The 230,589-nt window shown below is 42.8% G+C and overlaps 2 protein-coding genes across 3 annotated transcripts; one reads left to right on the top strand and one right to left on the bottom strand.

Annotated features, from left to right (window-relative positions):
- Positions 1 to 14,987: 14,987 nt before the first annotated feature.
- On the bottom strand, positions 14,988 to 154,355 carry FNBP1 (formin binding protein 1). 2 transcript variants are annotated; one of them, XM_065419012.1, is made up of 16 exons: positions 154,261 to 154,355; positions 111,411 to 111,526; positions 101,250 to 101,306; positions 98,249 to 98,396; positions 77,755 to 77,817; positions 76,707 to 76,811; positions 51,688 to 51,816; positions 50,067 to 50,213; positions 40,270 to 40,467; positions 38,576 to 38,758; positions 27,904 to 27,918; positions 22,820 to 22,929; positions 19,174 to 19,306; positions 17,735 to 17,856; positions 16,050 to 16,186; positions 14,988 to 15,166 (listed from the first exon to the last, which is right to left on the bottom strand). In XM_065419012.1, exons 1-16 carry the CDS (start codon positions 154,282 to 154,284, stop codon positions 14,988 to 14,990), a joined length of 1,866 nt encoding a protein of 621 aa, XP_065275084.1. In that variant the 5' UTR covers positions 154,285 to 154,355. The 2 variants fall into 2 exon arrangements, with proteins under 2 accessions (XP_065275084.1, XP_065275083.1); XM_065419011.1 differs by lacking the exons at positions 27,904 to 27,918; positions 38,576 to 38,758; positions 111,411 to 111,526; positions 154,261 to 154,355 and adding an exon at positions 108,535 to 109,221 and having other exon boundaries at positions 16,050 to 16,189.
- A 17,300-nt stretch (positions 154,356 to 171,655) lies between these two features.
- On the top strand, positions 171,656 to 200,489 carry GPR107 (G protein-coupled receptor 107). The gene is given in 16 exon segments (XM_065418684.1): positions 171,656 to 171,775; positions 175,891 to 175,925; positions 177,072 to 177,127; positions 178,221 to 178,268; positions 178,270 to 178,330; positions 179,709 to 179,842; positions 180,702 to 180,823; positions 181,350 to 181,364; positions 182,889 to 182,991; positions 182,993 to 183,041; positions 184,205 to 184,335; positions 195,038 to 195,061; positions 195,667 to 195,686; positions 197,797 to 197,843; positions 199,500 to 199,577; positions 200,355 to 200,489. Coding segments are annotated over 14 exon segments (1,017 nt in total). The 5' UTR covers positions 171,656 to 171,775; positions 175,891 to 175,925; positions 177,072 to 177,077.
- The last annotated feature ends 30,100 nt before the right edge of the window (positions 200,490 to 230,589 follow it).

Here is a 230,589-nt window from a genome sequence, read left to right as displayed (position 1 = left end):
CCCCAGCTGTGGGGGTGGCCTCTCTGAAACAAGCCGCCTGCAAACGAGCATCCATACTCCCACGTGCAATGCAGTGCTGAGCTTGCTCTAGCTTTTTAGGGCAGATCTTGTTTGGTGTGTACAGCGGCTCATTGAGTGAATGGGAATACCTTGCACCCCAACCTCAGCCGCCAAGCAAGGGGGCGGGATGGAGGGGCGGGATGAATGGAGAATGGCCAACACCATTTTTCATGTCTAAGCTGCTTTTCAAAATGACCGATTGGATTTAGCTGTTGGCCCCACTGTAAATCAGTGAGGTGGCTGCAAAATCCAGCATGGCTCTGGGAAGGGCTCTGCAAGCCCTCGGGTGAGACGCAGTGAGTGCAGGGCAGAGCGAGGCTGGCGTGGCTTAGCTGGCCAGCTCCAGTGCGTGCCCGGACCAGCCTCGCAGGCAGTCTCCAAGGAGAGCCACGCTGCATGCTCACAGTGGCACTGGGGGTGGGAATGGAATGAATTCACTGCATCCGCCTGACTCCAGCGTGTGACCGTGGCCTCAGGGGAAGCCCACACGCTCCTAGCGTAAAAGCTGAACAAGGGTGGAAGGGGGCTGCTGTTTGTCTCACCGCAGGGAAGTGAAAGTAGGTTGTGGGGAGAGAGTTTCTGAAATGAGGCCTTCACAGTTTTTAGACCAAAAGTTTGCTGCAAACAGCAAGTTCTTGTTTAAAACAAAAGAATTCTTGTAAATGGTTCAACGTGTTTCTTTTACTGTCTTGGTTACCTGGATCCTTGTCTGTACCCAGCCGGGGGGAGGGGGAAGTGGGGTGTCAGAATGAGCCACTGTTGGATTTCTCAGTGTTTTAAGCTGTTTTTTGTTAGCTGCTGCAGCCAGCATTGAATCTCTTGTGGAGCGTCTAGGGCTGCATGTTGTAGCTTGTGTCTGTGTTGTCTAGCGGATGCTGTACAGATTGTAACTACACTCCCGTGCTCAAGTGTTACACTTTGTGCTGAGACTGGGTTACAATAAATACACGTACATTCAACAAGGTGCAGGAGTGCTGCCTGTACTGGCGTGAGGCCTAAGTTGTACGCAGGAGAGTCCAAGTTTCCTGCTGCCAACGGCAAATGGCAGCTGGCTTCAGCAGGGATCCACTGAATCGTGAGAGCACTTGGATTCTGTCACCTACAATAATGCTCTTTAGTGGGACTTATTCAAGCACGGGCACTTGTGTCTTTCAGCCTAACTTGGAACTGCTTCGAAAGGCTGTGTATTAATGATGGCGCTTTCATGCCCCAGTGCACTACAATCGCTCAGGAACACATTCTCAGCTCCTGGCTTCTTTCTTGGCCAGTCGCAGTAGCTGGATCTCTGCTGTCCCAGTGGCAGGACAGCGCGGTCACGGTTCGTGGCCATGATTGCTAAGGGAGCACTTGCAGAAACTAGCAGCACCCGGTGAGTCGATTCCCATTTTGTAGCTAGGGACACAGCTTGTGCTGCTAAGCTACCATTGGGAAGTGCTTAGAGAGCTATGGCTGAGAAGCGCAATAGAAGTGCACCGAGTTCTGTTCCCAGCAGGGTGGGTATAAAGCTAGAGAGAGTGATCCCAGGACCGCACAGCAGGCCAAGTACAGTATTGCGCCACTGAGCACAGAGGGTTCTGTAGAAATGGATCATCTTTTGGAGAAATGCTGCTAACTCTCATCCTGCCCATGTGCTACATCCAATATGGAGTGGAGCTGTGTCTCCTTGAGCGTTACAAAATTCATGTTTAACTTGTAATCCTACAGACCTGTGGAGGGTCGTTTCTGGCTGGATAAAGAGGTGGCGATTGACCCCTCGGCGCGGGTGGTATAGAGGCTGAGACTGAAAAGCTGCCGGGCCAATGTGAAAAGTTTGTTTTCAGTTGTGCTCTGCTTGGTATGGCCGCAGCGTATGAGAGAGAGTTCCACACAAAATCCAGACAGCTCCTTAGAGGAAGGCATTGAACTAAGCTAGTCCTAGTGCTGGAAAGATCATTACATGAGGCTGTGCAGAGTAAACTGTAAGTGCCCCACAGCAGCATTCTGGAAGCTGGCAGACACTACTTTACTGGTGAGAGAAGGGAGCATGTCACAGCCTGAAATATTTAGGAGGAAAATGCTTCTGCAGTTGAAGTAGACACAAAACTGTAGCTACTTGAAAAACTGTGGAGTACTGGCCACTCTGGGCTGTAAATGTGACACACAGATAAATGCACTGGGAGTTAATCTTGGCAGATTGGAATGTGAAGTGCACCCCCCGTAATGCCAAATAGTCTCATCCTATAGAAAACAGGGTCGTATCTTCAGCGTTGGATTCTTGGCTGGGGCTCACACGGTGCTAGAGCGGAGAGGGACTGCAAGGGTGGCTTTATCATCTTTGTGCTCTTTCAATCAGGGGCTCGTTTCCTGGCATCAATTAGAGGAGCCTAAAACTGCTCTAAATTTCACCAGCTGCCAGTGGCTCCAAGGAATTGATAATGGCAGCTGGGGATCCAGCACCCTGAAGAGAAGGCTGGGCCCCGTCCCTCCTGCTGATGGTAGATATATGGGGGTTGCATAATTACTGCTCTGGGTGACTGGAGAGCTCGACCCTGGGATAATCGTCCTTCCCATGCGTTTGAGCAGCTCTGTGCTGGCGGCATGGGGCAGAGCAGCTGCCTGGATCAGGTCTACAATAAGCATTGTGCTACCGCCAGCCCCCTGCTCTTCATAGTAGTAAACTTGAATGGCTCAAGCGTGTTATTTTCACTTACAGTAGCACTAATCAAAAGTAAAACTGCTGAACTTGCTTGAGCCAGAAGTGTCCTAATAACTGGATCTAGCGTGTAGTTGGTAAGGGGAAAAAAACCACAGCTTTTAGTCCTCCAACTCTCAGCCACGCTCCCAAAACTCATAACCAGAAAATGAACTTTGTTCTGTAGTTGCTAACATTACTAGACAGTTTGACACTCTAAAACGTGTAATCAGCACGTATTTCCGTTTCTCGTGATTAGATTGTGTCTAGACAAACATCTCTCGTGTTGCACGAGCAAACCCGTAGGGTACTAAACACTTTCTACTCCTAATAAAACTCAAAGCCACATTGTGCATCCACGCTTGACTTCAGAAGTGAGATGTGATAAAAGTTCTGATATTCTCTTAGCCGGTATCTGAAAAATGATTGGGCCAAAGCTGGCTTGGGAGCCGTTCTTCAGTGTGACACTGTTTGTCAATTTGATCCAAACCACCTCGGACTTTCCTCCTGGCCAGTTCCCCCTCTGGCTATCTGATTCAGTGCTGCCTGCGCACGGTGAGGTTAAGGAGATGGCTCTGGTCAACTATTGTATGGATTAACAGCCCTTCTTTTAAAAGCTCTCCAGTCAGTTGATGTGATTCTTCTTTCCTGGCTCCTACCTGCGTGAGGGTAACAAACCCATCCTCTCTGCTGCTAAGTGGCAAGGCTTTCCAGAGGCAGTTTTTAGCCCATCATTAGCAGCTGCACCCCCCACTCCCTTTCAAATGGCAATAGTCATGTCTAATTAGCACCAGGGAGGCATTGTACAGAATGTTATTCAGCCTATGAAAATAAAAGAGGAGCTTTAAATATGTGTGACTATTGTTTATTGCTCTGCTTGTAGCTTGGCTTCAGCTCTGTGCCTTTTTAGGTGGTCATTATGACACTTGCTCCATTTCTCTTTGAAGCTAGCACTAATAATAAGGGAGCACAAAGGTGGAGCTCTAACCATTCCTTCCTGCTGCCTTCCACATTTCTGGCTGTAGTTTTATGGTCTCTTGTTGACAGCACCTGACCCTGGCTATTGGATGATGATGATAAATATCACTGACCTCTGGTTGGCCAGGGCTCCTTGTTACTGCTGACAAACAGAAACAGCCGAACTTCTAAAAGTAACAGGAGTCCAGCTGTAAATAAGTCAACAGCTGGCTGCTTTGGGCAGATGCTATTATCCCTCCTCTGTTTGCAACTCAGCCTTGCTCTGCACGTGAGCTATGGAATAGCAAAGCTCCTTGGCTCCTGGAGGAGGTTGATTTCAGTGCACAGGGGAGAGTGGTGGCGGTGAAGGAAAGCCTGCAAGGAGCTACTCTGTTTTGTGGTGAATGATGCAGTGAGCAGTAGCAGATTCAAGTTATGAAGAGAGGAAACAGGAGCAAAGGATGGTTCAGGCTGGCATCCTCAAGCCAAGGAAAATCTTAATGTAGACAACTTGATTAGGGCTTTAGCTGAAAGTCCACGACCATGTTTCAGAGTCAGCTGGGGTGGCCTGTATAGCCCAACCTTTAATTCACCAGCAGATGGCAGTATTCACAATTGCCAGAAATACTGCTGCTTTACATCAGGCATAAATATGTGCCAGCACGTGGTTGGGGGAGATTTCTTCTCTCTATTCAGGGGCTAGTCGTCCCTGCTCTTACATTCCCCCTACAGCGACATAGCATGCACGGCCCTGTGTTTTGTACAGTAACCGGGGTTAACATCTTAAAGTCAAGGCTGTTTCTCTGAAGCAGTGATAGAGAAACTACTTGCAGAAGGGGGAAGCAGCAGTCCAGATGCTAGAAGATCATGTTCTAGTTACCAGCAGCTGAGCTCATCTTCAAAAAGAAGTTAGAGGGAGGTGTGGTCCTACCTTGAACACACTATTGCCATTTTCACTAGCTCATTCTATACAAAAGACATTAAAATGTGAAGCTTGTAAATCTAGAGCTGGTTGGTGCTTATGTACCATTAACTCTGCCCCTTATGTGTATGCATTACAATACCATCTTCATGTGATCACAATCCCCCCCTTCCCTATTCAGTATGACTGATGAATGTGCTGTTAGAGCAGCAGCTTGGTGGTGGTGGTATATTTTTTATCCTCATGTATTGACCTCCCTTGTCTTATCTGAATTCAGTGAGGCAGGGGCCCTGTGGACTCCTGCCACTTAACGCCTCACCTCCATCTCATCCATTATACCCCATTCAAATTCTAAAGTGAATAAGGCAGCACCTTTCTGGACCCAGCTTTATTTACCAACCAACCTGTGCGTGGAATGAGGTAGGGCTGTTATGGGAAAAAATATGCTCTGCTTGTGTAGATAAAGCATGCACAGCAATGTATCTGCACAAGTGGGCAGAGTTAAAGATGCACAGGCAGTGTAGAACTATCCAGATTTTTGAGTCCCTTCATAGTTTTTTGACAGAATTTCCTTGTTTGTTTTTAAAGGAAGGGAAAATGATCAAAATTTCCCCCCCTGTGACGGATTGTAGCAGAATGCCAGCATTAGCCCAAAGGGCGTACCATACACAAAGAGGCAGGGCAGCTGGGGCCTGAGATGGGATTTCCTTGGATCCCTGCTTGCTTCCACTTCCACCCGCCCAGTTTCTATCCCACGAATACTTGCATAATAAAACTTGTTCCACTCACCCTTCTTTCCCACATGTGCAAATGCAGCACTGAGAGATCCTCCACTCAGTGGCACTGTCCATACAATTACACATGCACGGGTTATGGCAGCACTGCAGTGACAGGTTTAGTTCTGTTGTATATAAACTAGTGTTCATGGGCAAAGTACCTTTTTCAAACCTTCAAAGCAGCTAAATCAACCCGCCTTTTCAGTGGGCCACTAAAAGGCACAGCTATGCCTCAGTGACTATGGGCCAGATTTTTAAAGGTGTTTGGGCATTGCCGCGCCTAACTGCTTTAGGAGTTGAAATTTTGAAAATGAGATTTAGGCTCCCAAATCAGGTAGGTATTGCAACGCTCAGTGCAGCAACACCTCATACCTTTAAACATCTGTCCCTGTCAAATTTCAAGTTCTCAGCACCTGCCACTTAAAAAAAAAAATATATATATATATATATACACACACACACACATTTTTTTCAACCACCATAACTGCAGTTTTCCTCGGACTGAACGGTTTCTGCGCAAGCTTCCCCAAAACCCCATTCTAAGACTGACAGCTATACAAATTCCAGCCCAAAAGGTAAAAGTTTGACAAAGTATCAGCTTCTCAAACTGACCCATTGGAGAGAAAACACTTAAGCCATTTTCATCCTAGGCAATGTTCTTCCTGGTATCAGCACAATTAATGCCAAAAGGTGCCTAAAACCCCCAGTGTGATGTAAAAATTCAAGTACCGTGAGTAAAAGTGTTCCTTCACCATCCCACGGATTACAGCAACTAGACACAAACATCACACTCAAACAGATTTGTTTCTACTCATTTGCCAAGACATGTTGCAGTTGAATATAAAAATTAGAAAGCATCCAGCAATTCACTGAGAATGCGGAGGAAGAAGAAATAGGCAGAGTTCCAAGCCTGTGCTTTATATTTGGCTACATCTAGAAGTAACGCAAAGTGGAGTTCCCATCTGCAGGTATAGGTGATAACGGCAGATGTGTCACTGCAGAGATAATAGACCTGCCAATGATAGCAGCAGTGAGGGGCCAGGTGGGTATGGACCCTTTTTTGTGAAACAATTAGGACAGTTTTGCTTGCATCCCCTATATGATTAAGAGGGTTAAATGAAATAGCATGTCTGGAATTAAAGGTTTATTTAAATATGTAGATGACTTTTCATTCATGGTTACAAGGTCAATATTCGCTTTCCAATGGAAGCACTTTATTTGGTTGAATTCTGTCTCCAGAAATGAATGGGCAACACCAAAACCTTTTACATTGGCAATGAAATCACAACACTGAGATGCCACCAAAATCTAGAATTCAGTGCGCAAACACATACACACACAAATACAAATTAAAAAAGTGCTCAGCATCATGTTAAAATATAATTTGGCTTCTTTTAAGTCTTTCGACACTTCAAGCAGGAAAAAAAAAGTCAATACGCATCAAACCAAAAAGAACTTTTGAAAAATATTCAGCATTAAACACAACTTTCAGTATCAGTAAATATGTTTCTTTTCTTCTATATTTACAGATGTTAAGAAAGGGCATTAGAAACACTGTTTTGCTGGGGACAATGGTGAGATTCCATTTCATAGAGTGTACAATCACACTTTTTCAGTGTGAGTTTAGTAAATTCAAGCAAAGTTTTTATAAACCAGTCATATGTTTAGAGAGACAAGGTGGGTGAGGGAATAGCTTTTATTGGACAGACAAGCTTTCACGCTTACATGAAGCTTTTGTTCAGGGCTGGCCTCACCCACCTGTGTCTAATATCGTGGGACTGACACAGCTACAACAACACTGTATAAGTCATATGTTTAGTCTGTCTCAGTTGTTTGTTTTTAAAGTTAAACTCTAACACTTACCTACTTCTTATGCTGAATACACACAGCAGAAGACAAATCTAAACTATAGTAATTGTTTCCTTCTCATCAGTTTTAAGGTCCAGGCTTTCTGAAATGGGGCAGCAGGTTTATAAAAACTCCACGGATGGTCTTCTAATACATCCCTTTCAAAGAAAATCTGTTGGCTTGGCCAAAGCTAATGCTCCTTCTAAAGCACTATGTAGCAACACTGACATTGGAATAGTTCAAATGTTCCACAGAGGCTGACAATAATATACTGTCCACCTAGATTAAATATATAAAAGAAAATTATCTCATTTTTACATAGATGGCACAAAAAAGGGTGAAAGTCAGCTGATTCTAGCTGCTGATTCAACAGTGCATCAGACACAAAGGAATAAATACTGCAGCTAAAAATATTTGTAGATATTTGCACGCCTGTTGGCTGCTTAACCATTTAGATCCCGCTGGAGATATGCTGATCTTGAAATGCAACAGAATCCTCGCATACTTGCATCACAGTTCTGCATATGAAGTTATAAGAGCAAACTGTGTACGTGGTGGATTTTATTCTGGTATCGAAGGCTTGCGTATCTAAAGAGCTAAGCGAAGGCAGTAACAGCAGTGGTATGGATGGCAGTTTAGCTGATTTTGGCCCTTCGGACTGTGATAACATTGCAGCTGAAGGGCTTCAGAGGTTTCTGAGTTTGTACCATCTGCTTAGACAACGCAGCCTCCTGACCTATGTTAGCTTGATTCCAAAAAAAATTGTCGTCTTGCTTGCGGAGTCTTATAGTTATTAAGCATGATGAAGCATTAGCTACAGTATTAACTACTGTAGAAGTGAAGGACTCTCTGCTATTAAAAATATAAGTTTTTTTATTATTATTTTAAGAGGGACAAAATTGTGAACAAAACATTTAACCTACCTTAAAGACAACCACCTCATCCTAAGATGGGAAGAGCTAGGTGATACCCTACATAAGAATGCACGATTCTTGGATACTATATTTTAATCTTGTCCCTGCTCACAAGAACAGGGGACAGCATTGCAACACGCACAGGCCTGCCTGTAAACCAAAGCTGACAGGTCTCTAGCCATGGTGGCATCCATTTTAATTCTCTCTTATTCTAGGCCTTTTACAAAAAATCCAGGATATTTCTTAAGAGCTGGGGATTTCCCCCAGCTACTAAGACAGGCCTTGGAAAGCTGTTCTTATTACCCACTGGCTGCTGTTAGACAAGGTTTGAGGAGGTATAGGATTACTGCAATAGCCTAGAAATGTGAAGATTTTGGGAGAAGGAGAGCAAGAAACTCATAGTTTTAGGAGCTTAGAAAGCAACCTAACCCCTCTCTCGGGAGTTTGGCTCCAGATCACTTGATATTTGGAAGCAGCATAACTTCCTCAGCACTGCCATCAAAATGTTTCTCCTTTAAATAAGATCACATGACAACAGGATGGTTGATACTTGATGCTGGATAAGTCCGGATTCCTGTCTGAAACGCCTGGGCAAAGGTCCAGTCCGTGGCGAGATGGAGGAGGGGAGGGGAATGCCGTTTGTTTTATTTTTTTTTAACGTAGTTTCTGCTATTCAAACACACCGATGAGAGTGCACAGGAGCTCATGCAAAAGGAGAAGGCAGGTCTGAAATGCTAAAAAACTGGAAAGAGATTCAGAACAATGAGCCGTTAGGAAGGTATGCGCAGGCAAGGCGACAGGGCGAGCATGCAGGCTGAAACAAGATTCAAATGGAGGTCTTGGTGAGGGGGGAAATGTGGCTTCAAACCAAAATGTCTTTGTGTGTGTTTGTGTGTGAGAGTGAGCAGGAAAGCAAGCAGACACTCATGAGTTGCTAGGCTGGCAGGACACAGCAAAAGCCAATGGGGATTGAACGCTTCGAGGGAGCACCAGCCATTTGTAAAAAGTAAAAAGGCTGATTGACATTTGGGACCTTTTGGAGAAGGTGTAATTGAATAATGGGTGTGTAAAATTTAACAATCAGATTCAGGGGTCAGTCCAGCTGCTGTCATATTGTTCCTGTAACTGACTTCCCACTTGTATGTACCTCCTTCCCTAGCTGGCTGATGAGCCAACCTGCAGGATTAGCACTAAAGGCACCATGTGAAATGCTGATGGACCAGTGCATACATTCAGATGGACTGAGGGCCACGGGAGGATAGAATCCCAACTAGCACATGCATGGGATTCTCTGGTTACTCTTTGCATCCAAGTGCAGCCAGCCGTTTCTGTCTGGTTGTGGGGAAGGTGGTGGTTTGTTGGTTATGCTTTACGGAAGGGCAATGCCAGGTTGGCGGAACAATGGGGAACGTCAATAAGTTAGTCTGAGCCACAAGTAACATGCCATAAAAAAGAGCAAGCGGCTGAGTAATGTTGGGATGGAATTTAGATTTAAGTTTTTTCAAGTGCTAACTCCAGACCAGACCAGGAGTCTGTTTGTATGGGCGAATTTTAACTGCCTGCGGGGTACACAGACCATTTGTTTCTCCTTCTGTGACAAGCTCGCCCCAGGTTCTTGCACCAGCACAAACACCTTTAGGAATCTAAAACATAAGAGACAAAAAGAAAGAGACTTGGGTTAGAAAGAGGCAGGGGGAAGGGCTCGCCTGAGAGTGGCACTGCTTCGGGGAGGTTAAAGGGGAAGGACAGCACCAAGAGCATTTATCAGGCTGCATCATGAAAGGGTTAAGAGCAGCTCTAAGTCAGGGATTCCCTTTGGCCAGAAGCAACCCTCGTTGTTGAGGGTCAGCCACCATGAAGTGTATTTTCTCCTTGAAAATGAAAGTAACTCTGCCCCCGCACCGGTGATCCCCAACCTCAGGCAAGAGCTTTACCTTGAGCACAGCTCTCCTCTGGTGACCATGCAGGATGCAAAATTCAAGAATGGTTCCCCACCAATGGGAATCTGAATTGTTTACACCAGATGAAACAATTAGCTTCTTGTATCTGCAGGGGAGCAGTTGGTGGATTTGGTCAGACTACAGCTCCCAGTGACAATGAACTACTGGGGAAGGCTAGCAGGGTAAATATTTTTATACCTGGGTAAGGCATTTTGCAGTGATTAGAATACATGCATCCAAAGAAAGCTGATTGTTCATCAAGCAATAAACAATGAAGACCCTTCATCTTGATGGGAAGTCGAGAAAGAAACAGGAGGGATGCAAACATTTCTAGTTCATAAACATATGGGAAGGTACATTCTTGTAAGCACATAGTTCTAGCCCAGATCCAACTTGTCCCCCAAGTTCAAGGGTGCTCTGATCCAGGGTTTGGCCCATTAGGACAAAGGGTGAATTCCCCCATATATGGGAGCACATTTGAATCCAAAAGTATGGTTCAGGCCTGTCTCTAATTTTCATAAAGAAAAGAAGGAACAAGAAGAGAAAGGTAACATATTAACAACACTGCAGTGTGAGCTCTTTCTTAAAACGTAATCACATCCTTACTGTTAATAAGTCAGTAGCAGACAAAGGGAGGGTTTGGACTATTTGTTTTGCATCGAACAGGTAATCCGCTTATGTGAATAATCATCAGAAAACCCCACAAGAATGAGAAAATATGTTTATTAGAGGAAGAGATGATGGTACAGCTAGCTACGGGGAGAGACCCTCACCCAGTAGATGAGTTTAAAGAATAAGAATAGAAAAGGAACAATCACATTGACCAGATGTAACAAACTTTAACACAGAACAGTAGTTTCTATAAAAGTCCAATCAGAGGCAGGCAGCAGGAAACACAAAAAAAAGTTATTGACTTAACAAGATTTTGTCTTACTCAATGGTTATCAAAACAACGATTGGGTTAAGCAATAGAACAGCAAATAAAACCATTTTTAATATATATATGTATATATATAAAAATCAAAATTCAAGTACCTTTAGTTATTAAGTTACATTATATACAAATTATTCTTTTTATGGGGAGCACTATGGACATATATTTAACAAAAGGAATTAAACTAAAAAAGATGTCATAATCCAGTTCATAATTACTGTCTCCTAAATATTTTGGCAAGCGTAAGTAATCATATTGTATATCCTAGATAAAAAGTGCCTCAGCGTGGTTAAAAAAATCATCATCAAGAACCTGGGTTACAGTTGTGGTGACCAAACAGCAGAGCTGCAACAAAGCCAGAATCCTAGAGCTGTCGATAGATTTATATACACACAGTGGGGAGAATGGAACCAACAGGAGCAAGGCGACTGAAATACTAATCAGACTGTGGGCCCAACATTTGTTTCAAGAAATAAAACCTCTGAAACCGGCTCTGTTCATTGTTTGTCACTCAAACAGGCAATATTTCTAGGGGAAGTGAACTGGGCATGTTTGTTGAGAGCAGCGGGAAGTTACATAAAATTACCCTCTTAATATTAAAGTAACTTCTTTTGATTATCAGTCTTTATGTCACTCAGAGACAGACAGTTTTGCTCCTAAGTGGGCTAGGAGGTACAATTTCTAATAATGCAGGAATTGCCAGACTGGATCAGACCAGAGGTCCTACTAGTCTAGTATCCAACAGCTCCACATACTTCAGAAGAAGGTGCAAGAAACCCTGCAGGAGGCAGTTATAGGATAACCTTCCAAAAGAGGAATTTTATTCCTGACCCCCCAATAAGAATCCCTGAAACATGAGGGTTTATAGCCAATATATTCAGTTCCTAGTTTGCACATGTAAGTATCTAGCATTAATGGAAGCTGCATGTGTGCACCACAAGGAGAATGGATTACAAAGGGATGGGAATATTGTCTACAACTATTCCACAGAACTGGGCCAAAACCCTCATTGGAAACGATGCACCTTTAGTTTCAGGGGCTGAATGAACTGCACCTAACAAATGATCATTCATTGACAGGGCATGTGCATTCATCTCTTCTAAAGAAAACCTTCTGAAATACACCTCTTAAAGTAATTGAAGAAGCAAATCAGAACAAAAGGAGAACAGGCCTATGCAAACCTACTCAGGGATTTTCTGAAGTGATGTGTACACATCTGGAAAAAAGCAAACAAGATAAACATTACTGTTCTTTTTGACATAGGGTTTGCTCAACTTTCGTTTGCTGGCTACCATTTTAAACTTAGTAAATAGCCCTTACTCACATGAGAAGTCCCATTGCGTTCAATGGGGCTATTTGTGTAAGGGTCACAGAATCGGGCCTTTTTCAAGTTCCCATTCTGTTAGCTGTAGGTGTAACAAAATTTATTCATTTGGTGTGAAATCAGCCTAATTTCACTTTGTTTAACTAACATTTAGAGGTATTTGCTACCCATTCTCCTTAAGCAAAAGAAGAAAAATGCTGCAAAAACTTGTAAGGACTTTAGTTTACGGGTCAGTTGCATTTTTTATTTTAATTCTTCTTCAATGGACAAATGCAAATGCTTCCACTGATACAGTATCAGATCCAAATGAGATATTACCCCCAAGTCTAGGCCTGCTTCGTTTTTTAAACCTACTGAAAGTTCCCTGAAACACTTAAGATTGATATCTTAACAACCATTTTTAAGGGAGGTTCTTTTTATAGATTTTAAATCAAATCAAGGAAATGAATTAGGCCCAGATCCTCAAAGGTGTTTAGGCTCCTGACTTCCATTGAAACCACTGGAAGTTAGGAGCTTAAACGTCTGAGGGTATGGGCCTTAAATTGTACTTTTACTGCATATTACAGCTTGTTTATCTGCACATGACTTTGTACTGTTTGCTGTTTATTTACTGAAACTGCATGTCTATTTTCTTTACAGACAATTAGAAAAAAAAATCAAGGAAACTTAAACAATTAGAGTGAAACAAATGGCCAAGGGCTGGGACAGAAATGCTTTCAAGTCTGTCACTAACTCTTATGTAGCACACTGCACACATGATATGCAAGATGACACAGGGTTATTATTACTATTTGCACAATGCCACCAGTGTACTAGATTCTTTGCTAGGTGCCACCTGTGTCCTAGGACTGGGGGATCCCTTCGATAGCCTCATACATTGGGGTGAGCTAAGGACAAAGTGGCAGCCTTTATTAACGAGGTTCTTGCTTTTGCTGGTTTCAGTCAATGTAAGTGTTTCACCCTGCCCTTAGACACATGGGCATGCTCAGAGGCATAGTCCACCAAACTTGTTGCTCTGCTCCTGAGCAGCTGACTTCACAAGCTGCTCTGCTGATGTCTACGCATGCCAGTGTATTCAAGGGGAGGGGTGAACAATTGTTATTTTGAGGTGGGTTTTCTGTTGGCCAACAGAGACTTTTGCAGGACAAAAATTAAGCCTGGACTTGCAACTACCACTGTGCATGGAGCAGGCACCGCGTGCAGGCAGTCTCCATACCAAAGAGCACAAGGGTAATGACGGGATATTTGATGCTGAGCTTTCTGCCTTTCCATGTATACGGAGTAGGCAGTACTTGCATTTAACTGTATACCACTTTACAAGGGTAATGAGAAGATCCAGGATGCTGAGTTTTCCGCACAGACTATCTTGGTGAAGGAAGGGATCCAACTGATCCTATCTTTGCCAGTGCAAACAGAAGACCTCTGAATTATGGCAAGATCAAACAATAATCCAAGCTGTCATTTCAAAAGGACATGGTACTGCATTGCTTAATACTGAGCCAAAGAAAAGTGAATGAATAAAGTTGTGTGGTTTTGTACAGGAAGCTCCTCTATTTCTATTGCCTACAGCCCAGCATGAAAGTTACATCTTCCTTTTAAAAGGGACAAAAAGACTTCGTGCAGAGAGAATACTTAGACTCAATGAAAGAAGATGACAACTTGCAGGATTAAATGATTGAAAAATCCATGCACTATTTAACATTGAACTTCAAAATCTTCCTGATTTGAAACAGGATGTCAGTCCCTCAGCGCTGGAACCTCTGATTGCTCACTGGACTCTATCAGCAGGGAGATACTTGCAGGGAGCAGCATGCACATACCCTGATTCCATGCACACGCTTTTCACTTACACAACACAGACTCTCAGTCATGAGGTGTAAATAGCGACAAGGGAAACAAAAGGCATGAATCCAGGCTCTAAAATATTCCACTGATTGTACGTGAGCAGAGAATGAAACAACTAACTGTGCTGTGCATCTGTAGTAACAACATATGCCCCAAAGAGAATTTTCTTAACTGCAACTATGGAGAGGGGAATTCTAGTCGAATACCACCATTCTCTTGATCTACCAAGGATGGTGGAGTATTTTGTGGTTACATTTTCGATAGACCCCCTTCTCCTTCCCATAAATACTAACAAACTGAATGATGAATTTACATGGCCCACAGAGAGTATATTAGGCTCTGAAAAGCTGCCACATTGAAAGACAAACAAGCACCCTAATGATTTCATGTATAACATTTCACGGAGTCAGTTTGCAACAAATAGCATACTTCTGACTGTGGCTGAAATGTCGCTATCGAGTATCATCTCGATAGCTAGAGAAGACACATAGTTATTAAGAATGGCCTTATATTCCCCACCTTGAACTGGGTGGTATATTGGCAGTAACTGAGCTCTATCCAGGGGAGGCTGTCTCAGCCAGAGAAGGCTGGGTAGCCCCCTATTGTAACAGTTTTATTCCACTCAGTATCTTATCGGACCAATCTAAATCACAGTGCATAAAGTCATATGAGTCCGTTATTTAAGAGTATGAAATAATGCACTTTGTGGCATTATGTAGTCCTTAAAAAGGCTCATCATAGAGCAGTTTCAGGGTGGGATGTCCCTGTGAAAGCAAGCAAAGTCATAAAAAGGATATTAAATGTAAGTCATAGCACCTTTGGCATTTTTGTCCAAATAGACTTCGACATAGGATGTTGGGACATAACCCTCCTCCTCTTCATTCCTCCGGATTCGCGTCCACCCATCACCTTTGTCTTCCTCTATTACATAGAGCATTTCGCCTTCCGTTACTGAAATTGTGCCTTCATTCTGACCTGAGACACAGAGTATACAGTAGTTTAGGATTTCCTGTCCATGGGAGAACATACAGACCAGATTGTGGCAAACTCAGCAATGGTACTGAAATATACCCTCCTTTAAGCATGAGCAGCATGAATAAGACAGCAATAATTGGGAGAAAACAGCATGTATTCAAAGAACCAGAAGAATGCAACCCTGACATCAGACCTGTAATAGAAAATTTCTGTACAATCAACAAGTAGCCGCAAGTGTGTCATGAAATTGGGCCTCCACTGAATATCTTTTAACTAGTATTGAATATTTAGCCTTTACTGTTACTGTGCTGAGATGCAGCTACCAAAGGCAAGTGTGTTTATTTACCATACACAGGGTAAATTTACTAGCCCTTGTGTCTGGCAGTGATAGGAGGGTCTGTTCATCTGGTCTACAGCTGAATACGGTACTTGTACACTAAATAATCCTTGCATAAAATCTATTCCTTATACTCTGAACAGCTCATTTAATATCACTCTCCCCAACAAACTATCCAGGAGTCTGCAAAGAGCTTGGGAAATATTTTGGATCAACTTTTGCAACCATCAAAATTGCTCGAGTCTTAGCTCCAAATCCCAGGACTCTGCTGGAGCCTGCTCCTAGCATTCTCTGCTCCCCCTGAGCATCCCCCCTTGCTGCAGCTTCCAGAGGCTGTTTATAGGGGAATCACCTGGTCCCTCTCCAGGCCCTCCAGCTCTGGCAGGACAAGCCACCATGTTACATCCATTTCTGCTCTTCACGACAGGAACTGTCTCTTACTCTATATGTGAACAGTGCATAGCACAACGGGGGCCTCTGGAGGCTACTTGTAATATAAATAAGTAATAAATAAGAAGTGAAATGGAGGCTGAGGGTTAGTGGTACCTTCAAACGTATAGAGAGCTTTACAGGTTCCTATGGTAGGGAGTGGTTCTTCGTCATCAAACTCGTCATCAAACTCTGTCACTGGCACCTTCATCTCACTCTCCTGACTTGGCTCCTCTGTGTAACTGCCATCTGGGCTGCTCAAGAAAGGAAAATATACGGCAACTATAGCAACCAACCTCAGGAGCAGTGTGACAAGGAACATGCACCTGCCAGAAACACTCAGCTGCGGAAAGTTGAGGGCCAAGGGAGTGGTTGCAGTTAGGGCCAACTTGATCATTTAGATACACCGTCAGAATGTGCCATTGTCAGTCGCTGCATTTCCAGCACACTGGGGGAAATCAGTTCAGTCAACTCCTCCTGTCACAGCCTCTCAAATGCATCTCCTCTTGCCTACCTTTCACAATGGCCAACGTAGTAGTTCTTTATGCTACTGCAGGGGTAGGCAACCTATGGCACGCGTGCCAAAGGCGGCACGCGAGCTGATTTTCAGTGGTACTCATACTGCCCGGGTCCTGGCCACCGGTCCAGGGGGCTCTGCATTTTAATTTAATTTTAAATGAAGCTTCTTTTAAACATTTTAAAAACCTTATTTACTTTACATACAACAATAGTTTAGTTATATATTATAGACTTATAGAAAGAGACCTTATAAAATCGCTGAAATGTATGACTGGCACGCGAACCTTAAATTAGAGTGAATAAATGAAGACTCGGCACACCACTTCCGAAAGGTTGCCGACTCCTGTGCTACTGCATAAGGGCTTGCTGCATGTTCAGAAGGGCTCAGTGTCCTCTGCACATTGGAAGATGGGCCTAGGATTTTGGGCACTCCCAGAGTTTTTGTGCACCTGGATATTTCCCTTTCTAGTTTTCAGGTTATTTCCATTAGGAGATACCTCTATAGTGGTGTGTAACGTCTGAGAACATTATATGCACTGAACAAATGACATGCAATAGTTCTAGAGCAGGCAGGATTAGAAGTTTCCTGAGACAGCCAGCTCACGTGAGATTTCCTGTCCAATTTTCCATTCCCAAGAGGTTTGGAGGGGTCTTTACTGGGAAAAGATGGGATTCCAGCCAGAGTGCTGCAGCTGGTAAGCATCCCACACAACTTCTTTATCTTCCTGCATATAAATCCGGAGGAACCCCACAGAAGTCAGTGGAGTTGCTCTGGCTTTGCACTGGCATAACGGTACAGAAAGTGGCCCCAGTCTTCAATCTGCTCTGCAGAGGTGAAATTCACATCTATTCAGCGGGCCAGCATGACACCTATGCAACACTTACATCCCACTTTATGTCCTAACTGAGACATGACTGGTCAACAGGCCTTGTGCTAACTCTCTGCACAGGAATGAATTTTACCCTGTGTGCATGTTTGGAAGTGACAGAACCAGACCGGGCTTTAGACCTGTTAATGTTGTTCCTGGAAAACATTCACTCTTTGCATTTCCCCAATTTTTGCTGTGGCAAATTAGAATTTTGTGCATCAAAGTAAGGAATTATTTTCTCAGAGTGGCAGCTTGCAGTCTCATCATGGATTAGGCTTGTTGCATGCTAGATTTACACATCTATTGTTGAAGCACAGCAGTATCTTGTACAGAAGAATTTGCCTCTAACGAAACGAAGGGAGGTGTAACAGTAACTAGCATGCTAGACTGGACAGCTCTGTACAGATACTGTACCTCTCCCGGTCCTGTGCACAGTTATTGACGGCTGACGTGTTCTGGGTGTCATACATTCCACTCTGTCGTCTGGTCTGTTCAGTCCGCACAGGTAGTCTGCCTTCAACCTCGGCCAGCCAACCCTGCAAACAGAAAGCAACGGGTTTCTTATGCACCAGGTAGTCAAGGGACAGAGTTTGCTCTTCCTTTGCCCATTTGGAGATATACCTAACACTTGAACCACCAAACTACAGGCAAACAGTCCACTAGTATAAACACACTTAAATGAAGCTTCAAACTGCTGTCATCTGAGGTGAAGGGGAGTAGATTCTGCATTCTAAATCTATATTTAAAAATAATAAGGTTGCCAAAAATGTACAGGCTGATACGAAACACTGCGTGAGTCACACCCCTGCTGGCTTAGCAGCAGGAGTTTACTGGAGCTGGGCTGAAGTGCTGTTGGTCTAGGAACAAAGAGGTAAACAGAAGGAAGCTGTGATAATTTCAGAAACATAGAAGCACCAAAAACAAAAAAAATCCCTTATTGGCCAAATGGAAAAGGACAATAGTTGGGAGGAAAGGAAAAGCTGTTGGCTTTCAAAGGGGCCTCACAAGCAATGGAGAGTAAGGCAAACAAATGTGACAAGCATCCAGAATTAATTGGCTGTGTGCGTTTTAGTCCACAACATAATCTATAGCGCATGGAATGTAGTCCTTCCCTGTCCTTACTTCTTCTTATGTAATTACAATAGTTTCTGTTTATAATGGGTTCAGTTATTCCAACTATTAGTCATACTCCAGAGTCTTTGTATCTTTAAAATGCTTTCTGTTGACAGCAGAGATTGTTCCTTAAAATGTGCTTCGTCTCATGGCTTCTGTCCATGGATCCTCATCACATTTACCATAGCAGCTTCTTTAGACAATAATGTGTTTCACAATTGATTTTTTTTTTATCCTGTTTTGGATTCCCACGAGATCTGGGTGGGGGTTGGGTGGAGATGAAGCTTTTGATGCCCATCAGTTTTTTACCATCAGCAGATATCAGATTGGCAAAACGCACCTTCAGGTGTGAAAAGATTAAAGTGGAGTTTTTCCAAGTTCTCACCTGGTATCTATGTCTTCGAAGAGGCATTTAAAACCTGATATTGTTGCAAATGCAAGAGTACCAGAGCATTTCAGGGCATTCTCCTGCATTCCCCTGCTCTACATAAGGCAGTTTCTGTGACAAATTACAGAAAAATCAAGTTGCTGACAAATGCAAATGAAGGATCCAGGACATATTTATGCTAAAAGGTGGCTGTAAGGCTCCACTTGAGCAACATATTTAAATACTGCCTGACTCTAAGCACTTACTTAAATCCATCCCTGTTAAGCATGCACTTAAATGTTTCCTGAATCAGGGCCTATTTGTTTAAAGCTACCATCATGAAAGTGCATTAGTACTTAAACCCCTTCCAGACCTCAAATTTCTGGGCCTCTAGTCGCAACTTTTCCATATTTTGTCCCAGTTCAGCTAATTTGTGATCCACGCTGGCTGCATCTCCCATCTGCGGGTTCTTGATGTAGACATCTTTCATTTTTGTTAAGGCATCTCTGTGAGAAATAAGGAAAATGCAACACCAGTAAGTCAGGCAGCAGCTGGGTGTGTAAATCCTTCTGGAGAAACCAAAAAGTTCCAAACCAATCATTCTGTGTCTATGGTTCAAGCACAACAGGTTACAGGTGTAACAAAGTGTAGGGAGAAACCATGCCAGGACTTTTGTTTTGTTTAGTGCCACCCATTTACTAATTAAAGATCTCTCCTTAATGTATCAAAGTTGTCTGCATGGAAGAGAGTTTATAAACTATCAGGCATTGCAAGAACTGGGGATAGCCTTTAGCAACAATTTGTAAGACTTGAGACAGTGCACCCTTAGTCATGTTGAGCCTTACTCCACAAACAGCCCATGGGGTTTTTTCAGTGTAACTAAAGATGGTAGAATTAGCTCTACAAGCAAATCATTTCCAAGAGTGGCATAAGAAAGGAACTGAGCCAGTGTAAACATGCAGGATTAGATTTAGATTACAATGAATGGGAATTGGACATCCAACTAATCCAAGGAAAAAAGTGACTCTATTCTGGGATTAGGATATTTTTGGGGGAGGAGATGGGGAGAGTCAAGGTGTGGAATTATCTTTCATTCACACCCACAGCTCTCCCCCCCCCATTTCCCCCCTGCAAAGAACGGCCTCTGAACTCGCTAGAACAGGGGTGGGCAAACTTTTTGGTCTGAGGGCCACATCTGGGTACGGAAATTGTATGGCAGGCCATGAATGCTCACAAAATTGAGGGTTGGGGTGCGGGAGGGAGTGAGGTGTGCAGGCTCCGGGCAGCACTTACCTCAAGCAGCTCCCGGAAGCAGCAGCATGTCCCCCCTCTGGCTCCTACGCGGAGGGGCAGCCAGGGGGCTCCGCACAGTGCCCCTGCCCCAAGCGCTGCCCCCGCAGCTCCCATTGGCCGCAGAGGGGGGACATGCTGCTGCTTCCAGGAGCCATGCGGAGCGGGGCAAGCCCCGACCCTGCTCCTCAGCTGGAGCAGGGAAAGCCCCGGACCCCACTCCACAGCAGGAGCTCGAGGGCCGGATTAGTTTGCCCACCCCGCGCTAGATAAATATCTTCCCAGCCTTATGGACATATTGAAGTGCTTATATCATCTCTCCACATCCTGGGCTGAATGCCATCCTAGAGAATAGGCTAAAGGCTGGGATGTGGGCATTCCAGTAACAGAATGGAGTGCTAATCAGAAATTCTCGCTCTGCCTATTGCATTGTGTTCACCTTAAGAATATGCAACATAATTTGCTCCTGATAGCAGGAATCCTTGTTTTCCATGATAAAAACCTCAAAATTCTCTGATAAAAAAAACCACCATAAAAATCTGCATTTTTCCACGATTAAAATGAAATCTGTAGCCTGCGCCCTGCCGCCCGGGGCTGGCAGCCCGAGTCCCACTGCCCGGAGCTAAAGCGTCAATTTCCCATATTCCTGTGTGCGTGCTGGTGGCAGGGGGTTCTACTGTATATGTTTTTATTTTTTCCCCAAAATGTAAAAACTAAAGATGCTTTGTAAAAAGGCAACTTCTGCGCTTTTTCGCGTTTTTCAGTGGCAAACATTTCTAGGATCCCTGCTGATCAGTTTATTTCACATTGCTCCACTGTTCAGACTAAAACTAAATCCAGATGGTTTGGCTTGGTAACAGTGTGCAACAGATGGACCTTGGGTCATGATGTGACACTAAGTCTAGTTAAGTTATGCAGCATTTTGAGACTGTGTTAAAGGCTACACATTTCATATCAACTCAGGTGCCAAATGCCTAGGAACTCAGTGATGGTGCTTTTGAAGCACAATATCAGGAATCTGATATCACAAAGCCAACGTTAACATGCTACACGCTGTCCTGTGCTCAACTAGAAGGCATGTCCTGCGGAGTCATCTTTCATGGCAACGTGTTGCACCTGACTTGAGGCAGGTTGAGGATGAATTTTAAGAGATTTTCTCTGCAGAACAAGAAACATTTTAGGATTCAAAAATGAGTTGATTTATGAGCTGAGTTCTCATTACTGGTGTGCCTCTTCAGCATTGCTCCAGGCATCACTTGAATCAAAGTCCCACAATCCAAGTTACAACTCTTTATTTGCGAGGTTCCCACAAAATCTTTGACAATGGCAGCCCTGTGTCTGCTTTTGCTTTGGGCCTGGAGAAACTGGGAAAAGGAGTGGATGGCAAGGAAGTGGGATTGTTCTGTGGTTGGAGCCTTAAGGGGCATTATTTCAAATTTTAACTCATTTTTTGTATTCATTTTGTGTGTCTCTGACTGTTGCTGTTAGTACCTTGCTCACCAATCTTATCTCTCTGTCTATTGTAGTCCTCACTCTGCACTGATTTCATGTATGATTTTAATATTAGGTTACACTGAAATCAATTAAAGAAAATTAAGGGGAAAGGGAAATCTATTCAAGGAGAAAAACTATAGCTACTGTATTATATAAAGGGAACATGTGAAACAAAAGTAAACAGCTTACCTATAGGCCTCCTTTCTTATTTCTGATATGAAATAGGGATTAACATCCCCACATCACTTATACAAATAAGCTGTGAACTGACTTTTAACAGGGTTATCAGATCATAGTTAAACACTTTTTTTGTGAAAACAAAAAAGACACTGGTTAAAATGCACAATTAAAGGGCCAATCCTAGCCCAAGATGTGAATGAACATAGGAAGCTGCAAATACAAGCGGCCAGAACCGATCAATATAAATGGAGTCACTTGATGTGCTTGCTTCTCAAGTAGGATGACAAATGAAGTCTCCTAATAACAAATCTGCAAAAGCGCAAGAATCATTAGCTCTTCTGCTTCCAGGAAATGGGCACTGGAGAGAAATGGAAAGCTTCCAAGGTTGCCGTACACAGGCTTGATATATTTACAATAAGCCACCTGCTCAGTGCTGAGGGGTCTGTGATTTCAGTAGTCCTGAAAGACATGGTGGTTTGGCTAACTGAATAGAGATGGATCTTGTATTAAAATACTGTAAATATTGGGGCTGATTCATATTCAGAGGCAAATACAAAGTATCTGCGACTCCTGCCTGGCTCAGAAGTACACAATTGCTCAACTTAAAAAGGCTGTGCCAGAAAGAAGGAAAAACTGTCTGTGGTGGCACCACCTACACAAGTCACTGAAATTCTTGTGCTATTGCCTTAGTATCCTGACTCAGCAGTGGCGGAATGCACTGCAAAAGTGGGTGGGTGGAATAGATAGATAACTAGCAACCCTTCCCTCCACTCCTTTTGACCTTCCCTGTAGGTCAAAATTAAACAATTAACTTCAGAACTTAGACCATGGGGGAATTTTAGCTCAGCTCATTGGCTGTTTTTAGTCATCGAGTGCCCTTTGCATCTTCTATTCCAAGAGCACCATATCAAATAGTGATTCACAGGGCATGATCTACTATCTTGTTCTTATTTGTTGCTTGTGAAAGAATCAGCTTGCTAGTGGTGTTTCAGACACTACTGTTCTGCTAATGAAAACCTTTCTCTAATTCTTTATTGTATCGCGGTTAGGCCTACCTTTGATCCATCTCCTTCTGAATGTCTTTGTTTAGCTCATCAACCTTTTGCTGGAGTTTCTTTCTTCTTTGCTCAGGTGGGAGATTGCTGAAGTCCTCTGGTCCTCCCCCCTACACACAGAGTGGGAGGAAAGAAAAAGGCAAATGAGAGACTAAAATATTCTGGTCCATCCTTCAAAATTCTACTTTGAAAACACCCCACAGGAAAATCTGTGAAAAATCACCATGGTCTGAAGCATTTGCATGCTTTATCTTTAGATCCCTAAAGCCTTGAATAGGTTGGGACCTGGATACTTGAAAAACATCCCATTACAACAGTTGAAATCAGCTGGGGAACTCTTGTGCCATTGACTAGGGTCAACCTTTCTAGAGCCAGCAGCAGGGCACAAAGCGCAGACTTTTTCTATTATGAAACTTGCTCCCTTCCTCCTGCTGTTTGCCATGGTCAGAGTTTCACACCCTTTAGGACATCACTTATTCAGCCCAGCCCACTCCTGACTACAGACGGTCACCGTTGAGCTATTTTTAGCCTGGCAGTTGAGTATTGCTATTGATCTTGTGCAGGGTGGTTTATTTGGCTGCCCCAAGAGGGTAGCTTTTACAGACCTGTTTAATTTATAGCTCTCTAGTGCCCAGATGCAGTGGGCACTCAAGACCTTTTTAATTGGACAAATAAAAATGAGCCTGGAATTCTCCCTAATTAAGGGGCAACATAAACACATGTAATTTGCATGAACTTCCTCCATTAGTTGTATGTCATTTACATACTAATAGTTCATTGCTTTTATTAAAAAAAAGTTGACTGCACCAATTCTACTAGCTATGTGGAAGTTCACACGGGGCGAAATTCACCCTGCCCAGACCAACAGTACAAAGCCTTGTCATCACTTAGATCCCTCATATGCAGCATGGCCCTAGTGCCAGATACTTGCACGGGGGTGAATTTCACCATGAGCAAAAAGTCCTTCTCACCACATGGAATTAGGGGAAATTATTTGAAAAACATCTAATGCTAGTGTCATTCCTGAGCCACAGATGGCACAGCCATAGAAAACAGACAGCAGAAGACTGCCAGCCAAGAAACATGGAAGCCCAATGCTAGAAGTTGTGAATCTGTTTCCATCCTGATTTAACACCACACCGGATTTTATCTGAGAGAGGTCCATTCTCTCTGGAGGCCCAATCTTTCCTGCCTTCCACTGCTGTGCTGCAGATGTCATCCTCACTTGCAAGCTTTTACTCTCATGCTACAGAGGGTCCTGTGGCACCTTTAAGACTAACAGAAGTATTGGGAGCATAAGCTTTCGTGGGTAAGAACCTCACTTCTTCAGATGCAAGACATCTTACCCACGAAAGCTTATGCTCCCAATACTTCTGTTAGTCTTAAAGGTGCCACAGGACCCTCTGTTGCTTTTTACAGATTCAGACTAACACGGCTACCCCTCTGATACTCTCATGCTGTGATTCCGTTTCACCTGTGCAACTATAAACTGCAAACCCACAGCTAGGATATGGCTTCCTCTGGCAACATGGAGATTGTGGGTGCTAGCGCCATAGAAGTAACCTTGATAAAACGGGTAAATCATTTTCCACTCCCTTAGAAGTGCTCTCTGATGTTAAGACTCTCTTGCACTCACTCACTCTATAGAAATTTTACCTTTGGGGCTATGCATGCAATTTATAACCATACTGTATTCTTTCCAGTGAGTCACGACCGATGCACCATATGTTGAATCCCTGAACCATTCAGCAGGTCTGGTTCTCCTCTCACTTACACTGATTTAAATTGGGAGTAATTCCATTAGAGTCACAGAGTTATACTATCAAAAAAACCAGAACAAGAGGGGGGAGAATCAGGCCTCCCATCTTTCATCTGTTTCTGATTTTGTTTGAAACAAAATACCCCGTCTGCCTTCAGACTACTGCTCCCCCCCTTCCTGGCAGCACGGGGTTTATAGAGTAGATAGAACATATGCACAGTGAGTTTCCGAGCCCTTTATGATTTTTTTTTAATGGCAGCCCCTGCTTTCTCTGGCAGGGAGATGAGTGGAAGGGTTATTGTGAGTGAGGCTGAAGACATCTCAGTATTAATAAACTAGCTTTACCCTAATCTAAATTACTAACCTGAATTTATACAGCGGATTTTACAAATTTAATGCCAACAATTCCTTCATACAAAGGGATATTGGGGTGGGGGGGAGGGAGAGCCGACCCTGCAAATGCAAATCCAGACAAAGTTCAGCTGGCCAAGCAGCTTAGTGATGGCTTGTGATCGAAGTTGCTAGGTGGATTGTGTTAAAATGCCAAATGCTTTCCTCAGAAGAGTGTGATTCAGCAAATACTTTGCCTCAAAAGCTGCACACAGACCTTTTCAGATGCGCACTGGCTGGGTTCTCCAGGACAGCCTGCTTTTTCCGAGTTGTAGAGGGTGCTATGTTCTAGACAGCCTGTGTGTGTAGGAAGGGAGCGGAGGGCAATTATAATGGGTCACCTTGTGCTCCCCCGGCCCTAGTAGGAGTGGGAGTGTAACATACACTGGACAGGCCATTAAGGGAAAACTGGCACTCTCACTTAAAGGGACAATGATCTCCCATATCCCTGGGCTTGGTCTCTTTAGTGGAATTTAAGTCCACTTCAAAAAAGATTCCCATTTTATGAAAGGATTAGAAGGCAAAATGAATGTGAATGTAGGAAATAACAGAGTCTGGAGTTGTTTGGAGGACGGGAGGGATGTGTAGCTACATGAAAGGCTACAAAAACACACTACTTAGAGGATACGCACATGCAACAGACTCCCCCCAATGATACCTTAACTGGAAGTCACAAAAGCACCTAACTAAAAATGGAAAAGCCCTTTTAACATGGGGGTTTAATTCTGAAACTCTCCTCATCCAGAAACTTCGGCCCACACTTGCAGCATCCAAGCACATCAGGATTAGCAATACGGTGGGCGCTAGTAGACAATATTTCAGACCAATGCATTAACGCTGTATAGAATTACATCCCTGACACTCAAAAAGAACCCTCACTGAATTCACTGAGTAACTTCTCATCAAAAAGGAGGCTCCAACTTCTGACCCAAAAGGGTCATGTCAAGAACCTTTTGCACACGTTGGCTATACTTTACACTACACGCTGCTGCACAGAAAAGTCTGGCTTACACACATAATGCATCAGCTGCTTACTAGTAATATGACTAGCAAATAGAATGAGTGGAAGGACTCTGTATAAACATCAATGACTGCTAGCTCTGTGGCTTGGTGGAGAGACAAGGTGGGTGAGGTAATAACTTTTCTTGGACCAACTTCTGCTGGTGAGAGAGACAAGCTTTTGAGCTACACAGAGCTAAGGGCAACTGGGTTTGTAAGTAACCGAGGGATCTCTGCCATTTTAACTTGGGACTGTCATGGGGCTGAAGTATTTAGGTTTGGACTGTGTCTGGAAAGGTAATGGCTACATGAGTTGTACTTCTAAGGCTACTTAAGTGATGCTTTGCACTGCATCAGTGGAGCAGAAGGGCTTGAAATGCCCATGAAGATGCATAAACCCTGCTGCAGGCACTGCAGTGGAGGTGAGTAGCCTTAATGGCACAGGGATTCTTAGAGGAAGCCACCAATAAGTCTCTCGCCTTGTGACAGAAGTCACCTGCTTTGGGGAGACTTGGTGCAGAATGGTGACCTCAAGAATAATGGGGTGAAAGAAACTTAAAGACCCTGACTGACCAGAAGAAGGAAACCTCCCAAACTAACATCACTAATGAGCTACTGCAGATCCTTTGAGGCTTCCTAAAACTTACATCAGTCCTTTCTACCCTCCTACATGTTGGCCTGAAATGATTCAGCAAACTATTTAAATTGAATTCTTCTGGCTAGGATCAGGTGTGGCAAGAAAGCCAAGACAAGTTATCCAAAACATACCAAGGTTCGGATAACTCTGCCTTAACAGTATGCTGTCTTGGATGTAAAATACAACATCACGTCATTTCTGTTCACACGGGCTCTTACCCCTTCCCTTTTCAGTTTTGCGATGCATTCTCTCTTACCGTATTTCAAGATATCATCCTGGTTGTATCCAAGACTAGATTTAGGATTCATATATACACGATCATTTGCAAATTTAAATCAAACTGAGTTAACCTTCTTGGTTAAGGTTTATTTAACTTTAATTAATTTAATTGTTAGTTTTTCTGGAGGACTATATAGGGCTGTAAAATGCAGGTAACAATGATTCAGACTTCCAGTGATTATTAGTACCTGAACATGGAAAACATACAATTTATGACTGTGTTGCAGTCAGATAAAAGGCTTTTATTTGCTCTGTATAAAAGGGCCACAGCACAGCCACAGCAGAGACACTTACAACATTAATTCTCCCATGTATATTTCAGGTACAGCAATAGAACTGATTGGTGTAATTTTTGCTACATTTTTATAGCCCTAGATCAGCGGTTCTCAAACTGTGGGTCAGGACCCCATTTTAATGGCGTTGCCAGGGCTAGCTTAGACTTGCTGGAGCCTGGGGCTGAACCCCGAGTTCCACCGCCCGGGGCTGAAGCCGATGCCCAAGGGCTTCAGCCGTGGCCATCGGGGCTCAGGTTACAGACCCCTGTCATGGGCTGAAGCCCTGGGATTTGGCTTTGCCCCCCCTTACCCCCGCCCAGGGTGGTGGGGCTCTAGCTTTGGGGCCCCCCCACACCTGGGGAGGTGGGACTCAGGTGGGCTGAGGCTTTGTTTCCCCCTCCTGATCAGGTCATGTAGTAATTTTTGTTGTCAGAAGGAGGTCACGGTGCAATGAAGTTTGAGAACCCCTGCCCTAGATTACAAAAAATAAAGATAAAACTACACTATAAATTAGAGTTAATTTTTTAGCAGCTTATTAGAAAGATTGAATTCTGATCACCTCTATTAGATTCCAGACCTGCGTATTCAAAGTTATCTGATAAATGTCAAACAAAGCAAACACAAAGAAGAAACAAATTTAAAATTAATGTCAGTCATGTTGTAGGTGTCATAGTGCACACAAAGAAAAACACACACAGAAAACTGTGGTTAAAACACAGGACAAACATGCTGTAATTGTGCTTACCAGCTTGAGAGAAAGCTTCATGTAAAAATTGTAGGGGTAGAGGAAAAAAGAGAAAAAACAAGCGCATCAGTAGAAGAGGAACTTCTTCAGTCCTACTGTTATAATAAAATGACACACATATTCTCCTCACTGTTGGTATGTGAAAATGGGTAACACTAGTAATAGATCTGTGCAAAAGTTCACAAGATGGGCCAAACCCTACCATTCGGCTGCCATTTCATCAGTAGAAGTGGAAAAGGAAAACATGTTACACCTTTGCATATTTGCTTTGGCAGTGCAGGGGAAAACGTGACCCAGGCTGACTTACTTCAATGGCTAAGATAGCAACAGCGTATCCCCTTTAAGTAGCACCTTCACTCAGAAAAACTGGTGCTTTGCAATACTTACATAATTAGGTGAGTCACCGCACTCAACACTGAGGCGGTGCTGAAATTCAGCCTCTGCTGGGGTGGCGCCCAACACACGTCACAGGTGCCAGCCAAGCTATACAACTCATTAGGACAGGAAGTGGGAAATAATGAATTGAAATTCTGCCAGGACATGGAGACTAACCCTTGGGCCCCTCCTGTAAAACATGCCATGGGATCTATAATGATTCCAAGTGGTCGGGGCCTAGTTTGCACATCTCCACCCAAAAGACAGTATTCCCTTACTACCATACTAGAGCATTAATTAAGAGGGAAGAGTGTCCTCTGTGTAATAACCAACACCACTTCTTGCAGCACCTAGGACATCCTTGTAGGTCTCCCATCCAACTACTAATCTAGCTTGTTTAGATTATAAGGTCTGAGAAGATCACAGCAAAGAAAAGAAGATCTCTATCCTCCTTTTTACCCAATTATTTCCATTTAGGATTTTCACTTTTATCTCCATGCCCATGCTATTGACCGATATACAAGTCCCTTATGTGATACATACAATCCCTTTCCTCAAAGGCTACTATATTTCTTTATGTACAGCCAATACCTTATCATTCAATTAGCCTGGATACTAAGAGCCTGAGCGTTGTGCATTAAAGGCCATATGGGTGATTTGTCCCTGTCCTAAAAAATTTACAAATACAGCTATCTTAAATGGTGTTGCAGTACCTCATTACCTAAACTACAGTGTCTTCTTACTAGTGTTGCAAAGCCACTGTCACAGCTGCAACACAGGGTGCTTTCCAGGAGCTGCACAGAATACAAAGAAGTATTTCAGCACCATTCCATACTGGACTTAGGGACATGATTTAACTGCTGTATAATATAAGAAACTGGGTTTTAAAGGTTATTGCTTGGAAGGGAGGGAAGAATCCAACTTTGTTTCCTAAGAGCTCATCCCACCTCATTCTCCGATAATCTGCATTCTGACTATTGCAAGCCTCTCAGGCGTAATGGCTGAGATGCACAAACTATGTAGCAAACCCCTAGAACATATAAATGTATTTGAATATACTCTGTGCTGAAGCAAAGAAAGACAGATGGAACATGGAGGGCAGGCACTCCGCTCACACCATGAGCTAAGCCATAATTTAAAACTTTGGTGAACTTCTGCATTCAAAAGTTTCATGCAATTAAAAACTGGGAAGTCCACTGTTATTGTGTTCTGATCTTTAATAAGCTAACAGAAGTGCCAGTTTTAGGAAAGCACAGTTCTCTAAGACTGGACCTAAAATAATGGTAGGGCAGTGGAAGCACAAGTTAAGCACATCTTTTTTTGACATTGCATTTTAATCTTTATGAAGCTTTCAAGGTTATTTACAGTCACTTGGCAGAGTCTAATTTTATATTAAAATAAAAAGCCAAGCATTCAAACAAAAATGTGGTCTTAAAACAAATAATGATAGATTCCCCATGAATTGATCCATCCTGAATTGCATTTTTGTGATAATTAAACTGGTCAACTAGGTTCCCCTGCAGTTAATTCAGCCAGTAAATAAAAATATGGCCCTAACCCCAAAGCCCAGAGAAGTCTAACTCAAGAAATGAAGAGGCCCTTGAAATAACCAAACCAAAGTAATCTATTTTTGACAGACGAGGAATAATTATATAAATGAAAAGAGTAACCTACTAAATATCTTGCTGAAGAAATTCAAATCTAGGCAGCCCTTATTTTCATACTTGCTTTAGCATTCCTGTGAACTTTAGCATAGACATGATCAGCACAAGTTGAGATCCTTGTACATAAATACACACAACAGTTATGGTGCAGAAAAAATATTTACCTACAAAGCACTCTATAATGCACAAATGTTTGCTACATGCGCTACATTCTAAACACTAATCATTCTAAAGACTAAACTATGGCCAAAGAGTCATCAGCATTAAAACTATTCTTTTACTGTAAATTCAGCAAATGTTAAGGAATAATAGACATTGCATGTCTAATACGTATGTTGTTGTTTGTTAAGTATTATGAAAATCAGAAATTTGATTAATAACACCCCCAAAAATGTACAACAGGCATTGTTATACACAGCATGAATAACAAAGCAGTAGAGATTCTAATAGGTTGTAAATCAAATGAAAACAATGAAATGCTGAATTTAAAAGCAGATTCAAAGTTTTCTGTTTTTGGAAAACGTTGACATTATATGGCAGCAATTCAATTGCTGTACATCTGAGAAGACTGAAAACAAACGTGTATTAAATGTAGCTACTAAATGACTGCCCCTTTTTTTTTTTTGGCCAATTCTGTTGGGTTTTCACAGTTAGAGATTTGCTCAGTTCATGGGAGAATGGGGACTTTTCTTCAAACGATTAGAGAGTGACGTTTCTAGAAAACGTAATGAGCAAATCCCACCCAACTGTCCCTTTAAGACAGGTCTAACTTAGCATTGCAGGGAACAATGAAGAGCCTAAGAGCCACAAGCTTCAATAACACATGACAGAGCACGAAAGCCAACGAGTCCATGTGTTATTGGACAATCACGGACAATAACCTCACTTACAAAAGACAGGGGATTGGACGTTGGGTTTATCAAAGGCTAAAATGTTTCATCTTTGATCCTGTAACAATCTCCTCTACAGTCTGGCTTTGTGCATCTTGTTTAGAAGTCGCAGCTCTTGATCCCATGAACCACAAATGTTACGTGAAGTTCAGGGAAGCTTTAGTGGTGGTAGCAGTGCAAGTTAAAGCTCTGTTGTAGACAGCACAGTATCACTGCACTGATATGAATGCACGGCCATTCTGCATGGACAGGCTTATATTTACGAAAAGCCACAAAAATATTCTTAACAGAGTGGAACCCTCTTAGAATACCTTTATACAGAAAAACCTCACTGTATAGCAGAGGTCAGCCTACAAGTCTAACCAGCCTTGCAATTAGCACACTGCAGTGGGTTGAAATAGTTTGGGGTTATGCTTTCCTATAGAGGTTTGCGACAGCTAAACTCACTTTAAGCAGGTTCCACTGTGGTCTGAATTTCCCATGTTTAACCATTTTAGTGGTGCCAATTCCAGCTTTTCCAGTACTAACAGCTGCCCCTCTTTCACAGGATCAGTTGTTTCTATCAATAAATCATGGCTCACCTCACAATGAATTTGCAGTTTCCTTATGCCTTCTGTGAACCTCATTTCCACTGAAGCACCCTTTTGCAGTGTTGTAAGTGGGGTTAGTGACTGTGCAGCAACTGTATGGGCTGATCACACCATACACAAACTTACAACATAGTCCCTAGCCTCAACGGCACACGTGGGTTTCCCTAAAGTCCTCTTCATGAGTTCTTTGTGAAAATACAAAGAGTGAGTCTGCCGGTGAGTCAGCAAGAGAAAACACACACTTGTTAAAGAGGAGACTAACAAGGACACCTCAACATTTACTGTTTCTACAGCAAAAAGACAGCTCTGGGCTTAATTAACCTTTAGGTGTGATGGTGGGAACCTGCAAGATCCCAGATAACTTCTGAGGGATTTTTTCTCTTTTGGTAAATTAACTAAGCATCATATTTGTAAACACTAGATTAAACATGCCAAATTAGAAACTATTCTTTGTTCAGGCCAGAATAAATTAAGGCTTTTTAAAAAACTGGTCTTGGCACAGGGTATGTATTAAAATAATGAACATTCCCAAGGGCAAGGGATGCAATTACTCCAGGGGGGAGGGATAGCTCAGTGGTTTGAGCACTGGCTTGCTAAACCCAGGATTGTGAGTTCAATCCTTGAGGGGGCCAGTTAAGGATTTGGGGCAAAAATCTGTCTGGGGATTGGTCCTGCTTTGAGCAAGGGGTTGGACTAGATGACCTCCTGAGGTCCCTTCCAACCCTGATATTCTATGATTCTTGTATGCTGACGCTACATATCACCCATAATGAAGAAACACTTACTACAGGCGGACTGATAGTTAAGGTGGCACATCAATGAACAGGGTGAACAGTATGTCACAGAGGTGAGACAAAATGATCAAGGAAACGTATTGACTGGTGCAATGGAAAGAAAAGTTACATTGTAATAAAGTCAACAACTTCCACTAGAAAAGAAACCACAAAATCCCTCTCATTTTTACTGGGATGGCCTGGAGAACAGAATCTGGTTGAGCCTAGTAATATAGGTAAAATCTGGATTTTTCTGTTTGTTTAAAAGAGTTGCTCTTTAAATGAAAAAGCTTGTGTTACTGCCACTCAGCAATTGTAAAATAAAACATAAAATTAATATCAAGTAACAAAGAACTGGATTTTGTATGCCCTTAAAAATGGCATTTGAAAATACAGAGCAAGCATAAATGAAACTAAGAGTTATGTAAGTGGTTCCTTATTTTCTGCATATGCTTTTTTTGCCCCTCTACCTTCCTTGAAGGGACACAGTCAACTTAAAGATTATACTTCTGCCGGATTTAAAAAAAACATTATTTTTACACATAACATCTAAAATGACTATAATTAAAAGAACATAGAGAAACATAATCTTTCTCCATTTCTAGTTGATTACAGCACCTAGTATAGATCAGTTTCCACTGTTTCCCCTGTACTGTCTGTCAATTGCTTCTATTTGTGTGGGTCTTTCAGAGCAAAAAAGGAGAGAGAAAAATGTTATGGGAAATATTATTTGAAAACCACAGAAATTTGCAGGATGCAGGCACCTGCAACTACTTTTAACTACATTTTTAAAGACTGACTAGGATTTCAAGTTGCCAGTGACCCTTCATACTGATGCTGACTGAAACCCTTTGAAGTAAGCTGATGTCTGCTCTTGCTTATTGGATGGACTTTTGCCTCTTCCCAAGGAGAAGGATTCAAGAAATCATCAGTTTGGAGGCCTAACTCAAAACAGGTTGAATGTAGGACCGGTATCTCACATCGTTTCTTTGAATATTTAACAGTTTTGTGCTATTTCTTTTTTAAATTCAAGAATTATTTCTCCACATCCCCGAGCTGTGTAACACCCTGTGCTAAATAAAAATTACACGTGGAACTCACTAGAATTTGCTAAACAGCCAAATCCATTCTGAATGCCTGGGATTTATGTAGTGATTGTATGGTTTTCATTTATTTTTGGATAGCAAAGTGCCAATTACCATGGGAATTTCACACCAGGTGCAATTTTGCATCTGTTGACTTAAGTTGTTTAGATCCAGTTTCTCCCAAACTTGCTCAAATTGAGTAGACTCTTACTATGCAATTACTTCCACTGAAATTAAGGGGAGTATTTATATAGTATGGTTCAGATCCAATTCCAAGTGAAGTCAATGGTGACCTTTCCACTGATTTTAATGGGAGTTGGATTGGGCCCTAAGGGACCAATGAGTCAATGTGAGTAAAGCTGGCAGAGTACTTGAATACTGTGTGCAGATGTGGTCGCCCCATCTCAAAAAAGATATATTGGAATTGGAAAAGGTTCAGAAAAGGGCAACAAAAATGATTAGGGGTATGGAATGGCTTCCGCATGAGGAGAGATTAATAAGACTGGGACTTTTCAGCTTGGAAAAGAGATGACTAAGGGGGGATATGATAGAGGTCTATAAAATCATGACTGGTATGCAGAAAGTAAATAAGGAAGTGTTATTTACTTCTTCTCATAACACAAGAATTAGGGATCACCAAATGAAATGAATAGGCATCAGGTTTAAAACAAACAAAAGGAAGTATTTCTTCACACAACGCAAAGTCAACCCATGGAACTCCTTGCCAGAGGATGTTGCGAAGGCCAAGACTATGACAGGGTTCAAAAAAGAACTAAATAAGTTCATGGAGGATAGGTCCATCAATGGCTATTAGCCGGGATGGGCAGGGATGGTGTCCCTAGCCTCGGCTTGCCAGAAGCAAAGGAATGGGCGACAGGGAATGGATCGCTTGATGATTACCTATCTGTTCATTCCCTCTTGGGCACCTGGCATTGGCCATTGTCAGAAGACAGGATACCGGGCTAGATGGACCTTTGGTCTGACCCAGTAGGGCCGTTCTTATGTTCTTAGAGTCAGTCCCTTATTGATTAGATTAACTGAAGAATCTACATAATATGGTGGCAATCTCTATTGCAAGATATTTGGCTAGGATGCGCATACTCTCTGAGCAAACAGAGGTAGTATATAGACAACAGCAAGCTCTAATGAAACATTTTGGTCAGCCAAATATCCCCTAAATCGCACTGTCCTATAGGGTTCCTGTATTTCTTTTCGACCTGTAGCTTCTCATCTGTGCATCAATAAAAGCTTTCTTCAGTATAGGCACCTTCTCCCAACCTTCTCCTGCCAAATTCCTTCAGTAACACCACTGTCCAATATGTGTAACATCAGAGGTCATCCTCATGTGCCAAATTCAGGTCCTGTTGATTCGGGGGATGTGGGGGGAGGACAGGACAGGCATACCTTATAATATCAATACTGTAAAAGCAGCATTAATCCAGATGTCTACTCTGACACAGCTGTGGCCCCATGCAGATATTCTTGCCGGGGCTACAATCAACCTGCACTAAACACGAGGGGTTGGGTTAGACCATATCTTCACTAACACATGCCAGCCATACTCCTTTTATATAGATATGATAGGTTCATAGGTTTTTCAGGCCAGAAGAGACCATTATGATTGTATAGTCTTGACCTCCTGCATAACGATGAGCCATAGAATTTCACCTAGTAACTCTGGCCACCAAAGATCAATGGAACGTGAACTTTATGAGTTTTGTAGACAACCATAGCAGACTGACACAACTTAGTTGCCTGTTTTGCTCTGTACTTGTACATGGAGGAAGTGGCCTGAATTTGCCCCACGGAAGAACGTGTAATGTTCTGAACGTTGGCTTGTGGTATCGCTGAATCAGACAGGGAAAAGTATCTGTTTACACACAAACATCTTGGTAGCTAACGACAAAAGGAAGTGAAATACAGAAAAGCACATCCAAAGGTTTAACGAGGCTTTAGCAAGATATTTTTGTTTTGTTTTTTAAATGAAGGTGTCAGTGGGTAATTAGAGTGATTCTAAAGAAAGCTAGGTGAGCTTTTTACCTTTATAATTTCAGCTTTCACTCTACTCAGTTAAAAACTATACAGTATACAACATACGCGTGTGAATTTGGCTGAGGGGGCATTAAAGCTTGAATAGAGGCTCTCTTAGTACTGTCATATGTTTAGTGTATAATGACATTTCATGAACAAAATGTTTAAAGCAATTAGTCATTATTGCTTAGATAGCCAAATATTTACTAACTAAGTATATGAACATTGGCAATAAACATTTCTGAAGCACCCACAGGGCTTTTGTGTGGTGCAAAATAAAAAAAGACATTTATACAAGCTAGAAATACCCAACACTGTTTTGGCAACACTGTTCAGTGAACCGCACTGATGCCTTTCACAAGGCCCGACTGTTATACCTTTGCTCACTCTCTGAGTAGCCCCATTTAAATAGGGTGACCAGACAGCAAATGTGAAAAATTGGGACAGGGGGTGGAGGGATAATAGGAGCCTATATAAGAAAAAGACCCAAAAATCAGGACTGTCCCTATAAAATCAGGACATCTGGTCACCCTACATTTAAATCACTTGAGCTAATCTCGGAGGAAGGTGCTACTCAACCTGAGCAAGCCTATCAGAATCCAGCTGTCTCAGAGATACCCCTACAAGTAGAGCCTCCAATGTAGAACTGAAAGAATGAGCTTCCCCCTCAGAAGTCAATAGGAAATATTCTTGTGAGGGAAGTTCTGTAATTTGGCACTTATTTTATGACAAACTTTGAAACTTTCAAATTTCCAGTGGTTTTTTGATGGGGAAACTAATTTTTTAGTACTACTTTGAACTGTAAACTTTTAGTTACATAACTGCACTCAAAAACAAAACAGTGTAAATCTTTTGAGCCTACAAGTCCACTCAGTCCTCCTTTTTGTTCTGCCAATTGATAAGACAAACAAGTTTGTTTACATTGTTGAGAGATACTGCTGCCTGCTTCTTATTTACAATGTCACCTGAAAGTGAGAACAGGCGTTTGCATGGCACTTTTGTAGCCGGCGTTGCAAGGTATTTACATGCCAGATATGCTAAACATTCGTATGCCCCTTCATGCTTTGGCCACCATTCAGGACGACATGCTTACTTGCTGATGATGCTCGTTAAAAAAATAATGCGTCAATTAAATTTGTGACTGTACTCCTTGGCGGGGTGGAGGAGAACTGCATGTCTCCTGCTTTGTTTTACCAGCATTCTGCATATATTTCATGTTATAGCAGTCTCGGATAATGACCCAGCACATGTTCATTTTAAAAACACTTTCACAACAGATTTGACAAAACGCAAAGAAGGTACCGATGTGAGATTTTGAAAAATAGCTACAGCACTCGACCTAGGTTTAAGAATCTGAAGTGCCTTCCAAAATCTGAGAGGGACAAGGTGTGGAGCATGCTTTTAGAAGTCTTAAAAGAGCAACACTCTGATGCGGAAACTACAGAACCCAAACCACCAGAAAAGAAAATCAACCTTCTGCTGGTGGCATTTGACTCAGATGATGAAAATGAACATGCGTCCGTCCGCACTGCTTGGATTGTTATTGAGCAGAACTCGTCATCAGCATGGACGCATGTCCCCTGGAATGGTGGTTGAAGCATGAAGGGACATATGAATCTTTAACGCATCTGGCATGTAAATACCTTGCGATGCCAACTACAACAGTGCCATGAGAACTGTCCTCACTTTCAGGTGACATAGTAAACAAGAGGCAGGCAGCATTATCTCTCATAAATGTAAACAAACTTGTTTGTCTGAGCGATTGGCTGAACAAGAAGTAGGACTGAGTGGACTTGCAGGCTCTAAAATTTTATATTGATTTATTTTTGAATGCAGGGTTTTTTTTTTTACATAATTCTACATTTGTACGTTCAACTTTCATGATAAAGAGATTGCACTACAGTACTTGTATTAGGTGAATTGAAAAATACTATTTCTTTTGGTTTTTTTTTTTTTTTTTTTTACAGTGCAAATACTTGTAATCAAAAATAAATATAAAGTGAGCACTGTGCATTTTGTATTCTGTGTTGTAATTGAAATCAATATATTAGAAAATGTAGAAAACATCCCAAAATATTTAACTAAATGGTATTCTATTATTGTTTAACAGTGCGATTAATCACAATTAATTTTTTTAATCATTTGACAGCCCTAATCTGTCTCTCTCTCTCCAGGTATCTAATTAGGTGCTTGTGTGTATATAGCTCTATAAACATCAGCATCTCTGTGCACATATATATGTTAGCCCAGATTCTTGGCTTCGGGTGAGGAGAGCACAGCGCAACTCAGGAGAGGGCAGTGCAACAGTGGCTTTACGCAATCTGGGCTGGCTGCCTGGAATAAGTGAGAGAGCCAGAGGGCCTCTAATTTATGCCTGCTGCCAATGACATCAAAAGGCCAATATGTCAGGCAGGAATCACTTGGGTGGAGGAAGACCTGGCCATGTCCACTTTGCTAGAAGCAAGGAGGACAGGAGCACAGGACCTGCAACAACAGCGCCGTGTCACTGAAGGATTGATCTACCACTGGGGTGAAACTCCCATGGCGATGGCAGCTGCTTTTGGGCCCCTTTGCACTAGTAGCGCACTGCAAAGCGGCCGCACCACAATGCAACATCTGACACATTCTGTCAGAGCTATTTAAAAGAGATCTTATCTGTGTCCTGTAGCCCCGAGTGTAGAGGTAAAGTTCTTTCATATGGCATGGAATTCTAAATAGTGCACGTCCTTTCTCAGTCATGGGGAGCGAAAGTCAGTCCAGAATCCAATAGATCCTGCAGGCTCAATGGGAAACATCTGGAAGGCATATCTAGAAATGCTGCGATACAATTCTTCGTGCTCCTGAATCTGGGGGAGGCAGCATGGGCCAACGGAGTGGGAGCGTGTTCTTTCCCAGCTCTTCCACAGGCTGTGTGATCTTGGACAAACTCTCACTTAACTTCTCTGTGCCCTAGTGCTACTTGGTGAGGTACTTATTTTGTCTCTGGGTGAAGAGTTATTTAATATTACATCTCCTACCTTTTGGAAAAGGAAAGTGACCCTCTGCCCAAAAGGAACTGGTCATTTCAAACAGGAATCTGTTTTTGTGGTTTCGTTGTGGGGGTTTTGACTTCAAATGACTTTATAGCATTTGATTCCTTCGGTCTGTCTGTATGTTATGGTAAAACACAATGGCTTCATTCACAAAACAAGATTTTACATAACAGAACGTGCAATAAAAGCGCAAGAAAGACAGACAGCAAGCGGTATCCAGAGGAGAACTTACCCCGCGCTTTAGGCTCCTGAAGCAGTGGATTTTGGGTTTGGAGGTCATGAACTCGTTGAAGCGATGGGAGAGGGGTTCCTTTTGCTGCTTGGGAGACTGGGGGCCGTTGGGAACAGCAGAGGGTGAGGCAGAGGCAGGGGGAGGAGGAGGGGGCTGATGGGGGGATGTTAAAAGGGACATAAGCTACGTATAAGAGATGGAGAAGTGATAGAATAAAAAACCAAAATAAAAAGATAAAACACAAAACGAAAATAAGCATCAAAAACAATATTCAAAATCCAGGAAAAGCAATTAAAAACAAATAATTAAATATTTAAAGCCATGGTTCAAAAAAGAGGGAGGGAAAACAGTGTTCAAGATTTGTGTTAAAAGAAGAATGTGATAAAAATGGGAGCTTTAGTAAGTAATGCAACGAAAAAACAACACGGAATAATTCCACAGAAAGCTCATGCAGGCTCTTACATGCAAACTCTATTCCCATAGGTTACTCTGCGCTAGTTCTGTGGGCCGGTCAGAATGACGCACATGTATAGATCTTTCAAATACCTGAATTTGCACCAATCAAATTAGGAAGGTACCTTAGTGCCCAGTAGCGTTTCTATTATCTGGAAAACAACAAGCCTCATTCTTCCTGCTTTCAAGTCACCTTGCTCTATGCACACCACACTTATCTTTTTAAAATTACACTACCAATTTACGAGAGAGCGGTATTAGGCCACATTCTGCTGTTGGTTACATGAGTGTAAGCACCAGAGGGCTTGGTTCTCTCTTGCCCTGCATTTCGGGCGATCATTTACATCAGCGAATGTACCATTCTGATTTGTTAATGTTCTGCTCTCACTTTGCAATTGCTGTCAATGGCTAGGGAAGGAGAAGCGCAACAGGGAATGAGGCTAAATCAATGGAGTTTTCTGGTTTTGCACTGGTGTAACAGAGAGCAGAATTTGTCTAGTCATCCTGATACAGACCGATAATCCCAGATAAATGTTGCCATGCATCACGGTGTAAAATATGACAATGGAGAGAAGAGTTTAATGGATATAAATGATAATAGTGCGTTAAAGGCTCAGTTAGATGTGCTGTGAAAAGATGAGTTACAGCCATTCCCCACTTCCAGGTTCCCCAACTCCTGTACCCATAGGGTGACCAGATGTCCCGATTTTATAGGGACAGTCCCGATTTTTGGGTCTTTTTCTTATATAGGCTCCTATTACCCCCCACCCCCTGTCCCGATTTTTCACACTTGCTGTCTGGTCACCCTATGTACCCATGGTACAGATTGAAATGATAACGCAAATAAAAAGCTGTGGAGAGTTTTAGAAGTATCAGAATACTGGAGTGAAGCTGCCCAAAAGTAACAGAGTTAGTTAGTTGGCATGCACAGCACTGTGTAAAACGCATACAATTCCAGATCTAAATTAGAAACAAATGGACCATGGCAAAGACAACTAAAAAGATAAATAAACAAAGAGCAACACAATTTAAGAAATTATATAGAAATAAAAATATCTTAAAAGTAAACAACAAAATAAGACTATAGCAAAACACCATAATAGGACATCAGCTATTAGTTTTCTGAAACTAAAGTTCAGGTTTTTTTTAAATCTTAAATTAAATTGCCAGGATTACTAAACAAGAAAGCCGTTAAAGGCTACAAACATACTGACACTGAAAGGAAGTCTGCAAGTCAGTACCTTATTTTTCTTGATGAATGGCCACAATTTGCCCTTGGATTTGCTGCCAGGCCTGGGCTCAGATTTTCCATCCCATCTGGAATTTGAAAGGCTGGATTCCGAGACAGTGCGTTTCATTGGCTGAGTGAAGTCCTCAAAGTCTATATCTCCTGGTGGTTCGAACCCTGATTTAAAGGCTTCTATTACCAGTTGTGAATCCTGAAATGCCACAAATACAATCTATCTGTACATATGTTGGAAACCAATAAAAAGAATGGCTGTAAACGGAACAACAGTGTAAGAGTAGTGGAGGAAAAAGTCTCCTAGTCACAGTGAAGCATGTGATAGCTTAACAAAACCACCCTAATTGCTAAGGGGTTTGTTAGCACCCAGTTCATCATTCCTATGTGAAATCGGAGTCCAGTGTGCAAAGGTCTCATTGAGACCAACTGCTTCTTTAACCACCAATATTTTTAAATGGTCAAAGGACTAAGTACCACCTAAAGCAGAGGTGGGCAAACTACGGCCCGTGGGACCCTCCTGCCCGGCCCCTGAGCTCCTGGCCCGGGAGGCTCGCCCCCGGCCCCTCCCCCGCAGCCTCAGCTCACTGCGCCGCTGGCGCAATGCTCCGGGCGGCGGGGCTGCGAGCTCCTGTGGCAGCGCAGCTGCAGAGCCCGGCCTGACCTGGTGCTCTGTGCTGCGCAGTGCGTGGCTGGCTCCAGCCGGGTGAGGCGGCTGCAGCGCCGCCAGCCACCGGTGCTCCAAGCAGCGCAGTAAGGGGGCAGGGAGCGGGGGGCACGGAGGGTTGGATAGAGGGTGGGGGAGTTCGGGGTGGTGGTCAGGGGGCAGGAGTGTGGATAGGGATTGGGGCGGTCAGAGGGCAGGGAACAGGGGTTGAATGGGGGCAGGTGTCCTGGGTGGGGGAGCAGTCAAGAAGGAGGGGGGGGTGGATGGGGCGGCAGGGGGCAGTCAGGGAGAAGGGGTGGTTGGATGGGCCAGGAGTCCTGGGGGGCAGTCAGGAAGGAGAGGAGGGGTTGGATGGGGTGGCGCAGGGCAGTCAGGGGCAGGGGTTCCGGGGGTGTGTGTCAGGGAGCAGGGGTCACAGGGGGGCCGTCAGGGAATGGGGGGGTTGGATGGGCCAGGAGTCCGGGGGGGCCGTCAGGCGGCCAGAAGCTGGGGGGGTGGATAGGGGGTGGGGGCCGGGCCACACACCCCTCCCCTAACCGGCCTTCCATACAATTTCCAAAACTCGATGTGGCCCTCAGGCCAAAAAGTTTGCCCACCCCTGATCTAAAGAAACAAGAAGTATGTAGCACTAACACCAAATGCAATCAGAAATCAAACAGGCAACATGGTTCACTGAAGAAGACATTGAAATGGGAGTCAAGAGATCTGAGTTCTTTTCTCAGATCTCTCACTGAGCTGCTATATGACCTTGGGCAAGTCACTTCACTTTCCTGTGCCTCAGTTTCCCAGTTGTAAAATGATGCTTAATCACCTTTATAAAGTGTTTTGAAGTCCACAGATCATAAGTACTATGTAAATGCTCATTAGTATTCCTGTTTATTTCCCTTGAAAAAATTAAAACACCAGTGCTTGAATGGGCAGCTTGCATAAGGTGACTCATAACACCTTTTGCATGCACTCAAGTTCACTAATGGGCATCCACAAAAAATCTTGTGCAATACAAACCTTCCATTATAGAATTGCTATGCTTGCAATTGCAAGCCAGATATCAAAAGCTCTGATAAATGCTGCTGTCTTAAGGAGAACCAACTTAAATGCTAATTAGTCTTCTGCTGTTGTGAAAAGCAGTGTGCCCTTCTGTCCATACTGAATTTCTGTAGACCAGAGGTTCTCAAACTGTGGGTCAGGATCCAAAAGTGGGTCGCAACCCCATTGTAATAGGGCTGCCAGGGCTGGCTTAGACTTGCTAGGGCCTGGGGCTGAAGCTGAAGCCAGAGCCGAAGCTGACACCCAAGGGCTTCAGCAGTGGGTGTTAGGGCTCAGGTTAAAGGCCCCCTGCCTTGGGCTGAAGCCCTGGGGCTTTGGCTTTGCCCCCCCCCCCAGGGCGGTGGGGCTCGGGCTTTGCCCCTCCTCTCCCACCTGGGGTGGTGGGACTTGGGCGGGCTCAGGCTTTTGTTCCCCCTTCTGGGGTTGTTTAGTAATTTTTGTTGTCAGAAGGGGGTCATGGTGCAATGAAGTTTGAGAACCCCTGATATAGACAATTACCTCATTCACAAAATGGCCACATATTGCATGCAATTATTTTACCTATTATCAGATAACTAACCAACCAAAACAGTAATGATACATAACGTTCTTGGGCATTAGATCTACAAACGTAGCAAATTTTCAGATGCAAATCTTCTAATTGCTAATGTGCGATTCACAGCAATTACATAAATGCATTTTAATCCAGTGGGCTTTTCAAACACACAGGCTGTGATTTTTAAAGGAGCCTACTTTTCATAAAGCACATGGGGCCAGATTTTCAAAATTCTCTCAGCACTTACAAATCTGGCCAGATGTGCAAGAGTGCGCCGCATCCTGTGCTGGACATCTGCTGGCCACTTATTCTGGTGCCTAAATGGAAGCCGAGATGTTCTGTAAATCTACCTCTACCTCACTTAAACAAAATCTAGCATGTACCAAATATTAATCCCTGGTGCAATGCAAACAAACTTTGGCCGAGTCCATTCACCATAGTTTATAAAAGTGTCCCATCATGAGCCTCACCCCACTGAATATATGTTTCAAATCTGTAAGCACAGAAAGAATTTAAAGAATAATAATTTTCTCCTATCATCCTTCCTTAATATACATATAATCTATAGTCTTTTCTAGGGAGGAAGCTCTTCATTTCATACCATATGGATATTTTCTCTCTCTCAGGTCATCAGAGATATTGCGCCATAGTCCCTAGAGGGCTCATTAGCTAATGGATATTAGGAATACTGCCATGTCACTGCACTTCAAAGAGAAGGGTGGTGCTTGGACCACATTTTGTGGCTTTTGTTTGTATTCGTTTGAGCATATGGAAGAAGCCTAGGATGATATGCACATATCCGACCTGAATTAAGCAAAGACAAGATACAAGATTTTCAACATCACCTAAGGGGTTCAGGAGGAAGGATCCCATTGAAAGCTAGTGAGATCTGTGCTCGTAAATCTATTAGGTGCTGTGTAAATCACCCCCATAAACCTTAAAGGAGGTACTGAAGCACTTTAGTTTCACCTTAGCTTGACATTAAAACTTGCCTAATTCTAAAGATGTTTAATTATAAGCATGAAAGCAAGAGCTGGGGGGTGGCAAGAGAGAAAAAAAAATCAGGTTACATTATATACTTGTGCTTTATTCCGTCCTTCTGAACCTTTCAATTCTTCTCCTTTAATTATATAATATTCCTTCCACATTGTCCAAACATCCTACCACTACAATGGAGCTAAAAATAACCATCTCATTCTGTGTATCAGACAGCGAGAATGTCATAACAGGAACTCAGAAGTCCATAACAAATTAATCCTATCTACTGACAGAGCCTGCAGAGGCAAATTCCACACAGGTTCACTTAATTCCACACAGGTTCACTGTGGTTTAGCCTTGAAATGATGACATCTGCCTTACTAGAGTTACTATGAAAAGGAATGGAAAAGTCGCATGCTCCTAGTAAGTATATTAGAAATACAGAGAGAAATTCTAGTCCCAGATAAATCCATGCAACTCCCCAGTGATTTTAGTTGGAGTTCTGCATGCTGAGGAGAAGGGAGAATTTGATTCTTAGCAAGTATACTACTTTTCAACAAGTGCAATAACTAAATAAATTAAGCCTGAAAAACTGGCAGCTTTGGAGGTGGACAGGAGAGTCTTTCAGTTTTCTTTCCAGCTAATGTGTAATGAATATTAAATATATCCAATATATCCTGTCAGTTCTTAACACAGAATAATGAAGTGGAACAAAAATGGTTTTCCAGAAGTCTCACAAGGAGAAGTCCCCACATGTATTTCAGAGTTAATTAGAGGTACTTTAGTACAAAAGGCAGTGTTGCCCACTCCTGTGATTTTTTTCCATGTGTCTTACAATATCTGGTATTTTACTTAAAGCCCCAATTCCTGGAGTCATGTTATTACATGAGAATCCCAGCTTTCATTTAAAAAAAACAACCGCCAAATTTCTAGCCATCAGGGTTATGTAGAAAGCTAGAAAACATGGCTCAGGTGCACCCAAGAGGCTCAAACCCCAAAAGCTAAATGAAAAGAACCCCACATTTATTATATATAACAAGCTCATGATTTTTGAGTACTGTACTTGGGGTTGGGAATACTCTACTCGTGCTTGCAATGAACAAAATGCCAAAATTTCTTGCATCTAAGAACTCCTGTCTAATCTCTGCACTGGTTACATATGAAAGCTCACAGTCTGACTTACCCAAAGCAGGGTTGCTCTTTTCCTGCCAGGGCAGATTTTGAGTCTTGGCTTGTGTTCCTTTAACCACATACTATCAACAGTTCTCAGTGCATTCAGCCTTGCCTGAAAGCTGGCTCATTTTCAAAGCTGAATCCAGCCCAGATCCAGGTAGGCTGTCCAGCTCCACACTCAGAATTTAGCATTTCCATAATTATGAGAATAATTAAAATAAACGAATTTCTGCAACATTCAGTTTGATTTGTGGTTCTGTTGAAAAGCTAGAGCAAACATTTCTGCCACATAAGAACTGACCACTAATTATCTGTGATAATACTCTTCATCTTCTAATTGATGCTGAAACCTATTTACTAAGGCCTTGTCTACACTACAGAGTTAAGTTGACGATCATATGCTGCTTTAATTACATCAGCTGTCCACATCCACAGAACACTCCTTGTGTCAGCAAAGCGCATCCATAGTTGGTGCTCTGGCATCGACAGAAAGATCATTGCAACATGGGTAGCTATCCCACTGTGTAACCAGCCACCCTCTGCCGCTGGGAGATCTGGGAACGGATTGCAGTGCATCATGGGGGAATGCTCACCGTCTCATGATGCAGTTATTTCCGTCCCATCATTCCATGGGCTTCGGACTTCATTTCGCGCCATTTTTGAATAGCCCCTGCAAACTGTGCACCTGCCATCTCTGCCTGAAAGCATGGATCCTGAACTGCTGACTAGTCTGGTGATGAGCATTATGAACACAATGCAGCTGGTCCTGCAGTATTTCATGAACAGGGAAGAAAAGTGAATCTGTGGTGCCTGCCCTGCTGTGTGCAATGGAAAGAAACAATTCAAGATTACAGCTGGCATTCACGAAGCAGCTGCACAAGGTGGACCATTGGTACTGGGCTTGGAAAACAAGCACTGAGTGATGGTATAGCATCATGATGTATGTATGGGATGACGAGCAGTGGCTGCAGAACTTTCAGATGCGCAAAGCCACCTTCCTGGAACTGTGTGCGGAGCTCGCCCCTGCCCTGCGGTGCAAGGATACCAGAATAAGAGCTGCCCTCACAGTGGAAAAGCGAGTGGCAATTGCTGTGTGGACGCTGGCAAATCCAGACTGCTACCGATCAGTCATGAATCAGGTTGGAGTTGGAAAGTTCACCGTAGGGGTTGCGGTGAGGCAAGTGTGCAGAGCCATTAATTGCCCCCTGCCACAACGGACTATGACTCTGGGTAATGTGCAGGAAATAATTGATGGCTTTGCAGCAATGGGATTCCCTAACGGCAGTGGGGTGCTAGATGGCACGCATATCCCAATTTGGGTCCCAGATCAAACTGACACCAATGTGGGTTGGTCAGGGAAAGTTCCTGATGCACGCATCTTTAGGAACACTGGACTATATAGAAAGCTGCATACTGGGACTTTCTTTCCAGACCGGAAGATTCCAATGGGGGACGTGCAATGCCCACTCTGCCAACCCCTTGCTCCCATGGCTCATGAAGCCTTACACTTGGAACCTAGACAGTAGCAAGGAGTGCTTCAACAACAGGCTCAGCAGGTGGCAAATGAACACTGAACGTGCCTTTGGCAGATTAAAAGGTTGCTGGCGCTGCCTTTTTGACAAGTTAGACCTCAATGAGGAAAATATTCCAATGATCATAGCAGCCTGCTGTGCGCTGCATAACATTTGCTTTGTTATAAACGAAAGGGGAAAAGTTTACCCAGGGGTGGAGTGCTGGGGTGGATTGGCTGGCTGCTGGTTTTGAGCAGTCAGATACCAGGGCAATTAGAGGGGCTCAATGGGGGGCTATTTCGAATCAGGGAGGCTTTGAAGGAGCATTTTGACAATGAGGCCCAGTAATGTGTCTTTATGTGATGCATTCAGACAGACAATGTTTACTTGCCACCTTGAATGACCCTTGTAATGCTTGCTTCCTGACCTTTAATTCTAGTGAGCAAATGTTCCTGCCTATAGCCACTGTATCTGAATTTTAGCAGCAACTACCATGTGCATGACACAAATAAAGACTCATTTTGTTTCAAAGACTACACTTTAATTAAAGGATAAAACTTTTGTTTTTGTTTGTTTGTTTTTGGCAAACTGGGGACACGGCAATGAGAAAGTGTCTCTCGGTTAAGACTCTCCAGTTGTGTGTAACTCCAGCTTTCTTCATGAAACCAGGCTCTCAGGGTGGAGTGCAAGGGGTACTGCGACGGAACAGGAACATGGAAGAAATGTGTTGGGGGAGTTTGGGAAGGGCATGGAATGGCGTTCTGTATTAGCTGCAGAGGGAGTCATGCACGGATATGCTCAGACTGCAGCACTATGAGGGACTTGAGCCTCTCTGTCTGGCCCTCCAGTAGCTTTATCGTCCACTCTTGTTCATCTATTATCATCTCCTTTCCAGGCTATCCAGCCTGAGTTTTTCATTAACTGGATGGTTTGCGAAGAGGGTCACTACATGCGCCTAGGGAGAGTATTCTGAATATTGGCACCTTTTTCCACAGGCGTGGGTAATCGAACCTGATATCTCACTTCTGAGGGTAACCCAGGATGCAAGGGTGCATCTCCTGCATGCGTGCAGTTTCAGACTGGGTCCGTATGCTGCTCACCTGTATGCCACTTTGGTCCCTGCAGAAATAATCGCCGGCTGGCATGGAGCGGGGGGAGAGACAAGACAGCTTTGCCAAGGAACCTTTGGCAGAGGATTGCAGAGTATGTACACAAAAGTTTCCTATGGAGGATTCCCAAGACATCCCAGTGTACATTAACAAACTTTTCCGCAGGGCCCCCAATGCATAGCTACATAGAAATTAACAACAAAGCCTCTCTCTTATTCCTTCTCTACCATATAACAAAGTAAATAAGACCTCAATCTCCTATCACTGTGCAGTATCAAAGCAAAACGCATGCTTACCAAAGCTTGCCTCTCCTGCTTCATGTGAGTCAGAGTGCTGGGTCTGGCTAGACCCCTCCAGAGTCAAAAATAGATCCTGGCTTGACACGCCACTGGATGACTCTGTTGCATGTCCCACATGCTTCTCCAACTCCACTTCCTCATCCACCACTTCGTCCTCAGGGTTGACTCCACTGGCCGCTGCCTCCAGCCCAATGTATCCATAGGGCTCTTGGTGGTGGGGTTGCCACCAAGGATGGCATGCAGCTCCTTGTAGAAGCAGCATGTCTTTGGTGCTGCACCAGAGCAACAGTTGGCCTCCCTTGCCTTCTGGTATGCCTGCCGCAGCTCCTTGATCTTAGCATGGCACTGCTGCATGTCCCTTGTGTGTCTCTCGTCCTGCATGCCACGAGCAATCTGCCCATAGATATCAAAGTTCCTACGACTTGAGCGAAGCTGCAACTGCACAGCCTCCTCTCCCCACAGACCCAGCAGATCCAACAGCTCCAGCACACTCCATGTGGGAGCCTGTCTGTTGCAGAAAGCCAGCATGGTCACCTGGGAAGATGCTGTGTGAATAGTCTATGCCATCCAAATAGGAAATTCAAAAATTCCCAGGCATTTAAACGGGAGAGCGGCACATGCCTGTGTACCTTCAGGGCAGTGGAGTTCAAACTGCTGACCAGTGCGGTCATGATGGGCACTGTGGGACACTTCCTGGAGGCCAATTAGGGTGACATACACAAGTGCTGTCTACACTGATGCTGCGTCACTCTAATTATGTTGCAAAAAGCTCTATGCCTCTTGTCGAGGTGGTTTTATTTTTTCAGTGAAATAGGGGAGTTACATCCGTGAGAAGAGCATTTCAATGTGTACACCTCCACTATTTTGCTGACGAAAGCCGACTTTTGTCAACAATACTGTGTAGTGTATACAAGCCCTAACAGCCACATCTTTAGAACACATTATTTTATCTCAATACAGCCGAACAAAACATTTATGTATAGAATGCATGTTAATGGAGTAAATTTGGTAAAGAAACTTTTCCTTCTTAAAAGACAAACGACCCTATGGATTAACTTGCTAAACAAATACATCTGTGAGAAGAACAGATTTTTTTCTGTAAGACGACGACAAAGCAACTATCTTTCATAAAATAAAACATGCACTAGAGCTATCCTTAGTCAATATGCGATAAGAGAACACCTTTTCTGTGCACTAACTGGGTTTGGGTTCAAGTTCTGTGTTTCAATTTTTTTCTGAACAGTGTACAGTAACTCCCCTCACTTAACGTTGTAGTTCTGTTCCTGAAAAATGCGACTTTAAGTGAAACGATGTTAAGCGAATCCAATCTCCCCATAAGAATGAATGTAAAGGGGGGGGTTAGATTCCAGGGAAATTTTTGTTTGCCATACAGTACAGTACCATAGTTGAGAGGTGCCCCCCCCCGTCTTACCCCACGCAGGCGCAGCCCACTGGCACTGGAGACAATGAGGCAGGCAAGGAGGCTGAAGGTACTGTAGGCTAGGAGAAGCACGTTGCACAGCAGCAGCTTCCCCTACTCTGCAAGCACCAGGGGCCGGGGGCTCAACCCTTGGCCCGCCCATGCCACCTCTTCACCCAAGCCCCCACCCTTAACCCGCCTCTTCTTCCCCCCCTCTTTACTCCGCACGCCGCGTCCTCGCTCCTTCCCCTGCCTCCTGCCAGCGGCAATCAGCTGGCTTGCGGCATTCGGGGGGGGGGGGGGAGGAGTGAGGACACGGCGCGCAGGCTCCCCCTCCCTCCCCCCCACCTCCTGCGTGGCAATCAGCTGGCTTGCGGCGTTCGGGAGGCAGGGGGAACCTGCGCACCGAGTCCTCCCCCCTCCCTCCTGAACGCAGCAAGCCAGCTGATTGCTGTGGGCAGGAGGAGGAAGGGGAAGGTGCTGATCCGCAGGGTCTGCCGGCGGGCGGGAGGCGCTGGGGGAGAGGGGGCGCGTAGGGGAGCTGATAGGGGGCTGCCAGCTGTGGACAAAGCAGGCAGCCAAATTACATTATAGTGAAGCATTGCACAACTTTAAATGGAACATGTTCTGTAATTGAGCAGGGACGTAAGATCGAAACAACGTTAAGCAAGAGGACTTTAGGCGGGGAGTTACTGTAGCCAGGGCGTTTTTGCCGCCCCACGCACACACACAAAAAAGCGCCGCGATCGGCAGCAATTCGGCGGCAGGTCCTTCGATCCGAGAGGGAGTGACGGCCCCGCCGCCGAACGGCCGGATGTGCCGCCCCCCTCATTATTGGCCGCCCCAGGCACCTGCTTGCTACGCTGGTGCCTGGAGCCGGCCCTGACTGTAGCTGGTTGTAAGCAATTTGGGGCAGGGACCATCTTTATGTTCTGTATCTGTACAGTGCCTAGTACAACAGAGTTCTAGCTCCCGACTTGCGCTCCTAGGTTTTACTATACAACTAATAAATAATAAAGAACACAGGAGAAAGAAGAAGATACAACATTCAACACTTACATTTTTCTGATCAATTGATTCTGCTGCCTTTGTTATTCCATCCAGACACTTCCCTATTATGGGGATCACCTGGCGGTCCACTTCTGCATAGGTTTTCATGCATTCGCCTAACCTCACTATCCTCCTTTCCTCCATCTCTTGTATTTTCTGAAACATTACATTTCACTTTGATCAAACATCAAAAGTTATTTCACAGTTTCAATTAATTTTAATTTCTGCAACAAAACAGCTCCTGTTATAATAATTGTTTAAATAAGACTTTAAACCCAGGCAAATTAAGATGGTTATTCTCATGTAATATACGGTTTAGTGATATCGGAGATCAAAGGATGGCCTCAGAGTAATCTCCACATTACTTTATACCGTTTACATCAGGGCATCTCAACACAGGCGCCCTATTGATCACTTCAGAGAGTGCCAAGTATCTCCAGTATCTGTTCCACTGACCTCTGGTTTAGGACACAGGAAAACCAAATGTTGCATATTCCTGTTATGATGGATCATAATAGGAGGCACAGTGTGTGTCCAGGTGTCAAAGGTGCATGTTTCATGTTGAAACATAAGACCTGATAGGACACTGACTGCTGAGAACCACCCCCTCATATGCATTTTTTTCCTGTTAAACTGTGACCCGACCATGATCAACAGAAAAATGAAACAATTACAGGAAAGAACACTCTGATATTATTCTTTTAAAAGTAAAACAAGCTCTCTGAACGCTATTTTAACACTTAAAGCAAAGCAAGGGAATTTTCTGGAGCACTGGTAATGCACAGGCACCCAAACTATGCTTAGCCAAGGATGTAAGTTCAATTCAGTGTGCTTACCAGATCCAAAGTTTTATGGTCTCTAAAGGCCTTGTAAGAAGTGTATACATGGCCTGGGGATGCTGCTTTTTTTTTTTAACAACACAAAATACCTTGGAATAATTTATCCTAGACATTGGCTTGAATGACCATGAATAAAAAGCACAGCAGTTTTAACTTTCTCTCTGCAATGTCTTTTTTGATCATCATCTGACATTTTTAGTAAATGTAATCAAACTGTAAGCATCTGCCCCCTTGACATCCATTAAGCTATTGCCCAACATTAACGTGGTATAAATCTAAACATCTTTGAAATCTAGGTTTGAAAACAGGTCACAAAGGAGCATACGGTTTTATAGATGACAATTCTCTCAGTTGATTCCTGCCACAACAATGCAAGCAATGCTCTCATTCCCCAGATGCATGGACGTAGAGTATAATAAAACGAGACTATGAGTAATGTCATCAGGCATGCCCCCTCCTGCCATACCAACTAACAGACTCCCACCTCCCACATTATCAATCAGTCTGGTAGCTAGCCCAGAGGTCAGAGGGAGTTTAGTAGACTGAACTCCATAACATCTCTTTGGATTCATAGGAATTGTTGCTCCCACCAAAGAGAGCAACTTCTTCTTTTAGAGATCCTGGGTTGTTGCATCATGTCCAGTGTCTGCTAATGTGGTGCTGTGGTTTCTGCAGAGCGAAGAACTGGTATCACAGAATTAAGCTGGCTTACCAATACATTGCAATGTATCTAGTCGATGTAGCCACACCGAGAACACAGGCTGCTGTAAGTCAGTACTATGAGATCTCACCTGGAAGATGTTTGGTATGTGTGTGTGATAATGTTCGCGTTGCTCGTGGTTAAATTTCAGAAGAATGGATGAGTATTCTGCTTTGCTGTCTTCTGCCATTTGATGTCGTATTTGTGCTTGCTGTCTTGCCTGAGGAAAAGCCAAAAGAACATTATATTTTACACTATTTAAAGGTAAGTTGTACCAGACTAGGACTGTATGTTTTAGTCACTCCGATGTTATTCCTACTGCATTTACCACTATTCAGCACACACTAAACTTTGGGGGAAACATTAGCAGATGGATCTTTGCACACTTTCCATTTTTACTGTCTCTCTTTGTTCATTCTCCTCCTCCATTAAATCTTACCTGCTCCAAGTATTTGTTCCAAATTTACACTGCCAAAATTCATAGTCCTTATTTTTCCTTTTCATGTTCTCACTTTTGACATCCAGGAATCTACTCTGCACTTTGCAGGACCTGGCCTTTTCTAAATACTGTGAATAGTTGGGCCCAATCCCGTGAACCTTCTGTGCTTCGAGATCTCTTTGAAATCACGGGAGTTAGGCACTTGGAGAGCTTGCAAGACCGGACTCTTTAGAACTGTGTTCTTAGTTTGACTAAGGAGATAATGGTTATTATGGCCTAAACATGCCTTCGGTTCTGACATCTCCACTCATTTTCATTATTATCTGAGGAAGAAATCTTGCACCATAGCTGTAATGTTACTGCTCAATTTATTTCCTCCAATTCCTATGCTCCAGTTTATGTTTGGGCAGCTGATCTCTCCTATTCTCACCAATTTGTTCTTTCCATGCACACGTTTGAATTCTGTGATCATCCCCTTATTCCCATAACAAGACTGTCATAGCTGTAGCTCATCCAGCTCTCTCCTCTCTTCCTTACTTCTGAACTTCTCTTGACACACATGGCTAGTCTTCCCACTCCACCCCAGGCCTGCTCCGATGTTTTCTGCTCTCCTCTGAACGATCTACTTCCCCGTTAGCCAGCAGAGATTGTTTTGCTTCCCCACACTAGAACCAATACCACAATGTTGTGCTCCCACCATGCTCTTCCCAATGCCTCTGCATTTACACAGATGCACTTCCTTGAGTGACCCCTTCCTTTATATTTGCTGATCTCTCTCTCTTTTTAGATTCTCCTTCCTGAGGCCTTCTGTCATCCGTTACACTGTCCAAAATTATTTTCCTCTCTGTCTACCCCATCTGTTTATTTTAGCTGCCTTTTCCTTCCTCGCTGTTGGCCTTTGCACAGCATCCCTCCCTCCCTCACCCCCCACTCCATATGCCTTTGCCTCCTATCCTCTGTTCACTTGTTCACTCTCTCCTGGTTTCTATTCTCTCAGCCAGTGCATTGTTGCCCGTTCTGTTCTGACATAGCGCACCTCACCTGTATATACTCCCATCTGTTCCAGAAAGAGTCTCGTGTCCCTGGACCAAATGCTGGTCTCAGAGAAGTTAATTGGAATTTTGTCATTGATTTCAATGGGATCAAGATTTGGCCACATACACCTAAACCCTCCTGCCTGCACTAGCTCTTCAGGCATCCAGGCATGCTACTAATCTAACACTTTTTACCTAACCCTTGGAGCATAGCTGAGAATATTTCTGGAGGTTTTGAATTTTAAGATTCATTCCTAAAATACTGCCAGGTTCAATCACTCATTCCCTCCCAAAACAATTCTATTAGAACCGTTCAGAATTGGGTTATTCTGTGAACTGTTCCAGGCAGACAATAGTTTCCTGACAATAAATCCACATAAAATATCAAATCATGAAACATTTTACGCATGATAAATGGAAAGTAAAAAATTGTGCCAGAAGGTTTCAGATCTCCTGTTCCTCATCTATCCATCCAGCTCATAGATATCACCTAATTATTTATTTCACTCAGTTCTGCAATTTCTTTTGCAAGCACATTTGATTGTAAAACTTTCCTGGATTCATTTTATCTTAGTTTCATAAAATGATTTAAGAAACCCAGTGAGAACTCATTGGGCATGATGTGCATGTCAAGAGCCAAAACAGTAGCATTAAATGCAAAATACTATAATTAGAAACAGATAAGTGAACTAAATCAAAGAAAACATCTATATGAAATGTTCCCAAGATTCTTCAACTCTCTGCTAATTATGGTAAGCAAGCATGTATGTCTTCAGGAATTTTATTTATACACAATGAAATCCCTAGAGGACAGTTCAGTTGTTTTTCTACATGAGAGCTATATCACTTATTATACACACATATTTGCATTAAATTTGATTAAGGAACAATTATTGCTACATTTTTACACTGAAAAACACAATATAAAAATGAAGTCACCCATACATTACTATTATTGCCTGGCAGATTTTTGTAAGATTGTCCCTTCCCCTACCTCTTACTCATGGTCTAGCTGCTATAGAGCAATATATACTTATGAATCCAATTCTGTACAGCCATCTAAGACCAATCCATTGTTTGAGCTAAGTTCTATGGACAGCCCAGTTCTGTTTACATAAAACAAGTAATTCGAGAATACAGAGATTTAGGGCCTGATCCTGCAAATCACTCCCACAAGGAGGCCCATTAGTTTCACATGAGTAAAGTATCTCATACCTAAATGTTTGCAGGACAGGGCCCATAGTTTTCAATGTGAGTGTAACTGCCCCAGAATAAAAACACAGCAGATGAGTAACTAGAATTGGTTACATTCCAAAACAAGAATTCCTATCTGAGAGCTACAGTAATGTTATTGTTCCTCCTCACCTTTTTTTTTTTTTTTTTTTGCATTGGACAAGCTCAAGACATTTTAAATGTTTTTCCAGTGAGGTATTTTGATCTTAAAATAAAATATAAAAAAGCCTGGATTTTTTTTTACACTTACTACTACTAACATCACCACTTTAATATTAACAGAGTTATATTTTATAGCTCTTTTCTTGTACTCCGGTGGGAGTTACAGAATAATGAAAATATAAGTTGGGAACATTACATTTCAGATTCCGAATCCTAATAGATGCAGTAGTCTAGAGCTGCAGGCACTGAGTCACACAGTCACATTGGAGAGGGAATCATAGGAGTAATTTAAAGACAAACTGCACAGGACATAAAATACAAAACTAATTTTTTTTTTTGGATCCTTTACTGCTCATTTATACATAAAGAAAGCTCCAAAGAGATGGAGTTATTCCTACTTCTTTTTACATTAGAAATTTCTGGTCTTGGCTTGGCTTTTCCTAGAGGACAGGCTTTGGAAGACCAGATCCACGACCTCAGAAGTGAGTGTTTGAAACCTGAGCTGCAGCTTTTTCAGCTTTTTCTCCCTTCTCCTTTCAAGTAGGCCTGGTCCATAGAACCAGAGCTCAGGTTTAAACCTCCAGATGTGAAGTCACATTCCAAGTGAAGTCTTCCAAAGACTGACAGAATTCTCCAGAAGAGAAAATATACGTCAAGACTAGATAGTTACAATATAACCAAAGAAGAACAACAAATGAGGTCTGGGAGGAGTGGTAGATACGCTAGAGGGTAGAGATAGGATACAGTGGGACCTAGACAAATTAGAGGATTGGGCCAAAAGAAACCTAATCAGGTTCAACAAGGACAAGTGCAGAGTCCTGCACTTAGGACGGAAAAATCCCATGCACTGCTACAGACTAGGGACCGAGTGGCTAGGCAGCAGTTCTGCAGAAAAGGACCTCGGGGTTACAGTGGACGAGAAGCTGTATATGAGTCAACAGTGTGCCCTTGTTGCCAAGAAGGCTAACAGAATTTTGGGCTGTATAAGTAGGGGCATTGCCAGCAGATCGAGGGACGTGATCATTCCCCTCTATTCGACACTGGTGAGACCTCATCTGGAGTACTGTGTCCAGTTTTGGGCCCCACACTAGAAGAAGGATGTGGAAAAATTGGAAAGAGTCCAGCGGAGGGCAACAAAAATGATTAAGGTGCTGGAGCACATGACGTATAAGGAGAGGCTGAGGGAACTGGGATTGTTTAGTCAGCAGAAGAGAAGAATGAGGGGGGATTTGATAGCTGCTTTCAACTACCTGAAAGGGGGTTCCAAAGAGGATGGATCTAGACTGTTCTCAGTGGTACCAGATGACAGAACAAGGAGTAATGGTCTCAAGTTGCAGTGGGGGAGGTTTAGGTTGGATATTAGGAAAAACTTTTTCACTAAGAGGGTGGTGAAGCACTGGAATGGGTTACCTAGGAAGGTGGTGGAATCTCCTTCCTTAGAGGTTTTTAAGGTCAGGCTTGACAAAGCCCTGGCTGGGATGATTTAGTTGGGAATTGGTCCTACTTTGAGCAGGAGGTTGGACTAGATGACCTCCTGAGGTCCCTTCCAACCCTGATATTCTATGATTCTATGATCATAAAGAAGCAATAAAGAGCACACAGAGGTTTGTTTTGGTTTTTTTGCTTTGCATCTCACCTGTCATGCTGAAAACTAAGGAGGGCCCCCTCTTCATGGAATCCCTTTTTCAACATTAGTTTATGGGCCTCCAAATAAACATGCATATGAAGCATACTGCCTCCTTCTTAGCTGTCCTTAGTCTGCTTTTGCTAAAGTAATTCTTTCTTAAAGCTCATATGCAACAAGAAAACCTAAAGGTCACAGATGAAGCACTTCTAATTAAGAGAAAATTTCTTAAAAATTGAACTGCAGCCTGATATCTGCTGCATTGTTAGTCTTTTCAGCCCATATCAGCCAGGACATGGTAAAATCCAGATTTCCATCAAAACCACAACTCAGATTTTAGTGTTCAGTTATTTCAAAGTCATGCTTTCTATAAATACCTGAGTTATAAATGAAGGATGAGGCAGATCTGTAGGTCCAGATCCTTAGCTAGTATAAACTGCCATAGCTTTATCTGACTTTGACAGAGCTATTCCAATTTACACCAGCCAGGGATTTGACCCATTAGAACCCTCTCTAGCATAGGAGGTGCACAAAACTGCCATTATTTCTGTCTGAATGATGATGCTTCCTTTCTCAGCTTGCCACGCTAGATCTTGATGGTAAGTGGGAAGAACTTAAAGCTGTAGCTATTAATTGAATGGCATTTCCAGTACTCAGTAAAAAATACAGCATAAAATGTCCATGTAAGAGGCTGGGTTTATTATGCCATGATGATGCTAAACATTTGTAAAGTTAAAATAAAACAAAGGATTATGTGACGTGTTTTAATGGCCTGATTTTTAGAGGCGCCAGTAGCTGCAACCCATGTTGACAGCAATGGGATTTGTGGGTATTCAGCACTTCTAAAAACCAGGCCTTATGTACACAGATTTGTCTCCCATGCTGGAAAACAAACTGAATAGCTGCACAGTTTGGCAACAGTGCTTTTGCCTCTCTCTACCAGTTAGCAGGAAAAAACAAACACTGTGGTATCAAACTTATGTTTGCCACATTTCCTGCACCAATTTTCTATCTAACCACTGAATTGCATTAACCAGACTTGCACACAGCAGCTACTGGTTGTTCCAGATGCCTGTAATGATCCCAGCAAGCCTTTGGAGATGGGGAAAAAAGGTGAGCTAAAAGGGTGGCATTGGAGCAGAGATCAGTTATGGTCTACAGTCTTTTATGGATCAAGTACTTCATTCAGAAAATTCCCCCCCCCCCCTTAAATTTAGGAATTAAAAGAATTTCAAACCTGGCAAACATTTTTTTCTGATGTAACATGGATTATAGGGCATGTTTGAGTCTCACATGAGGCTACTTAGAACAGCTACTTTTAAAAGTTATACTCCAAGAATTCTGCAGTTTAGCAACAGGGTGCATTTTTGTATAGGATGGACACTGTATATTAGGGCTGGAAAATTTCTCATATTTATCAATAATTTTTGCATGCATGCAGTGTAATTTAAGTATCTGCTTACTGAGCTCTAACCAAAACATAGTACTTTATAATGGAAAACTCTTTGAATTCCTTTTATTATACAAAGATTTTTTTTAAAATGCTCATGTTGCGAAGGTGAATTGGAAAAGTAAAGAATACTGGTGTAAAGACGTAAATTCCAGGTACTGAGCCTCTTGGTATGAATGCTGAGATGCAACATATTATGAAATCGGCTAAACTGGAGTTTTAAACAGGCAGTAGGGGTGTTGTCATACTGTACCTTGTCCAACTCCCATTGAAGACAATGTAACTGACTTCAATGGATTATGGACATGACCCTTTTACGATTAGCATTCAGAAATTCTGTGAGGAACAAGAGGCTATTATTATGTTATCATGCCATTACAATGATGTGTCAGAGAGGTTTTAAAAAAATTAATACATTATTCAGACTATGTCACATCCCCCAGTATGGTTCTGTGTTAGGGAAAAACTGTCAATTAGTTTTTTTGAGGGATGTTAAAATTTCTCCTATCCTATTTACCATTTCAGTCTGTAGTAAGGATGAAGAATGGAGCATGTTTTGCTGAGAACAATTCAAGGGAACTTTTCAAAAGAGACATTCCAGAAACAGCAAAAGGGTCAATAGATATATTGTCTTTTAGCTTTACACAGGCAAAACTCCCCCCACAGGCTGTTGTGGTAGAAGACAGATGAATAACTGAAAAGGGGGAAAAAAATCTTCCCACAAAAAAACTGTTTCCAGGGTACAATCAATCCACAATGAGTGGAGCAGTCCAACTTCTCAGCAGTTGGCCTTGTCCAGAAGTGCAGAGTTTCCAGTTAAAAGTTTGATGGAGTTTTTTTTTTTAAATTTTGGACAGACAAGTGTGTCAGATGAAGCACCGCTAAGTTGCCGCCTGCCAAACAATAGATCTGTCTTTGGTAAAGACAAGACCAGACTGAAATGCAAATATGAACAAGAAACTTCAAAATAGGTTAATGATAAAAGCATGCTAAGAAATACTTCACCAATTTCAGGAATGTTTTCAATTGTTCCTATAACATTTCAGTCACAGTGCCTGATGCTGCAACACAAACCATGAGTCACTGCTTATAACTGCAAGTATTCATTACCAGAGAGTGCAATGGGACTTCTCCTGGTAGCAGTATCATCAGTAGCGTTTACAAGACTATAATCAATTTTTAACGTTATAGTTTATGGACAAATAGTCCTATTGACTTCAGTCTCAACTCAACAAGGTGCTCAAGCACATCTCTAAGTCAATAGGACCACTCACAACCCTAAAATTAAGCATGCATTTAAGTCCCTTGCTAAAACTATCCATTAAGTGGGACTGAGTGAGTATGGGTTTCATAATCAGGTCCTATGTCACAATACATTACAAATGATTTTCAAGTAGTGTATTATTATCCCATTGTTATTTATTCCTTTTTTTAATTTATGGGACCAATCCTGCAAACACACGAGTATTATTATTATTATTAATTATTTGTATTACTGTTACACCTAGAAGCCCTAGTCATGGCCAAAGACCCCATCGTTCTTAAGCGCTATACAAACAAAGAACAAGTAACTTTACTCACATGATTAGACTCAGCTGGTGAAATCCTGACCTCATTAAGGATAGTGGGCATTTTGCCATTGACTTCAATGGGGCCAGGGTTTCACCCTTTGACTTTCGTGCTGGAAGGATCAGGTCCTATGATTAACTATTATGCCATAAGCATTTTGACCATCTCATTGAGTAAGCAGGAAATAGGTTTTCAACATTTGATTTCCTTGGGAAAAGTAGAAGGAAAACAGATTGTTAATTTCAATCATTAGAAGGCAGAAACCTAACAAGCTGTGAATCTCTGAAAACCCTTGGCTGAATGTAGCCAAATACAGACAAGCAAACAGCTGATAGGGAGCTTCATTATCAAACCCTAGCAAATGTTATCTAGTGCGTTAGCACTGCATGTAGTTCTGCCAGCTTATCTGAACACACACTAATGAGAGAAATATTAGAACAATAAAATACCAAATAAGGCTCTAATGAGTAAGACATATCTGATTTATAGAGTTCAGAAAGAACCACCAGCATTACAAAGCTGTAACACAAATCCCAACCCCAGTTCTTTAACGGTTCTGGTCCCATCTACACTGCAAACAAAAATTCATGTTCATACACATGCCAGACATGTACAAGCCCAGTTAGTCCTGGGACTACCTACCTCCTACCAGTTGGGCGGGTAAGCCTGACAACCAGAGAAAGAATGGACTTGTGGTTAAGGCACTGTTCTGGGACTTGGGAGATCTGGTTTCAGTTCCTAGCTCTGCCACAGATTCCCTTGTGCAACCTTTGGCAAATCTCTCAATGCTTCTATTCCCCACCTGTAAAATGGGGATAACAATACTTCCTTTTCCCCCATGTTTTGTCTGTCTTGTCCAGTTAGACTGTAAACCCTGTAGGGCAGGGACTGTCTCTCACTAAGGGTCTGTACAGCACTTAGCCCAACAGGACCCTGATATTGTTTGGAGCCTATCAGTGCTACAGTAAAACAATAAAAAATAACAGCAAACCACCACCACCCAATGGTAGTAAATATGCACTAAGAAGAGTACCAAGATTCATCCATACCGCTCGGCAGCCTTATTGACTCAATCACACCTTGAAACCAGAAGTCCATCTCCCTACAACAGTGGTTCTCAAGCCTCTGCTAATGGAGCATAATAGTCTGCAGAAACATTTCCGGTGGTCTGCAGAGTGAAACACAGGGACAGCTGGGATGTCGGAAGAGAAGTCAATCCAGGCGCTTGTGAAGTGGCACGCAGCATAAATAATTTGGAGAACCACCGCACAATTATAACACCTATTTGTAGGTCCAATTTATTGCAATAGAAACAAGTGTTCAAATGCTTGCAAACAACGAGGAAAAGGAAGGTTTGGAACTGTGGCTGATAAAACTCAGATATGTGGTGCTCTGTTTAGCTGCAGTAAAATAAGCAAACTAAATTCTGGGCTACATAAATAGAAGTATATAAATGGAGATATCCTATCTCCTAGAACTGGAGATATAAACAATGGAAATTATTCCAGCACCAAGGGATGAATTAGATCATATTTGGAGTACTATGCATACTTCTGGTCATCTTACTCTAAGAAGAATTTTACAGACAACATACAACCACAAGGCAGGACCAATGGAAGTAAGTAAGGAAATTGCTATTTTGAATCGTTAACCTTGCATTATTTTATATTTATGGCTAAAAATTATTGACTGCAACATGTTGATTCATAGGCTAGCTTACAATGTGCAAATTCCTGAGCTCTTGACCCCACTTTTACTTAGTCCTTATTCAGGCAAAATACCCAGTGAATTCACTTGAAGTGCAACTGAGTAAGAATTATTATTATTATTATTTGTATTAACATAGCACCTAGGAGCCCAATAAAAATGGAGTAAGACGGTCCCAAGCATCTGACACAAAGTTAATTAGTCTCGCATTGTATAATAGTCCATGCCTTATTATTACATCCCTAATGAAAGTTTTTTGCCCCACATTTGATCTTTACTAATTCAGAAGTTTGTAGTTTACATATTTCCCCCCAGTACTGTGCTTTGTAATATAAAGTGAGGAAACTTCTAAGAAGGATGCATTTTTATAAGATGCTCAGTCAAATGGTCATTTAGTGAAGAACTGTCGTGGGGTACAGCTGCTAACAGAAAGGAGATGAGGCTAAATGGATTTGCTGACCTAACATCCAAAAGTATCTGATGTTTCCATTACTTGCTCTCCTCTTAGAAGAGCCAACACAAAATCTGTACACAGTACATGAGGGTATTTATGAAATGCAGCTGCCTCTTCCTGCTAGGGTGACCAGATGTCCCGATTTTATAGGGACAGTCCCAATATTTGGGGCTTTTTCTTATATAGGTGCCTATTGCCCCCCGACCCCCTGTCCTGATTTTTCACACTTGCTATCTGGTCACCCTACTTCCTGTACATACCCAGAGACACTGTAGCCATTAACCCTTAGTTGACCAGAAAGCAAAATTCATAAATTAATTATGAGTCAAAGTGGAAAAGCAGCTGTTAGAAATCACAAGAATGTCACTAAGGTAAATAAACTGTAAATAGGACTCACCGTTCGAGAACATGCAAATGACTATCTGGAAAGAAGCAATGCTTTCATGTACAGCTCGACCCGCTGGGAAGGAAGCACTTAGAAAGAAGGTGTGTTGGTATAAACTGAGCAATTCACATTAGGCTTAATCCCACAGACCTCATGCAGACATTACCAGGGCAAAATCCCAATGAAGTCAATGGGAATTTTGCCTGAGGGTATGTCTACACTACGAAATTAGATCGAATTAATAGAAGCCGGTTTTATAGAAATCGGTTGTATACAGCCGATTTTGTGTGTCCCCACATAAAATGCTCTAAGTGCTCTAGTCGGCGGACCGCGTCCACAGTACCGAGGCTAGCGTCGACTTCCGGAGCATTGCACTATGGGTAGCTATCCCACAGTTCCCGCAGTCTCCGCCGCCCATTGGAATTCTGGGTTGAGATCCCAATGCCCGAATGATGCAAAACAGTGTCGCGGGGGGTTCTGGGTACATGTCGTCAGGCCCCTCCCCCTCCGTCAGAGCAACGGCAGACTATAGATTCGCGCCTTTTTACCTGGGTTACCTGTGCAGACAACATACCACGGCAAGCATGGAGCCCGCTCAGCTCAGCTCACCGTCACCATATGTCATCTGGGTGCCGGCAGACGTGGGACTGCATTGCTACACAGCAGCAGCAGCTAACTGCCTTTTGGCAGTAGACGGTGCAGCATGACTGGTAGCCTTCATTGGCGATCTGGGTGCCGGCAGCCGTGGGGCTGCCAGCCGTGGGGCTGCATTGCACCAGCCCCTTGCCTTTTGCCTTTTGGCAGTAGATGGTTTATTATGACTGGTAACCGTCCTCGTCGTACAGCAGTGGCTGTCGATCATGGGCACCTGGGCAGACATGCTCAGTCCTATGGAACTGTCTTGATGATGATGGTTATCAGTCGTAGTATGCCATTTTCTGCCAAGCGCCCTGTTGGCTCATCGCACGTTAGCAGAGTCTTCCCTGAGCAGCAGATCGTGCAATAGGCCTGAAGGCTAACTGCCAAGCGCCCAGTATTTGCTGCCAAGCACCCAGAAAATGCCGAGGGCTATCAGTCATGCTGCACCGTCGTCTTAAGACGTAAAAAATAGATTTGTTCTGTATTCATTTCCTTCCCCCCTCCCTCCGTCAAATCAACGGCCTGCTAAACCCAGGCTTTTGAGTTAAATCTCTGGGGGGGGCCATTCTGTGTGACAGTTGTTTGTGTTTCTCCCTGATGCACAGCCACCTTTCTTGATTTTAATTCCCTGTACCTGTACGCCATGTCGTCACTCGCCCCTCCCTCCCTCCCTCCTTCCCCTGGTCCGTCAGATACTAGTTTCACGCCTTTTTTCAGACCAGACGCCATAGCTAGCACTGGGATCATGGAGCCCGCTCAGATCACCGCGGCAATTATGAGCACTATGAACACCACGCGCATTGTCCTGGAGTATATGCAGAGCCAGGACATGCCAAAGCAAAACCAGGACCAGCCGAGGAGGCGATTCCAGCGCGGCGACGAGAGTGATGAGGAAATGGACATGGACCTAGACCTCTCACAAGGCACAGGCCCCAGCAATGTGGAAATCATGGTGTTCCTGGGGCAGGTTGATGCCGTGGAACGCCGATTCTGGGCCCGGGAAACAAGCACAGACTGGTGGGACTGCATCGTGCTGCAGGTGTGGGACGATTCCCAGTGGCTGCGAAACTTTCGCATGCGTAAGGGCACTTTCATGGAACTTTGTGACTTGCTTTCCCCTGCCCTGAAGCGCCAGAATACCAGGATGACAGCAGCCCTCACAGTTGAGAAGCGAGTGGCGATAGCCCTGTGGAAGCTTGCAACGCCAGACAGCTACCGGTCAGTCGGGAATCAATTTGGAGTGGGCAAATCTACTGTGGGGGCTGCTGTGATCCAAGTTGCCAGGGCAATGAGAGACCTGGTGATATCAAGGGTAGTGACTCTGGGAAACGTGCAGGCCATAGTGGATGGCTTTGCTGCAATGGGATTCCCAAACTGTGGTGGGGCGATAGACGGAACCCATATCCCTATCTTGGCACCGGAGCACCAAGCCACCGAGTACATAAACCGCAAGGGGTACTTTTCAATGCTGCTGCAAGCCCTGGTGGATCACAAGGGACGTTTCACCAACATCAACGTGGGCTGGCCGGGAAGGGTACATGATGCTCGCGTCTTCAGGCACTCTGTTCTGTTTCGAAAGCTGGAGGAAGGGACTTTCTTCCCGGACCAGAAAATAACCGTTGGGGATGTTGAAATGCCTATCGTGATCCTTGGGGACCCAGCCTACCCCTTAATGCCATGGCTCATGAAGCCGTACACAGGCAGCCTGGACAGGAGTCAGGACCTGTTCAACTACAGGCTGAGCAAGTGCCGAATGGTGGTAGAATGTGCATTTGGACGTTTAAAAGCGCGCTGGCGCAGCTTACTGACTCGCTCAGACCTTAGCGAAAAGAATATCCCCATTGTTATTGCTGCTTGCTGTGCGCTCCACAATATCTGTGAGAGTAAGGGGGAGACATTTATGGCGGGGTGGGAGGTTGAGGCAAATCGCCTGGCCGCTGATTACGCGCAGCCAGACACCAGGGCGGTTAGAGGAGCACAGCATGGCGCGGTGCGCATCAGAGAAGCTTTGAAAACGAGTTTTGTGACTGGCCAGGCTACGGTGTGAAACTTCTGTTTGTTTCTCCTTGATGAAATCTCCGCCCCCCCACCCACCCGGTTAACTCTACTTCCCTGTAAACCAACCACCCCACCCTCCCCCCTTCAAGCACCACTTGCAGAGGCAATAAAGTCATTGTTACTTCACATTCATGCATTCTTTATTAATTCATCACACAACTAGGGGGATAATTGCAAAGGTAGCCCGGGATGGGTGGGGGACGAGGGAAGGAAAAGGACACACTGCAGTTTAAAACTTTAACACTTATTGCTCGGGAAATCATCTGGGGTGGAGTGACTGGGTGGCCGGAGGCCCCCCCACCATGTTCTTGGGCGTCTGGGTGAGGAGGCAATGGGACTTGGGGAGGAGGGCTGTTGGTTACACAGGGGCTGTAGCGGCGGTCTCTGCTCCTGCTGCCTTTCCTGCAGCTCAACCATACGCTGGAGCATATCAGTTTGATGCTCCAGCAGCCGGAGCATCGACTCTTGCCTTCTGTGTGCAAGCTGACACCACCTCTCATCTTCAGCCCGCGATTCAGCATGCCACCTCTCCTCTCGCTCATATTGGGCTTTTCTATAATCAGTCATTGACTGCCTCCACGCATTCTGCTGTGCTCTGTCAGCGTGGGAGGCAGTCTGTAGTTCTGTAAACATTTCATCACGCATCCTTCGCTTTCGCTTTCGAATATTCACTAGCCTCTGAGAAGGAGAAAGATTTGCAGCTGGTGGAGGAGAAGGGAGAGGTGGTTAAAAAAGACACATTTTAGAGAACAATGGGTACACTCTTTCACGTTAAATTTTGCTGTTCACATTACACAGCACATGTGCTTTCATTACAAGGTCGCATTTTTCCTCTTATATTGAGGGCCTGCCGGTTTGGTGTGAGAGATAACTCACGCACTGCCAGGCCACAGATTTCAGCTTGCAGGCAGCCATGGTAAGACACAGTCTTTTGGCTTTTTTAACCTTCTTAACATGTGGGGATGGTTTCAAACAGTACTGCTCTCATTAACCATACCAAGCACCCGTTGGGTTGGCCATTTAAAATGGGTTTGCAATGTAAAAGGAGGGGCTGCGGTTTCAGGGTTAACGTGCAGCACAAACCCAACTAATTCCCCTCCCCCACACACCCAATTCTCTGGGATGATCACTTCACCCCTCCCCCCCACCGCCTGGCTAACAGCGGGGAATATTTCTGTTCAGCAGAGCAGGAAGGGGCACCTCTGAATGTCCCCTTAATAAAATTGCCCCATTTCAACCAGGTGACCGTGAATGATATCACTCTCCTGAGGATAACAAAGAGCGATAAGGAATGGATGTTGTCTGCATGCCAGCAAACACCGGGACCATACGCTGCCATGCTTTGTTATGCAATGATTCCAGACTACGTGCTACTGGCCTGGCGTGGTAAAGTGTCCTACCATGGCGGACGGGATAAGGCAGCCCTCCACAGAAACCTTTTGCAAAGGCTTTGGGAGTACATGAAGGAGAGCTTTCTGGAGATGTCCCTGGAGGATTTCCGCTCCATCCCCATACACGTTAACAGACTTTTCCAGTAGCTGTACTGGCCGCGATTGCCAGGGCAAATTAATCATTAATCATTAAACACGCTTGCTTTTAAACCATGTGTAATATTTACAAAGGTACACTCACCAGAGGTCCCCTGTGTGCCCCCAGGGTCTTGGGTGAGTTCGGGGGTTACTGGTTCCAGGTCCAGGGTGATAAACATATCCTGGCTGTTGGGGAAACCGGTTTCTCCGCTTCCTTGCTGTTGTGAGCTATTTACATTATCTTCATCCTCATCTTCCTCGTACCCCGAACCCGCTTCCCTGTGTGTTTCTCCAGTGAGGGACTCATAGCACACGGTTGGGGTAGTGGTGGCTGCACCCCCTAGAATGGCATGCAGCTCCGCGTAGAAGCGGCATGTTTGCGGCTCAGCCCCGGACCTTCCGTTTGCTTCTCTGGCTTTGTGGTAGGCTTGCCTTAGCTCCTTAATTTTCACGCGGCACTGCTGTGCGTCCCTGTTATGGCCTCTGTCCTTCATGGCCTTGGAGACCTTTTCTAATATTTTGCCATTTCATTTACTGCTTCGGAGTTCAGCCAGCACTGATTCATCTCCCCATATGGCGAGCAGATCCCGTACCTTCCGTTCTGTCCATGCTGGAGCTCTTTTGCGATCCTGGGACTCCATCACGGTTACCTGTGCTGATGAGCTCTGCGTGGTCACCTGTGCTCTCCACGCTCAGCAAACAGGAAATGAAATTCAAACATTCGCGGGGCTTTTCCTGTCTACCTGGCCAGTGCATCTGAGTTGAGAGTGCTGTCCAGAGCGGTCACAATGAAGCACTGTGGGATAGCTCCCGGAGGCCAATAACGTCGAATTCCGTCCACACTAACCCAATTCCGACCCACTAAGGCCGATTTTATCGCTAATCCCCTCGTCGGAGGTGGAGTAAAGAAACCGGTTTAAAGGGCCCTTTAAGTCGAAAGAAAGGGCTTCGTCGTGTGAACGTGTCCAGGCTTAATTCGATTTAACGCGGCTAAAGTCGACCTAAACTCGTAGTGTAGACCAGGCCTGAGTAACAAGTGAGTAAGAATTGCAGAGTTTAGCCCAGCATTATGTTTAAAGCAAGACAAAACCAGCTGCTTATTCACCGAAGGTGAAATTCAGCTTGTGCAGAGGGCAAGCACAAGTCCTATGCACCACTTACCTCCCGCATAAGCACTTCAGTGGTACATAGGCTGTGTGTCTGAGCTGTGTAGGGGTGAATTTCAACCAGACCTGCATATTTTGTTTGCATTATTGATTTACTGTTATAAATTCACAGCAAACAAAGTGGTGGTGGTGGGGGGAGCTAGGGGTTTGGGATTATTTAATACAAAGGGTGAAATAATTTCCCAAAGTGACTAGTGATTTTGGTGCTCCATTTCTTACTGCTCAACTGGAGTTACCTTAAAACAGGCCTGATTTTCAGAGGGCAGACGGCTCAGCATTTTCTGAAAAATAAGGCTCTTTAAAGGTTTGTCTACACTGCTTCTCAAAACCCACCGCAGTGACTCTCAGAGGCTCAGTCTACAGACTTGGGCTCATGCTATGGTACTCAAAATAGCTGTGTAGACAGTCTGGCTCAGGCTAGAGCTGAGGCTCTGGAACCCATCCCCCTCCCCAGCTTCAGAGCCCAAGCTCCAACCTGAGCCCAAATGCCTACACAGCTGTTTTTAGTGCCATAGCACAAGCCGGAGTCTGTAGACCCAAGCTCGGAGACTCACTGCCACGGGTTTTAAAATGCAATGTAGACATACCCTGAGGGGCCTAAGAACTGGGACACTCAGAATCCCTAGTCTTTGGAAAATTTAGTACTGAAGCTCTTGATGGGGAAAAAACCTCTGAGATGCGCATTACTGCTATTCACCTGCGGCTCTGCGTAAGTTTCCTCTGAGGCTTGTTTGCGAGAGTTTTTTTTAGTCGGTATACATCTTATCTCACTTTGTTATGACTTGACTACTGTTCAGACAATGTGCACTGTAAAATGACAAATGAAGGGAAGCTTTAAACACAGATCAGAGGTCTCTCCAGGTCCCTCAGGTCTTCTGTAAAAGCAGCTCAGCATGTACAGGATAATAACAATTTATAAATTCTTAATGCAAAGGGCACCAGCCCACAGGCTGAGAGAGCAGCTAACACTGCTGGTCCGCCTCCATTTGCAAAGGCAAGAAGAGCTGCTTCTCCCAGGAATCCCTCTAACTGGCAGCCTTTCCAGATCTACTTGTAATGAGACTCTGCCAGTGATACACCAATCCAGCTCATGACTATTTGATGCAACAATAACGGACACTCCTCCTACAAGGAGAAATAACGTTGTCAGTTTTAACACACTCAAAAGAGCCTAAGAGCATCTGGAAGGAGCAGGGGGGATGCAAATTTCAGACCCTACTGACAGCATTTTATTGCAATTACTTTTATTGACCAGAAAACAAAATAATATAATGATTTAAATTGTTGTGTGTGTTTTTTATCCTTGTAGGCTGACATTAAATCACTCTGAAATATCTTATTTCCCTTGGTTATTTGCAATCAACCCCATTTATTACTGAATAAAAATGTCAGGGTAAGGGCATATAATGACACCTACATATTTGTGTGCATTGGGGCACTGGGCCTGAGGAGGTGGTGGTGGTGGGTAGGATTTATGCCCCTATCCACCAAAGGATGGTTGTGTGGATAAGGCATTGGACTGGGACTCAGGAGATCTGAATTCTATTTCCAGTTCTACCATGAAGGTGGTAGAACTGGAAGGTGGTAAGGTGATAGGGAATAGCCAGCATGGATTTGTAAAGAACAAATCGTGTCAAACCAATCTGATAGCTTTCTTTGATAGGATAACGAGCCTTGTGGATAAGGGAGAAGCTGTGGATGTGGTATACCTAGACTTTAGTAAGGCATTTGATACGGTCTCGCATGATATTCTTATCGATAAACTAGGCAAATACAGTTTAGATGGGGCTACTATAAGGTGGGTGCATAACTGGCTGGATAACCGTACTCAGAGAGTTGTTATTAATGGTTCCCAATCCTGCAGGAAAGGCATAACAAGTGGGGTTCTGCAGGGGTCTGTTTTGGGACCGGCTCTGTTCAATATCTTCATTAACGACTTAGATATTGGCATAGAAAGTACGCTTATTAAGTTTGCAGATGATACCAAACTGGGAGGGATTGCAACTGCTTTGGAGGACAGGGTCATAATTCAAAATGATCTGGACAAATTGGAGAAATGGTCTGAGGTAAACAGGATGAAGTTTAACAAAGACAAATGCAAAGTGCTCCACTTAGGAAGGAACAATCAGTTTCACACATACAGAATGGGAAGAGACTGTCTAGGAAGGAGTACGGCAGAAAGGGATCTAGGGGTTATAGTTGACCACAAGCTAAATATGAATCAACAGTGTGATGCTGTTGCAAAAAAAGCAAACATGATTCTGGGATGTATTAACAGGTGTGTTGTGAGCAAGACACGAGAAGTCATTCTTCCGCTCTACTCTGCGCTGGTTAGGCCTCAACTGGAGTATTGTGTCCAGTTCTGGGCACCGCATTTCAAGAAAGATGTGGAGAAATTGGAGAGGGTCCAGAGAAGAGCAACAAGAATGATTAAAGGTCTTGAGAACATGACCTATGAAGGAAGGCTGAAAGAATTGGGTTTGTTTAGTTTGGAAAAGAGAAGACTGAGAGGGGACATGATAGCAGTTTTCAGGTATCTAAAAGGGTGTCATAAGGAGGAGGGAGAAAACTTGTTCACCTTAGCCTCTAAGGATAGAAGCAATGGGCTTAAACTGCAGCAAGGGACATTTAGGTTGGACATTAGGAAAAAGTTCCTAACTGTCAGGGTGGTTAAACACTGGAATAAACTGCCTAGGGAGGTTGTGGAATCTCCATCTCTGGAGATATTTAAGAGTAGGTTAGATAAATGTCTATCAGGGATGGTCTAGACAGTATTTGGTCCTGCCATGAGGGCAGGGGACTGGACTCGATGACCTCTCGAGGTCCCTTCCAGTCCTAGAATCTATGAATCTATGAGTGACTTGGGAAGTCACATCGGGCCTGATCTGAAATCCACTGAAGTCAATGGAAGTGCTCCCATTGACTTCAGTGAGCTTTGGATCAGGTCCTTACTCTTTCTGTGCCTCAGTGAAATAAAGATAGTACTTCTCTACTTCATATGGTGTTTTGAGGATCAACTCCTCAATGTCTGAGAGGCACTGAGGCTTTGTCTTCACTACCCGCCGATCCGGCGGGTAGCAATCGGTTTATCGGGGATCGGCTTACCGCGTCTAGTGAAGACGCGGTAAAATCGATCCCTGATCGCTCTGCCGTCGACTCCGGAAATCCACCTCGGCAGGAGGCGGCAGCGGAGTCGGCGGCAGCGCGGCAGCGGTCGACTTTCCCGCGTCCTCACCGCTAGGTAAGCCGACCTAAAATACGCAACTTCAGCTACGGTATTCACGTAGCTGAAGTTGCGTATCTTAGGTCGGACCCCCGCTGTAGTGTAGACCTAGCCTTAGTCACTACAGGGTTAAGGCTATAAAATTAGATCAGTTGTAGGTTTTTATTTAACACTGGGACTGGTGGGAGGCAGTCACGTCTCGAGGGCAGGAGATGGTAGAAGCATTTTGCACTTTCAATGGGATTCAGTGCAACCCAGGAGCAGACATATAACAAGCTCGAGCACCTGCAGGAAGCATCTCTAGAATTAAATGCAAAGGAGAACCCCACAGCACAGAAAGAAAGGCACATCAGCAGAGCACAGGATGTGAATAAAGCCCTAATGCAAACAAAACCTTTCCGGGTGTGGGCTGAAGATTTACGGAAGATGCACTATTTAAAAAAACCCAGAGCTAATTGTGGGGAGTCAGGAACCACTCTTGAAGGTTAAAGTTGAGTTTCCATTATAAGACTCTGACCCTTCCCCTCAAATCCTCATAAAAAAAAGTCAACATTCCAATAGCATTTCTGTCATCTCTGGATTGAGGACCACGGTGCTGACAGCTCACAAACAAGCTCCAGTTTCTCCTGTTAGAAGCTGACAGCGAACATTATCTTATGACAAACTGATCATTATCTAGGATGTGACTATGTGGTTTTCCTGCCTCCCTACTGTGGACCTGATTCTGCAAAGTGCTGAGTGTTCTCCGCGGCCATGCAAGTCAGTGAGAGGCAAGGGTGCTCAGCACCTCATACAACTGGGCCCTAAGCACTTCCTCTTTAAAAAATGATGCTATAAAATGTTACATATAAAAATAGACCCTTAAGAAAAGCAGACAGACATTTTTTATTGTACAAAATCGGCAAAGGCACCGCTGGGTACCACACCATCCCATAAAGATGTCAGCTTGTTAGTGATTACAGCACTAAAGTAAAGGAACAAACAACAGAGCGATTCCTTATATGTACGCTGGCTGGACTGCTCATGTGACGACTCATTTCCCCAAATGGTCAAAAAATTAAATGACTACATGGTGGTTTTTGAAAGAGAACTACAGCAAACTCCCACATCCCATTGGCATCAAAACTCAGCTGCAACCCACAGTGTCACCTACAAGTCTCTCAGTGTTAACAGCATCATGTCAGTCCATTTTGAGGATTTTCAAACCAGGTCCCTATAATAGGACTTACTGCAGAGTTTAAGTTTCGTAACCTGAGCTCACTAAACCAAAGAGCTGAACTGGCAAAACCTTTCACAGGAGAGAGACACTTTATACCAAACTGCAAGTGTGAGTTTACACCTGAATACTGTGTCTTCATACAGCTAATGTTTGTAATTTAAAGCCTGACTGTGAATGCAGAAGGGGAGGTAAATGCAAGGAGCCTAACCCACACTTTGTTTCCATGTGCAGAAGCTGGCCACAACTGCAGATCTCCTGACCACAGGGAGTGGTCCCTGCTACTGCCAACAAAACAGGGGCAGGAAATGAATAAAGCTCTCACCCTGCCACCTGACCCCTGCACCAGCTGGCAGAGCTGCCCTGATGCAGAGGCCAGCAGATGCTTCCCCCCCTTAAGTGGCACAGTGAGGATGCTTCCCTTGTGCATTGGCAATCACTTGAGCCTCTCTGAGGCACAATGCTTCCCGGAGCTCCTCTTGGGTGCACTGAGTAGCTATCATTGTTGCATAAGGATGTGGTTTCAGAGACCAAAGATCATCCTTCTTTTAGAAAGGTGGGTTCTGGACTGCAGGGGACAGAACAGACTGCGGTTCTTACAGATTCTCTCGTAACTGTATGATGTAGTGTTTAAATACAAATAATTTAGTTGTAAAGTACAAACTCTCCACGCCTTAATAAAAAGGCTAACACATTGGAATGGTGCATCTCAGCACTACCTCCAAGGGGATCAAGGCATACTGGGCACAGTTTGGTCTGTAACGTTTACACTTTGCAGTCAATTGATCCTGCTTCTTGTCCTTCCATTAGTTCCCGAGAAGTCTGACTTTAAACACAACTGAAGCAAAGCAGCCACTTGAGACACTGTTCATTAGAGGGCCTAACATCAGCTGCAAGCTCTGATTGCAGCTCTAGGAAGAGCCTATCTAAAAGGCATGCTCCAGTTCCACCATCACCCTACCCCACCCCCAAATAAGGTTTGCAGAGTCCTTCTAGGTGTTGATCACTAGTCACCCTACTGCAGGATTTCCTGCTGCATTTGTCAAAGCTGGTTATTATCGAAGGATTAAGAGGTGGGGGCTGATCAGAGATGCAGAGCTTTCCATAGCCTCCTCTTCTTCTCAAATCACAGGGTGCATCAGTGAATCACAGCTTAAAAAACAACAACAACAACTTGCAAATGTAATTGTGATGCACTGCAGAATTTTAATTCCATTTCTCTGCAAAGGCTGATGCAAAAATAGCCCGTACTGTCTCCTCATGTTAGCAGGTACAGGCTAACGCAGCAGAGGTGTTTATCTCGAGCCCCAGAAATGAGGGCAACTAATCACGTTGCTTGGGAGCACCTTTTTCAGCCAGCAGACTGAACAGCACTGGCACCAAATGAAGCCAGATTGTCTGCTTTCCTGGCCAGAAAGTTTTGGGGAGTGAAACTGTGGCAGCCAAGTTATGAGAGGCAAGCGAAATTAGAGACACCATAATAAAAGAAGGGCAGAAAATTATCATATTGCATCACTTGAGACTGAACAGTTTTTGTATCTCTCTGCCACAAGTTAGCTAAAGCTACCCCCAACTGCAGTTCTTGGTTAAACAATATCCTATTTTGCACTAAGGAGTTACGTAAGGGCAGACCCAGTCACATGGGCAGGGTGAAGCAAAGAAAGGCCATTATTCACAGCCTGACATGGATGAATCCAGTTTAACACATGCTCTTAGAAAACACTGTCCTCTCTGTTTAGCAATATTATTGCACATTCAATTCGTTTGGATAACCCCTTCCTTCTACATCTACCATGCTGCTGACAGCATAACTGGGGACTTCATGGATGCTTTCTGCAGGGAGCACTGGACACGCATTGTCACCCCAAGCAATAGATCCTGCCTTTCTATTTATTTATTTATAGCCTTCAAATACATCTATTGATTGCACTCTGCCTCCTTTTGCAATACGTTTAATTTACAAAACGTGATAATATGGTGGCCAAATTCTAGAGGGCAAACCTCTCCCTCCTTTCTCCCCCATTTCCCTCTTCATTTTACAGAGGAGGAAAATAAAGTTTGCCTTCCAGAAATTGCCTAACATTAGCTTATGCATCATTGATATGTGACTTAGTTATGGTCCCAGAGAGGAAATAAGTGTTAGAGCTGGGACTAGAACTCAGGAGTAACTGTTTCCTAACCCCATGCTTAGATAACAAGGTCATGTCTGGGCTCAGTCTCAGCCTTGCATAAAATCTTGGGGGGGGGGGGGGGAAGAGGTCCTAATTTTATAACTAGAAAATGAATTCTAGGATTTATTTTTAATAGGTAAAGCAGAGAGAATCTCTTTCTAGCACAGAATGTGCATGAAGCATTACATTTTTGACATGCTAGGACAGGGGTCGGCAACCTATGGCACGTGTGCCAAAGACGGCACGCGAGCCGATTTTTAATGGCACACTGCTGCCTGCTGGAGCAGCGTGCCATTAAAAATCCTGCCTGGCCCGGCCCACTCTTCTCCCCACCCAGCCTCCTGCGGGGGCAGAAGCATAGGCATGCGCACAGGGTGTGCCCAGGCACACCCTGCCAAATGGCCCCACTCTTCCAGCGCGGCAAGCCGCGGGATCCGCGCTCCCGGGCCGCAGCACCAAGCGCAGCAAGCCACCGGCCCCTCCCCCGACTTCCCCCCTCCCCTGGAGCCATGCCATCACGCGCACAGCACTCTGGGGGCCGGGGTATAAATCAATACTCACCTGAAATTTAACAGCTTTAAGAAATCCCTAGTAAACACACAGATTTAATTGCTTGAGGGCTAAGCAGAAACATGCCCCTAACACTACAGTTTTAACTTCATGCAGGAGGGGACAAAAACCTTTTCTCTGCTAAGAGTACAGTGACAATACACCATTTGTGGCCTGATTTTCCAGAGGTGCTGACTTCTATGGGTGCCCTCCACCTCTGGAAGCCAGGACATTAGGTTTTAAATCAACTACATATTGGCTTGCTTCAAAATGCTGGTTATTTTTGGCCCACATGGACCAAATTCTGCCATGCAAGACAAAATTGCCCTTACTAATTTTAGCAATCTAAAAAAAACCTCTCATACTTCTGCATCTTCCAAACAGATGTATAGCTCCATCAAGAATAGAAGTGATTTAGATAAGTCAGCTTCCTCCATATAGCTTTCTTAAATTACAGCAGCATCACTGAACTAGATGTATAAACATACTACATCCTCCTGCATGTACAATTCTGAACTTGGCTAAGGGACGACTTCATGTTTCAGGCCCTGATTGCAAAACACTGATATACATTTAAAGTTAAGCATCTATTTAAGTGCTTTGCTGAACAGGGGCCAACATGCAAAAGCCACAAATAATGTTACAACTTGATGGCAACTGTGATCCAGCAGCATGTTGCTAATCATTGGCATACCACACTGGATTCCAAATTTTACGTGGGCTTTAGACTAAATGCATTATAATGCATTTACTCTATGGGATAATAACCCTGATGTTACAGACAGGGTTGGCCCTAAATATTGGCCCAATTCTACTACCCCTATTCACCTAAGACATCCCATTGTCTCTAATATGGGTGAGGGTTGAAGGATCAGGCCCTATCTTAGTACACTGACAACAACAACAACAAAAGATATCATTTTAGAGCATTCATGTGGCTGATATCACAATGCTTCTCATTAAGCAAGCAAGGTAGGAAATATGGATAACTGCATTAGAACATCATGTATTAAACATCTTTAGTGCATTAAGATCATTGATACATCTAAAAAGAAAAGAAGAATTCCCTACATTGGATGGCACTAATAAACCAGAAAAAGCCCCCCCAAAATAATACATACTATGAGGCATCTATCTGGATGAAGTGGTGCTAACCAGCGTCAAGTCTAAAAGGTACTGTACATGCCGTCGGTGCCAAGCAAGACCTATAAGGGTACTTTACAATATGAAAACCTTTTCTGCTATACAGCAAGTCTGTGTGTATCATGACTAACCACCCTGTCTTTCCTGGGATGCAGGCATGCACTAACACTGCACTATAACCAGTGGGATGTTAGGACATCTCTGCTACAATCAGTAGCATGGAAAGCAGAGAGTTGTGTTCTACCTGGATCACACAGCAACAGTCAACATGTGATTGTCGTAGGCACCAGTTGTCCTTGGAAACTCACTATAACTCTGATTCTGCCACCCTTGCTCATAGTGAGTAGAAAGGATAGCAGAATTGGGCCTTTAATTGTGGATTTCAATGGGCCCATGTGCAGAGTAAGGCATGGAATTTGGCTCTTAATTAATAGTGTGCTTTAACAGCCATTCTGCTGATTATTTCTATTTTAAAAAGGGGGAAAGTCCACAGTTATATTGGTTTGCATTTGAACAAATCATTTAGGGGACCTGAAAAATATTCTGGACCCTGATCCTTTGATGCTTACAGTACCGTGCTTTCAGTCCCAAGCATTAGCAGAGTTTGCACATGCACTTGCCATTGGGAAATCCTCAACACTCAGCCTCTATGGGTCAGATTACTTTTGATGGGCAGCTAAGATTAGCACACCAAGTATCGCCTCCACCATTAGTCCATGTCAATTTTCAGGGTCGGGCTTGTGCCTTTGCAGGTGTTCATAGCATACCTATCACAATGGGATAGCCATCCTTGGCTTTGCTGCTGCAATAGCAATATTTAATAATAGTGAAGTCCAAATCTTTCTCTATCTAGTTGTCCTAGAGGTGGAAGCCCAGGTGAGCTACACTGCTGCCTGGGAGTTATGAGTTTCTGAGTGGAACCCAGATCCTGGGCTGTTAGCCAGTGAGGACTGATTTTGAGTTGGGGCAAGATCCTCATCTGATATAAACTGAGTTAACCCCATTGACTTTAATGGAGCTGTGCCCATTACATCAGCTGAGAATGGAGCCCTCACTTTTCTGGGCAAATGGAGGTGTCCCACTACAGAGAATCCCTTGTTTAGGCCAAGCTATGGACTGACACAGTTAAGATGACAAGGTGTCAAGACAAGTAATATCTTTATTGAACCAACGTCTGCTGGTGAGCAAGACAAGCTTTCGAACCTTGTTTCTCTAACATCCTGGGACCGACACGGCTACAACAACATTGCATACAGTTAAGATGGTCAATTCTGGAGGACATGTGTTATCAGTGGGACTGAAGGAGCAACCATTCTAACATATGTATTTCCAAATGGAGTGCCTTGCCACCTGGCTTACCTTTTCAACATCTGCTTTCGTAACGTTGATGTCAGCATCCATTTTCTCAAAATACTGCTGTGCTCTATCGGCTTCCTTGCAATCACGTTCAAACCGCCTTTTACTCTGAAAGCGAAAAATGAGCCCATCAGATACTGGAGAGAAACATGATTTGAAATTCAACCTAGTAAGCAACACTCGCTAACTTCATGTTCTGTAATTGATGTCAAGAGTTTTTGAGACCAGCTCATTTACATCTGCATAAATTTCCACGCTAAACTGCAAAAGCGTCAAAGTTATTGGAAAGAAAAATCTTTGCTCTGATCTCCAGACAGATTGGCTCTTATGGTAAAGCCAGTCTTGATGTACCATTAGTCTCTGAGCCTCTTTCCATATTCCCCCTACACATGGAACACCTTTTTGCTCTGATCTGCCAAATCACTATCCTCTCTGCATTTAAATCCCTCGCTTCTGTGAAGGCCACAATAAATGAGCCAATACTATCTTTGTTATTTTGTGTGTGTGCACATAAGACTGAACCACTAAGGTGTGCACATGCATAGGGGGAGGGATAGCTCAGTGGTTTGAGCATTGGCCTGCTAAACCCAGGGTTGTGAGTTCAATCCCTGAGGGGGCCACTTAGGGATATGGGGCAAAATCAGTACTTGGTCCTGCTAGTGAAGGCAGGGGGCTGGACTCAATGACCTTTCAGGGTCCCTTCCAGCTCTATGAGATAGGTATATCTCCATATATAAGCATAAGCTGAGTATCCATGGGTAACACTCACCTTTTCTTACACAGTCCTCTCCTGACAGTTTCTCACCTTCCCTCATTGTGTCACATCTATTACTGAGGTCCAGATTCTGATATATGGATGGCACTTAAAGGGCACTATTTTATAGCTTTCAGTATCCTTTAGAGACAAGTTTTCAAATCATGTTCTTTTGGATTTCAGATGCTCTCCTCAAACCATATCATAATCTCTTTTTAAACTCAATGTTTAGAAATATCCCTATGAAGACAGTGTCAATATAGCTATAACATCACTTCTGAAGATGTTTCTACTTACTGCTTCAAGCTGTTTCCAGGAAGTTTCAATGTATTGTTGTGCCTTTCTGCCATCATGAAAGTGCTGTTGAAAAAAAGCCAAAACATTATAAACAAAAGAATCAACAAACAATTAAATTAAAGGAGATATAGAAAAACAAAAAAAATCTTGCATCTATTCTGGGACTCTACCAAGCCATACAGGTGTACGATAGCTATTTTATCTCTCAGCAGGCCACAGATTTACATCGGCAACAATTAAAGAGGTTTTGTAGACAAGGTATAATTAATCCCTTTAGCAATTCCACCTCGCATTGTTCACTGTAACCCTTAATTATTGGTTTCCCATGCAACCATCCCCACACTACTCCCATCTGAACAAGATCTCTTTAAATACCAATTGAACACTGTCTCTGAATTAAAATTTTTCTCCATGTGACACTTGCCCAGCCATCTTCATGATACAGAATCATCCTCCTTGATTGGCACATTCTAGCATTGATACTGGTCCTTCATTAACTGATTTTCATTCACACACAATATGAGCATGTTCTTCTCTCCCCCTGTTACAGGCTTACGTGTGTGGGACCAGCTGTCCTCTTCTATTCTGTTTTGAGACGTGTCAATTACTTTGGATTCCTGCAGAAACCTTATTTTTCATATATTTTCTTGTCTACATTAAGTTGCTATAGAAATTTTGACAAGTGAAATGTCTATTAAACAACCTATTAAGCAACATACCTTGTTAAAAACAGATTAATCTCCTTACAGGAATAGTAGAGTGTAAAGTTGTATTCTTCATATCATACTATAGTCTTATTAAGAGATGCTTGCTTGAAATTCTCCTTAATTAGAGTCAATTTTAAACAACAGCTCTTCGTACTTATAGACTGATCTTTATTGGAGGCTCTAATGTGCTTGACAAAGATGGGCATATCCTCTTTTTACACATGAGGAAAGTGAAGCACATAGAAGTTAAGTGGCTTGCTCAGAGACACACACAGATTCAGTGGCACAGCTGTAAATAGAATACAAGAATCCTGATTTGCAGTCCCCTGCTCAACCACTATCACACACTGCCTCCTGGAATAGCCCCTTGACAAAAATATAATCCAACAATAATCCACTAACAGGCACCGACATGCCTTTACGTTGCATCATTATTTCCATATGGGAATTAAGATTTTATATTAATGAAAAGTCAGACACAATTTTACAAGGAAATCTCAGCGAGAATAGGCCTGATGCTGGCAGGTGCTTAGCATTTCCCAACATGAGCTTCAGTGAAAGTTGTGGGCGCTCAGCACCGTGGAGGGTCAGGCCTTATACCTATTTTATGCAAAATGACAACACGCACAGTTACGTTAGAAAGGATAAAACCTCATGCTTCACTCTCAGAGCCAGCCACTAATTGATGGGGTTAGGAAGAAACTTCCCCTCTAAACAGATTAATCCACAAGTGGCCACTACAGGGTTTCCTGCACCTTCTTCTGAAGCAGTTGGTCCTGGCCACTGTCTGAGAGTCAGGATACTGGATTCTACTGATCACTGGCTTGATTCAATATGGCACTTCCTTTGTGCCTTTCTGATGCCACCAAACAATCCGGCCATTTCCCATATGGGGTTTAAAATAAGACCCCAAAGACCTTTATCATCATTCTCACCGAACACCTAATAGTATCTAATTGCCACAAACTCATGTTAACTTTCAGGTGAGGGAAAGAATAAAGACCAGTCTGAGGATTCTAAATACCACCATTTATAATCCCAAATCTCTCCTTTGGCCTGGGTGCTCATCTGCAGCTAAGCAAAGCAGTGCTGGACATCATTTATCTTTAACCTCGAATTTTATTAGTAGAGAGGGAAAAAAGGGAGACCCAATGTCAGTAATACTTTTAATTATGTAACAATGTCCAAGTCAGACTGTCACAGTCCCACCTATAGAGTACACTTGAATGTGGAGCAGCCAAGCCATAAAAGGCAATGCAGCTGAAAACCTGGCAATGCTACAGCTCTGAAGAACACATCCTTTCCCATTAGCTCTAATACTTGCGCTATTCTGACCTTTACCCACCACATTTCAGTTCTGTGAAAAATACACTCACCGCAGTATGACATTACAAAAACAGGTCACTGTAAATTCCCTGCTCGAGAAAAAAAACAACTCCTCCAAACTGATTTAAAGTTCCTTACCTAGAATCAGATTCATTCTAACTCATCCTCTGATGCTCCCTTTAACTTCTCAGGCTGCTAATGAGGCAAGATACAGTTTTCTCCCCAATATGGACTTTGAAATGCTCCTACTTTTAACTTAATTTCATAGGTCTGTTCTCCTGAACTCTACTTAAGAAACAACTGCAATTTAACTCTAGTTCCTTTTAATTTTCTTTCTGAGCAATATATCTCTGACAAAAAGACATGGGGAATATTATCTCACTTACACTGAGGCTGCAAACAACATTGATTTCCTTTCTTCACACTGCATTTCCTGCCTGTAACTATCCTTCGTAAATGCTTATTGGTTTCCTTGTCTTCTCTACTTGCAGATTTGCTGCCATGTATGAAGGGAGCTGATTCCTGAGCACTAGACCTGCTCAAAGTCCTTAGTGTTACTGTTTAGTGTTTCATAAATACAAATAGGGAATGGATAGACAGATTAGACAGCCAGACAGACGAATTAGGATTTAACAGAACATAATTTAGTGGCTAGAGATAATTCTTCAGTCAAAGCAAAACAAGAAGATAAGAATGAACATGAGAGCTCCTATTTTCCACATCTGGCATCACTGGAATCAACAAAAATGTTTTAAATTTGTACGATCTGTAAATGTTATTTTCAGGTTGATGTTCTCTACAAAACAGAACTCTACAAATTGCTGTAACTGTACAAGACGGAAGCAGCTAATTATGATCTGAACAAACAGCGGTCTCTTCTGATGCTGCTACATTTTAAAAGAAGCTCATTTTATAGGAATGGAGCAATGAGACCATGAAAAGGGTCTTATCCTCCTACAGAGTTAAAGTTTGAATATTTTCTGTATTTCACTGTACAATTGTGTCATCTCAATTTCAAATTCTGCATCTTGGTATTTTTCTTACAGCTATTCTCTAAATGAGTTTGTAAACAAAACCAGTTTGTCTTGTAGCATTTATGTCTTACTCATCAGAGGTATGCCTGAATGGAGTGATAACTGAAAGACAAGATGGATGTGGTACTATCTTTTATTGGGCCAATTTCTGTTGGAGAGAGAGACAAGCTTTCGAGCTTACACAGAGCTCTTCTTCAGATCTAGGAAATGAACTCAGCCCTGGTCTAGATTACAAACTTATGTCACTATAACTATGTCACTCAGAGGTGTGGAAAATCCACTCCCCTGAGCAACATAGTTAAGTTGATCTAACTTCCGGTGGTTAGTGACAGTGCTAAGTGGACAGGGAGGCTTCTCATATTTCAAGGGACATTCAAGGTGACATGGCCCGCTAACACTCCTCCAGTCATAGGGAGGAAAGGGGAGGTGGACGCAGATGGGAGGGGCGGCTGCTAGTGGGTTACAGGTTGTTGTAATACACCATAAATCCAGTGTCTCTGTTCACTCCATGATTTTTAGTGTCTAGCAAAGTTACGAATTTAAGCTCCCAGGCTCGTCTTTTGAAAGTGTTCTGCAGGTTCAATTTGAGGGTGAGGTTTGATAGGTCAGATATCGCATGATCGCTTTGTGAAGTGTTCACCCACAAGTGATATGGTATTTCTGTCTATCATTTTCCTGTGTGAGTTCATTTGAGAGCATAGTGATTGTTTGGCTTCACCTACATAGTTGCTATGGGGGCAACAATCTAAACAATCTGTTCAAACCTTGTGTTTAGCAGTGACACTGAGTTAGGCCGTGTCTACACTACCACTTATGTTGGCAAAACGTATGTCGGCCAGGAGTGTGAAAAAGCACCTCCTGGAGCGACACAAGTTTCACCGGCATAAGTGGTAGTGTGAACAACACTATGTCAGTAGGAGAGCTTCTCCTGCCGACATAGCTACCACTGCTCATTGAGGGTGGTTTAATTATGTCGACGGGAGGAGCGGCTACACGAGAGATCTTATAGCCGCGCAGCTGCATCAGTACAGCTATGACACTGTAAGGTCTCTAGTGTAGACATAGCCTTAGTTTCCCAGATCTGAAGAAGAGCTCTGTGTAAGCTTGAAAGTTTGTGTCTCTCACCAACAGAAGTTGGTCCAATAAAAGATAGTACCTCACCCACCTTGTCTTGCTAATATTCTGGGAGCAACACAGCTATAACAACACTGCATGTAGTGAGAAGTGTAAGATATACTAATAGAGTGAATGATAATACATAGCACTTTTCATCCACAAATCTCAACGCACTTTACAGAGGTGGTGAAGTATTAAAATCATTCCCATTTTACAGATGGGGAAACTGAGGCACTGAGCAATTAAGTGATTTGCCCAATGTCACACAGGAAGTCTGTGGCAGAGCCCAGAACAGAACACAGGTCTCCTGATCCGCATTCATGTTTTCCATGCACTGCGTTATCCTGGCTTCTGCAAATTCTTTTCTTTAACATTATTTTGTAGTCTTTCTATAAAAGAACGTGCATTTCTTGTTCAATCTTCTGGATTTCGAGTTTAAGAAAAAAAAAATAGATTTTAAGACCAGTTTTCCATTCATGAAGTTTCAGGGAACATGCTCTAATATATACATAGTGAGAATATTTTTAACCAAATCTGATGTTCCCATTAATTAGCTATTCTATCTTTTGCACATACAGCACATGTGAAAATGACAAATAATTCAGGAAACCATGTGGAACATCAGCACTTCTAATTATTCACACAAATTTATGCAGCTGAGTCAGAGCAATGTGCTTATTTAAGCAGCTGATAAATAAGGACTATGGCATTCCCTTCTGAGTGGGAATGCTCCAATCCTGACTTGACCAAGCTATTTCTTTTAAAAATGGAGAGTCAGATTACAGGCAGGATGCAGTTACTGGCATGCCTGGCATGCAATGCAGTCAGACATGTGCAGCGGAGTGGGCTGCTGTCTCTGTGCTTCTATTTCCTCTGGACTGCTTCTCTGTCTATACCAACATAACCACACACCCCTAGCTGACACAGTTTCCTCTTTTTATACCAACTCGACCACACAACCTACTTGTCATCTCCCACTCCACACTGGAGCCCCTCTGGGGTATCATCAAACTACAACCCATGCTCCCATCCTGAAAGAAAGCTTTCCTGAACCACCTCTTCCAGCCTTCAAACAACCCCCCAACCTCATCATCAGATGCAAGTTCCCCACAGATCAGGACACAGCAACTCAAAGCAGCATCAGACCCTGCCAGAACAACAGATGCAAACCTGCAGACATATCTTCAATGCTGCAATGAACAACACCTCCCCCCCCCACCCTCCCAACACACCTTTCAAGATACACATGCCGGTGCACCAAATGCCCAATAACTACATGGCTGAAACCAGACAATCACTACACTCTTGAATGAACTCACACAGGAAAACAATAAAAGACAAAAACACCCCATCATCTGTAGGTGAACACTTTTCACAAAGCGATCACTCTACAGCTGACCTATCAGTCCTCCTCTTGAAAGGAAACCTGCACAACACTTTCAAAAAGACGAGCCTGGCCGCTTAAATTCATAACTTTGCTAGACACTAAAAATCATGGACTGAATAGAGATACTGGATTTATGGATTCATACAATGATCTTAACCCACTAACAATGCCCCCGCCCCAGCTACTTCCCTCTCCTTTCCTACCTATGACTGGAAGGGTATTAACAGACCACTTCACCTGGAACGGTCCCTTGAAATATGTTTTAACTACTTATGCTAAACAATCTGCTCCACCTTGTGTTCCGCTAACACACTCTGAGGCCAGGTCTACACAGGAGCGGCGCCAGGGTTTTTGGCGCCCTAGGCGGGGGTCCTTCCGCGCTCCCGGTCTTAGGGGCACTTTGGCGGCAGGTCCCGGAGCAAAATGCCGCCCTCCCAAATCCTGGTGCCCTAGGCGACCTAGGCGGTCGCCTAAATGGAAGCACCGGCCCTGGGTCTACACTACAAACTTACAGTATAACTATGGTGCCATAGGGTGTGAAAAATCCACATCCCTGAGCTACTCAGTTATAAGCACCTAACACGCCCCACCCCCATTCCAGTGTAGACAGTGCTATGTCAACGTGAGGGATTCTCCCGTCAACCTAATTAATCCACCTCCGGGAAAGGGGGTAGCTTGCTGATGGGAGAAGCTCTCCCGTCGGCGTAGTAGCATCTTCACTGAAGCTCTGCAGCTGCGCCCCTGCAGCATTTTAAGCATAGGCCTGCCCCGAGTGAGTTTCCCAGACCTAAGAAGAGCCCCGAGGAAGCTCGAAAGCTCGTCTCTCTCACCAACAGAAGTTGGTACTATAAAAAAATATTACCTTTCCCACCTCGTCGCTGTAATACCCTGGGACCGACAGGGCTACTACAACACTGCATGTATACTAACACAAAGCATACATGAAAGAGTAGCACTCAAAACGAGACCATTTAGAGACACTGCAGAACTAAGCAAATCAATGCAATGAACTATTGAGAAAAATCCTAAAGGGAAAACTTAATACAGAGAAAACTTAAAAAGAAACGTTGCCCTTCTGATGATATTGACTATACTATGATATGCTGCAGAATTTTCAGATGCTTTGGGTTCTGTCTTGCAACTTTTACTCACATGACAAATCAACATGCAGTAACATAGCAGTTAGGCGTTTATATCACAGTAACGTGAATGTTTCCTTCTTAAGTCTCCCCAAACCACTTTTTAATCTCCACTAAAAGGTCTAGATATTCTGGTAACAACTTTGCCAGCCTTGAGATTTTTCTGAAAAAATATTTTTTTCAAGGCATCTGACCTACAGATAAGTTGAACAGCTTAACAACTCAGGGTAAAACATATCCACAGCCTTCATGACCACCATCATTTACACCAAGCGAAGTGGGTATAAAAGGCTCCCAGATCAGAACAGGAGCATTTTATTCCCGTTTTGTACTAGTGTAAATGAGTGTGCAAGGTGCAGGCCAATGGGGAATCAGACCTATCATCACCTGATGGCCTGTGTGAATGGAGTTGGGGCCTGATTCAACTACTTTTTAAGCCATTGGGAAAATGTCCTTTGACTTCAATGGGAGGTGTGTAATGGAGTGCGCTCACCTCTCACGAGTGCCCCCGGTCAAGTGTGCGCATACCTGCAGTTTTTCCTCAATTTCCTCTGCTCATGGTGCCACCTGTTGCCCGCTGCACATATCAAGCAGGTCTCCGGTGACTCAGCCCTCCAGCCACGTCACACAATGTTCATGTGCAAAACGGAACAAAACAAACCCCTTCCGGGGTATACTGTCCAATCGGGCCTATCTCAAAGTCCTCAGTAATGTCCTGCAGCCCTCCCTGGGCTCAGTACTTTCACTGTCCAATAGGGCCCATCACGGTACCCCTCCATTGGCAAAGTCTCTATAGCTCAATCTCAGGCTGACCAACAGGGTGTCTCTCAGTACCCTACTAAGCCAGGTTGCATGCAAAGGTTCCTGCTCTGGGATGGAGTAGCACCGCTAGGGCTTCCTACCTGGAGGCTCTTCGCCTGCCCTTTAGTCCTCTGACCCCGGCTCTCCAGCTGGGTCAGTCTCAGTTCGGCCCCCTTCCAAGGGGTGGGGGATAACAGTTCCAAGTACAATCCCTTCCCTGGGCCTGTCTAAACTCCCTTCTCCCCTGTGACTTGCAATACACTGGAGTACAGACTTCAAGAAAAAAAAATTACCATGATCAACAAATACATATCCCTGTAGCTGCAACATTTATTCCCCCTAAGAAAAAATGTTTAGATATTAAACTGATCGTGTATTTGATCATGGCGGAAAAGTAAAGAAGTGGCTATTCCTGAAAAGCAAAGTAAGATTGGCCTTTATATAGTATTATAAACACAAAACTACATTAAGAGAACATTAAGGTTGCAAAGTCAAGAACTTGAAAGTGAGGGAATGCCAAATTTAATGTTGCCAGCGCAACCTTAATTTGCCCCTTTGTCTATAGGCCTTATCAAACAGTCTTTAATTACATCACATTCTATATTTTCAACAGGATCCCTGCCTTCATGAGTGCACAGAATGAACAGCACTCACTTAATGAGCAGCTATTTACTATTTTGTTTTCTCTTCATTGTTCAATGTCTGGCCTCGTGCCTTATTTACTGCACACTACTTAAACACTGCTCTGAAGACAGAATTATTAATGGTCTCATGGGCTTTTCTATGCCATTCATCACTATAGTTTCTGAGTACTTCACAAACAATATTATTTGCACAACACCCTTGTGAGTTGAGAGGGATATTATTATCCCCATATTGCAGATGGGGAAGTGAGGCACAGAGAAATTAAAATAAAAAGTTTCCACTAATATTGGGTGACCAATCTGAGACACCTAGAACCTGATTTCTCAGAGCACTTAACATTATATAACATCTCCTATGTTCAAAGCTCAGCCCTTGACTTTGACTTCAGTTACAGCTGTGAGTGTGCAGCACTTCTGTAAATCAGACCCCAGGTATGATAGAGAAATATGAGGACCACTGAAATGATCTTACCGCAGATCAGTGAGTAAACGATAGTGCATCGCATTTCTTACCTACAGGTCTTCACTTACAAGGTGAGGAGCATTACCCTCATTTTACAGATGAGGGAACTGAGACGCAGAGCGGTAAAGTGACTTGCACGAGGTCACCCAGCAGGTCGTCTACTGCCTGCTTTGTTCTCTAAGCAGGCAGAACACCATCCTTTAATTATTGTCCTGTTCTCTGAGGGCAAAATGCATTCATGTGCAGAGGGACTACAGAACCCTATGCAGTATGTAAGCCCCCAAAGTAGGGTGTGGGTTGGCTCTCTGCACAGGGGAAATTTTACCTATAATGCAGAAGATGGGAACAGGAGAAGTGTGTAATATTCTCATACATCTGTATCCAAAAAAAGAGATAGATCTAGTTGGTCTGGTATTAGACTTACTGGCAGGGCTGGCTCTAGGATTTTTGCCGCCCAAAGCAAAAACAATTTTGGCCTCCCCCCCCCCCCCCGTTTTTTAATTACCCCCACCCCCGGCCCCGCCTCAACTCCGCCCCTTCCCCAAATCCCCAGCCCTGCCTCCTCCCCCCAGGCTCTCAAGCCTGGGAGGGAGGGAGGGAGGGAGGGGGAGCAGCGGCGCGCGAAACAGCGGCCGCTCGGGATCTCCCCCTCCCTCCCAGGTTTGAGAGCCTGGGAGGGAGGGGGAGACTCCGAGTGACCGCGGCGCGGGCGCCGCTACTCCCCCTCCCTCCCAGGCTCTCAGGCCTGGGAGGGAGGGGGAGCAGCGGCGCACAAAACGGCTGTTTCGCGCGCCGCGGCCGCTCGGGATCTCCCCCTCCCTCCCAGGTTTGAGACTCCGAGTGGCCACAGCGCGGGTGCCGCTTCTCCCCCTCTCTCCCAGGCTCTCAGGCCTGGGAGGGAGGGAGGGGGAGCAGCAGCACGCGAGCGGCAGCGGAGGTGAGCTAGGGCGGCCGGGACACATTTTTAGGAGCGGCATTCTGGCGCCGGCCATGCCGCCCCTAAAAATGTGCCGCCCCAAGCACCAGCTTGTTTTGCTGGTGCCTAGAGCCGGCCCTGCTTACTGGCCTTGACAGTGCCCCTTTAAGTAATTTGTTCTTAATAATCTGAAACCTGAGTCCTTAAGACTCTATTCCAGCTTTCTTAAACTTAGACATACATAACTGGGGACTGAAAAATAAGGGAAAAAAACCTTGGATTTAAGCTTGCTGAAAGATCACCCCAATAAACATCAAATTGTTTGCACCTTCAGACTTCGGGTATTGTTGCTCTCTGTTCACGCGAGAAGGACCAGGGAAGTGGAAGGGTGAAGAAATAAGCCCTCTGACAGTTGCCCATACCCAGAAGGGCATGGGCTGCACTGAATTCTTCTCAAAGAACATCCAAATCATGGGCTTGAGCCTGCTCCGGTTGTTAGAGTATTTCCATTTGGAATCAGGCCCTTTCCTATTGCACAAGAGCTACTGGGCTATGGCATACAGTACTGTATTTTGATTCCTGTGTAAAATATAATGGCTATATATTTTTTTTTTTTGGCACATCACTTTATATGGGATTCTACCATAAAGGACAAAGACTTTCCATCAGTACACAGGAACTTTCACATCACCCTGAATGGATAAGGATTCCAAATACGTATTGCCAAAGCTCCCTCCATCTCTTTCTTTAAAACAACTTCACCTTTCACAGGAGTTTTCCATAATTAATGGCCACACTCAGATCGATTGTTCTGTATTATTATTAATTTTTTGTATTGTGCTTACCGCTACCTTTAGGACTCTAAGTACTTCGGCGATGAGACCTGTTATTTGTTTGGCGCAGTTCACCCAAAGTATAGCACTGTGCACACACTTAAAGCACAATACAAATAATAAGCACCATGACAAGCTTTTTTCTGATGGACCAGGGCTATTGACTCTAACAAATTCAGTTGCTTAGACTTTTAAATATATGGGAAAAGTGCACAAAATCCTAAATGGATACCCTTAGGGTTTTGTATAAATATAAATAATTTTTTTTAAAATAACTATGTTTTAACTAGAAGAGGAAATCAATTTAATTTTTGAAAGGTACACTATCAACTTGTATTCTTTTTTTCTTTTTTTTACATTTAAATTGAATCCTAGGGTAAATGAGCTATTTTAAGCACCATGCTCACTGGAGATGTATTTGACATGGGGTGAAATCCTGGTCCTATGAAAGTCAATGACAAAACTTCCATTGACTTCTGTGGGGTCAGAAAGTGTAGAACAATCGTTCTCAAACCTTTTTCATTTGTGGACCCCTTTGGAAATTTCAAATGGAGGTGCAGGCCCCTTTGGAAATCTACTGTCTGTAACCAGTACACCCTCGCTAGAACGCCCTTCAGAATAATGAACCTTTGGATATAATGAACCCGGTCCCGGCATCCCACCTCCAGGCCCAGAGCTGGAGGAGCTGTCAGTACCCACCACAGCCCCGGGCCTGGAGGAGCTGTCAGCACCCGCTGCAGCGGATCTCTTCTGCTATGACGACCCCAAATGGCTTGGATCCCAAGGGGTTCGTTACAGCGAGGGTGTACGGTATACAGTTGAATTCTGTTCAGTCAGTTTTCAGTTTAAGGCTATGTCTACGCTACCATTTATGTCAGCAAAACGTATGTCGCTCAGGGGTGTGACTACTCCACCCCCAAGTGACATAAATTATGCCGGCATAAGCACTATTGTGCACAGCGCTATGTCAGAGGAAGAGCTTCTCCCACCGACACAGCTACCACTACTCATTGGGGGTGGATTAATTATGTCAATGGGAGTGCTCTCTCCCATTGGCATACAGCAGCTATACTAGAGATCTTACACTGCTGCACGTTCTCTAGTGTAGACATAGTCTAAGTCTTTCGCGAACCCCTTAGACAGAACACCAGTAGCAGCCTATCTGCACTACAGCTCTCAGCATTGTTAACATAAATGCAGCTGAATTGGGGTCAATGATGGTGGGAAATTTTTGAAAAACTTCCCTAGTGTAGACAAGACATTATTCTTTCCAGCTGGGCTGCGATTGCTGGCAGCAGAGCTTGGCGTATGCCATCTCAGTGTCTCTCACTTAGCCTCTCTCTGCCCCTTTGAGGGTGGAAACAAAATGTATTCCAAATTCTCCTTTGGAGAATAACGACATTGTGTGACTGCACTGAGGGAGCCATGGAGGTTTGTGTGTGATTTTAATTTAAAGGATTCCCTGAGAGATACACAGGACATAATCGAGAACAGAACAGAGCTATCTGTGCAGTATTAAAAATGGATCATATGAAACATTTTACTTATGAAAGGTTGTGACGAAACAGCCTTATTTGTCTTGCAGAAACAAACAATGATTGTCCCCATGGGTTGAGTTTCAGCTTTGTGTCACTCTGTTCTATTTACATTGCAAGTACATGGAGAAGTAATATTGCAAAGCAGCACGATTATCTTCGATTAATTTACATGCAGATGTTTCAGCAAAAAGTGTTGTATGCATGGACATTTCAAAATAGATTGAGTACAAGGGCTTTTCCATTTTCCATCTGACCCCTTTACAGAGTCTAAATAAATTATGATATAGTAGAATACATTTTAACCAGCTGCTTTTTTCTTCTCTGCTTTTCATTGTTTAATCATTCCAAAGGGCATAATATAAGACTGGCACCATAGTGGTTAATATCAAAGAAGCTCTGTCAATTTAACAATTAACCTTTCTATCTAAAAGTTCTCCCTAATATCGTTACAAGTTACTCTTAAAATAATTATAGCTGGAAGAGATTAGAGAAAGTAATAATTTTTCTCTGTTTACCCACTTTATTTAATTTGTGCATATGGCAGCACTTTGTATATAGGCAGTTGCAGTTTCTCCCATATAGGATATAGGAAATATACTGGATCAGATGTGTGATCTATTTAGTCCAGTACTCTGTTTTTGACACTGGCCAGCAAGAGGATTCTCAGAGTGAGAGAGGGGGAAGATGGGAGTTGCCTTACCAAGTGGGGGAGTTGCCTTACCAAGTGGGGGGTCAGTGCTAACAAGACAATTCAATTAAAGTGGAAGTGGGCTATTCTCAACAGTAAGGCAACTCCCATCTTTTTGTGTACTGTGCATATATACCTGCCTACTGTATTTTCCACTCCATGCATCTGATGAAGTGGGTTTTAGCCCACAAAAGCTTATGCCCAAATAAATTTGTTAGTCTCTAAGGTGCCACAAGTACTCCTCGTTGTTTTAGAAGGTGTCAGAAGTTGCCTTCCCTCTCGATCAGTTAACCTCAGAGGCAGGAAATGCTGTCTCTTGAAAAGAAATCTTTGCTTCTAAGAACTGGTCTTGAGGCTTTCTCTCTCTTGTTTGTAACAACAGTCATGTAAGCAAAGTTTAGCACTGTGAACAGTGTCATGAAATACATGACTATCTTTACATGTGTGTGTTTATTTATTTGGTGTTTTTCAGATGTGTGATTTAACCTTGGTCTTTTAGATAATCTTTAAATTGACTGTTGCTGTTTCTGATATCTAACCAATAACTAGGTCTATTTTAAAGGCACACTCTAAGAACAGCGAACCACAGGCAAGGTTAACTAAAATAAGCATAATTTAGAAGTAATCCTGTCTTTCTCTGAAGCAGAACAGACTGAGGGAGTCATGATTACAGACCACAGAGTCTGAGAATCCATGGCCTTAAGGACAAAAGCAAGAAAGGTGACTGTACAAAAGGGGCAGAGAACTAGCTGCCCAGGGCTACTGATCTGTACCACTAGGGCCATTGCTAATGGACAGAGAGAAGACCTAAGAAAGAGTTTGTGACGGTCACATTTATAGGACTATGGCATTTTATGCTACCTGCTAAATTTCTATAACCAAAATCCTACTTATTGCAAATTTCCTGTAATGCAAAGCAGAGCAATTTTCCCTAGGACATTCATGTAACAGAAGGTGCATTGTGGTCCTGGTAGCATGAGAGCTGCTGCAGGAGGAGGAGGTGCAACAGTGAGTGGCTGTAGGGATCCCCGGAGCTTCACTAAGCCCCACAGGTTGGGAACTGTAGAGAAGCTTCATGCGAGTGGATGTGGCCAGAGGGCACTAGTGTCGATGGGGGCTTAGAAGTGACAGGAGGATGGGCAGGAGGTAGAAGAGATGGGAAGCTGCAGCACTTCAGTCTTGCAGTTTCAACAGAAGAACTCCGCAGGAGCAAAGCGTCAGGGACCCTGGCGATGCGCTACTCCAGCGGCCCACACTTCGATGGCTCTGCTGAACCATCTGGCCTTGGGGAAATAGGCCAGGTATCAAATCAGGGGAGTTGGGCATGGAATCTGCATGCTCAGAAATGGGTATTGCAGAGTATGTGGAGAATGTGCATCCTCACGCTCAAGTCCTTGATATGGAACTATTCATATACTTAAAAGTTAAGCACGAAGTGTTCTGCTGGATCAGAGCCAGAGTGCTCAGCCCCTTGAATGATCAAGCACACGATCAGGGTTACACTGTATTGTACTGTTGCTCATAAAGCCATGATACTGCATTAACACTACCAAAAAAAAAAAAAAAAAATATATATATATATATATTTTGGGCTTTACAAACATTCCAACAACCCTGGAATAAATAATAGGTTAGCTACCCCTAGCTTTTCTGGCTCCCCATAAAACACCCTGCCATCTGGATCTTCTCATTGAACAAGTTCCATTTCTACTAATATTAAACAGAAAGATGCAATAATGGCAGGACTCTCCCCATAAAGCTGTCACATGACATCTGCCTGTGACAAATATGGCAATTCTTCACAAATCCTCCAGTCATTAAAAAACAACAACACACAACTTAATTAAATTAAATTAATGCAAATTAAAACCTCAGCTCAAACAATCTGCATTATTTTAAAAGAATTAATACTTTTAATCTGATCTTAGTGCACTTATGCATATAAAAGTATATGTATGCACGTGCATGTGTGTATTACTACGTATCATTTTCCATTTTAAAAAATACTCTAGCCCTAATTAAAAACACCTGCTTCTTCATGGTTACAGAAACCTAAACATGTTCATATATAGTCTGGCTGCGGCCCCAGCTAACCAACATATCCACCTGCAGTTCTGGTTCTACTACTATATCATCTTTGTTCCTTCATTCACTTACATTAGAATAGATTTCACAAAGGTCCATTTCAGTGCTACTTTGGATAGATCACAAAGGGAATGCAATTGGATGAGACATGCATGGTGTGTATGCTCAACCTCTCCTCCCCTTAGGCCTCTCAGACTCAATCTTCCTACACAATATTAAAAAGAAGTGCCACTGGCTAGAGAAGACATCCTGCTTCATTGCCATGGTGAGTTGCTGCTTTGAGAAACACTTCATTATTCATGCTGTATCTCAGAATATGTTAACCACATTTATACTTATTATAACATATACTATTTCCTGATCAGAAACCCTAATGCAATAAACTAATGGAGATAATTTTAAGGATTTCATAGCTCAACCTGCACAAAATTCAGAATAAAACTTCTTACATTGAAACTCACTCATAGTAAATGGATTTGCTGGGCATACAGCCAGAAAATGACCTTCACTAGGTTTTCCTCATGTGCAGAAATAGCCAAGGGGTATATAAAAAGAAACTCTCAATTCTGTCTAAATAGGTCTTCCTCTTTCAAACCATTAACCACAATAAGCATTTATCACCTCCTAGCTTCAGCATTAAACAAGCTGCAGTTGCTAGTCAGTTGGAGGTTTTGCAATGTATTCATAGTTATTTGCAGTGTGGATCTGGAAGTGTGACTTTCACAGTGGAAGATACTAGTTATCAACTATGGGCAGAGAGTAAAGAGAGGTTTGTTATCTGAATTATTACATTTTTACTAACTTTTCTACAGCCATCTGCCTCACTGATACTCCATCGCTTTCCAAATCTCAGCTTTCAGATGAGACATAAAACGATAGTTCTGAGCACCTGTGGTCATTAAAAATTCCCATGACACTTTTAGTAAGAGAAGGGATATTAACACCAATGTCCTAACCAAATTCTAAACCAGTTAACTACATTCTGCCTACCTAAATTAACCCTGTATTTTCCAATAGGATATGGTGTTCTTCCTCACTTCCTATCCTAAAACGTTGAGTATCCTTGCGTATCAAACTGCTGTCATGTTTTGCCCCAGAGCTGCCTGCATTTCACAATTGGTCGCATGATCCCTATATATAATTGTGTATGTCACTTTGTTAAGTTTGCAATAAGGTTTGGGAATCTTCAGGAGGAAAAGAGGTAGATAAATAAATAGAATTTATTATCATGATCCTTAAAAATATCTTTTCTTTACTGCCCCTATCTCTTCATTTCTTTCTCTGCTGTTACTTAACTTTCTAATAGTACTATTTAGTTTTGTAAAGCATTTGGAGCTGTATTTTGTATGAAAGACATGATGACTATGAAATTGTATTATTGTATAATGTCTTCGTTAAGCTTGTTAGAATCTTCCATAGTTAATTGGATATTTTCATTACATTAATGAATGACTCCTATGCAGCTTTTACCTGGCAACATAAACTTTATTTTTAACTTTGATAATTAAAAATTTGGATTGAAAACATGTGTCCATAGATCCTATAGAGGCATAATGTAGTGTACAGGTCACAGAACTGGGACTCTAGAGATTGGGTATTCCCAGCTCTGCCATTGACCTGCTGGTGACCTTGGGCAAGTCACTTCATCCCTCTGTGCCTCTGTTTCCCCATCCACTCGTTGTCTGTCTTGGCTATTTAGACTGCAAGCTCTTTGGGACAGAGTGTCTCTATCTATGCATCTGTACAGCCCCCAGCACAATGGTTGAGGCTTCTAGGCCCTTCCGTAACATAAATAACGCATGTGAATGTGTGAAAGCCAATAAGCACTCTATTAGTGACAGATTCTGCCACCCCTTTTCATACTGAGTACTGCCTTACTCCATGAAAACTCCCATTGAAATCAGTACGACCGCTTGAAGAGTAAGGTACTATTCAGTGTGAATAAAGGGGACAGAATCCCTCAGAATGATTTACTCTTCTCCAGCACCAGTACCATGGAGTCCATCAGATGCAAACAAGTGAGTTTACTACCAAAAATAGACTCGAAGTGGAACGCATGATGTGACAAAATTAAAAGCACTACTTGACCTTTGCCGCCAAACATATTTATATTTCACAAAAATAATCTTTGCCTGATTTCTCTGACAGAAGGTCATGCGCCAAAGCATGTGATCTGTTCTATAAAAACATAAGGCAGCCAGGATTCTCACTGAGCTCCAAACCAGGCCAAGACAGAAGCAGCACAAAGTACCTGCCTTTTCATCAATCAACTGCATGGCCACTGTCAGCCTCCAGACATATCTGCCATACTGGATCAAAAGCCTCTCCCCATACTTTCACTAGTAGCAACTGTCCAATCTGCAATGTATTATCTATGCAGACATTAACTGTATCTTTCACAGCCAGAAGAGATCAGTGAAGCTCAGAAGCTTGTCCCTTCCACCAACAGAAGTTGGTCCAATAAAAGATATTACCTCACCTACCTCATCCTTCACAGCAGTCAAACAAACCCAGTAATACTTTTAAACACCACACAGGGTGAAATTCACCCAGCACAGAGCCCACACACTATGTAAGCCCTATGTTGTGTAGTTGGAGGTATAGGCCTCATGCTGGCCTTCTGGAGATGGGTGAAATTCACCGCTAGAAAGGGAGAACATAGTGAACATGATTCACTACTGCTTTACTCCCATTTCATACTGGTGCAACCCATTTCAATCGATGGAGTTATCTCAACATGAAGCTGGAGTGAAACACTGGTGAATCAAGCCACGGGTGTTTAAAATGTTGAGTATCAATATTTTCTGAATAGGTCATAAAATTAACAATAAATATATCCAAAATTTAGTACTAATAATCCCTTTTTATCTTCAAAGTACTTTACAAACATTAATTTCTATCCATCTAAGGTACTTATCTGTACCCCAATGCTCTATTATCTGAACACTTCACAATTTTTTTAAAATGTATTTATACTCAACACACACCTGTCAGGTAAGACAGTGATATTTTCTTTAGTTTGCAAATAGGAAAGTGAGGCACAGAGAGACCAAGGTCACCTAAGAGTCTGGGGCAGAGCAGGGACTTGAACCTATGTCTCCCGAGCCCTAAGCTAGTGACTGAACCATTGGACCATCCTTCGTGTCTCATAGCTTATAATTATAATAATTTATAGCACATGGTCTAATTATATATTTAGACCAAACAGAGGGCAGAGCCCTCCCCAGAATATTTCCAGAAATCCTGAACCATTCATGAGTGTGTATCATAAATGTTTTTGCAAGAATATCAAACCTCTGTGATATTTATCACACCAACAGTTTTCCCCTCCTACAAAGCCCAGTGTGAGTGATGCATTATTTATGTTTTACAGCAAGAAACAACAGAGAGATGTACAACATGTCTGAAAATAGCCTGAAGGGAAATAGCAGCTTGCTTTTCAATATTACTCATCAATATGAAAGCTATGCAAATCAGACAAGGACTCAACAGTTCAGGCATTCTACATTCATGAGACAAACACAAACCAACAACGGTGGATCACAGTCTTCCATTGCTACCAGCAACAGCAAGTAAATGTTATGGTCACATACTGTCTGCTATGCCATCATTGCTATTAGCTACTGTCAATAGACCCAATAGGCTGTCTGAACTGGGCTTCTGCATTGGATCTCATTAGAATGACACGAATGACTTACTTTTCACTCACGCATCACACATTTACAGTGTATCTATTTCACTTTTACTACACATTAATACCAGTCACTTTATTCACAAGCAAAAGATACCAAATCCTACTTCCTTTTGCTATAAAACACCCACAGAAATGTGTTTTAATTGACACATGTTCCAGCTGTCCTGCCTTAATTAACTAACAGGATCTTTCTGTTAAAAAAAAAAAAAAAAAAAAAAAAAAATTTCCCCCTCACTTATGGGCTGAAACATTTGAAGTGACAGAAGAATACTAGATTAGCATGCTTCCTTCTTTGGCCTGGTATGTTCTTTTCTTCCCTTGACTCTCTGTCCATTCCCTCTGTTTGCTTTTTGCACCATCAATGATACACTCTATCATTCTGGCAGCAGGAAGTCCACCGCGAGCAAGTGTGAAATAATGCCACATGGATATGCTGGACGAAAGGTGATGGAGGTGGTTGAGGGATCTTCCACATGGGGTCTATATAGAAAGTACCCTCCATGGGTATGTGTACACTGCAATTAAAAACCGTCGGCTGGCCAGTGCCAGCTGACTCGGGCTAACGGGCTTTTTATTTGAGGTGTAGGTGTTCAGACTCAGACTGGAGCCTGGGCTCTAGGATGGGAGGGAGGGTCCCAGAGCTCAGGCTGCAGCATGAGCTCAAACATCTACACCACAGTTAAACAGCCCCGCTAGGGTGACCAGATGTCCCGATGTTATAGGGACAGTCCCGATTTTTGGGTCTTTTTCTTATATAGGCTCCTATTACCCCCCACCCCCGTCCCGATTTTTCACACTTGCTGTCTGGTCACCCTAAGCCCCGCAAGCCTGAGCCAGCTACGGGTGTCTAACTGCAGTGTAGATATACCCCACGCTATTAATACTGGTCAAGCATAATGGCCTTAGAAGACTGTGACATTCTGCAAATTAAAGGCGTGCCAAGATATACGATCACAATAGGCGGACTTCTCATCCTCCTAGTACTGTACTAAGCAGATGATGCTTTTCAGGGCCACAACCAAGCAACGCACTTTCAGTGGGACTATCTGCAAGTGCTTAAGTGCTTTGATGGATTGGGGGCCCCATTACTCAATAGGGTTGCCAGTTTTCGTTAGACGTATTCCTTGAGGTTTCATCACATGATAATCTTTAATTAAAGATCAATCTTAAATTCTTGGAGACTCCAGGACAATCCTGGAAGGTTGGCAACCCTCACTCAGCACTTTTCAGGACGGACCCCTAGTTTGCTAGCTATCTAGAGTTCTTTAAAAATGAAATCTTGGGGCCTGATTCTCCCCTGCTTTGCCCCTTGTGTAGATATTTACCTGTGCAAAGTGGGTGCAAACACTGCCATCTGGAGAACTATGATCTTGTAGCATTTTTTGCCCACTTTGCACAGTGGTGAACATCTACACAAGGGGTAAAAGAGGAGAGAACCAGGCCCTAGCTATCTGACTTTCTAAATTCCAGGCATTGCAGAAGAAAAGCAGCTATGGACACATACTGTAGAAGGACCATGGATGCATAAGCTACTACCTGGAAACGGATACAAGCATACACCTTTGCTAATTTTAGCAGAGTGGGAGTAAATCTGAGTCAAAAAACGGATTCCCCCCATCACAAAAATTTGCATAAAAAACTCCAAACACCTATTTTTTATTAACCACAATTTTAGACAAAGTTTTGTTAACCAGCTCTAGCAAGCGTTAAGGGACGGTGGTCCAGTCCACCGATCAAAATTCTTTCAGCTAGTCTCGGAGATGAAGCATTTCTGTTTATTGCATGCTAAACACTATACTATTGTACAAACCATGTTTTTTTGGCTGAAGATGCCTCAAGCACATATGAGTTTTATGACCTTATTTGGAGAACGTTCTCCTGCAGGCATTGCTGTCTGATGCTATAACGTTTGATTCAAACAGTTCAGTGATTTGGCTTGTGCATGTAACCCATTTTTTTTTTTTTTTTTGCCTATGCTCAGTTCATTAGCAAACCTTGATTGTGTTTAGTAACTTTGTGGTAACCTCCCGTCAAAAGATTTATTTACCACTGAACTCTACTACCATTAATCATCTGCTTTAAATAGATAATTAATTGTGAACAAGTAAAAAAAAATCCATTACCGATTTCCTTTCCTGTTTCAGCTCTTGCACAAAGCGTGTTAACTCCGCAGTGATCTGAAAAGTCATGTTCTCTGAAATGACTTCATGCTGGCCGGCATAGTCATTCATTTCATTCAAGGTGGCTAGGAAGGCTTTGCATGATGTGTACCTGCAAAGGACAAAAAATACACAATGCTTTTAGTCCATTTGTTTTCAGGAATATACACTCCAAAGGGAACTTGCATTCTTCCCAGCATTCAGTATTACTGCACAAGATGGGATCTTAGCACAAGTTCATTGACAGGAGTTTACTGAAAGGGAGCCTCATGCCATGCATTGGCAGTTCTGAGAAAATAACCATGACATAATAATAGTTTTACAATGGCCTCTTATAAATACCAAAAGCATTTGGGCTTTACCAATCTAAAAACCATTCAGAAAAGATCTTCTGGCTTCACTAACCATTAGGGCCCTGATCCTGCTGTTTGCTGCACTCAGGCGTAGCAGCACACCTATCTCAGTGAATTGCAGGACTGGGGCCTAAATTATTAACATTTGCCTAATGCACTACATATCTACTAGTAAATGAAAGGAAAAAATACTTTCTAAGCATTATTTAGATGTGGATCAATCAGAGTTTATCTAAAACCCCTTCAAGATGATGATCACTTTTTGCAAGGTGTTTGTCCTCAATACTTTGTGAGGTATTTCCCCCATCCCTGTATCTCTTTAGCAGCTTCTAGTGATTGCCACAACATTTATTTTCCATGGGTGACAGAATCTATAACACTGCATTCCATGTATTATTAAAAAAGGAAAAAAATAAGCTTCCATGCATATGGTTAATTTCAGGAAGGCAGATTATACCATTGGCATGCACAGAACTGAGCCAGCAGAGCAGCATTTACTGCCCCCAGGACAGGCTGGAGTGCTGACCAATTGGAGGAGAGAGCAGCTAAGGAGAGTTGCACTTCTAGATACTAGAATTATCCTATTAGTGTTAGATGCTTGTTGCAGCTTCCCGGGCTAGGAGCCCATAAATGATAGCAGTACTTAAAGGGACAAAGGTAACGGAAAGGGGTAGGAATAAAGGTGAGAGTAAAAGAGGGGGATGTGGGAAGTAAGTGAAGAGAGGCAAGAGAGAGAGAGAGAGAGTGTGTGTGTGTGTGTGTGTGTGTGTGAGAGTGAGAGAGTGAGTGAGTGAGAGAGAGAGATCAAACATAACGGGGAGCAAAAAAAAAAAAAAAAAAAGACAAAGAGGTAGTTATGCAAGGGGGAAAAAACCAGCAAGGGAGAGAGACCAAAAAAGTATCCTTATTGAAATCAGCTACACTTATCAGTCCTAGTCAAGCAGCATTGCATCCAGAAAAGCGGATTGCAGAAGCAGTAGGGGAGGGTCATAGCCCTGACTTATAGTTAGAAAACAACCATCAAACCACTTGTTAAACCAAATCATGACACATTCTCAGCTAGTGTAAATTGCTCTAGCAGCTGTTTTACGGCAGCTGAGGATCTGACCCAAAATCTAGATAAATCTAATTATATAAACTATTGAGTCCACAACTGTACTCACTGAAGTCAATTGAAACATTCCCCTTGGCTTCAATGGATGCAGAGGCCAGTCTATTTTCAGCTTCCAGTGGAGAAGATCTAGTCCCTCATTTATACACTCCTGTACACTTTGAATCTTTAAAAACTTGTGTGTAACTATAAGAATCTGCAGTTAACTAACTTTGAAAATGCTGGGTGCACTGATATAAGTCAAGAAGTATGAAGTTTAGGTCTGACAACCTGTCCTTTGGGAGATTCCCATTCTAGGATGCTCAGCTTGAAGAATTACTCTTGATCCAATCAATGTCAGAGAGATCCTTTAAAATATGTATGTGTTCTATCATCATTTGCATACATTTCCTCAATGTCAGCCATTGGAGGAGCCGTTTGGAAGCAGCACTCCCTATCTGGCCAGCACCATTCTAGCTGTCCCTGCCACTAGAGATGGTGTCTGAGTCAAGTGGGGACAGTTGAGGCAACACAGCAATCTCCAGCAGCACCGAGTCAGGCACCCAGCTCTGCCCCAGGAGATGGGGAATCCAGCTGAGGAAATCCTCCTCCTTTCACCCTATTCCCCATGAACTGCCCATTCTCCATTGATGTCATAACTTTACTCTTCATCCATTTAATAAAATGGACTGGACAACATAACTGGAGTCTGCATTTTTAAAGCTCTGCACTAACATTCCGGGACTGATTCTTCCACTGAAATCAATGGGAGTTTAGCCATTGCCTTCAAAGGAACCCAGATTAAGCCTCAGTTAATAAGGCTGGGATTTTCCAAGGGTCCTAAAAGAAATTAGGCACCCAATTTCCACTGATGTTCAATGGGAGTTGGGTGCTTAAGGACCAAATTTAAACCCCTTTGAGCTTTACTATTAAGCCATAATTAGCAGGTAGGCCTTTTGTACAGCTATGTCTACATTTACAGAGGCGTGTAGAGTACACACACTGCATGCCCAGCTAGCGTGGGTATAAATAGCAGTGTAGACAGTGAGGCACTGCTTAGGCAAGTAGAGTACAGATGTGCCAAAACGTTAAGTTATATACCCTACTCAGCTCGCTATATGTCCAAGCAGTGCCTCCCCCATCTACAATGCTATTTTTAGCAGTGTAGTGTCCGGCTGCCTCCCCACCTCAGTGAAAGACCCCTGCAGCAGAGAAAGGCTCTGGCAGAGGGGAGGCAGTGGGGAAAGGCTCTGGCAGCTCCACCCTGCTGGTGACTTTCCCCAAGCCTCCTCACTGCCTGGGAGCCTTTCACTGCCAGGTGTAGCTACACATCACAGTGGGGACGCAGCCTGCTTTTCACTGTGACATGTAGCTACACAGATCCTACCAGTGGCTGCAAGTGTAGACAAGGCCTATTTCTAGGACTTCTATATTCTTCTACCACACTTGCTGCTCGATAATTTACTCCCCTCTCTCCACCCACCAAGACACATCCCCACCCATAGGTTGATAATGAACATACTTGTATTCTTCCTCTTCTTTGGAGTTCTTTTTGGGTTGATATTTCTTTGAAAGGTTCCTGAAATTAAAAACAAATAAATAAGTTGTATCTTAAAATTACCAGATAGTCTCCACATCCTCCCACACTCTCATCATCCCAGCATTTAGTTGTAATGATTTGATACATTATTATTATTAATGTATTTATTATTTGTATTGCAGTAGTGCCCAAAGGCCAGCCCCCCCATTGTGCTAGGCACCTCACAAACATGTAACAAAGAGACAGTTCCTGCCCTGAAGATTTTACAATCTAAGTGTAAGATTATATACAACAAGTAGATACATCTTTCTCTCTACTCAATGCTTTTTGTTAGCCTAATGTGCAATCACACTAGCAAATCCATGGCCACCACGGCTGTAACTACGCTGCACATCCTGGTGGCAATGGTGACTGAACTCAGATTGTCCTGCTCCATAAGCACATGCCTTGTCTACTTGAGCAAAAGAACCTCCTGCAGCTATTCGCGGTATTAGACCTATGACACGCAGTTGAGCTGTTCTGATTCTATCCAGGAGAGAGCAGCAGTACATATACACACCAACCAGCCCATTACAGTATGATTTGCTATACCAGACATCACCAGAGGTCCATTAAGTCTAGTAATCCCCCTCAGGCTGTGGCCTCTGCTTAATGCATAGAAGGAAGGTGAAAAAACACTGGCCAGCTGTTGGATGCTGCACAGATGGAGTAAGGGGGAATTCCTTCTTAACCATTGTGGTGATCATCTGATGCAGTGAGAAACAGGAAATCAGATTACCCCATTTTATCACATATAATTCTACACATTATTATTGGTCATCAAATTATCCACTCTCTTGTAAAATCCTACTATGTTATTTGACTGCTTGTGTCTGGGACAGAGAAGCCAAAGATAACGGGCTTCAGCAGCTCTCTCCTAGAAACCAGGCACTACAAATCCCTAGCCAATGGCAAATCTAGAGTTTAACATACTGTATGCCACCCATTCACTCAGTGGAGCTCATCAGTGCTGATAGCTTCGGAGTTATAACGTTCTCCTTTTCACAGGGATATTTGTCCCCGACTCTCAGTCTGGCACAGCTCACAGAGTTTCTTTTGAAAATGCAGACTAGATAAGATGATAAATAAACCTGCCATGGTGATTTTCTCAGGGCTTCAATGCAGAACGGTAGGCAACGTATTGAAATCAAACAAAGTTCGGTTTATACAGGAACCTGCCATTTCATATTGTCACACGTCAGTTTCATAACGCTAAGCAATCATGGTTCCCATAATAAACACCTCTCTATTCCTCACTTTCAGTGGTACTTATTTCCTTATTTGCTAACTGTCTGCATTTCCCATTTCCTCTTTTGCAAAGACAACTTTATTATTTACCCTAAGCAAACATCTTCCATCAAACTGTTTTTACTTCCCCATTTTCTTTTTTCCCTTTACACTTTAACTTAAGGGTACAGTGGAGATGCAGCCAAGGAAACCAGTCAAAACCTATTCAACATCTGTAAATTTAAACTTTTCAAAATAAGAGGGGGGGAAAAAAAACACCAAAAAGCTCCCCCAGGAAGAAAAGTGCAGAGTGAGATTTTATCATCCATACCCAAAAGGTCACTTGATGAAGGATACTAAGGGCTTGTCTACACTTACTGGGGGATTGACGCGTGGCGATTGATGCATCGGCAGTCAATTTAGCGGGTCTCCCGCTAAATCGACTGCAGATTGCTCTCCCGTCGACTCCTGTACTCCACCTAAACGAGAAGCGCAAGGGGAGTCGACAGGAGAGCGTCTCCCATCAACATAGCGTACTGTGAACCCCGCGGTAAGTAGATCTAAGTACGTCGACTTCAGCTACATTATTCACACAGCTGAAGTTGTGTGACTTAGATTGATCTCCCCCTGTAGTGTAGAAAAGGCCTAGGAGTGCCCAGAGTACAGTACCGAAACTGGATGAGACATCTTTATTATTATTATTATTATTATTAACAACAAAAAATAGACTAACTCCTATACAATGGGCCAAACTCTGGGCCATGACATCATCATTTTAGGCAGAAATCCCTACTGACTTCAATGGTAAGTTCTTGAAACCTGATGGTGTGATAAGGCCCCTTGACTTCAGTAGGTTTGCACTGGTAAAACTGAAAGCAGAATTTGGTCCATGTTATCTAAGTTTTCTTATCTGTCCTGTAACTCTTACATGAACACAGCTTCTATCAAAGTCAGCAGGGCAAATTCTGCTCTCACGTACATCCTGTCAACCCACTAAAGACACTGGGGTTATTGAGTAAACGAGAGAAGAGTTTGGCCCAGAGTGCTCTGTGTCTGCAAGAACAGCAGGTCTGGGCTAAATGTTCATTTTTGCCCATATCCCCATTCTTTATTTCCTTGCAGCCCCCTTCAGACAGAGATCATATCAGCAGTTGCCTCTCTACAGCTGATTTCAAAGGGCTGCTCCTTGTATGGATGGATGAATGGCTAGTCCAGGTCCTCTTTTCCCTTGGGGACTTAATGCATCACATGTGTGACACTGCCTGAATCCCAGTGAAGGTAACAGGAGTTGTGCCAGAGTAAAAACTGCATCAGGACCTCAGGAGGTGTTCACGCTCTATACTGTGGCCTGCTCTTCTTTAAACCATACTTCCCCACATAACTTCCCTGCCAAATTTTCCTCTCCAAGGTTCCACATCTGAGTGACACATAGCTTTCACCTTGTCACTGACAGCAAGATAATGTAGATATATTTATGGCATTGTGTCATTAACGGACACAAATTCAGGAAACATTAAGGTCCGTTTACTAACAGCAACTTCCAAGGGCGGCTCCAGGCACCAGCGCAGCAAGTGCGTGCCTGGGGCGGCAAGCTGCGGGGTGCGGCCTGACGGTCACTGTGAGGGCAGCAGGCAGGCGGCTTTCGGCGGTGTGCCTGCAGGATGTCCACCAGTCCCGCGGCTTTGGCGGCAATTCGGTGGCGGGGACGCCGATGGTGCAGCACCGGCGGACCTCCCACAGGCATGCCACCGAATCCGCGTGACCAGCGGACCGCCCGAAGGCGCGCCACCGAAAGCCACCTGGCCTGCCGTGCTTGGAGCGGAAAAAAACAGAGCCGCCCCTGGCAACTTCTATACCTTAATGATAAAACACATCCACAGCAAATATAGGTGAAAAGATTATTGATTTGTCTATGGCAGATTTTCTAAAGAAGGCCTGTCCTGAATTCAGGAATAATTGCAGAGGAGGATTCATAGGGTGAATATCCTTCACAGTGCTAGTTAGTATTAGGACATTTAATAAGATCACATGCAATGTTCAAGTGTCCCCATGGGAAAAGGGGTGAGAGCAAGAGAGGCATCATGACCTAGTAAGTGAGCATAGACAATTCCTATGCTGGAGTACCCAGACTTTCCATATTCTAATCCCAGCTCCACCACTGGAGCTCATCGCTATGGGGCCAGGGACAATTCTGTTAACTTCCCTCTGCCTGCCCCAACTGTAAAATGGCCATAATAATATTTTCAGCTTCATATGGTTGTTCTGTGTTAATGGCTGTAAAATGGCATACAAGTGGTATTGGCCAAGTCTTTGCCTTTGGGGCTAAAGGTGCTGCATTCATTGTGCCAGCCAGAATTCCTCCTAAGGACTCCCAGAGTGCATGCACTGGGACAGTAGCTCCCCCACACTTTCAAAAAGTGCAGCCTGCTCCCTGCCAGCCAGCTCCACCTGCCAGGGGAGTGGTGAACCTGCCATTCCACCTCTCCCCATCCCTTTTGACCACTTAACATACATGGAGCACTAGGAGGGAGTATGGACTGTGCACCCACATGCGGTTCTGGCCACACCCTGCAAAAGGATGCAAAATGAGAGATGGAGAATCTTCTTACGTTCCCCACCACTTGCACAAACACACTGAGGCCAACCAGAATCCACCTCATTATTGGCATCTCTATTCCCTCCTATGCCTCTTCCAAATAAAGGACGCTGTAAACCAGCAAACTCCGCCCTTGTTAGCCTACACATTAAACATGGGAGTTTAAACCAAAGCATATTACTGCTGCAGGAATTCGGGAAGCAGTTATGCATGTCCAAGGTACATCCTGTGGGGAATGCCTGCTCTCTTGTTTCTCAGTATGGCTTAATTTCTTCATTCATGGGGCAAGAAAAATGCACACAAAAGACTAAATACTCTAAGAAGACATTTTCACCAAAGAAAAAGTGCACCATCTCCTAGCATTTCAAACACCACGTTGCCTAATTAATCCTGATGTGTCCAGTTGTCATCCCTGTGTGAGCCTCTAACTGTGCAGAGTCACCTTAAAGCTGTATGAAAAGCACCAAGCCGAGCACATTTTCACATGCAAAGGATTAGGTGGTGTATGACAAGGATTAGCAGTTGGATTAAACAAACATGTTTAATTATTTATCACATATTGTGTCAGCTGGTTTTTTGTTTGTTTTGTTTTGTTTTACTAAGAAAAAACTAAAAGTTGGGAACTGTAACCACAGCTCTAATACAGTCAGTGGGAAATGTTTTCTCGTGTAAGGCTTGATCCTTCAAAGTACTGAAGCATACTAGCCTAATGATGTAGACAACATGCTTAAAGTTAAGTATGTGACCAGCCCTGCTGAAATCAATGGGATTATTCACGTTTAAAGTTAGGCATCTGCTTCAACGTAGTGCTGGATCAGGGCCAAGAGCGTTCAGTACTTTGCATGACAACCCCCTATAGTATTTGCACTATAGAAATTCATTTTGCAGTAGGGTGCGAAGCTTTCCTCGACTTGGTAGTACCAATTACATCTCTACCCCGATATAACGCAACCCGATATAACACAAATTCGGATATAATGCGGTAGAGCAGTGCTCTGGGGCGGCGGGGCTGTGCACTCCGGCGGATCAAAGCAAGTTCGATATAACGCAGTTTCACCTATAATGCGGTAAGATTTTTTGGCTCCCAAGGACAGCGTTATATCAGGGTAGAGGTGTAATTCTCAAATTTTCATGGTGTTTGAAATGCTCTTTCATACCTATTTTTCTTAGGGCTATCTATACATCTTTGCAGGAAACTAAGCTAGTATCCATGGTATCTGAGAACCTTGGCCCTTTGATACTCTGAGCTTGTCCTCTATTAAATACAATCAGATTGGGGTGTGTTTGTGTGTGATACCCTTTGAACTTCCAGATCAAACCTCTAAACATGTCAAGACCCAAATAAGGGTAAAAACACAGTTCAAGAACTACTGATGTTGGATTGATTTATTTTAGCATTTTTTTCTAAAGTCTTGGTTTAATGAGTCAATATTTAGGGTATAAATAGCTTGTAATCATATGAGTAAGAGAACCATCAGTTTGAGCAAGACGTGAATTTAGGTCTAAAATCAGGAACAGTAAGGCCTGGTCCACACTACCCCCCCACTTCGGACTAAGGTACGCAAATTCAGCTACGTTAATAACGTAGCTGAATTCGAAGTACCTTAGTCCGAACTTACCGCGGGTCCAGACGCTGCAGGCAGGCTCCCCCGTCGATGCCGCGTACTCCTCTCGCTGAGCTGGAGTACCGGCGTCGACGGCGAGCACTTCCGGGATCGATCCCAGAAGATCGATCGCTTACATCCGGACCAGGAAGTAAGTATAGACGTACCCTTAGAAGTAAATCACAGAGAGTGAAATTCTCCCCGGTGCAGAGCACTTATGCATCACTTAAGTGGGACTTAAACAACACATAGAGCTTGTACTGTTCATTTGTATTCCTGGGTGACCACCCCAGATAAAATCTGCATCAAGGCTAGACAGCTATGTGTGGATGGCCCATCAAGGACACTCAGCTCTCACAATGGGGCATTGAAGAAACGCATCCAGTCCAGATGGCTCTTCCTGAAGATGCTTCAGACAATGAGGGGCCAATGGCCACCCCCTGTGAGTCAGCAAACCATGTAAGGACATATGATATGCTCATGTCACCCTGGACTCCATCCTGGGCCAGTAACTTTCCACAAACAGCGGCTGTGGACTTTGTTTGGGACAGTGAACTTCCATGCATATAGGGTTGCCAGGTGTATGGTTTTTGACGGGAACGCCCGGTCAAAAATGGACCCCGTTGACTGAGCCGTTAAAAGTCCGGTCAGCAGCGCTGTGGGGCTAAGGCAGGCTAGTCCCTACCTGTCCTGGCACCACGCTGCGCCCTGGAAGGGGGAATCACGGGACTCCGCGCGCTACCCCTACCCCGAGCACCGGTGCCGCACTCCCATTGACTGGGAACCACGGCCAATGGAACCTGGGGGGGCGATGCCTGCAGGTGAGAGCAGCGCGTGGAGCCTCCTGGCCCCTCCACCTAGGAGCTGGACCTGCTGGCCGCTTCCAGGGTGCGGCGTGGTGCAAGGACAGGCAGGGAGACTGCCTTAGTCCCGCTGCGCCGCTGACTGGGAGCCACCCGAGGTAAGCCCATGCCCCAACCCCCTGCCCCAGCCCTGAGCCCCCGCCAAACCCAGAGCCCCTTCCTGCATGCCAAACCCCTCATCCCCAGCCCCGAGCACGTACCCCCTCCTGAATCCCAATCCCCTGCCTCAATCCCTCGGCTCCACCCCCAGCCTGGAGCCCCCTCCTGCACTCCAAACCCCTCATCCCCGGCCCCACCCCAGAGCCCTCTCCCCTTCCTGCACCCCAACTCCCTTCCCCAGCCCAGAGTCCCCTCCAACACCCTGAACCCCTCATTTCTGGCCCCACCCTGGAGCCTGCATCCCCAGTTAGAGCCCTCACCCCCTCCTGCACTCCAACCCCCTGCCCCAGCCCAGTGAAAGTGAGTGAGGGTGGGGGAGCGTGAGCCACCAAGGGAGGGGGAATGCAGTGAGTGGGGGGCTGGGCCTCGGGAAAGGGGCAGGGCTAGGGTGTTCGGTTTTGTGTGATTAGAAAGCTGGCATCCCTACGTGCACACGGCAGAGGATATAAAAAGGCACCTGAGACATCTCCATTTTGTCTTCATTTCCTGCTTCATTTCTCTGGACTGAATTTCTAACAAGGAAGCTTTGAACAAGGACTGATAACCCCCAATCTGTTTGTGTGATTCCACAAACTTTTGCAAGTTAGCAGTTTATTCCATTACTGCTGTGATGCTGATCTAAGAACAATGAAAATCATGTGTATGTTATATATGATCCTTTAACCATTCAAGAACTCTCCTCTTCTTTCTTTTTTTAATTATTATTAAACCATTAGTTTTAGTTAGTAAAGGATTGGCATCAGCATGATTATTGGGTAAGAGCTGAGTTATATATTCACCTGGCTAAGAGGCTGATCCCTTGGGATTGGAAGGACCCTGTATCTGATTAAATTGGTTTTCAGTAACCATTCATCATCAAGTCCAGCGGCTCTGTGGTGGGCCAAGGGATGGAATGCCTAAGAATACGGCATTTTTGTCTTCTTGTTAACCAGTGTGGTGATACAGAAGTTGACTTTTGTTACTGGCTTGGTATACTCTAATGATAGAATAACCACCAGTTGGGGGTGAGTCTGCCCTATTTCTCGGCAGTCTTTCCTGAATTTGGCATTCTCAGCAGTGTCATTTAAAATTAAAAAATTTTTTAAATATAAATACAGGTTTATTTTAAAAAATAAACCTATTTAAAACTAAATTTCAAGTTATGACAACCCATGTTAAGGCCTAAACTACTTATATCAAAATTGTTTAAATTAAATTTAAAAAACAAAAACATTAAGCAGTACATATTTACTGCAAAGTTTTAAAGAAAATCAAACCACTGAACTTGTGGAAGTCACTGGCTAAGTATCTGGGACCAGAGTTTGCTGAAGTGTTAAACCAGCCTTTGACAGCAGTAACCTCTTCTGCAGGTGCAGAGTGAATATTTTCTTCATTTCAATTTATTCAACTAGTTCAGTTCAATTACTAGTTCATTCAAAGTTATGAAACCTTCTGAGAGTTGAAAAAGCAGGGAAGCTTGTTTTCCTCTTTCAATCTATGAAGAAAAGCTAAGTGTGAGAGGATGAGATCCATCAGTTCTAAAATGTTGAAGGACATTGTGACTAGAAACAATCAGTTCAATTCACTAACTACAGATAATACTTCCTTTGTTTAATGTCAGTTTTCAATGCAAAACATTTTTGATAAACTTTTTTTCTCATGTATCCAGCACATTTAAAGTAGTTTTAATATAATTAAAAAAAAAATTAAAAATGCGTTTGTGCATTTTTAATTCATTTGAATTTCCATTCAAAAGCAGCTTGACACAAAATCACAGGTACAACAGTAATCAAAAAAATAAGCAATGCTTCATTCACCATTTTCTAACATAATAAAAAATGTAAGAATGTAAATCAAATGTAAATTAATGTAAATATAAGTTAAGCTATATAACTGCTTAAATAAATGTGTATAGACATAGTGTATCCTCCTGGCTGACAAAAAGAAATACCAAATTTAGTGTAAAGACTACATTTATTTGCAAATCAACCTGTTTTAATGGTTACCAATCAATGAGAATCAGTCTTTCTTTAGGAAAATAATTGAAAAATATAAATGCAATACAATTAAAAACTGGTTATTTAAATTGCTTTGATTTAAATCAGTTTATCCTAGGGGAAACAGTACATTCTTCTTCAGCAGTCAGTAAGTACATGACGGGCTTTATCCAGACACCAGCTCATTATACAATTACAGGCCCTTGTATATGGCAAGTCACATAGATATGAAAAGTCATTTTCTCTCAAGCACAGCTATTTAGCAAAACCACCACAAACCTCCCAAGCTTTGTATGGGTATTATGCCTTGGTATTAGAGATAGGCCAGAACCTCATACTTGAATCCCTTTGAATTTTGGGGAGTAGGGAAGAGTTTGGATCTAAATCTCTAGGTTCACTGCAGATTGTAAACAGGTAGGATTTTATTTTCTGGTTCCAGTTCATATACATCCACTTATTCACTTAGGAGGGCTGATCTCATGAGATTTTGACCAATAAACTGGAAGTTCTCATGAGATTTTTCTGAATTCCACCATTCAAACAGCATTCACAATTTTGCTGCCCTTTTAGGCTTAAACTTCACCTGGACTGCTAATGAGATTTTCAAGCAATTGATATCAAATCAATGCCTTGATTCAGCCTCAAGGCTGAACTCTCACCACCCCGTACACCCTTTCCTCAGCCTCTCTCTACTACAGGGGTCGGCAACCTTTCAGAAGCGATGTGCCGAGTCTTCATTTATTCACTCTAATTTAAGGTTTCGGGTGCCAGCAATACATTTTAACGTTTTTAGAAGGTCTCTTTCTATAATATATTAACTAAACTATTGTTGTATGTAAAGTAAATAAGGTTTTTAAAATGTTTTAAGAAGCTTCATTTAAAATTAAATTAAAATGCAGAGCCCCCCAGACCAGTGGCCAGGACCTGGGTAGTGTGAGTGCCACTGAAAATCAGCTCGCGTGCCGCCTTTGGCACGCGTGCCATAGGTTGCCTACCCCTGCTCTACTATCATGTACAAAGTTCCATGAACAGCCTTGCACTCAGACCACAAACCATGAGTAAACTAGGGATACTACTTTGCCACATACACAACACATTTACTTTGATGAGGAATTTGCTCTAACCGTTTCCAAGTGTGTGAAATTAAATTGAAATTTTATTTTCTACTGTTTAAGCAACCCATTCTGCCTGCTAAACAGGATTTTTGTAAGCTAAGCAAATGGAGATCTAAGGAAAGAGGAAAGTAAACTAGATACAGTAGAACCTCAGAGTTACGAACACCAGAGTTACGAACTGACTGGTCAACCACATACCTCATTTGGAACTGGAAATATGCAATCAGGCAGCAGCAGAGGCACCCCCCCCCCCCTCAAAAAAACCGGGGGAAAATACAGTACAGTGTTAAATGTAAACTAGTAAAAAAATAAAGTTTAAAAAAAGATTTGACAAAATTAGGAAACTGTTTCTGTGCTTGTTTCATTTAAATTAAGATGGTTAAAAGCAGCATTTTTCTTCTACATAGTAAAGTTTCAAAACTGTATTAAGTCAATATTCAGTTATAAACTTTTGAAAGAACCACCATAAGGTTTTGTTCAGAGTTACAAACATTTCAGAGTTACGAACAACCTCTATTCCCACCACATTACTCATGTCCTTCTGAAATGAAGATATCAACTTACCTAAGTTGTTTTGCATAGCTGATTTCAATCTCCGTTCTTTCTTTTACAAACTTGATGTATTTTTCTAGAACATCAATTCCCCATTGCGTATGTTTTTCTAAGTTGTCAAACTGATCCTGCAGTGAAACAAATAGATAGTTTAGTCTCATTGAGTTTGAAGATAACTTAAAAAAACAACAATCCCCAAAAGGACACACCACTGAAGAGAAAGTATTGCTAATATTTTCCATGATTACAGACAGGCATTTTTTTTAGCACAGGTTTTTATCAGCCTAAGCTAGTTCAGTTCGAGAGAGGCCAAGACAGTAACTCTCAAGCGCTGCTTTATGAAACATCTTCATTTCCGAAAGTCGGGCTTGTCATGTGACAGTTTCTGAGCACCAAGAAATGCTTCAACAGAAGTGTACGGAGTTGTACCTTTAGGACTGCATTAATCTTATCACTACAGATAACTGCTAAAAGAGCCACAAATTCAGAGATCCACTCTTAATTAACACCTCAACTGTTTTTCTCAGGTTGATAACACATCATAGGTATCATCTGAAACTTTGTGGAGCCATTCCTCAAGATTTTCCTTTCAATAGTTGGCACTTATGGAACATCTTTCTACGGAACAGAGCTGACTTCCCATAGACCCTTATGTTTACTTACAAAATAGAAAACACACAAACAACTGATATGCCAAAAAATGACTTTAGCTCCGTTTACAGTAATCCTTCTTGTAAATCCACATTTACATACAGATGCTACTTTCGTCTTTAAATATTGCTGCCCCCAAAATGACTCATGTTTTCAATAAGTCTTCTGCATCAAAAAGCATCCCAGATGTCAGTTTGAAGTTTCCCAGATGCCAAGAGATTAAAGACAACAGTACATTCAGATTAATTACCAAATCATAATACGAGTTCTTTCAGGGTCTAAAGAGCTAATGCAAAAATGTCTTAGCTTTTCAAATTCTAGCTCTCAGATGTTATGTTGTCACTATTTAATTTCATTATACAAACACAATACACAAGCCTAAGCTTCCCAGATCTAGCCTTCTGAAAATTATGATTCACAACACAAAATCTAACACAGGCCTCATTTCTTCCAGTATTTCAGAATGCAGGTGATGATCGGATGAGCATCTCAATTAGGTTCCTGGCTGAAAGGTAGGGTGCGATAGAGCCAGCTTGCCAAAAATGGAATAGGTAGGGAAAGAGCACATAAATGGGAAAAAATGCAAATTAAATCCTTAGTACATTCCTGGTAAAGTCCATACTAATCTGCAACAGGTAACATTTTAGCAATTCATGTCTATATAACAACTTGGTTGCATATTTACCTTGACAGAAGTGCAATATTAACCCATTATTTATCTACCTTGTCTAGCTTACAAACGCTGCAATTCTCTACATCTTAGTTTCATGTCTTATGAAAGCTATATGCTTAAACAGGTTTGATGTCAGATCCTCAGCTAGCATAAACTGATGTAGTTCCACTGAAGTCAATGAAGCTATGCTCATTTACACCAGCTGAAGATCTGGCACTGTGCCACTTTCGGTTTGTAAAATCATCAGCTAACATCAGTAAAACAGACTGGGGGAGGGAACCCACTTCCTTTGATTAGTAGAATATGAAAACAGACAGCACTCCCACAAAGTCTACTGCAGAGCACGAATATGTTGCTTCAAGCAGACTACATTTGGTGCAGTGTAACATATGTCAATCAAAATATAAATTCTCTTGACATAAGTACAGCTCTCTCTAGTGTATAGTAAGTCAGTCTTGCATAACAGAAGCTGCTACACTGCTTTCTAATCTTATTGCTCCATTCTTGGCTGGGCCCTTGACAGAGAGAGATTTGAATCAGGTCAAAAAAGAGCAATACACAGAATTTTATAAAGTAGCTTGTTAATATACAATACAGGAGCTATCTATTCTCATGCTTTGGTCTTGTCTAATTGCGAAGTTGCACTGGCTTAACTTAAGGTGCAATTTTAAACTGATTTAGTTAAATTGGAGCAATAGGTTTTTCATGGAGGCTTATTTCAGTTTAGTTAAGTTAATTAGGAACAGATTTTAACTAAGCTGAAATAAGGTATACTCAAACCAAAATAAGCCGCCCTTAAACCAAAATACCAGTAGTTACACTGCGGTGGGAGAGGCGGGAGTTACCTGAACTGGTGCAAATTTGTCTGTAAACAACCCAGGGGTTTCCCTAGACCCCCCCCCCCCCAGGCCGGGTGTACACCCCCCCACCCCAGTTACATGCAGTGTTGCCAATTTAGTCGTTGGTTGGAAATTTGAATTGAAACATTAATACACACTTTAAAAGCATATATAGTATATGAGAAAATACTTGTACCTGAGAAAGCATAATGGGGTTGAAAAGTGTGAACAAAGACTAGCTTCCTCATACAGCTGTTATTTATGACAATGTCGGCACATTTGTTTCAGCTATATTGGCCTACCTAATAATTTCAAATTATTATTTATAAGCAAGGTCTGAAAGAGCTCTCCCCTGACACCTAGTGATGAGCCAGGGGTGGGTGGAAAGGCTTCAGGACCAGACTGTATTTGCATGAACTCACCTACTCTGCCTAGGTGTCCAGCAGACAGAGCTGTGTTGCCCAAGTGATCAATTTTGGCTAGTGTTGGGTTACAAATCACTGACATGTGTTATCCTTATTGTATGAGTAAAGGGCAGCAGAACTGTACTTAGCCTGCCTGAATGAGGGGGTCTCCCTCAGTGCTAATTTGTGCTAGGGCTTGCCAGGGCTGAGCCCCGGCACCTCTAGGCTCGGCAGTTCATAGCCCTGGGACCTCTGGGCTTGTCACATCTGTTATGAAAGTAACAAACTTGCTTGAGCCCCAGCACTTTTCATTACAATTTAAGCACTGGTCACCCTCAACGGAACTGCACTCCATAAGCAGGAGGTTTGGATGCCATATCCTAGTGGAGAGAGAGAGAGGGCGGGTGGGGCACAGGTGTTTTGCTTGGTGGTGTGGGTTCTGCCTAAGTCACAGGCACTATTTGACCTGCCCCTCTCTCCTGTTGAGAGAGAGAGAGAGAGAGAGAGATGGATGATTAGGCTTCATAAGTAACCACTAGAGCTGAAATCACTGATAATCAGGTCTAAGTGCTTAGACCTGCTGTGGGACAGTGTTTCTGTGGAAGAGACAGCCCAGCCTGCACTAGCAGCAAGGTTCCCCCACTGAGAGCTGGGTGGAACCTCAAGAGACCAACTCGCAGAGGTCACAGTGGCAGGTGGCAGCAGAAAGTGACAGTGCAGGGCCATTGGGGACAGAGCGGTAGAGTGAACAGTGGCACAACAGACAACAGCGGCCAGAGCATTGAACCATATTTTAGTGACTCCTCTCCAGAATGCTGGATTTGTGACTGGGAAACTTATATAAATATGTGTTTCCTAATAGGCCAAGATTTTTAAAATGCATTATTTGCCAAGATCATTGTCTCACATCATCGCTATCTCAAGAGCCCGTTATCTCAGGGAGTTTCTGTACTAAACTTTTTTATTATTATAATTATTTTTTATGTAAGAACGGCCATATTGGGTCAGACCAATGGTCCATCTATCCCAGTATCCGGTCTTCCTACACTCACTATTCCAGATGCTTCAGAGGGAATGAACAGAACAAGGAATCATCGAGTGATCCATCCCCTGTCATCCACTCCCAGCTTCTGGCTAACAGAGGCCAGGGACACTCAGAGCATGGTGTCGCATCCCTGCCCATCCTGGCTAATAGCCATTGATGGACCTAACCTCCATGAACTTATCTAGTTCTTTTTTGAAGCCTGTTATAATTTTGGCCTTCACAACATCCCTGGCAAAAAGTTCCACGGGTGACTGTGCGTTGTGTGAAGAAATACTTCCTTTTGTTTGTTTTAAACTTGCTGCCTATTAATTTCATTCAGTGACCACTGGTTTTTGTGTTAAGTGAAGGGGTAATAACATTTCCTTATTCATTTTCTCCACACCAGTCAAGATTTTATAAGCCTCTATCATATCCCCTCTTAGTCATCTCTTTTCCAAGCTGAAAAGTCCCAGTCTTTTTAATCTCTCCTCTTATGGAATCTGTTCCATACCCCTAATCATTTTTGTTGCCCTTCTCTGTACCTTTTCCAATTCCAATATCTCTTTTTTGAGATGGGGTGACCAGACCTGCATGCAGTATTCAAGATGTGGGCATATCATGGATTTATTTAGTAAAAGTGGAGGAGCTTGGTTTGCCAGACTGATCAGCTAAGCCAATACTGACAACCTATATGAAAAGGCTGCAAAACACCATGCCTCTGGACTGCATCAACAAGCAGAAAGCCTTATAAGCCAGTCACTGTCAAAGCCAATTTTAGAAGAACTTAATGAGACTGTTAAGAATGCTGGAGACACAACTCAGTTTATGTGAACCAACATGGCTGTTGCACCATACTTTCTATTTAAGCAAGAGATACCACACACTACAAACTGGAGGCCAATGTTAAGTGCATTGTTGTTTGTTAATCCTGAAGTTGGACACTGGTTTCAAACAAGACTGGCAAATGCTCGCTATCTTTCTGAAAAAACTCAGCTGACTCTCTAGAAGCATGCGGTGCAATTAGGGTGACCAGATGTCCTGATTTTATAGGGACAGTCCCGATTTTGGGGGCTTTTTCTTATATAGGCACCTATTACCCCCCACCCCCTGTCCCGATTATTCACACTTGCCCTCTGGTCACCCTAGGTGCAACAGTGAAAGACTCAGCAGTTGAAAAAGTGAAGAACTCTCTCACCATATTCAAAATATGTGCATACATGGCTGATGAATGCACCAATGCAAATAGGCATCAAGTATTAAGTCATTGCGTATGTTATCTTGATGTCCGTGGTAGGCCAGTAGATGCATTCTAGATGTTCAGGTTATAGAAGACACATCAGCTGCATCTGTGACATCTCAGAAGAGTTAAATGCTTGTAAATTGAACCCCAAACAGATGGTACTTGTGCATTTGATCGAGCTACAAACTTCTCTTGAAGACATAGTGGAGTACAAGCTTTGCTCAGAGAAAAGTGTAACTCTAATCTCTCCTATACACACTGCAGAGGCCATCTATTCCGGAATCTTCAAAAGCCATACATTTAATGGCTTTTTTATACTCTTTTTTTCAGCAAGAGTCCAAAAGGACTGAACGTCTTGGAAACAAATAGAAGATACACCGGGATTGAAGTTCAAATTAGTCCAACCTGAGAAAACCTGCTGGCTTTCTCATGAGCGATTCTTGGCTGTTGTCTTAACATTACTGCAACCATTATTACTGGCTTTGAAAAGTATCCACCAAGATCGGACAGATCTAAGTAGTGAGGCTGGCGGACTACTTTTGTTACTAAGTTCAGAGAACACTACTGCCATTCTCTCTCTTGTAAGTCTACTGTTGAAACTACTTGGGTCATTAAACAATGTCATCCAGGCATCTGCTACAACAGTAGTAGATCTTTGTCCAGCAGTAGAAGCTACCCTTGGATCAATCAGAGATATCCATTGAAAATGTACTGGAAGAAGCAAAGACTTCATTCCAGAAGTTGACTAATGAAGGTACTTATATTGACTCCTTAAGTGAAGAGGACAAGAAGTGTTTGTAAAGCCAGCTGAAAAAGTACACATACTTGATTCTTACAAATCTACAATAGTGATTTCTGGATTCTACTCAACCTCTACATAGCTTTTACAGATACCTCTCTTATAAAACACCTACAGTTGAGTGGAGTGAGGCACTACCAGCAGTGGGGCTGCTACGTGATCAGGACAGAACAGAAAATTTTGAACACAGAGCGGAATATCATACGACAAACAAATGAAGATTTAACTTCAACTTCTTTATCATCACTAGTGGCTCAACCTGATCTTTGTGCTATGTTTCCTGGGATGAAAGAAGTAGGAATTCATCTCTTGCTACTCCCAGTCACAACAGCTGCGGTTGAGCGTTCTTTTTCCTCATTGAATAGAATTTTGTGTTCTGAAAGAAGTCACCTTCTGCCTGATCATGAGCATATCATGAAGGACCGGAAGTAATGGACACACAAGAAGACACCAAAGAGTGCAAAATTACAGCAAGAAACCAAGAAGGATGTAGATGTAGTGCTTCATAGTAGGCTTGACTAGCCAACTTTAATTTTTGTGACAATTTTAAAACACGAGTTAAATATAATAAAATGGTCATGAAATATTTTTCAGTTTTTACTCTGGTGCCATACAGCCCATCTTCGCCCTCACAGTCTCAACCCTCGTCAGCCCTCACCTCCCCGAATATTCCAATACCCCCCCCCCAATTTCAATTCCTGGGGAAAACACTGAGACAACCCCTTATTTCAGGAGGCTTCAAATCTAGAGATAATACAAAGAGATAGCATGGACAGAATAACAGACCTCTCCTATCCCCAGAGGCAATTCAGGTCAGAAAGAGAAGGGGTGTAATTTCAACACAAAGAGACACCTTTTGCTCATACTTGCAACCACACAACCTCTACCGAAGTCAATGGGATTGCACAGGTGTACCAGAGAGCAGAACTTGGCCTACTGTCTGTCTTTTAAGGTTTTTGGCAAAGAGCACTGCGAGCTACCACGCTCCATACTGTTCTATGAGATAGAGCGGCACTAAATAAATCTAAACAGTATGTCCCAGAGGCAACCAGTCACCCATATATTTACATTCAGTCCCCTCAAACTTTTTGGAGAATTTCAAGGAAGGAAAGCCTCTTTCCAATCCCTTTTTATGCAAGTCACAGCACTCTCGTTGGGTACACTATATTAACAGCAAAGCTCAACAGCCAACCGTACTCCTAGTGCCCTTTTCAAAGAGGAGGAATCACTCCTCCCCTTCCCTCCCCGCCCCAGGCACATTTCAAGGAGATATTACCCTTTGAAAAATGCAAAATGTGCTGAACACTCACAAAGATACAGCGAGTTCACCTTTGGAAGGTGATCTCCTTGCCGTCTTTGTCGCCTGATCAATTTGTTTAACACCCTATTTTTAGAATACCAAAGAGATCAGAATATGAAAAACCTGATGACAACTCCTTGTGGCTGAATGAGTCAGGTCTGCCGTCCCGTACGTTAGTCTGCTCTGCTGTTTGAGTGGTCTGCCCAGGTCTAGTTTAGGGAAAGAGAACTCCATGGCGTACAGCACAAAGGAAGGGTTGAAATGCTGCAGTGCAGGTAGCTGTCTGAATGTAAAAGGTGCTAGAGTTGTTAAGAAAATACCAACCGTATACATGGAAAGGAAGCAGAGATACTGGTCAGTGGCTGAAGTTGTGACCAATCGGAACAAACAGCTGCAAGAACTGAGCTCCACGAACAAGAATGAAGACAAGATGAACTCTGGCTGCTTACTGTAGTCTTTGGGCTAGTCTACACTGGTAACGCTAAAGTGTTAATGTGGCTTGTGTGGTCGCAGCGCAGGGGAGTAGCTACCAGTGCTGCACACTCACAGCTGTAACTGAAGTCAATGGGGGCTGAGCTTTGAACATAGGAGATGTTATATAATGTTAAGTGCTCTGAGAAATCAGGTTCTAGGTGTCTCAGATTTGCCTTTTTCCAATTGTCCGGGACCTCCCCCCGATCGCCACGAGTTTTCAGAGATAATGGCCAATGGCTCTGCAATCACATCAGCCAATTTCCTCAGCAACCTCAGATGCATTAGCTCTGGACCCATGGACTTGTGCATGTCCAGCTTTTCTAAATAGTCCTTAACCTGTTCTTCCACCACTGTGTTGCCCAGGACAGCAGTGTGGAAGCTGACCTTGTCTGTGAAGACTAAGGCAAAAAAAGCATTGAGTACTTCAGCTTTTTCCACATAATCTGTCACTAGGTTGCCTCCCCCATTCATTAAGGGTCCCACACTTTCCCTGACCTTTTTCTTGTTGCTAACATACCTGTAGAAACCTTTCTTGTTACCCTTCACATCCCTTGCTAGCTGCAACTCCAACTGTGTTTTGGCCTTCCTGATTACACCCCTGCACGCTTCAGCAATATTTTTATGTATTTTTATATTTTTACACTTGTTTCCTTGCAATGAAAAGAACACAAACTTGTTTTCCAATAGTATGATCCACTTTCTCTCCCCTGAATCAGAAATTGCTGTACACAGAGAAGCATTTTTTAGCTGGACAATGCATTGATGAGGATACCTATATTACAGCATCTCCAACCACCATCTGTATGTGTTTTTGTACACCTCATTCAAATTTCTCCTTCAGACCCACTTCTTCCAAGCTGTCCACAAGAAGAGAGTCAAAAATAGCTTAAAGAAAAAGATAGCACTTTTCATTGAATGAACAGGATGTGCACATAACTAAATCCAGTAACCACCTATTCATACTACTATAACCTTTGTCCTTTCTCATCCCATTCCAATCCATCCTCTCACTGTCCCTACATGTCACACCATGCATAATATTAGGCCCTGGTTCCTGTAAATGGACTCCTACATCCATGCGAAGCCCCTGGGACTTCCCCAGTTCCACTGATTCCGTTTAACAAAGAGCTTATGACGAAAGGGCCTGCACCTACAAGCTGACCTATGTGGCTCCATGTGGGTGGAAACTTGCACAACTGGTGCCTTAGGTTGTACAAGGACTGTGTCTTTGTATTTGTTCTGTGAAGTGCCTAGGATGCAGATCATTACCACCATAAGAGAAGACCTTTAGTCATTAACTTTAATGGGAACTGGGCATCTAAATCCCTTCGGAACCTTTGAAAATCTCAGCCCTCTGGTAATGTGTATTTCTAACCATTTCTGTTTCCATTCATTCTTCTGGAGTATTTTTAATCACAGCCCCAAATAATGTCAAACCCATGCATTCTTTTCACAGCTCTGCTGCAAGCTTTTTACTCTGGCAACGCTCAGCCTGGAAACAGTCACGTGTGCTTGTTTTTCCGCATTTTATTCTAACTGACGGTTGCAAAAGATCAGAAGATAGCAATCTAGAGAATGCCTGTACTGCAATCCAAGATGTGACTGCAGCCCAGATAGACATAGGCAAATATTACTAAAACTAGGTGTGGTGTGGTGGCATGGGCTTCAGGATCAGGCTGTTCAAGCACACCTGTTGCCACATCTATAGTGCTATTTTAGAAATACTATGTCTACCTGAGTTGCAGTCACACCTTGGATTGCAGGGGGGACAGACATTCAGATTCATTAGCACAGCAAAGCACCGTAGGAATAAGGAAAGAAGTCATAAAAGATGGAGCTGAGCAAAGCAATGAGGCAAAGAAAACAAAAAACACACTGTAGAGTTTCTTGCACAATAAAGGAAAATGAAGATTGTCAACATCAGTCAAGGTTTTGGGACTAAAGCAACAGTTTATGGGTATTTTAATCCATATCACCATGCTCTCAAATGAACTCACACAGATAACTGATCAAAGAAAAAACACTTTTTGCAAAATGATCACTCCATATCTGACCTCTCAATCCTCAAAGGAAACCTGCACGACACCTTCAAAAGATGAGCTGGGAGCTTAAATTCATGACTTTGCTAGACACTAAAAATCATAAATAAAGACACTGTTTTATGGCTTATTCCAATAATCTGTAATCCATTAACGCCCCTTTTTTGTGCTATGACCAGAAATGTTAACTGGCCCACTTCATCTTGAATGGTCTCTTTTAATATGCACGATTCCTGAAGAAGAGCTCTGTGTAGCTCAAAAGCTTGTCTCTTTCACCAAGAAAAGATATTACCTCACCCACCTTGTGTCTCCAATATCTTGGGACCAACATGGCTACTACAACACTACAAAGATAGCAACTGTCAATCTACCTAATATTAGGCTGATTCAGAAAAAAATAAACGGTGGTATGCTCCCAAATTCTGGCTATACTCCAAGATCCACTCCTGATGCCAAGTGGAGATGATGCTCACAGCAGTCTGTGGAGATCAGCATATCATCATCACCCTTCTTTCAAGAGTGTTTTGATCAGCATTGAAATAGTTAATGTTTGTGCCCATGCAGGGCCAATGCAGGATTGGGGCCTTAATTTGTCATCATTAGGTTTCAGTCCCCTACCCACTCAGATGAACGGAGCAGATCACATTTCCCTGGCAGTTATTGTTTCCAGGCATCTGAAGACTCAAGTAGACAGCACTACATGATTCACACTCAGTTCACGCTTGGTAGATTTCTTCACAGATGGAAGGGCTAGAGACTTGGGAGTCAAATTCCGTTCTAACTCCACTAAAGTTATTGAATTTATGCCAGGAGAGAATATGGTCCTTTATTTTTTTAATTAAAATATTAAGTTCTGGAGGAAGGATACCAGTATCTGCTGGATTTTGAACCATTATGTCATCTATCCAGAACGGCTTGAAGCAGGTTTAGATAGCAGTGTTTAAAACACGAGTGGTTGGTCTACAGCAGGGGTAGGCAACCTATGGCACGCAAACTGATTTTCAGTGGCACTCACACTGCCCAGGTCCTGGCCACTGGTCCGGGGGGCTCTGCATTTTAATTTAATTTTAAATGAAGCTTCTTAAACATTTTAAAAACCTTATTTACTTTACATACAACACTAGTTTAGTTATATATTATAGACTTATAGAAAGAGACCTTCTAAAAATTTATTACTGGCATGCGAAACCTTAAATCAGAGTGAATAAATGAAGACTCAGCACACCACTTCTGAAAGGTTGCCGACCCCTGGTCTACAGTATTGGTCCCACTGTTACTTCCTCTGGTGAAGCTGCCTGGTGGCAGTGCAGTCATGGGACACTTAAGAAAATGCTAGTGTAGACACAGTCAATGCGGAGAGAGCCTTAGAATTGTGTTGCAAATTAATAAGAGGAAATTAACCAACCAATATTTAGTATTTCTGTTTCACTTTTAGTAACCCAGCAACAGAATAAGAGAACTGTGAATAGTGAAGGTTAAAAACACTTGTGGGAATTTCTAATTCTCTAATTTTGATACCTTGAGGTTCCACTTCAGATCCCCAAAAAGTCTTGTTTTCCAACCCCATCCAAAAAATAAAAGGATTGTTACTGTAAGGGTATTAAGCATTAATTTTCATCCTTGACTCTGACACCTTTTTATCCCATCGCCATCCTTCCTCATTCCTCGGGGGGGGGGGGGGCAAAAAAATTAAAGAGAAGATCACAAAATTAAAAAAAAAAAATCACAAAAGATCACAAAATTTAAATTGTGTGTTTTAATAATAGCATATTAAAAAAAGAATTAACAAGACAATGAAAGCCTAAGTCCCTCATGGCAACATAGTGCAAACAAAATACAACAAAACACAAATGCCCAAGGACCTATATTAAAGCTATGTCCAAATGTAACAGTTTTCAAGCAAATAAATAAAGTAATACACCAAACATACAATAATATTGCAAGAACCATTCAGAAAGTAGAGGTGAGCAGAAAGTACAGAAGCATGTTAGCTTCTGTCTGACTCAGTTGTCACTAAATGAAATAAGACTTTCCACATAAAATCTGTTAGTTAATGAAGTCAGTGCAGCTCAGTCAATGAACCCAGCAAAACATCCATCTTTATATATTGTTAAGAATGAAATGGGATTAAAGGAGATTCTGTACCTTTTGCTTCATGAAGCACAGATAAGGGTCAAGTAATAGCACCATGGAAGAAATGCCTATCTTTTCCTTTCAAACACTGTTCTTGCTTTAAAGGACATTTCAAGGGGGCAGGAGGAGTGGGGGAAAGATGAGTATATCTACTGCTCACTGAGAGAGTTGTTTGTGATCATACATATTTTACTTGTAGCTTTTCCATTCATTCAGACCCGTCAGTCTATTTTACCATTCGGGTACCTATATATCCTCCCTGATATTTCACTTTGAACATGCAAAATATTGCACCTAGAGTTAGCCCATAAATAAAAAACCCACCCAGGAACAAATCTACTATACTACTCCCCCTCCCCCCCTCTTTATCCTCATCCCCTGAGGTTGTGTTCTGTGAGGGTTAACTGATGTTTAACTATTTCTGGGTCCTTCCAGATATGCTTAAGGAATTAATCTTGGGCAGGAAAAAATAAGATTCTTTGCTGCATTACTAGGCAAATCTCAACATAAAGAACAAAATCTCCCTAACGTCCCAGAAATTAAGGGTAGAAAAAGATTAAGTTCTAAGCCCATCGTATATTCTTGAATGAACTCAACTCCTTATTTCAGCAGGTGAGTGAATGGAGAAGCAACTACAGTGCCCCCTGCTGAGTCTTTGCTCTTTGGGCTTCCCTTACCTTAGGCCCATGGAGAATGAAGCTCCATCTCTCCTGGGGCCAGTCAATAGCATTCTCTTCCTCACCCCAGCTCAAATGAGGCCAGGCCCAGAGCACGCCTGCTGTGCCACCCTGCTGCCAACCCCAGTCTCCTCCTATTCAGCTTCATTTTATTTGTCCTTTCGCTTATGCTGAAGAGGTGATAGACCAGAGGGAAATAGCAATGCAAACGGAGCAGCCAGGAAGCGAGGTGTGGCACCTGCCCCCACGGGAATGCTTAAGCTGCAACTGGGCGGCTAGGGTATGAAACTGCTGTTGAGGCAGCAGAGAGAACTGACAAGCTGAGGGTGAACAGGGAGTGAAAGGAATGGTGACTGTGTCTGGGGGTACTGAGTAGATAATAAATAGCAAGGCTGTGTGGTTGTCTGCGGTGTGTGAGAGGGTGACTGGTGTGAAGCCTGTGGTTCAGAGAGAGAAGGGGAGAGTTTGGTGTGAAGCATGGATGGGAGAGCACATCCAGGGTGCACAAATGGGATTGTGCATCTGCCTGCAGTATGTCTATTGCTGAATGGGTGAGGGAGTTCTGCGCCTTGGTGGTTTTGTTATAGGAGGGCAAACCATTTTTTGCTGGACCTGGTAAAGTTTCTCAAAAAGCCTGTCTTAAAGGCTTAAGGACTTGACCTCACTCCCATTGAAGTCAAGGGCTGACTTGAGTTCAAAGGGAGTCTGAGCTTGAGCTAGATCCCTTACATTAAGTGCCACCATTAAAAGAGAAAGTGGTACTAATGGGAGTTACTCAGGAGAACATCCACAAATGAAGATGGGAACATAACCCATAACATAAGTAAATAGACTTCCTTTGTAATCCCTAAGGGCATTTTTCATAGAACACGGCACTGAAAAAGCAGTTAATTTCCCTCAAATACGTTTATATGCACTGAGGTTTTGGGCAGTGCATGACTTTACCACAACGAGAACCAGGTGTCATAAGTAGCCTATTCGGAAATAAATATTCCTTTCGAAGCACAAAATTTTACTTGTAAAATTCACACAAGAAATCCCAGAATAGGTCTGGTTTTTGTTTTTAAATGTGCTATAATACATAAATTAAAATTCAAAGTGCAGTATATGATATTTTCCTCTTTAAGGGTCTTTAACAAAAAAGAAAGAGAAAAGAAATCTCTATTAATGCCAGAAGTCAAACAAAAACACCATCTATCCTATTAAATTCAACCTACCTTACAATCTTTTTCTGTATACATTAAGTTATTTATGTTGAGTTAAGAGTCATATGCCAGGAATGCTATTACATATGCAGCACCTCATTCTCTAACTGATACCAGTGCGACTCCAGTGGATTTACTCCTGATGCACACCGGGGAAAGCAGAATCTGGACTACAGTATCCAGAGAGCCGCACTCAGTTTCAGAAACTAAACAAAGGCTGCTACTGCTGAATCCCACTGGGGCACAGAGGTATAATTTTTGCATGTCTCTCATTAGTGTTGATAAGAATTAATATGGAGGGGAGGGATAGCTCAGTGGTTTGAGCATTGGCCTGCTAAACCCAGGGTTGTGAGTTCAATCCTTGAGGGGGCCACTTAGGGATATGGGGCAAAATCAGTACTTGGTCCTGCTAGTGAAGGCAGGGGGCTGGACTCAATGACCTGCAAAGTCCCTTCCAGTTCTAGGAGATAGGATATCTCCATTAATTTATTTATTTTATTTATTTATTCCTCCCCTTTGTTTCCTATATTTTAACCAGATACTGATCCATGAGAGGACCTTCCCTCTTATCCCATGACTGCCTACTTTGCTTTAAACCCTCTGGTGAGGGGCTTTGTCAAAAGCTTTTGAAAGTCCAAATACACTGCTGACAGTATCCAGACAAAAGAATGAAAATTACAAGGGCCTATTGGGATTCACTCCTGCTGTTCTAAACAGTATAGACAAGAGCAGTGAAACTAACCAGATTCTGGTATATTTCATTCTGCTGATGATGTTGGAGGAGATTCTGAACTGCACCTCTCAAGAGTTGCAGCCTGGTGTTTAGTAACATTGGATAAATATATGTTGTTGTTCTAATAAGATTTTTAACCTGACAGTGTTCTTGTAACTTCTCAGTACTTCACCCCCACCCCCACAATTTAATTTACAGGCACTCTTATCCTTTAATGCTTTGACCTCAAGCTAGGTTAGCACTAATTCCCAATAAATCATATGGTGCACGGCTAGATCTTTGGAATTGCTATCAAATAATTTTTTTCTTCACTCTATGAAGCTTTCCCTTCATATGCCAGCTGTTAAAATATAACGATCCACAAAACATCTTTGCTATACACTTTCCCTTTGGGCAAATGTGTACTAATTACTAAAAACAAACCAACACTTCTGCTCATATGGAGGATATCACCGGAGCAGAAAATTAGCATGTTGACATGTTTCACACTTTTTGAAGGATCTACAGAAAATATAAAACCTGCAATTTAAACCAATACCGTAAATCAACATGAATTGGTACCCAGTGTTCTACGAGAGCAGTGATTCAAATTGTAATTGTTGATGGTAACATTTTGGGGAAATTGGGCTACTACACAAACGTTTTCCTTGGTAACCTGCTATTTCAGGTTTGGTTAATCTTGTAGAATAGCTAAATGGTTCTATACATTCTCAGTAGGTAATTTGTGCATAAAGTTAGAGTTTGCAAATATTAAACGATGCTCTGAGAACAGAACTTGGCGTTTAGGAACTCCAGAATTGTAATCTCAGCTCTACCATTGACTCCCTTTGTGTTAAGTCACCTGGGGCTTGATTTTCAGAAATTCTGAGAATCCACAACCCCATTTACAGTTAATGCCAATGGGGGAACTTCTAAAAATAAGGCCATTGTCCTCTGTTCTTCAATTTTCCTATCTTTTAAAATAGAGATAGTAGTTACTTCACAGGAATACCATGAGGGTATGTTAGTTTGTGTTTTTAAAGTATACTGAAAATGAAAACTACTGTTTATGTTATTCTTAGTAGGAAGAGAATCTCCAGGATTCTTAATACAAGAAAGGATAACAAAACCAAGATGTAACCTAATTATCAAATTTAAATAAGAGAGTACAAACAATTAAAGCCCCATTTACACCAAGACAAAGTGCATGTCTACAGAGATGCACAAGTTTAATTTAGTGTGATTTTAAACCAATTTAGTAAAACTGGTGCAAATACTCTTATTTTGGTTTAAATAGGTTTATTTTGATTAGGAACAGATTTAAACTAAACTGAAATAAGCCTCTCTTAGGGGTTTGCACCAATTTAACTAAACAGGGACAAAATTTATATATAGAAAGAGATAAACCATAACTTTGCCAGTTACCTAAACCATATGATTCCCTACCACAATTTTATAATGGTGGTGGCCCATTTACACTGCAATAGGGCTAGAAAACAGACTCCCCCAAAACTGAGTCAGACAACAATGTGCTGGCATAGGCTGTTCAATTTTAGATGGGCATGAAGAGCATGATTCAAAACCAAGGAGATTTCAAGAAACAGGGAGGCTTTTGTTGTATATATTTGAAAACTTATCTAAAAATCAGTTAAAACTGCTTTCTAAAGAAAGATTTCTTTAAGAATGTTAAGGATACAATAGGTGAATAAAATGTTAAAATTTAAGTACGAGTTGAAGAGTGCCATTTAAAAGGAAAAGGATAGATTGGTGTTCTAAGACTCGGGTTTCTAATAAGCAGAACACTTGGCCCCGGTATTTCAGATCTTGAGAGAGGTGACTCAGCCTTCTAACTTAAAGAAATTATGTATACAAGGTAGTTCACTATAGGATAGTGAGTGGGGTATGCAAGGTCTTTCAAATGAGACCTTAAAAATCAAAGATCCTGTTTACTCTATGTAGACATAAAAGAACCCATGAAACTGTTTTATTTTTATAAAAAGAATAGGGGATTACCCTGGCTTCCTGGACTCGAATTGTCCTCCTCCTATTGTTGTGCAGTGCGCTGGGAATTGGCTGCTGCTCTCTATCCCAGGTATGGTGTGCTGGGGTGATGCTTATGCAGTAGTTTGGGATGAAGGACGCTAAATAAATGTAAGATATTATAATAAAATAAAGCCAGCATGATTTTGCTGAGCACAGCAGTCAGAGAGTTTCCCCTGGAACCATGAAATGCATTTAGGGGAAAGTGTCTCATATCACTAATCATATATGAACAGTCAAAGAGATAAGTTTATCTTTATGCATGCCAATGGCCATTTTCTGACATCCAACTCCAAAGTAAACTTCTCTGAAGCTGATTTTTTAAATCTTTTTTCACCAGGAGCAGGTGGATTCAAGTCTGTTCCTAGCTGATATGAAGTGGAGCCAGTCTCCTTATACAGAAGGAGCTGCAAAAAACTCTTAAGGTTAGGTGGTGGTGTCTTGAATCCTTTTCCGCAGTACTCCTTCCTAGGCAGTCATTTCCCATTTTGTATGGTTGCAACTTATTGTTCCTTCCTAAGTGGAGTACTTTGCATTTGTCCTTATTGAATTTCATCCTGTTTACTTCAGACCATTTCTCCAGCTTGTCCAGATCATTTTGAATTTTAATCCTATCCTCCAAAGTATTTGCAACCCCTCCCAGCTTGGTATCGTCCGCAAACTTTATAAGTGTGCTCTCTATGCCATTATCTAAATAATTGATGAAGATATTGAACAGAACCAGAACTGATCCCTGCAGGACCCTAATCGTTATGCCCTTCCAGCGTGACTGTTAACCACTGATAACTACTCTCTGGGAACAAAAAGAACAGGAGTACTTGTGGCACCTTAGAGACTAAAATTTATTTGAGCATAAGCTTTCGTGGCCTACAGCCCACTTCATCGGATGCATAGAATGGAGCATATAGTAAGAAGATATATATACACATACAGAGAATATGAAAAGGTGGGAGTTGTCCTATCAATAAGAGGCTAATTAATTAAGAGAAAAAAATTTTGTAGTGATAATCAAGATACCCCATTACAGACAGTTTGACAAGAAGTGCGAGAATACTTAACATGGGGAAATAGATTCAGCCATTCCCAGTCTCTATTCAAGCCTAATTTGATGGTGTCTAATTTGCATATTAATTTAAGTTCAGCAGTTTCTCGTTGGAGTCTGTTTTTGAAGCTTTTCTGTTGCAAAATTGCCACCTTTAAGTCTGTTACTGAGTGGCCAGAGAGGTTGAAGTGTTCTCCTACTGGTTTTTGAATGTTATGATTCCTGATGTCAGATTTGTGTCCATTTATTCTTTTGTGTAGAGACTGTCCAGTTTGGCCAATGCCCCTGGGAACAGTTTTCCAAACAGTTATGCACCCAACGTATAGTAACTCCATCTAGGTTGCATTTCCCTAGTTTATGAGAAGGGTATGTGAGACAGTATCAAAAGCCTTACTAAAGTCAAGAGATACTACATCTACCACTTCCCCCCATCCACAAGACTTGTTATCCTGTCAAAGAAAGTTATCAGGTTGGTTTGACACGATTTGTTCTTGACAAATCCATGCTGACTGTTACTTATCACCTCACTATCTTCATTATCTACTTATCACCTCATTATCTTCTAGGTGTTATATCTTCCACTGTGTTTGTACAGCACCTACCACAATGAGGCATCAATCCATCTGGGACTTTTTGATAATACTACCATAAATAAAGTCTAACTAATTTTTATTTGTATATAATAAATACTTCTCATCTTTTGCAAAGTATCCGAAATCATTTGTAATATAAATATTACAGAGTGAAACTGAAACGATCAGCAAAATTAAAATATAGTCATGTTCCAGCTAGTGTGTATGTACAACTCTGTCCTCTCCTGGATGAAATCAGAACTGCTCCGCTGCATGTCATAGACTCTATACTAGCAGTTAATGGAGAGTCCACTATAGCTCAAGTGGCAGGGGCCAGTGAATTTAAAGGAAGAGACTTTGGGTCCTACCCTTGTCATCACTGGGAAGAGCTGAATGGCTACAACATGCAGTATGGTGACGATAGCTAAGACGACCCTGTGCAACTGTTCTTTCTGAGGCACAGAGAACTTGTATTTAACACATTATTTTTATTTAAACATTGCATCACTCGAACACAACAGCAAACTGATCCTGGTGTTGACTGCAGCCTGCATCTCCTTGCAGTCCCAAACCCAGCCTTCTAAAAGGGAGGATGATGTACAGACTCTGCAGCTGCACCGAGCACTCGTACACATCAATAGCATCTGTCCCAAACGGACCTAGGAGTCCACAGATTTTTTACAATTCTCTCTGTTTTATAAGCAAATGTTCAGTTTGACACGGTTTCTATAAACCTAAGAACGATAGCTTGCCTTTGGCTTGAGTATGAACTGCAGAATCAAGCTCAGTATTTGCAGCTGGCAACACATGTACATGATTTACTTTGGGCCCCCAGATACTATGGTGCAACTCCAATGGGCACCCATGTGCATGAAGGCAGAACTCAACCCTTCGCCTCTTTTGTTTACTGCACTGAAAGTCTAAATTTGAAGAAAGCAACAGCATTTTTCTTAACCAATGAATCTCTGTTTAGACTCTCTCTGAAGCAACAGTAGATTTTCCACACAGAAGCCTCGGTCAGCACTCATGAACAAGATCCCAGCAAAAATAAATGAATGCATCAAAGTAGGTGGAAAATAAAGGGAAAATATTTGTGCAAAATGCTGACCCACCAAAAGCACACAAAGCATTTGTTCAGTAGAAACGACGAATAATATAATCGGAGGCAAATTACCACGCATCAATTCAGATGCAAACTACAGTACAATAAAAGGTTCACACACACATTTCATGTTGGCAGAGGAAGCAGTTTCCAACAAATCTAGCAGGGCTGCAATACTCTAGAGGACTGTCACTTAGCAGCTATCCTATCTACTTGTTCAATGGTACATGAGATCCTCTTAGAGATATAAGAAATTATGAGCAGCTGAAGAGAAACATTTAGGTCTAAACACATAATGCTTAATTGACTAGTAATAGTCATGCAAGCAGGAATAAGGAGAGGTCACTTGCTATCAGCCTCCACAATGTGAGGACAAGAAACAATTGTTTCCTGTACCCCACACATGGTATCCATGCAAATGATTCAAGAAATAGATTTTTACAGTATGATTGTCCAGAGCTGTTAAGGCATGGAGTGTTCACTTATTTGACCAATGAGAGGAACTGAACTAAAGCACATAGCTCATCAGCATTATGTGTATCCAGCAAATTGTATTCACAATTTCAATAGACAAGACAGACAAACGGTGTGGAAGTGAGGCACAGAGATAAGTGACTTGCCCAGGGTCATCCAGGTGACCTGTGGCAGAGCCAGGAATTGAACCCAGGCCAACAAAGTCCAAGTCCAGTGTGTTAACCATGAGTTAAAACAAAAAATAATTCCATTTAGAAAACAAAGGCAAGATACTGTTGGGCTTCAGCTGATTCTGCAAACCCTTTATAATTGTAATACTTCTAGCCTCTTCAAATAAATAATCGAGGAGTTTTATAGGAGCAAATCAATTGTAAAACTGTCTTTTGACCAATATAGCAAGATTTGGGAATCTTAGTATTACAGATACGCAACATCTAATCATATTGAGCAGATAATACATTGAGAAAGACTGTATTAGATAATGGGAGTACTTGTGGCACCTTAGAGACTATAATATATCTTCCTAATGTAGTTCCTTCCACTACATGCATCCGATGAAGTGGGCTGTAGCCCACGAAAGCTTATGCTCAAATAAATTTGTTAGTCTCTAAGGTGCCACAAGTACTCCTGTTCTTTTTGTGGATACAGACTAACACGGCTGCTACTCCGAAACCTGTATTAGATAATGGATCCTACCCCCAGCCACTTTATACTAGTACTCTGGATAAGCAAGTTTAGCTGCACAGGAAGAATTATTCAGTTTGCCTGCCATTGCTGGTTTTGCTTTGCAATAAGTCTTTAAATCCTCTCAGATTCAAAGAAGGCATGTGAACATTTTGCATTGTAACATATGCAGTAATAATAAAATAATAATAATAATGACATTTTATGCCTTCAGAATATTTGTACAAGAATTAATACAAATGTGTACACAATTTGTACAAAAATTAATACTCACAAACATCTCCTTGAATCTTACCTTGAACACAAGTTTGTTTGTTTGAAATCTATTCATGCCTGGGTATTTTTTAGTATTGTCCAATGGAAGAGAAATATTGGTTTCAGTTTTTGCTATGGTTCAAAGTAGAGATTAAAAGGAAAGTTGTTCTAGTTTAGTACCAGACCTGCTCAAGTATCCAAATACCAGTTTATGGACATCAGGTGTCCCTGCTGGTGCAATGGAAGATACACTTCGAAATGCTAGGTTGACTGTATCAGGTCCCATTAAAATCCTGTGGTATTCAGACTGAACTACACTTATGCTGTGTTAACCTAGTTGGCCGAAAAGGGAACTATATGCTCAACCTATATGACTTCCTTAGACTGTCTGCTGGGATTGGATATGGTACAGGCATTTTACAAAAAGACTATATAACTGCATATGTTGGTGCTTAGATACCAAGAATAAATGAGTATCAGAAACACCACATTAGATACATATAAAATAATTATAACAATACATAGAGCACACTGAGGGCCCAGTCCAAAGCCCTTTAAACTTCCCAATAGGAAAAACTCTCGTTGATTTCACTGGGCAGTGGCTATCTAGCACTTTTCATCCATAGGTCTGAAAAGGTTTTATAAAGCTGCCAATGGGCTTTGACTTACAAGAATTTAAAACTCTCTTTAAAAGAGTTTAAAATGAAAAACATTGCTGGTCTTTAACAACACTACAGACTTTGGTAACATTTAAGACACTAAGAAATGCTAGCAAATTAATATGCTACACCAATTCATTTGGTGAACAATCTTATTCAGACCTTAAGCTGTTTGTACTGTGTTCTGAATGTGTTAACAGGCTGACAAAGATCTCAGGCGCCAAAGAACTATTCTGAGAGGGTGCCATAGTTTCTCAAGCATAAAGCAGCTTGCTGTACTTTGGACTGATCGCTGGCACAAAAATTTTCCTTAAAAAAACAAACAAACATAGAAGACAACCACATAACAGAGATGTTATTAATTAGAAGACTGATAATAACTGGGATTCATTGTTACAGAGTTTCATAATAAAACTGATGAAGGTGTGGATTGAAGTTTTGAATCAGTAGTTATAGCATATCATGTTATTTCCCCATGTAGTTATCCAACGTATTTTAATTTTATTTGTTGTTTTGCTAGGACTGTTGAGCAGAAAATAGTCTAAATCATAGCATCCCCAATGTGTCTAATGATGTGCACAGTACACGTGTGATACAGGAAATTCTGTTCTTAATGCAGCTCCATGAACAGAACCAGACAGCTATGCATTGCTTGTATCTACTTTTCTAATGTTCTAATAAGAGCTAATCATAAGCCTTTCACAACACAAAACATGCATTTCATACACGAGAAAGAAAACTGATCCTCAGTGTGTTGCCTTGTGTTCTTCTATTGGCGCAATAGGAAAAAAAAAAAGTGAAGTACCAAGAACAATGGCAAAGCATATACCGTAGTTGCTCTTTTCCAACTAGTGTTGTGGGAGGAAATCTAACAGACGTTTGCTTCACTTCCAGAAAGTAACAAATTCAAAAGGGCAAATGAATACTTTAAATGTCTGTTTAGCATAAACAGTGCCTGTAAACTAGATGCAAATTCTTTACAATCCACTTTCCAGCAGACTGCTATTCAGTGTAACCATTGATAAGCATAATTACAGTGATGGTAAAATATTAAGAGCGAATTCATTTGTTTAGTAAAGAGAATAATGCAAACATTTTAGCACTAGATTAGCACATTGCAACATACCATGGGTTAGGGGCAGTAGTGTAAAGTGTGATTCATAGGCCCAATCAGTCCATACTTCCATCTCGCTCCATGGAAAAAGTAAGCTTTACTAGCCCTTTTCCAGATTACCTTCCCTTCCCTCCCCTCCCCAGCTATGAGGGCCAATGTGTGAGGACTTGAGCCAAGGCGTACGTCTTCACTACCCCCGGTATCGGCGGGTAGCAATCGATTTATCCGGGATCGATATAGCGCGTCTCGTTAAGACGCAATATATCGATCCCCGAACGCGCTCACCGTCGACTCTGGAACTCCACCAGAGCGAGCGGCGGTAGCGCAGTCGATGGGGGAGCCACGGCCGTCGATCCCGCGCCGTCTGGACCCCAGGTAATTCGATCCAAGATACTTTGACTTCAGCTACGCTATTCGCGTAGCTGAAGTTGCGTATCTTGGATCGATCTCCCCCCCCCCAGTGTAGACCAGCCCTCAGTCTGAACAGGAGATGGGAGTAGCAGCCCTGAGGTGTCTGTTCTACCCCCATATGGCAACCCACAATGCAAATATCTCAGAAAGCAACTCCTTACACCCCTTTATTCTTAGTTCTGCAGAAGAAAGTAGGTCGGTTCATGACTGAGCCTTTAAGGAGTAAGTAATTAAATCCTTGCATGGAAGGTGCATGTACAAATCCTAATATCTCTTTATCAGAGTTGCAAGCACATCACCCACACGCTACTTTGAAAGTCTAGCCCTGGAGAGTTTTAGCAGATGCTATTAAATATTGATGCTGTTATATGCTTAGTATTTCATGGCAATTTACTTGATGGGGAATTAATTTGTATATAGGGTAAATAATTCTTTGAAGGAAGCTTGTCAAGAATATGGATTTTAACAGCATTAAGCAAAGACATCTTGTTACAGTCCCAAAATAGCCCCTCTATCATCACAGTATATTGATTTTAAATTTTAAAATTACAGTAAAATTGATGCCCTTTTGGTGGGATCAATTTTACTAAGGGATACTTTGCCTTAGCAGAGCCACTCTTCATTGGTTTGAGGCTGTTCGAATAGTCAGGTCAGGACGTTCATGAGAACAGTATCCACAACAGCACCCTGTTTTTCCAGTGCTGGAGCGGTTATGGAACGGAGGTGAAATGTATGAAAACTGTGCCAATTTCATCTCATTCAGTAACTCTGTTTCCCCCATGCATGTATTGCATCTGTCATCTCTTGTCTTTTAACTTCTATTTTAAGCTTTTTGGGGATAGGGACAGTCATTTTTGTTATGTTTGCATTGGGCCTAACAGAATGGGGCTGGGGTCTGTAGGCGCTACCAGTATAATAAATAATAAAAACAGTAATAGTTATAATAGGTGGCACTTTAGTGGTGCATAGCCCATTTGTGAGCCCTCCAACAAGGGTGAATTTCACCCAAGTTGAGAAGTTTAATCTCCTAAGGGTTATGGAAAGCTGTAGCTTCAATACTCCAAATTTGCCAAAGGCCAAAAAATTGGATCTTTCCCCACTTTAACCTCAGAATAAAAATTCCTACTTCAGCAATGCTCTTGTTAAAACTAGCAGAAAGCAGTAGGCACCTAGATATTATAGGGACTGGTATCTTGTAAATTACACAGAGAGATTGCTCAAAAGCTTTTGAACTGTAGCTGGATTTACAACTTTTTTGCTTGGATTTAGGATGGTTTGGAGCACTTAGCTTTAAAACAAATGCATCAAAAAGGGAATGTTTTTTAATTTTTGTATTAAAGAAATTTGACTTTGGAAGTTACAGTGAACCTTATTAAATATAGCACTAGAGAAAAAATGCAGGCAATCTCTTAGGTTTCATGTAATGGAGAGAATAAACAGAGTCCGTAATCTGTAATATTCTCCTCCCATACTAAGAAAATCCTGGTGCCTTTCATTCCCAATTTTATTTCCATTCTCTTGTACCAGTCACTGCTGTTGCACATATCTACGTCTCTCTTAAAAATTATAAAACATACAACTTTTGAGCAATTAAAAAAACCCATTTGCTTATTGCTGACATTTGCCTAATGCAGCCCATATGCCTCTTTAGAGCAACACTGCCTGTAGCACCATATTGGTTTAGCTCTTTTTGCAACAATACTCCTACATCAAACTGGCCCTGATACTGTGTATCTAACAGCAGAGTTGTCCCGTGCTAGAAACCGGCATCCCTGTGAGTGTTTATAATTTTATTCTGGGTCACATATTGTTAAGTGTTCAATTCATGGATCTATTGAAATGCACTCTTTGGTTCCTTAGTGCTTTTGAAGAACAAAAGAATAAAAAAAGGTTTAAGAATACCAGTACAGTACCAGCAAAAACAACGAGGAGTCCTTGTGGCACCTTAGAGACTAACAAATTTATTTGGGCATAAAAGCTTTTGTGGGCTAGAACCCACTTCATCAGATGCATGGAGTGAAAAATACAGGAGCAGGTATAAATACATAAAAAGATGGGGGTGCTTTACCAAGTGTGTGGTCAGTCTAGCGAGATAAAATCAATTAACACCAGGATACCAAGGGAGGAAAAAGAACTATTGAAGTGGTAAGAGAGTGGCCCATTACAGACAGTTGACAAGAAGGTGTGAATGAGTAACAGTAGAGAGAAATTAGTATTGGGGAAATAAAGTTTAGGTTTTGTAATGACCCAACCACTCCCAATCTTTATTCAGGCCTAATCTGATGGTATCCAGTTTGCAAATTAATTCCAGTTCTGCAGCTTCACGTTGGAGTCTGGTTTTGAAGTTTTTTTGTTGAAGAATTGCCACTTTTAGGTCTGTTATTGAGAAACCAGAGAGATTGAAGTAGGGTGACCAGACAGCAAATGTGAAAAATTGGGATGGGGGTGGGGGGTAATAGAAGCCTATATAAGAAAAAGACCCAAAAATCAGGACTGTCCCTATTAAATCGGGATATCTGGTCACCCTAGATTGAAGTGTTCTCCTACTGGTTTTTGAATGTTATGATTCCTGATGTCAGATTTGTGTCCATTTATTCTTTTGCGTAGAGACTGTCCGGTTTAGCCAATGTACATGGCAGAGGGGTATTGCTGGCACATGATGGCATATATCACATTGCTGCGGAACTAGAATTAATTTGCAAACTGGATACCATCAGATTAGGCCTGAATAAAGACTGGGAGTGGTTGGGTCATTACAAAACCTAAACCTAATTTCCCCAATACTAATTGCTCCCTACTGTTACTCACAACTTCTTGTCAACTGTCTGTAATGGGCTTCTCTCTTACCACTTCAATAGTTCTTTTTCCTCCCTTGGTATCCTGCTGTTAATTGATTTATCTCATTAGACTGACCACACACTTGGTAAAGCACCCCCATCCTTTCATGTATTTATACCTGCTCCTGTATTTTTCACTCCATATGTCTGATGAAGTGGGTTCTAGCCCATGGAAGCGTATGCCCAAATAAATTTGTTAGTCTCTAAGATGCCACAAGGACTCCTCGTTGTTTTTGCTGATACAGACTAACCTGGCTACCACTCTGAAACTACAGTACCAGTAGGTTTTCTATTATTATTATTAGCTGGATTCCGTCACCTTTACTCACATCAAGTAATACCTCACAAGTAGCATCTTGGAATTAATGGGACTACTTTAGACTCTTTAGAGTAAGAGTCTATTCAGTGTGAATATGGATTGCAAAGATCAGGTCTTAGGCTCATTTCTCATTAAGGAAGAAAAGGTTAGGGGTTGATTTCCCCCTTTTGAAAGTACATCTTACACATAAGGTGAAAAAATGTATTTACATTGTCGTAATGCCCAAAATGTGCTAAGTGCTTTCTAAACATAGTCCCTGTGATGGAGTGCAGTAAAGTTTCTTTTAACTACAAAATCAAAATCAGGATATGTGAAATCTGTATTTAAAAAAAAAGTAACTGCAGATTAAGGTCAAAGTCAACCATCTTACTGTGACAAGAGAGCCATATGGTACCTTCAGCATTATTTTCCAGCAGTAGTAATGGATGCAGCAAAACAATTTTGCTCGACATCAATAATACAGAATATCCATAACAGTTCACTACTTTCACTGAAAATCATTCAATAAGCTTGATTAGAACGTCAATTTTATTAATGTCAATAATATCATCTTAGTTTAACTGAATATTGATGTTTTTCCTCTGTTTAGTGCTAATGAAATCTAGGAGGACACAATGATTTAACCTTCTATTGTTACATCATTTTATATCACCAATGTACAAACATAATGTGTAAAGCTTCTTCCAATTTTCCATCACATCACATTATCCCACTTTTCACATAGTATTTTACCAATGAAGTCAATGTGTTGTTGAAGTGTGGATTCATATACAAAGTATCAAATAGAGTTACTGAGTCAGTATCACGTGAATGTCTTCTAAAAGTTTTAGTGGAGCTTGAAATAATTATTTTCATCATTACATTCCTGCAGAAACATCATCAAGGTCACTGGATGACTTGTGAGGAGAGGGGAGACTTGAGACTTCTTGCCCACAGGGATGGAAGAGCTGTTGACATAATTAAACCACCTCCAATGAGCGGCGGTAGCTATGTCGGCTGGAGAGCATCTCCTGCAGACATAGTGCTGGCCGCACTGGCGCTTCGCTCGGTTTAACTTATGTCACTCAGAGGGGTGTTTTTTCCACACCTCCTGAGCAACGCAAGTTATACTGACAAAAGTGCTAGTGTAGACATAACAAGGATCCTTACACTGCTCTGAAAGCGCAGAGACACCTTAAAGTGAAAATAAATTGTTTCTTGGATGACTCAGTTCATCTTTATGACGCTTTCCTCTTTAAGAGGACATTTGCTGAGAGGGGCCCAATCCTGCAAGTCCTCCTCACACAGAACTTGGCTGACTTCATGAAACCTACCTTGCAACTTCTGAAAAATACTGGCTTTATGATTAACCTTTTCAGTAGCATAAACCAACAGTCTATATAGAGAAACAGGACATTTCCCCAATATACAAGAAAGGACACTTCTTTCCTGCATAGGTCTCCTAGAAACAGAAACTGGGGTGGGAGGAGGAATGAAATGAGGATGAGAGCGCACTAAGCCAACAACTGGCCCTACTGCAGAAGCAGAACTTCTGCCAGGAACCCATCAGAAGCAGAATTTCACCTCTTTGGAGTTGAGGACTGAACACTTTCATCACTGTGGGCAAGAATCCCAAGTCTCCCCTCCCCTCACAAGTCATCCAATGACTTTAATGATAGTTCTGCGGGGAGACAATGATGAAAATAATTACTGCAGTGTTTCTCAAACTTCATTACACCGCAACCCCCTTCTGACAATAAAAATTACTACACGACCCCAAGAGGGGCGACCGAAGCTTGAGCCAGCCCAAGCCTCGCCACCCGGGAGGGGAGGGGGGCGCTCGGGTGCAAAGCTGAAGTCCAAGGGCAGCCCCAGGCAGGAGGCCTGTAACCTGAGCCCCACCACCAAGGGCTGAAGCAGAAGCCTGAGCACTGACACCCAGGGCTGAAGCCCTCAGGCTCGGGCTTTGGCCCTGGGTCCCAGCAAGTCTAACACCAGCCCTGCAACCCCATTAAAACGGGGTTCCAACCCACAGTTTGAGAACCGCTGAATTATTGCAATCCCCTCTAGTATTTTTAGTAGCCATTCACGTGATACTGAAAATGCAATAACTATTTTGTTTTGTATTGGAATCAACTCTGCTTGCAGAGAAGAACAAAGCTCAACAGTTCTGTACTGGGAAAGGTGAACATGCGAACACTTTGTTTTCCTGATTGCGAATTTAGCCTAAGGATCTGAACACAACCCACTCATCTACAGCTGGTGGTGCAAGCAGACTAACACATAGAGAGGAGAGTGAGCATTGCTAAGTTAAGCATGGCATCTACATTTCTTATTAACGTAAAAAAACCAAAATATAAACAAACAAAAATCATCCAACAGTTGTAGTGTGTGCTTTAAAGAATGCTGGAACGCTGCCCTGGAGACCTTACTCAGACTGAAATTATTAAGACCACTCACATGAGTAAATGGCTGAAGAGCAAGGCCCATGACCTTTTACACTTATGAATATGCTTTGGCTAAAACAGTGGCACAGGAAACAAGGGCAGAATGACAAGTTATCTCCAAAATTAACAGAAACAGTAATATCACAAAGAATCCAAACAAAGTAAGGTTTTACAACCTAATTAAAACCACAAATCTTGTACAAGTTAATGCTATTTGGTATTTATCACAATGAATATATACTGTTATTCTACTGCACATGATAGATATGGCAAGATAAACTTAACTTTCATCAATTTATCCTTTTTCCATATTAAAGAGAACATTGAAAAAGATTAAAACTTAGCAAAAAATAAATGCCTACTAAGATTCTTTCACTGCACCTAAAAGCATAAACTGCAAATATATGGAGTATCCAAAATAGCTTTTCTTCAACATTTTAAATTCCCTTTACTTTGTACTTCTCTTAATTTACACAGCAGAAAATCATGTTTTATGAATATTTAGACCAAATGCTCTAAAATCTCAAGCAATACTTTAAGAAATGGCAGTCTTAAAAAAATTAGCTTGTTTGCATACATTTGCCTAACAGAGTGCTTAAGATTGTCTTTCCAGAAGAGGATTATAACAAAAGCATTCTTTGTTGTATTATTATTATTACTGGTAATGTAAATCCCAGAATACAGAGTCAATCAATATTAACTGCCCAAAACTGGAAGTAAATGACAAATCATCTATTTCTTGCATGCTGCTCAAGGACAGCCACACCAGTCTTATACTAAATGGGTAATTCTTAGATGAAGTGAGATTTTTGCCTCTTTAAAAAAAAAAAAAAGAAGTGAAATACCATAGTGACTAAGTTTCTCAGAAATGCTTATGCAGAACCAGATCTCAGTAACATATAAAGTAGTACATGAAGCCTGTCATATGCAAAACAACTGTTTCACTGTTGTAGGCAGATAACCAGCAACAGTCTTACAAAAAACAAAAAAAATCAGAAAGAGTAGATTCAGGTGAAATAATCCTCAAAGGCTATTGACTAAGAGAAACTCAGTGACCTCCATGGATTTTGCAGCCTTATTTTTTTTTTAAAAGACGCACAGATTTTAACACCCAAGGGACCATTACAGCCATTCAGTCTGACACCTTCTATTACACAGGCCAGTGATCCCAACAACTTGTAGTGAAACTAGAGCATCTCTTTTAGAAGATCATCCAATCTTGATTTAAATATTCCATGTGACCCCTGGTAATCTGTTCCAACAGTTGATTATCCTCACTGCTAAAAATGTGTCCCTTATTTCCAGTTTGAACTTTCCTGATTTCCGCTTTCATCCATTAGATCTTGTTATGCCATTGTCTGCTAGCTTAAAGAGCCCTCTACCTTAGGAAGCTCTTCCCTATTATGAAGAGGAAGTAAATCCTCTTCCATCATCATATTACTAGGTGGGAGTTATTGATCACCACATATTGCAGTTAGGGAACTTGAGCAAGGCTTCACAGGATACCCCACAAATCCCTTGGTGTTTTAATATGGGGTGGACTATTTCCCAGATGAATAACTGAATCATCCACGAGTAATTTGAAAGGGTACATTGGTTTGAATTTATCAGATACTCTTCTTTGCTGGCAAGGGAAATAAATGGACCAATGAACCAAACTGAACAAGGGAAGAAAATAAATACATGGGTGTGTACACACATGAAGGGGGAAAGAGAGAAAAGTGAATTTCATCTACCCAGACCTAAATGGCCAGCCTCCTCTCCCACAACAATGAGGCGGCGGGCAGGAATTTCCTTAGTGCTCTCTAGCAGTCATAGTGAAACTTCCCCCCATGCCCAACAACAGCATTTTGATTTAAAGTTTTTTAGAAACCTCTACGTCTGGTCCAAAGTCTCACTTGACACTGTTGCTGCTCTCAGACAGGACATGGGAAAGTAAACAGCTTATTTTCAGAAGCTCTAAACCCCACTCCCAGAGAATGGGTTTTGTTTCAGTTTTCACATCAGGCTGATATTTTACCTGGATAAATTGACCTGGCACAGGCTAAGTATCCAGGGCAGTGCCACAGAGCCAGTATCCATAATCTTCCAGAGCCTGTAGGACCAAGGAAATGTTGTATTGGACTGGGTTAACAAAGTGTTTCTGGAGATTGCACTCGTGGGAGAAAATCTATGTCTCTATACCTCATAATCATGCTTGCCCATGTCCTTTAATGCAACTTCATAACCTAATTAATAAGTCATTAAACATTTTAACTTTTGTAGCAAAGTGCTATGTTTCTGTTATGCAGAGGATCTCAAACTGCTCTATAAAGGTGGAGAAGTACTGTTATCTCCCTTTAACTAACAGGCAAACTTAGGCCCAAAGAGCTTAAGAGACTCACGCCAGGTAATACAGCAAGTTCAAGGTAAAGCCATGGAGCCCCATTCCTTTCACTGTATTATTGCATATAAATGACATTCACAAACATCAATTCTCTAGCAAACATAACTAGGCATTTATACAACACTATCACCATTGTATCTCAGCACCTAATATACAAAATACTGCTCACTAATGGTCAGCTCCAGTTCCCATCCAAGTCAGTGGGAGTCTTTCCATTGACTTCAATGAGAGTTGGATCAGACGATAAGGTCTCAATCCTGCAAAAAACAACCAAAAAAACTACTTACTTATGTGTTTAACTTTATGCACTTCACAGTGCATAAAGGTAAGAACATGTGTTAGTCTTTGCACTATCAGGACTTAATATAGGATTTACAGGACTCTACACATATGTAGCAAACCTGTTGCAACAATGGTAGGATTTTAAAGAAATTAGTAAAAGATCAAGTAACTATCAGTATGCATATACAGAAGGGTGCTGTGGTAAGCCTGTGTGATCAATTTTTGGATTAAATATGGAATGTATATACAAAGGATAGAAAAAAATATGTTCTTAATGCAGTGCCAGGAATGGAACTATGCTGTTCATGCATTTCTTTTTTTCCTCCCTAATAGAATCTGAATGTAAAGTATTGCCCCACAGAAAGCAAATGTATTAGTCCCAGCCTGTTAAGGATGATTCTGCCCTTCAGCCTTTTTTCTTTTATCTGTGGTTTGATTTTCTGATTATTTTTAAAACTCCTCTTATCTGAGGGAGCCTCTCAAAGTCTATTACGGCTTACACATTAGGCCCAGACTGTTTAATTTAGCCCTAATACCCTGAGGAAGCTTCAGGGTAGAGTGATTCATATAACCCCTTCTCTGAAGCCAACATGATTAAAGAATCAAATCCCATCCCCAGCTGGGAGGTTAGATGAGTGATTTGCCCCCAGAAAGAAATTAATACTGCTCCACTGACCAGCAGGCTTCGAGGACAGCAACTTCCCTACACATTCTGAACACAGAAAAATGGTGAGGACTACATTTTGTGACCCTAATTCTAAAATACACTTCTTGATTTTCTCTGCTTCTGTACCTTATGCTAAATAGCCGAGGATGCAAAAAATCTCTTCTTTGGATTCCCATTACTCTGTCAACATCTCAGGTGATGGCTTTATGCCTAACCAAAGACTACTCCATAAACCCACCAAAAAAGCAATATTACATCAAGCCAATACAAATTTCTGTACCCAATCTGGATGAAAACCCAACAAAATCACATGAAAGGGAAGGTCTTGACCTTTGATTTAATTGATTTCAAATAGTAGTTAAGAAGGTGACTACTGTGCTGTTTCCGGTCATTGCATAGCTCAGATGAAGTGTATAATAACGAGTTGAAAAATCTCACCTCATAAAGAACAGTCCAGAGAGGGCCTATGTTACATTAGTCAGAAAGACATAGTATGAACCAATGAACAGGTTTCTAAAGTGGCAATCACAGTGGCATTTGTGTGCCATGTTCAGAACTAAATACATTGCTAAACATGTTCCAACAATTCTGTAGTTCCAGTCCATGTTACTCAGGAGGTCTTTAGTTGTTTATTCTGTTGGAAACTTTGCTTGCCCTTTCTTCTGTTCTCTTGTCTACTAGAGTGAGGGAAGGCTTTTGCTAAATGACAGGTCATGCATTGCGTTGTAAAGGTTTGGAGGCTCATCAGGCTCTCCCATGGGTATGCGTTTCATAGCTGCAGATCCATTACTGGAAATGCCCCACTCCCAACACCAGAGAGTTTCATCTTCCTCTCTGCCAACCAAATTATCCCTGTACAGTATAGCTGGCATTGTGGTTCATGAAAGGAGAGAAAGTTGGTGTTTTTTTTTTAAATAGCTAGATCCCAACCCATCAAGGGATTTGAAAATAAGGATCTGGACTCTTCAGCTGGATCCAAATTTAAACAGGGAGCCAGTATTGTGTACATAGGGCTCACGTAATATGCTTTCTTATTGCATAACAGACAGGCTGTTGCACCTGCCAGCACTTCCATGCAGCCTTTACTTTTATTGCCAGGTAGAGTACACTGCACTGATCTATCTTGCAGGTGATGAATGACTGGATCAGTGTGGCTAGGCTCTCCTCTGAGAAGAGCTGACATGATCATCTGACCTGATGATGATGGAAGCTTTCAGAAAAGAAGCAACTAAACTAGTGTTTATTATTTTTTCTAGGTTATTAAAATTTTGTTTAGCTTTATCTTCACCAGAAAACTGAAAACAAGAATTAGTAAAATTTTAACTACAGTTATATACCAAGGTGAGAACATTTGCCAGAGATTATCTTCTGTGAAACACACAAACGATATGTGTTGTCAAATTTTAACACAAGCTATAGGAAAATAAGGGATATTGGCCTACATGCACACAGATTTCCCTCTCTTTCTCCTTTCCTTTTATGCTTCTTCCTTGACTATACATAGAGTATTACATCCAGAAGAGGAAGGTTGGTATGGTTGAACAGACATTTACGTAGTTTGATGTCTGCCATTTTATATACAGCCTGTTTTACTTTTGCTACAGAAGCAAAGAAAAATCTTGGCTACACATTCCTTAATGAACACAGCTCTTATAAACCTTGCCTGTGACAGAGCAACAGCCCTCATGTGGGCAAGAAATATTTCTCCTTGCTCATTTAACTTTTGTTTAAAAAAAAAAAAAGCATGCTCATTCATTTGCTTGCTGCTGCATGCCAATTTGGTGGGTTTTTCTGGTGTTTCTTTAAAATACAACAAATGTATTAAAGCAGAAGTTAATGTTTTTAATATTTATGAGCTAATCTAACTCACCGAGTAAAAAAATCTAATCTGTTATTTTAAAACTTTGTTAGATAAGCGTCACAAAATTCTAGGTATGAAATAGGTAGATGGCAAACTGAGAAAAAACAGTGCACACACTTCTGGATACAGCTCGTGTTTTCAGATTTGATCAAATATTCATCCACAGTGAATAAGGAAGTAAAGTATAACTGCAGAGGTCTACGTGTACATTCAAGCTAATAAATCACCCATATATGAATATTACATGCAAAAACCTATGGGAAAAGAAAATAAAGGTTGCAAAATCAAGCCCTTGAATGTTAGAAAATTCCAGAATTAAGATTGCTTGTGCAATATTAATTCTGCCCCCATGTGCCTAAACATTATGATTAAAGCCACAGGCACCAACTTTTCAAAGTGCCGGGCGGGGGCTCTGCACCAGGCCCTGCCCAAACTCCACCCCTTCTCCCAAGACCCCACCCACACCCTGCCTCTTCCCATGGTGTTTTACAGATGGGGAATTGAGGCATAGAGAGATTAAAGTTAAAAATTACCATTAATTTTGGGTGCCCAATCTGAGACACCTCGGAACCCTTTTTTTTTTTTTTTTTTTTTTTTTTTTTAAAAGAGTACTTAGTATTATAAAGTAATTTATATGTTCAAAGCACAGCTCCCATTGATTTCAGTTGCAACTGCGTGTGCTCAACACTTCTTCAAATCAGACCCCAGAGTATCAAGTTGGACTCCCAGAAAATGGGAACACACTGTGATGGGTTGTCACACACACAGTGACCACCTGTGAAAAGTCTGGTTGAAGTAATTTACTTAGCATTACATGGGAAATCTGTGGAAGGATCCAGTTCTCCAGGGCAGCATTCAATTGCCTTAACCTGAGGACATCCTTTTTCTTTCTGTAATCCCCTGCCCTCTTAACTACACAGCTTCCAACTTCTGCAACAAATGAGTTAGGGTCCTATAGACAACAGCCTCTTTTACTGCACAACCCTCATTATCTACAAAGCAAGTCCATCCTGTGTGTTGAATGAGGCAAGGGTCCTGTGGAAAAAAAAGTTGTATGTGATCATCTAACTAAAGACTGTATCATAATGCATCCCTAGCACAAAGGCCACCTGTCCTTCCTCCCCCATCAAATTTCAAGTCTCTGCTCCAAAGGGGGCACTAGAACTTTTCAAAGCAAAGGTCAGCATAATTTAATATGGGCAAAACAATGCATTTTTCCCTAGCTTTGTTCTCAGCAGTGGCTGAACCATTTTGGCTGAAATTTTCCAAACGAATTAAGCCGCAGGCAGACATACAATATGGAAAATTTCAGCCTGAATTGTTACAGGCTGTAAAAGTCATATGCCACTAAAAAGAGGGTATTATGGGAAGTTTCTAGCAAAATTAACATGCAGGCCTACAAACCACACCTATAATATAGGCTGCGATTTTCTCAGATATACCTTTGCAATCACTTTGACTGCTATGTGGTTGCACAGTGTGAGAGTAAAATTTGGCCCTATATCTAAAGAGTACAGGAATATTGAAGAGAGCTCTTTCATATATTATGTTTCATAACCTCACTTCTTTGCACCTAAAAAGCATTGCCACAAAATAATTACCTACTGACTGAATAAACATACCCCAAGAACATAGCTGTAGTTAATAGAACTGTTTGTTATTGAAGCAAGAACAATCCATAATCCATCAGGGTATTTCCTGGGGATTATTGGCTGTCTAGATGAATTGATGGTCCAAGTCATTCATTAATTCCAGAGAGAGAACCTATGCCAAGGTCACTGTTTTTATAACCTGTGCCTTCCCTCTATAAAGCAAAAAAAAACAAAAACAAACAGGTAAAAGGTTTTGTTTCAGGCCAAATTGTGCCATCAGTTATACTTATTGATCCCACTGAAGTCCATAGGTGTGGCATATGAGCATAGGTGTGGCATATGAGTTTAGAGGACAGCCTTTGGCTTCCCTTCATCTTTTTTCTATGGCCTCGAGAAAGATGAGTTTGCAATAGCACTGCTGCCCTACCAAGCCTCTCTAGGAAATGAATGTCTTTTGCGGCAGTCAATTTGGAATGTTCCATCAGAGTTTATTTATGTTGTTCCATATCACAAGGAATCGAGAACCTGAGCCCAGATTTTGCACAAGGCTTACATGAAGCAAGAAACATCTTTAGAAAAGAATCTTGTCTAGCCTTTTAAAAGAATACACAAGAACAAATCTTTCTGAATAAATTGAGTCAAAAGAAGTCAGTGACAAGGAAAATGAGGCTACCCAAACAGCCCAGCAGCAACCTAATCCCCAGTCGACACTACCATGACGGCTTGGAAAGCACAGAGCTACATGCTGCTTCAAGAAAAATATATAGTACCTTTGGCATTTGGGCATCTCAGTGCTGAGACTGCCAGCTGAGGAGGAAGCACTGCACATGTCGAGAGCGCACAGCATTTTTTGCTTCTGCTGGTTTAACTAGTTTGCTGTAAAAAATATTTGTTAGACACAAAGACAAGTTTCTGGGGAGAAAATGTCATCAGAGGTGCAACACTTGTTATGCACAAGGGGAAATCTATTTTAAAATATTTGTATGAATTGTAAAGTAATTGATAATAGATTTAATAATTGATTTAATACATAAACCATGAATTAGCTTTTGGAACCATTTGATGGAGTAGTATTTTGAACAAGTGGAGAATGTTTTGCCAAAGGTTCATAAAGAGGATGGCCACTGACAGAATGGCATAGGATGAGGCAAAGCAAGTTGCAAAATGTACAGCTGCTCCTTTTCTTAGTAAAGTTATTCATGCAGAGCAGGAATTATGCAACAAAGCTTAAAAAGAAAGTTTCACAATATTAATATAAGATGAATGTGTTTTAAAAATTCCAAAAGACCATCATCTCATGTTTGATTGCCCTCGCTGCTTAGGAGGGTGCAGAGATTTTCAGCATCTAACTCAGCGGTTGAAAGATTCTATGACTATGAAAAGGAAAAATATATTGTGCTCTATTCCTGACTCATTCCAAAGAACTGTAAACTCCCTGTTCTTTAACAAATAGGTAGAAAATATGAGGACAGGCCAATGAAAGTACCTCATCATCATATAAATCCTCTCTCCTTAAAGACAAAAAGCAGAACAGTAGATGAAATTGCTCAGATATTTTTAAACACACACACAAAGAGCCCAACAATTCCTTTTACAGTCAGTACAGAGAGAGTCTTTCTACCGATCAAGTTATAAAATAACCATGGGAGAGTATACTGAGGACTAATACTCATAACATGGTTCTTTTATAGACATACAATTCCAGATGGCAGTGCAAGACTTTTCACAAAACTGATTTTTTTTAATTTTAAAAAGCAACTTATTTTAACATGGTCTAAAAGAAGATGACCATGGGAGCTCTGCTTTTAAAAATATGTTTAGTCCTTTGCCTTTTTTGGCCTCTAACACCATTATAACTGGGCAAGTAGAAAGAGACATATACAATGCAATGAAGATATTGCAAAAGGATTCATAATTTTTATAATCAATATTTCACCCAGCATATAGACAAATACACACACACACACTACATCAACAGAATGTGATCCAGTGAGAAAACAGTAAGATGTTAGGATCATGACATTACACACCCAAAACTGTCCACGTATGTGGTATTTTGCCACTGAATATAGTATCTTTAAAAAAATACACACAGGGAGAAAAGAAAAGTTGCTCATCTCCACCATCTGATACATCTATCTCACAAGGAAATGGAGAGCAAACAAGAAGGGCATTGTTGCTACATATGATCAATTTAATTATGGGCCAAATTCTTCTCCACGCCCTTCCTTACTTGGTTTAAGTAGTGCCTTACTCTAAGAGTAGACTTACTGGGTGAAATCTTGACTCCATTTAAGTCAATGGGAATTTTGTCATTGACTTCAGTGGCGCCAGGATTTCACCCACTTTCTTCAGGACTTTAATGAGGCTACTCTTGGAGGAAGGTATTACTCAATACAAATAAGGAGAAGGTAGTCAAGGGAGCAAAATTGAGACCCATATAAAAGTTAGAATAGCTTCAAATAAGGTGGCTCATAACAATTTAGAGCTAGTTTGTGCTAATACTTACTACCTAGCATAGTGTTTACTACTATTTGGTGGGAAATTCTCATGGTAGTAAGCATTATGCTCAGTAGCAAGTGTTTGCAAGATCAGGCCCTTGTCACTATATGTAAAGGGAGTTCTCTTACATTTGCTCATGCCCAATAATATATCAACTCATGATTCAGTGCATATACCCTGCTAGTTCAGTATTCTTATGCCTCAAGAACTGTCTCCTTCTCTCTTAGTTCAAGGAGAGTAATGGATTAGTGTATCCAACTACAGGAGTGCACTACTTAACTATTCAAAGAATTAATCATTTACATTGCGGAAAACACAGAAACCAAGATTGTGCTTTACAATATCAATTTCAAACGCAGTGCATAGAATAAACTAGGTGCTGGGCTTGGAAGAGAATCTATACATCAACCTTAGATCCAACTTTGTAGATCCTCTTAGAGGAAGCAAGCTGACAAGAGCACAGCTTTCATTTAACATCACATCTGAACTCAGTGCCCAGATGATAACACTACATAATACCATCAAGGTCAGAAACACATATGCATTTCATTTTAAGACAATTTCAGAGTGTAAAGTACCCCATTTGTAAAACCCATTAAAAAATAACTCATGACAATATATTCAAGTAAATCTATACTGTTCAGGAGTTTTTAATACCTACCAATATTAAAGACTTATTTTAAAATGTGGGTGCTGTCGACAAAACAGGGCCATGAGTAATGAAGAGGAAATGATGCATTAGTTGCAGCTAGGAAGTAACCTTCAAGTCCTCGGTGTTCCATCAGTAATTCGTTTGTCTAAATTAACAGGGTGTGTATGTCTGATTAGAACATGGTATATGGGAAACCATAGAATATTGTGAACTAAAAACCCATTATTTCATTATTAGTGTTAAAATAACTGCCCTCTGAACACTTTCCACAGCTTTGAAGCTATTTGTACTTTAAAGTCATGTTAACTATATATAATAGAATGCTCTTACATTTAAATAGCAACTTTCATAGTGAAGGGTCCCTAGGTGTTAGAAATATTAGGTACAATGCTAGGCACAATCCAACAAACTTAACTCGTGAATAGTCTCACTGCAGTAAATGGGACTATTTGCATGATTAAGTGTTGCAGGATCAAGCCCTTTGTACTGTAATTCAGCTACTGGGCAGCTACTAACAAACATCCAGTTCACTACAAAGAATCAAGTGGAAGGGAAAATTTTAAGTGAATAACTTTGAAAAACTTTGACCAACTGCTAACCTATTTTTCACATTCAGCATAAAGTTACCATAACATCCCCAACTCTGCTACTCATCTGGTCAAGATTCATTACTATAATGAGATGAATCTTTCCACATCTAATCACTGCACATGTAACATATGTGACAGTGCACAGCTAGAGTGGGGTTCTCCCCAGCAATCAAGACAGACCATTTCTTAACCACAATTTATATGTGGCAACCTCAAAACTACAGATTCTACCAAAACTTATCATTAAAAAACAGCTGTCCTTTTTCATTCCCTTCAATATACTGATTTTGTGGCCATTGCACCTTCCATTCAAGAGAGACTAGAGTACAGAGGTTAGTTTTAGTTTAATTTGCTATGTAAATCTGACTGCTTGCTATACAAGGGCCCAATCCTGAAAGTAAGAAAAAAATTAGGGGGCTTACTAAAGTTTACTAGTATTCCTCAAGCTAAAATACCATTCAGAACACTTAAATGCAGGCACACAAATACAGATGTTTGTCCTCTTTATTTTGAAGAATAAAATATTGAAGGTGATTCCATGGGATTTTTACAGACCCAGGAACATGCCAAAAGATGGTTAGCTAAAGTTTTGTGAAACAGGACTGTACTGAAATACTTGTTTGCTGGTTATATTATCTTTCCCAACCCTAACATCAGCACTTAGTCAATGTTGTCAATTTCAAATAGGACATTGCTAACACATACTTATTAACATTAGGAACTATAAATATCACAGAAACCTGAATATTTAGAGAGATAACCGATCCTCAAATGCCTACAGCTCAGAAGTAACTACAATTACTCAGGGGGAGGAGGGTGGACAGAACTGGGGGTGCAGGGGAAGTAACTGTTAATCTCTATGGCCACATAATGAGTTGTGGAGTATCTCAGCTTTGACTTTGACCCACACCACTCCCTCTCTAGCTGTAAGATACCTCATTTCAGTACTCCACAGACAATAGCAAGCAGAGGATGTTTAGGGGTTAGGCACCTTCTGCAAAGCAGTCACTGCTATGCTGTGTAGCATACTTGCATACCGGAAACGCCATGCAAGCAAGCTTCTACAGGAGATATTCTGGGTCTTCCTCTGTGTGTCCCTCGCTAGACTGGGAGTCCCAGACAATCTCATTATCCTGACCATCCAACCTGATATTAAATATAATTGCCACATTAACAGTTGTAATGAGTTCTGTTAGTTAAGCATACATTTAAATTCAACAAGACCATATCCTCAGGCAAAACTCACACTGAAGTTAATGGGAGTTTTGAATGAGTAAAATCTCAATAAGAATCTCAGAATTGCAAGAACTCTGTATATAATGCACACGACTAAAAGTGTCTTGGGAATATACTACTTGAAGTCGCCAATGACATTTGAAAATTTCTTCTGAAGTATGGTACTTTACAATCAGCCTTCTTTGCAGGAACAAGCAGATACTGTACATAAACATATAGATTAATATTCTGTAGCAGCTAAAAGGCAGGCTATATTTCACCTCTCCTTTGTTAACTTTGAGGAGTGAACATATGCCCACCCTGCTAGGTCAGTACACATGATAGACTCAGATGTAAGTACAGCAATACTAATTTTTCAGTGGATTTCAAGTTTCTAAACTTCTGCAGGAAAACATTCATTCCCACTTGTGATTCATCAATTCATGACACCAATACACACAGAATTCTATAGACACGTCATATTTACTATTTTTTGTGATTATTACCTGACTTCTTAAAATAGACACTGCAATTTAAAAATCACAGAAATTTAATTTTTCAAAAATAACAGCACTGTCATCAACTGAAGTCAGTGGCATGCACTAAATACAGGTTTGAAACTGATGAATTTTTGAAGCTCTGTTAAATAAATTTAAAATAAGCCAATTCTGACCAATTCCTGTTCTTTTGAATTACTACTGTCCATTACATTCTGAATTTAGCTCTGTGCAGTTTAGATACTCAATCCTTTTGCCAGTATCCTGCCACGATTCTCAAAGTACATGTAAGATACTAAGGGTGAAATCTTAGCCCCACTGAAGTCAATTATATGAAGATTTCACTCACAAGATTAATTTAAAAAAATTAGTTATATGGAAAATACAACAATTTATTCATTCATATTTATCAGAACTCCTATCCAAAGCTTTTTCATTACAGCAGCCTAGAGTAGGGATGATAGATTATATGCACACCTGCAAAAGGTAACTTTTTTTTTTTAATTAGAAAATAAAGTAACACAAAAACTACTCAGATCACTTGTTCTTGTGAAAACATCTTGGTATACTAATCTTCACAGATTTTAATTTTTCAGAAAGTAAAATAACAGTATTTGATATATGACATTTCAGAATGTTATTTTTTCATTTAAAAAGTGTTATACTGGGTCATTTAGCATATGTCCACTATTTTAGTCTTTTTCCTCCCCTTAAATCATCATCATCATCAAAGACAAAAAAACTCCAGACTTTTCCTGTATATATTCCCATGCAGTAGGGCTGTTGAAATAATAATGAATCAACATAGCATCATCTGTAATTATTTTAATATTAAAAATAACCTCTAAATAAGCATTTGCTTCATAGTTTACTGTCTAGACATAAACAGGTTTAACTAGAACATAAATATATCACAGCAAGACTGGATACTTAGGCAAGTGTATGCCATAGCAGGCCAGTAATGTATCTGTGAAGGATAACAATTAGCACATCTAAAATACCTAATCTACTAAACTGTTTCTTTATTGAACTAGTTATGTTTACATCTTTACTTGCACTGATTAGCATCCTTAAATATTTGCATGCAAGACTGAAACCCTACAGCGCCTTGCAACCCACACAATCCTCTACCACTAATTTCTGACTTCCTCAACCAAATCTCAATTTCCTTCTCACCCCAAAACACAGTTCTGCCCAAAGAGTTTTAATACCCTATCATTAACTCATTACATGTGTGCACAATCCCAAACCCGCTATTACATATTGCTCCATGCTCCACCATCATGCTGCCAAACATGGCTGCATCATGTCCTTCTTGTGTTTAATGTGTATGTATTTTCTTTTTCACCTCTTAGGATTCCTTCCCTTGTCCTACATTTGCATGAGGGCACCAATAAAAAAAACAAACACATTCTTAAAATCTACCATTCACTGTGTTTAATAGTCCCACATTTTATCTTAATCTTTCAACATAAGTCAAAACATGTTTTTCCCTCTCACTTTCCAGGATCACTTTAAAAACAATCAAAATGCTCTGTTTTTATTTATTTTTTTTATTTTTTCATATTTTCCCACACCAGAAATCTTTTCTAATCAAAAATATTGTCCCTCCACCAAGTATTGAACAAAAACAATAACAGCAAAAGAAAATTTTATCATCTGCTTTTTTCCCTGCAGCTCCTTCTCCTGAAATTGGACCCCTTGTATATAATTTCTTTCTGAACCATTCCACCAAGCCCTTACAAAAGAAAAAAAGAAAAAGAAAAAATCCCAGTCTCTGTTTTGAAATCAATTTCTCTCAGCTTTAGAATTCCATTTCTTTTTCTTTGTTTTTGTTTGATTAGTGTTTAAAAAAAATCAATCACTTTCTTCAACAACAGGACGAAAAATAAATTCTGGCAACTCTATTAGTTATTTCCCCGTATCTTTCTCACAACATTTTTAGAAACTGAAGACTTTTATAAAAATCTACTAAACAGGGTTTTTTTTTAATCGTAATATGTGCGTTAAAATAACCGTACAAATGATACCTATCGTTACACTACACTTGGGTTTCAGTGTTTCTTTCACTGTTGTACTGATCCCAAGTTTGCAAATAGGCTGCAGACATTTACTAAGAAGCCACGGGCTGCTTCATAAAAGGTGCAAGTTTATCAAAATATTATTCAATCGTCTTTTACAGCAGCTGCACGGAGACTGCTCCAGTGGCTGTACGGCTCAGTGCAGAGCCACTGTGTATATCCGCGGCTCGCAAACCGTTATGGCAATAAATTACAACTGGGGGCTGGGCCGCGGCGCTGCATTTTGGATACTTTTCTTGCAATATGTTGGAACTTTGTAAACATTTTCTCTGCAGGGTTAGCCTCTGCAGAGGGGTCACACCCACCCTCCTCTATATGGAAAGGAAGAATAACCCTCCCCCTGCTGCTCAGCCAGGCAGAACGCCCCCCCCCCCCCGCGCACACACACACACACACACATTGCAACATAATGTCTCTGCCCTCCACACTTACCCACAGCTCTGTCCCCCAGCTCATGGTTCCAACAGATCCGAAGAGGAGAGGGTGAGGGGGGGTGGCACTGGAGAGTGGGGGGATAATTAACCAGTGGGGTCACTCTTGCCCCTTCTTTTCCCCCCTCCCCACAAAAAAAAATCAACCACCCCTCCCCCCACACAAAAATTCCTTTGGCTGCACAAAATACCCCCCCAACCAACTCCTGGGTCTGGGTCTCTCTCCCCCCGTGCTCTGTGGTGGTCACTGCAGCTTCTGCTGCTGCCTCATTTCTCCCTCCACAGCAAAATGGCCAGGGGAGCCAGCAACAGCAGCACCACACCACACGGGGGGGAGGAGGAATTGACAGCTCCAAGGCACTGCGCATGCGCCCTCCTCCGAGGAGCAGCGTCAGGGAGGAGGGAGAAGCCGGGGAGAGAGCGTGTGGGACCGCGCAAGCGCAGGCCCGCAAGGCGGCTGTTGAGAGAGAGGGTCTCGCGCCACCGGCTGGAGCAGCCTCGCTTTGCACGTTCCAGCTGTCGCTGCCTCCTGGGAAGGTGGGCAAAGCGGCCACGTGCTGCAGGGGTGCAATCCCATTGATTTGCACCTAAAGGCAGGATTTATTGCCCCCCCCCCACCGAGATTTGTAGTGCTACAACTGAAAGCATAGTTTGCATACTCCAGTCCCTCTAAAAGCACGTCCACTTTGCAATCCACGCGCATGGCACAGATTTATGCACGGACCTCACTGAAGGCAGAGTTTGAAACACACTCTCTGCCTCTCCCCAGCTGCACGGGCAAAACGTCACTAAATTGTAGGGCAAAGAGAGCAGGTTTTGAAGAGCTGTGTGCACCCCTCGATACTGTACCTGGGCAATCATCCTTTAGTTCGTGTGTAATTGAAGGCAGGATTTCTTCTCACTCACCAAGTACAGCTTCAGGTGTGGATATGGGTAGTTTAATCTACTTGCCTGGGACAATTTTCCAAACCAGTCACCACTCACTAAGATTGTGCATACATTATGTAAACCTTAGAGCTCTCCTTCCTCTGACCCCTAATCTCTAGCCTTGCCCCTCTTCCTCCCAAATCTTTCTTACAATTAATTCTCCAGGTCTAGTCTCCCCCTTGTCTCCTATTTCTACAGGTTTCTGTTCCCTTGGTCTCTTTCCCCATTTCTTATCACTCCAGGAGTACCATTTTTACAGTATTTTTTAAAAATAAGGCTCCACATTATTGTGATTGTGTTGCGGCTATGGGGGGTGAGGGTGTGGGGCGATCAAATGGCTGCAGGAAAAAAATGGTATTTGAAGCATGTCCGTTTCATGTTATCTAGTTAACTACCGCAAATTCAGCTAGAAATTAACCCAGTGATTTCTAACAAAATCAATTGTCAACCATTTATCTCTTCTAAACTCGACACATGAGCAGGTGAGCTTTAATCAAACTATCCCTCTTAAAGTGAAATATTGACAAAATAATTGTCCAGGGCATTATATCAGCTTTGTGAACCTTCCAGAAAACCATGCCTATTCACTCAGCCCCTACAAACAAAAGATTTGTTTTGGAGTAATTTCACTTAGCAACAGTGCACATCTTAACCAGACTCAACTGTGCCACTTAATCTGATTTTACAATTCTGTTTTCTAACCACAGGAAACTTGCAAGAGATTTAGATCACTATGTTTTTAAGTGTTATTGGGCCCATTCCAGAAAAGCTTACAAATACAAAAATCCATGGAACTCACATGAATAACGGCTACTTGAATAAATAAGGGGTTATAAAATTGGGAATACCATTATTACATACATTTAAGAAGGTATCTGTCACCGTACAGATGGACAACTTTTAGCCAATTTATAGCAAGACAATTCCCCCAAAATAAGGGGACATACACTCTGCGTCAAACTGAAATCACCAACCCCCACATTTGTGAAAGGACCAGAAGCAGAGAATTACTAAGAGATTCCAACACCCACAGCAAAAATGTGCACAATTATTTCACTGCATTAATATTTATCCTATCTAGTTCAATACATTTATTTAAACATAACAGGACTTGTAAGATACTACAGCAGTCACCATTATCTCTGAAAGGAAGGGGTCTATATTTTAGCAGTGAATTGTAACAAGTTAGATTCACCAGTCACCTGAACAGAGTTCAGTTTGTGTTCACACAGAGCTTTTCTGATATCAAAGCCACATTTATGTGTTTTCACCTACCATGCACTGCTGCCTAACCACAGCCCCAATCCTGCAGTGAGTGCTGCTTGGACAGATCTTCGCACCTGGGCAGGGCCCCATTGACATTAGGGGTCTGCCCAGAGCTCGGTGCAGGATCAGGGCCTGTATTTGTATCAGTGCATTTTGGAAAGTAAGGGAAAGAGTGCATCTAGGACATGCACCCACAGGGCACTCTAGGATGTCCTGTCGCACAAACAGCTGGAAGGGGGACAAGCCAAACCTGTTACACAGGCATGGTTAGGGAATCCTGTCCATATTGAAAGGGGGAAAAAATGCTCTGAACCAATTAAGCAAAGACAATCACATTCCAGTACTCTGGCTGGCCACAGTTACAAACTTTGAATATTTAACTATGGTGGATGCAGATATACCACACATTTCGAGCCAACCATGCCAGTAACTGTAAAAACGTATTTAAAAGTTGTGGTGTGGAAAGGGGCTTGCTCTGTCCTACAAAGTGAACTAAATTATAAGGTAAAATCCCAGATATTTGTGGAAAGGAGCTCCAACAGAATAGAGTATTTTAATTTAGGGGCTGTCTGCATTAGCTTTTTCCCCCTAAAAATTTCCATGGGTTCAGTTTAGGGTTGCCAACTTTCTGATTGCAGAAAACCCGAACACCCTTGCCCCGCCCCTTTCCTGACACCCCACTCCTTCTCCAAGGCCCCACCCCCACTCATTCCATCACCCCTCCTTCCATAGGTCACTCTTCCCCACCTCACACACTTGCTCATTTTCACTGGGCTGGGGTAGGGAGTGAGGGCTCTGGCTGGGGGTGCGGGCCCTGGGGTGGAGCAGAGATGAGGAGTTAGGGATGCAGGAGAGGGCTCTGGGCTGGAGCCGAGGAGTTTGGAGTGTGGGAAGGGGCTCCGGGCTCGGGCAGGAGGTTGGGGTGTAGGAGGGGGTACGGGCTCTGGGCTGGAGGTGCAGGCTCTGGGGTGGGGTCAGAAATGACAGCTTCAGGGTGCAGGAGGGGGCTCCAGGTGGGGCAGGGGGTTCGGGTACAGGGGGGTAAGGGCTCCAGCTGGGGGTGTGGGATCTGGGGATGAGGGGTTTGGAGTTCAGGGGGGGCTCAGGGCTGGGGCAGAGGGTTGGAGCATGGGTGGGAGTGTGGGGGCAGGCTCCAGGAGGGAGTTTTGGTGCAGGAGGGGGCTCAGAGCTGGTGCAGAAGGTTGGGGTGCGAGAGGGGATTCAGGGTACGAGCTCAGGTAGCTTCCAGGAAGCAGTGACATGTTCCTCTGACTCCTAGGCGCAGGGGCAGCCAGGCGACTCTGTGCGCTGCCCCCATCCCCTGCAGCTCCCATTGGCCGCACCTGCGCCTAGGAGCCAGAGGGACATGCCGGCTGCTTCCAAGAGCCACGCGGCACCAGCCGCTGTGGCCAACCGCACTTTTAGCAGCCGAGCCACCAGGGTCCTTTTCGACCGGGCGTTCCAGTCGAAAACCGGATGGCTGGCAACCCTAGTTCAGCTCCAGCAGTAGTAGCAATAGCGGTGTCTACATGGGGGGCTTAGGTCGTCTTAATTACATCACACAGGACATGAACTTTTTCACAGTCCTGAGCGATAGAGTTAAGCCGACCTAACTTTGTAGTGTTGACCAGCCCACAGAAAAATAGTGGAACATGCCATTTGCAGGCTAACAGAGTTAATTCTGCTTGTACGTAATATACCTTTCCCCTACCTTTTGTCGGTCTTGTCTATTTAGATTGTAAACTCTTTGGGGCAGGGATTGTCAATAGCTCTGTGTTTGTACAATAGGGCTCCCTTCTTGGTTGGTGTCTAGGCACGACCTTAATAAACATAATTAACAACAACAATAGCAGAAATTCTGGAAACATCTAAAACCAAAGTGTGAAAGCCTAAAGTGCTATCAAGTTGTTAAAACTTCCAAATACCAGCTAAACCACTCCTTTGGGAACACTTAAGTTGTTTTAACCACATTGGGTCAGACACAACTCACACAGAAGTTAATGGGAGTTTTGAATTTTAATTTCAAATGGACCAGGCCTACTGTGAATGCATCACAATAAGGTATGGGCCCAGTCTTGTAAATTCTCCATGTTCAGGACTCCCATTGGCTTCAGAGGTCCACAGGCAGAGCATTCACAGGACCACACCCTTAGACCTTGTCTACACTGCCACTTTACAGCGCTGCAACTTTCTCGTTCAGAGGTGTGAAAAAACACCCCCCAGTGCCGCAAGTTTCAGCGTTGTAAAGTGGCAGTGTAGACAGTGCACCAGCGCTGGCAGCCGCGCTTCCCTCGTGGGTGTTGCTTTTTTACAGCTCTCCCAGCGCTGGTGCCGTGACTACACAAGAGAGAGCTCTCCCAGCGCTGGTGCCGTGACTACACAAGAGAGAGCTCTCCCAGCGCTGGTGCCGCGACTACACAACCCACGTTAAAGTGCTGCTATGGCAGCACTTTAACATTGCTAGTGAAGACATACCCTTAGTAAAGGCAAGTGCTGATCCCGTAGGCCAGGTCTACACTACAGACCTAGGTCAGTATAACTACATTGCTTTGGGTGTGAAAAATCCACATCCCTGAGCAAGTAGTTATACTGACCTAACACCCCTACCACTCCCGCGTAGACAGTGCTATGTTGACAGGAGAGCTTCTCCCGTCAACATAGCCACCGCCTTTCTGGGAGGTGGATTAACTACGCAGATGGGAAACGCTCTCCCATTGGCATAGGAGTGTCTTCACTTAAGCGCTACAGCAGCACAGCTGCATCAATACCATGTTTTAAGTATCGACCTGTCCCTAGTAGCAGATCAGAACTTATTTTGGGAGGCCCTGAGACAGTCTCTTATGAACTCTCACTTCTGTGAGAAACTTCCTGGATCGAATACCGGTCAGATGATTGGCATTTACACCAGTCAGGGTCAGGGAAGATAAAATAAAGCCCTGAACTAAAGTTCTGTCCAGGACCCTTTTATTGGGACTGGCTTGATTAACAAAAAAAAAACAAGAAAATCAGAACTCCCTTTCACAGCTACCAGTGGCCTTTCCAGCTTTCAGCAAGCTAGGTAGGGAGAGGACATACCTTGCCCCCAGGTCACCACTACTGCAGCTGCTTCCTCTGTACTTCTATAGCTCCTCCCAGATCACCCATGTAATAGGCACAGAACCTGGGTTCTCCTTGTAACCTCTTACACACTGGGGGCTTACGGAGCACCTTCCTATCTTGACACATGTCCCTACTTTACCTTGCAATGAGAAGCTCTTGAGACCATACCCATCTGCCAGTTCTCCCAATTGCTTCCCAGTAACAAGGGCCTTAATCTTACCGCCCCCATCTCAGCAGCTGAAACTCTCCTGACTGGGTATAAAGGTATCTATGAAAAGAGAATGGAACATGAAAGAAAAAAACACCATAGCTCAGTAAAAACAAATACTGATGAGAGGAGCTGTACCCACTGGGGATAGCCTATTTAGAGCAAGATAATGCACTCTGTCCAGAAGTTGCAGTAAGATTTATCACAGTAAATATGCCGGTATGAGACTATGATGTGGCACACTCAACATACACAAGCCAGTTCTGCTTAGTGGTAAGATGAAACCTTAATTGTAGATATGGTTTTAAAAGTTATTTAAGGGTCTGGCTGCTCAAGAGACTGAATGAGACACAGACTTTCACTTCTGGGTCATAGGTCCACATTTGGCCCTGGTCAGCAGGGACTGACAATGAAATAATAGCTGTTTGGTGGACTATGAAATAAACGGGTGGTCCCCATCTAGTTTCTAGTGCGCACACACACACAAAAAATCACCACCATTAGCAGGCTTGTTTGGAGTCAGGGAGGAACAAATGACTGAGCCTACTGCAAAGACCATGAAGAATGAACAGCTCCCAGTCATCCATTGATGTAGCATCTCTACATCAGGACAGTGGTTTATCAATGAGGTGATGTATGGAAACTTCCATTGCAGCTACCATTGTAAGCAATGTTTCATGTAAGACTAAAACAACGAGTCCTTGTGGCACCTTAGAGACGAACACATTTATTTGGGCATAAGCTTTCATGGGCTATAACCCACTTCATCAGATGCATGGATTAAAAAAAGTAGGCATCTGAAGAAGTGGGTTATAGCCCACAAAAGCTTATTGCTTTTTGTTTATTGTTTTTGCTGATACAGACTAACACGGCTACCACTCTGAAACCTGTCATCACGTAAGACTATCATTCTGGCACCTTCCACGAGAACTAAACTCACAAAAGAAAAAATAAAAATCTAAGTTGCAAGAAAAGATGTTTGGGCCATGAATACTTTTAAGAGACAATCTGAACTTTCATAGTCTTTTACTCGGGGCAACAGATCTTCAATACTTGGTTTGATGCTGAAAGGACATCTAGTGGCCAGTTAAAGTAATTCAATGAGTGAAATAACCCTACAAGATGACTCAGGGTTTTTGTTTGTTTGAAAATAGTTTGATGCCAGTCCAGATTCCATCTGTTTACAATAGCATTTCCATGTTTACATTATCATCTAGCAATTAACTTGGGAAAAGGGGAAGTAAAAGCATAACAAGGAACATAAAGTAACATCCGATTAAGCAGAAATGACTGTGCACATGACCATCTGGCACAATCATGGTATTGCATAGACTGAGATCATCTGAAGCTTCTTGTATTTTTTTCTTTGTACATATTCATCCTTCCCCACCCACTACTCCCCTCTCTAGAGACTGTTCCTTAGGGTCGGTATGGAGAAACTTGCATAGCTGCTACCTTGTACAGGTGTGTGGATAACAGACTTCAACTTTCCAGAGCCGGCAATACAACACCTAACTTTATTCTTTAAAGGATCAGAGGGGTAGCCGTGTTAGTCTGAATCTGTAAAAAGCAACAGAGGGTCCTGTGGCACCTTTAAGACTAACAGAAGTATTGGGAGCATAAGCTTTCGTGGGTAAGAACCTCACTTCTTCAGATGCCAAGTGAGGTTCTTACCCACGAAAGCTTATGCTCCCAATACTTCTGTTAGTCTTAAAGGTGCCACAGGACCCTCTTATTCTTTAAAGGGTCACTCTAAATTTTAAAATAATTGTTGTAAACTATTTTTACCAATATTACTAGCAATGCTTTAGATTACTAAAAGTGAAAAAAGTAAACATTCAATTTGATTCTCACTATTGATGCTCTTTGTTTTTTGTATTATTTTCCATTTGGACAATCAACATCAGTGAAGTTAGTTCCATTTTGTTTACAGTCAGTTTCAATTTAAAACAGATTATAAAAAATCCAACAATTTAATAAAGGAGCAGAAAAACCCTTATATATTATTTTAAAGGAATTAAAAAAAAAATTCCTGAAGGAGCAATTTTTAAATTCCTTTAAAAACAACAATAGGTGGTTTTCCTGCTCCCTTATTTGTGCATATAGCAGTCTTTTCAGGTTTAGCGCTAGATACCCAATTACTAATTCAAAAAAATGCAAAGCACCCATCGTTCACCCCCAGGCCCCCCAAGCGCACTCCCCGCCCCCTCGTTCTCCCCTAGGCCCCCAAGCGCACTGCCCCACCCCCTTGTTCCCCCTCCGGGCCCCCCAAGCGCACTGCCCCACCCCCTCGTTCACCGCCAGGCCCCCCAAGCGCACTCCCCGCCCCCTCGTTCTCCCCCAGACCCCCAAGCGCACTCCCCGCCCCCTCGTTCTCCCCCAGGATCCCAAGTGCACTGCCCCACCCCCTCGTTCCCCCTGCGGGCCCCCCAAGCGCACTGCCCCGCCCCCTCGTTCACCCCCAGGCCCCCAAGCGCACGCCCCGCCCCCTCGTTCCCCCTCCGGGCCCCCCAAGCGCACTGCACCACCCCCTCGTTCCCCCTCCGGGCCCCCCAAGCGCACTGCCCCACCCCCTCGTTCACCCCCAGGCCCCCCAAGCGCACGCCCCGCCCCCTCGTTCACCCCCAGACCCCCAAGCGCACGCCCCGCCCTCTCGTTCTCCCCCAAGCCCACTGCCCCACCCCTCGTTCCCCCTCCGGGCCCCCCAAGCGCACGCCCCGCCCCCTCGTTCACCCCCAGGCCCCCCAAGCGCACTGCCCCGCCCCCTCGCTCACCCCCAGGCCCCCCAAGCGCACTGCCCCGCCCCCTCGTTCTCCCCCAGGCCCCCCCAAGCGCACTGCCCCGCCCCCTCGCTCGCCCCCAGGCCCCCCCAAGCGCACGCCCCGCCCCCTCGTTCGCCCCCAGGCCCTCCAAGCGCACTGCCCCGCCCCCTCGTTCTCCCCCAGGCCCCCCAAGCGCACTGCCCCGCCCCCTCGTTCTCCCCCAGGTCCCCCAAGCGCACTGCCCCGCCCCCCGTCACTCTCTCCTCCCCAAACAGGCTCCCTCCATGACCCCAGCACTGCCGCCCCCGATCACATGACCTCTCCTGTTGACCCCGGGCCCGGAAGTGACGCTGGGGCGAAGATGGCCGCCCGCGGTACCTGCTCTCCGGTGGGGAAGGCGCTGGCTCTGGGGGCGCTGCTGTGGCTGTGGGCAGGAGCCGGGTGCATCGCCTCAGCCAGCAGGTAAGACCTGGGCGAGCTCGGCGGGCCCCTGCGGTAGTCAAGGGCTGCTCAGCCCCGGCCCTCTTCCCCCCCGACTCCCCATCCCCGCCCCTGGGGCTCTGTAGTCTCTGTGTGGGCCCCGCCCCTTGTCCCCTTTCCTCTGTGTCCGGCCCCTTCTTCTGGGCTCGTTCCGTGTTTCCTTGTTGGGCCCCCGCTGGCCTGGCTGCCCTGTTCCCCCGTCCCCCGCTGCTGGCGCTTTAGCTTTCCTCCGAAGCTGCCCTGGACTGCTCTAAAGTGTGGCTGGACCCCATTTTAATGGGGTTGCCAGGGCTGGCTTAGACTTGCTGGGGTATGGGGCCGAAGCCCGAGCCCCACTGAAGCCCAAGGGTGGCGGGGTTCAGGTTACAGTCCCCCTGCCTGGGGCTGAAGAGCTTGGGCTTTGCTCCCCCCCTCCCCCCCCCCCGCAGGGCAGCGGGACTTGGCGGGCTCAGGCTTCTGACACCCCCCCCCCCCCCCGGGGTCGTCAGTTATTGGGAGTGGACCACATCTACCCTGACTGAATTGACCTTGTCAACACTGGCTTCTCTTCATGTGCCAATATATTTATGCCTGCATCAGTAATTTTCAGTCCATGTATCTGAAGAAGTGGGTTTTTTACCCACGAAACCGTGTGCCCAAATAAATCTGTTAGTCTTTAAGGTGCTACCGGACTCCTTGTTGTTTTGGGGATACTGACTAACACGCTACCCCTCTGATACTTGGGGTTGTGTAGTAATTTTTGTTGTCAGAAGGGGGTCCGGGTGCAATGAAGTTTGAGAACCCCTGCTCTAAAGCATCTAGCATATTTTTTGATGCTATATTGATACATTTTATTATACCACAAGTCTCTTAAAAACAAAGACTATGGAAAGCCTATAGAACTTTTAGTAAGTTTAGCTGTGAGTTTAGCTGATTCCTCTTGTTTTATGATTGATCAACTTCTGTTGCTACTTTTCTGCTGCTGGATCCTTGATATTGTCACTGTCTTCCCCTTGCTGGTGCCCACTAATGCCTCCTTGTCTATGAAACCATACTATAGAAAATGCAAGTAAGCCTCATGAGCCACTGTTCACTTAATGTGCTTCAAGTGAGAGATTGCTGCTGCTTATACTCTAGCAAATTGGATGGATGGGAGGAATGTGAATTTGTTGATCCTTGAGTTATGAGAGCACATGTCCATTAAAAATGGTGGTTAAGAATTAAAGGTTAAAAAAGAAGGGGGGGGGGGGGGAAATCAGCTTTCAATCTGAAAATTTTCATCACAGATGACAGTTCCTGATAGTTTAATTCCATAAATTTATCTAAATAATGTTGAGAACATAAATGTATTATGATCTCTGTAGCCCAGAAAAGTAGCTAATGCATAGTTAAGATTGAATTTAATTCTGTAATTATCATATAAGGTGTTGACTCTATCCTTGAATCTTCCCACTTATGTGTTATAGCTAGGAAGTGTGAACAAAACAAATCTGTAGCAAAGTGTTATTACTCTTGAACTAATCTTTTTGTGAGGTTCTGGACTAGTTTTAAATCAGAGTTGTGGTTCTAGTGGTCTGAAATTATATTTAGAATGTCTAAAACCACATATTCAAACTCAGGGTGGTCTTAGCCCTTTGCCTTTTCATAGGGAGACAAATGGAGTGCTGTGGAGTCTATTTTACGGCCTGGCCTGAAAGATGCAAAGACTAACAACCCATCCGAGCAATGTAGATATTGTATCCAGTGATTCTTCTCAAAAGAGAAGAGGCTTGCTTTGCCCTAGCATTTTTCCATCAAAACTTCCTCCCTTCCCACTATGGTCTAGATTGTGGCTGCCCTCCACCCTAGAGACGACTGCTCCTCACTGGTTCTGTATACTTTGTAAAGTGCTCTAGGAATCATCAGGATGAAAGGAACTATTTGCACTTTAAAATGCTATCAGTTACCTTCTCTTCTTTTGTTAGTGGGAAGCCCCAGAACATGCCAAAGTAAGTGGTATTGGCAGCAGACCTAGCCCTACTCACTGCTTCTAGTTAGGTTAGGAAGGCTGCAGAACTTTACTTTACTTGAGGTGGGGAGAGTGCATGCTAGTAGGAGAGGACTAGGTCTCAACACTGTAGTTATTTATGTGCAGGCCACATCTGTGCTACAAAGTTCAGTCAAGATAAGTTACATCAGCATACGGCTGCCGATGTTTGAATATCACTTGGGCACTGTGCATGCTCATCATGAGGGTCTGCATAGGTGGAAAAAGTGGTGCACTCATGGGTAGGCAGTCTGTGCCCCATTCTACTTCTAGTGCAGTGCCTAGTGGGACATTTGACAGTGATTTGTGGGATACCAGCAATTTGCCCAAGGATTTCTGAGAACTATACTTTCATCATACCAAGTCTGATCAAGATTGCACAAGAGGATAAAAATGACATCTCCATTCTGATAAACAATGCACTCTGCATGATTCTGCCTGCCTCGTCCACCATGCCAAAAAATGGAAAAGCAGACACTCCCTCTACCTCTGCCGCTATCCAAGCTCAGGACGCTGATGTGATGGAGATTGTGTAATTTGGACTGCCATACTATTTTTTGAATTTATTTGCGATCATTGTGCAAGTATTGTGAGCAATCAAAAATCAATGTCTTTGTTCTCTTAACTTGTGGGTGGGATGGGAGCCATTTTCTTTAAATGGGGGGGAAGGGAGAGAAAGGAGGCTTCGGGCAACAAAAAGGTAAGAAATGCTTATAAGGAATAATGCAAGTACACACTTACCCACGCTCCCGTCCCCTACATCAGTGGGCTCATTTGCGCTCACCTAGCAGGAATGGTTTGACTCCAGTGGAGTTTCAAACAGCTCCTGACTCGCTGCATGGTCTGCGTCTGCTCCTGAGAGAGGGGGTTCCTCCTCCCTGCTGTGCACTGCAGGGATCTTGGCATGAGGCTCCTGCAAAGTGTCCACAGTAGAATGCAGGGTGCTGTCCACATAAAGTATTGCTTGCAGTTTGTTGTAGAAACAACAGATCCTTGGGGGTGGCTCCAGGTTTGTTATTGGCCTCACTCACCTTGTGGTATGCCTGCTGAAGTTCCTTCATTTTTACACAGTACTGTTGCTCATCTTTGTCATGCCCAGTTTCAGCATCCTCTGTGCAATCTGCACATAGATGTCTATATTTCTTCGGCTATTCCATAGCTGTGCTTGCACAATCTCTTCTCCCCACAGCCCGAGGAGCGCTGACTTCTTTCCTGCTCCATGCAGGAATGCATCTTGTAACTCACTATGCATGGAGTTGGCAAGGTCGGATGCTCACAGAGGTGGGCTATTATATGTGCTTGCCAAGATGGGCAGGAAAAAGCATTTCAAAAGCACACTGAGGCTTTCAAAGTCTTGACCTCCACTGCCCAGGGGTCAGAAATAGTGACCAGAGCAACCACTGTTGTTTGGTCAGGGGCATTGTGGGTTAGCTTCTTGGAGGACTGTTAGAGTCAACACAGTAATGCGGAGTCAACACTCGCACCGTGTCAGTGCAAGTAGGTGAGTTGTGCCTCTGCATCATTCTAGGAGGTGGTGTTCTTGCATCGCTGTAACCGGGTGCTGACATCAGCAGAAGACAAATTTAGGTGCAAACACATGCAGAACTAGATTGAAACAAGTTGATTTGGTTGGTCTAACTTTGTAGTGTAGACCAGGCCTAAATGACGTAGTACGCAAATACCTGAATGTTGTGCTATCCAAAATGGAACTATTGAAGGGCCATCTATTAGTAACCATAACAAATCTCAAATCTCTTACATGAGGGCTTGAAAAACTCACTGGCCCTTGGCAAGTAGGAAGCTTTCCTTAGTGATAAAAGGAAACTAAGCCATATTTTTTGGCAGGGCTTGAACTTGAATTTTTTAAAATTTCTTACAAATGTTTGGCATTTTAAGCTATTGCATTATTGCCTTCCTGAGATTGTTGCTTGGGCTCATGCTCACAGGCTTCTCCAGCAGCAGTAGAGTTAAATTGACAAGACACTGGTTAGTTGCACTACCCGCTTGAAAGCAGTAAATCCAGAAGACTGGTGTCTTCAGAAAGCTGTGAGCAGCAACCAAGCACTAGACCAGTTTCTCCTGGGTACTACTATGTTCTCTTCCTCACTTCCCAGACTTTCAAACTGACCCTGGCCAGTAGTTCTCCTAGTAGCTGTTGGCTGTGCCCCCTCACCTCACCCCAAGCCCAGCATCTCAAAATGCTGGGTAATATGGCATTATGTCCTCAGTAGTGCAATGAAAATAAAGTATTTGCTTCTATAACACAAATGAGCTTATATCAAATCTTGTGTTATTACACAGGCATCATGTGATCTTTATAACAGGGAAAACTAAGGGTGAGAGTTTACAACCCAAAAGATAGGAAATGCTTAGTTAAATGCACACTAATCACCCTTAAAGTATTTGCAGCAGTAAGAATGTTCTTATATTTAAAGGGGGGGTGGGGAAGTGACTCACTCCAAAGCCAATCCCCATTCTATCAATTACACTATTATTTTAAGGCAGCAGGCTTTGTGGGAGGTTGATGTTAAGAGTTACAGTTCTTACTTAGGCACTGACTCGCTGTCTCTGGGTGAGTCACTTATCCTCTCTGCCTGTTTCCTGAACAGTAAAATGGAATACTGATATAACCTCACAGGAGTGTTGTGAGAACTGACAATGACTTCCCATTGAAGGAAAAGAAAGGTGCTTAAAAATCAAGCTTATGATATTTATATAGGGATTTGACAAAATGCATGCTGGAAGTGCAGCATCTCCCCTTACCACCTTTTATGTAGTGGCTTCCAACTTTTAAGCAAACACCTAGCTCATACATTAACTGTATCGTGAGAAATCCCTTGTAAAATGTTTCTGCTGTTGGCTCTTCACTTGTAACTAACTACACCAGGTCTGTTTGCCAAATTAAAGGCCACAGCTTGTGAGTGAATATTTGACATTACACTTCCTGAAACAAACTGCTGACAACAGAGTTGGTTAAAGAACCCACATAATTGTGTTTTCACAATAGTTAACACACTGGAGCAGAGTGTTCCTTCTGTTAGAATTTGTTGTTTGCTTTTAGAAAGAGATTATTTTGTTTCTCATCCTTCAGTATGAGGGTCATTTTTATAAGTTTATTTATGAAGTATCTTTTCTCTTTGAAGATGCAAAGAAATGCTTTGCTATTGAAAGGCTAGTCCATACAAGTAAGATTCACTTGGGGAAACTCTCTCCTTGGGAGTGCATGTGGTCTGTGACTTTAATATTTTGTGCAGAATGTTTCAGAGAAGGTCAGAAACATGGGGGGGAAAAAACCCTCTGTACTTAAAAAAACAACAACATACACATGGAAAGTATTTTCAAAGCTGTTCCAGAAATAACTTTCAGCATTTTCTTTAATTAAAGAGATGGTGATGTCTTCATGGAGCTCCCCTCAGGCCTAATCTGTACTTCAGATCTTCCTGTACTATGAAACAGTTTTCATTATTAGCTTTTAAACTACTTCAGCTAGTATAGTGGTATTGCCCTATGTGGACAAAGCATCACTTTTTTTATTTTATTTTTTTTAACATGACAGAAAAAATCATTAGCTTTTGACAAGTCCTTAAAACTGTTTTTTAGGTGTCTGGCACAACATTGGGACCTTAAATAACTCTTGTTCAAATTGTTTCATGGCATGGGAAAAACCTATTGTAAAGGTCCCAGCTACATACTTGTCAGTGGGTGGTCAACTTTGATGCAAAGTAAGGCTAAAATAATTGGTCTCCTCTGAAATCACTGGAAGCGTTCCCACTAACAGAATTGTACAGAAATTCTATATTGTTGTATTAAGAGTTTCTTAAATAGTTGTTAAATGAACAAATATATCTTACCTTACAGCAACTCTTCAATTCACTAATTCCTAAGGGAGAAAATATTCTGTTCTATTTTACATCATGTTGTCTGGTTAGTAGCTTCCTGTGTAATTAGTTTTAAGATGCTAAAATTTTAATGCATTATTATTATATTGGAGTCTTTCTTTAAACAGTCTCAGATTTCCATTACTCATGTGGGATAACCTTCCAAAATCCATTATACAGCTTTTCTGCAAGTACCTGTACTTCATGTATGAGTTACAATTATGGGTGTTTGGTGATACCTCAGTTGTCCATATCCCTCGTCACAGGTCGACATAACTTCTTATTTTGTCTGGAATTAAACAGTATGCAACGTACAAGTAGCCTTCTTAGTGGCCCTGAGCCCCCATTTTTATTGCAGATCTAAGGACCAAATTCTGCTCTTGTTTATACTTGTGCAACCCCACTTGAAATGAAAGCAAAATTTGTTTGAGTCTTACTAGTGGGAGGCAAGATAAGTATTAACAATTTATAATCTTTAAACTGCTGGTTTGGTATGTTCATGGGTGCTCTCCAACCATATAATTTTTCTTATTAGAAACTAATGACAAAATGTGCCATTTCTTCAAAAGATGAAAATCAGTCAAATGGATCTATAAACTGTGCAAGTATTTAAAGCTGGGTAAAAGTAAGAGCAAAAATATTTTGGCTGTAATGTATTACACTTTTTTGACCATCTTTTGGTGAGGGAGTATGCATGTTAATGAAACATTGCTGATTAAGTATAGTTTAAGTTGAATTTCTTTTCCAAACATCATTCTTTCTTGGGCTGCAAGCAAATGCTTCTGATTGCAAGTTAAACTACACACCCCCTCTTCAAGATAGAAGATTAGATACCACAGAAGTGTTCTGTCTCTTTTCCACACTCATTCCCCCCCATATCTGGACTGGCGCTTATACCAAGCGTGGGTAAACTATATCGGCTGTATATTATCTAAACAGTATAGGTTTCATATTTTGGATTAATAATCATTATATGGAGAGTAGTAGCAAATGAACCAGATAGATTCTTGTTTCAAGTGCAGAAGTATGACCCAGAAGCCAAAGAGAAAACACTAAAATAATCTGTTAAACAAAGAATGAACTGTGAAAATGTGCCATTAATATTTTTCCTTCAGAGCACTGGTTATTCACATCTGGTTATTCACAAAGTTAACCTAATAATGGGGTTACCGCTTATTAGAACTAGTGTGCATATATGTATGTGATAATTATGCATAAGAGTGTTTTAAATTGGGATCTCAAACAAGTTTAATAGAAATCAGAGATAGGGTGAGAGAAGAGAACCTATTAGTGTGCTTTGTGGATCCCCTGCTCAGTTCTCCAATGCCTTGTCCAGGCTAGCTTTAGTTTGCCTGAGCAATGAGGGTTTCAGGAGTATTCTACTATCTAATACACCTTCGCTATTAAACTGATCAAATTCAGCCTACATTTTTTTCTTTGCTCAGTTTCATCCTATTATTCCTGGGAGTGGAGGCGACTATCTCCATCTTTAATCCTTATACCCTTCATACGGCTGTCCAATTTCTTAGTTAAAAATTGGACAAACAATACATGCTTCAAATTTTCCTCTTAAATTAGTCTTAGTTCTTGTTTCTCTGCTCTGACTGCCCTCTGGTTGTCGATTTTCAAGGAGGGAGATGTCCCAGACTATGCAGAATTCTAGGTGTACCAATGCAAAATAGTAGGGTTAAGACCTTCCTACTCCATGCTTTGGCATCCCTGTGTATAACACTTTAATGTTAATTGCCTTTCATCTGAAAATCATGATGTGCTTTAAAAGCCTTACCTAATTAAGCCGCCTTACCTTCGTTAGATCAAAAAGGGAAAAAAAGGATCACTTCCTCCAGTGCTGAAACACAATTACTCTAGTAATTTAAGCCAGGAGGTTGAGAATACCACAGCTAAAATTCCAAGGGGATTTTGTGTACACAGAATGTAATTACTTGAGGTGGAACTATGCTATTAGTGGAATTAATACAAATGTTCTTGAAGTGCAATGGAAACCTTCATGACCACAGATATCAAGTATCTCATTTTGTCTCACCTAAAAGATGGTATTCTCAGATGAGTGTCCATTAGCTATAAGATGAGGCCTTCATTGAGTTCTAGAAGGGAAAATGGCCACTTATTGAACTACCTACTCCACTCCTCCAGCACCTTAGGTTTTTGTCGGATCATCTAAGCATTGACCCAGCTTGACCTTGCTTAACATGTGAGATTTGACAGGATCACAGTATAATGTGGTATTTATAACATACCTAAATGAGAGCTGGGCTTGGGCCAGGGAAATGTATTTGAATCAGCTAATTCCTCTCTAGTTTGCCACAACAGCTGCTTTCTAGAAAAAGCAACCAGTATTGAAACCGTGACTGACTGTCTTGATCCCCCAACAACTTTATTTTTTGTGTTGCGATATTACACTAGGCAGTGGAGCCAAGACAATAGTCTTCATTTGCATCTTTATCATGAATACACCAGGGAAATACTGAAGAAAAATTTCTTTAATATATTTGAAAAATATTGTGGCATTCAGATGATTTGAGTAGTTATATTTGACTAGCTCTCATGAAGTAGTTGGTTCTATTCTGAAGGATGCCCAAAACTGACTTACATTTGGCTCCTTGAGTTTACCCAGAGTCTGTTTTTGATAACAACTTCACTTAAGTGAAATGTCACTGTCTTCCCTCCCCCACACAACAAATCTTTAATTGGCAGACACCTGCCTGTTTAACTGTTATAACAATTGTCTGTTAAATCTCTTCCAGGATGATGTGAGGCAGAAAGTTCACCTCAGCACCTTTGGCTTCTTCAAGAGTGCGTTCGTGATGGTCAATGTCAGCAACCTTTCACTGAAGGGACCTTGGAGCCTTGATGACAAGAGCAACTCAGCAGTAAGTGACTTTGTATACACATAGAGATCTTCCATTAACATTCGTGGAACGTAGCAAGTATTGAGAGAAAGGAAGCTCCTGCACTTCTTATCCCATTATAAAATAATCTCTCACTATATACAGCAGTACAGGAGCAGAGAAAGACGTACACTTTAGGAAAAGAGAATGGTCAGACTACTGGTGCCTTATCAAGCTCTGGGTGAAAGCCTATATTCAAGCTTCCTGTAAAATTCTTTGAGTTGAATACTGTGACCCTTTGAGCTGGGGTTGCTTCTTAAGTTGTACAGCTATTAGCTTTTTTCCCACTGCTGGCAGTTACAGTTCTCTTGCAGCTTAGGTGCATTTAGTGTTATTTTGCATGGATCTGGGTAAGCTACTCTAGCATCCTCTCTCCTTATGGAGAATCTCTAACTGGTCTGCAATGATTATGTTGGGAAGTGGTGATCTCAAATTGCTTCCTAAACAGTCCTCCCCAATGGATTTTGTAATGGTCCTCTGCACTGTTACTGTTCCTCTAAACCACATTACAAAGCATAATTATTTGCTGCACTAGCAAAATCTGTACATGTTTTTTGAATAGGGAAGATTCATAGATTCCAAGGCCAGGAGGGACCATTTTGATGATGTTTATGTACTTTTGTGTCCCCATGGATGCTCTGAAACTTCGTGTGTGTGTGTGTCACACATAGAGAAAAGTCAATAAATAAAAGTGGAATTGATCATGAGCTCCACGATCTAGAATCATAGAAGTGTAGGACTGGAAGGGACCTCAAGAGGTCATCTAATCCAGTCCCCTGCGCACAAGGCAGGACTACATAATAGGTGATCTCTCTACTTCCATCCATCTCCACCCTCTGACAAACAGAGGCTAGGGACACCATTCCTTACCCATCCTGGCTAATAGCCATTAATGGACTTAACCTCCATGAATTTATCTAGCTCTCTTTTAAACCCTGTTATAGTCCTAGCCTTCTCAACCTCCTCAGGCAAGGAATTCCACAAGTTGACTGTGCGCTGTGTGAAGAAGAACTTCTTTTTATTTGTTTTAAACCTGCTGCCCATTAATTTCATTTGGTGGCCCCTAGTTCTTATATTATGGGAACAAGTAAATAACTTTTCCTTATTCACTTTCTCCACACCACTCATGATTTTATAGACCTCTATCATATTCCCCCCCATAGTCTCCTCTTTTCCAAGCTGAAAAGTCCTAGCCTCTTTAATCGCTCCTCATATGGGACCCGTTCCAAACCCCTAATCATTTTAGTTGCCCTTCTCTGAACCTTTTCTAATGCCAGTATATCTTTTTTGAGATGAGGAGACCACATCTGTACGCAGTATTCAAGATGTGGGTGTACCATGGATTTATAACTTTGCCACTAACTTAAATCATATTATTACTTATTCCTGAGTGAAAACTTTTCCCTATTCTGGTTGCAAGTAACACACATGACTACTAAAACTGAAAAAGTTAGTGGAAGGGATTCTCTGTTTCTGTTTCACTTTGTGTGTTTGACACAACTGTTTAGCATCACTTTCACTGTGGTGTTGATCACTTCCTGTCTCATGCACTCGCAGTTTGGTGGTGGTCTTGGGCCTGTCCACTCGAAACAGTGGAGGAGCAGAAATCCCCTAATGGTGGTTTTTGAAAAGGGAATTCAGGGCCTACTATTCTTAAAGGGTGCTTATTAGAAACTTTTTTCTCTTTTCTTTGACTAAAAAAATTGAAGTAATTCAAAACAACAGTGTCTCTTTCTCTCATACCTTTTGGTGGACAATTTGTCTTCAAATCCACTTTAATGGATAGTTTCCCTCGGGACTGTCTATATTGAGTTGAATATTCTCTAGCCTGAATAGTCTTTAAATGAATTTCAGTTCTTCTCTCTGGTTTTAGTCTAGCTGCTAGCCAGTTCCCTCATCTAGGGCCATCCTTTCTAGTGTGTAAGGAAGACTGTTCTCCTATTCCAGCTCTACACAATATATGCCTAACAGCCTGCTTGTGAATGCTCCACTTGCCTTCATTGTGTAAAAGAACCCTTTCATCTAGTGTGAAAGTAGAGCCCTCTTCAGAAGCTGCTGCCCAGTTGCCTAAAATTTTCTTCATGACTGCCGAGACTGCCATTGCGTTGGCTACCAAGACTTCAGAACAAACCCATGAGTCTGAGCGCACGAATGTGGGGAGCAACCAAAGTCCTGGTGGCCCAGGTAAGCCTGCCAAACCTAGTCAGACTGTACTGCTGCTGCCAGGATTTCTGGTCCAAGTATGTGCAACAGTTTGTCATGGCTAGACTCCTTGAGCCATAGGGGAAAAAGCTCTTACTTTAACCCATTCATGATATCTCTTTGGATATCTGTAACTTCCGGCATAGAAACATTACCAGTTGGTGTGTAGGAATATCTTGTCATGTGACAGTTCACATACTATTGTGGATAGAGCTCTGCGTGGATACAAAATTTGTATCCGCATCCAATCCGCGATCCACAGAAATGGTCCGCGGATATAAAGCAGATATCCGTGGATTTGCAGGGCTCTAGTTGTGGAGTCCCAACTCTCTGAACAAACTGTTTGCGACTCCCAACTATCAAGCTGTATTTGTTGTTACTTATGTGGTTCAGATTAGCTGGATTCTACTTTGATTACAATGTTTGGCATCCCTTCAGCAGCTACTTACCACTCTGGGGGTAGTTGGTAACACTTTGCGGATGGACTCCAGTGTAGAAGTGAGAAACTTTCTTGGTATCTTAGTTTTCAACTATGTAAAGCTCTTTTAGATTTTGGACCCGGCTTTCAGGATTGGTCCAGGGGAAGTGGCTGCTAACAGTCCTGTCAGAGTGCTGTTGAGGAGCCAGTGTTGAGGCAGAGAGCTGCTGTGTCTATAGCCTGGTCCATAATCTGGGAGGTTTGACAACACTAGCCATGTGGGCTATCCAATGCCTTTCCCCCCAAACAGAAGAATTCAAAAGAAACTCCACAAGGAAACCCTCAAGTCTGTGGGGTTTTCTATGTGTGTGTTCTGGACCTGAATTTGTCTGTTTGAAACTAATGGAGCCAAATTGTGTCCTGACTTATCCATGGTGTAGCCTTATTGAGCCAGAACCTGGCACCTTGTCTTGATGTGCTAAATTCAACTAGGCTCAACATCACCCTTTAGGCTCAAGTCTCTGACTCTTGCTCATCTTAACACAGTGACAATGATATCTTCTACGACAGCAGCCTTTCCCCGAGTCTGTGTGGCTTATTGTCTGGGTTCTTTATCGGCAGGGGTGCCAGTATCTGACGATCTCTGCTCTGATCAGATTACCTGAAAACAGTTTGTTACCCTGTCACTGAGAAAGGGGTAGGAAGAAATGTAGGAGGCTTATTTTAAATGGCTCGAGGTGGCTGTCTTGCAGTAACACTCACAATTTCCAGTGTAGCTTTAGGTGAAAATTGACTGCCTGCTCTTTATGTTTGTACTTAGGCTACTAGGTTTATAGTTATGAAAACAATACTGGCACTAAATAGATAGAAATAATCAAATCTGCAAATCTCTTGAGAGCTCTGCTGCACGAGTGTGCCTGCTCTTGCCTGGTCTTGTATTAAGAAATGCAGCATGTGTGTTGGTACAACATGCTGCCATCCAAGGGTCATTGCCTAGGCTCGGGTCTTGAACTCTCACTTCCTGATGGCTTCTTGGAGGCTTCTATCTCCAGCCAATGTTCATAGAGTCTACTGAAGTGGGACTGTGAACGGGATGTGCTGTTCCATCACGGCCTACTCATCAACTCGAGAAAAACTTAGTTTGAGGACAGTAGCTCAACCTTAATCTGGTAGATAACACATGACCACTTACTGTGACATTACTGTGGGAGGGCTAGAACAGTGACTTCTTTAGTACTAGTATTTCCTGTGAGGTACATGAGTCTGGAAAATCCAACACTGTATTGATCTTTAGTTGGTGATCGTATGGGGTCAAAGATTTGCCTTTTGGATTTTAAATCTGGTAGGAAGCTGGTAGGTAGACAAGATTAAAACTGGGTAGTGTTATGGCCAGGCACAAAACAGAAGAAAATACAGCATGTTTGCAAATTTCTGAATTCAAAGTGCCTGAATTTGCTCTAAATGCTCTATTCTCTAGGTGACAAGTCCAAAAGAAGCATAACAGCAACTCAGGTAAGACTGAAACTGGTTGTTTTCAGGATAAGCTAATAGGAAGGGGTGGGGGTGGATCTTTCAGACGCAAGCTGGAGTGGAAAGTGGGTGTATTGATCAGTGTGGGGTATAAGTAAGCCCTTCGTTTTCAGTTTAAACCGATTTTTACCGAAAAATTCCTGGGTTTTACAAAAAGTATTCCATTTTTTCCTGATTTTTTTTACCCTACTTTTGTATCATTCAAATATATAAAAATAACTTGTTTTATTAGGAAAATATAATACATTGCATGAGCTACATGTATTACGATAATACATTAGTCTGTGTGTATATGCAAAGCTGCCTGTTGAAGTAAGGCTATGTATTAGTCTAGAAAATACACACAATAAACAGGCACGCACGCAAGCTCTGAAGTGTGTGCGCATCTGAACGTATTGATGAATTTCATTTTCACCGCTCTGAAGTGTGTGTGCATCTGAATGTATTGATGAATTTCACGTTCACCACGTACACATTTCAAGCTCTTAGCAGATAATGGTTAAAAGATTTGACACACTAAAATGGGAAGAAAACAAAAATCTGTCAGAATACGTTTCAGAACACAAGGAAATATTTGAAAATTCAAAACAAAAACAAAAACAGGAGAAAAAGATGAAGTTGAGTGTATGTGCTGCAAATGGTGTGGCCCAATTATTAAATAGAACTATTAGCCTAAAAATATTTACAAGTCTACAACAGTAAACTGTTTATTCAAATGAAAAGTTTTATTTGGGGATTAGAGATGTATTGTTTTATTAAACTCAGAGGTGGCATTGTCTTTTGAGTTCTGTCTTAGTTCTGCAGCAAACCACATTGATGAATGGAATTCAAAGTATTAATCTACTGAATACTTTCCCCCCCGTCTTTCCGTCCACCAAAATGAACCCTGATATTTACCCAGAAAAATTAATAGTTTTTTACACTGATTTGTTTTTGTTGTTGTGGTAATAAACTCTGATCAATTCCTGGGAAAATTTAAATAAAATAAATACTGAAAACGAAGGGCCATAGATATAAGTCATGCAAAGTACACCATGTATTTCTGATTTCATGACACAACTGCAGTATTTACCTGTTAGAAGGCACTTCTAGATGCATTTTATTATTATTATTACTCTTCTTCCCCAGAATGTAATGGAGCAAGTGCACCATTTTCATAAAGATAAAGGAACTGTTTCATTCCAGGTAAGATTTTTGTCAGTAGCTCTTCCATAAACTCTTTCCCTTCACTGTAGCAGTCAGTGAAAAATATAAATCCACTGCCCCCTTTCATAATCTCCCATTCCGTTAATAAATCTGCCTCTCGATAGCACATACATTTTTTTGGATGGATTCTTCTTTTGGGGAGTAAGATCTAAAAGACTTGTTCTTTATAAGATGCATTAGCGTGTCTTGTAAACCACTCATTCACATGGTGCTCCTTACAGTGTACTAGTTTGAATGTAATAAATGTTGCTTTCTGTAATTAGGGATACAAAAATATATAAAAACTTAAATTAACTATGGGTTGGCAGTGTGACACCAGTCTAAGGGTACGTCTATACTTACCTCCGGGTTCGGCGGTAAGCAATCGATCTTCTGGGATCGATTTACCGCGTCTTGTCTAGACGTGATAAATCGATCCCGGAAGTGCTCGCCGTCGACACCGGTACTCCTGCTCCGCGAGAGGAGTACGCGCAGTCGACGGGGGAGCCTGCCTGCCGCGTGTGGACCCGTGGTAAGTACCTTGTATAACGTAGCTGAAGTCGAAGTATCTTAGTTCGAACTGGGGGGTTAGTATGGACCAGCCCTAAGAGGTAGATCTTCTGGGTGAGACCAGATTAACAAACTTTCTCACTTCAGTGCTCTTACTTGCTTTGTCTAAAACTTAACTGCTGGCTACTGCTGATAAAACAGATTTTGTGGCATGTGACTGAGTTTGTGGTTTAGCCTTAAAAATTGTTCACATTTTACTCAGTTCTAATCTTGTGGTTCTGCCTGTCATTCGTAGGACATTGTACCATGTCACACAAAATAAGCTATTGAAATGCTATGATTCCTGTATCTAATGGCACTGGATTTACCAGAAGGCATAGTCAAGGGATTAAGTGTAGGGATGGAGTATATTTGACTTACAAACAGTGGCATCTTGCTAACTTTGTGACTGTACAGGTACGGAAAGGGGGCAGTATGATCCTAAATGTCAAGGACTTTTCATATTCCCATGGAGATTGTTTTACAGCAGAGCAATGCTTTTCTAAGGTATAAATATGCTGACTTTCCTTGTTCTTATTTTTTGTTTTATTTTAATATCAGCTCTGAAAATGAAGAAGGTCTGTACACTTTGCTTCCACAAGTGTGTTGGCAGTGTTGTGCAGACCAGTGATCAGCTCCTATTGAGCCTTGATGTGAGTATCACGTGTAAAACATAACTTAGAGCTGTTGCATTTGCTTAGTCAGTACCGTGAGATGATGCATGAGACTTCAGCATAGGAGCACCAACTCATGTGCTCTGCACAGATTGCTGGGGGAGGCAGGGTGGAAGTTGGGGTGGGGAGACCCAGCTGTATCCAACATATCCTTCTAATGTCTCATTTCATAGCAGCGGCATCCTCTAAGGAAGTAGTTGTAGTATCAACTGTGGTGTAATAGGAAGAATTTAAGGAATAAAACATAGTGCCAGAAAGAAGTGGATGAAGATGTAAAGACTCCACCAGGGCCATGCACAGCCTGCATACTGTGACCTAGATGCTGTGATGAGGGGAGAGCCAATGTAGTGGTGTGTGCTTCTCTTCTCTCATCGAATCCTTTTTCTTTACATAACGCCAGCCATTAAGGGCACTGTCTAAATCTTAGTTATCAGCCTTCTTGAATTTCTGTGAGTTCTGTCTTTCTAGCTTAACAGAGGATACATCACCGAAGGGAGCATCTGAATAGCAGAGTATTATCATAGGTGTTCTAGGAAATGTAAGAACTTGGCAGCCTAAAGCTTCCCTGAGCTTCACCTTTATAATCTGCAAGAATGAGATGGATGGGTAGGAGGGGAAATGAGACTCGAGTTGAAGGTGGTGGTGGGTGGGGTTATGTGAAGATCCAAGTTGATTTAACTGGTGTTTCGCTTTTTTATGTCTGTTAGCACCAGCCTCAGTAGGGCTTTTTAAACACAATCCGAACAAATTCCAGCTTTTTAAAAAAGCACTTGAAGAGTTCAGTTGATGTGAAAACTTGGTTTCACTTGCTGTAGCAGTGATCTCTGTAGTAGAATTGCAGTAGGAAAGTGCTTCCTTCCCCTTGACAGGAGAAGAAATCTATTGTAACAGATGTAAGAGATTTTAAGTGTTTTATGAATCTTTGTGAAGGCTTGTACACATTAGAATATGAGCTATGCTTCGTATTTAAACAAGGCTCTGGCTAGTGTGTCTGATTCAAGTATGGACAGACCATACAATTCACTGCTTGTAATAAGTTGTTCCTGGAGGAAGTTACATTCTGCTTCCCTGAATTACCCTATGCAACTCAAGCAGCAGAAGGCATCTTCAGTTCCTGTCCTCTCTTATTGTATAATGTTACTGTTCATGATTAAGCAGCAGCTGCATTTCAAAGAAGTGATTCCTATGTGTTTAGTGTGCAGTGTTCTGGGACTCCTTGGGGTGGAAAGCACTATTACTTTAGGAATATGAATTCTAAGCTCGTACATCTGTGATTGTGAATTGCAATAATTAAGCTAATGGCGATAGTCAAAGGTCTCTCTCAGCTACACATCTAACACTTCTCTTCTCTATTCAGATACAGATCAAGGAAAAGAACCCTGAAAGTTACCTCTCGGCGGGTGAGATCCCACTTCCAAAGCTCTACATTTCTATGGCTCTCCTCTTCTTTCTTTCTGGGACCGTGTGGATCCGCATACTTCGTAAATGCAGGTAAACTAATTTTCTACAGCATCATGACAAGTGTGAACCTGGCTTGTCTTGGTCTCTGCAGGGGATCAGTTTTGTCTGTTTTCCTCCTCTTGCCTTCCCTTGGCCTCCCGTCTCCCAACAGAACTTGATTCAACCATTTTTGAGTTCCAGTAAGACAACTTTGTAGTTTTAAACAGTCTTGCATGATTAAAAAGCTTCTAAATAGAAACCTTACCAAAATTTGTTTTTATTCCTGAAGGCTATTTGATTTGCCAAGAAAGCTTAATTGGAAATGGTAACTGTAGGGACTGCTGTTACTGACAGCTAGTGGATACTCCTGTAGCTCAACAGGCACTCTAGAGGTACCACTTCAGGATACGAAGTCCCAAAAGGAACAAAATGACTTCAAAATGCAAAGAACTATGAATTTGTTAGCTGCGTGAAATGAGCTAGATGTAAACTAAGGTGAATTTCTACGGTTGTATGTAGTGGTGGTGTAGCCGTGTCAGTCCCAGGATATTAAATAAACAAGGTGGGTGAGGCAATATCTTTTATTGGACCAAGTTCTCTGTTCTCATTCTCTCTCTCGCCAACGGAAGTTGGTCCAATAAAAGATTATCTCACGCACCTTGTCTCTTTTTCTAAAGTGATCCTTATGCAAAATATACTCTTACAGCACTGCCATTTTAAATACCCACATTCATCTTTACTTCAGACGGAAACATTTATTGAAGAGAATGGTGCCTTAACAGGAAGCTCGGTTTATAAGCCCCAGACAGAATGTGTCCGTATATGATACGGTATCTCAAGGGGCATTTTTTTTTAATGTGCCTCCATGGGACTCTCGGCTTATGCTACTTCTGCCCCCTTGTGTTTACAGGAATGATGTGTTTAAGATTCACTGGCTAATGGCAGCCCTCCCTTTCACAAAGTCTCTGTCCTTGATGTTCCGTGCAGTAAATATTCTCTATTTGTTTCTCCCATATGGGGGAAGTGGAACAAGTGGAAAGCAGGGCAAGGTATATCAGGGAAATGGCAGCTTGTGCCCTTACAGCATGTTCCCTGCTGAGATTCCAAAACACTTTCCAAATTATCTATATATGGATCATTTCTCACATTACTGAAACACAGCTGCCTCTGGGGTGGAACATGGCAAGAATTTTGTGCCAACAATGTTGTGCAGTATTTCTTAGGAGGAAAAGTTAATGTTAATCGTTAAAACTACAGGGGACACTCAGCAGCCACAGAGCGTCAACTTCACATTGAAATTTGATTAGGAGAGAGAACTAGCCTTCCTGTTCTTGGAAGTAGTACAATGAGAATGCTAAAGACCACCGCTGGCCAAGATATTAACGTTGTGTGTTGGCGCAAAGGTGGGTATTCCTTTTCTTATAGACATCAAGCAAAGGCTGCTGTCTGAGTCAACACCACTGCTGCAGAAGTTTTGGGTTTCTTTCAAGTTCTAAAGTTTGACTTAGCCTAGTAGAGCTGATGAAGTTACAGCCCTAAGTGATGTGGCTGCAGGCAGGTATATCGGGGTGGGGTTGTCGTGCACATCTTCACTTCTCAACTCCTTTTCCTGTTTACATGGGGTCAGAAGTGCCCATGATTCTTTGCCCCTCCATCTGGTCCATAGCATGGGTTCATAGGTCTTGGAGTTCCCCTTCTTTTCTCTGTAAACTTCTCTTGACAGTCTTTCCATTGTGTCCTCTGTCTTCCATATCCTTTCTTGCTGTCCTCTTCCTTCCATGCTTTCTTTGTTGATCGTTCTTCTCTGTAACGCTTCCCGAAGGTACCTAGGGTTGTGAGGCACCTCGCTACCAGCCTGCCCTTAGCGTCAGGAAGCCTTGTCTGTGCCTATTGTGGGTCAGCTCCCCAGTTCCACTGCCCACGGGCAACACAAGCCCTCCCCTCTAGGCCTCATAGGCCCCGCTGTCTCTCTATGGGTTAGTGATAGCCCTGAGCCCTCCAAATTTCTTCCTGGAGCGTCCAGCTCCTGATCCACTGGACCCTTTCAGGACCCGCAGGTTCATTGCTTCCAAAGAAACAGTACACCCCAGCTTACCAGTTTCACCTCCGTTCACTGCTCTGCCTAACTCACAGCACTTAGATATTTTATACTGAAATGAAGTATAAGTTTATATAACACAGCATAGAGATTCAAATAGAAGTATTGGAAACAATTGGTTACATATGAAATAAAATCATGACATGCATTCTTGAGCCTGGACTTAGTTAACCAGATACTCTCCTGTCTAATAAAGTATTGCTCACCCAAAATCCCTGCAGCGCTTTACAGTAACAGAGGCAGTGGCCCTTCTTTCATGAGACATGCACACTCCTTGATGAAGGAATCTCCACCAACCGCTACGAAGATGTTACTCAACCATAACCGCCAACTCTGCTAGCTCATTTCTAAAGCTCTCCTTCTCTTCCAAAAGGCTAGCAAAGAGTGCAACCTGCTCATTCACCAAACCTCAATGTTGTTTATAAAGAGAGACCACAGGCACAGTTCGGTGACAAGGACACTCAGCTAGGTTTATTGCCTTCAAGGCATGGTCCTAGCGGCCCATAGGAGCTTCAGGTACACTGACATGAGTGCCCAGTAGTAAGGAGCAGCTCAGTCAGCAGTGGAAATTTCTCTCTTCCCTTTAGCCACACAGTTTTAAGGCAAGGTACCCCAACGTTTATAGACTGAGACAAACAACTTACGTACCACCTTATGTGTTTCATGACATCGGCTTGTTACACCCCCCCCCCCCCCCCCCCCCCGTACCTTGCTCCAGATGTCTTAAGCAAATCATCCCTATTCATCATTGCTCTTACCGTGTGTTAGGTCAGGAAGTACCAGTGCTAATCTTTTGGAATGTGTTCACATACATATCCAATGACTAGTACTTCCTAGGAGTGCCTGTGTTTTAGCAATGCTAGCAGTACCTTTGCCAAGTTCGTGTACCAGAGAGTGAACTTGTAAGCATCTGCTTTAATACATGGCCTGACTTTGGTTCAGGCCTCAGGTCTTGCACCAGTCCCAGTGCTCCAGGCTCTCTCTCTTGCTCTCTACTAGGATCTGTGTATCACTGCTATATTTGTTCCTTTTTCAGGCTGAAGGACCTTCTGCTGTTCATCACCATCATACTGATCGGCACTGGCTGGGCTTTCATTAAACATCCTTTCAGATAAAGACAAAAAGGTCTTTATGATTGTCATCCCGCTACAGGTGAGGACAGAACTGGCAACAATTAGGGTTAGGATTAAATGCTCCTAAAAGGTGGGTTCTAGCCTAAGATCTCCCACATGATAGCAAATTGCACTAGAGTACTGGTCATCAAGTGTAGCACAGCAAAGCTATTCCCAGAACAAGCCTATCAATGCAGTGATAGTACAGTGGAGCTCGAGTTGTAATCTCTTGAGTGTCTGTGGAGGAGACAATGTCTGATCACTTGAGTGACTTTTCAACTTTCCCCCATGTTGAATAGCAGATCCAAGGGACCAAATGGCCACTGACTGTCATGAAGTTGCATTCACTTACACTAGGGTTGAATTTGGCCCCTAGAATAGTGTTAAATTACTAAGCAGAGATCAGGGACTAGCTGCCCTATACCACTGAAGTGAGGTTAGCAGAAGGAGTCTAGAATTGGAGGTCTCCAGGCTTTCAGGTAAAATATGCCCAATGTGTTCATAGTGGCCAGAATGCACCTCCTACTCCAGCAGTAGTAGTACTGGTACTGGAGGCATCGGACAGTGGACCTTAGTCCTCTTACCTTGTAAGCTAGCTTCCTGTCTTTTAAAAACCACAGCACAGATCTTAGATGCCATTGGGACACGCATAGAGCAGGAGAGGTGGGATGTGAAGCACAGAACATTGAGTCGTTCACTCAGTTTAGACAGACCAGGAGACTGGCCCTCAGTACTGGCCCATCTGCTCCTTGTGTGTATTCAGTTCTATCTACATATTTAAATGAATAAGGTTGCTATTTCTTATTCCCATTGGCACTATAGATCAGCACAAGTAAAGAGTAACAAGGATTCTATTTATTCTTATATATCAGCAGAAATTATGTTCAGTCAATTACACCTGTGAAAATCCTTTGAAGGTGTCACTGAGCATATGATTTTTAGACAAAAGGGTTCAGTGTTGCTGAGCATAATTATAGGTGTTGATTCATGAGTGTCAGTGTGGGCTCTTTCTATGAGGACAGACTGAGTTTGCAGAGCTGGCAGCCAAAAAAAACCAACCAACCACAACTTTTTCCATGTAGAATGGGTGCACTTGATCTGGAGTCGCTGAGAGACAAAAGTGGAGCCCCATGATGCCACTTTTAGTCTCTTTTTGTCGAGTGGTCCTGTGAAGCAGTGTTAATGTCTTGTTGTGTCCTGTAGGTCCTGGCAAATGTGGCATACATCATCCTAGAGTCAACAGAAGAGGCAACAACTGACCATGGGCTGTGGAAACGAATTCTATTCCTGGTAGGCCTACTGTGTTGTGGAGCCATCCTATTTCCACTAGTATGGTGAGTCATTGTGTACGATATGTGGCTTCTGTGGTCCTGATGGTTTAGGGCAGTGATTTTTTTCAAAAGATGGGTTGCAACCTACAGGGGGTTACACAAGGTAATTGGGGGGGCAGGGGTCACGAGGTGTTGCTTTTATTATAATTTAAAGCCAAGAAAATCAATCTGAGGCCTTTCAGAAGTGCTGAAGTCATTAGATACAGAAGCAGTTTTTTGTTTTAGTGATCTAGGTTTGAAAGTCAGGCAACCAGATGTTAAATAAATGGTGCTGGCTACGTCCAGTGGAAGACGCTATTTTCAGCCAGTATCTGTATTTATTTACCTCGCTTTACAAGGAATGATCCCATAAGGAACACTTCCCTGCCCTTCCTTCTACTCTACTTGGCAAGGAAATGTTGTTGGCTAAACAAAAGCATTAACTGAATTATTTCTATCTTTGGTCCTTAAAAGAGGCATTTAGCCAGAATATTTGTCTGCTGAATTCCATTTTAGTCTTAATCAGACAAGCAGCTGGGCTTAAATGAGGAGACAAAGGAGCTTCTGGCTCCTTTGATTAGTAAAAGAAGAATGACTCCCATATTTTGATCCTTAGTCCTCTTGATTTTTTTCCTGTAACAGAGAAAGGAACATAAACCTCTTGTATAATAAACTTCACACGCCCATCATTTTAAATGCACACCTCTTGTGCAGATATTCCATGCCATACTCTAGAAAACTGCGGACTGCTCAGATATGGAGTTAAGCTTCATCTCCAGCTTATATACCTTCAAGTCAGCGGCACTGCTATGGGTACCCGCATGGCCCCACAGTATGCCAACATTTTTATGGCTGACTTAGAACAACGCTTCCTTAGCTCTCGTCCCCTAACGCCCCTACTCTACTTGCGCTATATTGATGACATCTTCATCATCTGGACCCATGGAAAAGAAGCCCTTGAGGAATTCCACCATGATTTCAATAATTTCCATCCCACCATCAACCTCAGCCTAGATCAATCCACACAGGCGGTCCATTACCTGGACACTACTGTGCTAATAAGTGATGGTCACATAAATACCACCCTATACCGGAAACCTACTGACCGCTACACTTACCTACATGCCTCCAGCTTCCATCCAGGACACGCCACACGATCCATTGTCTACAGCCAAGCTCTAAGATATAACCGCATTTGCTCCAATCCCTCAGATAGAGACAAGCACCTACAAGATCTCTATCAAGCATTTTTAAAACTACAGTACCCACCTGCTGAAGTGAAAAAACAGATTGACAGAGCCAGACGAGTACCCAGAAGTCACCTCCTACAAGACAGGCCCAACAAAGAAAATAACAGAACACCACTAGCTGTCACCTTCAGCCCCCAACTAAAACCTCTCCAGCGCATCATCAGAGATCTACAACCTATCCTGAAAGATGATCCTTTACTCTCACAGATCTTGGGAGACAGACCTGTCCTCGCTTACAGACAACCCCCCAACCTAAAGCAAATACTCACCAGCAACCACACATCACTGAACAAAAACACTGACCCAGGAACCTATCCTTGTAACAAAGCCCGATGCCAACTCTGTCCACATATCTATTCAAGTGACATCATCACAGGGCCTAATCACATCAGCCATACCATCAGGGGCTCGTTCACCTGCACATCTACCAATGTGATATATGCCATCACGTGCCAGCAATGCCCCTCTGCCATGTACATTGGCCAAACCGGACAGTCTCTACGCAAAAGAATTAATGGACACAAATCTGACATCAGGAATCATAATACTCAAAAACCAGTGGGAGAACACTTTAACCTGTCTGGCCATTCAATGACAGACCTGCGGGTGGCTATCTTACAACAGAAAAACTTCAAAAACAGACTCCAACGAGAGACTGCTGAGCTGGAATTGATATGCAAACTAGATACGATCAACTCAGGATTGAATAAGGACTGGGAATGGCTGAGCCATTACAAACATTGAATCTATCTCCCCTTGTAAGTATTCTCACACTTCTTATCAAACTGTCTGTACTGAGCTATCTTGATTATCACTTCAAAAGTTTTTTTTTTTTTTCCCTCTTACTTAATTGGCCTCTCAGAGTTGGTAAGACAACTCCCACCTGTTCATGCTCTCTGTATGTGTGTATATATATCTCCTCAATATATGTTTCACTCTATATGCATCCGAAGAAGTGGGCTGTAGCCCACGAAAGCTTATGCTCTAATAAATTTGTTAGTCTCTAAGGTGCCACAAGTACTCCTGTTGTTTTTGCGGATACAGACTAACACGGCTGCTACTCTGAAATCTCCAGCTTGGCTAGTTGTATGATTAAATTGGGTTGCCTTTGTGCAGTTCTAGTCCTTTGACAGAAGGCTATTTAAATTATCAGTGACATTTCCCCTGACACTGTAGAATATCCTCCAGGAACTCCTAAATGCCTCTCTTCCCCATACCTTACCTTCCCCACCGCTCCGCTCAAAAAAAAAAAAAAAAAAAATACAACCAAACCAAACTTCAGGGTTTCCGCTAACAATGTTGTAAATAGAATGGGAGTGTTAACTTGCATGATAAAGCTTTTTCTATAGTAAAAATGTATAAATACTTACTGTGACAATTCTTTCCAAATCCCTAACGTCAGAAACTGTTCTCATGGCTGCTCTTGTTTCACCGACTTCTCTTGGTGAAAGAGACAGAGATGTACTCCAGCGACTAACCTTGTGCCTGCAAAATCTTAGGGCAAATTTACACTACAAAATTAAGTCGACCTCAGTTACCTCGACTAACAGCCACCGCTGTAATTAACTACTCTTTGTGCTGGCAGTGCGCGTCCTCACCAGGAGCGCTTGCACCAGTTTAACTGTCAGTGTGGAATATTGTGGGACAGCTTCTGAAAGACAGCCACAGTCGATGTAAGCAATGCAGTGTCTACACTGACACCGCGTCGACCTAACTACATGGACTTAAGCACTACGTCTCTCACGGAGTTGGAGCGAAGCTATGTCTACACTAGCACTTTTGTCGGTATAACTTGTCGCTCAGGAATGTGAAAAAAACACCCCTCTGAGCGACATAAGTTACGTGGACAGGCGCGCCAGTGTGGACAGCGCTATGTCTGCAGGAGATGCTCTCCTGTGGACATAGCTACTGCCGCTCATTGGAGATGGTTTAATTATGTCGATGGGAAAGCTCTCTCCCATCTGCATAGAGCAGCTGCATCAGTACAGCTGTGCTGCTGTAAGCTTGCTAGTGGAGACGGCCGTATTAAATTGATGTAGTGGGCGAGTTACATTGGTGGGAGCTGCATTTTAGTGTAGACACTTACTGAGTTAGATCCACATCACTCAGCTACCTTACGTCGACCTAACTCTAGTGTAGACCAGGGCTTGCCTTCAGAAAGTTCTTATTTTTAATGAAATATTCTGTGGTGTTTTATCACAAATGCAGTGTCCCTCTGTTGCCAAGATGTTGACATAAATTGGCATTGAAATCTTGGTTTGAAATCCAGATCCACCCTTATGTGAATAAAAACAACAAGGAGTCTGGTGGCACCTTAAAGACTAACAGATTTATTTGGGCATAAGCTTTCGTGAGTAAAAACCTCACTTCTTCGGATGCATCCGAAGAAGTGAGGTTTTTACTCACGAAAGCTTATGCCCAAATAAATCTGTTAGTCTTTAAGGTGCCACCAGACTCCTTGTTGTTTTTGTAGATACAGACTAACACGGCTACCCCCTGATACTTGACACCTTATGTGGATAGTTTCATTTAAACCAGTAGGATGACTCATGTGAGCAAGAGACAGGTTGGTCCCTGACAATATGTGGGGGGGTAATATCTTTTATTGACCAACTTCTTTTGGTGAAAGAGCCACACAGAGCTCTTCTTCAGGTCTGGGAAAGATACTCTAGTCACAGCAAAACGCAAGGTGGAACAAATAGTTTAGCATAAGTAGTTAGCACATATTGTCAGGGACCATACAAGGTAGAGTAGCCCATTAGCACCTCTTCAGTCATAGGACAAAAAGAGGCAGTTAGTGGGTTACAGATTGTTGTAATAAGCCATAAATCCTGTTCAATTCATGATTTCTTAGTGTCCGCAGACTAATGAATTTAAGCTCCCAGGTTCATCTTTTGAAAGTGTTTGTGCTGGTTTCCTTTGAGGATGAGGATTGATAAGTCAGATAAAGAGCGATCACTTTGTGTAACTTGTTCACCCACAGGTGATAGGGTGGTTTTTTTTTTTGGTTTTTTTTTTAATCATGTGAGCAGACGAATGGGACTGGGTCTTTGAGATGCCGTTCCTGCAGTGTGGCTTCTGCTGCTGCAGCATAACGCCTGCTTGGAGCCATAAGCGGCGATCGCCCTCTTCAGTGAAAAGGGATGAAAAGAGCAATAATATGCTAACCTCTTGACATTACTTTGAGTAGTAGCAAAAGAGCTTTCTCCTACCAGTGGAACCTATATTAAATGGATAATATCCCAGTGTCTCATCCCTACCCCTACATGTAGCTTTCATAGGGTAATGCAGAACTTAGATGTCAATTTTCCAATTCAGCAGAGGGCACTCTGGTACAGGAAACCCTAAAATATCTGTCTTGAGGAGGTAGTGGTGACGTGCATGCAGTGTAAAACATGCTGTAGACCAGGGGTCGGCAACCTTTCAGAAGCGGTGTGCCGAGTCTTCATTTATTCACTCTGATTTAAGGTTTCGTGTGCCAGTCATACATGTTAACGTTTTTAGAAGGTCTCTTTCTATAAGTCTATAATATATAACTAAACTATTGTTGTAGGTAAAGTAAATAAGGTTTTTAAAATGTTTAAGAAGCTTCATTTAAAATTAAATTAAAATGCGGAGCCCCCCGGACCGGTGGCCAGGACCCGGGCAGTGTGAGTGCCACTGAAAATCAGCTCGCGTGCCGCCTTTGGCACGTGTGCCATAGGTTGCCTACCCCTGCTGTAGACACTTAACCAAGAAGATACTGTCCATGCTACAAAGCTTGCTGAACTCTGACGGTGTTTATTTGTAATGTTATAAGTCAAAGTAATGATTACAAAGATGGGTACAGTATTTTGAGATTTAAGGATGAAAAGCACCACGGAAGTGTTAAAATTACTACTGGAAATAGATATAAGAGCTGCTACCATAAATTATCTAACACAAATATCACTATTAATGATTTCTAATGGGACAATCTACCACGCTGCCCCAGAAGATAAAACACACTTAAAAATGAATTCATTGTACTTGCCCACCTCCCTGCATCTGGTTTGGTTTGCATCCACCTTTTATCTCAAAGTATGCTTAGATCAGGGGTAGGCAACCTATGGCACACATGCTGAAGGCGGCACGCGAGCTGATTTTCAGTGGCACTCACACTGCCCGGGTTCTGGCCACCGGTCCAGGTGGCTGTGCATTTTAATTTAATTTTAAATGAAGCTTCTTAAACATTTTAAAAACCTTATTTACTTTACATACAACAATAGTTTAGTTATATATTATAGACTTCTAGAAAGAGACCTTCTAAAAACGTTAAAATGTATTACTGGCACGTGAAACCTTAAATTAGAGTGAATAAATGAAGACTCGGCACCCCACTTCTGAAAGGTTGCCGACCCCTGGCTTAGATTGTAAGATCCTTGGGTCGGGGTCATTTTGTGCATGTGTGTGCACGCAGTGCTTATTCTTAATTGTGACCTCTAGGTGCTACTGCAATACAAATAACCGTGTGTGCGCACATGCGTGAGCGTGCTCCAGGTAGAATCACAGTTTGCTTGTAATGAGCTATGTAAATACATAGATGCTGACAATTCAGTATCTGGGGCCTGGCTGCAAGCCGTTGATGGGATGATTAAACCCTAGATTTGTGTGGCCTGAGGTAATGCTGGTAGACCCCCACAGCTTGCAGTTGACTATTTTTTCACAAGATGGTGCTATGGAGTTTGCTCAGTGTCCAGATGCACTGACTAAAACAGAAAGGTGAAGCAGCTGACATCAAGGGTGCTCAACATGAGGTGCTTAAGAGTTGCCAACAGTAAAATGTGAGGCACAGGATCAAGATTCAAATAAAATCTGAACGCTGCTATCCATCTTTTTTCCAAGTACTTATTTGTATAACTCCAGCCACTGTGTCATAGTGAGCAAAAGAATCCTGCAAATTCAGGGATTCCCTGTCATTGCAAAATCTCTGGATAATACTAGGAACTACTAAGGAAATGTGTTGCTTTTTGTTCTTCCTTTGCCACCCCTTTGTCTCCCCTGCTATAGTGTATCTCTCTCTCCATAGCCAAATGGCCAACCAGCTGCTGCTAATAAAAAAGAGCAGCTAAAGAAATAGTGTGCCAGGAAAAAATATTGCTTAGTCTTAGTGCCTGGCAGGAGCAGCTGCCACTGTGATGGGATGATGTGGCCTCACTTGCCAGATCCAAATGTTTTTCATTAAAGGCAGAGTAATTATGCTGCTGTTGATAGGATTCTTGGGCTCCAAATTAGAATCTTCAGTTAAGTAATTAACAGGAAAGTGGGGCCAGCAGCAGAATTTTGCTAATGGGTCCCACCCTGGATAACTCTTTCAAAGATGAAGGATAATTTGGTCTGCCTTATAATCAAAGTGAAATGAGTTTGCGCTTGTTTTATACAGGTATATGCCTATCTGTCATGATACAGGAAAAATGAGATGGGCTTTTAAATAGCAAACGACTGTAAATTCATTAGCATTTCTTTCATGAATTAAAATGGTCTCTCCTTTTTAAGTAGTGAAAGTGACTAGATTCTTCCATCACGTAGCCTAGCTGCTGTGCTGCATACTCTGATTAGAATTGATTGGATCTTGCACAGGCAGACACAGTCCTGGTTGGACTGCCTATTGCCTGCCAGGACTTAATGTCTGTTATTACCTCTAAAGCTGCTTCCCCTATTTCTCTCTTCGCTACTTTGTAGGGCATTTGGGAATTTACACCATAAATTCAATAGCCATTTCCCCTGGCATTTGGTCCTTTTGGCAACCTTCCCACTGATGAAGAAGACTTCGCCTCTTTAAGGAAATATTTTTAAAATCTTGGTCACAGAGAAGCCTTCAGAACTACCAAACCTGGTAGCCCAGGCACTCGATGACTTAGTATCCTGGCAGTTTTGCCTGCCCACATGTCTACTAAGCTGTAAGTCTGACCCTTTTCCAGCCACAGCTCAACATGTTGATTAGGTAGTAACCCCAGGAGCCTGGCACAGTCGTGACTGCAGTCTGACTGGAATAGAAAATGAAGTAAAAGGCTGTCTGACAAATAATTCTGTTTGCCACAGTCCCAGCTGTGCTTGCAAGCCCAGTGGGTTCACTTACCCAGAACTATTTAAAAAGCCCACTAAATGCTGAGGTGGCTGAGCTAATTAATGAGAATTAATTGCAGCCTGCATGAATCTCTGGAAGAAGTAATAACCATGGCCACGTGGCTTTTGTCTTATGCTCATCGCTGTCCCAGGACAATTTAGATTTTGCTGGAGATGGTTCAGATATAAAGCGTCTCCAATTGGGTGCGTTACTCTGCCTCATCTGAGGTGCTCCTTCCATTCTCTTAAAGCAAAATGGCTGGTTTCTGCCCAGGTTACTGGTTGGCCTGCAGAGCAGTGGGATACAAACCTCCAACTGGGCTAGGTTGGTTTCTCTCTTCCTATCATTTGACAGATTACTCTAGTGCATTTTAGAGCTTTCTTACTTCCCCTTCTTTAAACTTAAGCAAAAGCCTCACTGCATCTCCTCTAGTCCGTTTCCCCCACCTGCACAGCCTCCTCCAAATCCTTGCTTTCCTTTTATTCTGCAGCTGTTGATGATTGCAAATGTCTCATTTACAAATCTGAAGACGCGAGCATAGGAAACTCCCCAAAGGATTAAGGGGAGCAATCCTGACCGGTCTAGTGGAATCATTTATTTGGCTGGTGGATCACTTATCTGCAATCTCATTCTAGTCTCCGTCCCTCACAACTAGAACTGTGAGGGGAGAGGGAAGAGATAGGAATACAGTTTTGTAGATTACTTACCCGTCCTATGTTGCGACTGTCATTTAAATTCTCAATAGCTATACGTGGCCCTCTGTTTATGCTGTAGGGTGACTGGGCTTAAAGCCCTCTCTGTCTTTCCAGGGGGAGAAAATAATACAGCTGCAGTCTTTATTCTGCCCCTCTCCTGTGCACGTGTGGAGGGACGTGGAATTTGGTGCAGTCTGGTCACAAACTGTTAGCAATTTTGCTGAAGCACTGCAGCATGCCATAGTTGGCAGCAGTATTAGAGGAAATATGTTGCAGCTAATAGCTGCTGGGCACTGTTCCCTTTGTGCTGTGCATTGGGCAAATAAGTTCCCGCCCACTTGCCCACCCCCGCCCCATGGAAAAAAACCTTGATCACCCTCCACATTGAGACTCTACTCCTGCTGCCGCAATACATAAAAACACTGCAAACTGAAGGGCCCAGTCCTGCAAGCTGCTGACTGCCCTCTGCTCCTAACAGCATGTGGTGCTTTGCAGGATCTGGCCCGGAGACACCTCTGCAGGTCTTTGTGAAAAAGAAACCACACTCATGGATGTACGCTAACATCTAAGATCTTGAGAAGAAACAGCCTGGCGCTAATAAAGCATCTAGACCATAACTGATACCAGCACTGGAGAATCTGAGTTAACATTAATAAGGGGAGTAGGGCTGTATTGTTCTACTGTGGTCTCCAGTACTGCAAATACAGGTGTCAAATACAAGTCTAGGCTATAGGTTGTATGACTGCCTCATGTTTGAGATGATAAAATTGTTTATCCTATACTCTGGGCTTGCTTTCTCATGAGTGTGCACCTCTTAGATTAGGTGTTTGTGATAAAAGCTCCTTTTTGTTGTTGTTGTTTCCCCTAACAGAGGTTAAGGGGGTTAATCTGTGACCTGTCTATTGCTTATGCTTGGTGCCAGAGACAAATGTAATACTAATTTCCAATCTAGTTGTTGAGTCAGTTTCCTTTCTGGCATAGGAATGTACTGTATCTTCAGTGATTATTGGCTCCTGCTTTCCTGAGTTATTCTTTGATTAGACTTCAGGGAGTAAATGTGTGTTCATCCTTGAAAATGGGAAATAGTTCAGGAAACTTCCAGTGTATTCTTTGGTATTGGCATAGGGGAATTAAATCTCTCTAATGCATCAGGACTGGCACAGCATGCAATGCTTTCTAGTGGTGTTCTTTAGCTGCCTTACTACTGTATGCAGTGTTGTTGTAGCCGTGTTGATATTAGAGAGACCAGGTGGGTGAAGTAATAATATCTCTTTATTCCCAGGCCTGTGTAAGCTCAAAAGCTTCTCTCTCTCTCTCTCTCACCAGCAGAAGTGGTCCAATAAAAGATATTACCTCACCCATCTTGCCTTATACTGTTAATTCTAGATGTTTTATGGCTTGTCCTTGCATATTGTATAGTTGTCTGGAGTTGATCTGCTTGTACCCTAAGTTCTTCTATTGCTATTACATAAATATTCTGAAAAGGTCAGGTTGTCCATCACAGCCAAGCACATTGGCAGACAATAGTTTTTTGATGAATCAATCTGACCTTTTTCCATCTTGTAGCCTGTTACAGCATTTGAAATTAGCATCGTAGGCACTCAGAGAGTGAGACAGAGTCTGATTTCCAGAGCTTTGTGTTGTCAGTTTTGATCAATGCAGCTCAGAATATATATAGCAGGTGCAAGCTGTAAAATGGAAAGGAGATGGAGAGGGAAACCTATAGAGGCAAGATGTGCAAGGGGTTTTTACACAGCCATGAGACACAACTTAGTCAGCTTTCGTTGTCTTGCTGTTAAATTTTAGAATCTCTACTCTTGTTCTCACAGTCACGAGGCTTAGTAATTTGCTCAATGGTAGGTTCATTAGAATGCTCTGTGGATCAGAAGTTGAGACCCTAATTAGGGTTTGAAGTGTAGAAGTTGTCCTTTACTTTCTAGGTGCTAAATTGTGTTCTATATAAAAAATACAGTAGTGTTCATCCTCCACGGAACTTGAAGCCAGTGCTGCTCTGAGAATCCATACAGATGGCACAAAGAGTGTCCCTGATAGTCTGTACTCCAGAAGCCAAGTGAGTTGTATTTGTGAAACATCCAATCATAGAATATCAGGGTTGGAAGGGACCTCAGGAGGTCATCTAGTCCAACCCCCTGCTATATGTGGTGCTATATGTGCTTTTATATATATATAAAATACATATAATATGTTTTTTTGTCTGGTGAAAAAAATTTCCCTGGAACCTAACCCCCTCCCCCATTTACATTAATTCTTATGGGGAAATTGGATTCACTTAACATCGTTTCGCTTCAAGTCACATTTTTCAGGAACATAACTACAACGTTAAGTGAGGAGTTACTGTATTAAAGCTTGCTTATGGGAGATGTCACAAATGTCACTTCAGATTGATTTAAGGATGTCATGTCTGGTTAAACTTAAAATCCAGTTAAGTTTAGCCATTGCAAAAAGCATTTCTTGCCATGTTAACCTTTAAGATGCTGTCTGAACTGACTGAGTGTAGCTTTCTTGACAGACACTAAACACACTTTCTGTAAGCTTGACAGATTTGCTCTCTTCTTTGAAGCCTGCATGGAATCCGGACTGGCAACCTACATTATTCAGTTGCTTTGAAAGCAAATTATATCTGTGTACACTGCCAATGTAGGTTATAGCACTTGGAACCCTTTGCCATTCTTGAGGTCACTAAAGCACCAGGAGGCCACGTGCGTTATTCCTGCACCACCTGTAAGAGCCTGAATCTCAAACCAAGTTTGACAGCTGCTCCATCTGTTGCTGATCTCCATTTCCGATTCACATCAGTATGTGCTGCATTCAGTAAGAACCTATATAACCTTTCCAATCAACAAGCAGTTTAGCTCCAGGGCCTTAGCTTATACAGTTTGTGACTAAAATGCAAGGATCTGTCATGAGTGCTCTGCGGCTGCTTATTACTGCAAATACCACTCTTAAATCATGGCTGGAGCATGACTGATTGGTACAGGAAAAAGCTTCACTGCTGTAATTTTTTTACCCCTCTTGCCTGACATGGTGAACCCTGAAGCATTTCTCAGAGAAACCCAGATTAGCCATTCTAAGACTTTGCCATTTTAAATTCCACACATCTTGAACTGGCACAGCTGAGCTCAGTGACTTCAGCTGACACCGTGGATAAAGTGTTCTGATGTGCTTTTGATCCATCTCGTTTCACAGGGTTTGTGGTGTCTGGCTATGCGGAGTACCAGCGCATATCCCTAAATTAGTAAAAATCCTCCTTCCTGTACCCCATTCTGTCTGGACCCAGTGGTGATCAGTCACTGGTACATATGAGACATTCATTTGGTGATGCTGGTTGGAGTTGGGGAGAAAAGAGGAGGTGTGAGGGACTGTTTGCCATGTGTTCATGGCACATGAGAAATCTTAACATGCGCCAGCATGAGCAGACCATCTTGTCCCTGAGGCTTGTAGGAATGCAGTGGAGACAACACAATCTACCCTTAAGGAGTGGGGAAAGTGCAGCTGTAACAGGTGTGGGAGGCTGAAACACAAGTCATCAGGAACTGGTGCAGATGTGCTAGCTGTCTCATGACAGCAGTCTAACAATCGGGTAGACAAGGAATTTGGAGGGGTGGGGGGGGGAGAGAGGAGGATTTGTGATTTCTATCTAAAACTTGTTACATTAAAAGTTTCTGGCTTCTAGATTCGTGCTGCTTCTGAATTCTAATCCTAGCTCTGATCCAAACATTTTTGGTGGCATTGGGCACACCTCTCTGCTTTGGTTTTCTTTGTCCATAAAAATGGAGATATTTATTTACTGATCTGTCAAGTGTTGGAGGATTAAAATGTTTGAACTGCTATAGGGCCTAGGTAATGTGTAAAGCATCAGCTTTAGAAATGGAGATTTCTTTCTAACAACAAAAAATGTGCTTTTGGTCAGTGGAGAAAACAAACCTTCCAATATGATTTGCCAAAAGATGCAGAAGAGACTCGTTGCTCTGTACAAGCTGAAAGAACAGAAAGGAGAATAGATGTTAAACTGCAAAAATGTGCTCTTTTGCTGTACAGAATGCCGAGGGAGACATGCCTTTGCAGTGGGGTGGGGATGTAGATGATAGCCAGCTGTAATGTGGTAAAACATGACCCTTGGACCATGAAGTGTACACTGCCCTTTCTGGGGGAAAAATGTTTGTGGTGGCTTCATGTTCCCCTTAGGTCTAGGCAGTGGGGTTCCCCATTAAGGACCCGAGACTGTGTTAAGAACTTATCCAATGAACGGATCAATCACTTGTATTTTGTCTTAAAGGATCTTGTCTCCTCTGGGGAAATTATTTGATCAAGCTAAAATTCCTGGAATCTGGAGTACCCCATACTAATTGTCAGCCCTCTCCTTTCCCCGTTCTCTGCCCCTTTTTTCAACAACCACAGTAATGTGTGAGTGCTACTGCAGGAACTGGAGAATGATTCTACTCTGTAAGACTTGTGTGAGCTGGGAGGGAGGCAGGCTGCCCTCTGCAGCCACCCATATTTCATACAAAGGAGACTCAGGTTGCTTCCCTGACTCTGCTGACCTGGGACAGATGCATCTCTCTGAGAAGTGAGCATGAGGTGGGGTCAGTTCTTAGATTGTTTATGTTCAGGGCACCCCAACTTGATTTTGAAAGCTGCATCGATAAGATGTTCAGAAGATGTAATAGACCCTGCAAGTTCAGCTGGTGAGACAACTTCATCCCACAGCTGTTGGCTTATGACCAGAGTGGTCTAAACCAAGTACTGAATGGCACTTCGCTCAGTATTTCACCCTACAGGACACTGGCCTAACAATAATGGGAACCACAATAATGAAGGCAAGTTTAGATCATGGATTGTAACCCCTCTGATAAAGTTCTTGCTGTCTTATGGCTTATCCCAAGCAATTTCCTCTGGCTATAAATGTGTATTTCCCCACTACAGTACACTCTCATTCCTCATCCCACTGAGAGATTTTTCCTTCTCTGTTGCTTGCTAAGGACACTCAGGAGTGAAAGCATTGTTTGTATTTATTGTCACTGAACTGCTTCCATGAGATCCAAACTTTGCTCTTAAAACCACTGCACACTGTCTCTTGTTTAGTAGTGGCCAGCTCCATTTAAAAACCTAACAATCAGATCCTCCAGAGACTGTGGCAGAAAATCTGGTTTATAATTGACACTGTTAACCTGTCCAGGGTCTGCATTTTTTTAAATGCTCAGCTCTCTCTTGAGGGCTTGTCTACCTGGGGAAATGTACTGATGTAGTTACACTAATAGAACACCCTGTGTAGACACTTATTTCAGAACAAGTGGCTTTTTCTGGTTTAGCTTATGTTACTGTGCATAATTAGACTGGTATATTTCCCTATGTAGACAAGCCCTGAGAGGCCTGTTATTTAGGTGGCTTGTATTAACATGTTTCCTAATGGCCTTGTGTGTTTTTTCCACATCAGCTATTATCCTAGCAAAGCTGAAGCTGTTCAGACATTACTACATTATGGTGAGTAAGAAACTTGTGTGTGTGTGTGTGTGTCTGTGAGCAGGGCGTGAAGTGAATAAAAATGGGTCAGAAAGCCATTCTGGACTTACTTCGGTGGATTATTATTTAGATTATTTCAGGAGAATCTAGAGGCTCCAAACGAAATGGGGGACCTGTTGTGCTAGTTATTGTAGAGAGACAGTAAGAATGGTCCCCGTCCTGAAGAAATCAGTTTACTGAAATTCTTTGCTTTCAAAAAAATTCAGATTTTCGCCCGTCTTCCTAAAACTGCACCAAGTTCTGAACCAATAGCTATAAGAGGTGTGAATCACCTACAAAATGTTGGTGTTGAAGCTTGAGGACAACTTGTTAGGCCAGCCCTCAGTGCAAATATATAACTTAAAATGTAGACAGACATAGGAACGTTGCATAGCACTGAACCTAACCACCGCTATAGATGCAACTAGGTCCACAGAAGAATGCTTGTTGATCTAGCTACCTCCAGGTGGGTAGGCGAATTACCTTCAGTGACAGGAAAAAACCCTTCTAGATCTGTAGGAAACATCTACATAGCTGCAGCTCCCTTAGTGTAGACATGGCCTAAATTTTGTAGCTGATTATTTGAATGGCAATAGCCTGCTAATGTGCTTAACCGGATGTCTGAATAGTCACAGAAGTCAGAGATGGAAAAAGACCCCTTAGGCCACTGTATCCACCTCCCAGTGCCATGCAGAACTGTTCCTTACAGTCTTTCTCCAAGTGCTGTTCAGTCTAATTTGTAATGTCCTTAGCAATAGGGTTCGCATCCTTAGTGACCTTGGGTAAGTCACTTAGTTGCTCTGTCCCTCAGTTCCCCACCTGTAAAACGGGGATTGTACATGTCCCTCCTGAGGGGTGTTGGGGGTGATCAGTGTCGCCAGTTGTGCGGCACTCAGATAATAGTCATCACGGTTGGCTGAGAAAGGAGTTTGTAAGTACCTTAGAGTAAAGGCAAGTTGAGAACAGTCAGATACTTTCAGGTCATGGTGATGCCATGCTCTGTCACCTTGGCAGGCTGTTAAAACTCTCCTCTCACTTTTCCAGCTGAAAATAACTTGCCTTCTTTCCCTAGTGGCCGTATCCCCCTGGCTGTCTTTAAATTGGATCTGCTATTTGTAATATTCACTAACTTTCCCCCAGAGACAGACTGAGCTTTGCTGACTGCGCTGTTGGGCTTAGAACAACATAGTGTAAACATGCTAAAAATTAAGCTTGGGGGGAAATCGTGCCTTGGGATACATGCATGCAGGTCTTGTTGAAGTCCATGGAAGCTGCGCACACACATCCCAAGAGAGAACTGACCTCTTCGTAGTTTTCACTTGCCTGCTTTCAAACCTTTTTCATAACCCAGAGGGGTAATAGACTATGCTCTTGATTTTGATACTCTGTGGAAACTCTTGTACGTTCCCACTGAAGTGTAAGGGACTCTCTTTTATATGTGAGTAATAGGTTGAGTCATTTAGATTTCAAGTCACAGAATTGTCACTCGTCTTATGTGTCAAATAGTGTCATAACCCTAATGAGACATATTTCCCAGGTAACTCTTTGCTTGAAATATTTCTCCATTGAATAAGAGGTTATAAAAAGATGATGCCATCATTCTCTCTCTTGCTCTTGTCCCCTCTCCTCCTTCCATAGATTGTATGTTACATTTACTTCACACAGGTCATTCCAATTGTCGTCAAGTTTGCTGTTCCATTCCAGTGGAAAATTTTATCCACGCTCTCTCTCTCTCACATTCATTTTTAACTGTAACTAAATAAAAAATCAGAGGTGCTTTCCCACATTGTAATATAACTTCTCAAAGCCTGCTGCTGAGATCTGATTTTTGCCAATCTTGAGCACTGGTACTCCTGAGGGCATGGGGGAAGGAAAGAGGCTGGGGTTTTTAAGTTTCATGCTTGTCCTGCAACGTTGCTGGATTATACGCGAGACGTCTGAAAGTAATTACATTATTGAATTTTTGTTTTTTGATTTTAAAATGTCTGAAGGAAATTAATCAAGAGTGTACAAAGGGAAAAAAAATTAGGCTACGGGTTGCCCTGTGGTAATTGAGACCCCAGGGAGCCAGTCAAATGAGCTTTCACTTCTCCATCTACAGTCTTTATTTGCTTAGTGACTTTAAAATACATGGTTTCTTAAAGTATAATCCAAGCCACCATGCAGGGATCTTTGGAATACATTAACTGTTGGTGGTGCCAAACGACGTAGGGGGCATCTCTTTCCCTTAAAGCAAAGTCTTGCTGTAGTCGTTTAAAAGTACTGAAATGACATTTGGAATTCTAACTATATTTAAAATGACACGGAATGCAGTAAAATCAGAGAGCTAACATTCTTTGTCCAGCAATTAACAGCAGTAAGGTGGGGGGACACTTTGTTGCATCTCTACTTTCATTCATAGGATGCAATATTTAGTGGTCAAGAAGCCCTTATTAGGTTAATGTGTCATGACAATATGGGGTCACGAGAACAATCTTCAATTTCCTGTTTTACTTGCAGCTGTTGGATGAAATGGCAACGTTTGTGTTCTTTGTTCTTACGGGGTACAAGTTCTGTCCGGCATCAGGTAACCCTTACCTACATCTCTCTTAGGACGATGAAGATGACTTGAAGGTGGAAGTTGTGTAAGTACCTTTTTTCCTTTTCCTCATTGGCTTTGACAACTTAGTGTTAGAAAGACAGACTGCTTGCACTTTTCTTCTGAGGAGGTTTGTTCTCTCCTCTTCCCCCCCCCCCCCCCCATATTTGAGATCAGCCTGTGTGTGTAAAAATACAGTTAGACTCAAATTCAGTAGCTATCTAAACCACTAAAGAAGCTTATGGTACACCTATGCACCTCAGAACTGGATATTATAGTAGTTTGCAACAAGTTAGTAGGATACTTAATGGCGCAAAAAATGACATGCGTACCAAAATCTTGCACTAAACGTTCAAATTTATGGACTCCTAAAGTTAGCAGCCTAAGGGCATGTCTACCCTGCAGGCTGAGGTGTGCTGCTCTTCTGATAGACATACTTACACTAGTTTTCCATGCATTATCATGGGTAAAAGTTGCCAGGTAGGCATTGTGGTACACACTGAGGTGTAGACATGCCCTAATTTTGAGGGTCTGAGCAACTGAAGATCTATGAACTTCCCCTGGAGCTGAATGCTCAGCACATCTGAAAATCAAGCCCTAGATTAAAAAAGGTGATCTCTTCCCTTCCTCCCCTCCCCACACACACAATATGTCTTTGGCCAAATGCTCCTTTGTTCTAAAACAGTGCTTTTAGATGTGCATGCCGTACCAGGATGAAGTATCAGCTTGGTTTATCGCTGTGGGTTCATAGCTGTATAAAGATGACTGAAAAGGCTAATGGTTCTCACATTCTATAAACTATAGCCCAAATTCATCCCTTCTGCTTCAAGATGTCTGATTTTTCCTGGACATCTCTCTAAAATCTTGCAGACATAGCCACAGCCAATGGCAATGCTGGCCTTCCTTGTGTCCCCTGCATACTCCAGTAAACACGGGCAGGTCGGTGGTATGGCTACTAAATCTCCCCCTCATATTTTGTGCTTGTTTGAGACTACTTACTGTGCTGACAAGGCTTCAGTACATCCAAAGCTGTACCTGATTCTCAAGTGGCTGCATTCGGATTTGGAGAGATGATGTTTTTGTATTTTGTTGTTGTTGTTGTTATGAGAGTACAGCGTTGATCTTGATTAAGAGCCACTGTGGGACACTGCCCCACTGGTGTAACTTAACTGTGCTATTTTTGGCTGCTTACGAATGCTTACATAGGGAAAACATTCTTTGCCTGGGCTGAGCAGTGTTTGGGGGAATTAAACCCCTGGCTCCAGCTGTCATGTCACATCCCATTGATGGCAGTAGAATTAACTTGAGCCAATCCTTGGGAAATCCCTAAGATCAGAGATTGCAAGATCCAGATCAGCTCACCTTACTAGAGTATTATAGCGTATAACTAGTGCTATGTTCTTCCAGGGGTTCCTGTCTGCCCCTTGCCCTGAGAATTCCACACAGGCATACTTTCCCTGTGGCCATTAGGTGCCATTCTCTTCATCCACTGGAGAATTGCTATAGCATGTGATGTGTGACCCTTCCTCCCTCCCTTGAGGTTGAGCATGTGGCTTTGATAGTGCAGCCTTGAGCAAGTGTCTGGGCTGGGGAGCTGGACTTCTCTCTGCGCCCCTTATTCCTCACCCCTAGCCAGAGTATTGTGCTCCCACTAGACTGCCAGGCCCAAAGGCAGTTGCAAATGAGATCAGAATTCTTCCTGTGAGAGTTGTAGTCTGGAATAATCACAAATAAAGCTGGATCTCAACCCAAGCTGCCTCCCCCCTCCAGTGTGACACTGTGACGCAGTAGGGAGCGGGGCGGATTGACCTGGGAACGTCGTCTAGTTTTACTGGGACTGTCTGCATTGGGGATGGGATAGCAGGGGATGACTTTATTTGAGGGATGATACCTGAGCCAGAAGGGGGGTGGGGCCAGGTGACACCTTTGCCCGGGAAACTGGACAAGGGCTAGAGGAGGAGCCGGGGGGGAGGGGAGTGAGTCAGCTGGAGGGGGTTTCAGTTTTGGGCTGGCTGGGAAGACGCAGGAAACCCCAAGTCTGGGGTCTAAGCTCCTTGCCCCCCTGAGGGAACTGGCTGTGGGGTCCTGGTTGTACCTACAAGCCCTGCTTGGGACTGTGTTCCTGTCGTCTAATAAACCTTCTGTTTTACTGGCTGGCTGAGAGTCACGGTGAATCGCAGGAAGTGAGGGTGCAGCCCTCCCTGACTCCCCCACGCTCCGTGACAGCCTCAGGGCTAAGGTTCAGAAATGCTTCTACTTTTCTGTAATGGAATATGCCATAAATTCATCAAGTTGAAAAGTACTGAATGTAATTTTAATTGGCACAAACTCAGTGGCCTTTAATTTAGTGCTGCATATTATCCTGCTCTGAAGTATTTCTCATAAATTGGGTGTGGGTCTGGGGTGGGGAGGTTAGCAAGGAATGCTTTGATAGATTGGGAAAGGGGAGGAGCAGGGATAGTGAAGTACAGTTTCTATAGATGCTGGATTCCATCATGAAAGTCTCAAGGTTGTCACTAACCTTAGATCTGTCCCAATCCATCTAAGTGAAGGACAGAATCTGGTCCTTTCCTCGAGGCTTGTACCATAGAGTGGTCTCCCTAAAGGGACAGCAGCTTCCATCACCCATGTCTGTATTTTATTTTATTTTTACCTGCTCTTTGTAACAGAGTAATCCCTAATCTGACTGAGATCTGAGAAATAATTTCTCCTTGTGATTTGTTCTCTGCATTTGACGGGTCATGTACCCCCTCTTTCCCATGTCTATCAGTTTCTCTTGTTTGACCGTCCTTCAGGCCACATGAGTTTAAAACCTTTTTCAATTATTTAAAAGAAACAACAACACAACACTACCAAAATTGGCAGGAAGATTTAGGGGCAGGTGTGAGACTTGAAACCACTATTTAAATTGCTCTTTGAAACTGACTAGATTGCATCCCTTCAAGGGTAGGCTGTTCAAAGTGGTCAAAACTTCAGTGGAAAAATGTGACTAGCTTGTCCCGTGTTAAACCGCAATTCTGGCTTATGCTTTTTCAATAGCTTCATCCTATAAACTGGTCCATTTCATAGCTTTTGGCTATTGTATAAATAAAATTGTTCCCCAGCTGGAAGGAGCAGGGAGGAGAGACATAAAGTCAAGAGTACAATCAGGCCTGGTTTAACAGGAATAAGAGCAACTGGGTGACTAGATATAGGTAAAGTGGGGATATGGACAAGTTCTAATTAGGCTGGTCTCCAGCATAACTAGACAATCTGGAGTCATTACCCAACTGTCTCAGTGACTTAAACAAGTTGAATACAACATTCAAGAAGTACCATCTTAGGTGCTTGCAGTGTTCACAGTCTAGTTGGAAGGCCCCGTAGGGATCAGTTCTGGTTCTGGTCAATCTCTTCGTCAATGATTTAGATAATGGCAGAGAGTACACTTATAAAGTTTGCAGACAATACCAAGCTGGGGGGGATTGCAAGTGCTTTGGAGGATAGGATTAAAATTCAAAATGATCTGGACACACTGGAGAAATGGTCTGAAGTAAATAGGATGAAATTCAATAAGGACAAATGCAAAGTACTACACTTAGGAAGAAATGATCAGTTGCACACATAGAAAATGGGAAATGACTGCCTAGGAAGGAGTACTTGGGTCATAGTGGATCATAAGCTAAATGAGTCAACAGTGTAACTGTTACCCCCCACCCCCACCCCCAAAAAAGCAAACATTCTGGGATGTATTAGCAGGAGTGTTGTAAGCAAAATACAAGAAGTACTTCTTCCACTCTACTCTGCGCTGATAAGGTCTCAACTGGAATATTGTGTCCATTACTGGACACCACATTTCAGGAAAGATGTGGACAAATTGGAGAAAGTCCAGAGAAGAGCAACAAATATGATTAAAGGTCTAGAAAAAATATCTATGAAGGAGATTGGGAAAAAAAGTGTTTAGTCTGGAGAAGAGAAGACTGAGAGGGGACGTGATAACAGTTTTCAGGTACATAAAAGGAGGAGAGAGAAATTCTCATTAACCCCTGAGGATAGGACAAGAAGCAATGGACCTAAATTGCAGCAAGAGAGGTTTAGGTTGGACATTAGGAAAAGCTTCCTGTCAGGGTAGTTAAGCATTGGAACAAAGTGCCTAGGGAAGTTGCGGAATCTCCATTATTACTGGTTTTTAAGAACAAGTTAGACAACACCTGTCAGGGATGGTCTAGCTATTGCGTAGTCCTGCCTTGAGTGCAGGGGACAGGACTAGATGACCTCTCGAGGTCCCTTCTGGTCCTACACGTCTACGATTCTAGGAGACTGTAGCCAGGGGGAAAAAAGAAAACCAAAACCACATGGCTGATGTTGGGTGCTGGGATTTGTGAAGCTAGCACTGGGTGTGAGGAGGTTACTCAGGCTTGGTGAGGGCCAAAGGAGAATTGGTCATACAGATTCACAGTATATGAAAGCTCTGTGTATGTGCTAATTATCTCTAGTGCTCCACTGCTGCTTATCTTCTCTCCTACCTTGTATTTTAAATCCAGTCTGGGCTGCCCAGGCATGCCCTTACTCCTCAAGTATCACCAAATGGTGAGGAAATAAAAGCCACTGTATTAAAGTAAAGGTTGTTTTGTAACCCTGTAAAGAGTATAGTGCAGAGTGTGTGTTTATAAGTAACAGGGTAGGTGTGGGCCGGTATGGATTACAGTGAACACACTGTATGAATTTAGCCACCATTAATTAAAATTCTGTGATTTCCCAGGGTCTTTGAAAGTTTTTTTTAACTATGCAGCACACACTGAGGTATGTGGGTTTCCTATTTTGTTTAGCAACACAGCTAGTATGTAGCTGTCACTTGGAGGAGATCAGGAAACTTGCAGAAGAAGCTCTCTTGGCTAGTGCCCATGGTAAGTTTTTTAAACTGTACGTCATAGTATCATAAGACTCCATTTTGCTTGCCAAGGCTGTGGTAACCAAGAGTGCCATGTTAGCTACGTGTCTTTCTTCATACTTTTTCAAATGTCTCTATTTAATAGAGATGTCGCCTGGATCCATTGGTTTAAAAGCTAACTTTTGAATGGTCTCAAGTGCTCGTGAACTAGTTCAAGGCACTGAATAACATGAATAAAACTACTTTTGAATGGTCACTGGCAAAATTGACTTTCAGCAGTACTTTCATATCCAAAGGTGGGTTGACATGACATGTGACTGACTATCTCAGGACATGTATTACACGTCCAACATACACTGGTATCCAATTAGTTGTATGCAACTTCACTGTACACTAAACACCAAAGTAAAACAAGTGTAAATAGAAGACTAAATATTTGAGCTAGTTAGATGTAAATATTCTTTTCTATATTTGGTTCATTCTTCGAGATCTAATTCAGACTAAATAGTCTTCCATATTTGATAGCTGGATTATTACCCACTTCTTTTCTTCCCTTCTTGGATTGTAGAAAGGAGCCGTTTATAATTCTAAACGAGCAGTTCCAATTAATGTTTTCAGTAGTTAGGCATTTTGTACACTTTGTTTTTTGTAATCTTACAAGCTCAGGAATCTTCCTATCAATTAATTTCTCTCCAATTTGTCAAGCACTTTCCTCATCCAGTTTTGAATGGAACTGAAATTAATATAAAACGCCTTTGCATGTCAAAACACATTTTTGTATTATCACCAACCTCACTGATGTCTGCACAGCTCTGGAAATGAGGTTTATTGAGGGAACTGCTGAACAAGGCAGCCTACTTTTTAAAGTTCTCAGAAATAATGGACTTTAAAATAATTCAAGACCATTCTCTATTGTATTACAACAGTTCTAGGTCTATAAATTGACCAGATTTCAAATGCATTTGATAGTGTTCCTTTTTGAGCATCAAGGGGAAAACTTCTTGTAGAATGTCTTGCACCTACCCAATAAATTATAGCTGTGAGGAACAATAGTGTATGTAATGTCTTGCAAACCTGTCTTCTTGATCATGGTATAACACTGAAGGGAATTTATTTCTCATTGTAACTTCTTTCTTCAGCTGTTATGTCCTAGTCATTCTTAAGAGAAATCAAAGTTTGACAGATATTTAAAGAGTAAAGCTGAAACAGGTATAAGTACCTCCTGTGTAACTGATGTGAATTACTTGGGAGTCAATTCTGCAATGCCATTCCCCTTTCTGAAACTGGGTCTATAGTAGGGATGTAAAAGGTTAACCAGTTAACCGGTAAGCATTAGGCTTACCGTTAACCGGACTTTAACCGTTAACCCCAGCCGCACACCGGGCCGATGGGCCAGAGCAGCCCGGGCCCCGTCAGGCTGGCCGGGCCAGAGGGACCCCAGCCCCGGCCGCAGCGGGACCCCAGCCCCGGCCACACCAGAGCAGCCCCTGACCCCGGCTAGCCAGCAGGACCCTAGCCATAGCAGACTGGGTGGGCTGGAGCAGCCCCACCTGTGGCAGGTAGGCGGGACCCCATCCCCGGCACCCCGGCCGGCCGGTAGGACAGATATTTACATCCCTTGTCTATATCTTTCTGCCATGCAAAGTCCATAAAGTCATCTTAATCCAGTGCTTGCTCTCTAGGACAGCAGTTCTCAAACTGGGGTTCGCAAGGGTACTCCAGGGGGTCCGCCAGTCATGTCCAGAGCTGCTGGCCCCAATGATTGGGAGGGAGGGGGAGGAGTCAGAGCCTCCTGCATGCAGCGGAACAGCTGTTCAGCAGTGTGCAGGAGGCTCTGGGAGGGGGGACAGGGAGTGCTCAGGGGAGGGGGAAGGAGGGGGTGGGGCGGGGGTGATGGTTGGGGCCTTGGGGGAAGAGGTGAAGTGTGGGCAGGGCCTGGGGCTGAACGGGGGTTGAGCTCCCCTGGGGAAAATTAGAAGCTGGTTTGGGGGTCTAGGAAAAAATTTAAATCAAAATGGGGGTCCTTGTGTTGCTAAGGTTTGAGGACCGCTGCTCTAGGTGTTACAATAGAGATCTTGGCTCTGGTCAGCTGCTTAGAGTAGATTGGGGTTCCTGGAACTGGTAATGGGCCACAGGAACAAAAAAATCTAGATCACTAATTTTAGTCACACCCAAGTAGCTGGATTCAAAGCCATTCTAATTTAAGGCCTGGTCTACACTAAGACTTTAATTCGGATTTAGCAGCGTTAAATCGAATTAACCCTGCACCCGTCCATACAACGGAGCCATTTATTTCGAAATAAAGGGCTCTTAAAATCGATTTCTGTACTCCACCCCGACGAGCAGAGTAGCGCCAAAATCGATTGTCATTTCGAATTAGGGTTAGTGTGGCCGCAATTCGATGGTATTGGCCTCCGGGAGCTGTCCCAGAATGCACCATTGTGACCGCTCTGGACAGCAATCTGAACTCGCATGCACTGGCCAGGTAGACAGGAAAAGCCCCAGGAAAATTTGAATTTCATTTCCTGTTTGCCCAGCGTGGAGAGCACAGGTGACCACAGATAGCTCAGCTCATCAGCACAGGTAACCGTGCAGGCTGATAATTGAAAAAGAGCACCAGCATGGACCGTACGGGAGGTCCTGGATCTGATCGCTATATGGGGAAAGGATTCAGAATCGGCGTTCCACGGCTATAACCTGCCCCATTAACAGCATGATCTCCAAAGCACCGGGTCCCGCGGTTCGATAGAATTCCATGTCCATATCCTCATCACTCTCGTCGCCGCGCTGCCGTAGCCTGCTCCTCGCCGCCTGGTTTTCCAGGTTCTTGTTCAGCATAAACTGCACGATAAGGCGCAAGGTATTTACAATGTTCATGACTGCTGTCTTGAGCTGAGCAGGCTCCATGCTTGCCGTGGTATGGCGTCTGCACTGTTCACCCAGGAAAAAGGCGCGAAACGGTTGTCTGCCGTTGCTTCCTGGAGAGGGGGGAGGATATACCCAGAACCACCCGCGACAATGTTTTTGGCCCCATCAGGCATTGGGATCTCAACCCAGAATTCCAATGGGCGGAGGAGACTGCGGGAACTATGGGATAGCTATGGGATAGCTACCCACAGTGCAACGCTCCAGAAATCGACGCTAGCCCCGGTACATGGATGCACACCGCCGAATTAATGTGCTTAGTGTGGTTGCATACATTCGACTTTATACAATCTGTTTTACAAATTCGAATGATATAAATTCGGATTAATCCCGTAGTGTAGACATACCCTAATGGTGGTTAATGGCCTATATGTAAGAAAATGGTCTCAATCTGGGTCCCAGTGAACAAATGTCAACATCAGAAAACCACCTCCCTAATTGGAAGACTTGCCAGAGGGGCCCAGGATTAAAAAAGCATGAAGACTTGGCTAATTTTTTTGTGGGGAGGCACATTCAGGTTTGGCTTGAGCGGTGTGGTGAAATCTTGCACTGACACTGCACCAGCTGCATCTCTTTGGAAGTCTTTGCTCATCCACAGCTTCTAGGGCTGGTAATCAGACACCTTTCACAAGTACTAAATTTGCAAATCTTAAAGAATCCATTTCAAGATGTAAAAGGGCAGATCTGCTAGAGATAAGTTTGAGCAAGCCTAGCAGAGTGACTCAGGTGTCTTAAGCCATCTCCATCTCAGCAACAGGAAAGCCGGTGGAGCATTGGAAACCTGACAATCTGAGAACTTTTCTTGCGAGCTTTTGTTAGATTAAGGGACTCCAATGTTTGCTCTGGGACTTTCCATTATTACATCATTGTGGGTAGCTTCCCCTCAGCTCTGCTGGAATTCTCTTCCTCTGACTCATGGGTCTGTTCCATTCCCTTGGCCATCTGGCAGAGGCTCTCTAGGAGATTCTCATTCTTCATTCGCCAGCTACATCAGGAATGAAAGGTTATGCATTTTTGAAAAGCATAGTAGGTGGTTTTTTGGTAGGTGGAACATAACAGTAAATTTGCCCTTGCCTGTCCTATTTTTGTGTTAATAAACATTAAACAAATATTGTTTCAGCTGAAAAATATCAAGGCTTACGTGAGCACAAATGGCTGTGTGGTTGTCGGTATCCTGACTGACTATACCAGCTGTGTGCGTGTGATGGCTTTTTCATGTGATAGCTTCAGAAAAATGAGTATCTATGGCAGAAGATAGAAGGCTATAAACTGATCTCTTCACCATGTTTTGTTGTTTTCAGTTTGATTTTACAGGTGCAAAGCAAAAATGTACCCCCCCTTTTTTTATGGTGTATAAAAACTGCCTGGCTTTCCTATTTTTTAAAACAAATCGTGCTTGCTTTTTATCCTTACTTGCTGCAGAAATGTCCTGATATGTAGATTCAACATCCCCTCTACTCCTGAGCCAAGGGAGAGCTGCAGCTTGGGTTTAACATACTCTGAGGTCACCTTGCCAGTCCTCCATGCATTGCTCAAATATTCCAGGAAAATGTCAGAGTTGTGACCTAATACTGTAGCACAAATACTTTACCTTCTGCTTTCTGGCCCACATATGTTTTCAGTGATAGCTTTATGACCATGGTCCCCAACCTTTTTCGTCTGGCGGGTGCCAGACGACGAGCCACGGAGGACCGTGGCGGCGGACGAGCATCCGCCGAAATGCCGCCGACAAGCGGCGTCATCCAGAGGCGTCGCCGCCGAAATGCCGCCAAAATTTGGCGGATGCTCGTCTGCCGGCCAGTACGTGGGTGCACTTAGACGCCCCGGCGGGCGCCATGGCACCCACGAGCACCACGTTGGGGACCCCTGCTCAGGGCCGGCTCTGGCTTTTTGGCCGCCCCAAGCAAAAAAAAAAAAAACGGGGCGGCCAGAACGGCAAAGCAAAAAAAAAAGAACCTGCGGCGCGGCCGGAGCGCAGGTGCAGGGGGACCGGCTGGGGGGGGGAGGGGGAGGGAGCGGGAGAGAGAGAGAGAGAGAGAAGGGGGCGGCCAGGGCTACAGCAGGGGCGCTGCCACGCGGCCCCTCCTGCCGCGCCGCCTCCTGCCGCCTACCGCGAGGGCTCTGGTCGGTGGGGAGGGAAGGAAGAGGACTGCCCTGCAGGGCGCTCTGGTTCTCTGCGCCGCTGCCCCCCCTACAGGGTGGCCGGAGCGGAACAAGAACCCCCCCCGCCTCCCCAAAAAAAGCGGCCGTGCCGCCCTAGGATTGGGCAGAATGCTGCCTCCAACAATCTGCCGCCCCAAGCACCAGCTTGCTCAGCTGGTGCCTGGAGCCGGCCCTGCCTCTGCTTTATGAGCTCTCGCTGTCTGTAAACATAAATGCACATATGCTGTTGGTGGTAACGACAAAAATTAATATACGTGAAACAACTCAGCAGTATTTCAAATGGGCCAGTATTAGGCAGAAGAAAGAAACCAGGAGATCCTTTTTATGCCATAAAAAGACAGCATAGGGCACACATTTCCTACACATGTAAACTCTCGTAATTCAACTCTTAAATCAAGAGTATAAGTTAGGAAGTCTTGGCTGTAGGAAATATCAAGGGATTTACTTTTAGTAGCTTTACAAGGAGTTACTTAACCAGAGGACATCTCAGTTCAAGTGTTTATAGAAGAAAGTAGCCTTAAAGATTATAGGTCTTGTTTTCTGCTCAGATTCACCAAAATTAATAAGAATTGCACTGGTGTAGGAGAGGGTATAACTGAACCCAATCTAGAGACCAGTCTGTTTCTTCCAGACAGGGTCAGCAGCCAGTCTCTAGCAGCGAAAAGTGACTTTTGTCACTCTGCTCTATGCTACTTCTAAAGTGAGTTCTGTCAGTTTGTGGGCACTTAGCTGCCACTTTGTTAGATTAAAGAGTGCTGCCTGAGATGGTGCAGACACACTTGGCTAAATCCTAAAATGTAAACAATACAGTAGTTTGGGGTGGCGGAAGCTTGCAGCTCTCTCTCCCCTGCAATGAATTATTTCTTTAGCGAAACAGGCCTTGCTTGTAAATGTCAGATGCTTGAGTGCTGTTTTACATATCCGAGTTGAAGTGGAGTGCGGGTGGTGATGGGGAGGAACCCCACTAAAGTAGGATGAGATTGGGAGGAAAGCACTTGTTAACCTAAGTCTGTTTTATTAAATGAAACTAACGTCTTATGAAGGTGGTATCCTCGATTTCCTCCTTCCTCCCAGCTGTCCACAATGGCCCTACTAAAATCACCTCTATTTGTGATGACACATTGACACCTCTGCTTTATTTTGTGGTATCCTGAGTTGGTTCTCTTCTCATAATAGGATGAGCAGCTCTCTGGGGTAGGAGGAAATTGCAGAATCCATAGGTTCCTATCATTCTGCCTCTGCACGCTCTCCCAAGTCCTTGCTTCACAACAGACTAATTCATTATGTTCTCCATTAAGGAAAGAAAACCGCTATAAAGCTTTTTCTCATGCTGAGTTCAGCTTCCTTGCTTGATGGCAGATCAACTTTCATTCCAGTTTGCAATATCGAAGACTTGACTCATGGAGGTCAGCTGCTATTATCCTTCCAGTTTTTCCTCTTGTCATTTTTCCTCGGGTAGGACGATAAAACAAAAGACCAGGCAAAAAAGAGGGTCATGAAACAGAGCTGTGAAAGGTGGAAAAACTTCTGCATACTTAGCAATTCTTGCTTGATAAATCTGGATTAACTAGGGTAGAGGGAAACAAACTATTCCATAATTTTTGACCACGTATTACAAATGTATAGGGCAGTGGGGCCCAGCCCTATTACACAAGAGGACCACATAAACTTAAGCACAACCTGGTGGAGGACAAACAAATTCTACATATTTTAATAAGATTTAAAGTCCCCGTATTGATTTATAGTTTAAGTTCAGCTTGTTTCATATGTATTAGGTTGTTTCTATGTACAGTATTGTCTGTTTACAGACTTGTGTAAACTAAAATGATGTAAACATGACAACAAAGTGCTAATGAATCGGTTGTTAGTATATTGTGTTGAAGCAGGCCTCAGGCCTTATGAAATGCTCTGGTGGGACGTGTATGGCCGTTGGGCCATAGTTTGGGCACCGCTGGTATAAGGCATCACTTCCTCCTCCTGCTTGTGATCATTACTTATTAGCTCTGTGGCAACTCCAGGAATTGCTCCTGTCATAACTATAAAGGGAAGGGTGACAGCTCTCTGTGTACAGTACTAAAATCCCTCCTGGTCAGAGACTCTAAAATCCTTTTACCTGTAAAGGGTTAAGAAGCTCGGGTAACCTGGCTGACACCTGACCCAGAGGACCAATAAGGGGACAAGATGCTTTCAAATCTTGAGGGGGGAAAGGCTTTTGTGTGTGTCCTTTGTTTAAGGGGTTGTTCGCTCTTGGGACTGAGAGGGACCAGACATCAATCCAGGTTCTCCCCATCTTTCTAAACAAGTCTCTCTTATTTCAAAATTGTAAGTAAAAGCCAGGCAAGGCGTCTTAGATTTACTTTGTTTTCTCAACTTGTAAATGTACCTTTTACCAGAGTGCTTATCTTGTTTGCTATACTTTGAACCTAAGACAGAGGGGATTCCTCTGAGCTCTTTAAGTTTAATTACCCTGTAAAGTTATTTTCCATACTGATTTTGCAAAGATGATTTTTACCTTTTGCTTTAATTAAAAGCCTTCTTTTTAAGAACCTGATTGATTACTCCTTGTTTTAAGATCCAAAGGGGGTTTGGATCTGTATTCACCAGGAGTTGGTGAAAGGAAGGAGGGGGGAAGGGTCAATCTCTCCTTGTTTAAGATCCAAGCAGTTTGGATCTGTATTCACCAGGGAATTGGTGAAAGGTTTCTCAAGGCTTCCCAGGGAGGGAATCCATCGAGAATGGTGGCAGCGGGACCAGAGCTAAGCTGGTAGATAAGCTTAGCAGTTTTCATGCAGGCCCCTACATTTGTACCCTAAAGTTCAAAGTAGGGATACAGCCTTGACAGCTCCCTTGGGAAAAATGAAGAAGGAAATGATTTAATATATTTTAGCTGCCATTCAATGTAATTTGTTGCCTAGAGACAGATAAGTGCTCTATGGACTGCAGTTAGAGAGTCTTTGACCTAAGGCCTTGCAGATCAGAAGTGAAGTTCTGTGGCAGGTCAGAGGCCTAGTCTGAATTGCAGAGTGCCTGGCTTTAGTCAATGCTATTAATCCCTAGCTTTTGTGGGCCCTAATAAGCATTTTTTCTGAACTGTTTTTTGGAAGAGGGAGATCTCTCGCTGTATACTGGAGTTGTGATGGCGGAAGCAATAATGTAGACAAGACCTGGGCATTCTTACCAACATGTCCTCTAGACTTGCTCTGTGCCCAGTCCTGCCACCAATAGAACTGCACTGGCAGAAAAGCATTTCCCCCCCCCAGGGAAATTACCTGCTGTAGCTAGTGTAAAGAAGCTTATTCACCTATTATCTCTGTGGTGGTAAAGTTAAACAGACATTATCTTAAGAGTCTTTTGAAAAAATAACTCCTCTTGTTCCCTCTTTTTTTGGAGAGAGGAGAGATCGCACTGAGCACAGAGACTATAAACACATTTTTGTTTAATCAAACTATATAGGAAGCAACAGCAGGTATGGGCACATCAGCGGGTCAAGGGTGCAACTCCAAGCAAGACTGTTGGAACTTCCTTCAGGAGTCTCATGTGTCTGCATGTGTGTGCATTGTGTATGGGCAGGAGAGGGAGGCTAGCCGCATTTTTACCTGGCTCTCCTTATGCTAAATAAGGAACTTTATGCATGTTAATGAGTCAGAAGATACCAATAAATAAAATGGTAGGGAGTACATTATTCTGCAATAGAATAAAAAGATAACATTGAATATACATCAAATTACCATGTGGGAGGCAGATTCTCTCTTTACAATGGAGAAGGCTGTCGGATCGATATTCTGAAGAACTTGTCTGTTACTCAAGGTAATCTTCTGACACTGGTGGTGTTACTGATGCACCAGATGGGCCTGCATAATATTTGCACAGTATAAAAAGGTTTTATGGTCCCACTGTCAAATTGTACTGATAAAGTCCCAGGTTGATATGGGGGATGACTTCTGGTTTTTATCGTTACCCTGATTTCCCCTGAATAACTTTAATAGGACTCGGTATGCTTTAATCCAGTATGTTGGATTCTGGACTATAGCCATTGGCATGATCTATAGTATAGATTTTTTCCTTTTTATTTTGGTTAAAATCCTCAAGAGAATGCAGAAAGGAAAATATTTAACACAAAAAGCGTTAATCAAAGCATTAAGAACATTCAAACGCACAAGCTTACTGTTTTTTTTTGTTTTGTTTTTTTTAATCAACCGCTTTGCTTGGAACTTCAATAAAAGCCAGTAGCTTCTAGCGTGTCAATTGTCTAGCTGAGACACACACTGTATTGCTGTTCTCTTCAGTATAAACAAAGATTAAAATACATTCAGTTGCAGCATGTCTAAATTTTGGTCTTGTCCTTGGTTAGTTAGCAATGTACTCTTCTTTGCAAGAAAAAAGATTCTATTAGAAAATTTTCAATAAGCAGTTTTACTAACAAGCTACCTCAATATCCTTTCCTCCACCCCAGGAAAAGACTTCAACCAAAGAGCTGTACAGCTAAGAATGTTTGGAATAGAAGGAGATTTTTTAGAAGCATTTGTAATTGTGATGTTGTCTTCTCTCTTTTTAGTCTTGAGCCTTCACTGCAATCTGCCACTTTTGCTTTCTTACATCGGTTGGGGTGGCTTGTGGGTCGTTCCTTCTTGAGACAGCTGGAACCAGAAACATTTTAGGGTAGGAAGTTGGCATTGTTGCACTGGCTCCTGCTTACAGATCTGTTTGTCCAAACCCTTTTTAAGCACGCTTTTTTAAAATGAAGCTTGAGAAACCCAAATGGATTAGCAATAGTCTTTACACTGAGATTTGGCAAGAAGCTGTGACAACCATCTATGTTTAGAAACTCTGGCGAAAGAACATTCTGAAAGAGAAGCAGCTGCCGTTGGTGCCATAGTGGAAGGATGGTCTTGTGGTTAATGCACTGCATTGGGACTCTGGGTTCAGTTCCTAGATCTGCCACTGATCAAGTTACTTTATCTCCCTGTGCCTCAGTTCCCCGTCTGTAAGATGGGGATAATTCTTCTTTTGCTCTCATCCTTTCTTCTGTTTGTAAGCTCTTTGGGGCCAGGACTGGCTATTGTCTGTCAAATCTTTGCACGATGGGATCTCATCCTGATCTAATTTTTGGCGCCTCTGGGCAGTACTGTAACACAAATAGAACTATCTCAGTGCTGACTAGTATTAGAACAGTTTGAAGGCTAGATTAAAATGGTTCCAATCCCAGATTCTTTGTTTCATTATAACTTGGAATTGGATCATATCCCAAGGCGTCCCTTCCTGTATGGGTACTTCCTTTCGATAAATGATTGGACTTTAATCACTTGCCTTGTGTTTGAACCACTCTCTGTCAATGCTTCTCTGACTCCTGCAGGTACGCTGGTTCTTATGAGCCAAAATCCTCAGGACTTCTGCCACACACTCTACTGGGTTGAGCTGGCTAGTGACGGCAGAGACCATGAACGTGCACTGTAGCAATGGTTCTCAACTTCTTCTTCCCTACCAGTACACCATATCCTGTCACCCTGCTCCTTCCAGGACCTCTCTCACACTTAGCAATATGGGCATGGCAGGGTGGTTGTGATACCCTGCTCCCCCCAGCACCTGTTAGTACCTGCCTGGCTGAGAGCCAGTGATGTATAGGCTTGGGCTGTGGCTCAACGGATTAGAGAATCAAATGCTAGAGGGGATATCAAAGGCAATGGATTTTCAGTGAATTCCTGCCCTTGTTGGTTGGCTTCAACCACAGCAGCATTGTCTCCAGAGAAGATACATGTCTTGCAAAATAGTAACAATAAAAAGTGACGGAAAATTGGGGAAGGCAACGTAGGTAATGTTGAGAGATTCCTGTACAAATATAAAGGTGTCCGTTGGTTTATATAGAGAGAGTGACGCCTGGGCTGCTGGTGAGAATTGCTGGTGTAGTTCTCAGGTGCCCGAAGCTTTATTTTCTTCTGAAACACTTTTTTTTCCCCTTCTCCAGGGTGGCTACTTCAGGGGTGATGAAAAGCAGGGAGAAGGTCAAGAAAGCGGTAAATGGTTCAGCAGAGCCCCAGCACAAGTGGAAGAACACAGCACGAGGGGCCGATTCCCCTGGACCAACGCAGCACTTTCCGAGAAAATGTTACTGTACTAATACTACGTGGAAAGGGAGCAACCTGAGCTTTCCAACGCTGGGACTGCAGACTGGGTGTGTGGAGGGGAGCAAAACATTGCAAAAAGCTAATTATTCCTCTTTAAGGATATGGGCTTATTATGGGATAGTGTTACACACGAGGAATCTGGAGCTTTCTTAGGGATGCTGGGTGGCTTATTTGCCACACACACACACACACACACACACACACACACACACACACACACACACACACACTTCCTTTCTGGAACTATTAGGACTTCTAAATTGTTTGCAGTTGTGTTCTCTGGAGTGTGTAATATCAATGTGAAGAGAGACCTATAGTGTGTGTGGGTAAAGTAGATATTTATATAATGCATATACACACATGCTGTGTGACACCTATGCTGGAAATTATGAAGTGTCATGAAAGGTGGGGAAGTGGGAGGGGCCATCAGAGGAGCTCGTTCTTGTGGAATGAAAAGGTGGAAGAACCCCTGAAAGAATTCTGTGACTAGCCTCTACTGCAGCACGAGTCTCCCCTCTTTTTATATTGAGCCATATCGCCTCTGTTGCGGGTGGCCTCTTGCTTCTGGCTAGGATGTGTAGCATCAATGAGACTGCTGCCTAAGCAGCTGAATCAGTCAGGAAGGCATATAGACTGCAGCTACCAGATACCAGGCCTTAATCTTCATGAAGAGATCTGGACATTCAGTGTTGACGGCGCTTCTACAGAAGAATGGCAGTGTGGGGTTCCATCATGTAAATATGCTAACACCTCTCAGATCACAAACCCACTAGGGATCGGATTTGGTGAATGACAGTTGCAGAACTCAAGTCTCCAGGGACTGGAGAATTGGAACCACTGGGAGCTTTGTCCTTTCAATAAAGACTGGAACAGGATGCAGTGGAGTTTGGTTTTAGAATGTTGATTCATTTCTCTTTTGGACTGGAGCTGAGATCGCAGAGCTTTTAATAAATGAGTTTTAAAGAACTGATTGAAGATCACTTGGTTTTTCCTCTCCCAACCATCTCTGCCATTGCTAACTGCGAAAATCTTGGAAGTGGGGGTAAAAAGAGCTACCTGCTTTGATGTCTGGGACTGGTTTCCTTTCAAAGAGAACATGAAAATATAGTATCCCTCTTCCACCAATACCAGATCCTCCTCTACAGTATTCCTTTCCTACCCTTCTTGATACATACCCAAAGCAGTAATGGTCTGACTCTACTGTTAGTGGCAGGCATCTTGCAAGCCTAGAGCTCCAGCCAGTGGAAATGGAAATGCACTGCCAATAAAATAATCCATGTTGTATGATCTATGGCTTTAGGATGTCCAAAAATAATTTCTACTTCCACACGTTAAATGGCAGATAAGTGAGGAACTGGCACATGCCAAATGTGCTAGGCAATCATGTTCTCAACAGTTAATTCTCTGGTGGGTGGGAGAACCAGCTCACTGTACATATTGCATTACAAATGTGATTTAAAAACTGAAGTTGGGGAGCCACTCTGTCCCTTCAGAAATGGCCCATCCAACACAAACTCCGTTCAGAAGAATACACTGGGGGCTCGAGTATTCTACTGCAAATACACATTGATGAGTAAGTGGACAGGTTTTCCAGTTAGGAATAAACGTGCAATAATGCATTCTTAATCTAAACAAGGTGCTGTTATGGGGTCTGTTAATGCATTTTTGGATTATATTAAATCTTAACTTTTTTTAAGGGTATGGCTTTTTCCACCCCAAACATAGACCTTTTAAGAGCCACATCAGCCCTGATTATGGAGATCCTAACATTTGACTACTACATATTGTGGCTTCAGTGGAGCTGCTGAGATAGCCAGTGCTTATACTTTAGTCTCAGTTTTCTCTTTTTATTTGCACTTTTGCTAATGATATAGCCAATACAGCTTTATATGTAGAGCCCATAGCACTTTGGGAAAGCCAAGGAATAACCAGGAGTAGCATCCTCCCATGGATTGTGAAGCTGAGGGAAAAAGCTTTGGAAGTGTTTCTAAAAGGATGACTCAATTCAAAGGATGAGCTAAAGATGAGTGGACAGTTATCTGACTAGCTGGCATGTGATGTCAGCAGGGATGTTGAATGCTAACCAGCGGTGCTAGCATGTCACAGCTAAGCTATTTGTATAAAAATAAAGCCCAGGATGAAAATAAAATCTGTTACAATATCGTGGGCAAAGAACCGAAGAAACTGGTCAAAGTTTTATACAGCATCCATTTTTAAAGTGAGCCCCCACTTCCTTTTCTTCCGTACTTTTTCTCAGTAATGGCGTTTTGGCTTTTTGATCTTCTGTCCAGCGCAGTGACTTGTGAACACACGTGACTGGTAACCATTTCTGTTGCTGCTGAGAAACTGGCCCAGTAGTTCACTAGGTAGCATAATCACCATACTTGGCTTTCAAGTGCTGACATAGTGTGTATCTGGTAAATTGGCTTCACCTTTTGCAGAGGAGAGTGTCACAAGTACTGCATGGGGCTGAATTCAATGTTCTGGGACCCCAGTGGCTTGTAACCTTCCTGCTTCTGCCTATAATAATCCAGGTTGGCAAAAGGATTAAATACATTACAGGGGCATTAGAACTATCAATGACTAGTCTTGGAAAGCCCAGGCTTCTGTGAGTCTGCGAGTGCATTAGTGTGGATGGTTTTATGTGTGTCACCACTATAGAACTCTCAACTCGTACTGTACAAACTGTCTGTGAAATGTCACACAGGCATCAGTTTGCTCTTCAGTAGTAATGCACAGAGTAAATCAATATCAAAGATGATTTGCAAATGCCATTGGTACACGCTCACCACAGTAGCAGTGACTGCTGCAGTAGTTCATCAAGCTGTCTTCCACAGCGAACTTGCTTGCAGTGTATTTGCCAAATTCCTGTGACCTGCAGGCTTTGGGAATGTTCCTCTCACTCGTTTAACAAGGGTTGTTTTTTTAATCAAATCATGACACAGGCAACATTCCTGATGACACTTCTTTTCCTCAAGGGCAGTAGTTCCAGTTAGGACAGCATGTGGCTTCCCAGTTAGGATTTCCTCTTTCTTGTTACTATCTGAATCCAGCATGTCATGATCTGTAGAGTACACTGTCTGCAGTGTTTCTCTCCAGCTGATTGCCCTGTTCCTTGATTTCCATGCTGGCATACCCTGGGAGCATGTTGTAAAGATTTGGTGCATTGCAGCATTTTGTCTCAGAGCTGGTATGTGGAAGAGGCATTTTTTCTAAGATAGATTAACTGTGTACGGAGTGGGTTCACATGCACTGTATAATCTTAGCTATGTAACGTTCTTCCCAAATAGTAAAGGATATAGACTGTGTGGCTTTCCAAAATGCCCAAGTATTGAACAAGAACTGTGATTCCTGAGAGAAGGGTTTAAATACAGGCACTAATTTATCTCTTTTCTTAAATTGCTCCTTAGGGAAGAGAGATTTACAATCCAGCCAGTTACACCCTATTAGACTCCTGGAAAAATAAATTCAGTCGTCAATTCCCTAATTATAGACTGCTGAATTTTTTCAAAGTTGCTGAGTGCCTGCAATTCCCGTTGAGTTCAGTGGGAGATCGGGCTGCTCAGCACTTCTGAAAATCAGACAATGAGAGCAGGAACATTGATGAAGAAACTTGTTTTCCAATATACATCTCTTATCCTTTGTCGCATGACAGACTAAAATGGATTCAGGAGAATCATTCTAATATCGCTTCCTCCATCCCAGCCATCAAAACACTTGTTTCTCCCCCTTTGAGAGAACTTGGAGATTCCGCCTACAGTGGAGGGAAGTAACTGGGTGACATGGAAGACTGCACAAAACAAAAATTTACTTTTCCTCTGAATTGTTTTTCATGCATAAGCTGGATACGTTTGAAATATGATATGGTGCACATGTGAGACTTGGCCAATCAACTTTTTATTGTATTCCATAGAGAAAATATCATCCCTGTCTAAAACAGATTAATCTTAGCTGTCCTAGTAGCCTCCTCATACACTGCTCTTGGCCCACTTTGCATTTTTACTAGTGATACTGAAAGTTCTGTATGTTTCCCCAGTGGTCTCTTGCTTAGTAAAGCAAGGATTCCTTAAGATCTCTGCATGGCTTATACATGAAAGAGGCTGTTTGCTGGGAGGCTGATGCATTTGATGAGAAAATGTTCTCCTGAGGTACTAAATTATATGTAAAGTGAAGACACCAGAAGAACGTGGTAGAGGGAATAGCACATTCCTTGTGAGCTGACTGGCTCAAGAACCCATGTTAATTTTGATTACAGTGATCCTGTAGAGTGAGCAGTTTTAAAAAATGTCTCTGTAGAAACTTCACTGAGCATTCTGATCTCCATATAATAAAGTGGAGTTAATGACAGCCCTGTTGCTAGGTGATTCTCACTTTTTTTTCTTTTGTAGCTAAGGGTATGTCTACATGTGGAGTGGGGGGGTGATTCCCAACTCGAGGAGACATACTTGCACTAGTACTGAGTATGTAGCTGCTGTGGGATGGGCTAGTCACCCCTTGTATGTACCCAAGTTCTCATATGGGCATGTACTCAGGGCAGCTAACAGCTGGGTGACTGAAGCAGTGACATGATAACCATTCAGTTAATGCGAGTGACAGATTTGAAAACACCCTCCCATTAACTATTCTAGATCGTTCTGTATCATAAAGCAGCTTTAGGATACCTTTAACAGTATAGGTTTGATTCACTAGTCATTTGACCTCTGAAAGACTCAGATGTCAGTCCACAAACAGGTTCTTTTTCGGGGTGCTTGTAGATATGTAAATATTCTACTCTTCAGTTCAGATTGGGGTGCAAAATAGATTTATCAGAATTTTTTGCCTGTTAAAAGAGCAGTGGACAGTATTAATGTAAAGATAAGCTGTGGGGGGATACAAATCAGGACACTAACTCTTCCTGCTGTGATGCAGATGTGTATAATCAAGCTTGTAAAACTGCAATGAGAATTTCTATTGCATTTGCTCCTCTCTCTCCTCGTTTTGGGTCTGAACTAACTACTACCTACTGGGGAAAGCACTCCTGCCCAACTGAATTTCTAGCTGCTGGTATTGGCTGGCAAATGTTCTCTCAACTGTAGCTGATGCTTTATATATATATTTAGAACTTGATTAGAAATATGAAACTGTTTGGCCTCTGCCACGTAGGAAAATACTCCAGTATGATTGAGGAGTTTGGTATCTATTCAGTAGTGGAAAATTGCTCCGTATTATAGCTAGCTGCCATTTGGTCAGTCTCTAGGTTGCCCTGAGAAGAATCTGATTTCATTATTTTTCACATGCTGTAGGATATTACAAGCCTTTGCACTACTTTCACAGTGCAACTGGTAAGGCTGATTCTCCCCTTGATGTCCATATGACTGTAACACTAATGGGGAAATTATGTACATGCATTACACTGTCTCTATGGTGACCTCTTAAGGGCAGGTCTACACTTACTTCCTGGTCCGGCCGTAAGCAATCGATCTTCTGGGATCGATTTATCGCGTCTTGTCTAGATGCGATCAATCGATCCCGGAAGTGCTCGCCGTCGACGCCGGTACTCCAGCTCGGCGAGAGGAGTACGCGGCATCGACGGGGGAGCCTGCCTGCCGCAGCTGGACCCACCAAGTTCGAACTAAGGTACTTCGAATTCAGCTACGTTAACGTAGCTGAATTTGCGTACCTTAGTTCGAAGTGGGGGTTAGTGTGGATCAGGCCTTACAGAAAATGCTGGTTATTGGGAAGGCAGGTCCTTGAGCTCTTACTTCTCAGACCAGCCCAAAGCAAAGCAGAACAGTGGCACCAGCTGCCTTCCTGCATTGTGATTATCTAACCCTTGTTTCAGAAGCCAGTTGGGTATTATCAGTGACTGACTGATGGGCTGATTGTGTATTCCCGGCTTTGTCTTCCTAGCGCACACCATTGATTACTCAAACAACATCTTCTTAATCTGGATGTTAGTTGACTCAGTTTACAGTTGTGCCACTGCTAACTTCACTAGGGTGATTTTAACAATCTAGGCTAATCTATCTACCCTGCCAAACTTAAATGGCCAGGTCTGCATCTCTCAAAGGTGTTGGGAGTTTTGCCATGGACTTCAGTGAGAGCAGGACTCCTGGGGAAATTGTGCACCAAAATATTAAAAATTCGCTGCACAATATTTTAAAATTCTGTATATTTTATTTGTTAAAATAATGCAATCTAATCCTGCTGGCTGCAATTATTTTGGTAATTTATTTAAACTACAGTACAGTGGATGGAGAATAGGGAGCATTAGAGGAAATTCACAAACCCCCTTTGTCTAATAGTAATGTAGCTAGTATTGACCCTTTACTTCTACTTATTAGTCAACAACTATATGCAGCCATATGCCCAGTGTTACATGATAGGCAACTGAAGAGCAAGTGCAGGCTGTGGACTCAATCTCAAGATTTATATTGGCTACTGACCATCTCCAGAAAGGTCAGTAGCAAATAGTTTGTGGAGCACATTTTGATAGGAAATTTTTTCAGTCCAAAAATTTAGATCAGTTCTAATCACTGAAGCACCATAAGCATTTATAAGGCCATACTGTCCTTTACAATAAGGCTCCTTTACACCACTCCGGCAATGTAAAGGAGCCTTAAAAATTTGACACCTGTTTTATACGCCTGGGGGAATTCACTAAGAACAATTCACTGAGCAGGCAGGCTGCTACATTCTGCTCTGTCTGAGGGGATGGAGCCTGCCCCACACCTACCTGCTGAGAAACCACCCCAACGCCCTACCCCTCCACACTGAGCATGCTGCAATAGTGAGCGAGAGGGACTGTGTGTGTGTGTGTGTGTCTCTCTCTCTCTCTCATGCATGACTGCCTAGCCCCCCCCCCCCCCACCCGCTCTGGTGGTGATTTACATCTCTACTGCCTGCTCTGGGCACTCAAACCGACCTACCTGCACTGCTGGAGAGGAGTGCATGACTGCTCCTGACAGTGAATTAAAGGGAAGCTGCAAAAGTCATTTTTCTGCGAGGAAGCAAAGAAATCTGTGGGGGCCATGAATTCTGCACACATGCAGTGACACAGAATTTCCCCAGCTGTAGAGCAGGATTGCACCCCCAATAGGCAATACATGACTTTTGGAGTTAGTAGCCCAAAACATCTTGCAGTAGGAATAAAATTTGCCTCATGCAGTGTGTTATGTTCAGTTACTTCAGTAAGAGTAATCTATGTCTTTCTCATGCGGTCAGCTTTGACTATATAGCTTGTTAAAATAGAATGCTTACCGTCTTGTTTTTATTGTGTAGTCAGCATTCAAATAAACCAGTGTAGAGTGATGGAGCTAAACTGCAAGCTTGCAGTAATCAATGGAGTTATACCAGGGCTGAATTTTACGTATTGCAGCTAATGGAGGGGAGACTACAGGAGTCTGAAGGAAGACCATGATGACAGAGGGGCTAAACAATGGGAAGGGTTATCTCAGGCTCAAGACTGGTGCAGGTTAGGTGGGAAAGATGAATTTTGGTTTCCTTGCCTTCTTTGGACCAATGGAAAGAGAATACCAGCCCCCCCCCCCCAACACCTACTCAAGCACCTCCTCCAACCGCTGCCCGAGGAGTTGACTCTGCCATTGCAGGGAGGTTTTTTGGTTCTGGTGTAAAGTCTTTGCACCCATCCCAGGCCTTGCCAGCCCTCTCCCCCTCCTTTTTTCCCCTAGGATTTGGGCTCTTTATTTTTAAAACTCACTGTGGCCTCTCTACCCTCTTCCCTGCACTTTGCTTCTGCTTCTCTGTGGCCCTCCCTAATGTTCTCCATAGCTGTTGGTTCAGTTGCCTGTATTGCTCCAGTGAGATCATCTCCATGACAGCAGGGAATTGCTTCTCTTCAAATCTGACCGTAACCTTCCATTTTCCTCCTTAGCTCATGATTGACAATTTCTCCAGTGTGTTGTGACGCTGTGTATGAAGGATGCGCTATAAAAACAAATTACGTTACCTTTTTCATAAAATCGATATGCTCCGTTATGAATACACAAAAGCTGCAGGAGGGGTTTTTCAGTTATAAGCTGGCGCCTGCCCTAAGCTTAGGTTATAACAAATGCATACCAGCCCCTCTATGGAAACAAGTTCTATAATATGGTGCTACTACGGTTTGGTTTCTCAGCCCCCTTAAATAAACACGTTATCAATACCTCTTTCAAAAAGGTGGGGGGAAGTCTCTGGTAATTAGCAGTACCCTGGAAAAACTAAATTCTCTCTCCCCTACTCCCCTGATAGCTAATTGCTGCCCTGCTGGAGGTGACAGTTCAGACCAGGGGTGGCCAACCTGTGGCTCCGAAGCCAAAAGCGGCTCTTCAGAAGTTAATATGCGGCTCCTTGTATAGGCACCGACTCCGGGGCTGGAGCTACAAGCGCCAACTTTCCAATGTGCCGGGGGGTGCTCACTGCTCAGGCCCTACTCCCATTCCACCCCTTCCTGCCCCCTTCCCTGAGCCTGCAGTGCCCTCGCTCCTTCCCCCCACAGCCTCCTGCATGCCATGAAACAGCTGATTGGCAGGGCTGCCGGTGGGTGGGAGGCGCTGGGAGTGGGGTGGGGGAGCTGATGGGAGGCTGCTGACATCTTACGGTGGCTCTTTGGCAATGTACATTGGTAAATTCTGGCTCTTTCTCAGGCTCAGGCTGGCCACCCCTGGTTCAGACTATATAGTCTACAGCTACGTGGCTATATCCTACAGAGACATGGAACCTCTCTAGTGGGACAGCTGAAGGATAGCATAAGAGAACGGGAGACGACTGTCCTACTGCTGGAAAGGCAAGGAGGGGCGTGGGATTACTGCAGGCCTACCAGATGGGAGGATGGGGAAATCAAATGGAGTGATCATTTAACACCTACCCTCTTGCTCCCTCTTGACGATGCTAAAATTAGCCTCCTGACAAGCTCAATGCAAAAAGAGTCAGTTAAACAATACATGGGAACGGCCACAAGACCGAGAGGTTTATGTGAACAGAAATGGGGTCTCTGCGTGCAAGGTCAGACCCATAATGAGCTCCTGGCCTTGTTCTAAACCAATTTTGCAGTTTGACTCAATTTCCCATTCCCAGGGAAGGTTTAAAAAACCCCTACTGTTAGCTGTGGACTGGCCAATCTCTTGCAAAGCCTGGAAGTGACTCAGCCGTGGTACAGTTTAAAAGCTAACCCTCACACTCTGACTCGCTCACTCAGCCTAGCTTCTGCTCGGCAGGAAGAAATCTGCAAGCTAAAAAAACCTCTCACAACTTCATGGCATAGCTATGCAAAGTATTGGCCTTTTCATCCCTTGGGAAAAGCCAAACGGAGAGGCCTCCCATAGCATGAAGCTGTAGCCAAATTGGAGGGAGTACAGAGACCAACAGCAGCGATTACGGGGCGAGAGGGAATTGGCCTCTGATGGAAGATTAAAAGAATTAAAGCTGTGGAGGCTTGGGTAAGTAATGACTAAAGGGAGCCGAGAAGGAGATGTAATGCTCTACAACATGCTTGGCTGGCATAAACAGCAAGCAGTGAGGGGAATTAATTGGGGTGGTCCAAGGCCCTAGAATGCAGAATAATGGGATGAAATAGAGAAAAGGAAAAAATAAATGTTAGACGCTTTCTACCAATGAGATCTGCCAGTCTGCAGAACAGCCTCCCTGGTGAAACAGAAATCTCTCTTGCTTCGGGTAATTAGTACTTGACTGGACAACTTGCTACTAAATATACCGTAGGGAGCAATCCCACACTGGCCGTGGGCTGGACTAGATGCCTGATTCAGTCATTCCCATCGCTAATTACCATCTTTTAAAAATATCAAATCCACTATTTTACTATCGAACCCTATTTCTCTCTCTCATGCACACATGGCACCAGCTCAGCTGCCACCTAGAAAGCCATCACTTTGAGGAAGGAAAGTGATGCTTGCAGCCTGTGTTCTCTAATCTGTATTCCTGATAAGTACGGGACTTTAACTGCTGCTGCAAAAGCTAAACAGAAATAGCTGCTGGGACTTAATGATTCTAGAATGCCTGCCTATTGTCATGAATCACAGCAGCCTTATGGGAGGCTACAACCACGCCTGGCACGGTCCTACAGCGATCTGGAAAATAGGTGCAGATTTTTTAATTCAGTCTTTTACATGAGGATGGAAAGTTCTAAGATGGACAGAGACCTCTGCAGAAAACGGATTTGTTCATAAAGCTTGGATGTGTTTTCAATATGAGGCTTGGGAAAGAGTTCTTTCTGTCTATGCTGTCCTTTTAAAATCACACCAGATCAGTAGTGACTATTCCTACTTGCCCACTGTTAGCCTGTTTTATTTGCAGCGCTGACAGCATGTGGAGTGTGTGAAGTAGACAAGCTCCGGGGAGCTGAAATGTGAATGTGACTCATAAGTAATCCATTGAAATCAACTGGTTTCAATCTAGTTCATAGCATGAAAACTGCCAGCACAATTGTGCTTGAGGGTCAGACCCTGTTTTAGGAGCACCCTTGACTAAGGACTGAATGGGATGCAGGGACCGAGCTATCATTCTCAGGTCTTGTTTATTGGACCTGAGATATTTTGGTTGGAAAGCTTAGATGCTGCATAAGCAGAGGGTATATCCACCCAGGGCTGACAGCCTGGTACCTTTCACTTGCCCTAGAGTCGCACATTAAAAAACATGCTGTTTCTCTGCTGTTAACCTACATGCCACTGCCTTTGCTTCATACCAAGGGCCGCTTTCTTGCGCAAGCAACCTTTCTTTCATTGAAAGATTTTCCTTGCAACCTGCCATTAGCGGCCCTGTGTCCCCTTGGAGCGTTCTTCCTGGTAATGACTACAGCGCATCATCTCACCCCTGCACTGAGACATTTCGAAGAAAAGAGAAATCAATTTCTCCAAATCTTCCATCGATCCTGAATGGCCCAGTGACCTGAGCGTAATGGCTGTTGCATAGCTAACAGCCCTAACCCAGTTAGTGCAGACACAACTCTGCAACATTCAGACTTTAAATTGGGGCCACTGTCATAACAAATGCGCTGTCCAGTTAGAAATTACCTCTAGCTTGAAGCCCACTTGGGAGGCTCAAAGCAGCTGGAATAAGCTGAGGATCCTCTGCTTCAAGAAGAACCCATGAGGGGCCCAGAGGAGAGCGGTTTCCCAGTTGCGATCCCAGAAGATTTAAAATTCGCTGGAGGCCATTACCTCCCCTTTGCTTTGCTGTGCCTTAGCTACAGTGTTTAATACACAAACAAGTAAACAGGAGAGGGGCTGATTAGTTCACAACAGCCAGCCTTCTCAAGGTTTACATATTAGCATAATAATTAGTGCCCCAGAGGCCCTGGAGAGGATATCGTCTTTAAAAAATATACTAGAATTTAACAAGAGAAATTAATAGTGTATTGAATATTAGCACTTACCACACCATCTGCACATCTGCTTTTCGCATACCACTGTGTGTTCAGCCTGATAAAGTCATGTTCACTTCCGCCGCTTTGCTTATCCTTGCCCACGGTTTGACGCTTATAGTCCCAAAGCCTGGGGAAAGAAAGCCAGGACCCCTGGCCTCGCTGCTGGTCTGTGGTATGCCATCACTCCTCCCCTGAAGCCACACAGCACATATAAGTGGAAATTCCATGTTACGTAGAATTTATTTATAAGAGTAACACCCAGCAGGCCTGGTGGAGTTCAGAATCCCTCTGTGTTTTAAGTTCTAAATCCTGATTTCCGAGGGCTTGTGACTTGGCTGGTTATAGGTCGGCCATCAAAACAATGACCATGCCAACCTTCTGCCAGGACTTTACAAAGCATTTTGACTTTGCGTCGATGTGACATTGGAGGAAAGCAACAGCAGTTCCGTTCACGTCGCGTCGAGTCTGAAACGGCTTCAAGCGTCCGCCTTATGATAGCCAAAAAACACTGGAGTCAGAGTTACAGCTGCCAATGCTATCCCTAATCGACCTTGTTCTGCCTCTGAATCACAGCCCCTCTCTGAGATCCCAGTATGCGTAGAGATCCCTGAATGGCAAGCCAGAGGAGAACAGGTGGTCACACACGCAGGATTGACCAAATTCATCCCTGGGATAACTTCACTGAAGCCTGTTACACCAGGGATTCATTTGGCTCACAGCAGTAGAATTTTCCTGGCCTCCTGAATGTTGTTATTTCTGTGAAGGTGGCAGGATTTTCACTACTTCTGTAAGAGGATTTGAACGTATGATGTGCACTCAAAGCACGATTCATTCACGGCTCCAGCAAGCTCCTGCTAGAGCAGTGGTTCTCAACCTAGTTCCTATTGTGGGCCACATAATGTGTTATGTGGGCCACATCCAATGCTACCCGTATGGCCCTGAGGATGTCACATGGGCCGCAGCTGTGTGCTGATTGGGCCGCAAGTGGCCTGTGGGCCGCAGCTTGAGAACCACTGTGCTAGTGCGACAGCCCTGCAGACTGGAGGCCTTTCTTCATCCACCGAACTGATGCCACAGGGGCAGTGCATTTGCAACGTTCTTCATGGTGCCCTGACCTGGAGGGGCCTTTTCCGAAGACAGCAAGGGTGTTTGCTCTCCCTGGCACGGCCACGCTTAAGTTCTCCTCTAAGGGTGCCAAGAATTTCCTTGGCTTTTGTCAGCTTGAGTCAGATCATTACTATCTTAAAATAGCCACTTCTTATTTTTTTTATTTTTTTAGTCAGTGAATTCATTTGACTGTGACAGGGAGGCCCATTTGTGCCAGCTGGCAAAGAGTTCACTGTTCTTTGCAAGCAAGTCCTGTCGCAGACCTGACACCCAATATGCTGCTTTCATGGTGTTTATCCATAAAGGGTGAGATCTGTACTGAAAGGTGGGGGAGAGGGATAGCTCAGTGGTTTGAGCATTGGCCTGCGGTTGTGAGTTCAATCCTTGATGGGGGCCACTTAGGGATCTGGGGCAAAATCAGTACTTGGTCCTGCTAGTGAAGGCAGGGGGCTGGATTCAATGACCTTTCAGGGTCCCTTCCAGTTCTAGGAGATAGAATATCTCCATTAATTTATTTTATTTAATTTAAAGCTTGTAACTTATCAGTACTCCTAATCATTGCAAGATGTGTGTATGGGTAATATTTAAGGAGTAATGTAACTATATTAAAAATGATGTCCTCATGGTCTCGGAATGAAAGTGAGTCATCAGAGAATAATTGTCTCGGTGATGCCCCATTCACGAAGAGGGAGTTGTCACCCCTCCAGGGTAGCCAATTACGTAACGTCCACAATTGTCCACCTTTGCACCAACCCAGAACAGTCAATGGAAAACCTGGAAATGAAAAGGACGATACGGCAGTGAGGGGATCACCTGGTTTGTGAATCAAGACAGAAGACTGATTCAGTATATCACAGGGTGGAGAAAGACACCCTGGATCCATTCACTAAGAAGGTGATGAGTGGGGCTGCTTCATGAAAGATTGATCTTAGCTCCTTAGGTACGTCCAGACTACCCGCCGTATCGGCGGGTAGCGATCGATTTATCGGGGATCGATATATCACGTCACGTTAAGACGCGATATATTGATCCCCGAATGCACTCCCCGTCGACTCCGGAACTCCACCAGGGCGAGCGGCGGTAGCAGAGTCGACGGGGGAGCGGCGGCTGTCGATCCCGCGCCATGAGGACGGGAGGTAAGTCGGAATAAGATATGTCGACTTCAGCTACGGTATTCCAGTAGCTGAAGTTCCGTATCTTACATTGACACCCCCTCCCCAGTGTAGACCAGGCCTTATTAGGGCTAGCAAATGCTGTGAACGCCTGAACTTTGGGGTAAGAATCTACTCTTAGACAGGAAAGGTGCCTATTAAGTGTAGGCCCTAGTTCATGTTTATGATTTTGTTTGGTATTTAGCTATTTGTTTCCATCACTCGCACTTGTTTCTATTTAAATCTGTAATGTTTTGAAAGTAAACTTTCCTTTTGTTTGATTGTAACCAAACTCAAGTGCTGTGTGTGATACAGGAGTGATGGGCTACCGTAAAAGTGGGAACTTGAGTTTGATTACAAAAAAACAAAAGGAAATGTTACTTAAGAAAAAATAGAGATTTCAATATAAACAAGTGCGAGGGATGGAAACAAATGGCTAAATACCAAACAAAATCA

This window comes from Emys orbicularis, chromosome 18 (genome assembly GCF_028017835.1).
Source record: "Emys orbicularis isolate rEmyOrb1 chromosome 18, rEmyOrb1.hap1, whole genome shotgun sequence".
NCBI lineage: Eukaryota > Metazoa > Chordata > Testudines > Emydidae > Emys > Emys orbicularis.
The sequence above is the reverse complement of the archived record's forward strand: the minus strand, read 5'-3'. Positions and strand labels throughout refer to the sequence as shown.

Excerpts from the sequence above, each read along its gene's own strand:
- FNBP1 (XM_065419012.1), bottom strand. The coding sequence starts at position 154,284 with ATGAGCTGGGGGACAGAGCTGTGG. Across the intron at positions 50,214-51,687 it reads ACATACCAAACATCTTCCAG|AAAATACAAGAGATGGAGGA; the intron begins GTGAGATCTCAT and ends GTAATGTTTCAG. Across the intron at positions 16,187-17,734 it reads TGTGCACAGGACCGGGAGAG|CCCAGATGGCAGTTACACAG; the intron begins GTACAGTATCTG and ends TTTCTTGAGCAG.